At 38.3% G+C, this 255,750-nt stretch overlaps 1 protein-coding gene across 8 annotated transcripts; it reads left to right on the plus strand.

The window, feature by feature from the left end:
* The first annotated feature begins 2,990 nt into the window (after nucleotides 1–2,990).
* Nucleotides 2,991–166,700, plus strand: PTPN3 (protein tyrosine phosphatase non-receptor type 3). 8 transcript variants are annotated; one of them, XM_051812626.1, is made up of 27 exons: nucleotides 2,991–3,751; nucleotides 71,635–71,789; nucleotides 83,491–83,598; nucleotides 83,755–83,812; nucleotides 84,863–84,941; nucleotides 86,244–86,288; nucleotides 86,953–87,005; nucleotides 96,210–96,330; nucleotides 100,426–100,513; nucleotides 106,000–106,088; nucleotides 111,086–111,149; nucleotides 115,979–116,151; nucleotides 120,906–121,040; nucleotides 122,557–122,733; nucleotides 131,272–131,295; nucleotides 133,239–133,437; nucleotides 134,400–134,477; nucleotides 135,419–135,475; nucleotides 140,311–140,467; nucleotides 142,203–142,369; nucleotides 144,925–145,015; nucleotides 145,294–145,355; nucleotides 146,210–146,356; nucleotides 148,478–148,606; nucleotides 156,255–156,400; nucleotides 157,088–157,223; nucleotides 161,067–166,700. In XM_051812626.1, the coding sequence occupies exons 1-27, from the start codon at nucleotides 3,703–3,705 to the stop codon at nucleotides 161,142–161,144; spliced, it is 2,865 nt and encodes a 954-aa protein (XP_051668586.1). In that variant the 5' UTR covers nucleotides 2,991–3,702; the 3' UTR covers nucleotides 161,145–166,700. The 8 variants fall into 8 exon arrangements, with proteins under 8 accessions (XP_051668586.1, XP_051668587.1, XP_051668588.1 ...); XM_051812627.1 differs by having other exon boundaries at nucleotides 142,206–142,369; XM_051812628.1 differs by having other exon boundaries at nucleotides 2,992–3,751; nucleotides 83,770–83,812.
* Nucleotides 166,701–255,750: the final 89,050 nt, after the last annotated feature.

Below are 255,750 nucleotides of genomic sequence, written 5' to 3' on the forward strand. Positions count from 1 at the left end.
TTGGTCAGAAAAGAAAAGCAAAGATTACCCAAATGGTCTGGATGACACCATAACATGCCTCTCTTCACTAACATATTCAGGACTTGATCTTCATATTGCACTGGCTAACAGAATTATTACCTGTAGTGAGAAATCTATGGTGTTTAAAGAAACAATTGCTTAAACCTGTTCCATTTAATGCCAATTAGTGTCTGCCCTCATACTTTTGGCATATTCCCAAATCAGTCTTACATTGAACAAACTTTGATCAGTTCCGTGGAAAGCTAATGACACATAATTGTAGGTTACAGACAGATACTGAGGTGAAGACAAATGTAGCATTATAAGGAAGCAGATGAGAGGATGACTTGGTTATTTTGTCACTTCGGTGACAGAAGTGGAGACAAGCATCAATTGCACAGTTATTGTAAAGCTGCACTAGTTTTTTTTCAGACAATGATTATAATTATAGATATGAGTTTCTTGGAAGATCAAGGACCACAATTACGAGATGTTTGTTATTTGAATGGTCTTTGCAATAACTCACACACAAATGTATGCATCAGTTTGAATATTTGGAGTCTGTCCAAAGACACATGGCTGATACCACTTCATACTCTAATTTCATGATTACAACAGAATGCTGTTGTGTACAAACTTAACTCTTCATAATGTTTTTGCTGAAGTTGACAGTACTGCTTCACTTAGCTTATTAGAAGGTTTTCAGATTTTAGGATTTGATGTTTAATCAAACATGTTTACTCATCCAAATGCTATCTCTAGCACCAAACAGCCTAACTTCAATTAATACTTTTCACTTCTGTGCTATAAAAAGTTGGAATAAACTCACATTGTGCCTTCCATGTCCAAAGGCTGGCTAAGAGCTTTATTTCCTTCCTTGTTCCATCCACAGGCAGAACTACAGCCCAACACAGAGAAAGAGAGAAAAAAAATTCCAAACTATTTATTGTGCAATTTTTATATTATCTCTCTACAAGAAGCCTTTCTTTTTTCCTATGAATTCTTTCCACTGAAATTCAAATCAGACCACGCTAATCTGATGCCCAATATGAGTTTGATAATGTCACTCATTTGAGAATGTCATTATTGAGAACTCTTCTACTGCAACTGTACGTATTCAGATAATACAAATGAATACGCACCTCTCTGCAAATGCACTTCCAAGAGTTTCTGAGCTTACAGCTCTTAGTGATTCACTTCTTACTGTAAATTGTCAGTGCAGTATCCTTAGGACATCCTAGAACATGACTCTGAAGTTAATGGATTATGGAGTAAGAAGCAAGTAGGTTATACATTTATTATATACATTATTATCCTGGTCTGTAATAAAGCTGGTTGGCCATGTTAAGTCATGTAGAGAATTACGTTTTAAGACTCAGGTAAGCTTTCAGAATGTGTCAGTATTAATGCACAATCAAGGGGCATTTCGTTAAAAGCTATTTCCCCACATCCAATTATCTTCAATTCAGCATTGCCCATCTTAATTTCTGGGCTATCACCCATGTTAAGGATTATCCAGGATTTCAGTCTAAGGAGGGCATGGATAAATAAATATCAATTGAGAACTGTCTTACAGAAAGAAGATGCAGAGGGAACAAATTAGTAACTTCACTTCTTCACAGACCACACAGACAATATAGTTCCTGAAAGCTTTTGCAGCTGCTGTCTTCCCAAGTAGAGCAGGTGAAAAATTATATTCTCTACACTCCAGAGGAAAGTTAGTTCACTGTTGTGCCCTTTGCAATTCTTTTTATTGAGGAAGGCTCCTCAGTGAGCAACTCCGTAGAAGTGGGTCGAATACATGCACAGAACCACGGAATGGTTTGTGTTGGAAGAGACCTTTAAAGAGCATCTAGTCCAAGTCCTCTGCCATGGACAGGGACATCTTTTACTACAGCAGGTAGTGGTGTAGCACTGACCGTCTGACCTTGGACACTTCCAATGGTGGAGCATCCACAACTTCTATGAGTTCCTCTTTCGTTTTGTTTACTGAAGTATTAAAATAAGTACAAGGCTCCCATGTGAGTGAATTCAACCTCTGGGAAATACAACTTTGAATCAATCTACTCAAGTTTACCTGCATATGAGAAAAAAACCCCCACAATCTTTGTAAGCTTTGTTGAGTTATAGTTTTCAAAGAGAGAGAAAGAAAAAGAGGGTGAGGATTTAGACCTATTGAGTATACTGTAAGTACTCACAGGCTGTAAAACGAGATATTTAATTTACCCAGGTGAGAGAAAAGCAGGAAATTGCCATATTATGTCATTTTCCACTGAGGAACCTGTGGTGGACTTGCTGTTTCCAGGAGGGTGTAGTGTTCCTAGAAGTGAGAATTGATTTAGATTTTTCTCTCATCATTCCACTGTAAAAACAGAATCTGAACTTTTGCCAAAGGAGTCTCTCTTTTTTAAAATCATTATTACCATAAGGTCATGTTCCTCTTAAAACAAAACACTTTACATGTGTAAAATCTCACATGCTTGCTGTTTATTTTCTGCCTCATCCCAATATTTTACAAGTGTGCAATAATGATAGCTTCCTCTTTCATGCTGCATTTTGTAAAGAGATCTCAAAGCATTTTCCAAAGAAAGTGAACTATAATTATAGATGTGTTAGAGATGGGCAAACAGAAACAGTAGGAGGTAAAGCAATTTGCCCGAGGTGACAGAGCAAATTAGAGGCAGAGCCAGGCATAAATCCGGCGTCTCCTGCTTTTTGGTTCCTTGCTAACGACAGCCTTACTTACGACAGCCTTACTTGCACTCAGTGATGGTATCACCAGCTTGCAAAAGCAGCAGTAGTAGAGAACTGCTGTGGGGGTACTACAAAATGTGCCCTGATGTGAAGCTGATACAGGTCTTGATCAGGGTCCACCTGCAAACCCACTTGATCACAGCGGTAACAGATAAATGGAAAGTGAGCTGTGAGGAGCTTGCAGGGCAGTGTTGGGGGTTCCTCAGTGATAGGTGACCTATCACTGTGGATAGGTAGACATGGGCTGCTGAAAGGCAGAGCAACTTCCATGGTTCCTGCATGGAGGAATACTCCCTGTAAACACTGAGGCACTAATAACCTCACGTTCCTGGGATTCATTTCTCAGAAACGAGGTCCATTCAATTTTTTCATATCAATAGTGTTCAGAGTTGCTGTTAGTGGAGACAGAGGCCTCTGTAGCAGAGATGTGGAGCTGCTTTGTCCCAGGGGACATCATGCCTTGCAGAAATGCAGTGGCAGCCCTCGCCACCTCATTGCACAGCGGAAGGATTCCTGCTCTCCTACAGCGGAGAAGCATCCAAATTATACCGCTAGCTGTGGTTTATTTGGCAAGTTAAGATTGATTTTAAATTATTTCCTGCGTATTTGCAAACCCAGCAAGTAGTTTCCCTTTAAAGTGCACCAACTGTGACACTGGACAGGTTCTATAATTTCAAATGAGGCGCTAAGAGACTACTCCTTTCAACAGCTTTTTTTTAATGAGGGTGGGTACCTGTTGCAATGAATCAATTAAAACTCTTCTGACACACAAGATGTGTGTTGCCAGACCTGTTTTGCAGGTTTCTCAGGAGGGAGGATAGCATGTGACAGCACACAGAAGCCAAGAGTGAAGAGAAGATCAGAAGCTTGCACGAGTGAGCTTAGCTTTCCAAATATTTTCTTAAAGCGCTATTCAAAAGACCACGGACCTCTGCAACAGACAGCACCATGGTGGAGCAAGAGATGTTGCTGTCGTGTGCTTATCCTCAAGAAAAGTGTAAGTGACCAAATATGATTTTGTATAAGAAATGAAAACAGGACACTGGAGAAAGGAAATGAAAGAAATGATCTAGCTTTATAATTGAAAAGACAAAGGGAATAGAGGGGAAACGCTGAAATAAGGAAGCTATTAACTTTACATTGTACGCATGCAATTGAAATATGATTAGTGTGCTTACAAGCAAAAGAAAGGATGCTTGTAATGCAGAACTCTGATATAAAAACTTCTTGAAGAAACTTACTTTAATTTTTGACTTTCTACTTGTATTTGCAAAGTGCTGTGGTGTGGGGCTGTTTGTGTGTCAGCTTTGTGAACAATGAGCTTTGATTTAGTAACTTGAGTGGCAGACTGGAGTGTAAAGTGTTTTCTAGAAAGACATAGTGTGGTTAAAAACAGGGGTTTAAGTTTGTGGGGTTTTTTTGACAGCGCAATGCCTCTTTTTCCAAGGCAATCAGCAAGCTTGCTGACACTTTATCCAAATGACAGCTGAGATTAGGGTACTGTGGGAATATTCCCAAATCCATCCCTCCCTCTTGAAAGCACGCTGTCTCAGAACTTCTTTGCTAACCAGAAATTTTGTTTTTATTACATGAAGATGTAATACAGGCAACAAAACCAACAAAGCCAGTACATACTGGCTTTTAAAATCACTAGGAATGTTTTAAAAGACTAGTGAAAAAAACAAGTCAGATTTCCAGCATGCCAAACATGAGTATGACAGAAAGGTAGAAATGTAGCTGACTACAGTCAGGTAACTAAGTCTGGATTGGACTTGTCTGAACAAAATATTAAGTAAATGTAGAAACAGAACTGGTATGTCCTGAAGCCACTTCAGTACACTGCCAGAACAAAGTTCATTCCAAAAATCCCTCTTTCCCTCTCGACTCAAGAAATATTGCTCTTTGAATGGCCTGGTTTGCTTTAGGAACTTCAGGAGGATATTATTTAAAACTTACTCCAGATGGAAGGATCATCTTTGTTCTGTTTGTAGAAAGATCACTTTGTACAGGGCTTTGTGTTGGTTATCAGAAGCAGGACATGGATGTCAGCAAAGATGCGGTTTACCTGTGGTGAACTGTTTTCTGTTTTGTCTTTTCTTCTGCTTCCTACTTTGTATCTGCAAAAGGCAATGGACAGATAAAAATCATCCTTATGCACAGTGTCCTATTGAGCTGACTTAGGAGCCAGTCTGCTCATAAACAGCTGTCTGTAAGAGAGCTTAAAGGAAACCTGAAGTTAAAATATCTGTGTTACAAAAAAAAAAACCAACCAAAAAACCAAAAACAAAAACAAAAACTAACAAAAGCAAGCAAACAAACAAATAAAACCCAAAAACCAAAACAAAAAAACCTCCCACACTTTCCTTTTTGTTGCCTAGTGTCCTATTAAAGGTTTTTGAAAAGCAGGATGACAATAATTTGGTTTTAGCTTTGCTGTACCTGAGCATTTTCCTGTTTCATGGACTGATTTGATTTTGTCTTTTTTTTTCCTTTCTGTTGTTCACTTTTAACATAAAAAAGAAAACAAGAGTCATACTGGGTTAAAACCATCCAATTGCCTTTTATGGAAGACATAAAAGGTAATCAGAGCTCTCAAATGTCTGAGTTTTATACACAAAATTTAACTTTATACTGTGTGTCATTGTTTTTGCATGTGTGTAAGAGAGAAAAAAAGATTTCTCAATCTCAGTTTGGTCCTCAAATTCGAAGAGCCATGCTGCACTGTACGGGCTAAAAAATTTGCATGGAAAAGTCAAATCAAGCCCAAAGGGATCAAAACCGTAGAAGGAAGGAAGCCATGTAATACCTCAGAATGGATGAGCTGGATCTGTTAATTATACCTTTTTGGTGGCATGAATCAACAGTGACCCCCGCTGAGGCCAACTGGGTTACCCCATGGGCTGAAGAAAGGACTATATGGAGGACCAGCCTCACTGCATTTACAGTATTAAGCACTTGCCCAGAACAGGTAGAGCATGTATCTGACATGTTAAAAAGACAAATTAAGCACTGAATTGGCCCATTCTAGCTCTAAAGGGTTGAATTTTGCCTCAGTGGGTGATTCATTTCAGCTCAAATCTAAGTGCTTTCTTGGATTGATCCAAAACATCAATGCCCTGTAGATTTTAGCTTATAAATAGAAAACTGAGTCTTTTAAGAAATCTCTTCTGCTAAATAAAACAAACATTGTGTGTCTTTGGGAGTTTGCAGATACCTGTTGGTATCTGTTGTTGGTTTTGTATCTGTTGCTATGTGAGGTCAGCAAAAACCTCAAAACCTTGTACCTCAACCAAAGGTCTAGCTATCTGTGAGATATATTTCCATGTGCTTTCTACTTAATGTCATTTGTCTTTCAAGATAAAACTAAGACATTCATGGTTTGTGGTTTGTTTGGGGTTTGTTTTTTTTTTGTTCTCCAAGACACAGTAGGATGATCACAACATTGAAAGATTAACCCATAGCTGGCATGGGACATGGTTTTCATAGAACCATGAAGGTCCAGTGCTGTAGCGCCAGGTATTCACTCCACAACTGAATACTTTCTCCTCCCTTGTGAATATGAATTGGGATTTTCTATGGTCTGTCACCCTGTTTCACCTGGCAGTCGGGGCAAACTACTGATCAGTAATGTCTGGGGCCAAGTGTCTCCCCGGGAGGCTTGTCTCATGACAGATATGGCAATACCAGGAAGATAAAATGCCCTAAAACAGCAACACAGAGGTTAAGTTCCCATCATCCCCTGCTACTGTTGTGGGGTTTTTTTCCCTGTCTCAAAAATTCTCAATTACCAAAGCAATGTGGGAGGTGTACATATGGCATATAGGCACAGCTAACAAACTGGGCTAAGGACACTGTCTTCCCCATCAGCCTTTTTGAAGCCATTATAAATTGTCTTGACAGTGATGGTTTTCAAAGAAAAAAAAACCAAATTAGCTATTACAATGGATTTTACTCCTCTTAGAAAGCAAAATGTGTGTCAAATATGTGTTTCCTTCTAGAAATAGACAGACTTCTAAGGTATGTGACATAGTCCTAGGTATTCCTAAAGAGCTGTTTGCAAATGTAAATTTCCATGGAAAATAATAGAAGGTATCTTTTTGCACTTGTCCCTTTGTGGATTTTTAATAACAGTTTCATAATTTTTCATGTATTTTAACTATCTTCAGTTAGTCTGATTCTTTTGTAATATTTGTATGTTCCTAAAGCCCAGATATAGATTTTCTTTTTCTTAGCTCTAAAAGAGCATATGACAAATGTGTACTGGTCTAAGCCTTTACAAAAAAAAAAAAAAAAGGTACTTTTGTGCTTGTATTTTAGTAATCTCTCACACAGTTAATAACTACTGAAATTATTTTTTTCAATCACTCCAAAAGCCAATCACCTTTACATTAAAACTGAGCAAAGAAATTTCAACCAAAAATTATTTGGTTTTGGGATGAGGGTTCGTTTGTTTGTTTGTTCGTTTATTTTTATAAATATGTTTCTCACTTATAAAATGTCAAATGCATTTTCAGGATGGCTTGCTTAGATTGCAGATTTAAAAAAAAATCTCTAAAATTGTAAAATTAGTATATTCCATTTCTACTGCTTACGAATAGCACTGTGGTGTTATCTGTGTGTTGATGGGAAAATGTGGAAGATCTCTCTCTGTCTCGAGAAGGTAAAAATGTGGTGACTGCCTAGGAGGAATTTTTAAAAATTTGTTCACTCTCAGCCTCATTTTTATATTTTCATTTTTTGTTTTGAAATTTGAATTTTTTTTGTTTGATCATGTCAGAATGTATTCTTTTAGACTTTGACTTTTAAATGAATGATCACCCTCAAAGCAGGATGATTCCCTGTTAATGACTACTTTCTTTTTTTTTTTAATCACTTATCAAATTTGTCAGTAAAGACAACTTTGCTGTTGCTGTTGTTGTTGTTGTTTTGTTCTCTTTGGATTGTGGATTGACATAATAAGTCATGTCAAACTAGAAACTGGTCTCATATGGAACACAAGAAAAATAGCCCCGGTTATCTCCTGATGAACAGCTACCTTTTTAAGATCTAACAGGGAATCAATTTTTAATCCATCTAATCACACACCATGTAGTTTCCCATTAATGCACGTTTTAAATCAAAATGTCATGTACTGTTAAATTGCATGTCATGGAGAAATCAAAATATACTGTTCCCATACCGATACTGTCTGTGAACGGAACATGCTGTCATGCTGTCAAAACAAAAGATTTATTTAAGGAAATCTGTTTTCCAGGGAACTGTGTTGCCTGACTGTCAGCTTTTTTGGCTCTGATTTTTTTGATATCTTGCCAAATTAACACATCACTGTGTGTCAATCCAACCCATAGCTGTAGTCAGCTAATAGGAAATTAAGCCTGCGTTGCGTCTTACTTTTTGATGATTAGATATGTCCAAAGGAAGAAAAAATAAACTGAAAATAAACCAAAAGTAATACACATGCTTTTCACATGCTTCTCCTCTCAGAGCCACATCAAAAGATATTTCTATGCGAATAGAAATATCTTTGTTGATTTATCTCTGGAAGAAGGGCTTATGCAATGCAAGGGAGGAGCCCAGGCAGATATATAAGAAGGGCAAATGTACCTGTTAAAGGTTACAGAGAAGTATATTTGGGGAAACCGTTTAAGTTACACTCATTCTGAGTAGGTGGGCCACTAAAATTCTCTGCGTAAAGTTGGTATAACCATTGCTAACTAATCATTTTGCACACATTATCTCAGTTGTCCCAGAAATATGCCAGGCTTAGCTGGAAAAGGAGAGGGAGCAAACACCTCAGCTCTGCAGGCTCCTCCAGGAACCTGGCAGCTGCATAAAGGCTGCTCATGAACCTGGAGGATGCAGGGACTTTGCCCACGCAGCATCCTTGTGTTTAATGTTTTGCTGTTTCTGCTGCTGTGGTAACGTGAGTGGGAATGCTATTGGCAGCTGGAGGCATTCAGCTCCCTATGAAGGAAGATGGGCTCTGAGGGACAGTGGGTGGCTGGCCTAGGCTAACTTTGCAAGAAAGGGAAATGATGTTAAGGGAGAAAACAGCAGGAGTGAGTTTAAAATGGACTTGGAATATATTTGCAGTATCACTCCGTGTACATGTCACATCTCTAAGGCACCATATATACATTTATGGTCTGCTGAAGTCCTGGGTCTGGGAAGGTTTCTGACTCGATTGATTTGTTTTTTCTTCAATCACATCTCTGAGGTTTCTGCTGCAGCAGATTCCCAAGGAATAGAGGCTCTACTGCATTGACCACATAAAGCTGTTGATAGTGAGGGGTCTACTTGCATTTCATACCATACCACAACATGATTTTGCCTATGAAAAACAAAATGAAAAACTAAACAAAACAAAACCAGAGCAAACAACAAAACCCCCAAACCAATTCTGCTATCATACTTTTGGCCAATTATGCTGTCAACTGCATCACCACCATGTCAAAGTTGTATTGATGTAAATGAGAACAAAATTTTGCACCATATTTCCTTACAGAGGTATGGATTTTGGAGCACTGCAGTCTGCAGGAGACTCTATCCCTTGCTGCTCACTTAAAGGGAACTGTGTGTCAAAACCATACAAGATTTTCTGACCTGGGATTTGACCCAACTGAGACACTGAAGACTAAAATCCAGACAAAGCTGGTGGTGATTAAGTTCAAGAGCTTATCTGTTCTTCAGTTTACTGGGAGTTTGGAGCTGTACTTCTGAGCATATCCTGAGCTGTCCCAGTCTTGGTGGAGTTGAGTGAACAATTCAAGGGTTGCTTTGTACATATCCCTAACTAAGCCTATTGTAGGGACAGTTGGTCCCACAAGTGTAGTCAAAGTACAGCTTTCAGGGACCCATTTCTCACCTTATTACACGCAGTGACTATTGCTTTTTGCTGCCAAAATGCAAAGTTCCTCTCCTCTGCCTGAGCATTACATAGTAGACTGAGTATTTATGTAGAGGACTTGGAAATTTTCATTCACTATTTGAACAGGGAATAATCAAATGTATTTTCACCCAAATATATTTGGGTTCAAATCTGTTCAGTCACTTGAGAGAAAGCCAGACCAGCAGCAGAAGGGCTACTCTGGCAACAGGCAATCCTGCTTCAACCATGCCACCAGCCTGGTGCTGCTTACAGCACTCACTCCAAGCAGAACTGGACAGACCTGAGCTTTAGTTTCCCCGCTGGGATTTCTTTTTCTTGTCATTCATTCAACTTACTGGTGAAAACACAGAAAACCAAGCATAGACATGGGCCAGAAACCTGGATGTCCTCGTGCCAAGTGAGTGTCCTGAGCATGAGGAAACATGACTCGGTTGCTTCATATGCTCTTTCTCTTTATGGACTAATGAATATTGAAATGTTTTCTGCACAGTTGCAGATGGAGATGAAGAGCATATTCCTCCAGCCCACTCACACTGACCTACCTTAGAGCTGCTAACAGCATAATCTTGTGGTGGGGGCGGGCCGGAATTGAAACCCCCTTCCCACACACACTGCAGCCAAAGCAGGGAACCAAACTTAGGAAGGTTACTGCTTTAGCAGTAGGGTGTTATATGAATGTGTGCCAACTGTGGCGAAGAGGGAAAAAAAAAAGCATAAGACCTGCTCAGTTCCCTGAAGGGAAGGAGAAAAAAAAGGGGGGGGGGGGGTAAAAAAAGGGAGAAAAAAGCCCACAACGTTTTATTTTGGAAGGAATCTTGTTTGCAGGTCCCAACTGAATGCAAATATCTTCTTGTAGGTCTGCTCAGTGGGTTTTAAGGTTCTTCTCCCTGCCCAGTCAGCTTTATTGGCTAGGTCTAAGCAGGTACATGCTAAGCTGCTTGGGATTGTTACTGCAAGTACCTAACACTGTTTGTGCACTTTATAGATCTGTTGCTCAGGATTCAGACTCTGCTCAAAGGCCTGAGATCTTAAATACAAGGTATTACACCAACTTAACGCTGAGTCACCTAAGCCCTTTATTGAATCTGGCCCCAGTGCATTTTTCAGCTTCATTTGCAGAGCAGCAGGTATTATTACCAGCAGTAACTGGGTTAATAACAGGGCCTCCAAGAGAGAAAGCAATTTGTAACACCTATGATGCTTTGACTGAAACATGTTCATTATCCCTGTTCCCTGTTATGTAACATGGAGAACAATAAAAGAGGGAAAAAAACCCAAACCAAACAAAAAACCAATCAACTTTTCTTTGCAGAAATCTCTATGGAACCCACTGCCTGTATATGGCCACTGTATCCTGTTTGCTCAGTACTTGTGCAGTTACAGTTGCCTGGAACATCCCCATCAGAATGCCCCTTGAGTTTTAGTAACTAGGCATGGATTAAAAAAATAAATACAGCAAATGTCAGGAAAAAAAAAGACATTTATCTTTATTGTGGACAGAGAGTTGTACACTCAAAGCCTGACAGATGTGGTTTTCTGGCAAGTAGGTGAGAAAAAAGCAATGTCTTAAATCGTGTTTGGGGGAAGGGTGAGGCTTTTCTTCTTCAGTTTGAGAGAAAAAGGTTTGAAAACTTTCAAAGTTGTTCATAGCAGCTCTATACGCAACATATGGTCCTCCCTGAGCTTTTGACCATTCCCAATGTGGGACTCTGCCAAAAGAAAGTTAAACAAAAGCTACCCTTACAAAAATATTTAGGAAGCCCTGTTTTAGAAGTGAGTGCACATGTTGGCTGTGACTCAGAGCACACCCACACACTGGGTAGATAGATTAGCATCTAAACCACTAGGCAAGCTCCAATTCTTGCTCAGAAGGTCAAAAAAGCCTGGGAAATGTCCATTGCTCCCTTTCTCCTCAGCACAATTATTTTTTTCCAGATTACAAAGTCATTTTGGATGGCACTGCAGCAGTGAAGTCAACTGATTTATTGTCATAAACAATTGTGTTCCAAGTTGGGATCCAGTCTTGTAAATTCTGCACAGTAGAATAAAATGGAGATTAAATTAAAAAAAAAAAAAAAAAAGAGAAAAACACCCCAATCCCAACACTCTAAAACCCAAACTTTTTCCTTTAGATTTGTTTATTTCAATATTTGTTTCTGCTCCACAGAAACCAGTGGGATTTTCTAGTAAAATGTTTGCTAGGGAGGCACATATTAATGGAAGAGAGATAAAAGCCAAAACCCTCCTTGATAATACATTTTGTCCAGAAATGGAAAAGGTCAAATCTGATGTAGGGATTTTTTTTTTTAATTTCTTGTCATATCAGTTCACAACAGCTCAAAAGACCAAGACTGCCATATGCATTTCATTTGGTTTTTACATACTGTAGCTGGCCTGTTTCCAATACACCTGTGATTGAAGTCGCTGCAGCTCCCTTGGTATTGCTAGGAAGGTAATGGATGTCCACCTTCCCTGCCTCTTTCCTATGTTGAGGAGACACAGATTTCCAGCCATAATATCTAATCAAAATCTGATTGCAAATGGAAAGTGGCTAGTCAGGCAATATGTGACATCAAGCATTCTAAGTTAGATCTAGGGTTTTTGTTTGTGCTTCATTCTGTACTTTTACTGTTGTTGTTGAGATAATGAGAAGGCAAATAATATATGGTGGGCATGGAGGGTGACAGCAGAGTTTGAGTAGAAAAAGCACCTTTTCTTTTTAATGATAGTGGAGGAAAAAGGGTCAGAAAATCACAATTATGTGAGTTTCAGTAATATAAAAATGGCCCAGAGCTATATTCATTATTGCAGACTTGCTGTGGAGGAAATACAACAGATCTACAAGACCTATGGCTATTATTAATATTGTAGCTGTACAGGCAAAACAGAGCTCAGTTAAATTTTTATTAATAGCTAACCCTTGCAAAACCATGGGTGGAAATACTAATTCACCTTACTGGTTTGTGGTTTGGATTTCTTTTCCCCGAATGTGGCTTTTCACTGAGCTGCCTATTGATCTCCGTGCTTCAGAGACAAATGGCCTTTTGGTCTCCCTAGAGAATTCTCTCCCAGTATTAAAACCAGCAGGAATGAGAAACAGGAGAAATAAATGGCAAGGACGAGATGGCTTTTCTACTTTTATTCCTCCCACTGGTGCTGTGTCAGAGGTAGTCCAAGAACTCAGACAAACATCTACAGAAGTGTCTAGAACCAGTGCTCGGTAAAACCTGCTTTTCTTCTGCATTTGCAGTGCCATTTCAACAAGTTAGATCTTGTTCCCTCTTCCAGAGAAATCATCAAGTGTTCAGCAGTAAGGGTGCTCTTGCCAAAATCTTTTTCTTATCTGGATTATTCTTTTGCAGGATGAAATATCAAAGGCTAAGAATGATTAATCTTTTGAACTTTTCTTGTTAATAAATACAGAATTCTCTCTGGCCTCAGAAATGTTTTCCATTAACTCTTTTCCTTTGAATGGAAGTTTTGAAGTTTATCAGAACTATTTTAGGACACTATACTTATTTGGATTTTTCTTCTTTATTAAAAAACCCCCATCATTCATTAAGAATATTTTTCGTTTTAATTCAATTTTATTTTACTTATTAAATTATTGAGGATAGATCCTTCCCTCCCTTCCTCCTGCTGCAAGGAGCTACCCAACCAGTCTGCAAGTAGTAGTTCACACTCAGAGAAAGCAATACTGGGTGATTTTGTTAGGCTTCACTAGAGAGAAATTACCCAGAAAAAAAAAGGAAAAAAACACAAAAAAACCAAACTAAACAAATAAAAAAAAAAAAAACAAAAAAAAAACAAAACAAAAAAAAAAAAAAAAACAAAACAAAAAAAAAAACCAAAAAAAAACACCAAAAACATGTTTCTGTAGGAAGGTGCTGTGCTGTCTGTGAAGATCACCCTCAGGAGCAGCAGGTGACCACTGCTTCTCTGGAGCCGTGGTGTTCCCCAGGCATGCAGTGTGACAACTGCTATGGTCATGACACAGGACAGGCTGGCAGCGCATGTGTCCCTGTTGTTTTGTAACCATCTGAGATAACAGGAAGTTATTGGCCATTAAGTCTGTTTTAATAGTTAAGTCATGGCTCCTGTGACCAAAAAGCCTGTGGATACTGTGGTTCTCCTCTGCCATTTCAGATTTTGCCTGTGGCATTTGTTTATATGTTGTGGGAGGGCTCAGGCAAGTTGTCTTCTTTCCACGCCTCAGTATCATTATTTGCTGTTTTTCCTCACTGCTTCCTTGTTAGCTTTTTCTTCCTTTGCAGTACCAGCTTCCCCTCACTGAGGATTAAAGACAGCTCCTCTCTTGGTTGTGGTGGGAGAAGACTAGACAACTGTCTAGACATCTACCCTTCCCCCAGAGAGATCAGAAAGATGGAATACTGTGTTGGGTTTGCGTGGTGAATTTTTAGTTGCCAAGGGCAGGGGGAGGTGCACTACAGGCATGGGTTTTGTGAGAAGTTGCTAGAAACTTCCCCTGTGTTTGATGGAGCCAATGCCAGCAGGCTCCAAAATGGACCTGCTGCTGCCCAACACCAAACCAATCAGCAACGGTGGCAGCATCTTTGGAATAACGTATTTAAGAACGGGAAAAAGCTACTGCACTAAAGCAACTGCAGCTGGAGAAAGGGGTGAGAATATGTAAGAGGAACTGCCCTGCAGACACCAAGGTCAGTGAAGAAGGAGCGGGAGAAGGTGCTCCAGGTGACAGAGCACAGATTCCCCTGCAACCCATGGAGAAGAGATCCACCTGCAGCCCATGGAAGACCCCACACCAGAGCAGGTGGATGTGCCTGAAGGAAACTGTAACCTCATGGGGAGCCCACACTTGAACAGGTTCCTGGCAGGACCTGTGACTCTCCAGAGAGAGAAATCTACACTGGAGCAGGTTTGCTGCCAGGACTTGTAACCCTGTGTGGGACTCATGCTAGAGCAGCCTGTTCCTGAAGGACTGCATCCTGTGGGAGGGACCTGCACTGGCTTTGATGGGCACCTGGCTTTAAGCCAGGGTCAACCTACCACAGATACCTTTTACCTCCAAAGTCCACCTGGTGGGGGAGTGTGCCTGGCCTTCCCACTGCCTGTGGACTCAGCTGGAGGCATCTGGCCTTGCTGCAAGGGTTTGATCCAAAGCTGTATAGAAACATGGTATTCATTATCTGGTGAACCTCAGGTAACTCTTTCCATCAGTCCCACAGTTTTAGTCAGACCACCTTGCTGGTGTGATTCACTCCAACTCTCCACGAAGAACTCACTGGCATTATGGTATTGGTAGCTAAAGTTCCCCGGCCAATGCAGAAGAAAGATGAGCAGGTTTCTCTCTAAGTGTCTCCTTGAATGACCTTCTGTAGTATGAGCTCACTTGCTGCACAGGTCAGCATGTGGAAAAGCATTCCTTCGGAACAAAGTGAGGCCACCAAATCTGTTCTTTGGTCAGACCTGATGTGAGTGAAAACTTATGGAGAGCTATCAAGCTGATATGCCACAGACATGTCAGGAAAAAAGTGGGAAAATGTACAGGCTCCTGGTGGCATAGAGGACAATTCTTTCCAGGGTCCAGATGGACTATTAATTGAATACCACTGTCATTTTGTTTGCTGCTTTTGGGTTTTTTTTCTGCTGTGTAAAGGCCTAGTAGCAGTAACAACTGCCAGAGAGTAATCATCTGTCCCAGTTCTTACTGGGAATATATAACATATATCTGTAAAGGGAAATATTAGGTTTTGGCTTTACAAAAAGGAAGAATTATGGATAGTATCCAAAATAAAAAAAAAGCATTATAGCAATCTGAACTGTACTCTTATTAACATTGGAGTATGTTATTTTCTTAAGTATATTTGATTCCATTAAGCTGGAACTGGTTTCTTTAACCATTTTTGGTTGCTATTCTGGTATTATTGCTTGAATTTTTAAGGAGATCAATGAAACTATTCATCAGATTAATTTCTCTGAAGTATTTTGTCAATTCTAGAAAATTAACAAAAAATTATATAAAAGAAATACACTGAGACATGAAGCAGAGCATATTAGCAATAATCAAGTTCATCCTTATTATCTTTACAGTCCCATAGGTACCCATGGTGCTTTGTAGGCAAATACAATAACATGGTTGTGCTTTTTTTTCACTAGGCTATAATCTATCAGATGACTCATTCTGCCATCTTGATTTTATATCCTCAGATAATCTAATATTGAAAACCTGGAAAGATGCACCAGACTGGTTGCCGTGATGAGTAAGCAAACAGCATGTACCACAGGCTGTCAGTGAAAAGGCAGGGCTGTATTTTAATCTCAGACTCACAATTTGGTATTTTTATACTATGTATTTTTAAAGGTGGCCACCAAGCATTTTAAGAAATTAATTCATGCTTAACCAAGGGAGGAAAACGTATCTGCAAGGCATTGTTTGAAACAAGTACACCTCTATAGCTGCATGTCAACACTGTAACAAAACTCTTGCAAATTCTTCCTGCTGCCCCCATAGACATTGTCCTTTCCTGAACTGGGGTGCAAGGGTTTGCAAAACATGAGTGTTGATTCCTAAGAGAGTAATAAGGAAGAGAAAGAAAGATAAAAAGTGACAGCAGAGTGTATCTACTTGACAAGTTCTGTGAGCTTGAAGAAAAGACATCTAGGACATTGGATGGGATATACTAGTGTCTTCCCTTCATATACTAGCTTATTCCCTCCAGAAAGATGCTTGCATCATTTTCCACTGTTACTTCTCTGCATGGAATGTATCTGCTGTGTTTTGTGCCAGATAAAATGAGTTAAACAGAAATCTGATTCATGAAACTGGAATCTTGAGGGGAGAAGCTTCCTGGCAAAGGAGCCTCCTCTCCTCTATGGTCTGATTAGCACTGATGATTCTGCTGGAAAGGAGTACTTAATAAATAACATACTATGGGCTATAGAGATATATAGGTGTAGAGGATGTTACCATCGCCTCTGGGGCACAGTGGCAGCACAGCTTGCATATGTTAAGTGAAACAGGGCAATTCCCTGCCCTGCAGTCCATGTGACTGTGTGTACTGGAAAATTTGCCTTTATAAGGGCATGGCAAATTCCTTCCTCACTTTTTGTGCCACTGGAAGATGTGTCTACTGTGTCCAAGTGGGGTGTAGTGATTTTCCTGAATCTGAGTCACAAGACATCTGCTGGAGGACTAAAGGGAGGAGAATTTCTGTGAGTAATTGGTGGTGATGGATGATAACAGCTTCCACAGGGCTGTGGGCTCTCCACTGTAGGAGGGGACCAGGCTAGGCAGACAGCTGAGGTCCAGCCCAGCTCAGCAATACCACCTTCAAAACAGCTTGTGCTGCCTTCCTTCCTCACCTCTCTAGGGTTTCATCCCCATGCCACTGCAGACCTGCTGCCAGCCAGGGGTCTGGAGACCCCTTGCGTGGTGCTCCGCACGTAGGCTGACCGGTTCATGGCTTGTGCTCCCTCATGAGTCTCTGCAAAGACAGGGTCAGGTCATTGGCAGTGACAACTTTAGAAAAGCTTTGACAATGTCTGGTACCTCAAGAAACAGTTCTCATGAGTTTCTTTGTTGTCTTCAACAAAACACTTGTAGGCCATGTGTGGATACAGGACATTTTAAAGAATCTGAGGCTTTTGTGTATTCCACTACCAGCCAGGGACTGTAAAATGCAGAGTTGCATAGGTGTTTTGGAATCATAAGATTAGCAAAAAAAGCTCATTTTAAAAAAAAACAAACAACAGGGAACTGGCTGTACAGTGTCTACAAATTGAGAACAGACTAGAAGCTTTTAAAAAAGAGTCCATCATGTCTGCAAAGTACATAGGAAAGAATGGGAAAGAGCAGATAAAGCAAACAGGACAGGTGAAAGATACTACTTTCATTTTCTGGTAGGGTGCCAATTTGCAATTGCTAGATATTAGCAAGGTGAAAGGTGTGAATTACAATGACAAAAGAGTCATTAGACCAATTTTCAACAAATATCTTCAAACTTTGCCTTGTTTCTGATGTAATATAATCTCATTTTAGATCTACGTTTATGTTTAAAGGAGCAAATTAACCCTCTTGGTAATTGCAGACTAGTTTATCCTGCTTCTGCTTACTGTGAGGGAATACTGTCATGGGGCAGTTGCTACAGAGCACTCAGTCCACCCTAGATGTTTATATTGCCTTGCACAGGCAATCACACTGCCACCTGGCTCTGTACTGTCCCCCAAATCCCACTGATCAGTAAACCCAGGCAGCAAACCTGGAAAAGAACCACTTATGGTGGAGAGTTTTGTTTTGAAGAGAAAATGGTGAGGTGGGAAAACAGTCTGCTCAAAAAAAAAGGAATTATTTCTCTATCAATGATTCAAGAACTGTTATTTCAAATTTTTTCTCTTTTAAAATGCCTTTTGGCTTTACACCATGTTTCCCTCAGGCTTCCAGTGCAAACTGTGGTTTTTTTAATCCCTACTTTCAATAGTTCTCAAGTGCGTTCTTTACTCTTCCTCTGCCTTGGGCTCTATGAACCCCTAGTGCAACCACTGCAAGTGGGAACCTAGTATTGCCATACCCTCCCTGTCTAGTCCACAGCAAAGCCCAGCTGCATTTGGAAGTTTAAGGCCATTCCTGTAGAAGATAATACCAGTGATTTACTAATAACCTGTGAATGTTTTTTTTTATTGATTCTTCTACTCACAGTCATAATACATTATAACAACAGATGAAACAGATCCAGTTCCCTATCTCTGAATATTTCCTTGAAAACATATGTATGTTCTTTTCAAGTTAGGTCTCTGTCGTTGCCTGGGAGCAATGTGCTGTGTGATGGGGAAGCTTTTTCTTTTCCAGGGCCTGCCTTTTTGTGCTTTAAACTTCTCCATAATTCTCACAGATCATTTAGCCACAGTAGATTTCTAGATCCAAGCTGTAGCAAGAGTTTTGGGATCATTCTTTTTTCTTATTTTCTTTTTCATTTTTTTTCCCCCACTATGGTCAATTGTGGGAAGACAACATCCTTTTAGCACATTCCCAGCTGAACATAATTCCTCAATATTTGCCTTCCCTATTGTTTCTTTAGAGCCTTATCTTTGTCTCTGTTTTGCTGTTTCTTGTTTCTTTAAAACTTTTGTTTTCACCCTATGCATTCAGCTAGAAAACCATCACACAAACAACCTGAGTTCCTCAACACTGATAATGGGCTGTTCTGTAAGTGATGGGACTGTACTGAGAAACTCTGGTTCTCAGAGTTTCTCAGTATCATTTCAGAATCATGGCAGATTCTCCCATGCTTGATAAGATTCATATTTGTTTTCCTACCCTTAATGGTCTATTAATAGTCTTTCTTTTCCAACTCTACTTACCAGCCTACTTTCCTGAGATTGTGAGAATTGCAGAACATTCTGACAGACTTCATCAAAACTAGATTCAAAACCTTTTGAGCGTGTGGGAAGAGAGAAGGAAGACAGGTAAACAGAGAAGCACAATGAGAGCGTGTAATGTAATCCTTATTTCCTTAGGACACCAGAACAAAGTGTATCACATTAATTTCTCCTCCTCCACAATATTCCAAAATAAAAATTTAGTGAATCTGAATAAAATGTCAAAATTTGAGTTTGTTGAATGGAAACATTTCAATGAGTTAAAAAAGATGCGGATTTTTTTAATTCTTTTCACATCAGCTCAAACCTCTCAACTAATTTCTTACTGGTCGACATTCAAAAAAACCACTTAGATGAAAAGCAGGGAAATACAAATCTTTAGATTATGTAAGTAACAGGATCAGCTCTTTGTTTTCTGATTATAATGACAAATCGTAGCCATTCTGTTCATACATATTTCCAATCCAAAACCACTCTGAGAGTTGCTCTTTCTGACCAACAATGAAATTCTGCGGTTAGGATGGAAAGCTCCACAGCTTTCCCAAGCAGGGGATGCTACTGATGTTTGTGTTGGTTCTTCCTTCCTTTCTTCCTTCCTTTCTTTCTTTCTTTCTTTCTTTCTTTCTTTCTTTCTTTCTTTATTTCCTTCTCTCTTTCCTTCTTTCTTTCTTTCTCTCTTTCTTTCTTTCTTTCTTTCTTTCTTTCTCTTTCTTTCTTTCTTTCTTTCTTTCTTTCTTTCTTTCTTTCTTTCTTTCTTTCTTTCTTTCTTTCTTTCTTTCTTTCTTTCTTTCTTTCTCTTTTCTTATGGACTTTCACAGAATCACAGAATCAACTAGATCAGAAAAGACCTCTGAGATCCATTAGTCCAACCTTTGAACTTTTGACTTTGGTTAAAACTGATTAAAATGATAATTTTCCTTTTTATTAGGAATCCAAAGATTCTGAAAAAGGACAAATAATGTTTCAAAATATTCCACAGTGGCTGAACAAAAAAAAAAAAAAAAAAATTTGATGCAATCAAAGTCTTTTATTTAGGAATGAAATTGAGCTTTAAAGTTCACTTTCTACTCCTTCCATATGACTTTTAAGATCTAGTGAGAGGAGGGACCAGTTGCAAGATACATCTGGAAACTTCTGGTTGAATCAATTGGGATTTGAAGCTTCCCAGTTCTGTATTGCAGAGCCTAAAGCTAAGTTTCAGTGAAGCTAAAACCTCAAGATTACCAGACCCTTGTTTCTGTGGCAGGAACATTAGGGGGTTTTTTGCTCCATGTGACAAGGCTGTGCAGGAATCTGACTGGAAAACCCACAAGGAATATAAACATTGCAAGCTGTGGGAGCACCACAGCTCATTGGGTGTCTTCTCAGGATACCTTGTTTCATCAGAAGCTTTGGGTGATTTATTTCTTTAACAGTCACACTTTGGAAAAGTATTTTAGGTTTCAGAAATGGAACTTTCCAGTAAAAGCATTTAATGACTCTGAATTTTGCTGCCTTTATCAGACAGGTTCATTCTAAGAGGATTTTTAGGAACAAGCAGGGTGTAAATGTGGTGGACTTGGAGAATGTAGAGGGTTTACTACATAGATACCTTGAGGTTGCATTATAATGGGTGCTGTCCTACAGGGAGCTATGACTACAGCTTGTGTATTATACAGGTTTAGCCACATTTTTGTGAGCTATTATTAATGCTGAGTTGCAGCATACGCCTTTGGAAGTAGTGTAGTCAATGCATACCTGCTTACAGTGAGAAACAAAAAAGCCTCAAATTTCCTCTTGGCTGGCTCGTTCCTCCTCCACCCAACTCAGTCTGTGCCATTCAAAAACAGAAGTTGACATGAAGTAATTTTCTATTGTTGGAAAAACACTCATAAGAAAACCCACATCCCTTGTTGTAAAGGCATTGGAAGGTTGTGGAACAGGTAAATTTGGAGACTGATTCTTTTAAGATTGTTTGCAAATGTGTCATCTCCAGTTTTTACCCTCATCTAATATTATTTTAGCTGTGGTAGCAGGAATAGGCACCTTAGCCATTCTCTAATCAAATTAGCTAGACCTCCTCCCACTCAGATGGAAGTCTGGTTGGATTTTCCAGCTTGGATTTATACCCTATGGACATGAGTTCAGAGGCACTTTATGCAGTCTCACAGCTTTAGTTGTCTTGTCACTGAAGTGTAAGTACTGCAGTAGTTGCAAGTGTTACTTTTGTATGGTTGCACAAAGATTGATTAGCTATTGCACAAAAAAACGGACCTATTTAACTCAACCAAGATGATCAGACTTGTTATTAAAAGTATTAAATCCAAAAATCAGACTTAAAATCAGAAGCAGAGAACAGGATAGTGGAGACTGGCAGGTTAACAAGGAAAATGACTGATGAATTCGGACTTGGCTCATTTTATTATCAGGTCAAATCACATGGATTTTGAAATATCCATAGAATAGGCAGGTATCAAACTGCAGTTCTCTTCTGCACAGAAACCTGGATGACTCAGGTGCTCCGACGTGATTTATCAGTACAGCTCCAGTTATTTCAGTGGTGCTTTGATACTTCACAATAACAAAGGGTTTTTTGCCTAAGGTATGTTTTGTCTCACAGTCTTAATTTTGCAGATAAGAAAGATTATTTTTCAGGAATTTCTTATAGCCCATAATTTCAGCTTTACTGAAAAAGAAAAAAAAATACATTTTCTATTTTAGATATTTGTGTTCTAACAGCTTTGTATCTATTTTTGTATTAAAGATATGCTGATTTCCAGCTTCATTAATTAATTGGTGCCATGAGTGTTGCATCTATAAAAGATTAATTTTCTAATGATCCCTTTGGAAGTGGTTCTTCTTAAACCACCAGGTATTTAAAGCTACCTTCCTGTCTGAGATTGGATTCACTCTGGGAACAATCCCTGCGTAATTAAAAATTATTTTTGGAATTTTTATTTATTCACAATTTTCTAATATGGCTGAAACTCATTAAGATGCAAGACTTCATTTATTAGAATATCCTTGAGCAGGAGCAATAGCAGTAAGATCCACTTCATTAAAGACAAATATAATCCTTACAGTAATCGACCTACTGTTCACAGTGAAGAACTTCATTAACCAATTTTAATTTGAGGCAGAAATCTGCAAAAGTAAAAAAAAAAAAAAAAAATTAACCTCAAAGTGAAGGTTACTGACTTTCTTTTGTCCTTTCTTCCTTAGTGGCTTTGCCATTCTGGGGTTGCCTTTCCACATATCATACAAGATGAAGCCATGTAAATTAGCGCTGGCTTCAATAAAGTTTTCCTGGATTATGGTAGCTGTACATCTAATCACAGTTGTGATTTTACCTTTGGAAAGATTGGTAATATTTTGATTCTCACTGAATCAGTGTTGGATTCATTGTGTAAATAAATATATCTCTTTTAAAAGAAATAGTAGCTGTTCTCTTAAGGCTATCCTACTACTTCACATCAGTTCATCCTGTGTATCAAGGCATAAAGAAAAGGTAAAAGCTGAAAGTGTGTTCTTCACCCTTGCTTCCTTCTTTTTCTGGAGAAATGCTGGAGGCTTCAGAGCTGTAATTCCCTGGAGTGCACTCCATACACCTTGTCCCATCAGGGCCCAGACTGGTGCAGGGCAGGAGGAGGAAACTACAGGCTTCCTTGCTACTTAGCCCTGCAAAGGTTCATACCTTTAGGAATGCCCTTTCTCTTCCAGGATAGGATCTGATACAGGGCTACATACCAGTTTTCTACTGCTTGCACTCTCACTTAGTATTTTCCAGTTGTCTTAGGGACGAAGAAGCCACAGGTTACACTATCTCTATGCAGCACCTAAATCATCATTCTCCTCTGAACACACTCTTCAAATTCACATAGTTTACTGACTAACAATGGATGTAAATCTCGAGGAGACCCACCCAAGCCCAAAGAGAAAGTTTTCCTAATACAGAGGATTGAGCAAGTCTACATTAAGCCATAACTTCCAGTCACCATCAGGAGTTTCCACAAGCCTGTATATGAAGTTGCAGCATTCAGTGATGCTCTACGTTACATAGTATGAATATTTCCAGTGGTCAAGTTACAGATTAGCCAGGCAGCTAGGCGTTTCTACTGTGACCAGCCTTTGTCAGGATGATATTTTACAGAATCACAGAATGGGTCAGGTTGGAAGAGACCATAGTGAGTCACCTGGTCCAACCTCTGCTCAAGCAGGGTCATCCCAGAGCACATTGTACAGGATTGCATCCAGATGGTTGAGTATCTCTAGTGAGAGTGAGGGAGACTCCATAAGCTCTCTGGGCAATCTGTTCCAGTGCATGGTCACCAGCACAGTAAAGAAGCTCTTCCTCATATTCAGGTGGAATTTTCTGGAAATCAGTTTCTGCCCATTGCCTCTTATCCTATTGCTCAGCACCACTTAGAAGAACCTGGCTCCATTGATACTTATATTGATACTTCAGATACGTATCTGAATATCTCCAAGTTTTGTTTTTCTTAATGTGATTTAGAACTGCAGCTGAGTGACTGCACACAGCAAACATTTCTTTACCAATGCTTTTATACCAGTACAACTCTCAGCAGATTACTATAAGTTGTGCATGAAAAATAAAGTTATAAATGAAATCCTGCCTTGATTAATTCTGAAGGTCCAACTTCCACAGCAGTAAGTTTGGGATTTGTTATCACAAGACCCTGGAAATTCTGTGATTGAAAGATATTTAACACCATAATGAAATGGGAAAAGCTAAAGCCCCTGAAACAATGTTGTGTTTACTCTCATCAAGCCATATATTGGGATGAGGAGATACAAGATCATGTTTTCGCTCCACAAAACATCAGCAGGCAGCATTACAGCCTTATGAGTCTGGGGAACTGCAGTGCATGATGTTCTTGTGGATTTCCCTTTCAGCTGAGCACAAAAGCATTGAGGTCCAGGAAAATTATAAGAGAAAATAAGAGGTAAAGGACAGCATTTCTTGATCACATCTTCCTTCAAGCATGCAGTCCCTAAAAGGCCGTGACATTTGCACACTTGTTCATTTCTGAACTTAATAGCCTCTGCTATTGGAGCTCCCTGTGACTCCCAAAATTCATTTATCCGAAGAATCTTTATACGTTTGATACTTGATTCTGTTCTGGACAGTGTTACTATTAGTCTTTCAGTTTTACAAACATCTGGGTGCAGAAGATGAGATATACGGGCTTATTATTGTTCTATCCGTGTGCAGGGTGGTTCACTGCCCAGTCACCAGTCACAAGCCCAGTGGGCAGGCAGGAATCTTCATGGAGGCACAGCCATCACAGCAGCACTTAATATCAGATTTCAACATGGTTGTTGCCAACAAGGGTCTAAGTCAGTTACTGGTTGACAGGGACAACTGAGAGCAGAGGAGGGTTGCTTGGTTTTATCTTTGGAGATCACAGGTACTTAGATGCTGTCACTCTCTGATCACAGTACCAGGTTATCGGCAGCATGACTTTCTAGATAGCACCATGTATAAGAACTTCACAGCCCTGGGAAGACAGGACTAGCTGTTTCCATGCAGGAGCTCACTCAGAGCTCATCTACAGCAGCTGCAGCAGTAAGGACAGTGCAGCCAGGCCAACCAGCACATACCAGCACGTCATCTGGGTCTGCAAGCAGGGTGTGAGCAGGCAGAACTGAAGTCACTGCTGCTGTGGGCAGTGCATGGTACATCCAGAGAAAGCAAGGGTAAACCCAGACCTAGACTTTTTTCTCTGGAAACAACTACAATTCAAATTTTACTGTAAAATAACACTAGTAATGGTATGAGCTGATCAAATCAGGTTAGTTCATTTTCCCTCTCCTTCTCCAGTGTCAGAACTGGAATAGTACACTCTCTGCCTGTGATTATGTTTCCTATGGTATTTTTTTCCACATCATAATACACTAACATTCATTAATTTTCTTAAAAAATGGAATATTTACTTCCTTCCTGCATTTGGCATTAGTTAATGAAGTGCTAGCAAATGTTAACTGAATTCTCAAATTTGTGTATCTGTTCTTTCCTTTTTCTAATTAATGTTCAATGCAGCCAAATGCGTGTGGTGAGAATCTTATTTCTCTTCTGGAAACAAATGCAAGATTCAGGATCAAATAAATGTTAATTTCAAAAGTCTTCATTGCTAAAAATAGGAGAAATTACTGTTATTTCAGAATCAACAACTGGAAGAGTATAACATTGATTTTGGGTTTAAAATACAAAGGTCAGTGTTGTAGCCATCTTCAAACTGCTCATTAAGGAATGTTTAAAACCCATATTAAACTAATGCAATAGATATTGCTTTGAATTAATAGGAGGTTGAAAATTTGTGCTTGTATTTTCCAATTCATTGTCTTTGGGAAAGGTGAAAGTAAAACTAGAAAATAACAGTAAGTGTCATAAATACTTGGTCAAGCCTGTTGTTCATCTGTTTCACTAATCCTGCTGTGTTTCCTTAAATGTCACAAAAGAGCATTAATTTTACCTGGCTGTGCTGATTTTAATTCTCAGTGATAAAGGAGAACTACTTCTTTATCCAGTGTCAGGGAAGGAAAATGCTATGAAAGAACCTGTGGGGTGTAGGCTCCCTCATTTTGCTATAGGTAAATCTATGTAGCCCCTTAGTGGTCCTAGCAACATCAGGAAGAAGTTTCCTATTACCTTCAGGGGAGAGATGGATCCAACCCCAAGCCTTCAGTCCAGCAAGTCTTTATGCACATTGACAGTTGCATCAGGGAGCCAAAGGGTTATCATAGTAAAAAATGCTAAAGAGAGGTTCAGGAACTGAGTAGGCAGTTGGGAGAAAGCTAGGAATCTAGCTCTTGGCCAGAAGAATTACAGCCATGGACACTGGCTATAAATGTAGGACAGGTTAAGTCTTTACCAAAAGTAAGTCATAAGCACTTATAGCTTGCAGGTCTTAGAGTTTCTGCTCTAGGTTATACAGGAACTGGTGGGTTTTTGTTTCCAATATGCCTCATTTGGAGCTAGGATTTGAACCTCCTCCGAGTTACAGTGGAGGTAAATCCTCAGACCTACCAGCAAAATAGATGGAGTGATAGGTAACCTCTCAATCTCTATGCATGTGACAGAAGCTGAACTGTGTGGCATTGTCCAAACACAGGCAAGCTATACATGAATATAAGCAGCTCTTCTTCCTTAGACTCTGCATGTGTATAAACAGTAGGGAGATAGAGACAGGACTATCCTGCGTATAACCTCCTGTTATGACTATATGTGTCCAAAAATACTGCTGTCACTGGGGGTTCCTGAGAGTGGAGATGGTCACCATTACATGAAGTGACCCAGGACTGATATCTGGGCTGCAGTACTAAATAATTTAGACCAGATTACCACAGTAGCTTGAAAACTAAAATTAAGATTTTACAGCTTTGTGGAGAATTCTACCACCTACACAAAGGTGACAGAAACCTGTGACAGAAACTATAATAGCTTTGCTCATGTCCAAAGGGAGGTGAAATCCCCTCTGTGATAAGCTTGTGTGTGCAGTTATGGGTGTATCTGTAATTATAGGCATTGAGAAAACGTATGGCTTGCTCAATAACATACCTCCTCCCATCATGACAGACACAGATGGGATTGGTCACACTCTTATTCCTCCTCTTTTTCTCTGAGCTATTGGCTCCCCTCATCTCCTCTATTCAATATTGGTTTTGAGCTCTGCAGCCAGCTGCCTCCAGCAGCTCTGTACATGGCATGTCTCACAAGCTCTCATCTTAATTTACGTTGTTGCCTCTCTTCAGGGAATCCCATTTGTTCTACACTGTAAGGCTCAAACACTTATAAAAGTGTATCATCATTATAGAGACAAGTAGCAAAAGAGAAGCAGAGTGTTTGGAAGCTTTCTTGGGAAATGGCAAGCTGCTTTCCAGAAAAAAAAATACAAAACTTGAAGATAACCTCAAAAGAAAGAACTCTGACGTGGGAGGGTTGCATTACACATCAGAAAGGGATTTGAGGAGAGAGGAAAAATGGAGCTATGGAATGAGATTCTTAGATAGGGGATTTGTACTTTGTGTTTAACTATTTTGGCTATTACTGCATATGATTTCAGTGTCAACACACCAGAAACCACAGGAGCATCAGCAACAACAAACTCTCAGCTCAGTTTACCAGGGCTGATACAGCTGGGAATGCCAATGTTTTCCTTACAGCTAATGTCACATAGTTTAAAACAAAAACAAAAACAAAAAACCACCCAAATCAAAACCCCTTCATTTCCAGAAGTCGTAAATTGTTATTACCACGCTGCAACCTAGTGTAAACAGGTTCCTGGCCCATGACTAAGTCTGGTCGGCTGCCCTGCAACACAGACAGCAGCGTGTATGTCTTCCAAAGGCCTTGTTGGATGTAGGAAAGGCTCTGCTTGCTTGGAGTTCCAAGATTCCAGTTTAAAGCTTCTTACTTGATTGAGAGCTTCAAATCTGGGACATTTCTACAGGAAATGGAAAGCTTGAGGGCTGCAAACCTGCAGCTTTATGGAAACTTCTTTGCTCAAGAAAGAGGAAGCTGAAGGAGTACTGGGGACACCCCGGTCCGGGTCAATGGAAAGGGCACATCTTCAGCAAATGAAGGAATGAGTTTCTCAAGAGGTGCAAGCCTGTGTAAGTACCACCCAAGGCGAACTGAGCAGCACGGGCAGGATCGGCAATTTCTGCAGCAATGGTCTGTTTTTCTTCCTTTTCCCTGCGCCCCGCCCTTCCCCGCTCCCGGCGAAGGGACCGGAGACGGGCCGCGGGCACCAGATGGCGGCACAGGACTTGTGCAGAAGCACATCAGCATCTTCAATAGAACGGGGAAAAAAAACCCTTGCGAAGTTAAAATTGTAAACCAGGACTCTATCCTATCAAAGCCAGGATACAAGTGAATTAGTTTTTTTCAGGCTAAAAGCCAATTTTATGTTTATTTCATGCTCTCTTCCCTTTTTAGAGGGGAAAAAAACCCCATCAAAACCTGCAACAGTATTTCCATAGCCTTATGAACTCTCAGAAGTGCTAGGACTCTGAGAGGTTTTTAGTTTTGTTTTGGTTTTTTGTCCAGCTCTTTTTCACAATGATAATTTTGTTCGTGACTTTCTTTTAGTAATTCAAGGCCACTTTTACCACAAGGCTTGGCTCTTGTGGTCTGACTGATCTCGGCTCTCTGATTTGTGAAGACTTTTATCAGCTGTGGATACTCAGAGTATTTGGTGTTGCAGACATGCATACTTTTGAAGGCAGTTTAAGTGTGAAGGGTTTATGCAAATTACGATTCTTGCAGGCTTGTCAACAGGGTTGTTCCTGACTCACCCATTAGTTACCAACCTGCAACACAGCTCTCCTCTCTCACAACCAGCACATTCACGCACAAAAGTACTCACAAATATCTGGCTACTGTTGTTTACAGTCTCTTCAGTTCAAGTGTTGACTTTACTCAACAGATATTTCCTTTTGCATCCAACATAAGACTGTGCTCTTCTTTACTTGTAGTTCTAGAAAGAGAGCAAGGGTGAGCAGGAGCTTTGTCCTGTTCTTGTTAATCATCAAGCATTGTAAATTACCTGGTAAAATTCCTACCATGGATGCAGAAATGGAAGCAATCTGTTTTCTCTTTAGAAAGATGCTACAGACATTGCTGGTGTATACTATAGCCATGAGATTCCATGATCAAGCACAGCATGCTTGGTCTTTCAGTTTATCTAATAAAATTTTACTTCTTTCTACAAATGCTGCTTTTTTGAATTTTTGCCCTTCAGAATCCAATAGAAATCCAATAGGAATCCAATAGAAACCTGTGCAGCTTTGCACCATGTACAGTGTATCCATTTGACTGGATGTCACTGGAAGTAATGATTATGAGCTCCTCTGTCTCCTCTGCAACTCAAGTATCCAGGCCATTAGATTTCAACATATACACTTACTATAAGTCCCAGTTGTAAATTTAAATAAAAGTCCACGATTACATCATGAGAAAGGTATTTTTGGCTTCCAAGGAAGCAGTGTATTGACTCGCCAGCATGGTCTGCTGGCCAAGTATAGCTTTATTTCTTACCCTTTAGTTAAAGTACTGCGAAGGCAAGTAGCCAACAGAAAGACAGGGAAAATATGGACTGACACAAACCTAGAAAGACCAGATTGGCAGAAATCCACAGTATTTTTGGCTGTAAAAGACTAGTGGCTTTCCCAGCTCAAACTCCTTCAACAACATTCGGGATACCCTAGGATTTTTTTCATTTTAGGTTTTTTTCTTAAATCTTCATGAGCTTTTGGTGTCATCACAGGAAATGCTATACAACAGTTTCACATGTGCTTCCTAATTTATTATTTTCCCAATTGCCACACGTTTCTGGTAATTTTCACTCCTTATAGTAATTTTCATCAGTATTCCAGAGTACTGAGAACAGAGGGGGCAGTTCTTCAGAAGAAAAATATTTTCTGAAAGGTTATGACCTCCAAAAAAAGAAAGAAAAAAAAAACAGAAAAAAAAAAAGAAAGAAAAAAAAAAAAGAAAGAAATGCCAGGCTTTTTCTTTAGTCTTTTAATTGAATCTAAATTGAACTAGGAGACCACAGCTAGCCTGTCAACAAATTAATTAATGTAACAAGAAAATAAAGTGATGCTTGTAGGTGTGCCCCAATACAACTCTGCCATTATGCATATAAACTATATCTTGAATTTTATATGTTCCCAGCTCCTATTAAGATGATAGCATTTCATTTGTATTGGAACTATAAAATAAAATCATAGCCTCTCCATGGCAAAGGAGCGGAGCTGGTGGGAAGAATGTTTTATGCTTGGAAGCAGGGGACTAGTCCTTTAAAGCATCATTCCTTAGATTAAACTTCAATATGGATCACTTTAGTAGGCCCTAGAATTAGAACAAATGAGTTTCATATAGTTTTACTTCGTATTAGTGAGAGGTCTTCAAACTGGGACAGAGTCAGATAAAATATCTGTCTCCTCTGAGACGGCTAATAATAGCAGTTTAAGGGATTTTTTTTCTGAACGTCACTCCAAGTCACCAGAAAAAGTGCTCTTTAAATATAATCTATTTTCTCATCCTCAGCTAAATGTGTGACCATATTAAAAGAATTTTCATCTCTTCCACATGCTCAGAAAATACATGTTGCAGTTTCAGAATAGAAAGTTTTGTTTGGTTGATCATATCATCTTCCGTTAACTATAAGGTCAATTCCTTTCAGTAAAAACACCTAGAATTAAGTCTGGAAACCCATTCATCAATAGGCCCAATTATCTTTTTCCTTTAAAGTTATTTCCTCTGTAATGATGTACTTCTGTAAATGATAAAAAAAAAATACAGTACGTGGGCAGGTATGAACTTTTGCTTGCATTTTAAAGTGGACTATTAAATCACAAAACCTCAGTCTTCCTTATAAAAGTTTTTACATTACCAGAAAACAGCAGCATGCGCCTTTCTTATCAAATAGAACGGCCTGGTTTCCCAGGCAGTCACCATCACAGAAACTTTTGCTATGACTCAGCTTTACCAAGTAATCTGAGTTCATGCTCAGCTTATTTTGTTGCCTTAATCCTTTTCAAGTTGCCCTCAGAAGTGACTGATAGGCAATGCTTTCCAGTGCTTAGATCCCTGGTGTCACTTTCTAAGTCTAAACTCTCATATTGTTTCCTGAAATGCAATCTGGAGGAGTGGCTTTAAAATATTGAAAGAACATGTCCCACACTAAACTTCTTATATAATTGTGCTGACAGTGATTTTTATTTCCTGAATTTCATTTCTCTCCTGTGATGTGTAGAGTTACAGAGCAATTTTGTCTGATTAAAAAATATTTAAGATGCCAAATGCATGTATCTTTAATACATTTTTTAAACTAGCTCTTAAGTTTGCAAGTGCTTAGGAGTATGCTTTAGTTCATGCATATGAAGAGACCTCTTCAGTTTCCATGGGACTCTTTATAGGCAGAGAACAAAGCACACAGGCATATGCAGTTTAGAGTCCCTAAGTACATACTGTGCTTTTTTAATATACATTTGAAAACAAAGATATTAGTTTTGTCACCAGGGGTCTTCTTATTCCCACCCTCTATTAGAATAGAAATAAATAATAAGTTTTAAAAGAGACTAAAATGGTTATTGATTTTTGGTGTATACCAAGGCCTGCCTGACTGAATATTCCAATGAAAATCAATCTTCATGTTTTGTACCCTTTGCAGAGTATTATTTTCAGCAGTAAAATACTGCATTGAAACAACTTCTCTTTAGCACACAAAATACAAAAAAGATATTTCAAAAGTATCTACCTTCATACAAAAATGGCATAAGTTTTGCTCCAGTGTTATAGAGATTACCACTGTAAATTTCTTCAAATAATTTTTTAACAAACTTTACCAAGCTTCTTATAATAACCCGCTCAAAAAATCAGTTATAATATTTTATTTAAGACTTTTTTCCTGGATCTTAACTATAAAAAGTAAATAACTAGTTCTGAACATTTACATGCTTTCTATGTGAAAATCTGTGCTATCATAATTAATATTTAGGCATTTGGTACTCAGAGTATCAACCAAGATTTTGTATCAAGTTTGATATCGCAAAGTTATTGGTAATAGCATTCTACAGTTGATATCCCCCAAAACATTTCACATTCTAAATACTCCTATTCTGGCATGGACTACAAATTTTATTTAATTCTACACTAAACTATGAACATTATGAAACCAGGTTATTTGAAACTTCATGTCTTTAAAAATACTAGAAAAAAGAGAGAGAGAGAGAGAGAGAGAGACAATATATGTCTAAGTGTATAACACACACATCTTCATTGTGGCAATTGCCTCATTGTGTGGAAGCAAGAAATTTAACTGCAGGGGATTCCTGGATAGATCTGTGAAACCCCTCAAAGGTATGCACAGGTTACAAATGAAAGGTTGCATCGCCCTCCTGACTTGCAGGAAATGCCAGCTCATTGTTAGGACTCATCACATAAATAAACACAGGGAGATCACAAGCTCTTCATTATTTGCTGCAGTACTGCTGTATCTGCTCCATTTCTTTGAACTACACTTTCAGAATTTCACAATAGATGGGACAAAAGAATTTTATGGATGTGTGGTCTGTAACCCCAATGCTGGTTGTTGGCACTGTTGCCAGGGTTGAATGTATCAAATATGCCAACTCGAAGAAGCTCTGTTTTCTTGGTATTGAGAGGAAGAAACTAGTGAGACCTGCATGCTATCACATAAAATAATGTTATGTTTCTGTACTACTTTTGTCTATGAATCTTCCACCTTTACATATATGTTTTCAAGATGAGGTTATATACACATGCCAGACGATCTGAGTAGCAACAAAGGACAAGTTGAATTTGGGTACAGTTAAAATATTCTCTCTTAATTACTTCTTTGTCATTATAACCAATTTAAACAGCATTGTATTAATGAGCAATTGGAGAGCTTATAAAGAGTTTATGCTAAATCAGCTTAAACTCTGAGCTCTATTGCTCTGACAGGATGAGCTTGGGCAATGGTGTGCAGAAGTCACCCACGCCAAGAGGCAAACCCTGTGCTCTCATGCTGTGTTCACTCCTAAGAGTAAGCCAATTCATTTGAACTGTAGACATGAGAAAGGCTGGCTGGATTGGTTCTTAATAGCTTTTAAATACCAGATGCTTTTTGTGGTTTCATATCAGTAAATGATGCCAAATTTTTCCCGAGAAAGAAGGCTGCTCTTCGTTTCATGTATTTTGAGAAATAAATCATTGTTTAAGTTTTTCTCTATGGACAGCAGAGCAGCAACGAAGTTCGTTCCTCTTATCTCTTTAGAAGTATGCATATGTGGCACAGAAGAGGGGAAATAGGAAAAAGAAATAGGTTACCATTTTTTTATCATTATTTTAAAGTTGCCTTTCACTTTTTCATGTGTGCAAAGAAAATCTCTTGAAGTGAGGAGACATACTTTTGCATATAAGCTCTCAGAAGCTTCTTATAGCAATAAATGGTCCTCCAAACCCACAAACCTTTTAGCAGACTATCTGAATTACTTTTTCACTTCATGCAAATTGTGGTTGAAATTAGAAATGACCCTCAGAGACAGCACTGCGAATGATAGGAAGAACATACAGTGTCTGGGTTTATGTTTCTGAAGGACCTTGTAAAATTCTTCACTTCCTTGCCTGTAGTGTTTTGGTGGCCAGCAGAGCAGGGGTCATTTTGTTTGTTTTACCTCTCTCATGTCTTTGTTTTGCCAGACATGTGTCTGTAAGACACATCACAGTTCTTTAAAAACAAATTGTGTCATCTAGTAAAAAAATCACTGTAAAAGCATTGTGTCAAAGGCTATTTCTGTTCCCAGCTGTTAAAATCCTAACACAACTTTGCTATTTTCTTTGCCTTTAGAAAGCTGCTGATCTTATATTAGCAAGTGAGCCAAACTTTACAATTGGAGCAGCTTATGAAATACAGTGAAATCAATAGTAACAGTGTTTAAATAAATATTGTGAAAAGAAATGTTACTATTTATGCATCAGGAAAGGTCACAGGCTATAGAAAGTAATGAATGCATTTATCTGAACCACTGTATCATAGTCAAACTGAAAGGTCTCTGATCAGTGAGTCATCCCTTTGCAAATGTTTCTTTTTTATATCACCTATAATTGAAATTTCTTGTGTGGACTGTGCCTTTGTTGTCAGTGTGTGAGTCGCTGAGGCATGGCTGTATGAGCCCCATCATATAGCTCTCAATCCTCTTTAATTCAAGTGGAGCCTTGTTTGATGATAAAACTATTGCAGCAGGGAACTATATTTAAAACCCAGTGACTCATTCATCTTATGCCTTTTTTTGGAGTCATTAGTGGGTCATATAACTGTATATATTTCATTCAAATTCCCATTATAATTGTCACTATTTTGCTCCATCTAATTCTCTTACCAGAACAGAAGTCTCTAAACCCACTGTAAGCAACCACCACCCCTCCACCCCTATTTTATTTTGTGGTCTGTTCTTTGACAGTTTTTTGACAGAGTCTAATCTGAAATTTCCAGATTAGCAGCATACCACATTACAGCAGTATTTGGCGTGTGCTACTTGGAGCTATTGACTCATAAAGAAAGGTTTGAAGGAAAAACATCAGGAATCCTACTGTTCTATTGTAGTGAAACAACTGAATTTTTAATTGCATAAAGGCCATATAGCCTACTCTTATCAGCTTAGTTTGTTTCTTTCTGTACTTAAAATAGTCTTTCAGCAGTTAGAAAATTTCAAAAATTCTTTTGCTTTGCCATTTCCATCCAGCAAAGTAGTTGTTATCTTTTTTACTTTTCACTTTTGAATAGATATGAAAACTTAAAATATGTTCAATAACAAACACATCAGTTTATACAGAATCTTATCACACCAAAACATCTTTATGGACAAGCATCAGCAATGAGATCAGCTCTGCTTTGAAAATAGTTTTTGTTAGCTATCAGACTTTACAGAGTGATGTTACCAGTGGAAGGGTTTGTGATTATGTCATCTTTGTAGTTTGAGAATCAAAAAAATCCCACATGAAGTCGAAGGCAGTAAAGGAAGAACATGTGATGGTGTTATACATATGTTTATTTATACAAAAGGTAGTTAACCAAAAATACACAAACTGCTGACATAAGCAAACTATCTCCACACAGGATCCACATGCATTGTAAACTGCAGATCCAGTGGAACTAGGTGCCCAGTGGCATCCAAAATCCTTTTTTTTTCTACACTTCCTAATAAAAATGGCAAAATATCTCTACATAATCCTTTAAAAATCATCATGTCCTTACCCACCATCCTGAGGATTTCAGAGCCATTAGATGCCACTGTTACCACATGTTTAATCTAGAAATACTGGCATTCATTCTTTATTAGGAAAGTAGGAGATAATGATTAGACTTCTTATTCTAACTAAAGCAACTCCAAAGATTACATAGGCATCTGGTCACTCCCACTCTGTTTTGAATAATTAGGAATTGAGTCCACCTGATGAAGTGCTGGATCCTAGATAATAAATTTTGTTCCTGTTTATTCTGGAAAGGAATGAATAAATCCAAGTATCTAAAATCACACCTAAGTGTCTATTTTGCTATTTCTGCCTTGCACAAACACTAGGTTCACTGCAAATTCTGTTACAAGGTGTTTCAGGAAGAGGAAAACCAAATGCCATTGTCTGTGTAGCTTTGTGCTGACTCAAAGTCTGACTTTTGAGAAATCATGTTGAACCTGAGAAAAGATTTTGCAACAAAGAGGAAAACAATCGGGAGGTTATGTTTCTTCTCAAAACTGGCTAATATTTTAGAAGGGTTCAATAACCACCCAAAAGATAGCTCTGTGACAAGGAATATATAATATTCCAATGTTAAGTGGGACCCTGAAGTTGAGGACTTTGCCAAGAGGGCAGAATTATAAATCTGTGAATTAACACCTTTCAATTGATCTCTTTCAATTCTTCTCTGTCCATGTGTACAATCCACAGGATGATGACAGCCCTTTCAGAGCTTCAGATCGTTTCTCACAAGAGTTAGGATAAGTATGAACAAGGTCAGATGTAACATGGGTGTTACATGTCTCACGTTTAAATCCACTCCAAGTCCCACTGGAGTAGATTTAAAACTCTCATGTTATAATCCTTAGTGTTTATCAGACAGCAAATTAGAGACTTCAGAGGCATGTGGTTTTGACAATGCACAACGTATGTCCCTTGAGCTGCGCTCCTGCAGACACATTCGCACTAACAGGGCTGTGAAACCACAGCTAGGGTAATACCCAGTCCTGATTAGAATCCAGAAATAAGGGGCATAAATCCTACCTACATTCAAGACCACACTTGTGGAAACAGATCCCAAGTGAATAGAGGTGCCTCTGGAGCATCTGAGGCAGAGATGTAAGATTTAACAGGTACCTGTATAGGGAGTACTTCCAACCACTAACACTGGCATCTCTCTGCTGAAGATGTTGACAAGCACTCCCAATTCAGTGTGTTGGCAGTTCTCCAACACAACACGAGCTGGAAAACTTTCCTTGCATACTCCGTCGAAGTAGCCTGAGAGCTGCATGTAGGATTTTGTTCCGGAGCTGGGCATCTGTAAGTTCAATGCTACAACATTCAGCTTCTAAGTCCTCTGATATACACTGCTTTTTGTGCATGTCATAACAAAAAACACCAGACATATCTGACATGTTTGGAGGGCTCATAAGAAAAAAAACTTTTCAGCTTTACATCCTAAATACCTGGAGGACAAGACCTCATAGTTACTCAAGTTACTGAAAGTTCGCACTTAAATTTAGAACTTTTTCTCATCCCTCCAAAAAAGGGTCTCATTAGTATTTTCCCTGTATAGATTTTTAAAACATCAGTTGGAAATCAATTAGTCTAGTCAAGCTGTTGCCTTCCCCAGACTCCAGACCTAATTCTTTATGTCATCCACCCTTAGGTACATTATAACACTGTGTGCTACTGGACTGAATTGTGCTGAATACAAAAATGCTGAGGCATTTGCACATTTCATTAAGAACCTCTGAATAGAAGTATAGTTGAGGTTTTTTGGGGTTTTCTTGCATTGATGGTAACCTTTAGAAAAAAACCCCCTGTTCTATTACTGATGTCCTGAAACATAGTTTCCTTGTCAGGGGGTGGGGAGTGGGTGGGAAGAGGGACCTATTTTTTCGTGGTGGGTTTTTTTTTCAATTTTTGAAAGCGTTAATGAACACCACTGTATGATATCACAGGCAAAAGGGAAGGCTATTTGTTCTGTTCATATAGGATGCCAAATAACATGGAAGCACTATTGTTATTAATTGGTCTGTATGCCATCTGTTGGAAGGTGCTCTTGATTTTCACAATGGTCACTGCAATCAGCAGCAATGCAGCAAGAACAGTTACTCAGTTAAACACTCTGGGCAGAAATGGTTCACAAAAAACCAGTTAGTGCAGAGTTGTTCTACCTTTTTTTCTTAAAGTCTGATTTTTTTCTTAAAGTCAGCATACAATAGATGTGCATGTAGTAACAAATGAGGAGATTGATTCAGCCCCTCTTAAATGGAGTGATTTTACAGGATGTCAAGCAGTGGCAAGACACGGTGATCTGATGGCAGTCAGATATGGTATACACTGCAATGTAAATCAGAACAGTAAAATAAGCTTTAGGAGTTTTTTTTTTTCCTTTAGGGGACATATCAAGTCTCATGATTAAGGCTTGTTGTTTGTCTGCTAAATTCAGAGCAGTACTTCTCAAGGAACCAGGACGGTGACATGTTAAATTTAAAGACTTTTATTCCAGTTTGTTCATATGCATGTGAATCAAGAAAACAAAAAAGAGAAGGCACTTAATACAAAAGACTAATAATAATGTATTGCAGCATATGATATATTGAATTGACTTAAATATCGCACTTTTCAAGAGTGTAAATAGTGCTATTTTATTTATTTTGGCCTGCAGCACAGTGTCTGTTCTAAAGCTTGTATGCTCGCCCCTCACTTTAAAGTTGAGCTGGTGCTTCACTTTAAAGCTGACACAACTAGTACAAAATTAAAATGGACAGCCTGATCAACAACATTCCCCACCCACATCATGCAAATCAATCAACCAGAACGACAAGAAAAGTGCCCAACACTCCCTGAAGGCTCAATTCCATATCTTTTAAGCTTCAATTAAAGCAGCTTTCTTCAATGCTCCATTTCAAATTCAAATGACACAGAACTTAAAATGGACTCCTGTTATACTTCAGGGAGTGGTAATTTTGAAAGAAACAAAATACGTTTTACAGAAAATTAACATAGTGCCATGTTGTTTTTCCTATGCAGCTATATTAAATATATGTACTGGGTTGATTTAAATAAGATCCATTTAAATATGCTTTTCATGGTTAATTGCTAAATGTAAAATATTTGCAAATTTTAGACAAAACAAAAATTATTTGACACTTCTTTCCTATGAATCATACTTTTTAGAATAAAAAAGATATATCCTGGAGTGGGGAAATACTGTTATAGGTGAATGCAAGAAAATATTTGAGTTATAAAAAAATTTCTCCCTCTTTCATAATTTACAATAATTATATATTATTAATAAGAGGAAATCACTGAGCAGCCATAAGGAGAGGTAAAGGAAGACCAAACCAAAATGATAATTTGAGATGTGTATTTGTCAGCGACAGAAAGGCCAATATTCATGTAAATATATATTCACCCTACTGAATAGATCAGATAACCAAACAGGTATAAAAATGATTACTTGATTTTTTATACATGTACATATAGAGTAATTTCCCAGCAACATATGTTAATGTACTGATGTTTAAATGGCTAAGTTGATTGTATTTTCACTGTTTCCCTTAGAAATACATTTTTACACTCTGGTACAACTTTCACTGTTTAAGATTAAGTGCAATATTGTAGGTACATCCTCAGAGTCAATTTTTTCCTTCACCATTCCACTCTGTTTAACCAATATTTCGTGATACATATTTCACAAATCACCACATAACACGACTTGCTTCATACATGCTTGTAAGTAAATGTAGGCACTTTTGAAAATGTCAGCCAAAGTGTGGGAGGAAGATAATATCCGTGGAGACTGTGCAAGCACATAAATTACTTTGGCCAGACAAGTTACTGTCTAACTGCTGGGAACGTTCACTGTCTGTGTATTCACACTCCCAGTACGTACTCACATAAACTGGTGTTTTGTGATAATGAGAACATACTTTAAGACACTTAGAATTTTTTGGAAAGGTCATTGTTGGTTTATGTTTTTAAACATAAGGATGGTTGTCAGAACTTTAGTGTCTCTGGAAGTGGAGAGAAGCCTACTTTGTGCTCGCATATGCAGATCTATCTATAAGGCAGAGTGACCTCAATGTCTAGAGCTCAGATTGCCAAACATTTTTCTTATAGAGATGCAGCTTGAGTTACAATTGTGCCAGAATTTAATTATTTAGGATGAAATGTCCCATCCTGAGTTTCTGCTTCAAGCTGATATGATCATAATTTAGTCTTTTCAAGAAGAGAAAGAATTACTAACTAAAACCAATCACACAAACTACCTATTTGTAACTATCTATTGAGAAGCTGTAGCATGTCCGTGTTCTGACAGCAAGGAGTCTTTTGCTAACATGAAGGAATTCCTCTTAAATCTGGCTGATTAATTTCTGAAAATCTGTGTGCATGCATATATATATATATATATTTATATATATATATATATACACACATACACACACACATATTTCATAGAATCATAGAATGGTTTGGGTTGGAAGGAAACTTAAAGATCATCTACTTTAAACCTTTCTACCAGGGACAGGGACACCTTCCACTAGACCAGGTGGCTCAGAGCTCCATTGAACTTGGCCTTGAATACTCTCAGGGATGGGGTATCAACAGATTCTCTGGGCAACCTGTTCCAAAGATTCACCACCCTCACAGTAAAGAATTTTTTCCTAATGTTTAATCTTCCAGTTTGAAGCCATTCCCTTCTGTCCTGTCACTACATACTCTTGAGTAAATAGTCTCTCTCTCTATCTGTTTTGCAGGCTCCCTTTAAGTGCTGGAAGGCCACAATTTGGTCACCTCAAAGCCTTCTCTTTTTCAGGTTGAACAAACCCAATTCTCTCAGCCTTTTCTCACAGGAGAGAGGTTCCATTCCTATAATCAACTCGGTGGCCCTCCTATAGACTTGTTCTAGCAGGTGGATGTATTTCATGTGCTGGGGACTCCAGAGCTGGATGCAGTACCCCAGGTGGGGTCTCACCAGAGCACAGCAGAGAGATAGAACCATCTCCCTTGAGCTGCTGGCCACACTGCTTTTGGTATTTACTCAGTAGAGGCTTACTGGTCTTGACAACAGAAGCCTAAAGCATTTGCCTTCCACAGGTCATAGAGGCTATGGACATGGACTGATAAGAGGCCTCAAGAAGTCTTTTTCTTTATTCCTCTCTAGTCCTTTGATAGAGGATATTTACTTAAGCTGCACTTAACATGTAGTAAAAGAGGTTCTGCCATTTGCCTAGATAGCTTGGTTTACACCTGAAAGATTTGTTCTATCATATAACTGTAGTCTTTTCTTCGAAAGAAGCATTTTGCACTTGATCGCAGCCACGGGGGATAACGTACCTGACTAAAGACAGTTGACTTGTTCCCATACCCAGTCTGTTCAAATCTTTAAATTTTCCCCATTAGAGTTGTTTGCTAAAGCAGTTATTCATATTTTCTTCTTTTAGGTTGTCCAAAACTGAATACCAAGTTTAACAGAATCATTTTATACCTCTCTTAAAACATGTTCTGTGCTTTACCTCCACCTAAGTCACAGTCCAGCAGTGATCAAGATGTTTTCCTACTAATCTTTCCCTGGCTACTAACACTGAGAAAAGAAAACCAGTCTAAACTGTGAAATCAGACTGTGGTTTCATGAACTTGCTAATGGGGAGCATAAGCCAGCTATGCTACTCGGATAAGCAGCCTTCTCTTTTCCCTCAGTTTTTCGCAGTGGCACACTTTCCCTCGTACACTACAAGTTAACCTAACTGTAGAACTTATCTATGTTAAAAGTAACACTACCCATAGGTTTTTTCCTCATCTAGTTTTAATCAGTATCTGATCCCTGGCTAGGCAGCTGCACAAACTGCTCTCAAAGATGTTTGTTACTGCAACAGCACTTCTGGGTGATGCTGAGGAAGTCACTCCAGCAGGACTTCTTCCCTCTGATCAGTAACTGAGAACTCTCCTTTTCAGAGTAAACTGAGCAGAGGTTCAGGTTGTGATTTTTTTTTTTTTTTAATTCACATCAGAGATGTGAATAAACACACTCAGGAACTTAGTTGAAAAACTGTGTCCTAGATGCCTTCAGCTGGATACTCAGCAGGACAAGAGTAGCTATCCGGTCTGTAGGTGTTCACATGTGCAGTGAAAAGTAAAGGCATCTGTTCAGACAAGTAGTGAATGGCAGACAATCCTGCAAAAAAAGTGTGTGTTTATGTCATTACAGAAAATAATAATACTCAGCCACAAAAGGGGAAAATAACAGACACAACCTTTATCCTGTTATTTTTTGGGGGGTTAGTTAGGGTTTTTTTCAGAGGGGAATTGTCTTTTTTCTTTTTAACCTAAGGATGTTATTCTCATTGAATTAGTATTTTGTCCACATTTTTGATAGTGTGATAGAGAAATGACTGGCAGGAAATGAATTCATATTTATCTAATTTAGCACAACTTTAAGAAGCTGGTGATTTATAGGAACATTCGCATACAGACGTGTTTGTTATTACCTGGTATCACATTTGGAGGGACAGACCATCTATTGGTGAGAGAAATGCACCAGTGCTCCTATAGTATCCTGTGTGTGGCAATCATAGGTATTTTTCTTCCCTGCTCTTAATCACTATAGGCTTCTGCGCCTGTCCATAAAATCAAGGAATTTGGGAAAGTGCTTTCCAAGAACAGGATTTCAGAGTTGAAAGTAATTGTGTGCAACAGAAAGCTGTGGTTTGTTTCCATTAAATCTGTAACTCCCAGTCAAAAGTGGGGGATACTCTTCTTCACTGGTATGACTAATAGTACTTGATACAGTAGGGAATAGTTTTAACATATGTGAAGATTGGGATTATGCATTTCCTTCAAGATTCATCAGTTGAATTTCTGATGTTTGTAGTGAAAGGGTTGCCTGCTGCACAGATTTGGTCCTACTGGAAATATAGGAATTGTACAACTAAATCAAATGCCTAATCTCTCGTACTTCACTTGTAAAAGTCATCAGGCCCTAACTATAAGTAATAGGAAAAGATTGGCTATCACGCCTCTAAATTAATGCTCCTACAGAATTACATGTGAAGGGCAAGATGCAGTAACATTTAATATGAGGAGCAGCACCTTGGCCCTTGGCCATGGGTTAACTTTGTGTATCTGTTACAATGCATGTTTTACTGCATTCCCTCTAAAGGAAGAAGTGACGACTATTGCTTACAAAGTATTTTGTTTTGAAAATGTAGAGTATCAGTTTAAAGAAAGTTAAACTTCATTCCATGGTATACAAAGCGTTATATAACTCTAATCCTCAGTTATTAAGTAGGAGAGGTTCTGGTGGAAACACACTGACCTAATGGGCTCTTTCAGGATGGCAGTGGCAGTGCTTTTGTACAAACTCTTACCATTCCAGAGTTAAATAAGCTCACGCTCTGGAGGAATGTTACAGAATTAATGAGTGAACTTATTCTCACTTTGAGTCTCAGAAACAGTTAATTAGAATGAAGACTGTCAACTTTTAATATTTCATTAAGATTTAAGTGTGCAGAAGATGAAGTCTGTGTACCTTTAATAAATGAAGATTAGATTATTAGATGGCTCCCTCAAACTAGTCTTTGGGATAAATAGTTTTCCAGGGTAGATATTAATGAACGCGAGCATAAGATAGAACTGTCCAGATAAACCTGAAGGAAATCAGCTGTCCTGAGCAGCAGTGTGCATTGTCCCTGGTGGAAAAACATGTGACATAGCTATGCTTCTCCCAGTACTCAAATTTAGATAGGCAGTACTGTATAGACATGCACAAACTGGCTTCCGTTCTCCCGTCTTCACTAGAGCTGCTGCCTTCAAGTTACTTTCCCTAAACTAGTCAACAACATGGCATACAGAGGAATGGCTCACTACAGGAGCAGTAAAGATCAAGTAGATGGCAAGAGCTAAGATGGATTTTGGAAAGCCCCATCTTCACTGCAGGCATATTTATACTATTTAATGTAGTACTTAGGGAAAGAGGTCCCTAAATTAAGGTTGAACAGGTAATTTGGAAATTGAATCAACAGAGCCATCCCAAGGAATGGTCTGACATGCTTTTCTCTGCCTTATCTCTGTGGGTTTTGTTCTGAATCTGTGTCTCTTGCAGGGAGCTCTCCCTGCTCCCATCCCTGCGTTTGTGTTAACAGAGAAGACTGAGGGCAGGGACCAAAACAGATCAGGAAAACACCACCTAAGCCTCACACAGGTTTGGAGAGTTTTTCTGTATACTTTTACCCAGACTGTTTCATTGGTCCAATTTACAGTCGCATTAGCGCAACTGCGCCATAAGGCTAGGAACAAGCATCTGGAAATGCCTTTAACCGGCTTTGCCGCTGAAGAAAGCATTGCTTGGCCATTGAGGTATCCTGCTTCAGCTAATTAGCTCTGCTGAAAGGTTCAGCTAATTAGCATGGGTGTAGAGTTGCTCTGACACAGTTACTCCGCTTGCAAGACCTGACCTAATCCCGCCGCACGGCGCTGAAGCACTAGTGCCCTGTGAGGAGTAGGGAAGCGAGAAGGAAGCGGGAGGCACGACGAGCATCCCCATGCCTTGAGGACCTCAGCCTCGGCCTCGCCGGCGGCCAGACCTGCCCAGCTCCCTTCAAGAGGAGCGAGCGGGCGGGTTGTGCCATAAATTGCTGGCTGTGGTGACACTTGGCATCTCTCTGTGTCGGCCCCGTTATTAAGCCCGACCATAGCACGATTGGACACCGCTTCTTCGTTCCCTCTCAGGGTCCGTCAGGCGTCAGGCTGTGCCAAGCTCGTGCCAGCCTCTGGAGCCGGGCACAACAACTCCTCGTGCCCCGCTGCCAGCGGGCACAGCCCAGGAGTAGCTGCGGGCAGGGACCCGGGCGGGACCGGGTCCGCCACGGCCGTGCGGGGACAGGTGGCCGCGGGGCGGGAAAGGGGGTGAGGGAACAGCCCCCAGCCCCGCCGTCCGGGGGAACCCCGCTCCCGTTCTCCCTCACGGAAGCGGCGGAAAGAGCCGAAGGCGTCCGAGCGGAGCCGAAGCGGGGAGCAGCGCCGGGGGCACGGACGGCGGCGGGGCCCGGCCGGTCGCTCCCTCCGCGAGGGGGCGAGCGCGGGCGGGCGGGCGCGCTCCCCGCCGCCCCTCCTCGCCCCACCCCGCCCCGCCGCGCCCCGCCCGCCCAGCTCAGGCGCAGGAGCTAGAGCCAGCGGCGGGAGTGGGATCGGGTTCGGCTCTGTGGTCCCGGGCTCCACACCTGCTCTCCTCGGTCCGCACGGTGGCGGCGGCCGCGACGGCCGTGACGGCCTTCTGCGCCCCCTGGGGCAGCGGGGCGGCGGCGGCGGCGCGGGGCGGCGCGGCAGGTACCGGGCTGGGCGGCGGCAGCAGCGGCGCGGGGCACGGGGAAAAGTTGGCGCCGCCGGGGCGCCTCGGGGAGGCGGGGGCGGTGGTGCCGCCGGGGCCGCCCCCGCGCCTCTCTCCTCCTCTCGCTCCTCGGCCGGGCGGGCAGCTGGCCCCGCGGTGGTGCCTGGCTGCCCGCCGGTCCCGCGGGAGAGCGGGGGCGAGCGCAGCTCCCGGCGGCTGGCGGGGCTGGGGCGGGGGAAAGCGAGCGGGAAGGTGCGCGGCGGTGCCGGGCTGGGTGTCAGCCTGTAGCGCGCCGTGCCGTGCCGGCCCCTCGGGGCGCGGCGCTGCTCCGCTCCGCGTTGTCCCTCCGTGTTCTGTTTCCCTGGCGCGCTGCGCGTCGGGCACCGTCGGGCCTCGAGGGAGGGGAGGGGGAAGGTTCTGTCCCGTCCCCGTTGAACCCTGCGCTTGCTTTTGCTGACTGCTACTGTAGGGCGATTTCAGCTCCTTCCCTCAGACAACCTTTTTTTCCCTGCAAATCGTTGTCGGAGCACCTGGCTTGAGAGTTTTTTCGAGCCCGTCCGAGCACCGAGTGCCTCGGGCGGGTTTCGGAGAGGAGCGCTGCGGGCGCAGAGCGCCCCTGCCCGTGCCTGGACGGACAGGGTGTGCCAAGAGACCAGAAGCCAATAGCTTGGAGCTAACTAGTCTGTGGTACTGTATCAGCAGCTGCCTCACCACAAAGGCTGCCGGGGCTCCACAGCGGTTACTTTTCAGCACTTTGGGTGCTTGGTGGAGATACACTGGAGATTTTTGTATCTGTAATAGATCTAAGTTATATATAATCTATCCATATATGTGAAGTGTGACTATTAGTTGCCTCATCGATGGTGTGGAACAGATGCAGTAGCCGTAAAATATGATACTTCTTTTAATATAAAATTCCCATTCATCTTGCCGCGTTTCCCGTTTCCTTTCTTGACTGAGCCTATCTGAAGTAATTAGTCAGTCTCTCCTTCTGTTTCTCCTTGCTTTCCTTTCTTTCAAAGATACAGTTGGGAATTTTTTGTTTTCCCTCCTAGGATCGTTGCTTCCCTTGTGGCTTTACAGCCTGTCACACAAATTGCTACTGCTGTAATACCTCTGTAACAGAAATCAGAACAATTTAGTGCCTTGATACTATTAAATATTTGTACTGCTACTTTGATAATCCAAAGCTGAGTTTTTAGTAGAAATATAGAGTAATGTTTGCTGAAGCACTAATTTTGCATAACATTGCATTGAAAGATTATTTATATAAAGGGCATTTAGATGTCTGGAATACCTACCTAGCTTTGGAGAGGAGCTGCACTTTCACTTCTTTTTTTGTCTCAATTTATCTGAAACTAATCTGTACAAGAAACAAATTGTCCCTATTACCTGGACAAGTTTGATCATGAGGGAAACCGTTAGCAAACAGGACTGTGGGGAAGAAAGGTCTGCTTAATTACCATAGCTGGATAAACTTGCTAATGAAATACAAATGCTAAATTTTTATGATGCTGACATTCTTTGGTAATGTCTTGTGGCAAAAATGTCTTGTTAGGTTGGTGACGAATACAGAGTACCTTTTTGTTTTCTAGTTCATAAGAAAAAATATCATATTCCACATAGTTCTAAGGACACTTAACAGAACAGCTCATTTGAAGAACCAACTTGTGATAAGACTGATTTTGTTTCATTAAACACTCTAATATTGCTGGCACTAGAGTCCTGGAAGAACTCTTAACACTTGTCATCTCTCTTGTGATTTAATAAGCATTTCTAATGTGTCCATGATCTTTTTTTTTTTTGTGCATTCTTAGACTGGGATGGTTAGTTCATGATTTCAGAACATAGGTTTGGGTAATATTGCAGTGACATGTTTTACTGTACAATACTTAGCTCTGTACCTCCATGCTTCCAAAATACTAGTAGTACAAAGTAAGGTACTAATAAAACTATAGTTACCTTTCTGGATATGCTATTAAATTATAAAACTCCATGATTGTTTCTTAATTATCAATTTGTATTATTGATGTAGTCTTAATACGGTAGGTAATAACAATGAAGCTAGTGGTAGTAACATCACCTTCTTGCATATGTTTATGACTTATCACATGATAAATCCTGTTTTTACCCAATCTTTAAATTGAATTTCATTCAATCTGAGTCTAAAATATAAACTAATTTCTAAAGATCTTGGGTGGACTTTTTTAATAGTAGTATTGTAGCAGAGATGGTTTTCCATACTTTTCTAAGCTTTGACCTACTTTTTGTACTGGTGGATAAAGGATAGCTTTACATAGACACTGAGAGAGTAACCTTACATAGGCACAACACCAAAAGTGTTGTGCACAGAAGTCATTAATGTTAAATTCTCCAAGGTGGACTAAATGCAGGTACAGTGAGCAGTTCTTCTATTTTGTCACTTTGTGTGTTCACCAGTAATATTTGTCATGCTGGCATGACAAATAGGGATAATTGTTCATTGAAAATCAATCAGTTAAAAGTAAACTGTAGTTAATTGGTGATGAGGACCATAGTTACCAATTGCATTGTCTTAGATATGGCAAATGTTCATTGTAAGTTCTATAGAAACTTTGTGGTGTGGGTTTGATTTTGGTTGGGGTTTTTTTGTTCATTTTTTGAATGAAAATCACGTTCCATAAGCTTCACAACTGAACCTGAGAACTGGTTTCTGTCAGAGCCAACACTGTACGGTCATCTACTGAAAAGTTTTCACTAAAGTGGAGAAGTGCGAGAGCAACATTTTTCAGTTGTTTCCCCAAAACCATAGTATGAGTATACTAAGCAAAATTATTTATTTCACTTTCTCCTTGTATTAGTTTGTGTTAGTCTGTAGTATTTGTTTCTCTTATCTTCTGGCTACCTATGTGTAGCAGTGCAATGTATATTTTTTTCCTATGGTATTGAGTGCATGACGTTAGTCAGGAAGAGGGATTTGGCACAGCATTGATGAGCACCCATAGCTCTGATGCTTGAGCTCCCAGAGAGTTGGGTACCTTGGGCTAGAGCATGAGATGACTCACTTGAATAGAAATCAGTCAACAAGTAATTCCAGGCTAGGGAAGTGTCAGTATCAGCTAAAAACTCTGCCTGCATTTTTGTTTTGGTGTTGCATTCTTTTCACGAGCTATAGTGTTTTCTTGTTATCAAGGCCTAAAAATCAGAAGTGTATGGTCTTATCTCACAACAACTGTGAATTAATGGGATGTAAACTATTCTTCTGTCAAGGTGTTTACTAAGGGGAAAGAGCAGGCACACAGGCAGTTGGAGTAGAGTAACAAATGTGCTGCAAGTTTCATCCTGACTTACCTTCGGATAATTTATTCTAATCTCCCCATGCCCTAAGATAATATTGCCTTCAATCAGCATCTGCTGAACCTCACCGAGTTCTTATTTCTATTATTAGCATTGTAATATGAAACTTAGTCACGTGTCCAGTGTGGGACTTTGTGTTCCTTGTCCTTCTTCTTTTCATATCCCTGCAAAGAAAATGCTTCATGAAATGCTGTGAAATCAGATAATATAGAAAACGCTCTCTAGTAGATTGCTTTATAAGGCTTTTCTTGGTCCTAATTTTTCTTCCTATTGAGAAACTACATTCACAATCTTGAAAAGCCTTCTCCCTAAGGAAAACACTGATACTTCTGTATATAATTTATTTTCTTGAGCTGTGCTGAAATCACTGTGATGCTGAAGTCTGGTCATGCTTGTCTGCTAGATTTTGGTTTACATTTCTAAACTTGAGTAACAGCAACAAAAGTTTCCCATCTTCTGGGCCAGGAAGAATCAAGAGACTTCAAAACCTTGTAGGTTCTTGGTGCATTGCTGTACTGTTGTTCATCTGGTGAGTCCCACACGCTCTTGGCTTGTACGTTAGAGCTGTGCAAACAAAATATGGACTCTGGGCATACATTTGGAATACAGATAATCCATCTGATACTCCTCAGCAAGATGTGAAGTATTTTTTAATCAGTTTTCAGGAAAAAATTGTAGAAGATACAAGCAGAAATGTATCTGCCTTTTCACTGATCTTAGAGTTCCTCTGGTTTTGACTGGCACACTTCCATGGTTCTAGGGCCTTCTTGTCTCACATCGTCTTACTATCTCATCTCAGCATGTGTCTTCATCCAATAACAACACCTCTCCTTTTAATAAATGTAGTTCTTCTTTCCAAGAATCTTCACCATTGGTTTAACAGGAGAGTATATCACTGCATAAGGGATGTGATGGATCTCTGCAGGCTGGAGGCCCCTTTGTCTGAACCAGCACATTATCCTAATTGCCTTTTTAAAAATGAAAATCATTAGGAATGGGCTAATCTGATGGGTTTCTCTGACTAGATTCCCTCTGTTCAACTTTTGCAAATGTCTGTGCAATATGAAGATTACAGAACATTACACAAGTAAAGCAGTTCTACAAACAAAACAGAAATCACAGAAACAGTGAAGCTTGCACATGCTACAGGCCTATGTTAATCTGCCATATTGGCTGTAATTTTATCACTTCCCTCTCTTGGCAAGTTTAGGTTTGATACAAGCACAGCAACACATGTTAAGGAGAGAGAGAGGGAGTGTCCCAAGCTTTGAATTATAACTAAAAACCCTGCTGAGGAAACTGTGTTTGTCAGAATTCGGAATTGAGAGTAGCTTTTCAAGATAAGTGATCTTACTCTGTTTTCTAGCAGAAGGCATGTGGGGCTTTCTGAAAGGTGGTATTTTGCCAAAAGTGTAACAGGTACTTTTACTTGCATCACAGAGTAGAAATATAGCCAAGGTAATATGTCGCACGCTTGCTTGTATTGACCGATTCAATTAGTATGTTTCAAGAGATAATGTAGTAACCCTTGTAACAGCCACCTACTCTTTGTCAACAACTAGCTTTTATCTTACTGATTTGAACTAGTGGCCTGTGCACTCTGAAATTGGTTAGATAATTATTCTTAGTCAATACTGTATAGTATTAAGGTAGTAACTTTAAAGTCATAGGGTTCTCTTGTATTTGTTTTTAGAATTTTCCCACTAACCTTTACTGATGTTGCTCATAGAAATTCATGAAAAATGAAGCAAAAGCCAATCCTGAATTGAAACCTGTACATGTGTGTTATCACAGTGGGTGGTAAAATTTTACAGGGGATTCAAGAGGTTTTTCATTATTCAAGGTGAACATAAAATCAGTATGTTTTTAAATTATCTCCAAGAAGATGAAAACTGAATGTACAGAAAGTGATTTCAACTCTACTTTATCTTATATTGTAATGTAATATAAAACTAATTGTATACTCTTTCAGTTCACATAAGTTTTCAAACAGGCTAAAAGGCTTCATTTCTGAAATATTCAGGTGGACAAGACAAAATATGCCTCACTTATGTTTTCTGAAAGAGAAATAGTGGTAAAATTGATGTGAAATCATAAAATGCTTTGGCCTCTGTAGTTGGCAAATGCAGTTCCAATGGTTTTGTGGCAGCTGATTTTAGTGATTCTGAAAAATACCAGTAGTACTAACCAGAGGTGTGTGCCTCAACAGTATGGTTTAAAGATCAAATAAAACATACCATGTGCACAAATAAGATTTTGTATTTCAAGAAGCAAAACGCTCATTTTCTTTCCAAGTAATTTATCATTTACGTTATTAATGACATCTTTTTCTCTTTTTTTAACCTAAACAAGACTTTAAAAGATAGCTTAAGAGAAAGAGCAGCTGTAAGCAGCTGAAATCAACAGTGAAGTATTTCACTACCAAGTCAAATGCTGTTTTGTTTGTAATTTAAAGTATGAAAGTAGTTAAGATTTGACATCTTGTTCATTGATTTCCTGCTATCCTCTCCCTCCACCCCCAGACAGATTTTAATCTGGCGTGTGGAGTGTTATGGAAAGCAAGCGGTTCATAACACCAAACTGTGATGAGTAACCATGGCTATTTCCCTAGCAAGTTACGTGATACGGTTATGCTCTGTGCAATGACGCATTTTATGAATCAAAGCTGGGAGCCTGAGCTGTGACTTGCATACATGTGGGATTTTGTACTGTAGTGTTGTTCTTGTGTTGTTTTGCCTACAATGCTGTGAATATAGATCCTATTGTTCAACATGGGATGTACCCCTGGGATCGGTCTGAGTATGCAGAGGTCTGATCTCTGCTCTTTCACTCAGTTTTGGTGCGTTCTTTTTTAAAGCTTTTTATCCAAGGTATTGGATGTATGTGCAGTTGGCTTCTATTTCCATGTCTTTGTCAGTATAAATGCTTTTGCTAATTTTTGTGATTTTTCTGGTTTTTGTTTTCATGTTCTTGCATAGATGGGGAGGGACTGCACCTCTGGAACTATAATGGTGTAGGCAGAGGCACAAGTTTTGGTTATAGGCAAATGTGGACATGTACCTGAAGTTAAGCACATGCAAGATTTTTGTTTTTGATTGCTGTGGTTGCTTCAATGCTAGTTGTTTGTCTGTAAGAAGGCAACTTCTTGAATGTGTTGCTGATATTCTAAATAACACATTAAAAATCTCTAGTCTGTAGATAAAGCAGATTGTACTTTGGTCAAGTTGAAGATCAGCTAGCGCATGTTAAAGTACAGCTTCCCTTATCTTCACATTGTTGTTTCAGAATATGTCAGTCCATGTTCACTATAGGAAGGAAAGGCATTTTTGAGCAACCTAGTGAGCAGAAGTTATCCTGATTGGCTTTCAGAGGTTGTTATAAAATGGGATTATTTCTAGTTTTTGCATATCATTCTAGCCATATATATATATATCAGGATATCAGTAAAGATTTATTAATGCACTCTGGAAACTCGTTTAAACAAAATTCATCTGACACCCTGGCCTAACTCTGTGCGTTAACCTCATAGTTATGGTATAGTTCAAACTTTTATCATGTCCCTGGTATCTTATTTTTAGGTTCAGTGTGTCAATGGATTGTGTTAATTGTCAGAGGACTTTAAGGAGATAAAGTTATTAAACTCTGATAGTTTCCTCTTTCATGTAGCACCATCTAGACTACTGTTGTTCGATTAAGGTTTCCCATCCCTGCCTATGCCTGACTCAATGTTAAGTCTTGATTCTCTCAATTCGTGAATTAGTGCAGTTATTTATTAGAACCATCCATCTATTAGTGATAGGTGCAATTTTTGTCTCTGTTCTGCCCCTTGCCCCTTTCAACTACGACTTTCTCAGAGGCCTAAAAAAGATGTCACAATTTTCACTTGATAGAAACTCATTGGTGAACTTTGTTTTGGGTAGAGAGTAAGCTACTCTCAAAATCATCTTGTTCATTATTCTATTAATAGTTACTTTGAAAAGAGATTGTGTCTTTTGGGAAGACTTTACAGAAAGATCCTATTTTTTTCATGAACATAAACCTTTCTATCTTCACAGTATGATTCTGTAATTATAGTTTATTTAGTCTGAAAAAGTCACTAAGAATTTAATTGTGTGTGAGTTTGACTACCTAGTTAAAAAACTTAAATTGTCCATGTATTTAATAAAACTACTTTAAAAACACAATAGTAGAACAAGACAACATAAGCTGCTCATCAAAATATGCAGCATTTGGTGTCTGTTTCTTAGAATATTGAAAGCCAGTGATACAATTACAAATGTTTGTTTGCAATTTATAATTGTGGAGAATGGTTGGGGGGGGGGAAATCAATATTTTCTGGTTTACTCCAAATGTACAGGCAATTTGAGGTATCATTGAGAAAAATCAGATTTTTAAATATTGGGCAACTCTTAATCTGTGAAAATACTTGTGATACTGTACTTTGAGTATATCAAATTAACAGTAGCTTTTAATAAGATTGCACCGAAGTGTAGGGTTTTATATATGCAGCCATGATGGAGGTTTTTTATTCTTCTTACTTTCAGATTTGTTTGACTTTAGCAAGCCAGTAGTTCTTTGAAGTAGTTGCCAGAAAGTTTCACAAGCTGTGGGAATTTCTATGGGACCACACCAGTCAGGGAACACTGCTGATGTGGCAAGAAACCAAAATTCCCTGACATATTTCAGTAAATACTCTTGTAGTAAAGCTGAACTCCCCAGCAATAGTCTTGTAGTAAAGCAGCTGTCTTAATTATAGCTTTCCGTTCATTAAATTAAATGGTTTTAAAGTTTATTCTTCAGCTTTGGTTATGTATGCTTCCTATTCATATTGAAAATGCACACCTGGAGAAAAAGATAGCTATCTGAAGGAAGCTGGTGATTTGGCACTTGGGATCTGAAAGGTTTCGGAGATTAAGGGTAACACAGTGTTTTTTTGTTAACTAGGAAGTGATACAGTGTTTAATAATGGGAAAGGTTGTGGGTTGGTTTTTTTTTTTTCTTTTTGTCTTATGACTTTTCTGAGCATATATGACTTTATTATTTTTTAGATAAATATTTAATCTTTCAATTAATTTATGTCCTGATATGTGTTACCTTTGGTCAAATAACTGATGGAACATGTGAGTGTCCTGTTACTATTCCATTACAGAGCACTGAACTGGCCGACAGCATTCTGCTTCTAGCCAGTGCACTGTGTATATCAAGTAGTAGCTCCCTGAAATGAATTGGGGACATCATACTTTTGTTGTAGCTGATTACATAGGCTTGCAACATCACAGTAAGTTGTTTCTCCTTGTCAGTATGAGCAGAACACAATTACAGAGTTGTTTAAAATCTGTGGTAAACTGATAAACACTGTTTATTACACGCTAACATGTATCGCCTTTGGGTCCTGAGATAGCAGTACATTTGATTTTACAGTAAGTGTCACTTACTTAACTATACTTAATTTCTAAATAGGTTTATCTGACTTCTGAGCCATCAAAGGTTTTTGGTAATCAGACAATGATGCAGTGAAATACGGAGCTGGGCGTATTCAGAATAGACCTAGTAATTCCTAGATATTAGAAAAATTTTTTTCACAGAGAGTGTTGTCAAGCTTTGGAACAGGCTGTCCAGGGAAGCAGTGGAGTCACCATCCCGGGAGGTATTTAAAAGATGTGTAGATGTGGCATTTAGGGACATGGTGTGGTGGTGGACTTGTCAGTGATGGATTAATGGTTGAACTCAATGATCTTAGTGATCTTTTCCAGTCTAAATGACTCTATGATTCTAACAGAGGTTATTCATCACTAGAATAACTTGCTGTTATTTGTGTTGACTTTTTGATTCTGAAAACATGATATAAATAATGTTTCTTAAAAAAAACTGTCCATCTTTTTGTAGCAAAAGGATTGTAGAGGAGTTGTGATTGTTTTATATAGGAAACCAACCTTACTCATAATGTGTTACCCATTTTCCTCAGCTTATGAAGGAGGACTCTGACCCTTCATTAAAAGGAGTTTTGAAGGATAATATACTTTTCGAACAGAATCTGCAGAGAGTAGTTAATGAATTGAACTGTGGTCTTAAAAGTGAGCTTCTAGAATCTGATGTGTTGAGGTCTAAAGTTAGCTCTGCCATCAAGTACTCTCAAGAGAGGGAGATTCTGTTACTATTATCAGTTACAACCTCTGTTACTTGTTAACCAGTGCGGACTATGTTAGAGTGACTTGGGAGTAGTGTCATGTTGTGTGCTACAGTCATCCTTGTTTGTTTGTTGCGTTTTTGTTTTTTGTTTTTTTGAGGTTTGTTCTCTGATTATCCAGGAAGCAAATCTTTCCCAGTATAAAACAACTGGCTTAAAATTTCTCTCTGGAGTGTCAAAGCAAGCAGACAAAGACAATTATAAGCTGTGGAAAGTGGATATGAAGAAAATAAATCTGACTGTTACTTAGTCTACCAAGAGTCCAACACTGTAGCTTTATTATCAACTCATTTACCAAAAGCAAAAGTAGCCTTTTTTTTTTTTGGTCCTGTGTTTGTCCCTCTGCTTTCTGTGTGTCCCCCCCCCCCCCCCCCCCCCAAGCAGTTATAAACAGAACACATTAACAGAAACACAAAACTTGATTTCATCTCCTCCACTGCTTACCATAGAATCATTGAATGGTTTGGATTGGAAGAGATGTTAAAAATCATCAAGTTCCAACCCCTATGGTGTGGGCAGGGACACCTTCCTTTAGACCAGGTTGCTCCAAGCCCCATCCAGCCTGGCCTTGAACACTTTCAGGAATGGAGCATCCACACCATCTTAGGACAACCTATGCCACCAGTGCCTCATCACCCCCACAGTAAATAATTTTACCCTAATATCTAATCTGAATCTACCCTCTTCGAGCTTAAAGCCATTTCTCCTTGTCCTGTCACTGTGTGCCCTTATGAAAAGTCTCGCTCCATCTTTCTTGTAGACTCCCTTTAGGGACTAAAGAGCTTAGTTTACTTAATTAAGTAAAATTACTTTTAAGCCCAAGATAACATGCTTATCCTTATAACTTTCTCTACAAAAGTGAATTGTAGGCCTAATGTTGCAGAAGATCTGATGAAAGTGTTCACATAGGTGTCACCTCAGTTGTGTGGATGGTCACAACACTGGATCAGTCCTGTGTGGGTCAATAGTCCTCAGCTGTCACATGCACTCACCTAGAATTGTGTAATGACCTCTCTTGCTTGGAGGTGGCTCTCAGCCCACTACTTGAAGCACATTTGCTTTCCTTTTCTGGCACTGAGGAGAAAAACTGGCTTTACAACCATTTATATGCTATAAGGCAAAGTTGAACTCTTAACGTGGGTAATAAAAAAAGCCTGTTTTACTGGATTGATTAGCTGGCAACTTCAAGGCAATTTGCAAATGTGCCTCTTGCCAGCAGATATGGTCAGACTGTGAGAAGCCTGGCTTTATTAGTGTCCTTCATTTCCATCCATTGAGATCCCTTTTGGCAGTTGATGTGTGACAAGTAAACGAGGTGCAAGTTTCTGTTTCTTCCATACTTTGATGTGCTGTCAGGTGATCTGAAACAACATTGGATCAAATGAACACTCAACTCCTGAGTTTTGTTGTCCAAAGAGTGTGCTGGTTGTCCATCTCTGCACCAGTAATGTCTGATTCTGTCGTTTAGTTTCAACACATTTTATATGTATAATGTCTTAAAGACCTTAAGCTGTGAACTATGTGAAAATGTTAGTGCCTGCCCTAAGGATAGGGCTTCTGTGAGAAGATCAGCAGATGTATATATTGCTTTGACCACAGCATAGTGAGTGAGCAGGTGCTTGACTTATGTTCAGTCACTGACTACGTTGCCTCAGTCTGCAGAGGAATGTGTGGGACTTACAGAGGCTTGGGATCTGGGAGAAGAAGGGAAGGGCTCAGGCTTGGAGAGGTGGCAGCCTAGGATCCTAAGAGATAAGAGTAGTAGTATGTGCATGATCAGAGGCATGCTGGGATGCCTGTGTGACTCAGTAGGACAGTGGATGATACCAGAGATACCCACCAAAAGGGATTACTGAAAGATTACCAAGTTATTCAGTAATAAATATTGAATTTAGGCAGTTACATCTACTATAAGCTGCAGTTACTTGAAATATATAATCTGCAGACATTACTTTCTATTATTCTGCTTTTATTTAGAGGAGGCTTATGTTGTTTATTTTTTTTCATTTTGTTTGTGGTTTGGGGTTTGTTGTTGTTGGTTGGGTTTTTTGTTTTGTTTGGTTTTGTTTTTTTTTTTTTTGTTCGTTTGTTTTTAATTAGATGCCTGCATATCGGGAAGAATAATCTTTGCCTTGAGAACTATTAAGCTCTGGAATAGATTGACTAGAGAAGTGGTGAAGTCTTTCTTGCTGGAAGTATTCAAGGTTTGACCCAATGGGACCTTGTAAAATCTATTTTAAAGCCCTACTTTCAAGAAGAGTTATACTAGATGATCTCCAGAGGTCCCTTTCAACCTAGATTTTTCTATGATTCTGTGATCTAGGTCATATATAGCCATGTTTTTCTAAAATATTGGTCATATTATAATGAAAATTATATTAATCTTGTTAAAATAAAATATATTTTTTATTTTGAAAATAAATGTGAAAAATAAGTTAGTCCACCAATGCAATAATATTACCAACACACAATGATAGCCTTATTAAAGGAGTTTACATTATTGTTCTATATTAGATAAAGAGGTATAATACTGATACTCAGTTACTTTTATTTATATGAGAGCAGAAAGAGCTCTCAGCGAGGTTGCATCCTATAAGGATTTTGCTTGATGTACACCATGCTGCCTGAGTAGTGTTTTAAACTAGTGTTTAAAACCCTAGTTCCAAACATAATCAGAAAGCATTTGATTACTAGTACCAAATACATTTTCCCCCTTTATTATGGGTTGTATGTAAATGATGATTGCCTGAATAAAGAAGATTTTATGGCTGAGTGCATGTTGTGTGTGTATACAGAGCAAATAATATATATATCTTATATGTTTCTTACAGAACAAAATGAGCATGTTAAGAGAAACTTATAAATGATGGAGATACATGTTTCAAGACACTTTGAAGTAGACATATCCTGGTTTTGGTTGTTTAGGTTTATTTTGGGAGTTTTTTAAGTTTGTTTATCTGTTTATTTTCCAAAATGACCAGCTGTAGTGGTTGGCCTTCCTGGTGTAAGTCTTTTGGGCTTTGTCCCAGCAGTTCATTGTAGAAATCATTAAAAAGTCAATTTAATCTTTTGACATTTGCTGTATGACATTCCAAACCAGCTTTTCAAATTTTGCCAGAGAAGTTCTGCTGTCTACTGGCTCAGGAAATAATCCTAAGATCTGTGTTAGCATGGTGATGTCTGCATGTATATTATGTGAAGTCAATACAGTACTGCAGAAAACCTAAAAATTTAGATCTGGCTTTCAGAATGGAATGTGAGTATCTCCTACTGGAGGTAACAGAATCCTGTAAGCTACTTCATGGGAAAGTATACTTAAATATTCAAACCCTTATGTGTTAACCTGTGACCAACTTGCATATAAAATTAGGTGTAGGGGCTACTTGCTTTATTTATGATTTAGGTAGAATTTATGTAGCAGCTTTTGGGCACTGTTTTAAATGCTTAACTGTGCAATTGAAATGGAGCATATATATATGGATATACTTTATAATCCTGTTTTATAATGACTCCTTCTCCCTTACGTCTGGATTTGGCTGTTGCTCTCAGGCTCTTTTTTTTTTTTTGTCCTCTTTCATTAAGGGGAAACCATGACAGTTGTCTTAGCTAATGTAATAAAAGCATTTCATCAGGGAAAAACCCAGTTACAAGGTCAGCATTTCTCCACGTGAAAACTTTCTATTTTTTTACCTGGTGTTGCTATTGATTTTTGTTTGCTTGTTTAAATTATTTAATATCTTTATTTTTCTTTGTATTTAGATTAACACTACCTTTTTTTTCCCCTGGCACTTAACTATTTTAGGACCTGTTCTTGCAGTGGAGAGCAAGGTGCTTCCATTGTGCTTGCCTGCAAGAAGAGATGTTTGATGTAGATGTTTCTTTTCTTCTGTGACTCCTTAGCATAACTGCAACTGTCACAGACCATGTTCAAACAGGTAGCACTACTTCAGGCACTGGTGTGCTGCAACCTTTCTGTATGGATAGCTAGATTTATAATTAACTACTATTTGCACAGTTACAAATATAATTATTTAGCCAACAGCTTTCCTGGACAGCCCAGGGAAAGAAGGGGGGAAAGATCCTCAAATAGACTAGCCCTAAAATAAAGGAGTTGGTGTTTTGAAATGCCTGCTAGCAGCAATGAGTCCATTTCCTCAAGGCAGGCAGCCCACAGGCTTCGCCTGGAGTTTGTTCTGGGTGATGAGGCAGTGAACCTGCTGTGTTAGCACACCTTGCAGGTGCTCGGGAAACACCATCTCTTGGCGTTGTTCGTGAGCCTGCTGCTCGGGCCCTGATGCGGAGTTATGGCCACTTGGTTAATGAGTTGCTTGAACATCCGTGTTCACATTTAGTGGCAGCAGCATGGAGTAGTCTGACAGTGTTGCACTGTGGCAGCAGTGTAGGCAAAGGTGTTCTAGGGTTTGGGGCCACTGGAGCCACTCTTTTGGGGAGTGGGGGCAAGGGAGTGTCCAGCACTGCCAGAGTTCTCTTCCTAACTCTGCTTTCAAGCCTAGTTTGTGGTCCACTTTTTGAGGTTTGCGTGGGTGAAAACCAGATGAAAGTAGCCACTCTGCATTTTGAATAATAACATGGACCTGAGGAGTTGGCCTGCAAGCATTGAAAGTGAATGATGGCAAAATATTTTATACTGTGGCAGGTCAAACCTTTATCTGTTTATAAAACAAGAAGTTAAGACCTGTATTTAGGGGTAGTAGTGTGTGTCCAGCAGAGAAATTAATGTGTGTAGTGGTCTCTGTTAGCTGTCTCTACATTAAGTGTTTGAGTTGTGCTGGAGAAAAAGGTGACAAATTCAGCAGTAAGAGAATGCCAGACAGTTGAGAGATGCATCCAACTCCTCACCCAGCTGTGTAGATAACATTGTTCGAGACTGGCTGGGACTAAAAAGCAGTGCTGTCAAGGAAACACTTGAGACTCAGCATGAAATCATACTGTCTAACATTTATGAAGGGAAACCCACAAGAGATACTGAAACTTCAAAGGGCATTTAAAAAAATCAACCCCCCCTCCACTCACTTGACCCAAAAAACTCCAAAACTACCAAAACAAACAAACAAACAAACAAAAAAACCCAAAGCCATGGTAATTGACAGTCTAACCCCTCCACTTTTTTTTTTTGGTGCTAATAGGAATTTGTAGAGGTCCTAAATACTTTTTACTTTTTTGCCTGGCACTGATCTAGTTCCTTAGGAATGAAATTCATTAATTGTTTTAAAGATACCAGATAACTCTCCTCCATTGCCTTATCTAATTTTTTCATCCTCTAGTCTCTGCATTGTTGTCATACTCTTGTTACAGTTTGCTTTATTCCATCCCATTATGCTTTTATTCATCCAGTACTTGTTTTCATGTTTGATCTCCTACTTATTCTCCTTGAAACCCCCTATATTCTTCAGAGCCTGCATTAATTGCTAATTCAATTAGCCTTATCAGTTCTGATTTATTTTTACATTTGAATACTATCTGATACAATGCTTTTGAAATTTATGGAAAGGGGAGTCCTTTCTTCATGAATGCAATAAGAAATGAACTAGGAGGCATTCTCTTTGTGATTTTTTCCTCAAGGTTTTGAACTGCTTCCCAGCCAGAGCTCTGCTATGAAGTTCTCTCAGACTTCCCTTCCAAACATGCTGCTGTGATTTACTTTGGCTGCTTTGTGTTTGCTGGCTCAGGGTAGGCAGCCAGGCTATCATTGCATTCAGTACCCAACAAAACTCTTCTACCACTTATTCTGTCTAGTCTTGAAAACTGAATTCTTTGAAAGAATTCTGTTCATGTCATATTGCTTCAAAAGGGGTACTGTATGCTGCTGCATGAATTTAACCTGGTTGAAGGTTATTTCAATTGTTTATCAATTTTGGTGAAGTTTTGGCTAGCTTTGGCAGTTAATTCCCAGTATGTGCTGAAACTGAACCCCTGTCCTATTTTTGCAAGGAACAAACTTGCTTAGGTGAAATTCTAAGTTTTAGTAGTAGTAGGACAGTGTATATGGTGTAGGCCAGAATTTGTACTTTGATTCCAAAGATCAGGTGGGAGTTGAGAGCATTCAGCATGTGTAAATATTGATGTCACATTCAGAAAGCTCTTGTGGGCAAGCAGAACACATACCTAGTCATGACAAGGTACATTTTGCACTAGGAAAGCAATTAAGATTAAATAAACTAAGCTGAGTATTTTTATTTAGGTGTAATTTAGGGTAGGCAATCTGGAACAGAGGTCATTACCTTTGTTACTGATTACATAAGCTTAAATATTAGAGATCTATGTAAAGGTTTAGCTAATAACATTCAAAATCAAGTTGTTAATCTGCTTTATTCAGTTACTAAGGTAAAATAAGCTTGATGACATCGAAGAATCAATTTCAAATTAATTTCTCCTTTAAAGCTCTCACAAAAGTCAGTTCTTTCCAGGAAAAAAAGGACTGTTTTGTCATTGGTTTGCTGTGTTGCTTAAATTTGGTCAATTGACTAGTCTTATGGAAAACCAGAAATACAGTATTGTGTTTTCAAGTAGTCCTTGTTTTGATACTTTTCCTTTAAAATACACTTCCGGTGTATTGCGGGGTTGAGAAAGAAACATGAAGGAAAGAAAGCATTAGTGGTTGTGGACTGCTGTCCTCTGTCCTATTTTTCATTCCAGCTGTTCTGTGATCATAGCTCCAGCTTGATAAGGTGCTGCAGTCAACTCCCTCTTTATGACTCCCAGCTCTTCCATGTTAACTTTTGAGGAATTTTCCTACTGGGAGACATTGCCCATTATCACTGCCCTGCAAAAATGCTGAACAGTGGGGAAACTGGGGGAGAGATACCAGATCTCAGCACTATAAGCAGAGCTCTCCCTTTTTTGCTCCTGCTTCAGTATAAACCAGCAATGCTGGCCTAGTGCCTGCATTCTTCTGTAATCGGTTGCCACAGCATGCTAAGATTGCTTTGTGGGAAGTACATAAATATTGTACCTGCCAGCCAGGAATACAAAAGCTGAAAAAGGAAGGATTGGGGAATGTCAGATCTACTTGGCGAAATTTGGTGTTTAAAAATGCTTGGCATTATCTTGTGCATTAAGTGATTTGAAACTTAAAAACTAAACTAGCTTCTGAGTTGCAAACTCTGAAAAATAGCAGCAGGTGATACATAAGTTGATAATAAGGATGCATTCTCAAACAATGAGGTGATTTAATTCTGTAAATTATGTGAGCCTGGCTGTGCATGAGAGCTTCAACAACCTTGTAAATAAAGGGTTGAAGAGACTTGCATTACTTCAGATAGCAGCAGGAGGCTTTGTTACAAGTGCTCATTCGTTGGATAGCTGTGTTTAAAATGAACAAATATGATCTAAGTGGGCTTAAATTATTTGTGAAGGCACTGTATGTCAGTAGGAGAGTTGGAGAAGAAACAACAAAACCAACAGAACACCAAAAAACGTAAAACAAAACAACACCCCCTTCCCCACCTTTTCCCACCCATCCCCCCCAACCCAAATGAGTTCAAGAGCAGTTCTTTACCAGGCTCCTGTACAGAATCACACTCTACCCCACTCCATTTTACTCCCCCAAACTCCAGCTGCGGCTTGCACGGCTTCTGCTCACTCCTCTCCTTCCCTTGACCTCCTGATGGGTATATCATCTTCACTGGCATCAGGTTTCTAGCTTCCCAGTGTGTTCCCTTTTGTGTTGTACACCAGCTGCCAGAACAGCACCAGTGCTTGTTCACCTCATTTGTAACAGCTGGAATAGGCAGCCTCACCTCTGTGAATTAAAAGCTCACACGACTGAGAAGAGGAAGCGTATCTCTTTGGTGGCTTCGTGGCAGAAGGTTTGGCAGGTGTTTGTCTAAAAGTTGGCCCAATATTCTCACTCACCCTGTGATGGTGGAAGAATGCTCTGCTTGCTCTGGTCCAGGGAGGTGTCTGTGCTGCCAGGGACATGGCTGTCCAGCCAGGCTGCAGCTTGTGGCTGAGCTTGGCACCACAGCTGCATTGAATGCCAACTGAGCAGCTGCTTTTAGGCGGTTTGGGGGCTTAAGTGAAATATTCTACTGAAAAGAAAGAGCTGACCAAAAGATAGCTGCCACTGCATTTATGGTGGAGGGAAGATGTGGGAGTGTCTATCTTATAGATGAAACCTTTTTGAAGTGGTTTTCTTCTGGTGTGGTACACCATGGTCACAGGGAGCATGTTAGTCTTTTAGGATGATGAAAAAATTGCGTAACAGGTATGTAAAGATGTAAATGTTTACATTTTGCTGGTCTGAAACATACACTGTTTAAATACTGATGGAAACACAGAAAGCACAAATTGTTTGCAAGCTAGGACAGTCTTGTAGCATGTTTATTCTATTTTTTCTTCACTGTGTGCAAGAATTGCTTTCTTCTTTTAAAGTGAGGATACCCAAGCATGTGCAGGAATTGAAAAATGTCTAACCAGTTTGGGTGGCAGTGTTGCTATTTTTTTGTTTGCCTGTTGTCTTTGTGCAGGAGGAGGAGGACTTCTGCTACCTGTATGCAGTCAGTGCTACTGCAGGTCCTGGAGAACAGTTTGGTCTCATTGATAAAAAAAAATCTTGTGATACTAGATGTTTTGAAGTCTGTGCAACAAACTGAAAAGGGAAGAAAGAGGTGTGCTTTGGTAAGGTTAAAATACAAATTTGTCAGCTGTTCATAGATGGGGAAGAAGATGAAATGAAGACGGATAGGGAAGAAAAACAGAAAACTGTTCATCCCTGGCAATTGTTTTCAAAGTGCAGGCATTCCCAAGCTGGCTTTTCACAGTGTCTGTTTGCTTTTTCTTCTCGAAGACTTAGAAATTATCATAGAATGGTTTGGGTTGGAAGGGACCTTAAAGATCATCTAGTTCCAACCCTTCTGTCATGGGCAGGGATATGTTTCACTACACCAGGTTGCTCAAAACCCCATCCAACCTGGCCCTGAACACTTCCAGAGATGGGACATCCACAACTTCCCTGTGTTCCAGATCCCTTTGTGGACCTTTTGAAGCCGTAAGTTTTATAGCAGAACTCCTCTGTCATGCTTGAAGGAATATATTTTAAAAGCTCATGTCAACACGTGGATTATAAAATAGATGATGCATGAATTTATAGACAATGCTTACATGAAGTTTGAAGCTTTAAGGTCTAAAAGAAAGTCTGGGTGCAGAAAGATAATTCATAATAATTCTAAAGAGTGTTTTTTGTTCATTAACACAACTTACAAAATAGGCTTTATTTTGAGATCTGGAATGGTTTCTTCCAAAAATTGTGGACTGGGTTTTTTTGCTGCCAGTGATGAAACTTTCTTCCCAAGTTTGATTGGTACAGTCCTCTATTCAGAAGCAGATTGAGTAATGCCCACCAATGGAAAACACCAGGTAACAGTGGCAAGTCTTGATCCACTACTCAACCGTCTTCACACAGGAAGGAAACCTCAGTCAGATACCTCTAATTTCAGGCTATTTTTCAAGTTTAGTAACAATCCAGCACCAAAATTTGTGTGGAATTTGTTCTATTTAAAAGTGGAGTTAGCTTTCTGTGGCATTAATACTCTCAGAGCCATGATAAGGTGTTTGCTCTTCTTTTCCTGCCTCAGCAACAGACGGCAGTCACCACTGCCAGCAGCATCTATCTGCTGACAGATTTAAGCTCCATTTAGTTCTGAAGTTTATTCATAAACCAGTTACCTACCACACACTACCTGCTTTTTCAAGCTTTTAAAAAGTATGCTTTGGCAATTATTTTGGTAATGATCTGTGTTTAATTTGGGGAGGAGGAAAGCGTCTGGTTCACAAATGCCATTAGGGGCAACATCAGAAATAGAATATGAACATTAGGATTCACAGTCTTGTATTGAGTCTATAATCTCTTCTGTCTACAATTTGCTGCTTTCCTGCTCTTTAAAAAACAGCTTGAACTTCATTTGCTCTGAAGAAAGAGAATGAAATGTGAGGTATGATGACATCAGTCCTGTTGAAAAGACTGAAATCTTAGGTAACTGTAGCTTTTACATGCAAAATGTACTGTGTTAATAGGAGGCAAAAATTATAGAAACAGGTCTTTTGTTTGACTGGTTAATATGTAGATGAAAAAATTACTTTGGACATGCATTTGAGATATGAGGAGAAGCTTGTTTGGGAAAGCTAGTGGATTTTTTAACATGCCTGTACTTATAAGAGGCATTATTTTCTGCAAGTCATGATTATTTTTTATAGGCCATCATACTACATTGTTAAATGAAATGTTTCGACATAGATCAGTAGTCTTTAAACTCATAGGTAGGGGACAACAGTTCAAAATTACTATCAGAAAACAACATGTCTCACATAGGGAACATTATAGGGGGACTTGATGCTTTTCTGACATTCTCAGCAACATTCTCAAAAGTGAAATTTATAGTTATTTATTTTACCCTGTAGGAGGTAGAGATTAATATTGACCTGCAAGCATAGTGAATAGTGTGACATTTGTGTGAGTAATCCCTGTTTTACTTTAAGGTGTTTTTTTTCTGTTTTAAAAACCAGTAGAAGTATCACAGGTAGTTTCTAGACTGTTTGATTAGTACCATACTATGGATATAATAGAAAAGTAGAATTTCCCTCTAAAAGCATGTTTCGGATATGCGTTTTACTTTGTAGAGCTTTGATTATTTTTCTAAATCCCTTCCTGAATCTATTATGCAGATGATTAAAATTCTGTTTAATTAGCACAGCTTTACTTGGCAATAAAATTGACATGATGGTTCTTATCTGTCATACATAAGTTTCATGACATACAGTTTATTGCCTGCAAATAGAATATGAGAACTTTTTGTATTTCAATTTTGTTATGGTGCTTAATTTGATAACGGAGGTTTCTGAATATTTTAGTAGCTTGTCTTCATAAATTTCAGTGGTGAAAGATTACTTACTTGGTTTTGAAAATTTGAAGGCATAAATTATTCTATATAAACTAATATATTAATGGGAAATGTTGGTAGCTGGGCTCTGCAGTGCTCAGCTTCCATTTTGGCTCAGTGTTCATGTTCTTCCGCTCTTCAATGTTGTTAGTGTGAGACACTACCAAGTCGAGGAAGGTGAACTTCAGTTTTCCCTCTGCAGTTTTAATGTTGAGTTCATGCAACACTGTTTGCAACCTCCAAAAGGCATTATTTACAAAAATAAAGTAGTGACAGCCCTTATATTTTCAGTGAGGTGGTTGTCTTTTGTGCTATCGTACTGTTTAAAGCTGAGGCAGGTGATAGAGGAACCACAAAGTTCCTGAATTATTCAATTGGCATGGTGCAGGAAATGGAGCAATGAGCCATTTACTGCTCTCAATACTCTGGCTGAAGGTGATATTTTATAAATATTAGTGGGTTTTTTTTAAATAAACGTCATAAAGGTCTCTGACATGAGCAATAAAGACTGCAGAAAATTTGAAAGCATTACAAGTGTGTCTCATTCTCATCTGTATTTTATAGCACTTGAACAGTGTGGGGAGCAGGGATCTTGAGATGCCTTTTCCTCCCACTGTTTTTCTTCTGATCTTACTTATTCCTCATGCAGTAGATATCTCTGTACTTTGGTTTAGTTCTATGTATATAAAGCAACATCTGTGAAGTTAGCATGACCAGATTCACACCCTTGAAGTTAAAAAGAGTCATTCATACAATCTGGTTTGATCCTTTGCAAATGTGACCAAAATATTTGCCTCAGAAGTTAGAATAAAGGATGTTAAGAACCCAAGTATTGAAATTGATGGTCAGTATTGTTTTTCTACCAATAAGCTCTTCTAGAATTGAATTACCTTTAGGTTGTCTGATTTCAAGATTAAGTTTTCAGACAACCAGTCTATATGCTACTGAACATGTTGCTGAAAGGCTGGGATGATTCTTCCCCCTCAACCCCTCTCCCCCACATGTAAAGGCTATTACTCTGTAAATAATATAATTATTTTGGTCAAATAATCTTCATTAACCTGTGATGGTAGCTTGCCCTGCTTTATTGCCATGAAGTCTATGTCTTCAGTTTTAACAGCAAGAACTGTTGGGATGCCTGAAGCTGTGCACATTTTAAGACTTAACAGGTAAAAATCTGTAGGATGCAGGTAATGCAAATCTTTTTCAAAAGGGAAGGGGGAAGAGGAAAAAGAATCTCAGAAAAGTTCAAGTGTAGTCTTTGTCTCTAAAGCTTCTCTTGGAATGAATATATATGTAATATATATACGAACATTTGACATAAATACTCCTTTTTTTAAGGATAATTCATACCTTTAGAGTTTTTATTCTGTCACTGTTAGTGCAGCTCTGCTTTCTGTAACTTAACAGTATTAATGTATAATTAATGGTCTGAAGAGGGTAAAGCCTTTTCTGTTACACCTATACTGTACTTCAAGAACACTGAGTCTGTCATCAAGTCCCTCTTTGCCATCCATTGAGACCCTGGGTGATCCCTAACAGAAATATTGTCCCCAGTCCAGCTGCATGAGTATATGTAGGTACCACACAGCAGAGCTGAAATAAGAATACTGTGTTATGTCTTCTCTGCAACAGATATTGCTGCTTCTCACACTGCTTGCTTTACCTTCAGTATGTTACTGATTTAGTGGGATCTCAGGGACATGTCAGTCAGGATACGGTATAATTCTAAAACTAAAACTCAGGCTTATTTCCTCTCCCACCCATCTCTTGCTCTCCAGCTTTGACATTCGTGTGTGGTCTTGCTGAATCCAGAGTTCAAAATAGTTGGATTTCTCATGAAAGCACTGTGCAGTATGAGTTTACCAGAGATGTGTTATAAGGAAAAGCTAAATTAAATGCAGGGAAGGCTTGCAAACCACTTAATGACTCCATTTTCTGCACTAATTAAGCACCTAACCTCTTGTAGTGGTGTGAGGATTTTTTTTTAATTTATTCAACTGCATATATTGGATTCACTTCTAAGAGGCAATGACTATTGTTGGTAGGTACCTTATTTCTAGACAGGAGAACAAATCCAGTTTCTCTACTTACTTATTGGCTTTTAAAAGTGAAATAAAAAGTTAAGTTCCATTTTTATGGAGGTTAGAAGAGGAAAGATTATTCAAAATTACTGGTGGTTTGGTTTTTGTGTTTAAAACCAGTCTCTTTTCCTTGTAACTACCTTCATTGAAACTAAAATGCTTTCAAGTACATTCTAAATAAACAAATAGAGGTATGATCATGTATGCAGTCTGCCCTGAAGGATTATTTGTGGGTGAACTCCAGCATTAAGGGCTGTTAGATGAAGAAGAGGTATAATTATATTGGACTATGGAAGAATGTTTTTTCTTTGCTCAGTTCTGTACTAGTTCTGGTAAATATTGGGCTGGCAATATGTGTTATACCTGTTTAGGATAGAACTTTTAAATGCCTATGTTTTTGCATATATGGACTTATTTTCTGTAACGAATCTCTGCCCATAGGTTCTATTTTTCTGGGAAACTTAATAACTAAAATGATTTAAGCCTTGTTAGTGCAATTTTTGATAGCATTGTCAGAATGCTTTGCAAGACCTATTGGTTACTTATATGACATAATTCTGGTGTGCTTGAAAATATCACAAGTGTCAGCCACTGGAAGCAAGTATAAGAAAGCCAAATCTTTAATTTTTTTCATCTTCATTTTTAACTTTAGGGTGGTGAGCTTTTATTGTAATAATATTGCTTTCTGTCCTAAAAGTGATAGTTTGAAAACTTGCAGCTACTGCTTTGGCGTTTGCATGTGTGTCTACACAGATGCACAGACTTTCAATGTAGATATTAACCTTTATTCTTATTCTGAGTAAGACTGCTACAACAAGTCTTTTATTCTTTGTAGCTCAGTTTGAAGGTATTTTTACACCATAAACTGTAATGCTTAATCATCTAAAGCTTTCATGATTATTCTCTATTTATATTTAATTGATTTTGTTTTTTCAAGTGATGCAAAATTCATCATGGTGTGATGCTTCTGGCTTCCACATTTACTTTCTATGTAACTTACAGGAGAACTTTGTGGGGAAGTAACTATAGATAAGGAGCAAGTGGTGACTTGCACACGCTGCTTAAAATGAACTTTATCTTTTACTTCGGTTGTTGCTTTAGTAATGCCCAATAATTTGTATGGAAACTTGCAAATAATGTTTTGTGGTAAATATGCCATAGGATTTTCCTGTGAAATAGAAGAGTTGAATTTTATATTAGTGGCAAAACATGTAGTTTCTCATTGGGAATGTAAAAAAGATGAAGCATTTCCTCTGCAGAAGGGGAAAGCAGAAGCTGGTTTCCATAGGTATTGAGTTAAACTTAATTCTTCTTTTTGGAAAATCTGGTTGAATAATTTAATCTCCATTAAAGTGCACTGTTGATAGATATGACCTTGAGGTGAGTAATTTTTAGCTACCTGGGCTGATGCATGCTAGAGAGCACTTTTATTGGTTGTTTTAGGATTATATATTGTTAGAAAGACATGTTTGTTATACTTCTTTCTACTCCTGTTTAATTTATTTGTTATATTTAAGTGAAGGAACCATGAAATGTAACTCTTGTTGAAAGGACATACAAGACCTGGCCATGTCTTTACTACTGCAGTTTTGCCTTTCATTGTCAGGGATGGTCACTCATAAAATGGAAGAAGCACTACCCTTTCATAAATGATGTTCCCACGGATTCTGTAATATTTATGATTTTTGAGAAGCCAACATGCAACTATACTATATTCTCAGTCAAGACTACAAAGAAACTCTTGAGAATACTTAGATTAAAGTAGTACCCTTCTAGGAAAAAGCATGAGTGTACACACTTGCAGGAGTAAATTATCCTCATTTACCCAGTGAAATGAAGGTAATAAATGATTTATTAAAAAAACCAAAACAAAACGACAAAAAAACCCACAACAAAACAAAAAATAAACAAAGCACAAAGCAAAAAAGACCATTTACAGTTATGCATAATGTGATTATAAGTAGAAGGTCCTTGAGTATATACTCAGCAAATCCTCCCTTGATTTAATTCCATGGTGAGAAAGAAGTTAACGGTAGTTATACTGAGAATCAGGTCTTATGTTTTTTTTAAGAACAATTTCCAAGCAAGTTGAAAAGAAATTAAATGCTGATATGGAAAAAGTATTTTTAAAAGTCAGTCTTCAAAGATGAGGAAAACATGTTATTTTTGTTCTGCTTGACTGCAGTGTTACAGTAGGAGAAGGCATGCATAACCAACCGTGTCCAGAAATGTGTTTAATGTACTTGGAAAACATTAACTTCTGTCTGTAGCTGTATTTGTTTCTCCTGTAAGCCTATTGCATGATTTCATTATGGGATAGAATTCCACATTTGTTTTATACCTTAGGGTGAAAATAACTGTGTTTTGGGGTCGTTTTTTTGTTTGCTTAATTAAAATATATCTCTCAGCTTTGTATATTTGACATGTTTATTTTAGGGAAAGTACTGACTTGTTGATAATGTTCAAATTTGTCTTACAGTTTTTTTTGTTGGTTTCATATGTGCATCAGCTTCTTGCCTGAGGCTACAAAGCAGGAACTGAGATTTGCATGTAATGGCTGGTCCTGGTTGCTCAGGGCTGGAGGCTGATTGCTGGTGCTTAAGAGGTGGCTTCCGGTCCTGCCAGAGATCTCAGTGACCCCACTGCCTATCCCAAAAGCAGTTGCCATTGCAGATTGCTTCATGTGCTTCCATGTGCCCCTTTATACTGCATTGGGGTCGATAAGCCATTTCAGTCATCTGGCCCTATTTAAAATACAGCTTTAAACACAGGTTATGTATAGATGAAAAGCTGTAGAGCAGGTGCTAACAACTCATCTGCTTACCTCCATCCTGTTCTCCTTCCCTTGCCCTTTAGGCTATGAATTTTCCGAGTTGTTTCCTTATAGACTTACTGAGCTTACGGCACATTAAGGTGGGATGTGGAAAATGGTGTAGGCAGGTGCCTGTGGTGTGACACCTGTAACATAGCTCCCTCCCTTAGGAGCTTACTTGCTGCAGAGTGAGGCTAAAGACCATGTAGGTGACAAGTACAAGGTATGGCTTTCTCTGCTCAGGATTCCCAGTGGATGGTGGTTTCCTGGGGTTTGATTAGGCCCCTTGAGCTCTGGTTGACTGATGGTGGTGACATCCAAACGCTCAGCCATTTATCCCTGTCTCAGCAGTTTCCATGGTCAGCTAGCTCTCAAGGACAGCCTCAGCTGAGACTCTTTGCTTGCCTTAAAGACAAACCATGAACTCTGTGTTGCAGGTGTGATTTTATATAAAATTGTAAAAATCAAGGAATTACAAGTTTTCATTTGTGAACCCAATGCAAATTGGCCACTCTAGCAGCAACCACTCCTGAATTAGAAAGCCCATTTCCTGGATACTAAAATTAGAAATTAACATACTATGACTAACTGCAGACTGTATATCAAGAAAAATTGCAAAGCAATGGGAGTGTATGGTGGTTAATATGGAAATACTGTTCATAATTCTCCTAAATATTACCCCTTCCTTTTTATCCCCTCCTTTAAAAAAAAAAAAAAAAGAAAAAAAGGAAGCAAACAAACACCTAAAACCCCAAACCACACCTTCTCCAAAGAAAAAATGCAAAATGCTGACTAAATAAATGTCTTGACAGCTTACAGCTCTGATTTTAGAAAATATACAATAGCTAGCTATCAATTGGCTGACAAAAAAACATCCTATGAGAGTATTGTTGAAAGTGTTGAATGCTTATGTGTGTCTGAATTCTGAGCTGTCTGTGAGAAGGCAATTGTCTTAGCTGCTTCTGAGTATACATTACACATAGTTGTGTGAATATGGATGACTGTGCTGCTTTGTTGCCTTTGCAACCCCCCAAACCCTACTTTATACAATTTTGCATCTCGTGACTTTTCATGCTTTTCATGTTTGCCTTTTGTAGTGATGTGTCGTAGATGCAATGCTTCAGTATTTGAAGTGATTTTTTTCCCCCTCTAAATCATTCCATCTCTTTAGGTGCTTAAAAGAAAAGCCAACCTGTGTTTTAAGGCAGATACACAAATATAGGGAGATTGCAAAATAGTCCTGATATTGGACGTATCTAGCTTGGCCAGCAGTCTAGGAAACACTCATATTATGCAAGACTCTTTGTAGTTGGCCCCTAATAAGTGAGGTATGATTTGGTAATTGGTATGGTAATTAACCTGGAAAACTATCCTCTTCTTTGCTTGCCAACTGGCTTTAAACACTGTGATGTTAATTGGTAAACCGATCCAGTGGAGAGAGGCTTGAAATGTTTACAGGCTGGTCTGTATTTAATTCAACTCTTTTTTCAATGAATGGCTTTTTTCTCATTAGTGGGATTTTTTGCTTGTTTGTTTGTTTTAATTTTTAGATACTGGTTTTCAGAGTTTTGGTGAAACCCAAACAACATTTTTTTTTCTTTGTGGCATATTCTTCTCTGATATGAATGTCTGGCTTCATGAATTTATGTATGTTAGACTGTAAAATATTGACATGTTTTAAGGTTGCTTCTGCTTGCCTTACATATGGTGTTTGTATATATATTCCCAAAACAAAGTGTTACTTGATAGAACTTGATCTGCATTAACTCAAAACTGTTTTGTCAATTGAGAGTAAACAGAATTATTTTATTGTGGTTAAACTTGCACTATAAATGCAGAAATATGTAGGAAATTTATAAGGGGGTGAGTGATTTACTAGTTTCAGATGATAAAAACTTGTCTTGACATTATCTTCCTGCTTTATAATAGGTGATTGGAATTTTTTACCAATTTGCACTAAGGCAGTGGCCCATGCCTAATCTAAGTATACACTGTGGGATTATCTGTAATTCTCTTGAGACTGTTAACAGTTAGAACATGGAAGCTCCCCTATATATATGCATTTATATTCTGGTTTACAACAAGCTAATTTTACAACTTATTCTTCTCTACAACAAGCGTTTGTTCATTTGGGGTGTAGTGAGGTCTTCATGATGTTGTAGGTTACTCTGAAAAGCATAGATCAAACATAGAGAATTATAAGAACTGTTATTAAACCTAATTTTTGTTTTATAGGTTATTCAGCAATAGTTATGAACTCCCGTTTACGAGCCTTAGGTGGGAGGATAAATAACATACGAGCATCAGAGCTACCAAAAGAGAAAACCCGATCAGAGATAATCTGTCACGTCCACTTTTTGGATGGCTCAGTACAAAGCTTCAAAGTCAACGTAAGTTTGGAAAACTACTTTATTTTTAAATACATAGGAATTTGTTTGAAAGCTGGAGATCAAATGTGGGACCCTGAGGCTTGGTGTATCCCAAAGATGTAGAAGACGTAACTTTGCCATTACCAATTGCAGAATTACTGCTTATGTAATGGGTTTATGAAGCGCTATTTTAATTTACTTTCAAGTCAACCAACTGAAATATCATAAAATCATGGCATGCGGATTGTATCTGGCAAAAAGTCTTCTGTATGATATGGGAACCGCAAAGAAAGAGATCTGGTGATCATTGTCAACTATGAATAAGTAATTAATATTTAAAAGGAACCCCCAAATTTGGATGTGCTCCTCCTTTTCTCCCATTAAAGGACTGGTAAAAAGGAGGAGGCCTTGTAAATTCCTGTAGTGATGTCAGTTACATATTTTCTGAAATGCAGAGATGATGTGAATAGTGAAGACATTGTGGCTTAGCAGGACAGTTTAGTTCAGTCTTTTGTACTTCGATATAGCCTCTTTATTTGGGTGTGGGGAGGGAAAGAGGATTAATGGAGGTTTGCACTTTGTATTATTACTGTATTTTATTCTAGCAATAGTTTGGTTTATAACTTTTAGTATTGATTAAAAATATTAGCTCATTTTTAAATGAAAACAAAGGAAATAGCTTCAGTTGTCAATCAACTTTCATTAAAATTATCTGACCCTGAAAAAAACCTGTAGATGAATTTAAATAGAGTTGTGTGTATTTGTGTATATGATACTTATTTTATCCAGTATACCCTATTTGAGAAGAAACATTTTGCTGAGGAAGATATGTTGCTACATCTTTTAGATTACACAATGTTTTCTTACAAGAGATTCAAAACTGCACCCAAAAGTTGTATTTTCCCAAGTCTTATTACAGTTCACTTTACAGACTGATAGCTTTGTCTATTGGATATTAGTTGAAATAGGAATTATTTGATAGGTTAAATATATTATTTTCATTCTAATATATACAGAATTAGTCTTGTATTAGTATATATTTTATATGCTGTGTATGTATATACATATATGTGTGTGTCTATGAAGTAGCTAACATTGGGAGGCACAGTACAAGGTGAGTAGGTATGTAAGAGAAGGAGCAACACATTAGTACACAGTTGTTTGTCTCTAGTATGCCCTAAGAATTGCCTTGTCTGTCAGTGAGCTGGCATAATTACCATATACCACCCCCCCGCACAAGGATCTGTGAAAAATGAGGAATTCAAAATGTTTTTAAATCCATGCATAGTAGTATATTCATTCTTTGTAAACAAGTGTTTACACAGCTTTACATTTAGTGCTAGGCTGTAAGTCCAGCACTGTACAAGTGAAAATTGTTTCTCATTTCATCCTTTAAGCAGTGACCACAATATGGGAACCATTGAGAAGGAATTGGCTAGACCTTGTTAGGCCTTCCAGTACCTAAAGAAAGCTGGAGAGGGACTTTGTACAAGGACATGTAGTGATAGAACAAGAGGGAAATGGCTTTAAACTGAGGGAGGGTAGATTTAGACTAGATATTAGGAAGAAACTCTTTGCTGTGAGGGTGGTGAGACACTGGAATGGGCTGCCCAGAGTAACCGTGGGTGCTCCATCCCTGAAAGTGTTCAAGGCCAGGCTGGGTGGGGCTTTGAACAACCTGGGTTACTTGAAGGTGTCCCTGCCCACAGCAGAGGAGTTGGAATAAGGTGATCTTTAAGGTCTTTTTCAACCCAAACCATTCTAAGATTCTGATTTTTCTGAAACTGCAAACCCAGCTGACTGCTCTCCCTACCTTCAGCGTACCCCTAGGGTATCCCTGCTGGTTACCTCCTGCATCCAAGAATTAGAAGAGCCTCCTTTGCTACAGCTGTAATGCTGAACTGTGTAGGAGTGATGTAGGACTCATTACTGCTTTACTGAAAACAAGCAGGGAGCATGGCTGCCCCACTGTGTTATGGGCTAAAAAAAGGAAGTTTCACAGCAGATTTATTTCTTTGAGTACTGAGCTGTCATACTGGTACTGAGGGAGGCCGCACTTATTTGCCAGGATGGCCCTTCCTGGTTATCTAACCTTGAAGTCTGCCTAAGAATAGTTTTTGCCATGCTCTGGTAGTATCACAAGGTCCATTTCTCAAGAGGGTTTGAAGCCAGCTGCAGAAAATTCGCATCCAAGTTCTGCCTACAATAGCAGAAAAATTTGGCTTTGTGAAGTTTGTGCCTGACTCTGTGTGTTTATTTTAGTTGCTAAAATCGTTCAGTTTTATGTCTGTGAGCAAAGAGTGACTCTGGTCTGTGGTCAGTCTGGGAATCAGCTAGGCACATACTGAAGGAAAGTAAGTTTTGCTCTGAATAGATTTTCCCCACTAATTAAGTCTTTGTCTGTTGCTTTAGAGAAACTGTTTCTCATATCAAGAAGTTTTGCTCCACATTTAATTAATTTCTCGATGACAAGTTAGCTGATAATTCTATATTTTTAAGAAAATACTTATGCATATCACATGGCACAATTATCCAGAAGACAAACTGACAGCAATGTATTTAATGATTTAGTAGTATATTATTAAAATGAAGGTGCTTTCCAAAGTGACTATACATACATACAAGATACTTGGATAAAAAGACTTACTATGTCTTGTGAATTTTGTAAATATGCCTTCTAGTTTTTTACTTTATCAGTTTTTACCAGTATCACTGAAATCTGTTGAGTTTTTCTCTCTTGGAGCTGAACAGGGTCATCTCTTCTAAAGCATAGGGTGTAGTGTTTTCTCTTTAAAAGAATTTCAGTGTATCAGTGGAAAACTAAGGTTGGGTGGTGTGTTTGGGGTCTAGTGGTACTGAGTTCTGATCTGTGAAGGCTCAAGTTTCGATATATGTTACACTTTGAACTAGTATTAGTCTAATATTCATGTATACATAAGTATGATTTATGTTCATAGACTTTTCTATGACAAATAGTGGAAAGTGAACAGGGAAAATCAGTGTACTTGAATCTTGGTCTTTATCCATTCAATGATATAAATGGAACTGGAGACTTCTCCCTTTCTAATGACAATGTACTGAAAAATACTGAGCATTGCTTTGTCATGTAGCAGCCACCTGAACATGGAATTCTTATAAAAACAAGGTTTCTTTCCAAGTCGCAAGGAGATTATATAGGAAAACAACATCAAAGAAAAGAAACATTAAGGGTAAGAGAAACTTGAGATGAGTTTGCTTTAATTTTAAACAAATAGATATTCTTCTATGTTACCATTTCAAGTATCTTGTTGACAATGCACAGATGCTCAAGGCTACAAAATATGGACTGGATTTAAATTTAATACAAAGATGATAGATTAAATAGCCTAAATTTACAACCTGACACTGAAAACAACTTATGTATTTTGAAATTTTGAACTGGTGCTAAGAGAGATCTTTAAAATGATGGTAGAACATTCATGGTATCTTCAAATAGCAAACCTTTCAGAGAACAGGGAGAATAGAGATATACCTTTCTTTTCATTCTGTAACAACAGGGTCTTGATAGAGCCCACAAAGCTGATTTTCATCAAATTTAGTTAGCAAATTGCATGGGCTCATGGCACTTTTGTAGTTATACCTATAGGACTGCTAAATAGTATTTTGATTTTCCAGTGGTTTAATCAGTAGCAGGGTGAATGAAAATCAAATATCTTAAATCTGGACAAAGGAAGAAGGAAGGTGTATTTTGCATATGGAAATGACCAGAGGGACTTTCTATCTATTGAGAAACCTGAAGATAGCTGCATAATTTGATTCCTGAAAATTCTTATTAAGCACTTAGCCCAAAGAATAGCAGTATCCTGACCAACTGTAAATAAAGACTTAGTTGCAAGAGAAGAGTGCCAGTTTTCTCCTGGATTTTTTGCTTTGGCAGAGTAGTGAAGTGATTTGGCTTTTTTGTTCATTGTTTTTATTTAAAGGTTTTTATACTGCACTTTTGGTGAATCTGAAATTTGTATTGATGGTATCGCAAAGAGTTAATGAGTGTAACTTGCAGCATGTGCTGTTCTTAGGTCACCATTATCAGGAAAGTTCACATGGGAGTACAGACAGACACATTCCACTACATTGCTTACAGTCCAAAGAGAAATGTATGTTAACTATGCAAGGCTGAAATGGCCTTCCTTGTCTATCCACCATTAAGTGCTTCAGTACTTAGATGGAACATGTCCAAAGTCCAGGCAAAGAATAAAACGTGCTTGTAAGCTAACAGTTGGAAATGTCCTTTCAAAACCCCATTTGAGACAAAGATTTGACTGCATTTAGTACTGAATGTTGCACTTGACTTTAATTTTATCCAAGTTTTCTTGATGCCTCCCAGTAAATTTGAGGTGTTTGAATTTTGTGATAAGGTTAACTCACCTCTGTCTCTGATGTTACCTCTGTCTTGTTCTAAGGCTATAATGCATAGGCTTTCCACATGGAGAAAATGCTAGTTGTCATTCTAATATATACAGAATGTGCTCACATGCCATGTTCGAGCGTGTTTAATAGGTGTATATTGAGCAATAATGCAAATTTATTTGCATTTTTTCATATAAACATGCAAGAATTTTCTGGTTTTGCTCTACTTTGACTCATTTACCAGGAATGACCACTTGGGAAGCTCACCTCTCAATTTCAAGTAAACTGACTTTTGTGAAAGGATAAAATTTATAGCATCAGATGACTTCTGTATTACATTGTCTTTCTGAATTGACACTTTTAACTAAGTACCTGTGATTTTTGCTTTTAGAGTAGTTGGCTTTTAATAATAGGGTTGCCTTCTAGAAATAAGATGATGAGGCTATAATAATTCAATAAGTTGGAGGACATAGCGTTCAAATTGTAAGGAATGTTTTTCCTTCTCTGCCAACTCAGTTAAGCTCCTTCCAGGATCTGAGAAGGAACATGATTGTTAAAGTTAACACAATCAATTACTATTGGTATATTTATAATAATGAACCGAGATAATTAAAGGTTCTTTTTAATTGTGGGTCAGAGTTTTATAATTTTAAACAGCTCATAGAAAAATCCAATAATGCAGAATTGTTGTATCTTTCTCACCAAGTTTTCCTACTGGATATTGTTTGATAATATAAGACAGTTTAGTGCTACTCTGTGTCCCTGCATGTTGAAAGAGAAAAAACTGCTGTAAAAAGTCCCAGGCTAGCAACAAATATTTAGGTTTATATTGAACCAGATCAGTATATTCTATGACTGGAAAACAATAAGACACTATGAAATTTGATGATGCCTTTGAGGACAGTGAGAAAGTGAACCACCCTACAGCAGGCTTGTTAGTCTTAGCCCTTTGTGGGGCCTGACTTGATAATAAATGCTGAAGGAAAGAATTAAAGGAAGGGGATATTTTTCCAAAGTTAGAACTGAAATGACTAATCTCATATATATGTTTATTTTAAATCATTTTTGAGGCAGAAGAAATGCATTGTGTCAAAACTCTGTCCTTGGATAAATATTTTGTATGACCTTTATATAGGAAAATACTGCGCTACTGAGTATGGAATCTAGAAAGTTATGGGATGGGCAGGGAGTTGACTTGAGAGGTGGCAGTAGATCTTGCTGAAAAGGAGATGTTAAACAGTGCAAGGGCATTAATGTGTTGCTATTGAATCTTTTTCAGTAAATCAAAAATTTGTGGTTTGAGACCTTATTAACAATAAAAAGATACAGGTAGCAAGTAGGCTATCTTGAACAAGGAGTAATTGCAGTGAGGGAAATCAGTAGTGTAAACTAATAGCTTTTATAAGATGAGGTAGTATTTTTTTAAGCTCAATTTTCAGTTGCTAACAATAGAAGAGGAGAACACTGGTAGTTTACAGGCTGGTCTGATCATGTGTTATCATTCTGAAAAAGGTGAGTGCTACTATGCACCAGGCGGGATTCTTCAGCCAGTGTCAAGGAAGTATTAACAGTGTTAATCTTGGCATTGAGGCCACCCCCTAGGGAAGGTCATAAGTGGATCCTGGCTACTTGCAGGCAAAAGAGGGAAATTCCAGTCAGGCAGGCATAGAAAACAAAACTAGGATGCTCTGCAGAAGACTGGGCCTTAGGAGAGAAGAGGCTGTTCTGTTTATTTGGCTGAACAAAATCTTCCATACTCTGAATAAGAGTGGGTATCATATGGGTAAATAAATTCCAGTAAGAGAAAAGGATAGAGTTAACAGAAGACCAAATAAATTGATTGTGTGTAAAATTAGTGTGGAAATGGAAAGAAAGTTGTAGCACTTTGTTCAGGTTCATAGGTGTTTTGGGACCAAAGAACACAGTCTGTTTGCTTGTGGGTGAGTGTTACAGACTGAATTAGGAAAGGATGACCTCAAACAGCACATGAGGGGCGGTGAGTATTGTGTCTGAAGTGAGACTGAATTTGCAAAAGCTTAGGTGGTGTTTAAGTGGGAGGTTATCATTGCCAGAAAGTGGGGGCAAAACTTCTGTAGAGGAGAGGGACAGGCAGAGATGCAATATGTTTCACTGTCCTCTTAAAGTGTCTCTTTGTACTAATTAACTTGTAGAAGCTAACAAACTGAAAAACTTTACATGCATATTTACACCTTCACTCTAAAGAACTAAGAGTCTTACCTTATGTTTATGCAGTTCTTAGGACAGTGAGTCTTGATCATCCCAACTTCTAGGCACTATTTGACATTAAAAAAAAAATAAAGGGATTTTTTTTTTCCTCTTCACAATTGTTTGACTTACTAAACATTGAACTTGACTAATCTAAATTCCCTAAATATAGTAGAAAATCTTTTTGACACGGTTAGAATGTAATAGGTGCTAATTATGACTGCTTTAAATATTAATATTTGGCCTATCCAACATAAATTGTAATTGATTTGAAGACAGATTTAAATGGAGGTGAATAATGTGTGGTTATGAGGTGGCTGATACAAAGCTTTTAACAGTTCAGAATAAGGATTAGTAGATGTTGTGAAGGTGAAAGAGATGGAAAATTCTTTTCAGAGTAGAAACATGCGAACTTCTTGAAAATGTTTCTTTTCACTAAAAAACTTCAAAATTCTTAAAATTATCTTAAGAACTTGTGTCATTGTAACAGTGTAGGCTAGTGACGAGAGTGCATAATTTTTTTAATCTCACTGTAGAAAGGCAAGAACTTTGTTAGGAGTGTCTTAGCTACTTGCTCTAATGGTTGATAGGGTTAAGGAGAACTTAGTTCTAATGCCCAGTATAGCTGAGCACTGTTTATGTTGTTTTGCCCTCTTCCTATGGCACAGGGGAGTGAAAATATGTGTTGTAATATTGACACATAGTAATATTAGAATATGCTGTGGCCATGATCTGTATTGGAAAGCATGTCAAAATTCAAAAGCGGTGATGTGACATCCTTAGCCTGCCTCACTTTACACTTAGGTCTCAAAACTGTTTATGGGCAAACTAGATTGAAGATTGTGCAGCATGAGCTGTGGGGTCATTTTCAGGTATATAGGCTGAAAAGTAATTCAGGTGTTTCTTAAAATAATGCCAAAGCAAAGGAAATAAACATGTCCTTAAAAAACAACAAAAACCTTTATCTTTGGAAATTTTAACAGAAGACTTGAACAATTTAAATGGACATCTTAGCTTAGATTTCTGGAGTGGGTGCTTGATCTAGGCACTGTGAAAGCAACTTTGTGCATTTAACATCAGAGGGCAAGAACTGTAACCACATAAAAGTAGTGATAGAAATTATTTTTTTTCTAGGAAACATCTCCATGTTTCCTAGGAAGAGAAGTAAATAGTAGGTATGTAGGTGAATGAGTCTAGTACTGGCTGAGCAGCTGGTTTTAGGATTAGGAGACCCATGGGAATATTGCAGAGAGAACTGTGACTGCTGAGCAGGAATATCATAGCAGGGAGCTTGCTTATAGGTAAGCAATGAGAAGGCTTAGCAATTCATGTATGCTGGGGAAGAGGAGTAATGCAATTGTGAGGGGGTGAGGAGAGAGAAGGTGAAGGCATGTGAATTGGGATGAAGGACTGGAAGCATGAAAAAATAGAAGGATATTAGGAGAAAATGCTGTTGCAGAGAAAGGAGACCAAAAGGAATAAGAACTGTTGAAATTCAAACCAAAAATTAGCAGAAGAATCTGCCCTCTGTGGTCTTGTCCTGCCCAATTTGAAATGAAACCTGAGATTCCTGGGCACCTTCTTTCAACAAAGTATCTGTCCCAACCCCTGTAATTACTGTTCTTAGTCACAATATAACTTCAGTTGCTCATTTAGGTCCTGTCAAAAGTATGCAGCATAGGTGGTGCAATTGTTGTTTTGCAGGTGTCATGTGGTGTCACTTGGAAGTGTCTTTACATTTTGCTTTTAAAAACCCAACCCTGGGGAAATGAATGTGGTATATATGCTAAGGCAGTGCTAAAGATGAACTTATGTATGTCAGGAAATGCCCATTATTTCAGAGGGTTAGGGTGGCATCTGCTGTTTCCGTAGGGCCCTCTTGTGTACATATAGGGATAATTTCTGATGGGCAAATCTCAGTCTTTATTGTGAAGGCAATTTCATTGATTGTGCTGGACAGAACTGCCTGACAGGTGCATGGTGCCATGGCTTTGTGTGACAAGGAATGCATGGTCATGTGATCCTCACCTGTTGCCAAGAGTTCAGTTTCTAAGCTGAAATCTAGGCCTATGCTATTTCATTTAAAAATGGCGTTTGATCTATCATGGTTTTACTATCCTATGGAATGGTAGCCTGTTTGAAAGGAGAGGAGTGGGAATGTGCAGCTGGGGAAGAAGGAGGGGACAGATCTGCTGCTTTTAGTGCCCACACAGCCCTGCAGGCCTGAGTGGATTCACATTTATTGTGAGACCTCAGTTGTTTGTTGTAAAAGTTAAACAAGATGGGAGACTGCTGGAGGGGAATGGGTACTCTCAACAGTTGAGTGTTGCCTACATTGTTTTCTGCACATGTGACTTTACTCGAAAAATGGGCACAGCTTTGCACAGGAGGCCAACAGCCTGAGGTAGTAACACTGAGCGTTCAAGTCACAAATAAGATGCTAGGAGTTCTACTCTAGCAGTAGAAAATGTTGGATAATATTCCATGCTCCAAGATAAGGTGGGCCAAGTGGGTGTCCTTAGCTTGAATTTTTGTTTTTCTTTTCCCGTCTTTTTAAGTAGGAAGAGTGCTTCTATGAGATAAGGGAAGACTATGGAATATATTAGTTTAAAGCCCTCAATCACAACAGTGTGGTACCCTATAAAAATAATAGAAATCTGTCTTCTGAATTGGACTTACTAAACTGTTGTATAATAAAAAAGGTCTAAGCAAAGAATTGGGTTGGCTTATTAAGTAGACACTCTTGTGAACTGAGCAAGACAAGGACCACCCACAAAAATGTTGTCACTATCACACTTGTACATGAAGTCCTTTGTTTCAAGAGATTATTTTTAAAAATTAAGAAATTTGTTCAAAAAATCAGAACTTGATGAAGCCAGAGCTCAGGTTTTAAGAAAGTTGTTCCAGAACAAAGTGCTTGTCTTTTACAGTCTAAATAATTTTTCCTCTGGTTGTGTTTTTTGTTTTGGTCTGTTTTTTTTTTTTTTTTTTAAATGTGTGCCATTTGTTTCTGCTTTTAAGGGTGAGATTTGGAAAAATCTCACTCAAACTAATTTGAAAAATTTAGTTTTCTGTGATTTTTCTTGAATAGAAAAAATATGAAGCAAACTAGTCCGATTTTTATTCTATCTAGCAATTCTGTACCTAAAAATCTAGAGCTAAGATGCCATACAGTTTTGCAAGTGTGGTGGGTGACTGTGACTGGATGCCAGTTGCCCACCAAAGCTGCTCTATCACTCCCTTCTGCAACTGGACAGGGGAGAGAAATTATAGCAAAAGGTTTATGAGTTGAGATAAGGACAGGGAGAGATCGCTCACCAAATACTGTCATGGGCAAAACAGACTGAATTTGGGGATATTCACTAAATTTGTTACTAACAAAATCAATGGGATAATGAGAAGTAAAATTAATCTTAAAAACATCTTCCCCCCACTCATCCCTCCTTTCCAGGATCTACCTCCTCCCCGCCAGCAGTGCAGGGAGACGGGGAATGGGGGTTATGGTCAGTTCATCACATATTGTTCCTGCCACTGCTCAGGGAGAAGAGTTCTTCCCCTGCTCCAGTGTAGGATCCCTCTCATGGGAGACAGTCCTCCATGAACTTCTCCAGTGTAAGTCCATCCCACAGGCAACAGTTCTTCACGAACTGCTCCAGTACGGGTCACTCTACCATGAGGTGCGATCCTTCAGGCACAGGCTGCTCCAGTGTGGGACCTCACAGGGCCACAGGTTCTACCAGAAATCTATTCCAACTTGGGCTCCTCTGCCCATGGGTCAGCAGGTCCCTGCCAGGACCCTGCTCCAGCACAGGTTTCCCATGGGCTCACAGCCCTATTTCAGGCATCCACTTGCTCTGGCATGGGTCTTCTCCACAGGCTGTAGGTGGATCTTTTCAGCCCTGTGGACCTCCATGAGTTGTGGGAGCACAGCTGCCCCACTATGGTCTGCACCATGGGCTGCAAGGGAACCTCAGTTTTGGTGCCTGGAGCACCTTCTTCCCATCCTTCTCCACTGACCTTGGTGTCTGCAGGGCTATTCCTCTCACATATTCTCACTCCACTCTGGCCACAATTACATCTGCACAATAAGTTGTTTTTTTTTTCCTTCTTTAATATGTTAGCACAGAGGCATCACTATCATCCCTGATTGACTCGGCCTTGGCCAGTGGCGAGTCCGTCGTGAAGGCAGCTGGCATTGGCTTTACCAGACATTAAGGAAACTTCCAGCAGCTTCTCACAGAAGCCACCCATGTAGTCCCCCTGCTACCAGAACCTGGCCACACAGACCCAATACAGCAAGCTGCTTATTAGCATATTTAGAATTGCAGTCTTGTTGAGGGGATTTTGTTTGTTTCTTTTTGTGGTGGTTGGTTTGTTTTTTTTAATAGGACTGGTTCACAGAGTTCTGTGGTAAAAGTTGGTTAATCTGTTCTCCACAATGCCATGGCATGGAGATCCTTTTTGGTTTGGGAAAAATTATACCTTACACTTCTGATTTCTGCTGCCTGTAATTTCCTGTTGCACCAATTCTTCTCTGATACCTGTCACAAGAGACATCTATGCAGAAAATGGGGTCACTGAATGACAGCTGAGCATGTGAAGGCGGAGAGGCAGGGGAGAGTACAGGCTGAAGTACAGGATCTTATGGTTGGAGCACAGCATCCTCCTTCTTTTTTCCCCCATCCTAGTGTATACTCACTTGCCTTTTGGCAGATGATGTGGAAACAGAATGTGCTGGTGGTGACAGCAGGGGCCAGAGCAACCTCATGTGTCTGTAAACCATCCCTGCAGGCTACCACTCCAGAGAAGGGCATTGCTCCCACTGTGGGCAAGAGAGGGGTGGTCTGCTTACAATTAAATTGCTGCCCCCCCCCTCAAGGGCTGCAATACGTGTCAGTTCACATTCGGAAATTTCATGTGCTTAATGTATTTTGGAAAGAAAACCAAACTTTTAACAGAAAAAAGTTTTTATTGCTGAGAAACTTTGAATTGATGAATTAGCAGCTATTTTTATTCATGAGTTACATTCAAAAAAAGATATTTTGGTTAATTGTATCTTAAAATGTATAAGAGTTGCAGAGTTTCACTTCTAAGGTTTTCTCATTTTCAGAAACAAGACACTGGACAGATTTTGTTGGATATGACCTATAACCAGTTGGGTGTGACGGAGAAGGAATACTTTGGTTTACAGCAAAATGAAACTTCAGTAGATTCACCTGTAAGTACAGTTAATAATAAATGTGTGTGCATGTATATGTATGTATAAATATATATACATATGTGCATACACATATATGTATACACACATATTCATGCACACACATGCACATAAAGAAACAGTATTTATTTGTAAATATTTTAATCCATCTAATAGTTTTTCATTTCACAGCGATGGCTTGAACCAAGCAAACCTATTAGAAAACAGTTAAAAGGTAAGACTTGTTTTTAATATCTTGATTGTAACTTTGTAGTCCTGGTTTTCTGTGTTCTTATGATTAGAAAAAATGCAGTTTGTCCAGATGGCAAATTTTCATCAGGAACAAGTCTTATCTCTGCCAGTCTCTTCAAGAGAGCTTTCTACTACTCCTTACTCCTATCTGACCTGCTAGGTCACTAACTTTGATGTTGTAATAGCATCTAAACCTGGCTTTTGAGCAGTGTTAGACTTCATGACCATGAAAGCAGCAGTCATGTTGTTGTGCCAGTAAATTCCTTCTGATAGGGAAGATAAGGAAGAAGGGGTTTGATTGAGGGAAACATAACCAATTTCATGTATGGCAATTTCTTGTCTCAAGTACAGCAAGAAAAAACAAATTTTTGCTTTTTTATTAAAAACTAATGAAACAAAAAACACCACACACTTCCAAGTGTATGTGTTTTTCTAGCGTGTCTTGTTTATAAACAGCTTTGGGTAACACAGAATGCTTACCAAGAAGTACAGGTGGGCCAGCATGATGGTGCCATATAGCAACTTAGGAGGACTGAGTGACACTATTGCAGTTTATGCTGTGGCACTTGAGCTATGCTTTTCAGCTCTCTTATTTTTACCCTGTGTTACAGATTATGTTTGTTTGTTTTTTTTTTTTCAATTCATACACAAGGTTAGCATGGTGAACTTCTGTAATGTCAGGTATTTATATGTAAGATAGAATTAAGCGTTATGCCAGTTGAGACACCTTAAGCGTATTTGGTTCTTTTCTCTCTTCTAATACTTATGAGGCAAAGGTACCTTAATAACACTTTTTATGCAAAGTAGCATATACAAAGTACTTTAAATGAAAGCATTACAGCATTTGAGTGTTTTCTTCTCAAAGTTGGTGTTAGGGGATCAGGAGAGACTTCTCATAGTTTCTTTTAGTTTCATGAGAAAAATACATGAGATTTCCCTGTGGTTGTTCAGGTAATTTTTCTGTAAATATAGAAATTAAAACTGTTTTCTGTTTTAAACTAAAAATTTTATTTGCTCTTCTAAAATATTGCAGGAGGTTTTCCCTGCACCCTTCGTTTTCGTGTAAGGTTTTTTATACCTGATCCTAACACACTTCAGCAAGAACAAACCAGGTAACTTCTCTTTGTTTGCTTCCATGAACTAGGAATGTGTAAAGCCCTCCTTTCACATGTCCAAAGCTTTGCAAACTATGCTCTATTACATAAATAACTTTGTATAACTCTTAATATTAAATGTGTTTGGATTGGACAGCTTGATGCAATGCTCATGATGAGTGGTTTCTGCTACACACAGCCTACAACTCCAAAATACAGTAGGAATATAAGCAAGTACAAAGATGTCAGTTGGTTTATTTGCACCTTGAATTCTTTGGGTTTTTTTGAGCCTGCATGCCCTAGATCTATCTTAGAAGTTTTGTATCAACATTGAGTCAGTTTTGAACATGTGCAGTAGATTTAATGCCAAGGGTGTGGAAGGGTGGGGTTTATTTTGTTTCAGGAAGAACAGATAACAGTTCTTGTTTCCTAGTTTGCCCATTACACTTGTAACATGCAAAGATCTATAGTCCTTTGGTTTACAGTAGACCTTTTTTTTTTTACCTGTCTCTGATGGGGTACATGAATTATAAGCAATTTTCAATTAATTTGTCACAAGATTTTAATTGAATACTTGTTTTGTTCAGTGCCTTTGATATGGAATTTAGAATTTGAGGGCACCCATTAATCTGGTATTTTTGTAACATTTTCACTGCTTGTTGGTTTCAGTGTCTTGAGAATATAAATAACTATTGACCTGTTTTGATATTTGTTAATCATGCAGTTTTAAGCTGCTCTGCAGTTTAAACCTGAAATTATTTGGTGATCCGTTCTTTATGCTTCTTCATATCTCATTTCTTCAGTAGCACTAAAAAGTAACATTGTCAAATACACTAATAAGAGTAAGACTGAACTGCTCTTGGAGAATTGTTTAAGAGCTTTTTGTCATCATATACTGCTAGAGAAATGTCTCATTCTCAATTGAGTTGTTGCAAGATAGGCTTTCACAGTCTATCTTGATTGGGTTTTTTTGGGTTTTTGTTTGTTTGTTTTTGTTGGTTTTTTTTAATGTTGCATTCAAAGTCAATATTCCAGGAAGAAAGAGAGCCCAGTTCTGTAGTGGTTTGGTTTTTGTAGTGTTAGTTGTGACATTAATACTATGATCCTGGAGTTGCAGTACAGACTGCCAAAGATCTTTAAAACTTTTATCGGACTAAGTGGGTGTATGATTGCATATTTGTCAATGCCACTAATCTTTATTCATCTGTTTGTATAGTTTGCTGAGATATCTAATAAAATAAAACTAATATATGTAGCCATTTAAACCATACCTTTTAAAATAAATGTACATTTTTTCTTTTCCTAAAATACCTTTTCTAGGCACTTATTCTTTCTACAATTGAAGATTGATATTGCAGAAGGAAGGTAAGAAGAAGAATCTTCAATTTCTCTATAATTATTTTAAAAATAAAATAAAAATGCCTTTTTCTGAGAGTATTGTTGCTATAAAAATGTGCCTTGTGAAACATTGCTTTAAGGGAAAATTAAATTGCTAGGAAATGTTACAAATTGTCACATAGCTCACTCATTAAGAACATTTGAGAAGTCTGTTGTAAATGAACTGTAGGAGATGCCATGTGTCTGCAGGCACAATGTTAGCTGAATAGATACTTATGCAAGATTTGGTGTGACAGGCATGGAATTCCATGTGGGACCAACTATCCACTGTGGTAAGCAGGAGGGAGTAGCAAAGAGCAGTTCATACTATCGTTTCTTCTGATTTCAGGGTTATATTACCTATATGGTGGGTATATACCCAGTAGTTCCTTTGGCTGCAATTCCTGTGTGTTTGTACATTTAAAAAAAAAAAGGGGGGGGGAGAAAGATAGTCCAAGTACTTCTGCCAAACGTAAATTGCATTTAGGATTTGGTTTTTTTCTTCTATAGAGCCAGTTTTGGTCATAAGATAAGAGCTGTCTTTGTGCTCGGCATTGGCTAATTTTAGTGTTTATGTCTAGTTTTAAATAAACCAGAATGCAACTATTAAAGTAATGTCCAGAGCCTCATAAAAATCTCATCTCCTTTCCAGGTTGTCATGCCCCATTAGTTCTGCTGTTGTCCTGGCATCGTATGCAGTACAATGTAAGTAATAAACAATCATTATTTTGTTAGTAAAGATATTTGACCAATGACCTTCTCTGCTTGGCACTGGAAAATCAGGAGAGATTTCTTTCTTTACCTATTTGTGTGGAGTATTCAACATGCTATGGCTGAAGTTTTGTAAAGCAGGTTCAGGTTGTTAAAGCAGCCTTCAGACAGCCTAAATAGCAAAAGTGTACTTGCTAGGCCTGTCAAAAAGTAAAAAAGTTGATACAAGGGTAATATTGTTCTTATTTGTGTGTGCTTGTACTGCTGACAAAAAAGTCAGGTTTTCATTGTCATCGGAAACAAAATAGTGAAACTTACTGTGTATTGCAATAGCTATGGGAAAACATTCCAGGGGAATAAGTGACCATGTAGAGAACAGTTAAGAGGAAGGTAAACTCATGATTAAGAAATTACAGAGTTCTTATGTAATTTTTTTAATGGCATTTAGTTTGTTAGTTGTCTAAAACTGGCACTTTGCAATACATTTAAGATGACTCTACATACAAGAACTTACATTCTTCTCATCTGCCTGCAACTGGGTAAAAAATTACTGAAAGGATGATACTAAAAAAACATCTTCTGTAGGAAAACCAAAATGGAATCTGATCCAATGCCTCACAAGCATACTGGACGGATAGTGAAAAACAGCTGGAGGAAAACCTTTCTCATTAAGCAAACAAAGAAAAAAAACAATGTTGAGGGTTTGATGGAGTTTGCACATTTGTTAAAATAGTTGTCAGGGGAAAGTATGCTTAGAATAGTTACGTAATTATTTGGATGAATCTCATTTCTTTATGGAAGGCTAGCAAAACCCACAGAAATGATTGAGGTAATTTTTGTTTGAAATAAGGGTCAAACTAAATAATTTAAATGTGAGTTTCAAAGAAGAATGTGATAAACTCTTGGTATCTATTAAAATCCTAAGGGGCTATAAAACATTAACTTTTATGTTTAAGCATGTCAAATATTGCAACCTTTCATAAAATGGAACTGTAATCACATTCAAGCTTAGTAAGAAGAATTGAAACCAGAACAAGTTTTCCATAGTAGGGTGCAGTCTCAGTTTTGTTGCCAAATGAAACGCATTCTGCTCTGGTGTTCCTGAAGAACAGTAAGGGTACTTGAAGGCTGAAACACTCTGTTAGGACTGTTAAATATACTTTTGCTGACCAATTGTGCTAAAGCTCAAAAATGCAAAGGGGCACTGAAGAATGTAAATATCTTATCACAAAGTAAAATTAATCATGCCACATCTAGCGTGCCACAAATCCCAAAGTAGTTTCTGTTTCCCCTTCAGTTCCATGACTGTTACCTTTTTAGTGCTTAGGATACCTACTAATGCATTTGTCTGTACTGAAGGGAAATGATACAAGGACAGTGAAGATTGTCAAAGGGTGCTAGTGTGTTTTAATCTTTTATGGTGGATTCTGGAATTTCCTATCCAGCTATTTGCCTGGTTTTTCAGCTCATAGATAATGCTGATGTTACCAGGTGGTGGGGGTTTTTTTGTGGCTTTTTTTTGTTGTTTTGTTTTTTAATTAAAAGAAAAAACCCACAGAAAAAACACAAAACCAAAAAACCCCCTAACCTTTCTTTTTTAGCTCACTGATGTCCTTTTTGTTGCTGTTTGTATGATACCAATATTTATTCTCTTCATTCATAAAGAATGAAACATTTAAGAAAAAGATGTATTCCCTTAAAAAAAAAATTAAGTTTTTGTTTTCCCACCAGGTTGTTGCTGTTTACCTAAAGGTGATGGCATAGGAAAGACTTTCTGAAATCTGAGGGAAATCTGTGTCTCCTTATCGAGTTATGTTTGGTGGGATTCTTGTCAACTGAAATTGTTTTAAACCCTATTCTATTACTGTTTTAATTTCTAATCATACTTAGAAAGGAGAGAAGTTGTTCTTGGATATGAGGTATCTGCTTATGAAAAATCCATTGTCTGAAGCTACCATGAATTGGTTCTACCTGAGCTGTTTACTGCCACTTCATGGTGACTTTCAATTTGCTCTCTCCTTCAGGAACTTCCCTTGTATGCAGAAGGGGAAATCGTTGTTTGACGATCTCGTGGGTTATTTATTTAAAAGGTGTAGCAGTTGAAGCTGATGGGAGGGCTGAAGCAAGTGTCTTTCATTGTGTATGAAGGCTTGTGTTTGATATTTCCACTCTTGCTTCTTAACTATAGTTTTTACATGTGCCAGTTTTATGGTTGACCTTCACAGGCTTTGTCTGAGTTTTGTGAAGGGACGGTTTTTGGTAAAATCTTTTGTGCCACTGGAATGCTGCTTCTCTGTACTGCCCTTTTGCAGGCATTAGGGTTCAGCACTGTGGTTCTGAAGCAAAGTTCTGACATGTTATTCTGCACTGCTATAGCACACCCTGTGTTGCCTGGTGGTACTGACTTACAGGGGAATGCAAGTGGGTGTGACTACTGTGTCTAAATAACGTGACTAAACCTGATTATGAATGCAGCTCAGACAACTCAAAAATAAGTTGTTAGTGTTTTATCAGTAGTGTGCTTTGTGACAAAATGATCAGTGGATTTTGAAATCTTTTTTTTAAAAAGAAATTGTTAAGCTACGTTACAAATAATTTCAAAATTAAGTCAGAAGGATACTCTCATACTGAAAAAAATCTAATGATGAAGTGTACATCTTGGTTTTTACTAGTGTAAAATAGGAATGTTGTGCAGTCTATAAAATTAAATAAGGAAACCTTTACACTATGTCTATTACTTTTTTTTATTTAAAATGTCACAAAGCTGATTTAGCAGCACTTGTTTTCTATCACTTCATGTAGTAAATTACCTTTTTCAGGCCATTATTTAAATGACTACCTACTGGTATGTAAGAAGTCCCACGAGTTTCATAAGAATATGCTCTTATGTGCATAAATCCATTGCTGAATTGGTGCTTGAATCTAAAGCACAGCAACAAAGCCAACAAAGATGTTATGAATGCTTCTAAGCTTGCATTTTCCTGAGCATCAGTTGCTTTTGTCTCCTGTGATAATGTTGCCCTCTCAGCTTTGCTTTAAGAACCAGAAAGTTTCTCTAGCAGACTGCTATCTATCTTTGAGAGTTTGTCCAGAAAGAGGTTAACTGGTTGCTTGAGATTCAAATGGACTTTAACCTCTTCTAAGAAAAGGAAGGCTAGCAAGGGTAAGGGTTCAAGGAAAGCTGAGCTTAATATGCAAGTCCCTCAGGAACTAGGCATAAGAGAGTTAGAATTCTGAGAATACCAGAAAACTGAGATCCCAGAAGAAGAGTTGGGCTGTAAGATTTAGAGAAACATCAACAGTAGCTCCACAGTGAGGGTCACACTACACAATTCCCCCATCAACTTTCTTTTTGCCTGACTCTTTTTTTCTAATTTACCATCATTTTGCCCCTCTTTCTTTTTACAGAAATCTGATTGAAACCTCAGGCTTCCTGATTAGCCTCTTTTCATTTGGGGTTTTTTCTCTGTATGTGCTCCCCACCCATACTTTCTTGAAGTGAAATAGTGCTCAGAAGGACATAATCTAAGCTGAGACATTTGCTTAGAGGTCAGTCAGGTTTCTGCTACTTTCTGGGGCATCTGTAACCCTTATGCCTCAGAATAAAAATCAGATTGGATGAATAAAGAGAACTTTGAGCCTCAAGTTGTGCCAAGGAAGTTTTAGATTGGATATTTCTTCACCAAAAGGGTTGTCAGGCTTTGGAACAGGCTGTCCAGGGAGGTAACCGAGTCACCATTCCAGGAGGTAGTTAAAAAACATGTAGAAGTGGCACTGAAGAATATGGTTTAGCGATGGACTTGGCAGTGCTGGATTAATGGCTGGACTTGATGATCTTAGAGATCTTGTCCAGCCTAAATGATTCTGTGATTCTAAAATGAGTAGTGGTGAGTGCTGAGAGACAACATAAATGACAGAAGATAAATGCATTGGTTCTTCAAAACCTTGTAACATTTGGGGAGTACTGATAACTACTCCCTGAAGTCTTTTATCACCATACTTTTTCAAAATGTACTTTGGATTACACTTTGCTTTTCTCATTAGTTTTTTTTTTATTGTGTCAGTATAGTTTCTGAAGTACATGTTGTATTTGAGATGCAGAAAAAGCAACTCAGTATAGCTTATATTTTCTAATTTGTTTCTTCCTTTTTCTTGTGATTATTTTTTATGTGTTGTTGTTTAACTGTGTCCAGGGTTTGAGCTGCTGATTTTTATTTTTTTAATTCTTTTAATAAAGGACATTACAATGACTGGCGCATTTTTCATTCTGGAGTGGTAAATAATTTGGAGGCCATCATTGTGTATGCATAGTTTTCTTTTTTTTCCCCTACAAGTGTTCCTTTGTTTTTATTAATGCCTAATTTCTCATTCTGTCTTACCACAAAATGACCAGCTGTCGTAAGTGGTCATAAGCAGCTATTTACAGTCATGTCTAGGCTGAACATTTTTTTAAGGGCTCTTGAGTGTGAGGCATTATTTCCTTTTACAAAACAAGTTAGTTTTACCCACATGATAGCTAGTTCTGCTTGTCCAGTAGTGACATCAAAATTACTTACTGGCTGAGTGGGTTAGTATTCATGTTCTTATTCATGTTAGTATTCTTGTTCTTATTTGGATGCGGGTTCCACTTGTTGAAATACCTTTCCTTCTCTCAACATTCCCTTTTGAGGGTTTTGGTCCTTTTAGGAACTTCTCTCTGAAAACAATTTTCAACATGGTGTCTTTAATTGTTCCATCTACATCTCAATGAACCTTTTTAGTCCCTCTTTAATAATAATCTATGTTTTTATGTTCATTTTTAGAAACTGAATTCTACTGTAGCAGATTATTTTCTGATTCCAGAAGCATTTTACTACGTGAATACTTTGTAGTTACTGTTGAGAATCAGTAACTGCTTTGGTTTTCTCTACTAAACTATTTGATTAGATTCTTTTCTGGTGCACTTCTTAGGTCTTCAGAAAGTTGATATTAAACTAGATTTCAAAGACTAGCTTTTGTAGGCATTCCTTTGGACCAAAGTGTCCATATTATTTATAACTGATTTCCCATCATGGTTGCCCCGTCAGCCATTCATACATTTCCCTTCTCACATCTGTAGTTACTTGAAATGCCCATGTGCAGAAATAGGTGCTATTTCTTTGTATGCAAATTTTGTTTTAGTTATTATTTACAAGCAAAGTCTGTAGAATTGGAGACCCACTTTTCTTCTGTAGAATTGGAGACCAACATGTCATCTGTACCTTGAAGAACATCACATATATGGGAAGTAGAAATCTGTCAACCTTTAAGTTATACAAAGCTAAAGACTTATCTTTTTTAAATTATGTTTTCTGGGGCTGTAGAAATTGAGCCAGATTGAAAGGTGGTATTTTGATACTGTTAGCATTCAAAATAACAACCGAATTAATTTCTAAGCTGGAACCAAACAAATAATTATTTTGATATTGTAGTAGAAAGCTTGGATGTCAACAATAACTTCATGTAAGTAAGAACCACAGACAAATTTGACTTGGAAGGGGCCTCTTCAGTGTCAGATCAAGTTGCTCAGATTCTTTCCAGTTCATTTTGCATTTCCAATGCTGCAATTTCTGTTGTCTGTCACTGTTTTGGTTTGCAACTCCAAGAAGAGTCAAACTGTCTTTCTTGCACCCTCTCCCTGGGGTAGTGGAGTACAGAAATGAGATCAGTGCTACCTTAGTCTAATATATAAACTGACTTATCAATGATTTCTTGGAAAAAACCCACTGTATAAACAAAACCTCAGCAAGTACTGTAAAAGCTGTTGCATCAATGGCCTTTTTTTTGCTTCCATATGTGTAAGATCTTCCCTCTATAACGCTCTCTTTTTTACCTTTTTTTTTTGTCATCTTCTTAAGTTTAGTAGTATATCTACTACTCGAGCTTCTCTGTCTAGGGAAGATATATCTGTGCCCATAGAATTCTTATTGAAATCTATCAATGCTACATAAATACACTTCTTCCTGGTCTTCTCCTCCTCTGTATCACGATCTTATTAAAATGTGTACGTTTAAAAAAAAATTTAAATAACACTTTTCTTTGATGCTTTCCTTCACAGGAGTCTTTCTACTGCTAGGAGACAGAGACAAAAATGTACACATTTGTTCTAACTGAACAAATTCTTTTTTAAAGGTCTGAAGAATAGATGGCTTGTTTAGGCTTCAATAAGGCATAGGCAGATCGTATGCTGTGTAAACGTATATGATCTCAAGGCTTTATTTGTGTTTCAAGAATTTATAAACTCTTATTGTATTGAAAGCTTGTAGAACTAGTGTTTTGGTATGTCAACATGGCTACTTGGCTATTGCACTCTTCTTTTACTAGGAGTTATAAAACAAATGTCTTCTTTTTATTAAATATGGTCTTCTAAATGAATGGTTTATCAAATTCTTTTCTTTGAAGCCTTTCATATTAGATCTGACATTCAAATAGCAGGATTTTATTTGTTTTTTTGGCTCATCCTTGGTTCAATTTTCTTTCATTTTACTCTATATTGTTTCCCAGTTATAGCGCATTAAAGAGCAGCAGTGGTCTAGAATGGAGAAATGTAAAAGTATGCTTTTTTTTATACTGTAACTTTATCTTCACTGAGTATCTGCTGGCTCATGTCATCAGAACAGAAGCTATGTCAGGAGAGGCTCAGATTAGAAATAAGTCTTTAAAATTTCCTTCTTCTCTTTTCTCTTCTAGAGAAATCCAGTAAAGAACTAGAAACATCATAGGTTGTCGTTCTTACTGATGTCTTGATATGCCCTAACTTTTTTTTCCTACTTGGATAATTAAATCCTGTACATGATCATTAGTCTTCCAGGATGTTTACAAATCAGCATTTATAGTTTCTCTTCAGTTGTGACAGTTGTCTAGGGAGTTGGAGAAGCAAGTAGTACTCTAAATTGCTCCCCTTGTTGGCATGACCTCAGGTAGCTAGGAGGAAGAGGAAAAAAGACCAGAACGACCTTCATATTTGGAATATGAGAAAGAAGACTCTACCTCATAATGTATGAAGGAACAGCAGTTACTCTCTTTAGAGAAGGTAAAATTACAGTAAAAATATCTTTTCCTATTGCAAATAAAATTGAAGTGGACAACTACATTATCTTATTCTTGACAATCTGGCCTTTTCCCACTGGCAAGATTGTAGTTCAAACTAGCTGCAACAAATCTTAAAAACATAGATTATTTCATAGAAAAACTGGGTTGTGTTCATGACTAGTAAAGGAAAAGGTCTTCAATCAACTACTGTCATCTATGAAATTGTGTGTTTTATTTGACAGTGTTATTAGAATGCCTACTTTGTTCTAAAGACTTTTAATTTTTGTTTTTATTGTTGTTGCCTTAGTCTTAGTCTTGGCAGACTTAGACTTTTGTTAATATATAGATATTCCTAAAAATTATTTCAGCTTCTTGTAATAATTCTGAATCTTCTGTCTAGTTTTTTTGTGGTAGGTTTTTTTGGTTGGTTGGTTTGGTGGTTTTGTTTGGTTTATTGTCATTGTTGTTATAATGTTCTTCTTCAGATAAATGTTATTTGACAGAAATGTTCAAACATGTTTTGGTTCTAATGGTAAATATTTAGTTTTGCTAAGTGATTTAATTCAGGTTCCCTTTCAAAAAAAGGACTAGAGCAAATCAGGAACATCTGCATTCAAAGTAAATTACTTACTGTTTATAATTCACTTTTTTATTGAAATATTTGCCATGATGCTGACAATTAGATGTGCCACAATATTAGCTTTAGACCACAGTTGCCTGGGAATTGTTTTGTGTCACAGTAGTTCCGTTTTCTGGGCTGTAGAAATCATACTTTTTTAATATATAAGGGGTAAATATTAGTTATCCCCTGCATTATAGATCCTCTGTAGTTGTTGTAGCTGTAAGTTATTTCTGATGCACACCCCCATCCCTCAACATGAATCATTTAAATATTGCTTTTATACTTTTTTTTTCCTAGAAAATAATGTTAATAGTATTATTCCTAAAAGTATGCTCTTGAACCTTGATATAGTTGAGGGGCTTTCTATGCTGAATTGTTTGCAGTCAATCAATTATTTTCTTTTGTGTTAATTTTCAAGTTATACAAATAACTTCTGGGAAACTTAAGTCTTTCTATTCATTATTTCACACTCTTCAGAAAAAAGCAGATTAGTACAGGTTAGAGTGATTTGCTTATACATACATACCATCATTTTTGGTGTTTAATCTCCAACTGTTTAATCAAAACCAGATTTCAAGAAATAGGAGGTTTGAATTAGTTGCTTCATTGAAACTAGGTAAATTTGTGGCAATTAGACAAGTAATTTGTTTGAAGCAGTCTCCTTGCTGCCCCAAACCTTGCTACTTCATAACAGCTAAAAGGTTTGTTTACATTTTCCAGGGTGTAAACTTATGCTGACCTAGATTTTAAACAAAACTTCCACAGACTGAGGCTATGAACTTACGGTTTACATTCATTGCTTTTCAGATGTGCCACTGACGGTGGATAGAAATTAGCTTTTTACCTAGTAACTGCTTGAAAATATCTACTAATCAGTATCATTCTTGAAGGAATAAGGTTTTAGAGAATTTCTTTTTGGCTATAAACATATATATACTTTTTGTAGAAGCTAGGTAATATTATATGTAAATCAGCAGTTATTTCACATGCTTTGTTAAGTAACTTATGTTCAGCTGAGGAAGGTTTTAACAATTGAATTTCTAGGACAGCACCATAGTTGGGAGTTGAACAATTTCTATCTGACTGTGTGAAGAGTAGATGCTTTCTAATTGACAGATCTTGTTGAAGACTTCTAATATACTATGGTCAAGTAAACGTGTATCAAATTGATTTCATTTACCATCTCTTACTGAAGCAATTTGGTGTTCTCTAATGTTACAGTACTGCACATCTGTGCCATCACGGCATATAATGCCTGTCTGGTGGTGTTACAACTTGTGGTGCAAAAGTTGGGCTATATAAGTAACTAAATAAATTACTGAGTCATTCAGTGCCTGAGATTACGGTAAGTGTATTTTGAAAAAAATCTTTTTTCACCGTGTTCAACACTGCTTGTCTGTTGGAAAATAGTTTGTAATTCCTGCACTTCCCCATATGTGTATGTGTTTCGATGAGAAGGATTTTTTTCTAAATAATGATCAATTAACTATGAAAACTTTGTGTATGTGTTTCTTGTTTCCTAACAGCACAACTTGGAGACTATAATGCTTCTGTGCATCATTCGGGATATCTCTCAAATTATAACTTTATACCAGAGCAGAATAAAGATTTTCTTACCAAAGTAGAATCTCTACATGAGCAACACAGGTAACATGAACTTTTACTTCTCTCTCACCTCTTGAGTTTTTAAAGAAAAAACAAGATGTTAAAAGGAAGACTCAGGTTCTTAGTAGGTTCGGTACAATAGCTGTTTATATTTCATTACCTTCTGTTAAGTGAAATAGGTGCTAGCCTAATTATATTCAGAGTATAATGTTAATGTGTTTAAACATTTAAATAAATATCCAGTTATAATCTCCAGTAAATCAGTTAACCTTATACATTATTAATGGCAACCATCTAGAACACTGTATTAGATGTTTGAGGAACAAGGACATTTGGCCATTTTTCAAATTCTATAGATTTTTTTGTCTATCTGTGTGGAAAAAAACCAAACCACCAAACAAAACCACCATAACCATAAAACACCTCAATTAATATTGTGCTTTCTCTCCACTCTCATGAGTGTAGTATAAATACATAAATATAAATACAACATATTATTCCAGTCAGTGTGCTGCTAATTACTCTTTCTGACCCTGATGATTTGTCTCTTGTAAGACTGCAATTTTAGAATTAGAGGTGTTGATCAGATATTTGCAAGCCGAATGCAAATATGCCAATCTAAGAAATTGTCTGTGAACATTGGGAAAATGAAATCCAAATCTCTATGGACTTGTTTTCTTTGTCTGTATTTTAACTGCAGTAGAGCTAATTCCTCACTCTTTTAGTTTCTTTGATTCATAGCCTGAAATATTTCCATTTTCATCTCCTCCTAATGTTCCTCAGCTCTTTTTTTTATCTTTCAATACTCTTACCTCTCCCTCTTGTTTTTTTACTGATAGTGGGTGTAGTGAATAGTTCTGAACTTCACGTGTTCCCTAGCAGTCCAGAACATGCACTGGCATTTATGAAGTAGAGGAGAGATAACCACTGAACTCTTAACTGCAACTTCCCTTCTGTTGTAGATACTAATCTTGATTGCTTTCATAGCAGTTCATATTCAGAAGCACAGCAGCTGAGGCCTCTACTCCTTCCATATTAATATGCAGTTTCCAGTAGGCTCAGTAGTTTTTAAAGGGGGACTTGTGGACAGGAAAAAAATAAATCTACTTGTCTTTAGGAAGCAGTCATCTTGGAGGGAAGATTCTGAAGAGACTCGAAGTGGTTGGGTTGAACTCATATCTTTAGTGCTATGGTAGCAAGAGTATAAAACTGGTTATGTCCTACAGAGACCAGAAGGTACCTTTGGTCCTAAGATGTGGTGGAGTCTGTTGGAAAGACCCCTTTCTTTTCTGGTCTTTTCAATGAAATCAATGCTTTTATTGAGTGACTGTGGCAGAGTGAACCCTTGATGACTGAGAAGTTTAACTGCTGTATTTGAATTAGCGTAGATTGTGGTATTTGAAGTTCTGAATAAAAATACTGAGTAGACTGGACTAGAAGAAATATTTATTGTTTTAACATCTTTTTTTAAACTTGGCTCTTCAGACCTATTTAATTCAGAGTGCAGGGAGAGGCGGACAAGTTATTATTTATCCTGGCAGTATTTCTTGCATACTCCTTTGGCGTGTATAGAGAATACTTAGGTCTGAGACATGATTTTGACTGATTCAATGCCATAATATGCTTGAAGAGAATGGTTCTGGTGCTCACCAGGCCTTTGGGAAGGAAAGACAGAAGGGGAGAATTTACTTTCTTACCCTTTGAGAACATTCTTGCTTTGGAGTGAGATTTCTGCTGATCTGTGGCAAATAATATTTGCTATAGACCATATAAGTTATCTGTAAATTGTTGAACCTTTGAATTAGTATTCTTAGATTACAGGATTTTCATTCTTTAGTGTCTGTCCTTTAGGAAACTTTCACAAAGGAAGATTAAAAGGCTTGAATTGGTGAAACACGCAGACTTGAGAAGTTATGTCTTGTGTGTTGTAACTTGATGCAAGATTTTTATTACCCAGGATTTATGTTACTTTGCAAAACCTGAGGAAGTAGTTCTCTGAACATGTTCATGGCAGACACTATTCAATGGACAGTACAGAACTGCTGAGAAAGTCACTGTTGTCATATTGAACTGGTATAGCTTCAGAAATTTTTCTTCTGTATTCATCCCTAAACACATGGGGGGGGTTATGTATGTAAGTTCTTCTAACATGGTTTCCTTTTTGTTTCTTGTTTAGTGCATAAGCAGCCTGAGATCTTAGGATGAAAATATTGTCCAAATTTATAAAGCTTTTTATTACTTGCAAGATCCAGCCATCAGTTTGAGGAGAAGGATGCATTTGAAGCTTCATAGGATACTTATATATATGCCAGATAAGATTTGGTAGGCCTTGGGTATCAACAGCTATAAAAATTGGGAAGAGACACCAAGACCAGTTTCCTCTTGCCTGTTTATCTCACCGAATAACTACCATCTGCTTAGGGACCTCAAAATTTCGTTTCATCTGTAATTGAGTAGGAGGGTGTAACAAAAAAACCCATAAGTCTGTGCTGAGATACTTTTTCTTGTTGACCTTTTAAGATACAAGGTCAGGTGTGGATGGCATATGCAAATTGAGAATTAACATTTACAGACATTTCTTATTGGTATGCAACAGACTTTCTGAACAAAATTCTTGATCAATTTTTTTTAAATGAAGGTGATGTACTCTTGCAAATATATTCAGCATTCTATAGTATAATAATTTTTTTGTTTTTTGTCCTTACTCTTTTTTTCCAATATTTTGATATCCTCAAGCCACACTACTGGCTATTGCTTTCAAATTCAAGGTAACTTTAAGTTTCCTGGAGCATGATCTAATATTTCCTCAAGTGTCTGTTTCAAGGCATAGTGTTTTGATGGCTTGGCATTTAAAAGGATAGATATTAATTGAAAGTAATAGATGCCTACCTTTTGAGTTAAAACCCCTTTGAAAAATGAGAATTACTGAGTTATGTGGAATGCTTTATAGCTGCAGTTCTTAACACAATGTTATGTCAGCTTTTTGCAGGTTCTATTTAAATTGGGTTTGATTAACATAATTTGATGCATGTCATTTTGGAAGCTTACCTAGCAAAGTGTTGTTTTTACCTGCACTTAGTTGTAGATATGACAGGATGATATCAGATGTCTTTTCTACTTAAGTGTGTGTAGCTATTACTCAGCTTCTGTTCTCACAGCTACTGCAATGGGGTGTAGTAGTGCCTGAATCGCTGCTCTGTGCTGTGAGTCCAGGATCACTGTGGGCACAGCACAATGTGAATAGGCTATGGCAGATTCCAGGATAGAGCTGCCTCTTGTCTGATAGTTTCTTTACAGGTCTTGGCCCTGCAGTTTATTGGAGAGGACTACTTTCATTATCACACCTAAGTGAATCTTGTTTAGGCCTCGTTGCATTCCTCTCATAAGAATGATTAGTAGGCTGCGTGGGAGAACCAGCTAAATGGGGACCACTGATGAACTCTTTGGGTTTTAAAACTCTTAGTAGATTCTATCCTTCCATAAGGATACATAACCTGATTATTGAATGTGTGGGGATTTTTGATTTTTTTGTCTGTTAAAAAAAAAAATTAAAAAAATGTATAAGTCTCAGAATTGTAGAAGCTTTCTAGAAGATCAGAAGATCAAATCCTTGTATGTCTTGCTGCACATAGCAGCCGGAGAAAAAAGTATTTTAGGACTTATAGATTGTAGGTAAACTCAGATGGCTTTTCCTTGATGAGTTTCATAACTTTAACTTGATTAATCTGCTGCTCCCCTTTATTTTATTAATACATTCCTGCTACTAATCTTTCTCCTAAATGACTTCCTTCTGAGGGACCATGTAATATAGAATATTTACAGAAAAAGCTTCTTGCTGTAAAGTAAGGTTTTAGGGGAATGGTTTCCTCATACCTTTGAACATAAGAGATAAAAATTATTTTTCTAAAAAGAGCTGGTCCAGAATGGTTAAAGTAATAACATTGTGTATAATTTGCTCAATTTTTTGATAGAACTTTAGGAGGATTTTCTCCAGTGAAGAACTTGTGGTACTAGTTAATGAGATTTATTTCTCAGACAGTGGACTTTGGGATTCTTCTCCTTTTCTGCCTTTAAACAAATACAATATAATTTTTTATTTGCCTCTGGTTCATGTTTATTATTTTTCCCCTCTTTTAGTGGCCTCAAGCAATCTGAAGCAGAGTCCTGCTATATAAATATAGCACGAACACTTGAATTCTATGGAGTGGAATTGCACAGTGGTAGAGTATGTTTATATTGTAATTTTTCACTTGGAAAATAAATTTATATTCTTTTTTTTTCACATGAATGTAATAGCAGTAAAAAAAAAAAAAGTACTGGCTTTACCAGGTGTTCCTTCTAATTATAAGAGTTGGGTAATTTTTCAATAATTTCTGTGTAACATAGGTGTTGGAATTTCAACCAAATAAGTTAGCTCTCCTTGAAAGAGTAACAATGTATTTTTAAGATAAATTGTTTCATTACTACAGTATATTTTACTTAATAGTTTTAGTAAAGTTTCTGAATGTCTTAGCACAAAAGAAAATGAATGCTCTGTTCTGTACTGTTAGTTGGCAGGTGTTTTAAGAGTTTTAATTAATCTGAATTTCTAACACTAATTTCTGAAGTGTTAAGAATATAGAGATTTCTTTTAAAATTTCTTTATTCCCTGACACCAGGCTAAATCTAAGCAGTATTTAGCAGCTTGAGCGATGACTACTAAAAATGTATTTGAAATCTTTCGGATACAGGTGTGCATTGATGAGAAACATGCCCTAGTATTTTACTAGTACTGGCATTTAATTATCTGATCACACTATTCATTTGAGGCGAATCCCCAAAATTCTTTTTTATTGGCATTCCGGTGTACAATTTACCGTTTGTGCTTATATCTAATAGTAAATTGTTTTGGCATAAAGCTTGTAGTATGAAAACTAAATTAAGTGACTGCAGATGAATGATATCCTCAATGAAGATGACTATTGTTTTTTCTAACATTTTTCTGAGTTTTGCTAATAATTCTGACACTGAGAATTTTAATGAAAAACTCATAAATTTCTGTAATGATGAGGAAGAAATACAATAACTAAGTTGCTTTCTTCAGCTTGGTGCTTTCTTCTGGTTTTTCTTTATACTACCACAAATAAGTGAGTGTTGCATTAGATGTCTAGGAATTCCTAAAGTACTCCTGTGTGAAACCACTGTAACTACATTCAAATTATGAAATACAATGCTTAAACAGTAGAGGCTTTTCTTAAAAATACGGAAAAGTACAAAGGAAAGGAAATAATTAAAGTGCTCCATCTCATATGAGTATCAGGAGAGGCATCTGTTAAATGTGATCAGATATCTTCCTTCACATGCATTGGTTGTGTGTAAGTAATCTAGCATATATGAACAAATTTCTTGTGTTCTTGTGTCTTCTGACAATGTAAAAGCTTTCATGACTTCTAGTAAAAGCCTTCATGATTTCTAGTGAGTAATTAACTTTAAATGGCAAATGGGCATCTTATTAAATTTGACTTTGCCTAGGTTCATTGTCTGTTGGGTCATCTGCCGCCTTTCTGCTTTAATGACGAACTCTTTACTGTTACACTTGAGATTTCCCTATATACACTTAACTTGATCAGTCTATGCCTTTTAGCTTCTACTGTAGCCTAGTATTTTGATAAGCCAACTTAAGTTCCAAGACTATCACTATGTGGCTATTCTCTTAATATTCATGAGATGCTATCTCTGAAAATTCTTCTGGTTTTCATTATTCTTCCTGAGTTATAGGCCACTGAACTACATGCAGGATGTCAGTAGTCATCATACCAGTGCCAAGTAGTGAAGATAAAGTTGACTCAGACATTTTCAACTAAAGGAAATTTCATTGCAGTGTACTGGGCTGCTCTGTCTTAGCAGAAATACCTTCTGAAGATATCTACCTAAACAGTGTTTTGTTGTTTTTTTTTTTCCCTAATGCATTGTTTCATATTTAATGACCTCAGTCTCACAGGTTGTCAGAATATTAGTCATGAACTCCTACCCTGCCTGACACTGAACTGTATGATCTGAATCAACAGATTTGAATCAAAGCCTAGTCTATTCCAGACTGCTAAAATGCAGACTGTCTTGCTACTGTTTCAATCCAAAATAATATTTTCATCACGATTCAGTTTTTTTTGAAGCATGAAATGTTTGAAGTGATCTGTTTTTTCTGGCACTTGAACTGAAGATCTAGACATTTAGAAGCTGTTAGGAAGGTAATAGAAAGCAAAACAGAAAATATCATGCTACCTTTTAAATCTGAGTTTTGATATAATTTGAATGTTGAGCTTCATTCTTCCACTCCCTTCCTTATCTCAAAGTGGGTAATGGAAAAAGAAAAATACAGAGAAGTATAATAATCTTGAATGTCTTAAGGAAAAACCTTCTGTAGCAGGTGAATAGCATGCAAAATGTGAATAACCAACAATTTTTAATTTTTTTACTTCTATTTTTTTGCTTTGGTACTAAAAGATTTACAAAACTTCAGTCTACCTGCAGAGTGACAGGTTTAAGTAAAAGGAACTTTTTTCATATGGCTGCAGTTGAACTGTAAGCATTACTGCTATTTTAATGGACGACCAAGGTGAATTAGGTATCAGGAGCAGTTAGACAGTCAGTGGAAGAATGATTCACTGGGGTCCATTAAACATGCAAAAAGCTTCTGATCCAAGAAATCCTCTAGCTATAAGGCACCACAGGCTGAGAAGAGGCGTTATTTATTAGTAGGAGTGTAATTGGTTGTCTCTGGAATTTGCTACTTACAAAACATCAGTTACAAGTCATTATTTGGACTGAATGCCATGAGGTAAACCTCTCAGCCAACATGTTATTGTTGATTATGTTCCTCAAGGCCTATAAGAAGTTTGCATTGAAGGTTAGATGTCTCCCCCAATATGCTGCTTCTTCACAGAGGCTACCATGTTATACCCCTGCTTTGGCACAGATGTTTGCAGTGCCTCCTGATATCCTCCCCCTACTTAGTACTGCTCCTTAAATCAGCCTTCCAGTTTTCTCACATCCTAGTGCTTTGAACAGATTTGGCAGGGCTAATTAAACTATGGCTTTGTGAAAGGCTTTATATCTGTGGATTCCGATGATTGAGGTCTTTACTACTAAGCTAGTCTTAGTCCTCTTAGACTGTGTGTGGCAGAAGAACCTGGTAACACCCAGCTCTTATACAATGGCCAGAAGAAGCTGGTGCTCCTGTACTGCTGCTTGAGAGTGGAATACTTTTGGATAATGTTTCTTGAAGACCAGATGAATATATAATTTTCTCGTTTCTTTTCATGATACAAAGTTAAATATTTTCCAGAAGCTGAGTGTGAGCTTTCTTTTTAGCAACTTGCTAAACATGGAACTTTAATCTGAGCTCAGTTTTTGTCAGCAAACACTTCTGCTTTTTTCTGATGATAAATCTGAACTGCTAAAATTGTAGTATTTAAAAATGAAATAGTTTTATGAAACTCAGGAGAGTGAATTCAATATCTTAAAACTGTATTGACATTTCTTGAATTCCTAATCTCCTTTTGACTCTGGACCACTATCTCATTGGCTCAATAATTAGTCTGCTGTTGTCATCTTTCATTTTTACTTAGAGACTCAAAGATAGGAAATTTGTTGAATCAGTATTATTTCCATATCTACCAAAATCAAGATGGTAATGGTAAATTAAATCAAATCTGAATCAGTACTTAATGAGCTACATGCTCATGATAATTTTGGCATGATAATTTTTTATCTTTACAACTTTTTTTTATTATTATTTCTCTCATGTTACCTGTTTCTTTTTACAAACAGATGCATGTTATTTCTTTGCTGTGAAATTTAACAGCATAGATATTTTGAAGGGAAATAACTGCACATCAACATCATATTTCTTTTGGAGACCCTCTCTTTATGCTAGTCCAAGATCTAGGTTACAATAACAAATAACAAATAGCATGGGAGATTAGTGGTTTGTACTGGTGCAGAGAGGGGTAGGGAATGAACTTTGTTCTGACAAAGCTCTTGGAGAAAATAGAGTAGTTTAGCCTAATTAATCCCTATCAAATGTTTAGCTAATCCTTTATTTATGCTAAATCATTTCAATTTTCAGCTTTCTTCTAAAGCTGTTTTTCATGGTAGAGACAGCTTAATTACATGCAGTTCATCTCCTGAAATACCTCAGTTTTCTCCCCAAACATTAAAATAAAGGGGTGTCAGTTCTGAATTCCTGTATTATGCTGGCATAAACTGGCACTGTGGGAGCTTCTTCCAATGAAGATTCAACCAACTCTTCTAGCAGAAGTTCTTGGCAAAGTGAGGCAGTAGTGTGCTGAGGGTTCTGGGTTACTTTGCGTGTATTTGACCTGCTACCTATTTACTGATTTTCTTTTTCTATTCTCTCAGAGACAGGTCTGGTATTCCTCTCATCTTGCTAGAATTCAGTGTGCCAGTATTCAGTGTTAATGCACTGTGTATTAAACAGGTTGTGCTCATTCTCTATGAACTACTGTGGTATTTCACTAAAGGTTTATAAATCACTTTGCAAATTAGGTTAAGCTTCACTCATTCATATGCCTGAATCACTTCTATTCAACTGTTTTTGAGGGATTTTTTGTAGACTTTCTACTGTATTGTCAGAACACATGCTACCTGTTCTATTCTTCTGTACCTTACTAATATAGAGAAATTGGGATTGGACATGGAGGAAAACTATATATTAATTGAGGACAGAGTACCATCTAGAGGAGCAGCTATGCTACTGAAGGCTTTCAGAGAATCCATTACCATTGGCAATCCTTTACAAAACAGTCTGAAACTGCTTTTGAGTCAAACCTGATATTTTAAACAGTGGGTTCTACTCTTACATGTGGATTTATAAAGGTGTTGAGCTCTGTTTAGAAATTTGTGTAATAACATATTAGTATGTATCGATCATAAGAAATAGGAAGCCAATATTTCCAACTTCTGTAACATCAATGAGGGTTTATACTGAAACTGACCATCCAGAATCCTCTTCCCTCTCTTTTTTCTTATTGTTTTTAAACTCAAATGTCTGCTTATATGGAAGAATGTGTTCTCTCTTGAGTATCTCAATACCTGGAAAACATTATAAATTTATGATTTTTTTTTTCCCAGTTGAGCATTTTTGTTTAGTTAATAATGGATTTAGTTGAGTGTATCAAAGATTCATGTATACATGTATATCTCTCCAACATACTCTCCATATGCAACATACTCCAACATATGCAAAATTGTGGTCATCTCTCCTGTCAGTCTTTATTGCTAAGACTTTTTTTTGGAAAAAGTAAGGAATTATTTCCCCTCTCTTTTTAAACTGCTTATAATCAGAAAATTTGTATTCAGTTCCCAAAATTCTGTGACATTTATCTAACTGATCTTGGGAAGTACTTCAACTTTTTTCTTATGCTGAAATTAATAAGGCTAGACTTGCGAATTTAGTTTGATACTGACCTAAAGAATATCCAGTGTAGTAGGATGAACTATACAACTTGTTTTAATGAATGAAATTTAGAATACCTATTAGATAACATCAAAGGAAAGAGAGGCATGAAAATCAAAGCTCAAATATGTTGTTGAATTTTTTCCTCAAGAATGGCAATTTAAATCTAGAAAGCTTGAAAATTAAATTTATAAGTAGATAAATGGGAATGACACAAACTGCATCTGTATTCTTGCAATGTCTTTCTCTTGCAGGATCTCCATAATCTAGATCTTATGATTGGGATTGCATCTGGTGGAATTGCTGTATACAGAAAACTCATCTGTACAAGCTTCTATGCCTGGTAAATTCCTTTACTAGTAAAGAAATATGTCTAGTTTATTCCAACTTTTTTTCCATTTGTTTTTACATTTATTCCAAAGAAGCCTACAGTAGGTAAATTTGTTCTTTATGGAGTATCATTGTATTTCGTTGTGTTGAGATAAAAATGAAACCTGTTGCCTAGGCTTTTAATTCCATAAGGCTTCTGAACTTCTTGCACTGTGTGAAGTCTTGATAAAGTTAATTCACGTACAAGTATGTGTACACGATTAGGAGGACCCTGTGATCTTAGAGACTTTTTGCTGTTATGCCCAATAATGTGTCTTTAAAACAAAACCAATAAGCACTACTATTAAAGCTCAGCAGCTAACTGTCTGAACATTTTATCCTGACATTCAGAAAGAAGATATTTTCTTTTTTGAAAAGAAACATAAAATGAGTTATTTGGTGTTTGAGATATACTGGAACTAGGATAATATGATTTAGGCAAATTTTTAAATGTCAGCAAACAAGGCTATATAACATTAACAAGGTTTGGAATCAGCAGGGGAGAGACCTTTACATTATTCTTTAATACTGAAAACATTAGAATGCATGATACTGTCATAGAAAATAATCTCTACAAAAAACAATGTGCACTAGAAATCTAAAGTGAATGACATGAGAAATTATTTAAGCTATAGTTTTTGATAGTACTTTTGGGCTTTATTAGTTTTACTATGCTAAAAATGATAACATAAATTAGAAAATTATATGGAGGCTGGTTTTTGGATTGGATCAGAATGAATTTTTCTCAGTCTTTCTTTTTTAAAGTAAGGATGAATTTGTTTTTTATACTTGATAAACTATAGCTTTGTCTTGTTATGCATAATTTCTTCATATATTTTGTAACCATTTTTCTGGAAAACTGTTTCAGTAAGATGATATACTGTTCTTAATTATGACAGAAAAATGCACCCTAATGCATTCTACTTGCTTTTTGCCCCTTAGAGACAGTCCTTAGAAGCATTCTTTAAATACTTGAGTCATTCCATCCTTTCATTTAGGAACCCAACTAAACAGCGATTTCCTATAGAAAAGCAATAAAATCAGCTTCAATTTAAATTTTAGTGGAAAATATACTGCAGAGTCTCTGGATTTTTCTTTTTTAATTTGCTGTCAGTTGCATTTCAACTCCCTTGGTTGTACTGCAGTCATCCTAGATAAATGTATGTCAGTAATAATGCTCTCACACAGCAGCACAGTGAAAACTTATGGTTTTCCATTGCTAATGCATATTAAAGCACAAAAGACTTTTATTTTTCATCTTTGTACCCTGAGCATTGCTCTTTCATACCTCAATCTCTCAGCTTCTTTAAACAGCTGCAGGTTTTAAAAACTGTCAGCTGGAGGCACATTTTCTGTCTTCTGCAAGTCTTGTTCTGCTAACTTAGTGACCTAAGTAAGGTATGAATGGATAATAGTTATTTCTGAAAACCATGACATTTTAAAATCTTTGACTATATGATTATTTTAGGGAAGGGAAAGAGAGTTTATAGCACACAAGACAGGAGGAATCCACAACTTCCTATGCTACTTTTACTCCTGGAAAGTACAGAGGAATAAAATACAGATGCTAAAACATCTTTCACGAAGGCCTATTCTCATTTACAGGAAGAAGTTGAGGGGAAAAAAAAAAACCCATCGGTTTTTCAGTTCAGATAACTTCCACTCTAAAATAAAAGGTTTAAGGCAGTAATATTTTCAGCTGACAGCTATCAATTGTTCCCAAGCTGTCCTACACACTCTCCCTCTCCCTCTCTCTCTCAGAATATCTTCTCAACTTGAAAACAAGAACTCCCTATATAGGGGCTAACTTTTTGATATTTTATTTCTGGCATCTTGCACGGGTTAGTCATAATTCTCCATGAAAGAATGGTGTCCATTCCCTGCTCCCCTCCAAAACAAGCAAACACCGAAAGTCACCGCCACAGAGTAGCTTGGGGTGCATTTGTAGTATGCACTCTCACTTTCATTTTAGACTTCAAAGCAGAATATATTTCTATAATGCCCTTTCACCTGATTGAAGTGGTACTTATTTAGGCTTTTTATGTAACACTATTTGTACTAAATAGTTTTTCCTACGTCACTATTAGTATGATAGAACTCAAGGTGGCAGCAAACACCATCAAGACGCTCTTTCCAAAATTTTAAGTAAAGTACTCTACAGCATTAATGGGTGACAACAATACAACTATGCCATATGGTAGTAGTCAAAGGGGACCAAAAGTTTTCAGGAACAGAAGCAGTGAGAATTTTTCTTTGGCAAAAGGAGGATTTTCAATCAAAGCAACCTACGTGAGAAGCTGACTGATCACGCAGAGGCAATGCAAGCTAAGATAGGTTTAAAAAATAACTCCAGATATAACACAGTATTTTATGTGCTCTGGAAAGTTATTCCTGAGGGTGCTTAACTGTTCTGTGGTAATTTCCAGATTGATTTTGCAGGTAAAGTATTATCTTAATGGCAAAGACATACAAACACTCTCTATATCAGCAGCAATTAAGGTTATTTATTAAATACTATTCTGTGTATGCAGTTTCATTGCTTTGAAAGCTTCAGAGAAACTGCTAGAGCAATGCATACTACAGTGCTAGTCAAAATTTGAAAAACATCTCAACTACCTTGAATAACAAATTTGACAGAACTTTTCCTACTGAATCTGTCAATGGCAAAGTGTGAACTTACAGGTAAAGAAACATTTTTTTCTTCAGGTCACAAGTACCAACTGCTAGTACTAAGTACTAGGACAGGACTGGCAGCTTAATCAGAAATTAGCAATTATGTGGCCCACTGAGTGACAAATCTATTTTGATCCTACGAATGACAGGAAGATGGGACCCAAAAGATGTATCATTTTTAATATGTTACAACTATGAAGTGCTTTATAAGTAGACCATGAAATTTAATGATTTGTGAATGTTGCTTAGTCACTGAACAGACTATTGGTGAGAGAGAAGGACAGCTGAGCCACCAGTTAGAATAACAGTAACTGCCTTCTATTCAGATAATTTTTGATTATGGCATCTTCAAGCACTTGTTAAATCTAAATCCTTTGATCCCTTAATCTCTTGGATCTTTTTATCGTCTTTCTTGGATCCTTTGGATTTTGCTGGATATGAACATTCACTTAACTTGTAGGCATAACATTGCAAATGATTTTTAGTTAATGCTAAATAAAACTGTCAGATTAACAAGTGTTCTTTGTCCCTGAACTAAATAGGTTTAGTTGTACTTTAAGAAGAATTAAGGGAATTGAGAGGGGTGCTCTACTTAGAGGAGTGTAAAAATAAAGAGAATTAAAGCCCTGATTTGGTTTGAAGTGATTATGTGATCATGCAGTGAATCAAGATTTAAAAAAAAAAAACAAACAGGGAATAGAGCAGAGAGATTAAGAGAGTTTTAGTACTTTGGGATGCTGGCTCCCTTTTTGTTCTTGGGTGAAGGAGTTTTTGCTTAGTCTGCAAGGTTACTTTTTTGTGTCCTGCATTTCTGCTGGCTCGATGTTAGGATAAGAGCAGATCATGGAAGCAACTGTGCAAGCTGAGAATGACTGCAAAAATTTGTTTGTTGAAGTTTAATCTAAGTCAAGAAATGTGGTAAGAACAAACCAGAAGCACAAAACTTGAGTGCTACTAGTTCAAGCAGAGTATACTAGAATCAAGGAAGGATTTATATATAATGGGTTGCAACTTTTCATTAATTTGCACACTGGTTTACCTGGTTGTGAAAGCATAGTGTTAATAAAATTCTTGTTTGTTTGTGGTTCTGTAATTGATGGAGAAAAGCATTTTCTGAAATTGGTACATATTCAGTTTTCCACCTCTTGTGCAGGAGTGGGGATTGTTCATTGCATTACCTTTCTTGTTAGTAACTGGCAAATATATTATCCTGTATTCAGGAACGATGTTGCTCTATAACTCAAGTGCATCTCCCATGGGCAGTGGGGAATGAATTTTATGCCATTTATCCCGCTTGCTGAGAGTCATGCAAGAACTGAGATGACTTTCAAAATAGTTCATACCTGATGATATCTAATGTCCTGTGAAACAGTCTCATCAACAGGACTTTCAGCAGCAAACTTCCAAAACCCTTTTATGATTTTTTTCCTTACAAGTATGACTTGATCAAAACTTAAAAAGGTTTCCTTTAGGCATCCATATGATTCCAGCTGACCACAAGAGAATTCTTTTTTCTGAAAAATGTAACTTTTCAGTTACTGAAGTAGAACTACAGCAGAGAAAAATTAGGTATTTTAGACAAATCTTGTTTTGCTGTAGGAAGGTGCGTAGGTAGGTAGAATTTTGTTTAATTTAGCAAAACTGATAAGCTTATAATTAAAATGAAAATTACTTGACACCAATTCCAATTGTAATCTTTACCTTATAAATATGTGTTCATACTGTGTATATGTAGACAAGAGGTGTTCAGTTCTAAAATTACCACATAATTTACATAGCAATGTTAATGAAGTGAAAAATATATTAACACTCTTTCTTACAGTTTTCATTCTTCTACAATTATGATTTTATCTACAAGATGTGTTTCGTTATTAACACAAATGCATGATATTTTTCACATTATGAAGTCAGTTCTGTGAAGCCTCTGGGAAGTTTCCATGGTTGTATGACCAACCTTGTCATGTCTTTAGGGTCTTAAGTTTTGTTCCTTTAGTCACAGTTGTCATATGACTCTAAAGTTATACAAAACTTGACACATTTAACATTTGTGCAGCTTAGTAAAAGGATGTCATCAAGCTTTTGCTGCAAGAATAGATTTGGTGGGAGAGAACTGCTGTGAACTATTTAAAGAGTAAATGAGGATATCTATTTGCCACTCAACACAGGAGATGGCTGCATAATATTCATTGAATATTTAACAGCTATAATCTTTCGGGCTCACTGTATGCAGTATTATTTTTCATTGTTTTATCCTTCTAAATATTATTCAATATTTTATGGTCTGTTTCTTTCTTTTAGGGTGAACATATTAAAAATTTCCTTTAAAAGGAAAAAGTTTTTTATACAACAACGGCAGAAACATGTAAGTAATCATCTAATTTTGTTTTGATCAGGTGATCATACTCAATATTTTTGCCTTAAATATAAGCAATAAACTGCTGATCAAAAGCTTCTTTTGTGGTAACTTGCCTTTGAAATTCTGGTTTGTTAACTTGGTCTTGCTATTCTGGTCCTCTTATCCTCTCTGTTTCCCATTTTTTGTTTCCTTTTCAACACTGAATCCTTCCACTTTTGGTCTATTACACTGTATCTTTCCTGTGAAGGTTTCTTCTCCCTTGGAGACTTGGGATAAATGCAGGTCTCCATCTTTTCTCCAATATTTATTAAACTAGCATATTTCCCTTTTCTTGCCAGCATCTGCTGCTTTTTCTTTTGTCGCTCTCCCTGCCCTGTAGAGTTACTCAATGCAGTGAATCTACTAAACAACTGCTGTGTGTAACATGGAGGGCTTCAGAAGTTGGCAAAGTATGTGAAGATATTTGATAAAACTAATGTAATTTTTTTGCTGTTAAGGGTTGGCTTCATAATGCTGTGTGCTCTTTGCAGAGCAGCTGAAATATTAGTCTATTTAATGGGGGAGGGGGAATCTTGATTACTGATTATTATTGTGCTGACACAATGCAAAAATAAATTAAGATATCTTTTTACAAAGACCATAGAATATTTAATATGACAGTAAAAACCAAAAACAAAAAACCTGCAGAAACTAGGGACCAGCAGATGTATAAGTATTTTAGTTCGGTTCAAGACAGAACTCAGACATAGTAAAACTATTAACTTATAGCTAAACTTCATGAAGGCTCTTTCTGGCTCTTTCTTAAACTGATAGGAGCTGTGTTACAAGACCTCATGACCCACATGTACTAGAGAGTCTGCTAAACACAGGTTTCTATGGAGGCTTTTTTTACCCAAAAGAAAAATATTTTCATATTATTTCTTTTCTGTATGTCCTTCTTTTTTCCCAGTTTGGTGGGTTCTTTGAAATTTGAGTGGTGTGCAAGCATGTACATGTTGTTACTGCTCAGGATTCACGTGTAAACGAAGTTAGTATCTAGAGAGGGTGTTACTGCACTAATGCTTGCACAGATGCATAGCATGCATAGAGTGCATCCCAACCAACTCTAAGGGGATCTTCAGTTTTTTTGTTATCTGTAAGTTTCTAAATATATGGTTTATATGCAAACATGTCACAGTCTGTTCATATGTATTTCACTGCAGGAAGAAAGGAGGGGTTGACAAATTAGTGGTTTGTGAGTGTAATAATATTACACTTGCAAGTATTACCTTCTTCTGGGTTTGAGGGTTAAAAATTCACTGATAAATCGCAATATCTTCATATACACAAATATGGAAGGCTTATGAGCAGCAATTTCCAAATGTGCCTGTGAGAATAAATGTAGTAACAGAACTCTTTGAGAGTGATTAGTAAAATGGAGGTTGGAACTACATGATCTTTAAGGTCCCTTCCAACCCAAACCATTCTTTGATTCTTGCAGTGTTTTCAAAATATGGAAAAATGAAGTGTCCATAGACAACAGTCTCTGTACTTTGTGTAATGAATACAGATATTTTATATTAAGACTTGACTGCTGTCAAAAAATGAATTTTTCTTTCTGGAGACTTGTGTCACCTTTGAAGAGAGCAGCAATTTTAATTTGTTCAATTAAACATTTGATAAGTGATGACAGTTCAAGGCTCTTCTTTTAACTTATCTCCCCTTAAGTGATCATAATTCTTTGGTTTTTGTCTATGTAGATTACAGTAATGCACACAGTATTATGCTTAAAAAGCTACAGAAAAAGAAGGCTAGCTGCATGACCTTTTTATTCTTTCTCAGTACATACTAGAAAGCAGACCAGGTGTGCTACTAAATCTATGGATATATCCATCCTTGTCAGCCCCCTTTGCTTGGAATTTAGGCAGTAAGTCTGCAGTACTCCAGTGGTATTGCTTGAAAAAACTTACTGATGCAGTGCATTGGGAGTGAAGTCCTGGGGGTTTTTGCCAGGACAGTGGGTCACTTGAGGGGCTTGTGAGGGCAGATGACTGAGCTGGTGTGGGTCTTTGGATTGATTAGCTCCTCGCTTGGAAATACAGGAGGAAATAATAAATGAGGTCGAAAGTAAGGAAGATGAAAGAATGTGGGGAAAACAGAGCAGATACTCTATTTTCATAGACAAGGTTTGACTAAAGATGATCATAGTGCTATAGCACTTCTTTTATGTTTTATATGTCATATGTAGATTCTTTACAAAAATCTACAGGAAACTCTCAAAGGCAATGAGTTTGCAGTCCTCTGGGATCTGCTATGTTCCATTGATTTATTCTCCTTATTTCTTTTACTTCATTTTTCTTTTCTTATGTGCCTTTTCTGAAAACCCAACTTACCTTATCTCACTCTTTTCCTGCTACTCACATTCTCTTTTACCCTCCTACTGCTTCAGCCCATTGATAGCTACTTGATTAGGAGTATGCAGTATTCAGTTTCTACTGAAGAGGTAGGTAAGGACTGGGGAGCAAGACTACTGAATCAGTGAGTGTCAGTTGCTATGAAGTCTTGCACCCTTCATTAAATCTACATCAGATTTAAGGTAGGAATAGGAACTGTGCTGTTTACAAACAACATTTTGAACCTTTCAGAAACAAAATTTTCTTTTCAGTGTGCTTATCTAATGCTCGAAGACAACTTCATTTTCTGCATATTAAAATATATCTTTACTTTCTGTGTTGTAGATATTTTCAGGTATGTAATAAGCATACAACTGATGCAAAGTTCTTCCATATGCTGAACTAGCAAGACACTCACTTTAGCTATGGAGGATTGTTTTCTTTACCTTAATGGCCACAAATTTCTCTAATCCTCATTTCTTGGTAATTATTAAAATGCCATTTTTGGAACTTGAGAGGTATTAGATCCTTGGATTCCCCTAGAACTCTCTTCACCTTTAAAACAGATTCAATAGCATGACTTGCAATGGTAGCCGTTAGTGAGGCAGATTATGTTAATATAAAAATTGAATAAGTTTTTCTGCAACTTCTGAAAATATTTTTCCTACTTTAAGTTCGTATTAAAACTCTTAGCTTGCTTAGAGCCTGCTAAGAAGTTTCAGTGGTAACAGTTGGGAAAAACACACTTGTTTTAAATTTACATAAATTTAAAAACAATATTAGGTGTACTTAATTCTTTATCTTTACATTATGGCTTTTCAGGATGATTGAGATGTTTGGGTAAAATAATTTTTGTGGCAATTGAAAAGCTAGTGCTTCAGGCCAACAAAAATATCTATACACTTCAATTTTTTTGTCTACTGGAGTAGTAAATCCTTCAAGTGGTATTCAACCAACAGGAAGTATGTCAGAAATGGCATTTGTCACTAAGTCTTTCACTGATGTATGCTTTTTATATTTCAAGAAATTCTGGGTTAAAGTGGGCAAGCATAATTATATCTTATTTTATATAAGCTACTCAGAAGCAACTGTGGAGAACTGAAAAAGATGAATTGGTTGCAGTATACAAGAGACAAATAAAAAACTCTTTTCTTTCTGAAAAAGAAAATATTTTATAAATGTTTTAATAGTTATAGGGAAAGCAATCCTAAAAGACTGCAATCAGTTAAATGTTTTTCAATGCTTCTGTAAAATCAAGAGGCAAATCTTTTTTTCTTTCTCTTGAGATTCTCATTTTTTTTGTAAAATTGCAACTGAAGTGTAGTAGGTTCTCTGAACTAGACATGAAGTGATTTGCAGAATGCGAGATTGATCTCTGATACATGGCATTTGTAAACTGTTGCCTAGAAATAAAAAGAACACAAGAAAAATAGATTGAGTATTCCAGCCAAAATGGTCTGTAGTTACTTCCCAACAGGACTGTTACTGTGAACAAGCAAAAGGTTGCCTGCTTAATTGTGTGTTGAGATGTCAAAATCAGTTATAACTCAGAGCATCTGGAAAAGATGAGTGATGAAAACTTACTTTCTTTTTCACTGAAGTGCTGAGCTGTGTTAGCGACTGACTTGGGTCTCGTGTTATCTTTATTTCTTCTCTTTCCTTTGCTCCCATTCCACTTTCTTTATATCAATAATTAGATTAACTAACTAAACTATATCTTGTGCAAAACTCTTGGGCATAACTGTGGCTGGCACAATTGTGTTACACTGTGTTTCACTGGCACTTTGGCACTGAAGTTACTTGTAAGAGTTTGCACCAAGACACACAAGTTTTGTATTCTACTCCCTTCTGATCCTCCTCATTGCAGCCTCATGTTATCATCCAGGAAGCAGGATTGGATTTTAATAACAGTAGCAGCAGCTCCAGTCTCATCACAGCTACTTTCTTTCCCCCAAGATGGATCACTCTTAACATCTTCAGTTTCTTCCAAAAGACTATCAAGAATATGCTTTTTGCATACTATGGCACTTGAAAGAACATTATTGAACTAAAGCCTTCTGTGAAGAATTTGAATTCAAAGAATGAAGGCTTTTCCTTTTTACATTGTACCTTTAATGGAATGTTTAAAAAAAATTTGTTAGTCTTAGGAGGTCAAGATCTGACTGGAAACCTGAAAATCTATTTAGTTGTTTAACATGACACTCATATATATAAGGTCTTTACCACTTTAGGCTTACTTATTTCATTAACTTTTAAATTGAACATTTTGCAATTTAGAATGTCACATGGTCACAGGGTTATTTTGGCCATATCCAGCTCAAAATCTACTATATGCTGATTTTTTTTTCCCCTAGATGTATTTTTCCTGTTTAAGCTTAAAATAATTTTATTGTTGTTTTATGAGTGTGTTTACTGTTTCATCTGCTTGTATATATTGAAACATGGTATTTCCTCCTGTTACAGAATGAATCCAGAGAGCATATTGTTGCCTTCAACATGTTAAATTACAGAGCATGCAAAAATCTTTGGAAATCTTGTGTAGAGCATCACACATTTTTTCAGGCAAAGAAGTCACTACCTCATGAAAAAAAGATATTATCAAATTATTGGACCCTGGGTTCTAGAAATCCAACAAAGTAAGTATTGTGTGAAAGCATGTTTTGCTCCATTAATGGGAATGGGAGGATTTGTTAGTGGTAGCTCAAGTTGGAGTGGCAGAGCTCAGTTCTGCCAATAGCTCTGTCCCAGTCTGTGTATGAACCATATGAAAAGTTATATGGCTGTGGTTTCAGTTTCTGCAACATGGTATCATTACAGTAGAACTTGTCCTATAATTTCCTAAAAAGGTGTTTGAATATATGTTTTACTGGTATTTTTTCAACTTTACTGGTTCAGCTTGTGGTATAAAAACACGAGAAAATAAAAATGTCATGTAGATAATGATCCAGTAAGAAAATTTGCTGAACACATTTGTTTTGAAATGTTTAGCCCTTAGTGTCATGTACACGTTCTATTTAATATGTTAGGGCAATTTTTGGAGTGCATCATACCAACCGCTTATTACTGACATAAAGATGAAAAGCTTTGTCCCATTCAGGTATCCAAGATACCCCTTTTGAGACACTTCTAATCCTTCATTTGTCTTGTTAGGTTCTTCTAGTCATGGAGTTGATAGTTTCATGATGTTACCTAAGGTCTAGTGATGAAGTTGGTATTATTCCTTCCCATATGCAGTAACTGGGCCCTGTCTTCATTAAAGTTAAGCTACCAGTTTATTGCCTAGTCATTTGACATTGTAATGTCTTTCTCCATTTATTTGCAACTGACCTTTATTTTTGCCATCCTGTGTGATTTTTAAAGTGGGAGGTTTTATGGAAGTAGTTCTGCTCTTTTATCTTAGAGACTTTTAGACTTTTTTTGATAAGTATCAGTTCCAGTGACTTATTTCATTATGTTGATTTGTTCTGTTGTTTCACTTATCAGCAATTCAGCTACAAATGTGTCGTGTGCTGTGTCTTCATTGTCTCATCGATACCTGGTCCCCACCCCCCAAAAACATTCTGTAATGAAAAATAAAGTCTTATGTCATTATCTTCTCTGAATGTTAGATTTTGGAGTGTTCTTTGATCCTTTGATCATCTGTATTCTCTGTAGACTCTCTAGAAACCTGCTTGTTCTGATGATTTTGGAAAAGTATTCATTTTATTGTTTTCCTTTTGGTTTTGTGTGGTACGTGTCCCTGTGGGGTTTTGTGTAGTGTGTTCCCTTAACAGTTTAACTTTACATTTAATTTGTCAGGCTGATTCTCGCTTTTCTATTTGGATAAGCTTCAATTTTTGAATGATATCATACTTCAAATAGTCTCTTAGACTTTGGTGGCTCTCTGACTTTTCATACTCTCATGACTCTTTATATACTGCAGAAATTAATACTGAGTGGACTGGTATTGCTTGTAAATGAAGTAGTTAACCCATGAGGGCTGTCCAACTGTAGGAAGTCTGATAAAATATTGTGTTTTCTGCTGGAGTGGAATTCCAGGCTTTCACCTAGTACTAGATCATAGCTAGATGGTCTGGTTTCTAGATAATAGAAAACAAGTTGTTTTATGAACAGTATTCTAATTTTCTATTGGTTTACGGATCCATACTTTTAGAATTAGCTCCTTTATGGAGTGATATGAACTTGTTCTTTCTATAGTGGATGTGTTGAGGAGGTGACTCTCAAAGTTTGTAGGGTTGTCAGGTCCTGGAGTCCTTTATTTCTCTAAAATTTGCAAAGAGATTCAAAATCCCAATCCTCCTATATACATATATACACACAGAGATTGCACTGCATTACAAAATGTTAGGAAAGAAAACAGCATGGCTTCCAACGGGTCCCAGTTTAGTATCGTTCCAATTTTTACCGAACATTTTATTTTTTAAAATCTGCTGTTACAGTTTCTTAATAGCCTGTAGCATGCAGGATAGTTCTCATTGTTGATCTGAGTTACTAAAACAGAATTCTCTTCAAGTAATTTCGTGTTCCAAGGCCCTGTCTCTGCTGAATTGCTTACTTAGTCTCTTAAGGAATCTCTAGGGTGATCTCTTCCATCAGCTTAATGATATCCTCTGTAGTAATGCATTCTTTGACCCTATTTATACCAGCAACAAACATGAAGTTTAGGATCCACATGAGGGAGAAGTGACTCAGCAACCATTGCTATGAAAGATGGCTAAAGTACAGAAGAAGCAACAGTAATTTTGAAAGGCTTTGAGTAGTTCCTATGAACTTGGCCAATGTCACTCAGCAAAATTAATTTCTCAAAAGATTTGAGAAAAGGGGTGAACAAGTAACTTTTGAAGTCATATGTCACGTATTGAAAATTTTTACTTTCCTAATTGTTTGTGATTGTGGAATGTTGTAAGAGACAACATGAGTTTCCATGTTGCTTTTCAAGGATGGCTCTGATCTCGTGGTGGAAGCTACACAATGAAAAAAGAGATTCTGCATTCTCCCTTATGAAAGGGATCAAATTTTTGCATTGCACAAATCAAACAAACACAAATAGACAAACAAAAACACAAAATAAAACGCTCACACAAAAACCTCACCAACCACATCATGCAACCCTGGAGGTTTTAAGATTGACTTGTGTTCAGTAATTCCTTCAATGCAACTTCTGTCAGCTTTAAAGGTGGCTACAATCAGGTTTTACCATCTTAAGTATCACAAGTTTTCCTATGGAATTTGTGGCTTTCTTATATTATGTTCTACCTTATGTGAGGCAAATAGCCTAGCATTTATTGCATCAGTTCAAATAGTTGAACTCTTGCAATACTTGAGTACAATCTCTTATTTGCAAATCTCTGTGCCCTTCTAGATTCTTTTAGCTTAAGGTACTAGTGGAATTCCATTTAAATTAGGCTTCTGAGTTGTATAAATCACCTGAAAGCCTTATTCTAGGAGCAGACTGAATCACATCTCTCAGGTTCTGAGAGGTTAGTTCATTCAATGCTTCTGGATTGAATGCTGAATAACCTCTCCTAGGCACATTCTCATTCCTTTCTGAAAAGCTAAAATTGTATCTATTTTTTTCACCAAGGATAGCCTCAGTAATAAATGAGAGAAAGGAACTGTCACTTCAAGATATTATAGCCCATTCCAGAAAAGCTTTGGCAGCCTCCCAGAGTGTTTGCTGAGAAATATCCTGGTATTTGGCATCTGAAGGGCAGCTACCTGGAGTTCAGGAGATTATTTATCTTATGTGTCTTAACTGAAATATCTAGAGAACATACTGTATAAGTGATTTTGTGATCAGGGCTAGGGGTTTGGGATTAGAGTTAGGGTTTAGGGCTCTGGCTCCCATCACATGAGTAATGTTGCACTTTAAAAGTCAACTGCATTGGAAAATGCATGAACAGGCACTTGTAAAAAAGAAAGGCTGATTAATGTGTAATTCTTCAAAATGCATTTTTCATAATGCATCCTCTTTTTCCAATCTCCCTCTCTGCTTCAACCATGTAAGCCTTCTTTGAAAGAACTCTTTGTTTCTCTAGATGACCAGAGTAGTTGGTGCCTTGTCACTGGTATTTAAAAGAATTAGAAAAATAAATTGGATAATACAGGCAAAAGCTTCTCCTGAGTTCATGGACTTTTTTTACTAAGCAAAAAACATTCAAGGGTAGCTGATTTTGGTATGCAGACAGTTCATATTAGTTTTCCCTCTTTGTTTTTCATACTGGGAGAAGCTTTAAAAGTACATTTGGAAGATGAAGGAATTGATTTCCTTTAAAATCATGAACAAGATATGTGAAATACTTCGGTGTATATTAAAAAAAAGTCTTGGATTGCATTTTCTTTTACTTATAAAAACAAAAAGCAGTACAGTGCAAAGTCTGCTTAAGGTTTGATATAGTGTGAGTAATATCCATGGCATAAGCAACATTTTTCTCTTAATGCCATGTAAAATTGAGAATTTTCAGCTCTATAGTAGAGTACTCACATACTCTTTGCTATCCCAGCTGCTCATTATGTACAGCTCAGGTCGTAATAAGCCAAAGGTGGTTTCTCTGTAACTCATAAATTGCTTGTTTTCCATGAGAAATCCTAGGCCTGTGAACTCAAGGATGAGCAGCTTATTTCCCTTTTCTTGTGGAATGCTCTATAAAAAAAAGCATAAAAGTTAGTTTATCTCAGTTTCAGTCTACTTAAAAATTTTCCTTATGCTGTATAATTTCACTAGTAATACATTTTTATTGCTTTCCTATCTGAGGTTCTGGTTCTGATGCAACCCTTATCTTGTCAGAATCTTGTCCCAGGAAGCAGTCCAGACCTGGAGATTCTATTTGCATGTCAGATCTTTTACTAATGTCTTATTCCTATAAGGAACACATCACTCAAATGTGACTTCTTTCCAGAAATAGTGTTGCCTGGTGTAGCTCTTACTTGATGAGGCAGCAGATAGAGGTGTAAAGTTGTCCTGTGAGCAGTGAAGCTGTTGGTGAATTGTTATCCCTTTATGCATATTAACAGGGAATCTCTAGAATATTTTACCTGTATTTGAACTGTGTTTTGTCAGGCACTTGGTTCAGTGCCAGTAGGACATACAGATTTCCTTTTCCCCACTGTCTTCTTAAACACAATTGGTTTAAAAATCATTCTTAGAAAAAGTTATTTTTACTCAGACTTGTGATTAGCAATGTAGCAGGGATTAACAATCAGTTTTATTGGCACAAGTGAGGGACAACAGATGTCTCTGGGAGAATGTAAATGCATAAGTAAGGAGGGGTAAGCACAGGGCACTCTTTAAAATATACTAATTTTAAAGTTGACTTTCTTAAGTGTATTTTATTTCATACAAATTTTCTAGGCAAAATAATTCACATATAGTTGTTTTGTTTATTTTCAGGTCTGCAAACAACCAGTACTGCAGAAAAGTGATAGGAGGGATGGTTTGGAACCCATCTATGAGACGGTCCTTATCTGTTGAGCATCTAGAGACCAAAAGCCTTCCTTCTCGATCACCTCCTGTTACCCCTAATTGGTAAATCCAGTTTTAGGTTTCCCAATACCTTCTAACCTCCTACTGTTTCTAATTGTGTGCACTCTAGCAGAATAATTATGTAGTGTGTACATATATATTTAAACATTGTCATTCTGAGAATAGATATGATGATAGAAGAGTGGGTATCACTTACCTTAACTTCAGCAAGGCTTTTGATACTGTCTGCCAAAATCTTATATCCAAGTTAAGACATTATGTTCAGGATGGGTGGACAGCAGGGTGGTTTGAAAAAACATTAAAATGGTTGGATGACTGGACTCAGAGGGGAGTTGTTAATGGATCATACTCTACCTAGAGGACAATAACAAGTAGATGACTGTAGGGATCTGTCTTTGGACCTGTCCTACTTAACATCTTTATGATCTGGAGGAGGCAGTGGAGTACTTGACCATAAAGTTTGCAGATGACACCAAACTGGAGGGATGAATCAATAAGTCATGTGATAGGGCTGCCCTCTAAAGCGACCTTGAAAATCTGGAGAAATGGCCCAGTAGGAAATGTGTGAAATTCAATAGAGACAAACTCAGAGTCCTGTGAAGGAAGAACCCAGTGCAACAGTATTGTCTGCAGTGCTATACTCTGGAAAAGGGCCTGATATTCTTCATAGGCAGAAGTGGTACACAAGCTGCCTGGTGTGCCCTGACAGCAAAGAAGTCCACTTTAACCTGGCAATATTAACAGAATTGTAGATGCTGAGTCAGTGGAAGTGATAGCCCCCTTTTGCTCAGCACTTATTAGACCTTATTAGAATGCTGCAGCCCTTTAGTGTCCACTCATACAAAAAAGACACTGACAATCTAGAGTGAGCTCAGCAAAGACCACGAGCCACCAAGGTAGTCAGGAGACTGCGCACTTACCCAATGAGGAGAGGCTGAGATAACTGCACTTGTTCAGCCTGGAGAAGCAAAGGTTTCCCAGATGCCTAATAACAGCCTGGCATTACTTAGGAGGAAGCTAGCTAGAAGATGAGACCAGGTTCTTCAGTATTGCATGGTGAGAGGATGAGGCAACAGGTAAGTGTTGAAATAAGTGAGGTTCTGTCTGGATATAATGCAAAAACTGCTTCATCACATGGACAATCATTGCTTGGAGAAGCTGTGTAGTCTCATCATTCAGATTTTTTTTGAGATATGACTAGATAAAGCCTTAAGCAGCCTCCTCTGGCCTTAGCTGACCCTGCTCTGAGCAGAAGATTGGACTAGATGACCCCTATAAGTCCATTCTGACTTGAATTATCCTATAATTAAAACTGTAACAGTATAGGTTGCATTTTACAGGGGGGAAACACCAAATCAGTTCCATGTACTGAACCTAGCAGTGTATCAATGCCTGGTATACCATACAAAATGCTTAAAAATTTATTATTTAAAATGAGGCTTATAGGCCTGCCATGAAGATTCTGGTCATAACTGCAATAGGATAGAAATTTTATTTCTGTAAAATTTTGTGAAATATTCTAATCTTCCCACTTGTGTTTGTATTCTGTATTTTAAAGGCGGAGTCCTAGACTACGTCATGAAATTCGTAAGCCACGACACTCATCTGTAGATAACCTTACAAATGAGATTAGTTATATCACTGAAACAGAGGATGTTTTTTATACATATAAGGGCTCTCCCACATCAAAGGACAGTGATTCGGAGTTCTCTCAAAACCGCAGTCCACAGAGGAGGTAAGGATTTCTGCAAACAATCCACTGCCTGTTTTGATTTTTTCTAAAAGCACCAAACAAAAAAATCAAAGAGCTTTAGTGTAAAACAATCAGCATAAATTGTAATATTAAGATGGGTTCAGTCAGTTTTCTGTTTGCATAAGCTCTATTTTGACCAGTTGCTGTACTGCAAATGCCATGACACAAAATGACAACTTAAAAACAAACCAACTCTTCATCTCTAAAGTTCTAAGTAAACTTAGAGAAGCTATTAAGGCCTGCCTGTGATATTCTGTTTCCTAGTAGCTTTTGCAATGCTTTTCTACCTGACATTAAGTCTTTTTTTGTGGGGGGAAAAACTGAAATCTTATAAGAGTTCACTCATATTCCACACCATCAGCTGAGCACTGTCAGTTGAAAAAGATATTGCATTTGAGTAAACACAAGAACATAATAATGCTAGTGGTCATCCATTTTTTTCTTCCACAGAGGAACTGTCAATGACTCATCTAAAGGCAGTCTCTGCTTTTTGCATTGAGTTATTTTGGCTGTATTCCTTGATGACCAACTTTGTTCTCCTCTACAGTGGTCTTCTAGCCACTGCTAGATTTGCTTCCAGGGTTTGAAGCACCTATATTTGTGCCCATGTATTACATTTTACGTGTGGTTTCCCCATATTTCTTAATGAATATCTTCACATTATCACAATATTAACTTCAGAAATAATGTACAAAGACATTAATTGTTCAGTCCCAAAAAGAAAACAGCTACCTTAAAACTTTGAGCTGGGGGGAATGCTATGTATTAAAATGCAGGTTCGTTTGTACTGTTACAAAACGAAAATGGTTTCTAGTGATGCCTAGTGACTTAAAGGCAAGATGTATTTTGAGAAGCAATGTCTTAATGGAAGCTGATAGGACTCACCTGCCTCTGTGACAGTATGCAGCTGGTAACTGTAGCTTTAAATTCTGGATTGAAACTGTTTTCTTTAAATTTTATACTAATATTGTTACTACATTGCAGCAGAGAGTTTTCTATGAAAAAAAGAACAGTTGACATGTGGTATGCATATTTGGAGTTTGTCACTGGGGTGTTCTAAATTGTTTTTCTATTTTTCTGATTGGAAGCCAGCTGAACCTTAGTACTACTTATTAGTACTGATGACACTAGTAGCCATGATAGTACATAAGTGATGTCTCTAGATGTTGTGAATAGTCATAGATAGGAAATCATGTATTTCCTGCATTTTAAAGTTTGCAGATGATACGCTTTAAGAAGTATTTTCTGAGTAAAAATACTGAGAGATAGGCATAAGAAGAGATGATGATGGTAGACGCTGTAGACAGAAAACTAAGTTACCATACTGTGTTCTGTGACTGGCAGATCGTGACCTACCAGTTGGATTTTTATTTTTTTTTTACTTTTCTTTACTTCCCATGTAGTTTTTCCCTTTCCTTTCTGTTTCAGTTATCCTATACCTACTGAGAATAGATTGGAAAAGCCTGCCTTTATGCTCTTTCTCAGACAGTGAAAATAGGGTGTCTTAAATTTGAAAATAACACATTCCTTTATTTTCTGAACCCTAAATGTCTGTGCAGTGTCTAAGTAATATCACTCACTTTGGAGATAATTACTGTTACTACCTCATATAAACCAAATTTTCCATGCATCTTAGCCCAAACATGTTCTTGGTTTCTTGGGTATGTTTATAATATTTGATACTCTGCAGGTAAATGAAAAAATCCTTGCATAAATCTGACGAATTTAAATTCAAGTTGTGTGTTTTGTAAGAAGAATGTAATGCAAGGAATGAATGATCCTTTGTTGTATTGACTGTTAGACTTTCATGAAGTAAAATAGTCACTAACAATTTCCTTTTTAACAACTGAAGTAAAATACAAAGTAACTGTAGAAATAAAAAAAAAAAGCTTTTTCTCTACACTGAAGTTTTCACCTGTTTGTTAGTTCACCTTCCAGTTTTTTTCCTTTTGCATTCTTACAGTAGTTTTTACTTGCTTCATTCCCCTTGTTGAAAAATGTAAAGTAAAATTAAGTATGTGTGCGTAGTAAAATTTTTCTTGCCTTGAATGCTTTATTGATAGAAGGAATCTTACCCTATCACCTAAGTTAGTTTTTTAAGAAAAAAAGTTTACCTTGTATATCTTCAGTATTGAATATGGACACTTGCTCTGGACTTTTACCACGCATCGGAAATATTTAAATATTAACTGTAAAACACCTTCCAGTGTCCTGATAAATCTTGTAAAGTCAACTTACCCATTTTTGCCATGCTGGTCTTCAGTAGATTTGAATCGACATAATGGAAATATGCTAAGGAAAAACCCTCAGATTTGCAATTTCAGTATTTCTCTTTCATTAGAGGAGAGCAAAAAGTAGCTCCTCATAGTCCTGCTAATACACATTGGCTTTCGAGGGCTTTTTTTACTGCATAGCCCACTGTCTGAGACTGTTGATAGAGGTGTTAGTTAATGCTAATTATAACTACTGGATAGCTTTGGTCTGAAAAAAAATCTGAAACATTTTTGGAGAGCTACTAGGAAACAACTGTAAATGCTGATATTTAATCACTGAATGGTTATGTCTATCTTAATAATAATAATAATAATAATAATCATGCAACAACTTGATTTCTGTAAAGTAAACATCAATTTAATTTACTGTTTCTGAAGCTGTTTCTGTGCAAGCTGCAGTTAGCATAGAATATGGCTCTTCACTTATTTTTCCAGTTGCCATCAGCATTTCGGGGTGGTCGATAGTTTTTACCCTTTTTCACTTTTTTTTCAAAACAAGTAGTCCAAGATAGACCTGCTTTCAAAGTGATGTGTTGTGATGTAGTGCTTTTTGAGGTAAATCGTAGATAAACTCGTGTAACAACACTTGCTGCCTACCTAATACTACCAAGGCACATTCAGAACCTTAATGGATATCAGAAATGTAGAAGCTACCACTGCTGGCAAAGTACATACGCCTGAATTTATTTCCCTATACACTCTTTTTTTCTCCTGACAGTACCAAGTATATTTATTTTCTTAATAATCGATTTTCTTTCTTGCTCTGTTTACTCACTCACAGGAATCAATCAAGTTCTATATTCTTTCTATAAAACAGTACACAATTTAGAAAACAAATTATCTTGAACAGCTCTTAGTTTAGAGAGCATAAAACATAGCAGTTGTCAATATTTCTTCTTCAATTTCTTTAAATATATTGTACTGTATAAACATGTCAACATCTAGAGCTATGTTTGCTGTTAAATATTTTAAAGGAACATACTGGAGATGAAGGTCAAGAATATTTGGTCATTTATTATATTTCTCTGAAGGACAAAATGATTTTTTTTTTTTTAAATGTGCTTTGTGTGAATGTTCTGCCTTCTAACTGAAAGTTGAGGAGTATACTGCAGTCTCTGACTGGAAAAAAGAAAATTGGAAAACAGAGCAAACCATGTGCACAGGTGAACTACAGAAACCCAGGGCAAGCTTGCGAGCATTGTGTTATGTGTAGGTAGGTTGCTTCTGCTACCCAAATTATCTAAGGTGCTTTCACATTCAAGAAAAATTTGAGGCTCAGACATAGTGAAAAGGAGAAATTTTTCTCTCTTATTAGTGTCTGCAGAAAAGATTGGAGCTGTCTATTACATATGTAGTGTAGACAAAAAATTGCTCCTCTCAAAATTAACATCTATAATAGAACTTTATTCACAGGGCATAAATAGGTTTGCCTATTTAATCTAACTATCTCAAATCATAGCTGCTTACAACACCTGTCAGAGAAAACAGTGCTGAAGAGGACTTCAAGAGGACTTTTGTTTAGCCCAGGGCTCCCCAGTGTTTGTGAAGAAAGTATCCCCTACCAGTAGTTCTTGCTTTTTGTTGCCCTGCTGCTGTGCACCTCATCTGACTGCTACTGCGACTGAAAAATTAACACTAACATAGACATGGAGCCTACACTTAGCCTTCTAAAGTGTCATAGCTTGCTTTCTCTGCTATGTAACACTTTGTTACGGCTGTGCCTCACCAGTTCAGAACAGGTAATCCAGTCTGTCTTCTCACTGTATGTTGTACTCACTCTGTCACTCTATTTGTACCATGCCTACATGCATATGCACATGGTACTGTTATTATTTTGGCTTTTAAAATTATTTCAAGAATAACACTGAGATAAAACATACCAAGTAATGAGTGCATTTGTTTGATATCAAGTTTTCCAGTCAAAATTTGCTTTCTCTAGTCTTGATGCAGCTTCCCTGAGGATGTTTTCTTCGAGAGGTTTGCATTTGCTTCATTGAAGCACTGTTGCTACTGACTTCTCAGGATCCCTTCTACCCTAAATTACTTTAAGTCTAAAATTCTACTTGTTATAAATGCAACGTATTCCTTCATAAACTTTTCTCTTAAATGGTTGTAAAGCTATAAACCTCTTTTAACTTATATTGTAAAACTGTCTTTTGTTAGTGATATAGATGGCATAATGTGTACAACCCCAGAGTTGGAGGGGAAGGAAATGGAATGATGAACTAGTATACAAAAAGGAAATTCACTTGCACTGTGCTATGAATTTCTGGAAGTGCACATACGTTCCTGGTGTGAGTGTGATGCATCATCTGGTGAAGGTATTGCACTGAAAATAGATTTCCTGAACGGATGCTGCATTTGTTCAATTCTTTTAGCTTACCATTTTGATAGACAATAAACTGTAGCTGCATAGTGAGCTTTGGTGCATGTACTATAGGAACACATCATTATTTTAACTAAAATACAATTTCTTTTGTAAACCAAACTTTTAAAACTTTACTGTTGATAAAAAATACTCTTCAGATTTACCCAGCCATGTCCTAGTAATTGCTTTCTTGGTATGAAATTGCAAAATATTATAAATATCCCACATTTTAAACTGTTATTTATTCTTAGTTCTTAATCATATACAGATATGATAATTTCTTTGTTCTTAGGAAATCTATTGCATTTCACAAAAGTTCGTTGTCCTCGTTTGTATACTCCAGCCTTTCTTGAGGAATATATCCTAAAACTGGATGGTGGATCTGAGAATATTTCAATTAGTTTTAAATTAGGGTTTTAAGGCTACTATTAATAGACTAAGTTTTATGTGCTTTCCCACTCAAATATACACAAAAAATTGTACATAGGTATATTTTGGTTAGATGTAAACGTCTCTTTTTAAATATATATCCTTATTCAAATACACTACACTTTCCGTGCCAGTTCAAAAAGCTACATTTTGCATCCAGATGAAAAGTTTTGAAGGTGAATTACAAATCTGTGATGAGGCAAATGTTGCAGCTATCCAAGCAGTTACTGTGTATCAGAATACATGAAACTTTCATAGCAAGTCAGTAAACTGGAATATGGTCAATAGTGGCAATGCAGAGTAACACAGTATCCGTTTAATGGTGATGGCAGCAGTTTACAAATGTGAATGTTTGGAACTTCTAGAAAATCACTGAAAAACTTGTGTATGGCCTCAAGTTTTTCTGTAATGGTACTCTTATATATGCAGCACAAAGAACTTGTGTCACCTTCTTGCAGTCTTTCACAGAAATGCTGAATATTCTGTGCATAAACTTCTCTAAAAGACAGTAGAAAAGTGTTTCTGAAAATATCTTCCACTTATTTTACTTATGAATAATAATCCCAGGTTTAATGGTAAGTACTCCAAAAAGTGGTAATTGAAGTGCTGGCACACTCAATGTCCCCAGCCCTCCAGGTGTTACAATAAAAGAAGCTTTAAGAACTTCAAGAACAGCACAAGGGCAAAACCTACAGATGTTTCCTTCAGTTGTTTGTAAAAGGAGAGTTTTGCTACAGTGCTATTGTTTCACTTGTCCCTTTTCTCTTGGGGTTTTATTCTGCTGTAGTTTATCATCCTCAGTTCTCAGAATAGCAGAATTCACTGGTAGGTCACACCAAAATGGGGGGGAGGGGTCTTTCCTTAAGACCTTTCTATCCTTCTGACAGAAGAGGAGAGTTAGACTTCTCAGGGAAACAGTTTTAGTACAAAGGTCATTATCAACAGAGCAATCCATAGGGAGTGCAAGATTGAAATGGCATAGTTTTAGATATATTGCGAAGCAAGAAAGAGAAATTACCTGCAATTTTGAAGTGTTTGCTTGTTAGCTGCACCAATGGAAAGCTTAATCTCCTTGCAAAGAAGGGCTCTCTTTCTCAATGAAAAAGTTGAGTGGCTGGTCTGGTGAGTGTTGTCTTTCATTGACTTAAAATTAAGTCCTTGTCGTATGTTGTGAAATGAGGAAGATAGGTCAGTAAAATGTGTAATACTGTGTAGCCAGAAAATATCATCTAGGTATTCATGTTCAAGGTATTTTATCATATTTGTGAGTAATTACATGCTAGAAATACTATTTAACTCTGTTGTGGTGCAAAATTCTGCAGCTCTAGCATGCTGACCTACTAAGGACTTTAGGAAGATGCAGCTGCATTGTCTGTGATAAATTCTTCTAGACTTCGAGTTTGGTCACATTCTCGGTCAAATATTTAGTTACGTTTCTTCCCATTTCAAAAGGTTGCAGAGTTTTCAGTAACTCATTTAGAGCTTGTATGTTTGAATTAAAGTGTAATAATTTAACAGATAAATCGTCATCAAATAGTACTAAGAATTTATATCTCGCATTTAAGTCTCCAAAGCTATTACTGAGATAATGGAAAATTTACTGTACACTTATACATGGTATAATAATTTTTTTCTCAAATTGCCTCTTTCTATAGGGAAGAAAGAGGGGAGATAATATATTAAAATTGGGACATTGCATCTATTTGCATCACAATTTTATGCATGTAAATTTTTCATGCAGGCCCTTTAAAGAGTTCACTTATGGCAACTTGAATTCTGCACAGAATTTGGTAATAGAGGTGTATCTCTACTGTGGCAAAATGTAGAAAAGATGTACAGTTTCATTGTTCTTTGCCTCATCAAAAAATCTGTTAGCTTAAATGAAAATAAATACAATGTTTCTTTATTTTTAGCATAACTTCCTAAGGAAAGAAGGCTTATGTCTTAGCACTGCCTGTCTGCCTCTGTTCCTGCTTCAGAACATTTGGAAAATGTGGTCAAATGTAGTGTAGGAGCCGAATTTTCAAAGGTGCAAAGTTTTCTGCAAGATTAGTGAAAGTCAGTGACTAGACAGGGTGGGGGGGAAACCAAAACCTTAAGCTGACATTCTCCTCTCAGTACAAGTTCAGTGGTTGTCCCATGTAGATATGGGCTGGTCAGGGAGCAAGTGAGTACACATTTCCATAGGATCTGCTTATATTTAGGAGGTAAAAATTCTCTGGCAATTGTGGACAAAGAGAACCAGAGGTATTTGTGGGAAAAGTAGGGGTAGATATCAGTGGAGTCAGAAGTTGGGTATGACTGCAATAAAAAAGGAAGAAGTTAATGTTTTAAAAATATTAAAAGTATATAGAACCCAAACCTCTGCAAAGTCTGTGGGGATCAAGTTTCACTATCTCTGCCTCTCAAGGAAGAATTTCTTCATGTTGTCAAATTACATATAAGGAAACCTAACTAGACTGATGCTGCTGCTATTTTACCTGCAGTTTTGATGAATCATAGTACATAATTCTTAGTATTGAGGATGTTTTAGGGAATGATATTTGAAATTTTAACTGTATACTGTGAACTGCCTCCTATTACTTGACAATTCAGCAATTCTACATTCCAACTGAACTACTTCACGTTTGTATTTTTCCAGCATGGACTTAGACCGCTCCAGGCTTTTTAGTCACTGCTTAATTGAATTTGTAAAGCTGTCCCATCCGCCTTAAACTTACTTTGCTTTGCAAGCACCTTTTTGGTAAATTTTACTTTAAAATTTGCCTTAGTATTACAGTTATTGTTTTAATTGATGTAGTAACATTTAGCTCACTGTTTCAGGTGATTTCTGATGAACATAATTGAATGCATTGGAAAAATGCTATGTACTGCAAATTTTGATTTCCATTCTAGATCGTCCTCATTTGATGTAACCACTTCTGCTTTTGTTATACTTTGTCTAAAAGTTCTCTGTCAACACTTGCTCTGCTCTCACATCATGAGACTGAGCATTAGAAATGTCATGCTTCTGAAGTCTCCTGTGCTCATTTCTGGTTACCTGAATGTAAAGAACTTTCTGTGTTTTGGCATTTTGAAAAATACTGTCAGTGATGTCTGTAGTCATTGTGATCTACATCTAAAGCTTTCTAAAATGACATGGTGTGTCTGGCTAAATAATTGCCCCTGTAAACTCCTGCATAGTTCAAGTTGTGGTAGCAAATGAATGTTGCCTGTAGTTGGGCTTGTGCCAGAAGCACGAGTGAGTGGTTAGAACTGCCCTGGGATTTTTGTTGAGTGTTTCATAAATACCGTAGTTATCTGATTCAGACTTTCAGCACAGGGTTAAGTACACTTTAATTTACTATGAGCATAACTTCTGGCTTTTTTTTTTAATTGAACTTTAGTTTCTGTTTTCTTGAAGATTTAACTTGTGATCATTTAATGTTAGTTTTGTGTTGTTTTTAACAGGTCATCTGAACAAGAATCACCAAAGTGAGTTTTCTTTAAACTTTCTACTATAGAATCTCTAACTTTAAGACTAATAGTGGAATACATAACTTCAAGTGATTTTTCAAGGTCGTGATCTTGTATGGTTAAAAGACACAAATAAACATATGTATAAACCAAGGAAGATTGTAAAGATCTGTGGGGAAAAAATATATTTTGGGGTTAGGATGTGGAAAGTCTTAAGTTCTGATAGATACCTAATCACTGTTAACAAAAAAGTTGGTTAAAAACTGTTGCAAAACTTAAATGATGCAAAAATTCACTGGTAATTTTATCTAGTGACTCTTTATATAGTGCCAGATGACATTAACTGAAATATATTGTAGTATTTTCCTGATGTTATTTTTTTTTCTACATTGAAAAATTGTTATGATCTGTAATTTCAACTTCTACGTGAAATGGTTTTTTAACAATTACTATGTTCTGGAAAACCTATTAGATTGTATTTACATATATAATGTTCCTCTGCTTAATGCAGACCTCGAAGGAATCGTGAAATGTCCTGGGAACTATCAGATAAAAACATCATTTTGACAGTTTGATTCCTTTAAGTGTCATTATAGTTCACTACTTCAAAGTATTCTGAAATTATGGACAGCAACAAATAACTAAGATTTCCCAAGCATTGAAAATAGATTTTCTGTAATAACTGAAAAATCTGCAAATGTTGCACAAAACACCTCATTCCCATTGCCAAGTACACATAATCGGAAGTACTGTGGCAAGAATATATTTGCTTGATGGCATCTTTCAGAACGTTTACATTTGTTGCAATCAGAGTTTCCTAAGCTGAAAAATAAGTGTTTGCATTATCAAAGTTCACTGTAATGCAAGTCCTGTCTGTTAAAAGCCTAAGGTACATTCTTCTCTAGTGTAGTATTACTTCTTTATTGACAGCTAGCAATGGCTGCTGGAAATGGTTCAAAAAAACTGATGTACCAAAAAAGCTCTAGTACCAAAGCAGAAGTAAATGTTTGAATTTACAAATTTTAATGCCAGGGTTTACCAACATATACTTCTACTACTTTAACACTGTCAGAATTTGATGGTGCTATACCTAAGCTTTCCCCAGGACAGATGTTTTCACATTAGATAGGATTTATCAAGAAGGAGCAGTTATTCTGTATGAGTTTGATCCAATTAAAGGAGAGGTTTGGTTTTATTAATGGTCTGCATTTCATCCTTTTCATAAGAGAGAATGTAGCTAAATGAATATTTGAAAGGTCCTGGAGCACCATCAGGCAACTTGGCCAATTCTCAGATTTGAGCATTTTAATTAGTGACTTTAGTTATCCTTGAATGTTAAGGTTCTTGAATGCCAGATCTGCACCCTAATTTAATTCTGGTTTGTTCTACGTGGTTGTAACTACTCAGTAACACAATATATTAACTGTAATTAAATCTTTCATTGTCACTTCCCTTCCTATTTCTCTGACAATTCACCACAGCTTTTCTGCAAATTGCCTTCTCCCACAGGGATAAGTTTGAGATGACACTCATAAGAAGGAGGAATTGCAAAAACAAACAAAAAAAAAGTTGCTTTTCAGGAATGAGAATAGAATCACAGCAAAAGATTTTTCATGGGTAGAGTTGGCTCTTTCATGGTAGAGTTCAGCTCTCTTTATGTGTTACCATGATTTACTATAGCACTGCAACAGTGCCTTTCAGTGCTAACATCAAAATATTTTGCTAAAAGTGGTTTTGCTACTCTAGTTTTGCTTTGTCCATTCTTCTGGATGTCCACTGATCAAATGATAGGCTTAAATCACACTTCAATCCTGTTTCCCCGAACCTCAAGAAGTGGTGTTAAATCTAAGTATAAAGTTGTCTTGCTTTTTTAACTGGGCAGTACATTTGTATGTTTTACTATTTAATTTAAAAATCTGAATAACAATATCTTTTGTAATATTTATCCTTTTTAAATAAAGGAATGTATTGGATAACAGTCCAGCGCGGAGTTCTCTGACCCATATCTCACCTAAAGCCTTGGCTCAGTCTCCCAATGGAGTTGGCAACATTTCTGGCTCTTACCCTTTGGAAGGGGTGGATAAACAGTTCTTAGAAACATATGACAATGTTACAAAAAGTAGCTCAACAGAAGATTCCAGTCAGTACTACTGCGATAAGGTATGTTCAATTGTGTGCTTTTGAAATTAAAACTAGTGGTGAATATAACTTTGAATTGTAGTTTAAGAATGAACAAAAGTTGTGGTTTATATATTAGGATGAGCATATTTTGTGCACTAATAAGAATAGATCTTATCTTACTACTCAAATTTATCCAAGGTTGTGTATACAGTATGATTGACAAGCTTGCCAACTTCATTGATTTCCAAAGTGTCCAATATTCTAGAAGCATCTACAGGGGAAGTTCCTAGTGGAATAGGAATACTCACGTGATTAAATCTTATTTCCTCCAAGGAGAAAGATCAGATAACTCAAGTTGCTATATGTCTGAATAGCAGGAACATCTCTGCTTTATCCCAGGCATGTTTTAAGGATGGCTAAAGATCATTTGAATTCTGAACTGACTGGGAAGCAGCTGTTCCCCACTAATGTTATGGTAGTGGATCACTTTTCTCCTCTCTCCAGCCTGTTCCAGAGGCGTCCTGAAGAACTTCCTAACCTACCTGTCCATTAGCTACTGACACCTTTTAATCCATCTGCTTTGTGGTTCTGTTGCAGAAAATAAAAATGCACCCATTTACAGGAGAAAAATCAGGGGAAAAGTAGTTACTTCATAGTTCTTAGAGTAGAATCAATTCTACTCATGGGTTACACTTAACATTTTGGTGACAACAGATTGAAAATGTAATAGGAGTTATCAATCGAGAAAGCTAAGGTGAGAGTAGCGGAGTTAGTACAGAGCAACCAGAGAATGTTTGCCGTGAGGTGTGTTGCTGTTTTTACAATTTAAAAGATTACTACCATAGGTATATTCTACAACCATATCCTTTTCTTATTTTAAAGGTGGATTTACATAGAGTGTTTTTGTTCAGCACATCTAAATTTGGATGTACTATTCCCTATTTTGCTGCTATTTTCTTTTAAAAATTAGAAAATCTGTGGGTTTTTTCTATGTATTACAGAATGACCTAACTGAAGGAGATTTACTTTTGGTGCGTATCATACCAGATGAAGATGGGAAGTTTGGATTTAATCTAAAGGTAAACAAGCAGTCTTTTAGATATGTTTAAATACTTTTTAAATATAATGGTTTGAGTTTACTTTTTTGTTTTCTAATGTAATGATTTGGAGAAAACAGTATATTCTGCAGGAATTTCTTGTGTCTTTAGAAGTGACAGCCTAATCCTTAAATGCTAAAACAACACTTAGAAAAATAATCCACTACTAGTTCTCTGGTTTTCAGTTGCATATACTATGGGCATGGCACATTTCCAAAGCAGACTGCCTTTTTGGCTGCTTAAATATGAACTTGAAAGCCTTATTTAAGGCATGAACATTTGAAAAATTGGACCTCTGTATTGTAAAACAATTTAAATAGTTTATGCTATTCAATTTAATATATCTATTGTAAATCCTATAGGAAAGTTGAAAATTAATTTCTGAAGAAAATGGAAATTACTATTAATAACTGACTATTGTAAATGTTTTACATTCCCTCGCTGAAATTCCATTTAAGCAGAGTAGTGTAAATTAGCAGGGCAGAGTTTGATCTTTTCATCTCAGGCATTTATTGGTGCAGCAGTAATCAAATGTCATGTGAAGAGAATAAGGGAGTACAGTTGTCTGGCACTTTGATCCTACCATGTTCCTTGCACGTTCATCACAACATCTAAGATGACTGTCCGCCTTGCCAGTTCAAGTGTTGAATTAGACTTGTTTGATGAACAGGGTTACAGTAAATGTTGCGTTTTATCTGTTTATTGCTTACTAAAATATATGGCCAAAGACGCTGGATCTAGTCTACTGGAAATTGGTAAATATAAAGACACCACAACCCACCCCTTAATCCCCCATTTAGTGATGAAAATTCAGTCCTACTAACCCTGCCTATATAGAAACAAAAATAATTGATTACTTGTTTTAAATGTTGCTTATGCTTAATAATATATTTATTGTTGTTATTTACTTCACATTCCCTTAGGGTGGAGTAGATCAAAAAATGCCACTAGTAGTATCAAGAATAACTCCAGGATCACCTGTAAGTAAATTTGTAAGGCTTTTACTCCTACCTCTATTACTCCCTCCTCTCTCAGAGGTCTATACAAATAGTAATTTGGACCCCATAACTAGTGTGAGATAGCAGCTGAGCTGTTCTCTTTAGGAGTTGGTTTGACCAGCGGTTTCTTAAACCACAGATTAAAGGATCTAGAAGTGTTACCCAAACAAGACAAGTAGAAAGCATATTTGTGTCCTCTTGTCATCTCAAAAAGTGCATCTGGAACTGGAAAATGCTTGATGAGGGGCAAGGACTTGAGATAGGGAACAGCATTCACTGAAGAAATAAATAATTTGGGCCCCTGCAACCTAGAAAAAAAAAGCTAGTTTGAGAGAGATGTAGTAGAGATCTGTAAGATTGGGAGCACTGAGAACAGGGAATTCCAGCAGAACTGTGGGCTATCAAATTAAGTTTGCAAAAGTCATGTTATTCATGTTTAGTGAAGCAGTTCTTGATGCATAAGATTGTAGACTAGTGAAACTCCTTGACAAAGGATGCCGTGATTAAAATAATTTTGTGGGTGGTCAGGAGAGGACAAGTACTTGGGGGGGAAAAACTGCTGTTATTTACTAGGGAAACCACAATAGGCTGAGGAAATCCTCAGTGCTAAAAATATTTATAGGCTGGAAGGATATCTGGCAGGGGAGAGGGAGCAGAGTATGTTTGCTCTGTTTCTATTTTGCCATAGATTTTTGCTCATGGAAATGTTTATGGACTAAGTGAAATGTTTATAAGAATCAAAATACTCATTGGATTCTTCTGTTGAATTGTGAAATAATAGTAATAACGTATCATCTTTTTACCTTTTTTTCTTAATAATTAGTACATAAATTTGTAGGGACATTTGTTATCTCAAATTTTTTCATTCTCCTTTTTCCAAACTGTATTTCCAACTCTCATAAAATAATTTTAGTGCAGACTTGATATTGCTGACTTAATCCTAAAAATATGATATACTCTTGTAGACTCTTTTTGAAATTTAATAAGGAGTCACAGGACTGATATCTAAATGTCACGATGCAAATTAAGCTAAAACAGATTGCTTGAGAGGTTGTTTTTGTCACATTTATGATTTGTGACTTGACTTATGCAGTCATTTATAAACTATAGTAATTATTTGAATAAAAGATTAGTAGGAAATTATAATTATAACTTAAATCTACAAAGTGAAAATAAAACAGTCCTTAAAACATTTCGTGGTCAACCTAGCAAACTTTTTAAGGGTGATTTGAGATACTGAAATTAAATAAGGCAAGCAGACTCATTCCACAGTCAGAGAATGAAAGATGTTTCTCCATAGGCAGTCATTTCCTTTGGCAGATTCAGATTGTCTTCTGGAAAGTATTGATCTTTTTTTTTTCTCTCTTGGATTGGAAAAGGAATGCATTTCTAACTTGCACACTTCATTTAAGTGTCTGCCACTGGTGGCAAGTGACTAATTAGACCTCTAGCCTAGTAAGCAACTAAGTGAGTAAATTGTCAGGATCACAGAAAAAATTGGAATCGGTTACCCAATGTAATATACTCAATAACAGTGCTATAGAAATCATGTCGTTATCACAAGAGGAAAAAAATATACTTATTTTCAGAACAAAGCAGTATTAACACTGATTATATTGTTTACCATAAATGAAATTTCACCTGCTCTTTATTGTTTAAAGAGATGTAGCTGATATTTGAAAGTTCAAATTAAACAGTCTATGGTATGCATTTTTACATTATTTTAGCTCAGTGATGTCTTTTCTTCATTGCTGCTATTTAAACTTGATCTAGATTCACTCATTACCCTGAAAATTGCCCTCACAGATGCCGTTTGGTAGTATTATTTGCTAAGATTATTTCTCAGGCTTTTAGATAATTTTTTTCCATTTTTCTCCAAAAATATGTGTATTTTTTGTAGAGGAGAAGAAACGAATCTACTCACCAAAAATAAGACGATATTTTTCTTTACACATCCTAAAGTTCTTCTAAAAATTTCCCACTAATAAAGCAGCATTCTAGTATGCTGGGAAAATTGTAGGACAGAGCAGTCAAAAGTGTTGTGAGAGCACATTATAGCTAAGGAACAACCACTTATTGCAGCTGTTGAGTTTTTGTTTGTTTGTTTTAATTAAAGCCTTATACTGTTTTGTGGTTTTTTATCACAAATAGTATTTATGTCCTAAGGTGCTAAAGATATCATTATGGTTTTATTTAATAAAACTTTCAATTGAAAAAGATTTCATGCTTCTTTAAGCAATACCAAGGTGATTAGCATAAAATGAAGCATTGGATGTGTCAATAGGACAGGAAGCCTTTTACATAATTAATTGTGTGGAAAAGCTTAGTATCTGAAAATCTACAAATTATGCTTGTGTAGAAGGAATTAATTCTCGTTCAAGATGTATTTTATATAGTCAGATGATTCACATAAAAGAGCTGAGGCATTAACATATCGCATGATTAACAAAGTTTGTTTCAGCAAAGATATTAATCTCTATCTGTAATAAAGAGTAATAGTCACCAGCCAGCCAAGAAATCTTAATTATAGACAAATATAGGAGACTAGAAACCATTTTCTTCATGTTCTTGTTGACTTCTTGACTCTACTAGACTGACTGGATGCAACCTTTATATTTGCTATCTTTTCAAATATTTATATTTCAGAGAGAATAACTAATATCTCAGTAATATTTGAGAGTTATTAAGTTATCCAGTCATTCATAGTTATATTCTTCAGTCTTACCTTTTCTAAATTTTACACATGGCAAGGATATTCTTGGGGAGCTATGAATACCTTGTTAAATCAGTGTTGAAGAACACCATGGCTGTTCTTAATTCCCATTCTTTTTCTGTTTGTTTGTTATGAATCATTGTCAATCTTCCCTCACCTTCATTATTTTCTTTCCTTACTTCTATGGAAAAAGTTGGGGGAAACTATTCCTTCTTTAAATTTTTAAGCAACTCTTATGCTTGGGATTTTTTCCTCTTGCATACATCTTTCTCTTCTCTTGCTTCTTTCTCTTCTTCTTTGTTTTGTGGCACTAAGACAGGTCTTAAGTTTTCTTTCCTTTTACTTTATACTCCGGCAGAAGTGGCTCCCAATTTATTTTCTTCTTCACATCCTCGCCTCTATTTTTTTTTTATTCTGCATTTTTCTTGTTGTTTTTTTTTTCATTATCACTTGTCCTTTCCACTTCTTCCTAATTTGGTTGGTAATATAGTACATCATTGACAAACTTATGTTAGGAGCCATCAGTGCAAGGCATAATTCAGATATAATGTAATTTGAATGTCTTCTTCCCACTCAGGGGGTTGTTGATGGTTGTTTGGCAGGGCTAACGATGTTGGATGAATAAAATTCAGGGAATGTGTGCTGGCATTAAGGAAAAACAAGGAAGAACTATGAATAGAGAATAGCAGTAAAGGTCTATGTCTTCATTTCATTTGTTGTATGAATGAGTGTTTATATATCACTCTTGTGTTGCTGGGCACTTCCTAGACGAAATAGAAATTTGGATAGCAATGAAAAAAAGTTGTTACAATACTTTACACTCAAAGATTGTAGAATCCTGCACATTCATATTAGAGAATCACAGAAGATTGGAAGGGATCTGGAGGTCATCTTGTCCCACCCCCTCTGCTTGAGGTTCATCTAGAGTCAATTGCCCAGGACTGCATCCCAGATGGCTTTTGAATACTCCGAAGTGAGAGACTCCACAGTGTCTCTGGGCAACCTGCTCCAGTGCTCAGTCACCCTCAGAGTAAAAAAGTGTTTCCTGATGCTCAGATGTAGCCTCCTGTGTTTCATTTCGAGCCCGTTGCCTCTGATCTTGTCACTGGGCACCACTGAGAGCCTGACTTCAATTTCTCTGTGCCTTCCACTTCAAGTATTTAAGTATATTGACAAGATCTCTCTGAGGCTTTTCTCCTCTAGGCTAAACACTCCCAGCTCTCTAGTCTTCCCTCATGCTAACGATGCTCTAGTCCTTAATCATATTAGTACCATCATCATCATATTCTGACCATAGCTTGAATGGCTTTTTGCTGAACTCAGAGCTAAATATTCTAAGAAATGTGGCAGAAAAAAAGCCAAACAAGCCCTGGAGTTCAGCAGTTAATCTAAATTGTGGTATCCAAGACCATACGTAATGTAAGTTTTCATCTGAGATGGGGAAAACCTTGTTTTAGTGTTCCCTGCAGCACAGGTAGCAAAAGAATTTTTCACAAATGCAGAACATTTGCGCATCATAGTTTGAGTACTTGCCTGCATCTTCCTGTTAAAACTTTCAGTAAATGAAGAGAGGAAGAATGTTCTCTATTTGTAGATATCCTTTAATATCCACCAAACAAGAATCTGCTAAATAACAGGAATATGAAATGTGTATGGATTTCTTTGAATTTTAAAAAGTACGTGCCTAGGCAATGTCATGTTATTTAAATTATGTTCATGAAAATCATGTTTGAACTTCTCAGTATTTACTGCATCAAAACTGAAATTGTTATCTCATGTACCCAAAACACTTTTTCCAGAAATTCAGTGGCTATTGAGGCTTGGAACCTGATCTTCGAAAGCAATCTGATGGTGGCTGTTTGATTAACATGAATTCCTTTTATAGCTATAGATATGCTGTTTGAACTGTTTCTTATCTTCATTGAGAAGCGTGAAAGACACCTTTAGATCTGAATCCTTTGACAGAATTTCTGATACAAAAGATGAAATCTTGTCAGGAGAACTGTGAAGACTTTGCTTACATGATGAACTTAATATCCTGATGTGTTCCTACTTACACAACTGGATGCAATGACATTAATGTGTTTCTTTGGTCTTGAAACAGGCTGATAAATGCATTCCAAAGCTGAATGAAGGTGATCAGATAGTATTAATTAATGGCCGAGATATCTCAGAGCACACACATGACCAGGTGGTCATGTTCATAAAAGCCAGCAGAGAATCTCACACAAGAGAGCTTGCACTTTTGGTCAGACGGAAAGGTAACTGGGCTAATTTTATTCACTTCTAATGTTTTTGAGACTGTTGCTCTTATGCTTGACATTATACCCTCTTCTGTTTACACAAATGAGTTCTCAATGCACTTGAAGTAGGTCTGTGCTAAAAAGTAGGTCTGGCCACTTTCGAATGAGTAGTACAAATACTTTAAACTATATAGGTTTTTACCACTGCAATAAAGAATCTATCAAGTTAGAAATTTTTCTTATTTTTTAAGTCTAAACATTTATGAGAACAAATAGTCCCTTGAAAAAGTTTTTTTGGTGGTTTGGGGTGCTGGGAGTTTTTTGTAGATAAAGCGTAATTTCCCAAATCCCCAATTGCAGGTTTACAAATCTCATGGGCTGTTCCCCAGCACAATTATACGATGAAACAAGTAGAATAAGCTGTTCCCCACCTCAGTCTTACAACAGACATTTTATGACAATACTGAGAAAAGGCTGTGCTGCCTGCTTGCTAAACTAATGCCAGCAAAGAGGAGACATTCTTTGAAATATGCAACCTTAAGCCTGTATATTTAAAATATGGGTAACTCCTCCACCTTGGCTTTGTTTTCTATATTTAAACACATGTAGATACCAAGAGCTTTCAGATACTGTGAAACTCCTAGTTTATTATTTACTTTCCTTAAGACCTATGGTAAGACGTTGAACACACTATTATGGAAGGGCTTTGCGTGGAGTTTCTGATTACTTTAAGACTTAAAAATCTGAAGGCATTATGCATCACTTGGAAACAGGAGGGAATGAAACTGCCTAAATGATATCTACTTCCGTAACATTGACTTTATTTAAAGCTTCTTGTGTTTCTAGGAAGATGGATGGGCTCTTGATCTTGTTTTCCCTGTTGTAGGCCTTTCCACTGGCTTTATGCAGCATTTAGTCTTCCCTTAAGTCTTCTAGTCCCCTTCCTACTTGCAGATAAGAGAAGTCTGCTTTTATCTAAAGATAACCTGTGGCCCCACGCCAGTCATTTCTATAGGCATGTGTATGAACAGCTTCCCATTTTCTCAAGTTTGGCAGGTATGAAGTGTTCTGATATTGCAGAGAATAACCACAGCTGAGCATGTTTGGTGATACGATATGATTCATAGAGACAGAACTGCTATGCAGATTACTTCATTAATGTTCGTCATGTTCTTCAATATCTTATCAAGGAACGTCATAGAAAACAGACTATTTTTTTTAAAGTTTATTTAGTTAGTTTCTTCAATGTTAGCATAAAAAATTGCAAAAGATAATTCAGTTGCTTCTCTAATGGCAAGAGAGTACTATACAAGAATTTTTGCATTCATTTTGCTATTGGAGGTCCAAACTTATACAAGTTTCTTGTAGAGATATTCCATTAATTATACTCTAAACTTTTTTAGGCAAAACTCCATTGTTTTTTTGCCATGGTGGATGCTGTGATTCATTAGCCTATTTAGCAGTTCATTCTGTAAGACAAGATGGCAAAAGCTCCTTGTGCTTGGAATTCAATTTCTTTGTCTTCATAGATAGGCATTTTGAGTTTCTCTTTCCGAAAGGTCATAAGGACATTTTGCTCCTAGCAATTTCTACAGTAATGTAGTGCCAAAAGAAATGCAATTAAATGTGTTACTATTTACTTTCCTGAGGCTTTGGAAACTTTGTTGTTTTTTCAAGCTTGTAAATTTTTATATCTGTTACAAACACATTAATGCTGCATGCAATGGATTTTAATTGTCTGCACATCTTTCAGTAGTTAAACAGTTTGTGGAATCCAAATCAGAAGACGAAGCTGATTCCCACAATCTCCCGGAATCTATTCTTCCTGTCTGTTCTGAATATGGTGGTGATACACTGGAGGAGTCTATGGAACAGCTAAGAAGAGGGCTAGAAAGTGGGACTGTCCTTATTCAGTTTGAGGTAGGTAATACTCAATTCTCAAATGTCATTAATATACACCAATAGCTGTAATCAGCAAGTAATGTAGGGGTTTAATTAATTGCAAATTTCATTGTTCCTCTTCAGTCCTGTCTCAAGGGAGCAACATTTTTACTTGCCCATCAGTTTCACCCTTCACTACTTACAACAAGGAAGAATGAGTTATCAGTTGTACACAAAATATCATCTGCTGAGAAAAATGTATTTGAATTAACATGTTTCTAGCTCAAGTACCTAAAGCTCACTAAATTAATATTTTTTCCTTAGTTATTTTATTCAGTAGAGTAGTGGGGTTTTCACAGAGGTCAGTCTTGTACTTTGTTTCTTTTTCTATGTTCTTCAATGTGTTAACAAAGAATGTCATAGAAAACTGACTAATAACATGTTTTTATAATTTATTATATTAATTCTTTAATTGTTAGTATAAGAAATTACAAAAGAAAATTCATCTGCTTCTCTAATGGCAAGGGAGTACAGTGTATGTATGTTTGTGCTTGTTTTGCTCTAGTGGATTCAAACATTTATAGTAACTCTGGAGAAACCCTAGTTATTATGATTTATAAAATTGACATTGAGTTCGGGAGTAACCATTTCTGTCACTGAAAATTTCTGGAACAGCAAAAAAATTTTTCCCCATTTTGATATTTTTTCCTTCACTCTTTTTCAAATACTGTCAAATTTAATGGTAGGGGCTGAAGAGTTCTGATATTGGTAATTTTATAACCACTTTTTTTAATGAAATTTGCTTTGTTTCTGAGATTTCTGAGAATTAAATTTCCCCTTTCCTTAAGAAATTGTAGACTATGGTTCATAACTGCTTTCCAAAATCCACAACACTGGATAAAATCCATCAATTGCAATGAGTGCTGGCTATTGAAACAGTAGCTCAAAATACGTGAACTGACCTTTCAGTACTTTCTTAATTGTCAAATTTTTTGACTAAATTTGTGCACAATTTCCTGTAATAATCTTCATAGGATATTTGCTCCTTTATGACTTTTTTTCCTGTCAGCATTTATAAAAGGATATTACAGAAAAAGTTCAAAATGTTTTTGAAATATAATAAATCTAGGGTACAGCTTAGTGGCCTTGTTTCTTTGAGTTCATTGTTTCATGATCAGAGACAATTGCAGTGGCACCTCATCAACCTTGGTGACTCTCAAACTCTCCATTCACTTCAGTAAAATAGTAAATAATTAACCAGTAGACTATGAATAATAAAGTTTTCCCAGAATATCTTCCTCCATTTAATCAGAATTTAACAAGTCTGTCAATAGCAAATGACTGTTTGCCAGGCAACAATAATGAAGCTGGAGAATGATTACTTGACTTTAAATTATTCTTCCTTGTTTTCCAAAAAAAAGCAGAAATCACAACTTGGCTCTAGTAAAGTAAAGTGGAATTTGAGTTATAACTGATAGAAGCTGTTCCATTATATATATAATATATATAATATATATATATAATATTATATATTATATATATTATCAAGGTTTTTTTTATGTTATATAAATTGAAAAATTACATAAGCTGTGATACAGACTCTTAGAATTCAGTAAATCTTCCAATAGAATAAACTTTTTTTGCGTTGTTTCTTTTCTCTCAATTAAAGTAGCTTTCTATTTATTTAATTCCATTTTATGTATGGAACCATATTCAGAATCTTCATTAAACTTGTAAAATATAATGTGCTCTGTAGTAAGTGTTCAGTGAGGTACATACAGCCAGGTTAGTAACTCAATTGTAAGTTGCTGTTACATGTATTTAATACAGAAAAGCCGTAATTGTATAATTACATTGCTTAATTCTTTTTTGTTGTTGTTTTCCCCCCTCTGTACCTTTTGTTCTCTGATATGATGCACTTAGAATGATAAATCATTAAGTCTGGGAAAGAACTCTAAGATTATAAAGCCCAACCATTAACCTTGCACCAACCTTAAAATTTGATTTACACTCCTATGCCCACATTCACTCCAGATAAAGTTTGCAACAGAGCAGATGGCCCAAAAGAAACAGTGTCACAGGTTAAGAGATTGTGGTACATTGAAGTGTTGTTTTTTTCAGGTACTTAGAGGATTGAATAGGTTAGGTTTAGTCCAGAGAATGAAAATTTGTCTGAAATTTTTATATTACAGTTATTCCATAAAATATTGTCCTGCAACTGCTTTTTTTTTCTTCTGATATCTTTCATTGCTCACTTGTTTCACCCTCAACTACTATTTTTCTTCCAGTTCATGGTTGTATAAGAAAAAAAGCAAACCTGCAGGCAAACAGTATATTTCAATGACTCTCACATTTCCTTTTTTTTTTCTGTCCTAGAAATTTTTCTGGATATCATGATGAGATATTTCAAGATTAGAAATTCTTGTCATGTTAAATGCAAAAATCTCTCAAATGAATTTTGCAGAAAGATAGGAAAAATATTAAAGAAAAACATTATTTTTTTCAGTCTATATATTTTCATGTGAGTGTATTTAATTTGTGTATAACATAATGAGATCCCTCAAAATTGTATGATTTTTCATTCTTTTTTGCAGCAACTTTATAGAAAGAAACCAGGTTTGGCTGTTACATGTGCAAAGGTACCTCAGAATATGGACAAGAATAGATACAAAGATGTTCTACCTTGTGAGTCTAAAGTACAGTTCCTGCCTATTTTGCTTTATCCTTTATATGGTAGCTATTAAAACTGTTGTATGGAACTTATTGATTGAAGATTTCATTATATAATTGAAGTCATATAGTTTTTCATTTTATGTTCTAAAATGTAATGTATTCTGGTTTGTATTCTACTGTTTGTGTCTCTGCAATTCGTCAATTGTTTTTTAACTTAATAGAAGGGAAACATGCCCATTAATTGCTAATTTTATTCCCTCTTTTTTTTGTGTGTGTGTCTGTGTGTGCAGATGATGCCACAAGGATAATATTGCGAGGAGATGAAGATTACATTAATGCAAATTATGTGAATGTAAGTCATACAGAGACCTGCTCGCTCTCTGTATTACGAACGCAGATTGAATTTGGCTTTTTTGAGGAAAAAGGATATTTTCTTTTATATTTTGGGGAATTGCAAATGTAAAAGATGTAAAGTTTCATAGTGTAAAATATGAAGTGTCTCTTGTGAAACAAGTAGCGATCCTAATACAAAGTGAATGCAACCGTGTGGTTGGTATAAACTTTGATATGTGCAGAGTCTTTAACCAGTAAAAATTTTTTTACCTTTCCATAGGCTTCAAATGCTGAGGTTGTATCCTTAAAATTAAGCACTTTTCCCTCTAGAGACACTTTTGGCATACCAACTATGCTATGAAGGAATACAGAAGACAAATCAGGACCATAATTGCCATAATCAATCAAGTGTAGACTGGGGGTTAGGGAAAAGAGGGGAAAACGTCTATATATTTGTGTCAGATCCATAAGTTAAGCACCTAAATCAGAGTTGATTCTTCACTTACTGTGTTTGGTATCAGGCAATAAACAGTTTTTGCTAGCATACCTTTGGCATATGTGCCCTGCCATACTTCCTTACTAGGTATTAAAGAAAATCTGGAAAGCTTTGCAGTTTCAAATTTTCAAATACATTATCACTAATAATCTTCTATTTATGGTTCAGCATGAAGGACTATAGAATCTTTACATCTATTTTAAATTAATGATTTAAAATTTTTTCACATAACAAAGTGTGATCTTGATTGTCTTATTACTTATTACTTGCTGCATTAGTCTTCCCTCAAAATTTTCTGTTTGAATGAAATGCTGAGTTAAAATAGTACTTGAGCAATGAGAGCAAGATTTACATAGAACTTTTCTTCCACTCTGTAGATGGAAATTCCTTCTGTGGGCATTGTGAACAGATACATTGCTACTCAGGGGCCTCTTCCACACACATGTGCACACTTTTGGCAAGTAGTCTGGGATCACAAATTGTCACTGATCATCATGTTAACAACTCTTACTGAACGAGGACGGGTAAGTGTCCAGGCTCTTTATATGCTGAAGAAATATAATGTACTTTTGAACATTTTTTCCATTGTTATGATTAAATAACCCTAAAATAGACTGACTTATTCCGTTGAATCATTTTTCTGAAGACCAGACTTTCTGAATTACTTAGGAAGAGATTGTCTGCAACTTACTTTTTGTTTTGCTACTTTGTAAACAAACCAGCTGTCTGATAAACACAAATCACTGCATTCACTCTGTTATGCTGAACAGACAGGTACTACATGTTGTTATTTTTCCCCCTGAGTACTGGGCTCCATGTGGCAGTTGCTCTCCAAGCCATTCAGCAGATGTCTGGAAGCATTGAGCAGGCTGAGCAAACCTTGTAGTCTGGTTTTAAAAAAGAGTCTGCCATCATGCTATTTACTAGTAGTGGTCAGAGTTTAACCTGCTTATTTTTATTTACATTTTAAGTTCTTTCCTAGAATCGCTCTGATAATTCTGGCATGCCATTACTTTTGGAATAGTACAGTGAAAATCTGGTATATTGTTTTGTACTTTGATCTAACATATCCTTTGTAGTTTTAAAGATTAAGTGTTTTAGATTAAACGTAAAGGTAGTTTGAAGTTTTAGAAACCAAAAGCTGAACAGTTGGGTTTTATAAGAGGTAGAGAAGGTAGTGAAGCTCTTGTATGCCTACACTGTAACCTTTATCTATCTTTCCTATGTGATCTATCCTACACTATGAAATTTATCTGGCATCTCAGTCAAAATCTAGTGTTTTTAGAAAGCAAGGCAGTGAATATTGAAGGTCCTAAAAAGCATGAAGATTGAGATGTAAGGAAGGACAGTTAATTAGCCATCAGATTTTACTCATGATCAGGTTATGTAGCTGTTCGTGGAAACAGACATTGAACATCGTCTGACACAAAAATGCTCCCTTCATCTTTTGACTGTATTGCAATCAAAATAGCTTGCTGCTTTCATTTCCTTGTGTTGAGTAGAAACACATATTAGTAATAGTCTGTAGTTTGCCCAGTCAGTTGGAAACTTCAAGGTAATTGTTGATTGCTTCTAATCATCCTGCTGGTACCTTTACACACTAGACACTTTTTCTGAGTTGTGTTTAATTTCAGAAATTATTTACATTTGCCCAGTTTGTGGGTGAACTTTCAGGAATAGAGAAAAATGTATATTCTTGTCAAGACTATCCCTACTGGCAATGCCAAACCTTTTTGCAATCCCTAGAGGTTTTACACTCCAGCCTGTTTCTTTCCAGTGATCTTAAGATTTGTATTATAGAATTTTATTTTTTGCTGCACAGTAATGGTACTTTTTTAGAAATGGATACATTATTTTGGCTTAAATTTGAAAAGGAAAGTATTTCAGCTGAACTACCACAGTAAAAATTTCAGGCATAATGGTTATAATTTGGATTTCAAACCACTGAAAATTGAGTTTATTAAAGGTAGAATTAAGAAATTTTAACATTTCAAAATTTCCAGCTCTTGCTAGTCTGTAACAGTTTAAAAGTTGCAGACAAAAACATCTTTGAACTTCACAGAGTTACAGTGTCACATCAGTTAAGTTTTGATTATTTCTATAGGCGGAGATTCCACAGCCTCATAGGGTTTCTTGTTTCTGTACTTGACCATCCTCATGGAAATTTTTTGCCAACATCTAATCAGAATTTCCCTTTTTGCATCTTTTTTTCAGTTACCTCTTGTCCTTTCATTGTTCCCTTTCAAGAAATATGTGGCTCTGCTTTTGCTATAAACTGTTATTAGATGGCTAAAGATAGTTGTAAGTTTACCCTCTATACTTCTCTTCTTACGATGAAATGAATCCATCTTTCTCCTCCTACCTTATGGCTTGAGAAGTCATTTTAGCAACTGCAGATGAGCACCAGACAAAGCATCATGCCTCTAAATACCTGAATATTTATTACAAATCACTAAAACAGATATTTATGGAGACTTTAGCCTATTTTGTTCTGTTATTTTCCAATTTGGATGCAAAAATCTTGCCAGCAAACCAGAACTGATTTTATATTGCTCCTTGAGTTCCCTGAACCACAGCATAGGATGGAATGCTGGAAACAGAAGTGCTTGTATACTGTCTTGACATGTGCTTAATTCTCCTTACAGACCAAATGTCACCAGTATTGGCCTGATCCACCAGATGTAATGGAATATGGCAGCTTTCGTGTCAGATGCCACTCTGAAGACTGTACGATTGCTTATGTTGTTAGAGAAATGGTGATTACACATGTTGAGGTAAATGTCTCTTATCTTTAATTATCCCCAAGCAAGCTGAATGAATACAGGTAGAGATAGGTAGATAAAGACTCTGATAACATATATCTCTGTGTGTGAATATGCACATGTGTGTATATAGACACACACAGTTTTTAAAAAAGAATATTTGTATATTATATAAATCAAGATAGTACGATTATTTCTTTAGAGCTTCACAAACATACTTTTTGAAGTTCTATAATACATGATGCTGTACAGATATTGTAATAACCTTCATAAAGAAATTTAGTGCTTTTCTTTAAACAGTTTTGCAATCACTGGATTCACAAGTAGTTTAATTTATAATGTGAGGTTTTTTTTCTGAGTAACCGTGCTCTTTCAGGGATGAAATATGGGTCACTTGGTTAATGGTATATGCAGCTAGAATGGCTAATTAAGAAGTGAAACATAAAAATGTTGTTTTGAGAGAAGATAATCTCACCAGTTCCTTTCCATTATCTTTAGTCAAATTTTAAAAAAGAGAAAAAAATCCATATATATTTCAATTGAAATGTGCTCAATTTATGTAAGATACATATATTCCATAGCTCCTAATACTTTATGCTAATGTCAGAGTTGGAAAGCAAAGAAAAGGTTAAACACATGCATATTCTCTCGTGTTGTCAACTGTGTGTGCAGGTCACATCTAGACTTCCCACAACCTGAGTTATAGGGGATGAAGTCTGACTTTTGTTTCTAAATTGTCCTGGATTTCTTATGTTTCCTCTCCTCATCTCTTTTCCAAAATTCTACAGCCACAGGTATTCTCTAAAAAGATGAAGGGTTTATACTTTCCTAAGATATGTAAGAAATGACTATATACTGACCAAAGAGTAATTTACAGTTCCATTATTAGTATGTCTTTTAAACTTCTGTATAGTTTAGTAGCTTTTATAGTTACCAGGATTGCTAGTAGTCAAAAAAAGAAGAAATATCTGGTTTAAAATATAACATGTAATCAATGTTCTTACAGCAAGATGACCAATCCTTTAGTCTCATACATTTGTAACTGAATCTGTCACTTGGCAGCCCATCCAAATTTGTTTTAATGTAATTAAGATTTCCTTTGTAGTCATAAAGTGAGATGTCAGATGTCAGTACTTAAAGGTCTTTCAGTTGAGATAGAGTGTTTCAGTTTCTAGCTGTGAGAAACCACGTAGTCAGGGAGCAGCATGATATTTCTTTCTGTATTTTGGCCAATTAATCTGTAAATTATAAACTTGAATGTCAGCACAGAAGAAATTAAGCTCATAAAAGTAGTACTGCAAGTAAATATGCACAAACTTTTAGTCCCTGTCACTCAAATTATTTATTTTTAACCTTTCTAAGCCTCATGAAATAAAGAAAGGATTAATTTCCTGCCTTTTCAAGACCAAGATTGAAAGCTGTACTGTAGGAAAATAAAAGGAGAGCAAAAAAAGCACTAAGTTTGGGGTTTTTTGAGGTTGATTAGGGTTGGGGGTTTTTTGTTGGTTTTTTTTTTTTAAAGCTTCAGAACACTTTGGGGATCAGAACAAACAGACAAAAGGAAAGAAATTGTGTAGTGTGAGTGCAGAGTTATCACACAGTTCACTGTTTTGTAAAACAAAATATGAATTTCTTTTTAATCATTGAAAAAAATAGCATGAGGAGCCTAAAACAAACTTTTTTTCAGTTTCCTTTAAGAGAAATGCCTTGCAACATTAAATCTCATCAGTTTCATTCAATTATGTTTTGAAGAAAACTTTTCTGCTACTTTCCCTTCTTGAAACAAGCATTTGTTCTTGATTTCACTTAAGTGTGAGTAGAACCCAGCCATAGAACTTAACGAGGCTGTGGAGATAATACTTGCTGAACCACATAACTCACATTACTTTGAAAGACTGTAATTTTTCACGGTTTTGGTTTATTTGTTTTGGTTTTTATTCTCCCGCACTTTATGTTAGTTGTTGCCACAACTTGTTTGTTGTTTTCAAACTACCCTGTCATTCTTTCACCTGATAAATTTTACTAAGTAAACAAGAGGCTGAAGAGCAGTACTGCAGAAAGGAGCCTGGGGGTCCTGGTCGATGGCAGGTTGAATCTGAGTCAGCAGTGCCCTGGCAGCCAGGAGGACCAGCCGTGTCCTGGGGGGCATCAGGCAAAACATCACCAGCCAGTCGAGAGAGGGGATTGCCCCACTCTGCTCTGCACTGGTGCGGCCTCAGCTGGAGTTCTGTGTGCAGTTTTGGGCACCAAAATAGAAAAATGACATTAAACTACTATAGAGCATCCAAGAAAGGGCCATAAGGATTGTGAAGGGTCTTGAGGGGAAGCCGTACAAAGAGTGGCTGAGGTCACTTGTTTTTTTCAACCTGGAGAAGAGGAGACTGAGGGGAGACCTCATTGCAGACTTCGGTATCCTCATGGGAGGGGAAGTGGAGGGGTAGACACCAATCTCTTCTCTGTGGTGACCAGTGACAGGAAACAGCATGAATCTGAGTCAAGGGAGGTTTAAGTGAGGTATTAGAAAATGGTTCTCCACCCAGAGGGTGGTCAGGCACAGGAACAGGCTCCCCAGGGAAGTGGTCACAACACGATGATTGTCTGAGTTCAAGAAGCATTTGGACAATTCTCTCAGGTACATGGTGTGATTCTTGGGGTGTCCTGCACTGGGCCAGGAGTTGGACTCGATGATCCTGATGGGTCCCTTCCAGCTCAGTATATTCTATGATTCTATGAAATTATTCAAAGAAAAAGAATAAATTTCAAGATGTTTAAAAATTGATTGAATTTCATCCATGAAAGACAAGTTATATGATTACTATAATGAATGAGTGTGAGAGCCATGACAGAGTACTTACATCTTATAAACAACCCAGGTCAAGTTAATTAAAGCAATTCCTTGTGTCATAATATGGATTTTTTTAGCATGACTGTGCAGGCAGTGACAGTGCAAATAGAGGGATTTGGAGTGATAAGCTTCTTTTTCATTTAAAAGCTATCACTTTCCGTGGAAATAATGGAGGGTATTATTTGAAGAGGAAGAAATGGATGCAGCAATTCAAACAAACTGAAGATTAAGCATAAATTCATTTCACTAAGGAAGAATGTTATAGTTTGCTGAAGGGAGGAGGTAAAATTGTAAGATGAAGAATGACTGATATCTTCCTGTTTATGAATGGCCAGCATGTAGGCTTTCTAATGACTGTGTTAAATTGATATTCAATGAAACAAAGGCAGCAATGTAAGTAGTATACTGCTAGCACTTTCTGCTATGAACAGCTGAAAATAGAATCTCTAATTTTTTATACATCTTAATTGTTTGGATTGAGGCTTTCCACAGCTTTGTCTTCTTTGCCAGATACATGTCATACAACAGTTCATGGGGGGAAAAGTTGAGTTTGCTTATGTTAGGGGTTCTTAGATTGGTTCATTGAAACTTTTGCTTCTGCATTTAAACAAGACCTTGTATTTTTTTTTCCCAAGTAAATCTATATAAATCTATATAAATCTATATAAATTTTACCATGTCATAAATGTCTTGAACAAACCCATTGCACTGTACAGTTTCTCTGAAAAGTGTCTGCACTGGACATGTTCTGTTCTGTCAAATACCTGTGGTAGAAGAAAGCAAGTTGATTTTGAGTTATAAAGAGCCAAAGAACAAAATTAAGTTACAAGTATTATGGCAAGTGTGTACAGAAGCATTATGATGTGTGAACGGTGGTCCAAAGAAATGCCAAATGCCACTTGCCATATGATCTACTCTTCAGAAACTGGGCTTTAACCCTGATCACTGAGACTCAGCTTTCAAGTTATATTTGTGAAGCTCACTGGCGAAGACCCTACCTTTTACTGCTTACAAGATAATAAGACCATTTCAAAGTTAATTTTGTTCTACATTGTGATTTTTTTTTCCTCATTATTGAAAATTATATTATAACCTATACCAAAAAGGTCAATAACTAAAATGGTGACATGCAAAATCAATTGTTTGGATTTTAAGAAAAGTGAAAATTAAGCTTGACATTTCAAGCCTAAATTTCCTTCTTTCTATATGAGTATTATCATTCTAAGTACTGTGTATTTTTTTTCTGAAGAACATGCAATTCTTTTATTAATGAGGGAGAGTCTGTCATTTTAGAATGAAATGAAGAAGTTTAGCTTTTGTGTAATTATAATAAGAAAGGCTGCAACCTGCAGAAGGATGGAGAATGCATATTTTTGTTGCAATCCCAATGACAGACTTGTGAGAAAAGATCATGTGTCTTTATGCTGTGTTTCTGAGCAAAATCTAAGATGTTAGCTTAACTACAATGAATCTGGTTTTGCAGTTAGATGTCTTGAATTTGCCCAGGAGGGGTTGGTACAAGTACATAATTTTCTGGTGGTTTTTTGTTAAACAATTTTTCTGTAGTGACAACAACTATTATAAGAAGGACGATAACAAACAACTTGGTATAAATATGATGTCTTAGACCTCTGTAGCTGCTTGCTAATTAAATGTGGATTATTACCGTGAAACATCTAAATGTTGGCCAAATGGCTGATGAGAAACTGGCCAAATGACATAATCCTGAAATGTCACTGGAGTCTGTTAAGTTGTTTGGACTAATTTTTTTGAATCATAATTTTTAAGCTGATTTGTGGAAATACCAAATACATAAATTCCATTGAAAGTCCATGCAAATGCAAAAAACATTAAATAATTTTGGAACAAGAAGGTGTATAAGATTAAGTTAGGCAAAAATAGCAACCAAGTCATGAGCAGCTCTTGCTGTCTCACTTTGTGTAAGTTTAGACTCATAAAACTGGACTAACAAAGCCAGATTAGATAAATTATACGTCTATCAGACATTAAGATGCTAGAATAATGACTGTCACTGAAAACGTCAGTGCAAAAAGAATTGTGGAAAAGCCTTAAAAGGAGTTTCACAGAATGATGGTTTGATGAGCAACACGAGTGTAACGAGAAGTTACCTCTTCTTTTCTATAGCTAGGTTTGTACAAAGAAGCAGGGTCTGGCAGAAATAGTGTGTTTAAAAATAAGTATTGTTAGCAAAACATGTAGAGTGGGGCTAACTATGAAACCAGTAACTACAATTTGGCATTTTTTTTCATGTATGAGTGCTAGATTTTAGTAAGTGTGATGGTCTTTTAATGTTAGTTATTTCCATGTGGGGTGTTATTTGGCTGACATTCTCTGAATTTAAAAGCTGACTTTCCTTGTGAATGTAAAGACTTGAAGATTTATTTTTTTTAAAAAAAAAAGGCAAAAAAAGCCCACTAAAAATAGCTTTAAAAAAATCTGGACTTTGTCAGAGTACTGATTTGATATTTTCTGCATGAGACAGAAAAGCTTAGACTTAGAAAAAGTTCTAACATATATGACTATAACTACTGTTTACAATAGGTTAATATGAAGTGTTTTAAAATACTTGTGCATTTTGAAAAGCGAGTGACATAACAGTCAAATGTTAACAATTTGGATCATCTCAGAAGAGCTCAACCAGAAGAATCAAAACTGATTGTATTAAAACACAAATAACTAGAAAACTACACTGAAGCTTGAGGCATACCTGGAATAATTAACAAACATCTCTGTTGGTCTCTATGGATGATTAGGGTCTGCAATAGAAAATTAAGATGATTGCACCAAAAGCACCAGCTCTAGGGACCAAGTGCATGTTCTCCGAGTATATTCTCACTCTGAATAAGTCTTATATAACATGATTGTGTTACTTAATGTCGTGAACTATTTAAATAAATGCAACTCACTATATTTGAGTGTGTAATGATAAGTAGAAATTAAGTAGAAATTTCTTTTTTTTTCTGAGCTTGTAAAATGACTTTTTGATGCTACAGATTACTATTAGTGGTTCTCAGGTGTGCCACTGGCACTTATCCATGCTGTATGGCTTTAATTTCTTGAAGCACATGGAAGGCAACTGGATACTCACTCTTGGATAGTTTTAGAATGAATCAAGGATGCTGTAATTTAAATGTCTCTGATTTAAGAGAATCAGCTCAAACAGTTACGTGTAATTGCTGCGTTATTTCCCTTTAGAAGAGGTTCTGATTAAGCATGCACAGATTTCGAAAGGAGAACTTTTTAATTACATTTTCTTGACATGTTTATGTATTTTTTTTTTAATCTTGGCATTTCAGAAAAACGTGAATTGTAATCATTGGTCAGGATCAACTGTTCCTACTCAGCAAAGCTGAGTAGCAAAAGGCCATGCTTTTTCCTGCAGAGGTCCTGGTCATTCTGGATCTTGTGATAACCTGGGTGATAGATCCCAATGCAATTCATATTACAGGGAGCTTGGTTATTAATGTTAGATTACGTTGTCCCCTTGGGCCTTATGCTGGACCTTTTAATTGTGATTGCTCAGGCTGTGCCTTCAAGGGCCAAAGTATCATTTATCTTTTGGTCCCTGGAGGCAATTATAAATTTCTGCAATTGCTTTAACTGGAATTGCATTTCCTAAGACTCTACTTAGTAGGCAATATCTTTTGTGTTCTACTAGCCTGCTCCCTGGTAGTAGAACCGCTTCCTCAAGCAGAAGAGGAAAGCAAGCAGTTGAAGGCATTCTATATTTCAGCAGCTGTGCACTAAGGAGAAAAAGAAAGAAACCTTTTGAAGTCACCAGCATCACAAAAAGCATTCTTTTATAGACTAATCTAGTGATAAAGGAGATGTCAGTAGGGTGTCAAATGTTAAGTGTGGTAATGGACATAAATAACATGCAGGTCTAACTATTGCAAAATGTGTGTAAGAAATAAAGGAACATGAAGGTTTGTCTCAGCTTGTAAAGAGCAAGATCCTCATTGCAGCAGAGCTCAGGAGCATCTTAAGTTTTTTCCTTCCTACCCTAAGTATTAATTACATCTGTAATGTATCAGTTGAGCTCAATCTGCATGCAAAGATGATTGAGTGGTTTCATAATCAAAGTTAACAAAAAGCTAAACTGAAAGAACTTCTCTAAAATTGTTTTTATTTTGAGGTATAATTGAACCAAAAAGAACTCTGTGCAACAGAATCTTTTAACTAATTATATTGCTTCCATACAGAAAAGTATCCTTCTGTGGATCATACAGAAGTCATTCCTATATGTAAAATGAGCATGTATGAATGATATATGTTTTCTGACAGAAACCAGATTTAGCAAACATTACAGACAACTTTATTATAGCTGAATCTGTAAGTATGCACAGACATATTTACAACAGATTGTGTAGCCCCAAACCTCTGTTATTTTTATACTGATCTCAATAGTTCTTCTGCTGTTCTCTGTTGTTTCTTTCAACCTATTCTGAACTATTATATAGTACTATTATGCTTATGCCTTGTTTCATTTTACCTCAGGATTTCAAAGTACAATAGGTCAATAATCAATAAATCCAAAAAATTAAAATCTGTTTAGATCACGGAAGTTAAGCTTGATATCTCATTTATTTAGAAAATGTTATGCATCATATATGCTTTCTGATAATGACGTCTTCATACTTCATGCGGAGTTTTAAAATGACAAACATTTTCTACATCTACCTCTTATTGCACCTGCAGAATACTTTGACTATGAAAAATGTGACTTTTATCTAGTAAACGTGAATACAGCAGTCCTAACACTGGACATTTTCTGAAAACTTTACTGTATTTTAGACAGAACAACAACACACCGTCACCCATCTCCAGTATGTAGCTTGGCCTGATCATGGCGTTCCTGATGACTCCATGGACTTCTTGGAGTTTGTGACCTGTATGAGGCCAAAGAGAGTAAAGAATGAGCCAGTTCTTGTTCACTGCAGGTACTTGTGTTTTAAAATTCTAATTATAGATCTGCTTCAACCTTAGAATAAGCATTTCATGTGAAACGTCTGTCTCCAAGATGGGAGATTCCTTGAATTAGATGAAAATCTTAAATTGTGCAATACAAGTGTTCACTGCTGAAGAGAGAAACTGATGTTATATGTAAACGATGAGTTTCCTTTGTCTCCCTTTCTCCTGCAACCTTTTGGTGAAATGGCTTAGTCACGTAATTATCACAGAGCTGATAAATCTGCAGTGTGATTTGTTCTCCGTTTTTTATCCTCTACCACTGTCATAACCTCATTTTGAACAGCACTGCAAAGGCTTTTTTGCTGCTGTTCAATTGCCTCTCATAAAAACAGTCAATTATAACTTACCTTTTTTTAAAGTCAAAAATACCAAACCAATACATTTAGATTTTTAAGCACTTATAATTTTTTAAAAATGCATTTACTTTAAGTAAGGTTTTAGTTTTATTTATATTAAAAGATATTTTCTTTTTAGTAATTGCCAGAAAATATTACTGAATTTGCTGTAAAAATAAACTTTGCACTCTGTTTAAATTTTACTAAGGTCTTTCTGTAATTCCTGAAGTTGTTTAGCAACCTAGTATTAAGACTATGATATGAATCTGGTGCATTGCAAAAACCCAATTTTATAGACTATTTTCCTGTTACATTTCACAGTGCAGGAATCGGTCGTACTGGTGTATTGGTCACTATGGAAACAGCCATGTGTTTAATTGAAAGGAACCAACCTGTTTATCCACTGGATATTGTAAGAAAAATGCGAGACCAACGAGCTATGATGGTGCAAACATCAGTAAGTGATGGAAAGGAAGCCTGATTTTCTGTATATACTGCACTTGTCAAGGTTTAAAACAGATACAAAAATTTTTTAGATATAGGAGTCTCGTATGAGTCTTCAGTTGCCATTATATTTCAAACTTCATAAATTCAGCACAAGGTAGCACACTGGCATAGGCTGCTTTGCTATGATGTATGTATTTAAAACACAGCTTGTAGCCTGAGGTGTCAGGTGTGCCCTGGGCAGCTGCTGCAAATGACCCATTATTAACAGTCCATCAGAAATTACATAGAGGATGTAGAATACACAGTTTTGGTTATACCCATAGTGATAAACTGATCCAGGTCCCTGTAACTAAGACACATGGTTTGAAGAGAGGAAATGGCTTCTCAACAGGTCACTTTGAGTAGAAATTCTATAAGAACAATATTTATTTACTTTTTTCATTTTGCCACTACCCAGTTTGGAAAAACAAAGGGCAAGTTGGGTAGTATCAGTAACTGAAATATGAAAGTAGACAGTGATATTAAGATGAAAGTGGTTCAAGGAAAACTTGAGATCATTAAGGCAATTTTGTGTCAGCTTTGGAAATGAATATATTTGAAGTTAGAGACTAAGACTAAAGGATGAGAGACTGTTCTTTCTTGGGGACAGATTGGATGACAAGAACACTAAGTGTGGGTTATCTTGGAGAGCTAAATGTCCTATGAGAGATGGAAGTAAGGGGGGTTAGACCCACAAAGACAACAGTTAAATTGGACATTTCTGTCTCTAATGTTCAAAAGAAAATGCCTTGGTTTCCATTTGATCAAGGAAAAAGTAAATTATGAAGAAAAATTCTGTTCATTAACAGGTTAATGACTGCAGGAGCTAGCATTGTGATTGCCTAGACAGGAAGAAAAAGGGGTGTAAAGGCATCAGGATTTATAGTTGCCTGTGTAACATTATAGTGCTCAGTGAGCAGAGTTTGTTCGTGCATGCTGCTGGGACTCTTTCCATTGCAGTATGAGTGCACTCTCTGGAAGAGTGTCAGGACTGTGTGGTTGAGAAGGGATTTGTTTGAAGGGTCCCCTGCCTGTTCCTCTCAGAAGTGGAAGCTGAGATAATGACAAAGGTTGTCATCAAATGAAGTTTAAGGAAGCTGAATGTTGACTTCTGGACTTGCACCTATCTACACCCCTCAGTTTCTAAAACTATCTGAGCAACTTCGGGCTTAGTCTAGAAGTGGTGCTCTTTTTGAAAATCAGATATGAGAACCTGAAGTAAGCTTCAGCTTGTTGGGAAGGCCGAGTCCCTTTTGTTACAACAGAAATCAACAAGAATTGTTCTTGCACTCCACACTTTGACATAACTGAAGAATACAAGGAATAGCAATAAATATACTGACAATCAGACCCCCTGTGTGGAAAATGAATACCTAAAATAGGATTCTTTACCTTGCTTGCTGTGTGTCACACAGTTCGCTGTCAGCACAATCAGGAGAGGGATGATCTGTAGCAGCAATACTGTGAAACTAAATTCACTTGTTATTTCCAAAGTAGGCAGGTACTGTTGTGAAAAGCCAATGAGCAAAATTGTCATACTGTGCTGTAAATGAGACACAGAAGCAAGCACTCAGCTGTGGGAAAACAAACTACCAAAGAGCTACATGTTAATATTTCAATCTATCCTGGGTGCTCTATGGCATTCCCATGCTTGCGTTCTAGCTAGCCCCACTCATGTTTGCTCATATTTGATATTCAGCTTAGGGCTTCTGGGAGGAGACATTAGAGATGATTCAGTTGTAATATAGAGATTGTTCAGTTTTAATAGCCTTGCCTGAAGCATGTTCAGCTGCCCTGTGGGGATTGTGTGTGTGCTCCAATTCTAAGATGATACACTTTGCCAGATGCATGTTGTGAGTTAATACCAGACAGGGCATATTTGGTAAGAATGGACCCATCAGAGCTATTAACTGGTCAGTTTAGTGTCTGTTTTTAGTCATGTAAAAACTGTAGTTTCTCAAAAACCAATACTTTGGTTACCAGGAACAGCAAAACAGAAGTTTCAACCAAAATTATAAAGCTACAACGAAATTGGTATAACACTATGGCCTTTCACTGAAAAAAAGAAAAATTAGCCATTATGCTCCATTAAAAAGAAATTAGAAAAACTAAACAATACAGAAAACAGAGCTTTAGGATGCGCATAATAAAACTAGCTACCAGCTGACTGAGCAGGAAGAATACATGCAACAGATAAGAGAAAACAAAATAAGTAGTCAGAGACTGAGTCAGAGTAAGCAATGCTGAAGTGCTCATTCTTTTATTTGTTCAGTAATTCGATCCCACAAGTTAGCAGAAGTATTGAACAGAGAACTAAATATCACACCTGACTTGTTCAAGCAGTAGAAATACGGAAATTACTATAACGATGAAGAGAAAAGTCAAGGTAATTAAGAAATAAAGACAAAAGAACAGAGTGATATTGAAGGTGGGAGTAATTGACTGAAAGGTTAAAAGAAAAGGCAGGAAAATTGAGATGCAGAAATCTCATTTCCACCTCCCAGTTTCCCTTAAGTTTTTCTGTATCTAAGGGAAAATGTTTTACAGTTTATGGACAAGAATAACATTCCTAACTGCTGGTATTTACGTGCACTCTAAGGTCCTTCACAGTCCAAATATTACCTTTGAGCCCTGCCCTTTGGGAGATAATGGGGGAATGTTTCCAGATGTTTATGAAGAGTTGATGGGAGCTGACAGTACAAGGGCAGCTGGGAGAACAGTTCAAATATGGAAAAAGGGATTTAAAAAATGTAAGCTGTGCTTCTCTGAGTATGACATGGAGTTGGAGGAAGATGTTCATTTGGAGGTTTTGTCAATGGTACTTTCAGAGAAGAGGGAAGGATGCTGTCAATCTTTGCAAGTTCTTTTAAATTTCAATCATCTTGCATTCTCAGGATTATGTTAGTCATAGAGATTTTTTCAGTCTATGTGGATTTTTAGTCCTATTGATAATGTCTCCTTGTATCACTTTTCAGAAAGAGGCTTGCAGGGTAATTGATTTTAACAGGTAGTTACATCACAAGGTGATGAAAGGAATAGTCTTTGTAATAGAATGCAGAAAAGAAACACTAATTTGTGAAGACTTTATAAGATCTAATTGAGATCAAAATGTTGGGTGATAAAAAAATTAATGTGCCTGATACTCTTCAAAGCTATTTATTTGAAAGGTTTTGATCCCCTTCAGTTACAAAAGGAGATATGTGGTCTGATCAAAAATTGAAAATGAAGTGACTCCTTTTTCTGCAGTAGTGTGGTTTGGGAAAAAAGGTAGTTTTTAGTTAGGTAGTTGCATCTATATATCCTATATGGTAACTTTAAATGTGATTTTGGTCATGTAACTTAGATGTGCCAGTAACATGGAACTGTAAGATTGGCAAGCTCAGAATACTCATAGTAATCAGATAACCGGAAAAAAAAAGATAGAAAAAAAGATGAGATGTGTAAGGAATGTAAATAACTAATTAAACTAGCTATTATTTAACTAGTTAGCAAAATCATATAAATATGTGTAGGTTTTACAAATAAATCCTATTCCCTGAAAATTAATCATGAATGCTTTTAATACTGGGGGCTGTGTTTTCCTCGGTGCATGATTTTTAATGCTTGTTCTTCAAGGAAGAGTAAATGTTACCTTTGTTTATTGTGAACACAGCCAGAGGAGTAGGATTTTCTCCTCCCATCTTTGTATTTCCTCTCCTGTCATTGTCCAGGAAAAAAGGAAGCCATGGGACTGTTAGTCCTATTCAATACTATGATCTGGTCAGGAGTTTACCTGAACATCCATAAATGTTTTTCTGTTTTCTTTGTTTTACAGAGTCAATACAAATTTGTTTGTGAAGCTATTCTTCGTGTTTACAAAGAAGGATTGGTTCGACCACTGGATTCCAGTTAGCACAGCAGTGAAGAATGAATTCTTTTTTTCACCTAAAAAAGACTGCTCCTTAAGTAAAGAAAGGGCTCATTTCTCAAAGCAACTAGAATGGACTAGAAGCCCATGAAAAGACGTATGAGCACATTTGAACTGTGGCACTTTAAATTTCTCAAGAAGATTGCTAAATCATGTACAGTGTAACAAAGTCACATAGATAAATATATGACAGTAATTGTGTGTAATATGCTTTATTCACATAGACAACCATAAACAATCATGGAAACCTTAATACATATCTTTTACTGCCTTAAAACACCCTTCACTTTGGAAGTTACAAAATTCCTTGTATTTAATTTGAAATAGCAAAAAGAAAACTCATAGTATTGAAATGATTCAGCTTAAGAAGGTATTTTAATATATTTGTATTGTATGAAAGTTCATTGAAGGTGAATATATGTAATTTCCTTGTTGGGATACTAAATATTCAAGGAAATTCAGCCTTGACTACTAAAAGGATGACGAAGAGCTTTAAAGGCTAATGCATAACTACTGTACATTAAGAGCTGGAGAAATTTAGTATTCATTTACCATAAATCTATTAGTGAGTTTGCCAGCTGTTATAATATGCTTAGAAATCACATCTACTGTATGTGATGTGAAAATAATGCTGCATTTAGGCATTTATGCAAATGGTACAGTCTACATCTTCTGTTGATCAATTTTAATTGCAACTTGCCCTTGTAACAGTGACCTACTTCTTACAGTTTTAGTTATTGTACTCCTTTTGTTCTGTTTCTGCTGTCCATCTACTTTATACTTGTTTTTCAGTCATGTGGACTGAAAACATTGTAACTTAAAATGAGTTATAAATCTCTGTCATGTTTGTTTCCATGTATATTTATGAGTTCTCAGATGTAAATGTGGATTGATGCTGCACACAAGTACTAGACTTTTGACTTACTGTATATGCAAAGTAGTCTAATCCAATACTGGAAGAAAAATTACTACTGAACCCATCAAATATGTTGCTGCTATTTCAAGGTGTGAAGCTTACAAGGGCACAGGTGTTGCTAGTGTTCAGACGGTGATAAAATGATGACTTGCTGCCCTCCAGCAAAAATGCTCTTATCCAGTGGAACACAGCTCCCTTTTGCAAGAGTTCTGCAGATTTACTGTGTTTCTTGCTTATGCAGAAATGCAGCTAAATTCACATGAAGATTTATGTGGAAAGAGAGAACATATTTGTATATCGATGAATAATTCACCCTAAGGTACACTGGTCTCTATTTCATTTCAGGTGGGAGAATTAGACTTTCTGAACAATATAACCACATTTGTATGATGTTAATTTATTTTGTGTGTGCTTTTTGATTACCCTGAGATAGTTCTTAACTTTTTAATAGTGTTTAAAAATTATTCTAAGGGACTGTTTAAAACTCTGTTATTTAAAAGATTAGTCCTAAGTAAGGAAAAATTTTTATGGGGCATATTAGCCAGATGTTTATATGTGTATAAAAGAGAAAATGAAATAATTTTTGAGAGATATATATGCACACACATATTCAGATATATTTTAGAATTATGGTTTGTATTATGGATATTATCATTTGTATCTGGAGTTTCATTATAGAAACTATCACAACTGTACAGTATGCATCTCTCATGTTACCAAAGGTTATGTTTTTTTTCCCCAGGAGATAACTAAAAACTGAATGTAGGATGTGCTAAATTACTGACTCTTGTCTTCTGTAGGCTTGGATCTTTCTCTGAGATTGCATTATTAGTTGTAGCTAAAGAAAATACCTGGTTACTATTGATCAAAAGTTTTAGTTGCAACACCCAGGGTAATTGGCAACATGGAAACCACCTTGGCTTTGTTAGGTTGAAGGCTGAATAGGTTTGTGGTCATTCTTATATACTGCATTCCAAATTTTACTTTGAATGAAGTTTTTGTAGTATTTTGGATCATTGTCCTCTTGCTTGATTAGGCATAGATTAGGAGGCAAAAGACCGTACCTCTGGTTCACTTTTATCTTGCTAAACTGCATCAGATCGCTCAATCTATCTGTGTGACCAAATGTAAAATGATACTGGACATGCACATATAGCTCGGGAAGCTTCTTTGAAAAATGCATGTGGAAAAGCTTTGCACAAGTGCAGGCCACTTGCTGCTGTTAGAATATTGAGCAGTGAGAAAACCTAGTGGATCTTTCCCAGGAAAGGAGTAGTGGGCAGTAAAGAATATATAGTCTCCTGGATGGTTAACAAAAGCCTCCTTTTTGTTATGTGTGTGCCTGTCTGTTAAAACATTTGTTTGTTTGTTTTCTTTTTTTCATGTTTTGTTGTGCCCAGGTCTCAGAGTCATCCCTTGCAGTTGGCATGACTTGCATTTAATAGTTTGTCAAGAAGTGAAAAAGGCAAAAAAATAAATTGCAAAAAATATCTAGAGCGTCTTGTGACATCCATTTCTTTCATGGAAGTATTTACGGTATATTTGTGTTCAAGGTTATTGCTATATTCCTATTGTTATTTATGTTTCTTCATGTTGAATATGTACTTACCAAAGCACTGTAAATTTATTCCTTATTTAACTCCAGTCTCAAAATATATGGTATAGGCTTGACTTACGTTAGTATGTGTGTGTTTAAATGATGATGGTCATAGTGTGACAACAAATGCTGCTTTTGTTGGGTTTGGTAATACCATTGGTGAGTTTTTACTTGGATTTTAATAATTATTTGAAATTGCTAGCCATGGAGAGACTACTCAAAGCTATAAAAATAGTAATCTCTGTAAGACTTTTTTTTTTTTTGAATGTTAGAGGAAATATTAACTACACAAATATCTTGTACATTGTGTCCATCTTTATTTCAGTCTTGCTGGGTTTTGCACATGTACCTATAGGGTCCATAGGGGAGAATGAAGGGGTTTTGTCTTCTCTCTGTAGTGTGTAATGACTTTGCACTTAATGAAGTATGCCTTAGATCTGATCTTGCAATGAAAGCATAATTATGAAAACATCTTCTTAATGCCAGCTTTTGTTTCCACAAGAATTAAGAAATTAAAAAGACATACATTTCATTGATCATTCTGGGGTTTTTTTGTAGGAGTTAAAACTCCTAACACAAAGTTTTTAACTGTCAAGCAATTGACAAATGGCAGAAAATGCTGTGAAGTCAAGATACTAGATAACCTTCATAAACAGTTTAACCTTGATTTTGCCTGTGCTGGCATGATCATGACAATAAGTATTCAAAATGTCTAGTGTGGTGGTGGATGAAGAGGGAGCAATAAACCTTTGAGGTTTTCATCACTGTGAAATACACTAACATTTATTCTACAGAATTAAACAAATTTTAACTATGTGGCTTTATATTTAATACAGAAGTAACTTATCTGCTTATTTAGAGTGTCTTCAGAACTCTCATACGGGAACACTTCTGAGACAGAGGGACAGACCTCGCCATGTATTGAAAATTAAAAAAAAAAAAAAAAAAAAATGAGTGCCCTAAACCATGAATGCCTTTTCTGTAACCAGATGGATGAAATATGAATCATTAAAATACAAACAAACCTTGAATAGTGGTGGCGTTTTGCAGAAAAAAAAATAAAATTAAAAGAGTAATTTTGTAATCCAGTGGTTTGCTTTCAGTAATCTTGTCTTCTGGGTGTTGGTACTAAATTATATGCAGTCAAAATGTACCTAAGAATTCAGCAATAACTCTTCATATACACTCAGTTTTTTTAACAGTTGGGTTTCCTTTTTCCCTTCTTTTTTCTACTATGCAGTACTTGGTTAAATATATATGTATTTTAAAAAAATTGTTGTTCTGGACTATATAACGAACTATGCATTGAATTTATTACAAGTATAAGATTATATTGTTTTACAACAAAAGCTCTTCCCTGTAGATAGTATTCTTGTGTGTCAGACTGAATGCATAAATGGCCCCTGAATGAAAATGTTGAAAATAGATGCACATGGTTAATATTCAATCAATTATAGTTTAAACATTGTCATTTCACTGATAATGGCCTTACTTTTATATCCTAAAATATAGCATCCAAGTGCAAGTTTATTTTATTCCATCACATAAGGCCTTTCCAGAGAGAACACGTGCTGAGAAATGTTTGTATTTCGATTAGTAACCTGCAATCAGTCTATTTGGTTAAAAGCATTTATTAATTGAAGCTATATAGAAGATAAAGTTGTGTCATGAAATACTTTGTTCAAAGGCAGTTGAAAGCCAAATGAATGATTAATTCATTATATAAAACATAATGTTTTGATTAAATGGATTCTCTTGCATTTAAGTTCTGACACTGGTAGTGTTAAACCATCTCAGATGGCTGTCTGTTTTAACAATAGTATTACATTAACAGTTTAAATATAGCAATCTAATGCAATATGATTTAGTTATAGTGTACTTTAACATATTTAATATTCCAGCTGTTTGGTAGCTGTACAAGCTTCAAACTGTAGTACCCACAGTCAGTGAAACTCGCCATCCTAAAAAAAAAAAGTAAGTTTCTCTGAATGAAAAGGAAGGAGTAGCCCATAATATTGATAGATTTAACCATTTTTCAGCTTCAACTAACCATGTGACGATAGTGACCTTACCACTCATATAAAAAAAATATTGAGGATCAGTAATATTATGGAAATATGGAAAAGACAAATTGTGTGGACTGTTGATGTTGTTTAGTTTTGGCTGTAGTTAAGAGACCAGTAATTATTGTCTCTTTTTTTTTTTTTTTGACATTCATATCAAGAGGTGACTGTGGGAATGGAGAGTAGAATGTGGGTTTATTGACTCTCTCCTAATTCACTTGCAGCCTACTTGGATAAGAGTCTTAGATTGTGTGTTATTGTGGGCTTAGCTGCAAGTTTTGTGTCTTTAATTAGCTTTGTATTTAAAATATTAAAGCACTGATTTTAATAGACATTAGTGAAGCACTTCAGTTTATTGTTAGCTGTTCAACTTCTATTTACTTGGCTTTCATGGTTTTGTTTACTGAAATGTCATTGTTTTACCTTATAAAAACACACTGAGGTTTCCCACGACTGTAAAACTGGCTTTGTCCTAAATGGGCAAAGTGATGTTACCATTGCTTAAGATAGGATGTTACTTACACCTGCTGAAGGTGCAATGTGGTATTCAGACCAGCCTGAACTGAGCTCCTTTCTGAGGAATTTAAACAGTGCTATCAACAGTGGTAGAAATCATAAAGATATATGAAAACGCATGTAGGAAATGCTTTGTTCAGGGCAGATAAGACCTGAGTTTTATTTAAAAATAAAAACAGACAAAAAAATTTGTGAAGATGAAAATGTTTTTAATAGCTAAGGTAGGGATGGGAAATACATTTTTTTTTCCTTTTGCAGACCTCTTCTGTGTTTTAAACACATCAATTCTTTTGGAGCAATTTCTGTAGTAAAGAGCCCTACTGTTGGTGGGATTTAATTTTTGTCAAACTGACCTAGAAAATAATTTTAAGTGGAACATTTTCCTCATTTACTGGTTTGTGCTTTCAAGTAACATTAAAAAAACAAAACAAAAAACCAAACCAAACAAACAAACACCTGAAATCTCTTCCCTTTAAAATTATTTTGGTTGTTTTCATTTGATATCTTCTTCTGAGACATAAATGAAATCCAAATGTGGCTGGGTGACTAGTTAGGTTGCCCCACATGCTGGGAGGAAGCAGATGCTTTTCTAATTCTGTTGAATCCCTTACCTAACATCAGGTACCAGCTGAAACCAATGTTGCATCGTATTTCTATCAGCCTTTTGCAGAATAAACATTCTGTAAATAGGAACTCCTTGGAGCTTGCTCTCCCAAACATCAGAAGTCATCTTGCATCAAGCTAGAATTTATGCTTAAAAAAAAAAAAAAAAGTTAAAATCTGAATCTTCAAGTAAAGAATGGCTGTTTACCAAATTCTATACAAGGCATACCTTTTACAAGGAAAAAGACTTGGTGAAAAGACTAGCTGCTAGAATTATCTTCTTTGCTGTGAGTGCATCTTAAGTAGTCATAAAACAAACCAGTTCTCAGCTAGTATGCACTATGGCCACTAAAGCACAAAAATTGCATCATCAGCCTAACTGCTTGGATAACTTCTCAACTTTCTTGCAAAGGGTTGATTGCAATCCTGGTTTGGGAGGAAGGAGAAAGGGCTGCTTTCCTTAGGGAAGAGACTGAAAGCCTGCTCAGTAAATCCAGTCTATATTGATCTTAGTGGGATTGTAGTTGTGTTATCTAACCTGTCTAGTTGAAAGTAAGATCAGGTGTATCTATATGAGTTTGCAAGAATATTGAGGCCCTCTATTCTAGAAAAAAGGTGTGGGCTTCGTTTGCTTCAGTTCAGCAGCAGGTTGGTGTGGTAGCAGTTGAGATGCTCTTTATCTTGATTGCCCTTCCAATTCAGAGCTTTGCACACATGAATGAAACTTACCTTTTAACAGGAATTAAATTGCCATCAGTAGAAATTAAGTGGGGAATTATTATATGCACTCAAATGTAAATTGATTTCTAATCTAGGTTTTGCAAAATAAATGACAGGTATCAGTGCTTATATTCCAGTGACCTGTGCAGTGAACATTTTCACACTTCATTGTGTAACCTTAATAGAGAGATACAAGATAAATAATGGGGACAGTCCTATAAAGGCTTTGAAAATCTGCCAGCTGTTCATTCTATCAAATGATGTATTGTATAAAACTGACCTTGATTATGACTGAGACATAAATGTGCTTAACAGTGTAAGAATCAATTACACAACAGTTGGGAAAGCCAAAGTTGTTTGGGTTTTTTTGCAAGTTTTGCAAAAGATTTAACATTCTAGTCACTAAGTTTGTATTTTCATATATATTCAGTGTTTTTGTGAGGGATGTAGAAAAATCTTGGAAGATATTATCCATTCAGGAACTCTGTCTGTTGTTTTTTGGGTTTTTGTTGGTTTTTTTTTTTTTAATTTTTCTTTTTCCTGTAGCACTCTGTAGTTTCTTCTGAGATCCTAGGTGCCAGTGCATTAAAGGAACAAAAGAATGTATTTGAAAGGTAAGGAAAGAGATTATTTTGTATCCTCTGCTGTACTTTTCATTTAAATCATTTGAAATGTAAATTGATGTTGATATTACAAAGTTTAATTTATTGCTTAAAAGTGTAGACACTTCTTGAAATGAATGTATACTTTTTCTTTTTTTATTTTTATAGGAATAAAGTGTTGCTTAATGTTTTCAGTATAGCTTTCTTGGGTTCTGGAACTGTTTTGAACAAAAATATAGCCACCATTTTATGCATATTGGTTATATGGCTAATGGTGAAATAAAGCATTTTTGGCTATATGGTTTTACTGTGGCTTATTCAAGAAGAAAATAAAAATTACATTAGAAAGTTACTGACCTTTTTAATTGAAAAGAAACCAAACAAGTCACAAATTCTTAGTAATATTTCACTTGCAATAAGTTTTATAAAAGAGGATGAAGATTGTCTTGATCGATTATGCAAATAAACCTTTGCACTCGTGCACATAAGGCTGATAACTAATTGTTTGAGTGTATATTTTCTTTTTTGCTACTATCTATAAAACCTGCAGGCTGTCCTTCCTTTGGGGATTTCGTGTGTCTTCACAGTACTCCCCAGGCATGTCTGAGTACTCATATCCTCTACACTGTCTGTTGACCCATGGTGGTTGTCATATTTTCACAACAAATCAGAGCCCAGTAATGCTGTTCTTGGATTATTCCTGCTCACACGCCTATTAAAATGCAAGTTTACAGGCTTCAAAGTAGAAAATACATTGAGTCCAACACTACCAGATGGATAGAGCATTGACCTTAAAATATATTTGGGATTTGGTTAAGAACTGGGATGGTTCTTAGCAAGCACTTTTTGCTGTTTACAAGGCGTGACTGCCTACTGATTAGTCTTTTCAAGCTTGAAGCCAATAACTCTTTATGATGAAGTTATTAATTCAATTAAATCTTGGTGAAAGAAAGTACAAGGCCAAACCCAACTATCTGGACAGCTTGGACATGGGATATGCGTGCAGGCTGGAATTTCTTACAGGTGCATAGAAAGCTACAATGATGAAGGTTTTGCTGGAAATCCATGCAAAACAGTTTATGGAAAGATATACTTGTATCTTCACAGCTTGAATACAGGATAGGGTGCGGAAGAGCTTCTTGGAGAATTGCACAACTGATTGATAGAAGGAGAATGAGAGCTTTAACTTGCCTACTGTTATGGATGATTTTGGACTTAATGCTGAGCACCATGGTGCTCCACTCCTATGTACAAGGCAAACCCACAGAGGAATGAGGTGCTCCGTCAGGGAGCCAGCAGTATGGAAGAAGTGCCTTTACATAATTCATAAAACTCCTAACGAGCAGTCACAGGCAAGAAAGCCTCATTTTTAACAGTCTTGCTTGAATTTGTAACAACTGGGAATATAAATGTCACACCGTCATTTCCCAGTATATGTATTATTTCCATGTGTAGCTTTTTCATGCCATAATTCAATGATATAAGCATTTACAAGCAGTGACTCAGTTTAGCTTATCTCCCTTATAGTACTCAAAATATTTTAACTAATATAATAAAAATGATCAAGTAACTGATTTTGTCTTGATTTGGGATTAAATTCTTTTTTTTCTCAGTCCTAGTATAGTGTAATTAAACTGGTTTTCATGTACTAAAAGATAAATATTCAACGGTAGCATGTGCAAAACCCAGTCTGCTAACATAACTTCTTTCTTCATTTGAATAGCAAAATGCAAAGTTCACAATTCATAAAAAGAGCCCTGAGAGACTATCTGAAAGGTGTTGGGGAGACTGGGATCACTGCTGCTGATCTCTGGGTTCAAAGCCAGTTCAGATTCCTAGGTCCATCTCCGGGGATGAGGGACATCAGTATTTCACCAGGACATGCTAAAAGGTCAGACTCCTCTCTACACTCAGATGCAGACTTGTGTTATTCTGACACTGCTACTGGGGAGCTTGAACACCTGCAACACTCTGTATTGTAAAGCAAAGATATTCTGATTTACTTTTCCTCTTGCATTGACTTTAGCACCCACCCACAAAAGATGCAAGATTATCAATAACAGGAGCCTTTTAGTTCTTCCATGCATCAACTACAATTTAAAAAATTTGTTATTTGACACTGATAGGAAAAGGCTTCCTTGGTGTTAGCTCTGTCTCTCAAGCCCAGGGGTTAATTTCTCAAGGACAGTCAGGTTGCACTGGCACAAGTGATGGTGTGAACTGGGGTGTCAGATGGTAATAACAAGATGGAAGGGTGTGTGAAAAACTTCACTGTATACTTCGATGTAGCCCACAGAGTACTGTGGGAATAACAATACAGATTGCTAATGGGTTTTATCCTGCTTAAGTGTAACTTTGTCCTTCAGAGCTTTCTGTGTCAGCAAAAATGCCCTGAGCATTTGATAAATTCTCATTTAAATACTGAATGTTACTTCTTTCAAAGTGATTTGTCCTTTTTGAGTATGTGGGTTCTAAGCTCTGACGTGGGTAACTTTGTTCATGCATGTTCATACAAATGCCATGCAAATGTTGTGTAACTCTTTGGCTTTGCATTTATTTTTATAGATTCCAAGTTAGCATAAGCTCACTGGTTTCAGATGGGACCAGCTTGCTTACATATAATACTTAGCCTAAAAGGATGTAGTGATGCCAGCCTTCTGATTACAAGCTGAAAACTGAAATGCCTTTTGTGTGTGAAGATACTTGTCAATGTATCCAAACAGGCTGCAAGTATAATTTTTTGTTCAGAAGAATCAGGGCTATATTATTTTGTGCTACTGGGGTTTGGTTTTGGTTTTTAGTTTAAGAAAGACTGTTACAAGAAAATCTACTGGCTTTGCTTTAAGTGTTCTTCAGAAATCCTACTGATGAGGACACTTGCATTTTGAATAAAGGATGCAATTTTGTCCTCTGTGAGAATGGCTTGCAGTAAACGTTCTGAGCTATTGCACTTCTGCTACTTTAGTAACTGCCCTGCTCTATCAAATGAGATGTCAGGGCATGGGCAAGTGTTTCAAGCTGTCTCAGGCACCCAGCTGGGAATATGCCACCTCTGTAGGAACTCTTCCTTATACAGCGAATAATTTCCCTACTTTTATAAGTAAAACAGGAACTGAGGAGAAGTAGAACTTCAAGCTCAAGGAAAGTTAGGACTGAACAGAGCCTAGATGCTATGCAGAAAACCTACAGAACCAAAGTGTTACTAGACCTTCTGCAGAAGTCAGGATGATAACCATTTACAAGGAACTTCTTCCTCTTCTTCCCTCTCCCCATTCCCCTTGGATTTTTACTAACAAACTGTCCTGGTGGCAGGAGTCTGAACCAATCTGAGCTCTCTTTGGAGTAGGAAGGTTTCTTCACTCTTACAAAGTTGTCTGTTCTTTCATGACCTGATGCAGGTCATACTGTTATTTTTCTGTTTGACCTGCTGCTCAGAACTGGCCTGGTTTTAAGCTTCTCAGTTGTGTAACTAAGAAAACCCATCTTGGCAAGTGCTCTTATAGGGGTCTTAAAGATTTGTTTAAATTACATTACTTTCAAATATTGTATCCTTATCAAGTGGGTAGGAAGGGAGCGTATATAGAGAGATTTAGATGTGTATGCATACATATATATAAATAGATAAAACAAAATGTATGGGTGAATAACAAAGGTAGTTCCAAAAAAGGCAAAAAATGCATAAATTCAGTTTGACATAACAACCATAAACAGTATTAAAAAGGAGTGAGTCTAAAATGAAAGTGGCAATACAACTAATGTAAATAATGTATAAATAAGGAGTGGGATTTTTTAGCATGCTAAAGTAATCTTTGTACTAAAGTAAAAACTTGATTCAAACTATTGAGAAAATCTGTATATAACATGGGTTCTATTATTTCTATGCATAGGATTTTGCTTTTGTAGATTCCTGTAATACATGCATAATTTACTTCTTCAATTAGCACTGAATATGGCTTGCTTTATTGCCATCTGTGTAAACTGTTTACTTTTTTGTCATTACGAGGTAATGTAGATTGTGTACTTTGTTGTTTTTTTTAAGGTAATGACTTAGAAAAGCGATTTCCTGGTATTTGAGGGAGTTTAGATGGCAGAGAATAGGGAAAATAAAATACTTCATGTAGCAATGATTACATTCAGCATATATTCAAACAGATTGATTTACATTTTGTGCTTTTTACCCTAATCAAATCTAGTATTATTCAAGTTTATAATTTGATACAATTGGGGTACTTGGTGCTGAGCAAATAATTATCAAATGCAACCCCACTTCTCATGGGGTTTCAGGTTAGTTCAGAGGAGAGACAAAACAGTTTATACACGCACAGTGATGGTGTGCAAGGAAAGAGGTGTGATATTCTCCTTCCAGTCAGGTTAAATATGGAAAAAAGTAACTGTGCTTTTCTTTAATAAGTGCTCAGTAACAGAAATGAGGCCACAAATAATTTCAGCAGGTATTTGAAGAGCAGAATTGAACCATGTGAACTGATGGAGTTACCGAAGCATCCAAGTGCAAAGGGAATGACATTGCATGGAGCCTGGATTATCTGAGTATAGTAAGCAAGAAAGCAGAAATTCACAGAAACTGGGAGTACAGCACTGGCAACATGGCTTGAGAGGAAGCGCACAGTGGAGAGCCCTTTCTGCAAAGAGAATTGAAACTCTGGGCAGAAACTCGTTCTCACTGTGTTCCTATTGCTTCAGAGAAGTTGGACCTGGATGGAATTGTGCTAGTTGTTTAAAAAATTCATACAAAAAAAGATCTTGGTAGCTTTCTTGTATTCCCTGTTGGGGTCAGTGGGGAAAGCAGCAATATCTGACATTCGGGAGAAGATAATGTTTTACAGTGGTGTGAGATGCAGTTATTTATATTTTTCTCCAAGTGGGTAAGGATAGGTGCAGAGACTTGCAGCCAGGGAGCAAACCTGTCAGATCAGGGAAGTGAATTTGTGGGTTAAGTTGTGGTCCTCTGCCCTTGCCAGGGCTGATTCCGGAATTCCCAGGCTGATTATCAGTATGATTTACACATGTTCCATGGGATGCCCTATCTGTGGAAAAATGTTCTGTGGAGTTCTGTACTGGAGGAGTTTCATACTAAAAATGATTGCATTGCTGGCTGTGGCTCATGGCAAAGAAGCAATAGGATTGGGTGGCTGCACCAGGACTAAGGAGTTTACAAGACGGTGAAACATTTGTTTCTCCCAGGATGAGTTTTCCCCACCCTTCTTGAGTGTGGCCAACTTGGGGTCCTCTCAAAGAGAAGGATTCATTTCAGCTGCACTCTGTTCCCCCTCTAGCAGTGATTGTCCCTTTCTTATCCTAGTTTGCTCTCCTCCATCACTCACAACACATGTGCCTCCCCTGCACACGCAGCATGCAGTGCAAAATTCTGGTCATGCTGAGTGGGTAGAAGTGGGTGAGTTGCTGTTGTGCTGGAACAGATGGTGTCTGCAATGCAGCCACCAGTTATGTGCATGTGTTGTAGGAGGTTGCTAAAGGAAAAGGGGAAAATTTATATGTTTTGTTGAAAAGGTTGATTATTTTTCTCTTATTTATTGGGATTGGAACGATTAGAAAGCTGAGGTTAGTTTGTTGCGTTTTTTCGGTTGCCAGTGGTTGTCAGTTGTTTGGTTTATTTAGATGATGTGCATTACCTTGGCACATTGCACCTAGGTAACCCAATAAGGATGGGTAAGAGGAGAAGAATTTAACGAATGATTTTTTTGTGTGTTGTTAACTTGCAAGTACCCAAATTTCTGGACCACAGTCCACAACTTCCAGGTGTTCCCATCTTCTTCTGTTATCTCCCCATCACTTATTGCAAGCAAGACCCCTCTTCAGATCACCTGCCACTCGCACCTTGCCTGCCCAGCCTGGTACCACAGCCTGAAAGCTGGCCCATTTCTACCTCTCCCCCAGAGTGAAAAGCCCATAGCCACCCACCAGGTTTCTTCTCCTGTGGGTCCCTGGAGTCTCTCAGTCTCCTGCCTCTTACCAGAAATTCCCTGGGCCTACATGTCCGTCCTCAGGCAGCTGCAGCACTGAGAAGGTCCTCACCAGCCCCTGACAGAGTAACCACTTAGTCCCCTCTCCAGATGCTGACATGCTGTGCCCCTGTCCTTGCAGACCCCCCCTCCATATGGAGGTGTTTTAAAAAAAAGGCACAAAAGAGCCATTAAGGGCAATGGCTGTCAAGTCACCCCAAAGGCATTGGTGACTGGTAGTGGGCCTCTCCTGGCCACTGGATTTGTAGCCCTGTGTTGGGTTTTGTGGCAGTTTGGATACATCTCATGAGATCCCAGTTGACTCATCTGTGCTGTTGGTTTTTGTTGACAAAGAGCATCAAAGGTTGGTTGGTTGGATGTGGGTTTAAAAAGTTTTTATGTAGTCGTAACGACTATCTTGATAAAAATGCTTTTTCTTTTAGTGTTTCATTTGTGGTGGATATGGGTTTTTAGCTAAAGAGATTTTAATCTACATAGAATCATAGAATGGTTTGTGTTGGAAGGCACCTTAAAGATTATTTGGTTCCAACCCCCATGCCTTGGGGGATGATCTGGCAAAACCTGGATGAGGAGATAGAGTATTTGTGCTCAGCAACTCGCAAAAAAAATTTATTTTTTTTTTTATGAAACAAATTGCAGATGTCCCTTGAAGACTTGTGGTACCAACAGTAGGCACTGAATTCCCTTGTTCACTTGTGCATCAAAGAAGTCTGACTTCTTGGGAATTGCAGCACAAGCTTTACTGACTTCTCAGTAATATTGTACTGCGAGTTCTTATTTAATAAAATTAGAAGATAATTCATGTATGTTGTATGGATAACAGCTTAATTTTTCACGCTGAGTGGTGTAAGGTATTTATCAACTGGTTTACTAGATTAGATCTCTGCCTGCACCTCCCCGCACTCAGCTACGTGTGGATGGAGGCTGACAACTCTGCCTTTATAAAAGCTTTCCTTGCTCAACCCCATGACTAATGCACATAATTATTTTTAAAACAGCTTTGGTTGCCACTGCAGTACACTTTCATGTGCACACAGAAATGTGTATTTATGTTCATCTGGAGTTTGTGAACCCCAGGGTTCCGTGTAAACCTTACTCTTACTCTGCCGTTTAAAGAAATACTTTGCAGCTCTAGTGTCACACTGGGGAGCCGGCTCTTGTGATCTGGACAGTGGGACATACAAAACAGTGACTGTAAAAATATATGAATAAACACTTAAAGATATCCAGTTTCATGGCACATTATTAAACTCCTGTATTACCGAAGTCCCCTGAGGTTGTTCTGTTTCCCTCCGTGACCAATTATTTCTCCTTTCAAAATGTAACTGGATGTGGAAGAAAAAAAAAACAAAACAAACATATCAAAACAAGAACAATAGGGAGGGGGATCACAAAACAAAACAAAGAAACCTCAAGCCTCTCTCAGGTTTTATATCCTTTTATGGCAATGAGTTAAAAACTAGATTGATTTGATGTGGTCTTTTTTAATGAGTTGGTGATGGTGGTTGCTTGTAACTTGCTTGCTTACTACATGGTCACATCTAATTAGATAATTTGTTCCAGTGCTTTTCTAGGAATTGCAATCATTGGACATTTCAGTAATTTTGTTAAGGTGACCCTCTTGGTCTTCTCTTTTCCCGTTATGCAGTGCTCCTCTTTCTTCAAATGTTCAAAAAAAGTTTTTGGTGGTTCTGACAAATTCGCCCTGTGTGCCTTTCCTCACATCTAGCCAGTAAAACAAGCTTTTAGGCATTTTCTACCTTACCAGACTACTCTATGACCTACTCTTTTCTGGTAACTCTTTTACCCTTTTCCTAGGTGTTATACTTCTGCCTATCCACGTCCTAGAGGTGTCCTTTTCAGTGAATTCGTGCAGAGTAACATGAATTGTTTTAATCCACAGGGCTAGCTACTCCCTTTCCCACTGAGAAGTGGTCATTATTGTCTTGCTAATTTATTAATTTACATACTTTTCTGATAATATTGCTGTTCTCTGGACCTGTTCTGCATCTTGAGCCTTTGATTTTACCCTTATAAATTCATGCTCTTCTGTCATGTTTCTGCTGAATAACTTACCTTATGTCCTATTTTTCTTATTCTTCTCAAGTTTCAGGCTGTTTCATAGCTCCTAGCAGAGCCAAGTTGCTCTCCTGCTATGCTTCCTCCGCACTGGCAGAGCATGTGTGTGTGTGTGCTTTTAATACAGTTTCTTCAGAGAGCTACCCATCCTCCAGAACTCCCTCTTCCCTTTACTTTGCAGAAAATCATTGCCATCGTATCCCAACAAGCTCTTGAATCTCTCGCCTGTTTCATAGCTTTGAGTTGGAAAGAAAAAGGCTACCAGAGTTTTCAGCTAATGCCTTAAAAAGATTTAAAAAAAAATAAAAATAAATAAATTAAAACTGTTTATCCATGCTGCTTGTTAGACGACCTGTAGCAGAACTCTCATGTGTCTCATGCTGCTTCTTTCATTTTCATTACCAAGTAGAGACTTCTAAGTTTATCCTGTGCCCTGTCAGAATAAAACCAGAATAGATATATATCTATTAAAAAATATTCATTGACACACGAAAATATTATTTTAATCTTACTGGCCCTTCCTAAACAGCTATGAACTTGTTTCATAGTAGTCTAGTCACGTGCCACCTATCAAGGTTTTGGTATTCTGGTTGCTTTGTAATCAATTACTTCAGTTCCTTTACAACTGGTCTGTTTTTTAAAGGAAAGTTTTCCTCAGAGTGTTTTTATTTTTAAAATAAATTAAAAAATAAAAGCAGTAAGTTTTGCTAAAAACCTTTTTATTTTCATTTTGATTCATTTAATGGTCAATCAATCCCAGAAAAGTTGGTGGCTTTCTTTGCATTCTTAGTGCACACAAGGTATGGAGCATAGAGGGAGCCTGATACAAAGGGATGGGAGAAGCCTCTGTGTGTGGCAGTGAGACAGGGAAAGCACAGTGGTGTCAGGGTAAGCAGATAGCTGTGGTAAATAGAGGGGACAGGTCATCCTCCCTGAATAGCCCTAAGCTCTGTTCATATTTAAAAACAAACAAACAAAAAACAAAACAAGAAAACAAAACAAAAAAAACCACACACCAAGAGCTCTAACTTGGTTCACTCATCTAGCCCTTGGAACAAACACAGAGTAAATGGCTTGACATGTCCTTCTCACCGCCTGAGACTTTCAGCAGTCCTGAGCCCTAACGCTGCTACAGCATTAGCTCAGTGGGAGATTCCTGAGGAGGCTCTCGTCCTTCCTGGAGCATGTCTGCTGCTGCTTGGTGAGGACAGAGGAAGAAACCTAACAGCTGACTGATGTAAGCACTGGCAATGCAGCTGGCAGAGAAGCATGAGGGAGCTGCTGTGTCTGGTCTTGATCATACCAGAGCATTGAGCTTGTAGCTGTGCCTGCTCTGAAGGCTGACCAGCAGAGATGAGAAGTTAAGCAAGTGGTTCCCCTTCATTTTTGTTATTTAACCTCTTCTGTTTAGCAGCAGCTAAGCATAAAACCCCAAAAAGTTTCAGAAGAATGTTATTGTGAATTCATAGGTCTGTTTTCTTTTGCTTTGCAGCCCATATCATTGATTAGCTCAAGTAAAATATGTCATTGTGACATTTTATCCCCTTCCTTGAAAATGGATCAAGGTCACTGGCAGGCTGGAGAAGCAGGTTACCTCAACTGTATCCTGCCTCACCAGGAGCTCCATTGAAATCTCTTGGCACTTTGGGCCAGCTTGGATTTCATATGGAGTTTGTTGTTGGGGGTTCTTTTTGCACATCAGTTTATTACTCATAATGAATCCAAGAACAATAAAGATGAATTTCCGCAGTCACCATCCCTTTCTTTCAAGGATGCAACATGGTAGTGCATGCAGTGATTTTTTAATGCACCAAATATCTTTTCCCTCTTCTGATGATGAAGCCATGAGCTGAGCAGCAGATCTGTGTGCTAAAAACAACTTGCTGTCCAATCCACCTGACCTGTAAAACAAGAAAACTACTTTGCTTGCTGTTTTCAAAGTACAAGGTGGGATTCTGAAAGCTGACCTAAATGATTTCCATCAACATTTCTGTTGGATAAATTGGGCTTTCACAGTTCTTGTGGAGAGTGCTAGCTATTTACAGGAGTAAAGAACTTCTCACTATGAAAAAGAATACATCCAATAGAGATAATGATTTTTAGTCAGATATCATAATGCATCCTGAATTATGTTTTAGCTTTTACCAGACAAGCTCTCTTGCCTGACGTTGCCCATGGGGACCAGTATCCCTATACCCAGTGAGGAACACTTTGTGTGAACCTGAGTGGGAGCCTCACTGTGCAAAAGAGACTGGTCTCAAAAATGCCAAGGTACAGCTCTTATTAGGCCCTCAGTGGCACTTGGAGCTAAAACCACTCCCAGTATTATTTTTTTATCCCCATTTTCATCTCATTTTCAAGGAAAACTATTAACAATGTGACTTTTTTCATCAAAAGTTTTCCCTCAGGCTAGAAATTCATTTGCTGCCCTCTTGAAATTCTTGTTTGTTAGACACCAGGGGAGGAATGCAATATCTGAGCCTGGGATACTGAAGTAGCACATGTACAATATTCCAACAAGCAATTGGAAAGTGAATCCATTGTATTTGCATCTCACAGCAGCTGATATTAATGTGCAAAGTTAAAATAAATCCAGGCAAATTCATAGATTTATGATCAATACTTATGCAAGTTGTTTTCTTAGTAATCAGAAAGGCTAATGATGATTAGTTCTGTCTGGAAATAGGCTGACCTGCAATAAGTAACCTCCTTGCATAACAGAATTATATCTTTAAGCAGTGAAGGGCTTAAAAAGTAAACAGAATTTTTCCTTCCAGCTGTGTGTATGCTTATGAAAGCCTTAGAGACAGTCTGTGGTTTTTTTAAACAGCAGTGAGGGCATTAAAAGCTAAGCCTGTTGGAACACTTCTGCAAACAGCCATTTGAAAGAGAAATGCCATGAACGGAGCCAATCCAGAGCAGCAGTTTCAGCCTGGCATGGCCATTACCTGAGTTAAGTGCCAAGCAGTGCAGGCCCATGTCTCTCCATTTGTACAAGTGTTGAGAGGTTCCCTGGAGCCTGTGAGAGGGAATGGAAGGCCTCTGTGTTCCCTCTCCTTCACTCTTTCCTTTTTCTGGTTTCTAGATGTACAGTGTCTTGAGACAGCAGGGGCGCATGTGTATTCTGAGGCAGCAAATGAGGGGTTCACAAAATCTCTTAGGGCTCTTTATTTTCCGGCCTCTGTGCACTTTGTGCCTGAAGCTAGAATAACACTGAAGGAAATATCTGCAATTTGTCAGAGCAGGGAGACAGGTAGCTCCCATGGCAGTGTGGCACCTATAAAACATAAAATGGATGCTCAGGCAGCCCAGGTTACAATATGTCTTAGACAAGCATTTTCCCATCCAATGGAGTGGGATGCCATTTTCCTGGCTACAGTGGGTGCCCAGGTTGATTCAGCAGCTCAACACAACACTCTGGGGCAGTGCAGGAGGCAGAGCTGAGCCCCACAGCGAGGACAGGGACATCTCTTCTGTGAAAGGCAGAAGAGGCTGCTGAGAGGGTGCATAAGAAATGCTGCCAGCAGGTAAAGTCACCCACGCTTTGAGGCTGGTGAGCCACGGTGTTACACTCCTGCAAAGCCAATCAGTAGCAATCAGGGTTGGCCACAGGCCGGGGAAGGCAAGGGGCTGTACTGGGCCACTGGCACCTGGTGAATGTCGGAAGCCTGCTGGGAAATGGTCACCGATTAAAATGGCTGTAAGTCTGGAGCTCACAGGTTTGCTACTCAAGAGGATTGTTTCCTAGAGCAGAGACTGCTTGAAAGGGAAGAGCTGGCATTCTGAGCAATGTTGGGGATGTTGCTATGGCCACCAGGAAAGTGGAGAGGGGGTGCATACAGGAGCGCAGAATGGTGGTGACATGGCAGCTGCAAAGAAAACCTGTATTAATCATTTGGGGGATAGTTCCTGCTAATCAGCAGCACGGAGCAGCCCAACCTCCAGCTGAGGCCATTCTGAAACCTCTGAAAGACGTTTACCTGTTGTTTTGCTGCATATGAGCACAGCACCTATGCAGAAGTGTAAAGAATGTGTGTGTGTGTCTGTGTGTGTAGCCTGTCTGTGTCTGCTATTGAATCGGTGAAGGGGTATTTAGTTAATAACAGAAGAAATGCAAAATTTTTTGCCTCCTTCAGTCCTCTGTAGCCAAGCTGGTATGATTCTCTGCTATGGTGCACTGGACTTGCATGTAACTGGAAAAATGTTTTCCATTCCCATGTATTATTCACTGTAAGATTTGAATATTTTATCTAAGGCAGGTTCTTGTTACTCACACTCACTTTTCCTTTCACTTTCCTCCCCCACAGCCCTGAGAACAACTAAGGTGAAAACACGCAGTCAGTATCCAACTCATCTCCTGCAAGCAAGAAGAGTGAGAGATGCTGATGAAAGCTGGCTGCAATTGGAAAAAAACTGCTGCATGAAGAAGGCAGAGAGAGACATGTAAAAAGCCTTTGTGTTTGCTTCAGTGCTTAGAAATACGTGGATAATTTATTCCTGGGATGAGAACTGCTACTGTTGAAGAAAGGCATGAAGGCAGAGAAAACATCTTGGAGGTTTTCTTGCATTAAGTATTCTTTAATTTCAATATCTGCTGCATGTAGCATCTTGGCACTTAACAGGGGACACATTCTCAATTTTAAGAAGAGTGGCTGAAAGATGACATATTTCTGTATAGCTCAGCTTACAGCTAGTCATACCTGCTGACTTTAAAGACCACTGCAACTCCTGTAGTGCTTGGGAGGGAACTCTGTCACTGGAATAGGAACTGGACACACCACTTGATCCTCTGTAATAATGAGAATTTCTAAGTGGTAAATGCCTCTTGTTGGGTCAAATTGCCTTGCCACTTCTAATTGCAAAATTTTCCTTGGAGCAATAGGTAAGCAAAGGGGATTCTCAGACAGCTCAGACAGCAGGTTTTACATCTGTTTTGCAGTCTCTGACACTATGTGATGACTTAATTTATGCAAGTGGAAGGCTAGAACAAGAAAATAACCCCTGGAAGACCCTGCAAATGGCCAGAAAGGTGGTGATGGGCTCATCTCAAAGCTCTGCTTGACTGGAAGTTGTGTCCTCAGGAAAGGAAGGGATCCTAGAGGCTGCCTAATCTTAGATGTAGTGTGAGCCTTCCTAACAGCCTCCCAGCTCCCAGCACTGTGGAAGTCAAATGGCTTCACAAAATTGGAGGGGTTTGTTGTGGGTCTTGAGCCAAACCATTTATGTTTTGTTAGTCAGGATATTCAGAAGTGAAATGTTCTGCTTTGAGAACTTGAGCTTTGTTCACTTACTGAGGATGAAGCTATTTCAGCATCCAAAGAGCAATCACCAGCATTTCTGCAGTATCCAGGACAGATTCCCCTCCATTAGCATTAGCAGATGTCACTGGTGGATTTGCTGACTTGACACAAATGGAGAAAACCCACTCCTTGCTTTTTTGTTCCATGTAAAAACAGTGAGCATTTTAAACTGCATAATTTTTCTGGCTATATTGTGCCAGCTGGACAAATATGCTCTCTGTCCACTCCCCTCCCCCTTGACACCTTGCTGGGGACAAAGATTTGCTCTGTTTATTTCTGTGAATAAATTGGAGACATGTGTCTTCTCTGTTCATTGGTTTTTATCATCTTCTTGACTTGTACTCTGGCAGCTGGTCTTCTGGAGTATGCACAATCTTTAATTACAGCAATTATCAAGTGTTTAGATGGTGAGGTCAGCCTACTGCTGAAGAGCCTAACTGGTCTTTGGGTTTTCCTTTATTGATGGAGCACCAGCCACTCTGGTAGCAGAGGTGGCTGCTTGCAGGAAAAAACTCATTAGTAACTTTTGGGAGTTTGCATTGCTCACTTCCATGCAGTACGTCCTCTGGTCCCACTGCTTCTCCCAGGCACTACTGGTTTCTTCTTTTCTGACCTTTTATGTCTCCCTTCTCCCAGCGGACCCAAAAGCAGTTCAGCACATATGCTGATGCTCAGTGCTCTTCTTAAAATTCACAACACTGAGTAGTCAAGTAGCTGCACATGGAATGAAACACAGAGCCCTGGTGTAGCTCCTCAGTGCTGGGAGATATGATTGTGGGACTTTTTTCTAGTTATAAACTCTTTCACTCCCAAGCTGCCTTCAAATTGCAGCTATATGGGTGGTTGCAAGCTTCACTATACAAACAGTCTTGGGCTTTTTAATGGGAAATGATTGTGATGAAAAGCTGAATGTTGCAATGGCCTTCCAGAGACGCACAAATAACCTTTTCGAGGAAGAGGAAAGGTAACACATGACAGAATTACAAAGATGGTATGTTGTCCTTCTGCGCTGCAGGCCCAGATAAATGCAGGGGTCCATGTAAATGTTCCTTTTCTTCCTGACACTGAGCCAAACTGTAGAAAACTTCTGGTTTACCTTTCTATTGAAGCAGACTGGAGTATCAGCTGCTCAAAGCCCATCTTCTTTTATTTATATGCATTTACTAGCTTTAGTGCGAAGGTCATCTCAAACAGCATACAAAGAAACCTTTTCTCAAAGAAAATTCATTCTTATGAGCCCAGAGTTGTGGTTTTGAAGGTTTTTCTCTCTAAATGCAGAAAATAAACCTCAGAGCAAGTTCCCAGCTTCAAGCCATGATTTCTCTCAAAATTAGAGTCTTTTATAAAAAAAAAAAAAGAAAAAAAGAAAAAAAAAAGATAAAAATATCCCAATCCTTAACAGTACATTATTTTTTTGAAGATTAAAAACTTGCTCAGAAGAAATAGACAACCTAACAGGGCCACCTAGTGATACCACCAGTGACAAGGCACAGCAAGGACCATGGCAGATCCCAGCCTAATTGCCAATCTGCTCCATGCAGCAGAAGAGAAACCAAGGAAGACAAACTGGTGCCTGTGTTCCCAGGCACTCTGGGATCCCCATCAGAAACTGGTGTCATAGGTCTCTTTACAGCACCTAGCTCAACTGGAGCACCTGGATGGACTAATGCTATTTCTAGGGAGAGGAAATCAATCATGAGTGTTGTGAAAGTCTGCAATAGATTCTGCCTCCTAAAGCTCAGGTTAATACCTTGTCTGCAAAGGTATTAACCACATTGTTTTGAGGCAAAATTGTGACTAAACCTAGGTGCTTTTAAGCTTTTTTCCTTTTTTTTTTTTTTAAGGCCGTCCGACAAACCATATAATCATTTTATTGCTTTTTGCTGCCTGATTTCTCCATACTTTAAGGGCAGTGTAGGTATCATACTTCAGGCTGCACCTTTGCATAAAAAGCCTGACATTTAGCTATGCTTCAAGGAAAGCCATTTATTTCTCCTATCAATTTCCCTACAGCCAGATGCACCTCACCTCCTGACTCATAAAACAGTAAGCATTATAGGGTTCATGCCTGAGGAAGCAAGTAAAAGCCTTGAGACAACAGTTAAAACACTGAGCAGATTCACTGGTTTCTTGTGGAACTCGCACAGGGGCTGTTTAGGCAGACACTGTGGTCACCTTTTGCAGGAATACCGGTGGGTAAAACCATCTTACCTGCTCACCCTATGAGCATTTGTGGGGTGGCAGTTATGTTATAACCCCTTTCAATGATTCAGATGGGGACAGACCATGAGGTCTTAACCTGTGCAGAAGTTGGCAAATTGACATAACAGAGTTTTAGTATCTATTTTCTGCTAGGAAAAAGCTGGGCCAGGTCAGCCAAGGCAATCTGTTTTGGCAGCCCACTGTTTTCTGGGACTGTGGGAATGTGTGCATGTTTTCCGAGGAGCAAATTTGGTTTCAGTGATCATCTGATGAAGCCCACGCTTCATGTGCAAGCTGCCTTCATCAAGCAAGATCAAGGAGCTTGCACTGAGACCTGGTAGGGCTGTGCCAGGGGTCCCTGTTACTCTGACAGGTCATGGGGCTTTCTCGAGCAACAGGGTGAAGCCCTGCTGGCAGTATGTCACATCATTAGTACAGGAGGTTGATGGAAATTCATTTAACTTTCCTTGAGCTCCCTGTTACATTCATTTTTCTATGACTCTCATCTCAAATAATACCATGGGTCTGTGTGTGTCACATTTGCATATAACTTGTACAGATTTTAAATACAAAGATACATGTGTCCTGGGCTTTATTTGAGCACACTTCTAATTATGAGGAAAATGAAATTAAACAGTCTTTGGAGTCTCTTGCTCCACAAGAAGGCAGAATGTCAAAAAAATTAGCAGTTTCACTTCATACTCTCTTTGCTGGGTTACACTAATATTTGCAGAGGTATATTATGTTTGATCAAACATTTTGCATTACTTAGAACAAAATCTCCACTAGTAAGTCTTTAAAGAGAATGTTCGATTTTTTTTAAGTCTAAGTTTTGCTCCTAGAAAGACCTGAAAATATCCCTTCGGTTCCGCAATGCCATGGGAAATTCACGGTCACCATCTGTTTTGTAGAACAATGGAGTGGCAGAGATGGATGCTGACTGATTTGCCCAAAACCAGTTCAACAGCAATGTCAGGCAAATGAGCAGGATCCTGACTCTGTGGCCTGCTCTAGAAGCTTGAGCAAGGCTCTGGATCATTATTAATATGCATGAGCTCCATCAAGTCCCTAAAGAACAACATTTCGTATGATCTTCTGGAAAATTATTTGTCTGGCCAGCTGTTGTCTGGCATGTGCTGTACTAAGTATGACGTACTTTTGTTTTCTCTCTCTTGTTTGTAGGAACTGCTGCACTGGACTCTGGGATCTCAAAGTTACCCAAACATGTCCAAGGTGCACTGCAGAGACGTCAGATGCCACACAGCGAAAAACAAGCAGCAGTCACAGTTTCTCCTATTGAGGGTTTTACTGCGGCACCCAATATATAATATTCACAATGTTCTAAATACCAGTATAATAACCCAGATATGTGATCTCAGATCAGCTTCCAATGTTTTATATCAGAACAACTTAAGCTAATTACTTTTTCCTCAATTCATTCTGCCTTACTTCTTTTAGGTAGGCAGAATTGGAAGAGCTGGATTTGATATTTAGTTAACTAAATTCCTCATAGCCTGATGAGCAGTAATGTAAATGAGGCGCATAGATTGTAAGCATCCCTGCTGAAAGGAAGATGGAAATGTGACGTGTCACAACTGTGAGAGGTAGGGAATCACCACAATTCTGAGGTCCTGTGCGTTGCTTGGGACCATACAGCATTCAAACAGTGGTTAAGACCTATAAATTCCAAAGCAGACAAATTAACCATGAAATACTTCTCTTTCAGGGGTTTTATTCACAAACATCCCTGCTGCTTTTTCAGTGGTTATAGGAGATATTGTTCCTGGACAGCTGTTATTTACATGGCAAGACAAAACCAAACCATTTGTGCTCAGGGATGTTCTGCAATGATGCAGCTGCCACAGTCAAACTCTGGCTGCACTGGAAGAGACTGCACTGCATCATGGGCTGTGGGCAGAGGACAGTGGAGCATGAATCCCTCTGAGACATCTTGGCATTGTATCATAAATGAGCTATACTGGACTTGGGCTTGAACACTTGGGTTTAAATTTATTCACTCAAATGCAACACCTTCTTTTCTCTTTCAATAGGCTGCCCAGTTTCTCCCACAGCAGTGCACCAGCGTGCCAATGAACACAGCCTTGCAATAAGGTGCCATGCTGTGAATACTGGTGGAAGGGGTGAGGGATGTGCCCTGCTCTGCTGCAGGTGTGCTTACTAACCCATAGTAAAGGAGTGAGGCCAGTGGGCAGCGATGCCTGAAACCTGGACAGACAGCCTTCCGGGCAGGGCACCTGGCTGGGTGTAAGGGGCAGGCAGCTGGGCAGGAATGGAAAGATGTGACTCCTGTTGGCTGAGGCGGAGTTTCCCCAGAGTTTTTGTCCATTCAGTCACCTTGTGTCTGTTCTCTCACTGGCAGCCAGAAAGATCAAGCCTTTTGTATATATACACACAAAGGCTCTCCTGCAATTATGCCTATTCCCCGAGCAAAGGTTCAGGGGTTTGCCTGCCACAGTCAGAAACTATTAGAGAGACACAGATGCTCTCCAAGTTTTTTGCTAATGGAGGGTGGTTTGTGCTTTTATGTTACCTTCTGAAAGAAGCTTGATTTAACACCTAAGGAGTTACATGCTGATGTCTTTCTATTCCTTGGAGCTGTGACACCTTGAAAATAGTCTCCTTCTCATAGTCAAATTGGCAGCTTTCATGCAAAGCTCTACATGCCATTTAATAAAAGTCTGAATGACCTTCATTAGGCCAAGAGGTTTTTCTGTGGCAATGATGCCAGGGAAATTGCAGGCTCTTCTTTGCATTTATAGTTGTGATGAAGGAAAGGATGTGCTGTAGACCACCCAGCACGCTATAGGACTCTGGGCTTACAGGCAGGCCACACCAGCAAAACCAGTATCATTTTATTCACAGTCCTTCTGATCTGCTGCCCTGGGTACAATATAGCTGGCTTTGTCACCCAGCTATTGCAGAGTTACATCTGCTCCTACATTTCCTGTGACACACAGGAGATGTGTTGCAGAGAGGGCACTTAGAGGAGCAGCCCACAAATGAGGAACAGGGGAAGCAGGAAGTCAGTAGCTTCTACTGCTACTAGAAGCTTCTGACCCAGCCCAAGCAGGACAGAGTGATTAGTTTGCCCCAAGTAAACTGGGTCATGACTTGTCACAGGGCAATGCTAACTTAGAATACATGACTGGGTTTATAAGCAAAGAGATTCAAAGAAAATAAACTTTTGGAAGCATCTTGTCCAACCCATTCTGAATTTGTGTGTGTATGTGAGGATTGTTGGTTTCCCCTGGAGAACCTTTTCTCTGCAGATTGGTGTATCTGAAAAAGGAAAAACCTCTAACCCTAAACAGAGTTAGCTTTCATATTCAAGAGCTAAAATCTGCCCCCAGTCATATCTGTGAGGCATTTTTATATTACTGAGGCCTCCCTGGTACAGTGTATCAGAGTGTAAAATGTGCAGTCAGTGACAATGCACAGCTTAGATCAATGATACTTCTCGTGCTGTTTGCAGGTGACACTGTTGCCACACCTCATCATCCTTGTGTACCTGCAGGCATACCTGGCAGTGCTAATCAAACCCGGGATTGCTGGAGAGCAGAGAGGCTGCATAGAGGCCAGGGTTGGGCATCCAGTTAAACAGCTGTGAGGGCAAGACTTGCAGGCAGTGTTTAATTAGGTGACCATGTCAGGTCTCACATGCTCAACACATGGTTTCTCCTTTGGTCTCCTACTGAGGTGCTCAAACCTTGTGGATGCTACCGCACCTCGTTCACATTAGGAGATGAGATGTCACCCTCACAGAATCACAGAATCATAGAATCACAGAATCATAGAATCATAGAATCATAGAATCATAGAATCAGTTGGGTTGGAAGGGACCTTTGAGATCATCAAGTCCAACCCTCGATCCACTTCCAATGTGGTTGCTAGGCCATGGCACTAAGTGCCGCATCCAGTCTTATCTTAAAAACCTCCAGGGACGGAGAATCCACCACCTCCCTGGGCAGCCCATTCCAATGCCTGATTACCCTCTCATGTGTGCTGTCAGGACAGCCTGGTGCTGCCAGCCCTCTCCTATGCCTGCTTGGGGGCCCCCTGGCACCAGACAGGGATGCTCTATCTGTCCAGCAGCACAGCAGAACACAGCACAACACAACACCCGTGCCATGACCAAGCGCGACCCTGTTGAAGGAGTCCTGGATGCTGACCCACGAGTTAGGGAAGGTTTTTTTCAAACAGTATGTAAAAAGGGGCAGAGCTGTATTTCCAGAGGAAGGAAACAATGGAAAGAGAGCAATAATTCAGTGGTTTGACCTTGTGCGGACTGCGAGCAGCTCCAACTCCCAGTGTTCATAATTGAAGGATGAAAAACTTTTCTTTCACAGGTCACAGAGTAATTGCAAAGAAAAGAGCTACCCAGCCAGCCTCAAGTAGGTGGGAAGGTGTTCATGCCTTGGCTGCCGTTCCCCTGCTCTCACATCCAGCGGGCAGCCCCATCTGGAATCCAGACAGAGGGAAAGGGCTTGAAAGCATTGGGTGTGTTTGTCTGGCAAAGAGAACAAGCTCCAACTGTCACTGCAAGTATTGTTCACCTGCAGTAATCACACCCTTTCACTTCCTCCTCTCACCACAAGGTCATCTCCAGGACATGTTGATATATATATAACTGAATTTTTGTTTTCTCCGGTAAAAATTAACAGGTTTTAGTATGCTCATTTGTACTTTTACCCTTTTTATTTGCAATTTACTTGAAATGTTTTCACATGCTGCTTTCACAACACAGATATACAAAAGATAAAACAGAAGATAGGAAGAAGCAAATTTGTCTGAAAGGTCTGAAATCACCTTTGTGAAAGTGAACAACTAGATCGACAGGGTTGCCCACAGCAGTAAAAGATGTTAGATGGTTGCATTTGATGGAAAAGTGTTTTCATGCAGCCGTTCAACAGAGTGAGTCCAATGTCAATAAAATCAGTCATTCAGCAAATAATTTCTATCACCATGTTTGGATGATGTGCATACATATATAAATGTGTGTGTGTTGACTGTGTGTATGCCTCACCACACCATTACTTAGTTTTCTTACTGTCTTAGGCTGCCTATTAGCTCTTTACTTCATTTTCTAATTAGTCACCATCTGTAAATGTCATGAACACGTTATTCATCTTGTCCAGGTCACTCATGCAGATGTTAAATAGGACCCATACGGAAGAGGGTTTCTCCCTGTAAGCCTTTGTCATATTTCTGATGACCCAAGAACTATGAATTTCCCAAGCAAATGGGTGAACCTGCCCTATGGCCATTACCTTTGTGGGTGAGAGATGACAAAGCAAATTTTTCTCTAAAAGTACCTTTCCCATATCTCTTCTCTCAGCATCCTGGGCCCATTGAACCTTCCAGAGCCTGACAGAGCCTAGTGTCAGAAACTTTTGAGGCAGCACTGATCCTTCACATTTCTCTGAAATAGAGAGGACTACACCTCTGTGCTTTTCTGGGTAGGGGTGTAAAGTTTGCTGCAGCTACTCATAAAATTTGATTTCTTTAAAAATCTTCTCTTGTGTGCTGACAGCTACCTCCCCAAACAAGGCCATTCTTTTATATGGTCAATGCTTAAAGCCACATCTAATAACTCCTGGGGCAGACCTGTGGTCTGAATCAGCACAACTTGTGGGACTCACACACTTATCCTGTGGTACCTTCAAATTCTACCTCAGCTATATTGTTCAAAAAAACACCCAGAATTTGTATGATAAGCTAGATACTACTTGAAAGCTTTTCTATCTTGTTCTGTAACATTTTGTTTCCTTTTAGATTTTTTGTTTGCTTTTTTTGCTACTGACAGATTGTCCAGAGATTGTCACTAAATTCTCTGTTAAAATACACTGATGTCTCTTCTGAATTGATGTACTCCAATCAGTACCTAGCACCATTTGGAAAGACTTCAAACTGCATATATTTAATCTGACAATGTTTTGTCTGTTTTTCCACCTTTTTTTTCCATTTCCCCTGGAATATACCCAAAACAGCTTAGTGTCATCAGCAAATCTTGGAAATGGAACTCAGACAATGGAGAACTGTTTATGGACATTGGTGTATTCCAGCTGCTCTTTTTTTTTTTAGAATTCATGTAATAGTTAATTGAGCACAATCTATCTTCATTTTTAAGCCAATGTTTAGGTGTTAATGACAAACTATGAAGGTCCCATACAATTCTGTAATCTTCTGTATCAACAAACCCTGATCCCACCCAGAAGACTCGAATATTTTGAGAGTGGAGGCCATCTTCTGTACTGATGAACAGGCTGCTGGGACTACCTTGTTCCTGGGGCCTGGTCTTCCTGTTGCACAAAACCCTTGAACATTTCAAAACCAGTTTAAGAAATATATCTGTTATTTTTCTAATTGTCTCAGTTTAAAGTGACTGGAATGTTTGCTAAGGAGGATGAGTCATGAGGTAGACCAAACTCCTCTCTCTCAGCAATTGTAAATCCAACATTAAGAGGCTCCAATCGAGGAAGTATGGAAAAAAAGGAAGAAATAACAACCCTTGATTAAAATATATATGTATGTTGGCAAAGACAGTAACAGAACACAAAAAACAACTAGACAGTAGTCCCATACCCAAAAGTCCCCTTCAAAAAAAAAAAAAAAAAGAAAAAGTCTGAATACTTCTCTGTCCTTAGCGCAGTTCTAATCACGGTCGGCAGGGGGCGCTGTTGGGTCGCTGGAGGTGCAGAGCCTGCACTGCTCTGCGTTGGCCTGCAGGGGGCACTGTCGGGCTCTGGCGGTCACCGCGTGGGGCCTCGGATCACGGGAGAAGCCGGAGTGGGGCCTTCTCCCAACAGGAGGGGGAAGGGAAGAAAGGGAAAGAAGAGCAGTCCGCTTTCCATGGAACTCACCGCTGTCCTCGGCTGGCGGTGCTCAAGGCTCTTCTTTATCCCCCAACGAGCACAAACTCTCCGATGAAATCGCAGCAGGCTCGGGCTGGAGGCAGGAGCAGTGTGCAGCCAAGATGAGGTGAGTGGTCAGAAATGACCAAGTTGAAAGCAAGAAAAACGGCCTCAAAGCTTTTCCAAATGCACAGAGACTCGCCGTCTCCCTTCAAGTAGAGAAACCAAACTATTCTCCCATTTGTGAGGAGGGCAGCACCAAAAACTCCTCCTCCCTCCCTCCAGTCTTAGGTGGGCCATTAGCCGGGAATGCAGTTTTTGCCAACCAGCTCTTTTATACAGTCAATTTTCCCTTCCCCCTCTCCCACAGTGGGGCAGGGGAAAGGAAAAAAAATTCCTGCTTGAGTTTTTTGAACAAGCCAACCTGTGACACTAAATTTTCTAATCTGTAAACTAGTGACCTGGGACTTTGCCTAGATTTCAAATATCAAAGAGTTGACTGAAATGCTCTGGACTGACCCCATAAGGAACACTCTTTAATCCTTTTCTTATGCAGGCATTAGTTTCCCTTGAGCTATGATGATTTATGGATTCAGGAAGATAGTGTTTTCTCTGTGAACCAAAAGCTGTATATTTTTTTTCAGGAGTCAGAAGTTCCTTTGGGCCTTATCATATGCATCAGGGATGGTGTTTGTCACTAACAGCTTTACAAAGGTGTTACTTCTCATCATCTGCAATGTGTCGCACTGCTGTCACACACCTAACCTCTTCCCGTGATTACATGGTTCATGAACACCTCTTCAGAAGGCTGGATTTCCCAAATACACACACACCAAGTGTGGGTGGTGCAGCCAGCTAAGCTGGTGTTTATGCACAGGTAAGTCTCTGATTGTTCCCAACCAGGTACAAGGCTGGATGAAATGCTACAAGAGTGGCAGCTTCCTTTCATACTCGGTTTTCAGAAATAAGCTAGACCACCGCTGCTTTTGCCACTTGGCCCTGAGCAGGTCTCCCCTGAGGCAGGAAAAGAGCAGTGGTGTCCTCGGAAGAGGCGATGGTGAGGGAGGCCCATCGTTTTTATTGCTCTGCAGTCCCAGCATCATGTGTTGCTTGTTGAACATCCCCATCCTAAAGAAGAAATATCCCCTCTCTGCACATTTTGGTGATTGGCAAAAAAAATAAAAAATAAGAAAAGCAACCCAGAGCTGTGTGAAAATGCCAAGTAAATAAACGAAGACCTCTTGCCACAAGCAAAACATTCATGACTCAGGGAGTTTAATTTAATTTAATTAATTTCCAAATAACATAACCTTTTAATAACTGGTTTGGTTATTGAGGGGAAAAATAAGGGGCTGATTGATAAAACAAACACTGAGGGAAATGCCTTTCTTCGCCTTTCCCCATGCTGAGCTTCAGTCCAACACTTCTCCACCTTTTCTGATATCCACTTCCCACTTATTTTCACTGCATGTTGCACTTGGTCCCTCCCCATCCCTTTGGGTGAGGTGACAGGCAACACAGGAGGTTGGGCTGGTGCATAGCAGGTTTTCCTCTGCTGATCCATGCCACCCACTGCTCCTCATCTTGGTGTGGGTTCTTTGTGGGCTGTAATCCTTCTAGGGTCTCCCTCAGCAAAGAGATCCACCTTCCAACTGTGTCTCTCCAGCCCTGTCCCCTGCTGCTTGCCTCCCATATGTAATTTCTCCAAATTTTGGAAGTCATAGCGGTGAAGCATTATTGTCCCTGTACTGTCCAAATTTATTCTCTTCCTGACATATCAAGATTTTTCTTCAAATGAAGTTATTTCTCTTTCCCTTGAGCCACTGCAGGCTGCCTACACCAGCCTATTTGTTTTTTCCACCTTACAGTAGTCCTCAAATTTCTTTTAGTGTTTCTTTTTCCATGTGGAAGTGCTAGTAAGACCTAAGTTCTCACTGGCAATTCCTGGCTGAACAGTTCATATCTTGACACACATCAAAACCTCTCTTTTTCAAGTATTCAAGACCATGCATTTTAGGGGTGTGACTCCTAGATATCCTCTCTGAAGTTTACGTTGGAAATTTGTGGAGTGTGTGCTCAATTGAAGGAGCACTTCTCTGTGGTTGAAATGAAAAGGTGTGAGTGCTCTCTGGTAAGTAGAAACTGCTCAGCACATAGAGCAATACACTTGAGCCACTGTGATGCAAAAATAGCTCCTTTCTTCTGTTCCTCTTGAGGGATTCAAGACACAGGAGTTTGTTTATATAGATTAATTAGTAACTGTGTAGCTTACTAGTGTTTTCAAACTGAGAATTAGCTATGAATGTCCAAACAAAAGTGACAAAGGATTGTAGCAGAAGTATCTGAAAAATAGTCATGTAATACAAAGAATGATTTTTTTGGTTATAGGTTCACTGACAGAACTGTGCTTCCTATCTACATGTAGAAATGGATGAAGAGCAATTTTCTTGGCCATTTAATAATGCAGGGAAATATGGCAACATGTCTATCTATTCAGGTCAAAGTTCCTCAACTCTGTCGTTGTGCTTGGATACAGGTACAAAAATTGTCCTCTTTGGCTGACTGAGAAGTCTTTGCAAACAAAAAGTGCCCCAGTCTAAGACCTTCAATCCAGTGATCCAGAAAAATACTTTTTTATTTCTTCAGATATTGTGGCTTTGAGAACTTCAGCTTTATCTCCATGTTCCCATATTCGTTTCAGTGCAGGTAGGTTGGTCCTGTACAAATTATTGTTACAAAGCAGTTTGTTGTAAAGCAAATACTCTTCCCAACTGAAGCAAAATGTACATGCTAAAAGGTTATACATGTTGCCCTGAACTAATTGCCATCCTTATGATGTTTCTGCTGTGACATGGAGGAGTGAGGAGGTTGACACAGGCTATCACTTTTACAGATGGGCCCTTCAGAAATTGCTCTCACATATTGGACAGCACAGCAGGCAAGGTCATCTTCGCTGCAGCATGTATGCAAAACCCTTCTCTGAATGCACATTGTTGCTCACAGTTGGCCTGGTGGAAATGATCTGTGTCCACTTCCAGTGCAGTTAGCTGTCCACAGAGGGGTAAAAAGAGACAGAAAATAGTGGGCAGTCTGCCCATTCTATGCTTTGTGTATGAAGTCCTGGGCACAGGGCCCTTACATTGCAGATGCCCTGAAAAACCCCAACAACTGCTGTCCAGACGTTACGGTGACCCTAGAATTGCTTGCCCCTCTGCCCCACCATTATTCCACCCATAGAATACCCCATTCTGCTTAGGCTCCTCAACAGGACTGCTCACAGGTAGGTAATCCAGCCAGAGCTGGCTGTCTCCTCTGCTGGACTCCATCTCTAGTGCACACAGCTGCACCACGGTTTCAGCAAGTGCTCTACCCCTGAGTCTCTGAGTTTTTCACCTTCAGCTATGGAGAACTGGGCATTCTCTTATCTAATCTCAAGCTTGAGAAAATTACCTCTGTTGAAACATGGCTTTTATGTTAGATTGTTCTTTGATACTGCTTTGGGAAAGGCTGGGCCAGTTCTGTGTTGTTCTGTGTTACTTCAGTGCAGTGCTGGTTGCTGTACCCTGATTTTTCTGGATGGGCCAGGAAAAGGTGGCAGGTCTTATAAAATCTAAATATTAAATCTTATTTGACTGCCCCTCATGAGGATAAAATCCCAGGGAAAACTTCCATTATTTGGAGCAGAAGCTGAGCCAGTGTCATTTGTCTGTGAAAACACACTCCTGAATCCTTTTTCAGCTAAAAAACAAGTATTAAATAAGTAAAAGAAAACAAGTAAACCAAACCAAACACACAAAAAAAACCCAACCAAAAAACAACCCATGAAAAAAACAACCCAACACACAATAGAAAAAAACCACACAGATTTTCTCAACTGTATATTAACATCTGAGCTGTTTACTTACATGTGTAAGAGCTAGGGACCTGACTGTGCTGCAGTCATTGAACTTCATCTTAGGGATGAAATGAAAGTTGTTTTCATGAAAAATTTCTTTGACCCATCTACAGGCAAAGTCACTCCTGGTCTTTTTATCTTGTCTTCACATCCTGCTGAGATAGCAATGCTGAAGCCAGAAGCTGTTGAAATGAAAGGTTTTGCTGCCTGTTTTGTCACAGTAAATGGGTTGTGGAGAGGAAACATTTGAGGGTGGTGACTCCAAGAAGTCATCCCAGCATTAGTTTCTGTTGCAGGAGTGCCAGACATCTCTTAAAAACAGCTCTCGTAGCCTGTGGAGACGACATTCATGGAAGACAGATCCAACTTCAACTTCTATGTGCTTTTCTAGCAGTAAAAATACTTATTTTCTGGAAACTTTAGTTTAACTCTTTGGAATAAGTTTGCAGGGAGAAAATAACTAACAAACTTTTAATATACAACAAATTGAGCTGGATATAACTATTTGTTGCTGGTTCCGCTCTTTCAGCTGCACCAGCCATGGGAATAAATCAAATCTGTTTTGAAAGAGGAACACACTCCTAATCCTTAGATGTACAGAAAAGCTTTTTAAATTCAAAGTGTAGCTTGAGAATTATTGGAGAGCTCAGCTAGCAAAAATTAGCGCAGATCTGTGCAAGACGTCTCATTCCTTATACCTGAGGAGTGCAAGTGATGCAACCTTCTTAGCATTAGAATTAACTAACACTGGCAGCTGAAGCTAAAATAGAATTGTCACCGACCACCGGAATATCTAAGATCTTTAAAAATGATGTGTGCTGACTTCTTAAAAGTCATCTCTATCTGTTGAACATTTTAAAGAATGGAATGTCTTCATAAAGAGGTGGGGGGACATATCTATTTTTCCTCCCCAGTAGCTGCACTGTGTCATCATTTGCATGTTAGACAGCTTTGCAGCTACTGCAAACTAATATTAACTCTCTTTATATTGGTGAAAATAATAAGATCATTCTGATTTATACCAGCAGGCTTTTATTTTGTCCATTTCTGACACGACTCAGTTCGTAGATGTGTGTAAGGACCTTAACTCTTAAGGATTTGCATGACACAAGCCATGAAGGCACCCCAGTTATTGCTGCCAGAAGGGAAGCTTCGCCTGGGCAGCGAGCTGTACTCTTACAAGCACCCCACCGCTGTATCCCTGCCATTGCTACACAAACTCCATTGTGCATGAAATACAATAGCAGAATATTATTCCATGCTAATAACAGCAGCCAGTTGAAGTACTGTCTGCTGTGGGATGAGAGTGAGCTAAACCAGCTGCATAGTTAAGGATATGAAACCAGGGGGAAACTGGTACAGACTGGTGAAACTCCCTCCAAAACCACTGACAATGTGAAATATGCATTTCCTAAAATATGAAAGGAATTACTTGTTCTCCCATCATTAGTGGCTGAAGGCAAATACTCATGATATTGAATTAACAAAACTACTACCTTTATAATGCCATGGCTGAAGGCTCTTCAGGGAAGACACTGACTCATATGACTGCACTTGCTCATCCTTTTCAGCCTGAGCAGGAGAAGGACGTGCACAGAGGTATGACACATGCTGCTTTGAATCTCAAGCAAGTGGGGGAGGTACCATTGTTTCAGATACTAACCTCAGTGTCAGGAACAAATTGATATGCTGGTCAATTCTAGGATTTTGAATGTGAATATTTGCATTAGTAAAATAGGCAACCTTATTTTGCATTAATTTTCAATTTCTCTTCTTATTTACCCCTTTCCTAAAAAATGAAAGGTCAAAAGTGGAGATGAACAGGTAAATTGGAGGAGGAAAGGCATTGGAATTGATAGCTGAATCAAAAATTTGGAGGGGAAAATAATTGTCTTGCATCTTCTTTTTCTTTGGTTGGACTTTTTTTACTTTAAAGTGAAGGAGGGCAAAAAGCCCATCAGTTTGAATTCAAAGAAGGCCTTTTGTATGAAACCTGCTCTGTGAAGTTTTGGGGTTATTGCACTACTTTGCGGATGCATTTTCACAATTTAAAAATGTTATGCACAGGTGAAAATACGAAAGGATCATTATTTTTTTTTAATTGAGAAAGCAAAACCAAACTGGTTTAGTTCCTTCAAATCCTTCCCCTAACCTCTTTGGTTTTGACAAAAGCTGTTATTTTGATTTGCTCTGGATTTCTGGGTTGTTTTAGTAGAGATTTGTGTTTCTGGTCAATTTTATTATATGTCCATATCAATGCAGCCGGTGTGTAGTAATAAAGAAGACAAAAATAAGGATCTATTTTCATAACTCTCAGAAGAATTTTCTAAAAACTTGTCTTCCTGCTTTCTAGTTAATTGAAATTTCCTTCCCTTGACTCGCTACTTTCAAGGGCAAAACCAAAGGACATCTTCTGGGCTCAGTTCCCGTAGAGGAATGTGCATGTAGTTGCTGCCCACTGCCTGGGGATGTATTTTCTAAAGATCTCTCCTGGCTGTTTTAAATATATTTGTTATTTTTTTTATTTTGTTTAATCAACTGTTTTCTCATTGGTTTTATTTACACAGTGTAACATGCATACAAATTGCAGTATATAAACTATAACATGAAATTACCACATAGCCAAATTTCTGCTAATACATGCTTACTTCTTCTTCTCCACCCCCAAAACATCCCAACATTAAAGCAAAATAAAAGAAAGATACAAGCCAAAACCCTCGAAAAAACCCAACAAACACTTATTAACATTTTGGAAAATAAAAATAGGCCTAGTAATGCTCATTAGAAAATTGAAGCTATTCCTATTCTTTTCTAGCTGAAGGGGCAGACCTTGTCCTTTCCATGGTGGTATCTTACAGAAAGAAAAGTGAGTCCTCAGGCAACCAGATCAAATAGAGGACGTTGGTTAAAAACTTACTATTACTGCTTGGAAATGTGCTGAAATTGCAGTAGCATGTCCTGTGATGAATTTACAAGCAGTTGTGCCATTGCTTCTCACTGTGTATCTACACAGACTCTTGAGGTGTGAAAATAGATAAATCCTGGGTAAAGAAATCAAAGGTTTTGATGCCTGGTAATACATGGCTTAGAAAAAGGTGAGGCATGCCATAGTGTCTCTGTGTGTGGGAAATACTTATCTGCAGCTATATTTTAATTATTGACAGTCATGGATTTTTTTTAAAGAGCTTTTTCCTCAGGTCTTGTATGGAAGGTCCAATAATGGAAGTACCTGCATGCTTTCCCAACTGATCTTGGACTTAGGCATGTGCTCTGGACATACATCACAGAAATGTGAAGGATTATAAGGACAAGGGAAAGATCAGAACAGGATAATACAGCCTAGGATGTGTTTCATAATGCCATGACATATTACAAACCCCTACAAGGTATAACCTTACTCACTGTGTAACACCTGCAGGACTCTGTTGTACCATACCCTTCTTAGTAATTTGCTGACGTTTGGCTACTGAAAATCAAATGCATATCTTTTTATGTTTTTGTACATCCATATTCTCTTAAATATAACCTATTAACTTGAAAATGCTGGAGTTAGATTTTTATCTCTCCTTCATGCTTGATTCTGAAAAATGTTCCCTAGTCCTCTCAGGTCTACTATACTTCAGACATCATCTTTAAATTAATATAAAATATTCAGAGAGAAGGACTTAGGTGAAAATACAATGGATGTAACATCCTCCTCTATTCACCACACATTTTCCATTGATGCCTCCCAATTATGAGAATTGCACTATTATGTACATCGCTTCCTGGGATTTTCAGTTTCTGTGTATCATTTTTGGGTTAAGTGCTCCTTTGGTAATCCACATCTAGCTGTATTTGTATCATGAACCCAATGTCAAGTAAATGCAAGTTCTGAGCTAATGAACACCTTGACCCCTGCTTTCAAGAGGAACTGAAAGAAGCACAAAACAAATAATACACTTCCTTTACTGTTTAATATATATTTAATATATAAACTGTGTCATACTCCACAAGGTTTTTCTTTGAACCTTCTCCTAAAACTAAATTTGTAATCAGAGCAGATGTCATAATTTTTACTTCTGTGTACATCTCTCCATAGTGCAATGAGATGCTGTCTATTTACATATGAAAACTCAAGTCATCAATTGGCCCAGGTGGTTGTACTTATTTGACTTAAGCCAATGTGGGTGTGAAACCTTGGAATGAAAATATACACGTTGTTTGTACTGCTGCACAAATAACATCCCTGAAGAGAACTGAAAGGAAATGGTAAAGCTGAGCTAACCTAATATGCTCTGTTTAATAAGGGGCTCTGTGGCTTTGGAGCAATGACATCTCTGTATTGCAGGATCACTTTTATTCCCCACTAGATTCTTAACAGCCAGAACAACACATGTGCCTGTGTGGCATTGCTATCAGCCTAGAAAATACTTTTGGGTCTGACCTGGTTCTGACCTGCCCTGCCAGACACCCACAGACATGTTCCCAATTTGCTTCACCTGCTTTTAGCCGGTACACCCTAGGAGCCACCACATGGTGCTGGGGGGAGCCCAAACACACCCACAGGCTGCTGGGCAGCCAGTCCTTAGCTGTGCCAAGACCATGGGTGAACACCATCCTCTTGCCCGTCCCTCAGCACCTCCAGAGGCAGAAGCTCCACACTCCTTTTGCTCCAAGCAAGCTCATACATTCACACTTTTCAGTGTTAAGGCTTTGCTTTTTGCTCCAAGCAGCGGCTTGCATTTTAAGTGGAGGGGTCGGAGATGGTGGTTTTTCGGGGGGGGGAGGGGGTTGTTTTTTGGGGGGCAGTGTGGTTGTTGTTGTTTTATTGTTGTTGTCCTATTATTTTTTAACAATTGTAGAAAAAATACTAGCAAATATTTTCACTTTTTATGACATTATTTACAATACTTTCTGTTGCAAATTTGTGTTGAGGAGGTTCTGCAAATGAATATTGCCTTAATGTAAATTTCTAACTTTTCCCTAGGAGAAAATAAAGTTTGTCAAGATATTTTGCAGTCTTTTTCTTAATGTTTTTCTCTCCTGAAATCCAATATAACCAGTCTTTATTTTTTGGATTGCCACTTTGCTGCTGTCCTCTTTGGAGAGAAAAAAAAATTGAAATAGACTGAGGTAGGACAGAGGAGAAATAAAATAGAAAAATGTCTCCCAGGCATAAGTTACACTTTTTAAAATTGGTACATTTGGGAATCTCCAAAAAGGAAATATTAAAGTATGTGATTTCCCATATCTCTGCTTCTGACAGACTCTGATGGTGTGTTTTCAATAGCATTTTAAATTTAACCTATAGAGTATCAGAAAAAGATAATTATCATTCTGAGGTTTTAAATTGCTTCCCAGAAAGATACAGAGATGAATTCCAGGCAGATCGTGTTTGTCTTTTTAGGGGTGAGTAGAGGACAGTGACTGGATTTTTCATTAGGTCTTGCCATTTTCAGCTGTTTTTGCCTTAAGATGTATTTCTAAAAAACCTGAACTACAGCAGGGATGGTGGGAAGATGTCCCTCTTCATTGTGCTCTGTGTTAAATGCAGATTTTGACCCTGGATCACTGTGATTTAGGAAATTTAGAGACTCGAGCCTGAGTACCTCCTTTAAGCTTTCCTTTAAGAGTTTTGTATCATGATGACAGGTTGGATGTCAGCTGTTTTGGACAGTACCTTATACTATGGGGATGAGTTTTAAAGTATTCCCAACTCCAAATGGATTTATTTAAGTCTGTGTATTAAATAACTGCAATAGGATTGTATTCACATAGATCTTATATGGACCTAGAGAAAGCAAGACGAGCAGCGTTCACTTCTGTATTGTATTTGTGTTTGTGTGTGTGTGCGTAAAATATGGGGTAGGAATACTGGCAATTCCCTGTGTTCACTCATAGATGGCACTAGAAATTCTTGTAATTACTTTCTTTGGAAAGTGAGTAAAATCATTTTTACTCTTCTACCAATAGGTGGAACTAGTAATGCCTTTGCTACTTACGATCTGACTCAAGGACCAGTGCTTTCCTCTTCCTTGCTCCATTTAATAAAAAAGCAAAATGCAAGAAAACAATCCTCTATCATCCCAATTTTCCCATCAATACCTCTCAAAGAGTAACCCTGTCTCCTAAAACAATGAATAGTTTTATTTCAATATACAGCCAGAGCAGGGTAGCAGAGGTAGAAGAAGAAATCAATGTCATTTAGAAGGCAGGTTGCTGGCATTCTTCCATTCCCAGACAAGCTGGAAAGCCAGATATTTTATTCTATCATTCATTTTTATAAATCTAGCTTTCCATTTGAAAGCAAACTTTGAAAGTGGTGCAGCACAGTGACCATGCTGCCTGCCAGCTGCTCTCAGGTGTTCACTAGATCCTTATCAGTATTCCTGAGATAATGCTAAATGCATGAAAATTAGGGCAAACAGTCTAATTTCATCACATCTAAATTAGGTTATACTCATCTCTAATAGCTAAACTTAGGTATTGGCCTCCTTAGTCTTCCAGCATTTTTACTTCCTATACAATGTAGATGTTGCTGATTTAATTGGAAATGATCAAGTATGCAGGGCTGATGGCCTCCTAGATTAATGTTACTGGAATGAAGCACTTCAGGAGCAGGTGAATGAGGCACTGTCCAAAATGAAAGGATGTACTGAGAGCCCCTGAAAGGGTGAATACATCTCTTATTAACGTACAGCAAGGATGCCAGGATGAATGGGGCTGTGTGTGTATCTCTTCGCCTTTTGATGGGCTGAATGAATTAGGCAAGCTCAAAGGTTTATCAGTTCCCTTTCTTGGCTGAGTGAGATTTTCCTTTGACAGAATAAGGGAAGAGACCCAAAAGTCATCAGCTGTATTTTTCTCACCTCATATTCCATGGTTGCCTTTCAATGACGATATGTTTGTCTGTGTGTTCATGAGGAAAATAACCAAAAAGACCTTGAAATCTGAACATGTGGGAAAATAATTCCTATTTTTAAGAACTAGCTGAACAACTCAGAAAGCAGCACATTCTCAGACACTCTGCAGCACTGAAAACAACCTCCTTTCCAGATATGTTCCTACCATGTAGCTTAGTGGTGGTTAAACACTGAACACAGGAGTCCCGTACACAGGACAATTTATAGATTGCCCACTGCTCTGTGCTACATAACCTCTTCTGCTTTTCAAGGGTTACAAATGGTAGCAACGACAAGGCATTATCACTGTGCAGGTAGGGCTTGTAGGGATCTCTCAAGTTACTCTCCATTTAGGAAATCATTGCAAACCCCTAACCTGCTCACTTTCATATGCCTTGGCAAGCTCTCCTGTAGGGCCATACCTTGGGGAAGTGCTTTCCAGCAATGGGAACATTTCACTCCATGCCAAAATAGTACAGACAAATCTTCTCCAGGAGTTAATTTTCAGTAGGGTCCCCAGCATACGGATTTTGGAGGAGAAGAAAGTGGGGGGAAAAAAGCAGTTTTCAATATAACTTTCTCATAAAAAAAATGTTTCAGTTTTATTTTTAAATAATCATCCTCTCTTTCCTCAGAATGAGTCTTCTTTACAGCTTTTTTAAATGCTACATTCTCTGTATTACCTTGACTTTTAACACCATCCCTGTACCCGATGCCTGAAATATTCATTTGTACAATTGTATTGCCTATAGCAAAAAGAAGAAAATGAATGAAAATAAGAGTGAATAATATTGAGAAATACCTAGGATTTTGCTTGTTTTCAAGGTCAGTAAAGCTGGTAGGTCAAAATGTCAATATAGCTAACAAAAGGATGAGCTCTATGGTACTGAGGGCTACAGTTTCTTTATATTATGAAGTTCAAAAGCCTAACATTAGTTTGTTTGGCTGAGTTGGTTTTTTGTTTGTTTGTTTGCTTTGTTTTTCTCTACTCTGGATTTCTCTGCAGAGCTGCCCCAGAACTTTATCTTTTTGATAGTTAGAAACCTTTAATTTCCATAATGTTCATTTATGGGTATTTTATTCTTAGCATAACTATTTTTAGTTGGCTCTCTCCTCTTGGAGTCTGTTTACTTTTCAGTGTGGAGAACTGAACTGCTGGTGTCCATTTGCACTCTGAGGATGAACATATACATAAAGTATTGTCTACCATATTACCTTAAAAACAGCTGTTATTTTCACAGAGAGAGAGAAAAAAAAGGAAAAGCTAGTTCAGAGGAGGAGTTACATTTAGAGAAGGCACATCCTCAGGCAGCACACCTGTGTGTCCCGGTACAAGTTTGTTTGTTTTGCTGAACACCCTGATATTTGTGCTGCTCAGAGGACCAGTACTCCTAAGGCTGGTATATCAGTCTTGTACTATTTTCATCACAGTCATACTAGCAATGCAGTATGTTTCCTTACAGAGACCATCGGAAAAGCAGTTTTCTAATGAAGAGATTGTATGAACAAAGGCTACCTCATCCCATGAAAAGAAGTTATATCAACTTCAATACATTTCCTGTTCTACCTGTCTAGAAACCTGCAAATTTAGCTCCAAAAAATGAGAATATTTCTTAGACCAGCACATCCAGCTACCTAGTGGTTAGAAAATTCATCTAAGGGGAAAATACCCAGATTCAGTTCTCTACTCTGCCCTGCTACAGTGTCCCACTTAAACACAAGTTATTAATTTATTTTCAGTCAGTGAACAGCTTCCTAGTGGTTCAAGTAGCATCCATAAGTCGTGTTGGTTGTGCTCAGAAATTTCACCCAGAGCGTAAATAACTTTGCTGTTAAATGTTTCCATTTGGAGGAATCATCATGAATAACTGTGTTGTCAAAACAACCTCTGCCGGCACCTGATGAGCGACCAAGGAGCTCTTACACAAAAGCATGCAGGAGTGTGTGCAGTTGGGACATCAAATGTCAAGTGTTCACAAACATATTCTCTTGTAAATCATGGGGAAAGCTGATTGAATCTCTGAACTTACTGTGTATGAACTTAAAGTGTATGGAGTGCCCTCAGTTTCCTCAAGGAAAAATGGGAGGAGCCTCCTGCTTCTCTGGTAGGGGGACACTAGCGTGTGACAACTTATTTATGCTCTTTGTAAATGCAGAAAAAGCTGTAGGACAGCAGCTGCAGAAAAGCTGTCTGAAGGTCGAGTGTCTGCGGCCACACAGGCCTTCAGCCAGATCTGCATTCAGTCATGAGCCACAAATCCACCTGGAACCAGTAAGAGCTCTTCCTGGGCAATACCCAAGAGCAAGATCACGTCCCAGCTACTTAATATTACTGTCTCCACACAATTATTTAGTTTTCCCATTGAAGCATCACAGTAAATAGCAACGCGAAAGAGAAAAAAATACTTCTGAATGAGGCAAGGGGAGAATGACTGGACTTGGTAGTTTTTACTTGTTGTACATTGAACCTCAATTTAAAAGCAAAATGATTCTAGGGCGAAGAGTGCTTGTATTGTTAGCTGTTGTGTGAAGTGGGTTTTGACATATATTCATTCATACTTACATGAAAATACAAGTTTCTTCATGCAATGTTTTAGAGACACACAGTTTAAAATCACAGGACTACTAGGTGTTGGGGTTTTTTTTTATATTACTGCAAATGATATATAACTAAAAGACATTTAAGGGGAAAAACCTCACACTTCCACTTGTCCAGACTAAGTATTTAATTCTATTTTGTACAAAATTTCCAGTTTGCATCTCCCATCAGTAGAGGAGAAAAAGGTATTTTAAAGAATGGCAAAGCCCAGTTGGCAGTGTGACAGACAAAGAGAAGAGACAGATGCTTCCCAAACTCACCCCTCAGGTTTTAATTCTAAGTTAACTGTACCCTTAAGAGAAACAAAAGTTCATTTGTTCCTGTTCTAAGGCTACTCAATAGCTACAATGCATCTAGAACAAATATGTAACCCGACCTGTTATCTTGTACACATAAAACAAACCCAAAAATCATTGTTCTGAATGTGGGTATTGCTGCCCTGGTAAACAGAAACAGAGATTTTTGATAACCAGGAATATTGTTAAAGTAATAAAAGTTCATGAAAGCTGCAACCAGAGAGAATTTAGATACAGAATAATTAACCATGAAATTATGATCTCAGCCAAGAAAGAAGTGCCAAGATTCATTCAACTAATTTCGGAGGCTTTTTTTTCACGGTCATTGAAAAGACAGATAGGAGAAAAAACGATCGTATCTTTCTTTTCTCCTCTCACTGTGCAAGAGAGGGATTGCCATTACTTCCTAAGCTGATTTGTCTGTAATTACATTCATTGGTAAAAAGATAAGACAGTTTAGGGTATAAAAATGAAATAACAAGCCTGGTTTGTTGGTGTCAGTTGCTCACAGCAGTATCACAGGGATTTGTGCACAAAGATCAAAGACTGGAAAGTCCTGCCAGCTAATGGCAGGGAGGCAGGATCACATCCCTGTGGCACTACTCATATCACGGTCAAGCCTGACTCGACTTGTGCAGAACCACCTGGAAATTTTCAGGACTTTGAATTGACCTTGATTTCTAAATTTTCTTCATTTTTTTTCCGTCTATGTTCATCTGAAAATCACTCTGTGAAAAGGATTCTGTGATTAGACCTGTGGAAGTTGAACATGTGTGTGGGTGCTCCAAACTATTCACAGTGGTCGTGGGCTGGAATACAAGAGTGGGTGAAGTTTCTGCCGCAGAGGAAAAAGCATTTAAAAATGGCAAATAACTTAAATAGAGACCACATCATCTTTGAATGTTTTTTTTACTTTGTTTCCTGAGAAATACATTTCATCTTTTTATTTTGTGAAATATCTGTCTTATAGACTATATTGTAAAATGCTTTTTCATGGTTGAACCTTATAAAGTTAAAATTAAATATGACAACATAGAAATTAAAAAGGTGGGCCAGATGGAAGATCTGGGGAGGTACAAAAACACTGTGCAGTTGATAAAAGTTAACAAAAAAAATAGCATGTTGACCAAGAATTGACATGTCCAGGTGCAGGAACAGAGGCAAGGCCTGGTTTGGAGAGAAAAAAAAAAAAAAACAAAAAAGAGGTGCAGTTTGAGAGTGATCTGTAGCCACTCCATGAAGAGGCTGTGGATAGTTTGAAACTGAATCAGAAAATAAAGGTGGAAGTATTTAAGACTGAGAATAACATGAAGATGCTTCTTATTGAGGGCAGAAGCTACAAGTATGGATAGACTTTAAATTTTTGGTGGAATATACTGATATAGAACTTGTTTTTTCTTACAAGAGTATGACAAATCATGCTTAATAAACGCTGTCTCATTTGCAGTTAAATTCTGCCTTCAATTTGAAGGAAAAGGGAGTGTCTTTCACAGAATCACATAACCATCAAGGCTGGAAGAAACCTTCAAGCACATCTAGTTCAACTGTTTAGCAAGCACCACCATAATCACCCCTAAATCATATCCCCAAGTGCCATATCCAGATGTCACTTCTCTTCCAGAAATGACTTCACCATTTCCCCAGGCAACTTATTCCAATACCTGACCACTCCTTCAGTGAATTTTAATTTTCTAATATCTAATCTGAACCTTCTTTGGTGTAACTTAAAGTTGTTTCCCCTCATCCTTTCACTTGAGACATGGCAGAAGAGACTGACCCCCATCTCACTACGACCTCCTTTCCAGTGGTTATAAAGAGCAATGAGATCCCCCCTGAGCCTCCTCTTCTCCAGGCTAAACAACTCCGGTTTCATTAGCCTCTCCTCATAAGACATGTTTTCTAGACCCTTCACCAGCTTCATTGCCCTTCTCTGGACACACTCCAGCACCTCAATGTTCTTTTCAGGTGAGGGGCCCAAAACTGAACACAGGATTTGAGGTACCACCTCATCAGCTGTTAGTGAATTTCTAAACAGGAAAGGGAAGAGGATTGCTTGAAGCTTCTGAGTGCTTTGTACATTCGTGAAATCCTAAGGCATTTCAATTTTAATAAGTGACAATGGAAAATGAACAACAAAACATTTGCCAAGCATGATTTTTAATGTTATCAGAGCATTTTCCAACTAATTCAGGGAAAAACCAAAATTAAACTAGTAGTGGGAAAAAAGTAGATACCCTGTGGAATTAGTACTGGTTTAGACACAAGAAACCTTGGTTCATGTAGCTCCCTGGGTGACATGCCTGGCTGGCTGGAGGCCTGATGATTGGAAGAGTTCTTCTAATACACAGCTTATGTTGGACAAACTTTGACCTTGGTGCACAGTGGGCAAAGCCCTGTGCAATGATGGGTGTGGGGCCCTTCCCACAGCAGGCTCAGCAGGCAGGAGCTCTGCCTTCAGGTCACACGGTGCTCCTGCAGCCTGGATGGGATGGTGCCTGCAGGGGACTGCTGTTGCGAGTGACACCCGAGTGCAGCTACCTCCAGAAAAGACAGGCCACAGGGAACAAAAGGGAATAAAATATTAATTTAAATTGTATTTGATCAATTTTTAACACTGTAAGACCAATGAATTGAAGGCCAAAGCTACTTTCATTAGAAAATGGAATTACAGTATTTTGTAAAATGAAACCAAAGCTGGGATTTTGTAGAGCAGGGATTTTTCTGAGCTCTACTCCAGTGGCAATACTGTGAGTCACTCCTTTCAGTGAATAATAGCCCTGTGTTCCACTCCTTGGTGCTTTCACATAATTTACATTAATTTGTGAATGCAGCTCTCTTGTACTGGATAAGCTGCTTATCAAGGTGACATACAGCCATTGTGGCTTCACACAGAATCTGTGACAATTAGGAGATTTTCTGTTTTACCTATTTTCATTCTGGGAACACTAAATATGGCAAATCAAGATAAAATATTGACCTGTCTGAGAAAATAAATGTGATTCAGTCTGAAGAATAGGGTGTTCACACATGAAGAACATTACATCCTTTCCTTTAACCAGTGTTTTGCAGGCCTAGGGTTAATGTGCAGTCTGAATTTGTTCCTGCTGGCAAAGGGCTTATCAATGTACAATATATTTTCCTTCAGATCCAGGAGCAATTAATACCTTTTCCTTCAAATTGTAAGGAATATGTTGAAACAAATAAATGGTCTCACCTCTTTTAGGAAGAGAGAAGATAGTAAGTTGGAAAGACTGACGTTCTAGTTGCAGTGTTTTACTATTATTGGGTTTTTCTACCTGACTAACTAGAATCAGGCAAGATGGACAAACAGATTAAATCAGAATCTATCATTTCTATTGCATGCCAGCTGCAAGAGAAAGATCTTACTTATTCCAGTCTTACAGGTAACATTTTTCCAAACATCTATACTAAAAAAAAGAAAAAGATAAAAAAAAAGGCACCCTGAACATTTTTTGTTTGGCTTAGACATCTGTATTCCAAAACTAGGCAAAAGCTTTGATTATGCAGCCCTTATAGAAAGCACCAAGGCACATACATTGGCTTTGATAATGAGAGGAAAAAACACAGATCACAATCTGCATTTTCTAGCATACAGTAGCGCTTTTTCCAAACCCCAAAACATAGTCTTTGGTCTTTTAACAAAATCAGTGGAAATCTTATCCTCTAAATATGCTACAGTTTTCTTTAAAACTACAGTGCATAAATGTGGCATCCAGAAATTAAGTCAGCTGGGAGCTGCACAGTAGTGATGAAGGGACGTGGGTGCAAACCTCTGCAAGTAACTCAGAGCAACAGTTCATGAAGTTTCCACAAACCTGTGGCTGTCAGGCATGATTGCTCACTCTTTGTCTTATTCTGCACTGATGAACTTCCTACTTTATTTCTTCTTTAAATTTGAACAAGAAATAATCATATGCAGAATTATGTATGCATATGCCTGGTGTCTTAGAGTCTGCCAAGCAAGCTGCTGCTGACATATTCCCTGTGAATGGCAGGGCCCTTCCAGCTGCTGCCTCCATCCCTGCCCCTGTCCTCCTCTCCCTGCCCCTAAGGTACATGCCCTCAGTCAACAGTTGCTGCTGAGGCCAGGACAGTGGCTGAAAAAGCTGGACCACTGGTTAGGAGTGTGCTTTTCATAGCTTTCAAATCTTGTATCATCTTTTGATGTCAGTGGGGGTGGAGAGGGAGAGGGAGAGACTAGCACTGAAACACACTCAAGCTTGTCCATGGTTTGTTATTTATGTGTTATGCTTCCTCAAGCTCCTGTTCAATTGTGTTTCTCTTCCTCTACTGTCTTTTGATGGGCTTCACTCAGGGTCTTGGGTTGGTTGTCTTGTTAATTCATTTATCACAAGCCCTTTGCTGCAGCAGAGACTTCTGGCTGGTGTGGCCCCACCAAGCCACTGCAGGTCTGACCAGCACTAGCTGTGGCTTTCGCTTGGCTTTCAAGATGAACATGATTTTTCTAAAGGTAATTTTTTTGTTCTACAGATTTTCCATATATCGAGTGTGCTTGGTAGTTGAAATGTATGGCACATTTAAGAGGCATAAAGATCTTTGAAAATGGGAAAAAAATACCCATCTTTCTTCTTAGACTACTGATTTATTTTTATTTCAACTAGGACTTTGGCTCTGAAGCACTGCTAACTGGCTCTTGCTACCTTTTAACTTCCTTTTCCTACTGCTTTAAAGCTCTGTTGCCAACAGCAGGGTCAGACCTAAACTACAGAGGAGCTGCTGAGGACATTTACAGACCCTGTGAGCTATCATCTGCCAAAGTCTCTGGGGTACTGATACACAGTGACTTTACAGCAGGAGTTGAAAGTCTCACGGGTGCACTCTTGTGGACCTCAGCAGACTTAGGAAATGGCTCCTCATGCATCTGCTGTGGGCATTGTTCCTGCTCCTTGCCCCCATCCCTTGCCTCCTAGGTTGGGTTTAAGAGCTGCCTGAAAACAAAACTTACTTTAATACTCCAAGTCAGTATCTGTGCATCACTGACTACCCAGAGGACCAAATAACCTCTGTTCCTCAGAGGGACTCCATGCCATCAGCAAGAACAAAGTACATGTGATGTCCTGTGCCTGTCTGAGTAGGGGGACCTGACATCAGGGCACCCAAAAAAATATGGTGGTTCAACACACCTCCCCATGCAGTTTGCTACTGGGCTACAAAAGATCTCCACTTAATTTTTTCAGAAATGTATGAATAAATTTTCCATGTTTATTCCCTACCTTGATTTCTTTTCTTATTCAGGCAGTCAGTGTGTGTTTTAGCTTTTAGATCCCAGCTGGGAGGGGGTTTGTTTGATGTTGTTGTTAATTGTACTGAATTGGAAAGTGCTTCTGTGAAGGATGTTGTCTGAATGAGCAGTGTTGTTATTTATTAGTGCACACACATTTGCACATGGATAATGAAGGATGAGATGATTTCTGTCAAAGTTGGGAAAAGACAGCATTTTTTCAGGCAGAAACTAACCTTTAAAGTGCCAAGAAAGAATGAAGTTGCCTCACTAGATGGGGAATAGTAGGGAAATTTGCTATATTGAGCAAGAGTGAGCAGGATTTAGTGAACAGAGAGAAGGATGAATTTTTATTTTAAGGACGTATTCTGGCTGTATAGTACCTCTGTTTTCAAGGGATCATTCTCTGTTACAGTTAGCATATATGTACTGCTTTTATATAAACAAGTCAGTGTAACTAATGTAAGACTTTTGCATCTAGGCTTTGTATGACTATTAGAAATATATTTGCTCAGTATTTATAGTATTCCATATGCATGCATACATATTGTTGAACTTATGTGTATACTACATTACTACAAGTTTACAAATTATAAACCCATAACAGAAAAAGTTGTAATGGTTGATATTTTATCAGGTAAATTCTCGCTATTAGGAGTAGAATAAATCTCCTGCTCATTTAGCAGTAAGGCAGTACAGTAAGGAGAGTACAGCTGCAGATGCAGGACATTTTGTTATTTTGTATCTCTTTGTAGTATCAAAACTCTTATAAAAGCGCATTTTTTTTCTCTGAAAAGGTGCTGATTCATCTAAGTTGAAAACTCTTGGTTAAATTGAAACAATTTGTTTTCACTCAGTTGTGAGGGTTTTTATTTTGATCTGGTGGAAACACAGAGGGTTTGATGAAATTGGAATGGATTATGCCAACTTTACATTTCCTATATAATGATAGTATTTAGTAAGTTTTAGGTTTCATACTATTCACTTAATCAGATTTAAGTGTAATTTTATTCCATTCTGTGGCAATACCCGTGTCTGTTTTTCTGTCCTGGTTCTAAACAAGCAAATAGAACCTGGAGAAATCAGATTTTCCTAATGGTGTCAGAAGTGATTTTCACTGACCTTAATTCTCTTATATTGAGGTTTGATTTGATGAAAACCTGATTAATATTTTTTTCATTTCTATGGGGCTTGCATTCAGTGTAGCGAGTACCACACCCCCATCAATGTCATTTGACATAAAATGAGTGCAGAATGAGACTGATCTGGTAGAGGAGTAGGTGGATGTGAGCAACTCTTCAGGGTAAAAAAGAAGCAGGCCTGAAGAGATATGCTCAGAATCACAAATGAGTTGTTCTGTACTGGATCAAAATGCCACAATTCAGGAGTTCCTGGCCCTAACTCCTTTCTCAGGCCTCAAGGCTCAGAGAGGTATTTTGGCAGCCATCCATACAGGTAGGGGAAAGAGAAGCAATTGCTAGCAGCTGGCTGCAGAGTCACTTGTAAGACAGAAATACAGAAGAGCTTGCCTGGATTTTTTTCCCCCTCCTAATTAGGTGATTTGTGACTATATTCTTATCAGTGACCTTGTTAATGCATCTGTAACCATTCTCATTAGCTTCTGAGTTATCCTTGGGATTTGCCTAATGAGAGTATGCACTGTCAGGACGTCAGATACCTTGCACACTAGCCCTCACTAGCAATACTATTTCCAGAGAGAACAGTCTATGTGGGACCATCTAGGAGAGAAGAAATGGGCTATGTGAAATAGATGCATTCACTGGCAGCCATAACACATTTTGCAATATCCTAATTCATCAATAAACCTGAATCATGACAAGACAAGGTGTTTCAGTGCCCTCTATGCTGAAAAGAAGGTTGTGGCAATGCTAAGAGTAACCATGCAGGCAAGTAGGAGGGATGGGTAACACCTGGGAGGTGTTTGCTGCACACCACAAATTCTATTATGGTAGTAAATACTTTAGGAATTATGTTTTGGTCTATCACCTATTTAGAAGTGTCAGCTTTCAACAATTACAGAAAAAAAAAAAACACCAAAAAACAAACAAACCAAAAAAAACACCGCAAAACCTCTAATTTTATTAGAGCAAATACTTGGAAAATGGGCCACAAAGTGTCACGTGCCATGAAGTATTTAGTTTGATTTCTTAAAGTGGAACAGAAATTAGAATTCTAAAGGCTATTTGATGAGAATCAGAAAGACCTGAGGGAAATTGAATCACATATGAGAGAGAAAGTGATTCTTCTTTGACTTGATCTCTGCTGTAGTCCTGAATACTCATGCAAATGGTGAGTAAAATGCAGCCAGATCAGAAAGGGTCCATTTTATACACGTGGAAGATCATAGAACATAGTGAGTTGGAAGAGACCCATCAGGATCATCGAATCCAACTCCTGGCCCTGCACAGGACACCCCAAGAATCACACCATGTGCATGAAAGCTTTGTCCAAATGCTTCTTGAACTCAAGCAGTCTTGGTGCTGTGACCACTTCCCTGGGGAGCCCGTTCCAGCGCTCAACCACCCTCTGGGTGAAAAACCTTTTCCTGAAATGTAACCTGAACATCCCCCAACTCAGCTTCATGCTGTTTCCTCATGTCTTGTCACTGGTCATGCGAGTGAACAGATCAGTACCTGCCCTTCTGCTTCCCTTTGTGAGAATGTTGAAGACCACAATCAGGTCTCCCCTCAGTCTCCTCTTCTCTAGATTGAAGAAACTAAATTACCTCAGCTGCTCTTCATAAGGCTTCCCCTCCAGACCCTTCACCATCCTCATGGCCCTCATTTGGATACTCTCTAATAGCTTAATATCCTTTTTATATTGTGGCACCCAAAACTGCACACAGAATTCAAGGTGAGGCCACACCAGTGCAGAGCAGAGTGGGACAATCACCAACCTTGACTGGCTGGCGATGCTTTGCCTGATGCCCCCCAGGACACAGTTAGCCCTTCTGGCTGTCAGGGCACTGCTGACTCATACTCAACCTGCCATCAACACATGGTATAGATAGACTTGTGGAGAATCTCTCTGTATTAACCATTTGCAGCAATTTACATGCTTGCTGTCCAAGCTGGGATTGAAATTTGCAATGAACTGATCTAACAGAGGTCTAAATCATATCCTGTAGCAGTAAGGCCCTCTTACCACATGCAAAGGCACTGCATTGAGGTGAAGTCTTGCTGATGCACTTACAGAGTACCACAGCAACATATCCTCAGCTATGCAATGTGTTGTGCTTGGCTGTCAACTCATCTTGAATGTGTCTCACTGGCAGTGTGTCACCCTGGTCATTGACCATCTTCTCCAAGCCTTTCTTGTGTCATCATCTAGGGAAAAGGGGGAGCAGTGATGCCACCTCCACAATAGGAAACACACAGGCAGTGAGTGACAAGGACACTGCTGGATGCCAGACACATAGTCTTCTCCTGGGCACCATTCTCAAAATACTAAACTGTTTGACTTGTCACATCACTCACTATGCAGGCAGGGCTACGACCTTTCCTCTAGTGACAGCTTTTGCTGTTTGCTTCAAAGTTGATAAAGCTGTTGTTCTCCATGAGTCCTATATTGGCAGTGTTACTAATATACTTAGGCCATATCCACTCCAAGATGCTTATTGAACATGGACTTTAATTTTATGTATCTTCCCTGGTGCCAAGCAGCAGATCTTTGTGCTACCAGGGCATGTGAGGAGGGTGGAACTTTTCTGTGTCAGGGGACAAATTTAGAAGTGATGGCAAGGCAGCTCAGCCCTGAATTAATAAAAGTGCACTTGATTGCTTGATCTGCTGCCAAGTTACTCCCAGCCTGGAGCAAAACTAAGGCCTGGAACAGGCACATGTCACTGAAGGAAACTCATTTGCAAACTGAGGACTTAGAGGGGGAAATTAAAATAAAAAAATCTCCCCAGATAGGTCTCTTTTTTCCCCCCTCTTTCTATCTTTCCTTCCATAAAGAACTTGAAACTGGCAACCGCCAATGGAAACAACACACTACACTTCAACCAGAGCCCTGAAAGTGTATGACACACCACCATACACTTAGCTCTTCCCATTCTTTACTATGCAAATTGGCTTCTTCCTTTTGCTTTGGGTAGTTTCGTGTTCAGTTTGTCCCAGGAGAGGGAGTTAAGTCTTGCATTATGAATACATTAGCTGTATCCTTCTTCCTCTTTGTGTCAGTTTTGTCTCTTCGTCATCAGATTCCCCAGCCCTTTCCAGAACCTAATATATTCTCATTTAGTAGTCAAAAAATTTCATTCTGCAAGTACTGAGGCTATTGTCCCTCCATCTGCAGTGCCAGAATAGATGTGCTTCAAGGGATGGACTATTTTTCAAGTGATACATCCCCATTCTGGGACCGAGGGTTGCAGGAAGAAGCACTCTTACTCTGCCTTGTGGAAATGGCTCACCTTTAGAGCTTGCAATCAGACCTTGGAAGGCAAGAAGGAAAATTCCACTGGCTGCTTTTCCCCCAAGCTGAAGCACAGGCAGCAGGTAAAAAAGCAAATTACATCATATATGAACAAACAAGGAGCAAGACCACACCATGCATCCCAGAGGTACAGTCAGTTCCTTATATACAGTTTGCTTTTTCAGGGGTAACGGCCAAGCCAGAGTGCAGTCAGCAAGTTTGGTGTCAGCAGCCTTGTATGTATCTCCAGAGGGTAACCTGGGGACCTAAATGTACTGTCAGGCTATACTAAATGCTAGTTATTAGTGTGTTAACCATGTGAACATAATTCATTCTTCTTCTCTGTTGTCTTGAGTGGTCAGTTTACAAGCCAATGTGAACTGATTTCCTGTTGAAACTTCATATGCAGAGAAGAAAGCAGACTCCAAAATGCTCCAGGATCTGTATTCTGTGTTGTGCCTAAACTGGATTTTGGTTGCTCTGTGTCTTTTACGACTCAGATTAGAGGCACTTAGCAGTTGTGCATCTCCTGTATTACAGTCTCTATGTTCCTATCTTCCACGTGCTGTAGGGAGAGGAGGAGGGGAAGGATGAGCAGCAAAACTGCAGCAGCACTAAGGAGCACAGCAATGTCAGTGCCAGCAGGCAGAGAGGGCCGACATGCAGAGAGAGCAATTTAGCCGTGCTGAGCCAAGGGCTCGTTTCAGCTGAACAGAGCTAGATATAAACTTTGCTTCCTAGTAAGTGCCTTTGTGTTATGCTTTCATAGCAGCTAGATAAGGGTACTCTGGCAGAACCTAGGGACGTTTATGACTTTCAGCAGGATCACACATAGCTTTGACTCAAAATACATCCTTTCATCCTTTGGCTGTGATCTTAAAACCAGTTGAACACGTGAGAGATATACTACTTTTTTTTTTTTTTGAGTTATTGTGGAATTGATAAATAGAGGCACTCAGCCAGCTTTGGGGCTAAATCCCATTACAAGAAGTGGAACGTGGTACTCAGATAAACGGCTTAAACAAAGAACTGCCATTATCTTGTTCGTGAGGTGCTAGTAAGGATTCTCTACATCATTTCAAACTGTAAGGCTTATGCAGGAAAGGTGTAACTCTACAGTGTCACTACAATACAGTGCAGCCAAAAGAAGACTTGGATGTGAATATTGATCTTAAGTGAGCAAATACTGTAGCAGACATGCTTTTTAAAAAAGGAGTGTATTTGCTTTCGCAGGTGCAGCAGTAATAAAGTCAAGAAGTTTCTGCTTGCTTCATTTGTTCTACATGGTTTATCTGTTGGGAAGAAACTTATAAGGGACTTGGGATCTACAGTATTGTTGTGCTAACTTTTAAAAATTATCGTTATTTGATAGATTAGCTCAGATATAGTTCTGCTCACTGAGTAGTTCCCTGTTCTTTCGGTAGAACTGTGTATGCCAATCTACTGAAATTATATGTGAGCTATGTGTGCATGTCTTTTTTTTTCCATTGCTCTCATCAAACCATCTGTGACCAATGGAAGCAATATTCCTCACACTATGGCAAAGCAAAGCTATATGACAAAGCAATATGCTCATGATATGAAATCAGGATCTTTTTATTGAATATTTAACACTGCCATGGATTAGCAAATATTATTGCATCTTTATCAAAAATACAGAATTTTCAAACCATATTTTCAAGTCTTATTAGGAATTATGAGAGCACAACATGCATGTGGGATTTTTTTCTGGTAACTGTTGTAATTTTATTTCTAGGAAAAATAGATTCTGCTTTTTCTGGACACATTATTTTTCTTATTTAAAGGACAAAAGACATATTATCAATATTTCATTTCTTCACTCTCTTATCTTCTAAAAAAACCCATTAATACTTATCTCTCAGCATTTCCTCTAAAACAACTGCGTTATAGAATGTTTAATAGCTTTATCTTCTTTAGTTAATTCCCCATGATTTAGATAATTCCCAGTCTGACAGTGCCTTGAACCTTTTACAGCACTCCTCATTGGAGGATCCCAGAGCTCTTTCCCAGCAAGTCTAAATACAACTTCACATTACTTTGAGTAAAAAAAGGGAAAGTAAGAAAAATTTGGATGTGGAAGGAAACACAGTGACTAAAGCTGAGGAAAAGCCTGAGGTGCTTTATGCCTTCTTTGCCTCAGTCTTAAATAGTAAGGCCAGTTGTTTGCTGGGTACTCAGCCCTATGAGCTGGGACATGGACAGGGAACAGTATGAAGCATAATCCAAGGGAAAATGGTCAGTTACCTGTCATGAGACTTAGATGTACACAAGTCTATGGGGCCAGATGGGATCCACCCGAGGGTACAGAGGGAGCTGGTGGATGTGCTCACTGAGCCGCTTTCTGTCAGCAGCCCTGGCTAACTGATGAAGTCCCAGTTGACAGGATGTGAGCAAATGTGATGGCTGTCTATAAGAAGGGTCAAAGCAGAATGCAGTGAATCACAAGCCTGTCAGCTGGGAAGGTCATGGAGCAGACCATCCTGAGTGCCATCACATGGCATTTGCAGGACAACCAGGGAATAAGGCCCAGCCAATGTGAGATTATGAAAAGCAGGTCCTGCTTGACCAACCTGATCTCCTTCTATGACAAGGTGACCCACTTAATTGATGAGGGAAAGTCTGTGGGTCTTCACCTGGATTTTAGTAAAGACTTAGACACCCTTTCCTACATTATTCTCCTGGAGAAACTGGCTGCTCATGGTTTGGACATATGCACTGTTCACTGGGTAAAAAAACATTTGAATGGACAAGCCCAGAGAACAATGCTGAATGGAGGTACAGCCAGCTGATGGCAGGTCACTAGTGGTGCTCCCCAGGGCTCAATATTTGGGCCAGTCCTGTTTAATATATTTATCAACAATCTGGATCAAGCACACCCTCAGTCAGTTTGCAGACAACACCAGACTGGGTGGGAGTGTTGGTTTGCTGGAGGACAGGAAGGTTCTTCAGGGGGATCTGGACAGGCTGGATCAATGGAACAAGGCCAATGGTATGCTGTTCAATAAGGTGAAGTACTGTTGCATTCTGCACATGGGTTGCAACAGCCCCATGCAGCTCTACAGGCTTGAGGCCGAGTGGCTGGAAAGCTGCCTGGCAGAAAAGGACCTGGGGGTGCTAAGGACCTGGCTAAAGATGAGCCAGCAGTGTGCCCAGGTGGCCAAGAAGGCCAATGGCATCCTGTCTTGTATCAGGAATAGTGTGGCAAACAGAACTAGGGCACTTATCATGCCCCTGTACTTGGAACTCATGAAGCTGCATCTGGAATCTTGTGTTCAGTTTTGGGCCCCTCACAACATGGAGAACACTGAGGTGCTGGAGCATGTACAAAAAAGGGCAACAAAGTTGGTGAAGAGTCTGAAGCACAAGTCTGATGAGGAGCAGCTGCGGGAGCTGGGGTTGTTTAGCCTGGAGGCTCAGGGGAGACCTTATCACTCTCTACAACCACCTGAAAAGAGGTTGTAAAGTGATGGGGTTTGGCCTCTTCTCCCAGGTAACAAGTGACAGGATGGGAGGAAATGACCTCAAATTGTGCCACGAGGAGTTTAGAGAAAAATTCTACACTGAGTTTTCAAGCATTGGCATAAGCTGCCCAGGCAAGAGGTTGAGTCACCATCCCTGGAGGTATTTAAAAGATGAGGTACTGAGGGACAAGGTTTAATGGCATGTGCTTCATTTAAAGCTGGACTCGCTGATTTTAAAGGTTGTTTCCAATCTAAATGATCTATGAAAATTGTATCTGGTCAAGATCAGGAAGCCAAAGGGCCTGTTCGGTTCTGCTCTTCAGATTTCAGCCATTCTAGTCTATATAGTGACATTCTCTTCTCTTGAATACTTTATCTTCTTTCTTTGCTTCCATTAATGGTATTTTTCAATCTAGTCAGTCCATCTTTTGCACATTGAGATAAAGCATGTTTTGGAGAGCTTCTAGCACGCACCGGCCTCTGCAGTCTGATTAATCAGGATCTGAGATTTTGAGTGAGAAGTTATGCAGTGCAAGCTGCTGCTACATGGAGCTGGTAACCGAACTTTCTATCTCCTGCAATGTACGTTACAGAAAGAAGTCACAGCAGTTTGGATTTTTCCTCACAAAGTTTATTAGTTTGGTAAATTAACTGAGTACAAGCAAATCTTAAGGAGTTGTATTTTCACGAATCTGCCATAATAATTAGCCAAAGAAGAGAATCAAATCCGAAGCAGGTGTGGATTAGTTATAAACACATGAATCAAAAGTCTCTGAACACTATGCTATATGTGTACCTTGAACTTGAGTCTCAGACCTGAGCCTGGGCCTCTCTTCTGCTGTGATTTTACCCTTCTGGCTTGTGCAGACCTTGAAACATCAGTTAGGGACATTCAACTTACAGGCTGTGAAAAGTTCCCTCTTCTGAAGTACAGAATTCTGTAGGCCACCAACAATTCTGTTTGGTCCTGCTGGACAGTGAGACAGAACCTCAAAAGGAAGGTAAAAGGAAGATTTGGCAATGCCAGCTCACTGTAGCATGGTTGTGACAGTAGTGATTCTCCTCAGAAGTTCATTGATAAAGCATTTGTAAATTAAATTGGAGACTTAAGCACTAACATACCCTTACATTAAAACTTGCTTTTGAATTGGAGACCAGTGCAGTGGGATGCAAAAGTCAAATTCAAGTCAAATTTCTGTCTGCAATTGCTAATGGCCTAATCTAGGGTCCAAACAAGATAACTGAAAGGTTTTCCCCGCTTCCTGATTCCAAATAAAGCCATTATTGGAAAGAGTGAAACTAGAGCATATAGTGATATCCAGGAGCCTGTATTTACTGGGGAAACCCAGGAACAATCCTGAGGATGCCAAGCTATGTGTGGCAAGCTATGTGTTGGTGAGTCAAGGCAGGCAGTCCTTGCAGCTCAGTATCAAAAAAGTAGTAAAAGCTGACTTATTTGTTAGGTAACAAAAGACTCTGTTGGGTACAGGACTGTAGTCTCTGCCTACTTTTGTAGCTCTGACCTCTTTAATTAGCAGTATGTGGTAAATTAACATTTAGAGATTCACAGAGGAATAATTAATATGCTAATATTGTTGGTAATAATCTACATAAAAGCCTTGGCCAGAACAATTAAAAAGCCTCAAATAAGCAATTCCTTCTCTTCAGGAAAAGATATTTCTAATATCAGTGCCATGACAAATGACTTATTATTAGCACCAGCAATGAAAGAGGAAAGGACAACAAATTAGTAAAATTTCAGTAGAAGGGCAGCTGTGTTTTGGTTTATAGCCATCTTCATTGGAAAGAATTGCAAGAGAAGAGGTAGCACAGTGTGAATAGTAGACATTGAACAAATCTAGCAGGCAGGAGACAGTCTTCTCCTACTTCTGCAAGGACCATTGCCTGAAGGCTAGAAGATGAGTATATGCAGTCAGGCCTGGAGGTGATGCTTTCTCTGCAGTTTACACAGGATGGATTTAGCCTGAACCAGGAATTATCATTTCTGGAAGTAAGATCCTCTCTCCCATGTTGCTTTGTTTGATTACAACTCAAAGCCATAGCACCAGAAGGACAGAGGAAACTCACAGTATATAGGGTTTGACTTCTAAAGTCTACATGTAAGGACTGCTTGTGAACATGAGTAGGAGAGAAGGATGTAGCTGATGGGGAAAGAAACCCCAAAACATATTTCACTAGAATTAAGTAACGTTGTCCCAGTAGCTCACCCAAGAGTAGAGATATGTACATGTTATAAAGAAACAAAATGGATTTCTCCACTCTAAGTGCTCACCTTGCAGCATCTGATGTAGTGTATTTACTCCCTATACAGAAAGGGGGATATTAAAAGCAGTGACAAGCTGCTGTTCAACAGTTGTTGTTCACTCCTCCAGAGACAGACAAATATTTCCAACCCAGTTTTGTAAATCAAAATCATCCAGGCATAATCCTAACTACATTTGCCCGTGTGTCTCAATGCTAATCCAGCCAAGTCTCCAACCTCCTTCAGGTTTACATAGAGGAGAGGTCCCTAGGGACAAGCTGTAGGGACTGCAAATGAAACAGGCTTTAAATCCTTAGAGGGAAAACTTTGCATCCATGCAAACCTATTTATAATGATAGGTGTCACTTTTCTACTCAATACATGTTTATTTTAAAAATTTACATAGCCTGTAAATATAAATCAGTATGTGAGTGCTCATTTAATAAAAAATAAACCACTGCAGATATTCCACTGGGAAAGCTAGGGTATATTTTTCATGATCCCTGAAGCCAAGAAACTCTCATCTGCTTCATTTAAGAAGTAATAGTTATTTGTTTTTGCTCTTGGAGGCAGAGGCACTAAATCAGAAGGGAGTTAGGAGGACTCCATCTTGCGGGACTCGGGGGGATTCTGCATATGTAGCACATAATAAACTCAAATTCAGCGCTTTGTAATTGTTGGTTTCTGTTGTTTTCTGGCTACACCCTGCCTTGATTGAGGCATAACTATATTTGCAAATGGCACTTTGGGTTCTGTGCCAGGGAACAGTAATGGTAATGACAGGTCTCATTGCAAAGACATATTAAGGTTAATCAAAAAGCAGATGACAAGTTGCTAAACTCTTCTTAAGCTGAGTTGTGCGTATGAGACCGCTGAATAACTGTTTTGCATTATGGATATTAATCACAGTGAAGGTCAGCAAGGAAGAATAAGCTGATATTCTCCATGCAGAAATTGCTACTGTGTTAGAGCAATGCAAAACAACGTCCTACCTGTTTCCACTCACCATTTAGTTAAACTGAGTTTCAGCTGTTGAAAACATTAATTGAAAACCAATTCCAGTGTGTATTGGGTATAGTGGCAAGATGTTACCAGTGCTGGGAAGCCTATTATCTGGTCAAAGTCTTCTTAAACATGCAATAAGAAGTGGCCAGTAACTGTCCTGTGCCAGACACAGCCATCTCTGCAATGAACCAACCACAGCACATAGCTGAGCCCATCAGCCGTCACTTATTTGTATGGTGTATTTTTAAGCAGACTTACCTCAGAAATTAATGACTGTATCAGGCAAATCCATGACACATCAAGGGAAATATCAGGATGTACTCATCCAGGAAACAAGAGAAAGTAGGACAAAACTTGGGTAAATATTTACCTCAAGGGATGATTAAATTTATTATTAGATAGAGAGAGATTAGTAATGAGTTAATATACTGAGTTTCTTTCTACTACATCCAAAACTGGGTGAGGTACATCCATCAGTGTGTGAGCACAAAGGTGATTTCCTCTCTTCCTTTGCATTCTAGCAGAAACATTTTATGATTAAGTTAGTGACATCTAAATTACAAAGCTGACCAGATGGTTAGGCTAGGCAGATAACGAAGTGATTGAGCCATATTTAATGTTGTATCTTGTCAAATTCACTTGGTAGGTACTGTAAAAATACCATCTCTTACAAATAATCTGGTACTCTGAAGTGCTTCCGCCTCTGACTGAATTGCACATGTTTACTTCTCCACCAACATCTATAGAGCTACTGAACCTTCACTGAAGTGAATGGTGTTTCACCCACCACAGTGCCTCTCAATGAATACTCTGTTTAGCATTAGACCTCCTTGTCCTGTAGCTAAATCTCTACTATGGATCCGGAGTCTACAGAAGGGTAGCTTAAGATGTGTGCTGGCTTTTTGCACAGGTGAATTTTCACACGCAGGTGAATGTCTCTTTGTTACACATGCTGCCTTCCATCCTATCACCTACCACAAATATAAGCACCTGGATCACTCAAATTTAAACTTTCAACAAATTAACCTGAGAAAAAACCAAGAGGGTTGGTGAAAAATATAAATTAAAATTTATTTAATGGAGTGACCCAAAGCCTTAGTCAAACTAATAGGACAAAGTCACTTCTGTGTAGATGTGAATTCTAGCCATTGCGTGAAATGGGATATATTTGGCAAAAGACTTTTATTCTTTCCTTTCAAAACTGGTGTATTATGAATAATCACATCATCTTAATTTCTATTCTCATTTTAGCAATGATTATTTGGAATAGTTACTTGGGACATTTTTATTTCCTGACTTTCTCTGCAAATCATCTAGCAGAATAACATCTATGAGCATTGTTCTGTGATCTTTCCTCAGACCTTAAAGACAGGCTGAAAAACTTTCTGAGGTTCCTGCGAGCATTGAAGTTCTGTGGCAGGATCATAATTTTATGGCAGAAGAGTTCCTTGTTTGTCAGATCTATTCAGAATTGTAAAACTCAAATTCCCTTTTAAGTAAAATGCCCAAACAATCAAGGGTAGTGTTAGGCATTTCACCACACCTGAACGCCAGGCCTCACTTTTAGAGCTGATAAGGAATCTGTCTAATTCCCACAGCTTTTCATGATCCAGGAAGGCTGAGATTTCAAATATGCATTCAGATGCCACCTGTGTGTCAGCTGAGCCACTGTGCCCAGCTGGACATGCCTCCCTGGCCTGGAACAAACAGCTGCAAAACTTTTTAATTCAGGATACTTTAACTGTGAATTTGAGCCCTGTATCTCTTTTCAAAGAGTATCTTATGTCATCTCCTAATAGTCTGGAAAACCTTAAAATCATAAGAAACATGCCAGAATGACTGCTGTAAATAAACAGCCATTATTGTTGCTCACTAAAAGTAATTTGCATCTCAAGAAATAGAAAGCAAATATTCGCTTCATAGATGAGTTTTTTAAATTAAGCTCTTTATATAATTCCAGGAATCCAAGATCCATTTTCTTTTCCTCATTCAAGGTCTAATCAACACCTGTAGAGACAGTACTGTGCTACTTGGGTTTGTAGAGATGAGAGTCACCTTCCTTAACTAATGGGCTGGAAGGTTTTATATTGATTTGTCTAAATTCACTATTAGTTGTTATAATGAAGCTAGCAAGGCAATGGAATAAAGAACTTTAGACTTTCCTAAAGTATAAGCAGAGGGCTTGAATGCCTTTGAAGACTGAGACTTCTGTTACAACTTGTACAAACACTACGATTCAGGATAAAAGTGGAGCACAGAAGGTTTTATTTGTAATATTTTTCTTAGTAAAATTGGGAGATACTTCTAATGTAATTTTGAACTTCTTGAAGTGAGGGTCTAGTCTAAGCAAATTCTCTCTCCCACAGAGAGAATTCAGTTACTGAAGAGTGGTTTGTAGTTTCGGATAACGATTCTTCCTTCTGATCTTAAGCAGCTGACAGTGCCTGTCTGTGGAGCATGGATGGGCTATATGGACCATAGGGATCAGGGCAAGTAACTTAGAGTTAGGTGCTGATTTTTCAGACTTTTGTAAGCTAGAGTGGGAAGCCCAAAATTAAGGGCTTCTGAAACAAAATTACTCAAGACAAACATACTGTGGGTTACAGAAAGCATTGCCTACTACTTACTTTGGAAATGAGTTTTAGAAAGAATGAAAGAAGCAACTGTGTGTAGTGCAGACTACAATGCTTAGCCTGATTCTCCACCCACAGACATGCTGCATCATTTTAGGTATTTCAAACTACCTGGTCCTCAGCTGTTTCCCCAGAAGTGTGGTGGTCTCCTGTGAGGTTTGTGATGTCCTGCTAGCCCTGTCTCTGCTAGATGGTGTAGTGGATTGACCTTAGCCAGATGCCAGGTACCCACTAAAGCCACTCTCTCACTCTCCCTCTGCAACTGGACAGAGGAGATTAAAAAAAACAGGTAAGGATTCATGAGTTGAGATAAGCGGTGGGAGAGGTCACTTACTGACTACCTTCACATGCAAAGCAGACTCACAGTGCGTATAGTACTTAAATTTATTACTAACAGGATAAAAGCAAAAGAGAAAGAAATAAAATAATCTTAAAAACACCTTCCCCCCACCCCTCCTTCCATGTTCTCTCTCCTCCCCCCCAGTGGTGCAGGGGGACGGGAATGGGGGTTATGGTCAGTTGTTTTTTCTGCCACTGCTCAGGGAGAGGAGTCCTTGCACTGCTCCCGTGGGGTCCCTCCCACAGGAGATAGTCCTTGATGAACCTCTCCAGTGTGAGTCCATCCCTCGGGCAGCAGTTCTTCCCAAACTGCTGTCCTGTGGGTCACTCCTCCACAGGGTGCAGTCCTTCATGAATGAGCTGTACCAGTGTGGATCCCCCACAGGCGTCACAAGTCCTACCCAGGAAAAACTTGCTCCAGCCTCAGCTTCCCTCTTCACAGGCTGCAGGTCTCCAGTAGGACCCTGCTTCATCTTGGTCCTTCCACAGGGTCACAGCCTCCTTCCTGCATCCACGTGCTCCAGTGTGGGCTCCTCCATGGGCTGCAGGTGGGTCTCTGCACCCTGATGGTCCTCCATGGGCTGCAGGGCACAGCTGCTCCACCATGGTCTGCACTACGGGCTGCAGAGGCCTCAGCTCCAGCACCTGGAGCACCTCCTGCCCCTCCTTCTGCACTGACCTTGGTGTCTACATTGTTGTTCCCATATTCTCACTCCACTCTTCCCTGGATGGAATTCCTCTTCGCAACAACCTTCTGTTCTTAAATATGTTATCACAGAGGCATTACTGTCACTCCTGATTGGCTTGGCCTTGGCCAGCAGCAGGAAGTCCATCCTGGAGCCTGCTGGCATTGGCTCCACCAGACAGGGGAAGCTTCTAGCAGCTTCTAAGAGAAGTCAACCGTGTAGTGCCCCCCCCCCAACAAAACCTACCCACAGAAACCCACTAGAGATGGGTAGTCTCATGCCTATCCAAGATGCTGTGTGATATCTAAAAAGGCCATAGGAGCCCATGTTGAAGTATTTGAATCCTCTCCACAGCATATTCTATTAGCAAACTACCCCTTCTTCAATAACCTCAGCTCTGGGCATCTTTGCAACATAGAATAGGAGAAGATACACCAACCGTGTTCACAGCATAGGCCTAGATGAGGCTTACAAATGACAGGCCATAGAGTATTTTGAAAGCTTCTATTGTTCTGGCCCTTCAAGTAAGCTGCAAACCAGTTGTGGGGTTTGGGGTTTTTTTGTGGGTTTGTTTTTTTTTAAAACTCTAGGAGTTTCTCTTTAGTTTCTGTGTCAATTGGAGCTTTCTCCACAATATTATTTGAAATTCCAGATATAGCTGTGGTTTGTATTCATGTTTAGTAAGGGATTTAGGCTGGAAAGGGGAACTATGCATAATAGTATCCCTCTACATCTGTCAGAAAAAGCCATATTGCAGCAGGATGCTGAAAATATGATATTGTGAACAAATGGATATGGGAAACTAACATACCTCCAGTATCCTCCTTAACAACCTGTCCTCCTCCTTGATCAGCGATAGTCAATCCCCAGATGTTTTGAAACCTGCAAAAGCATAAAAGAAACAAGTGGTATCATCCTTTGAAGAAGATGAAAACTGGCCCTATTTCCCTCTCTCTCATGGAAGAAAAGGAAGTGGTGGTTTCCTTTTTCAGGTTATGCCTTTTGTAGCTTGTCTTTACCGAGACCAAACTTCCTTAGATTATTTTGTAGGTAAGCTCAGGAAATGTGAATCAGATGAATGGACACTGAGGTGGATTAAGAACTGGCTGAATGTCAGAGCTCAGAGTCGTGATCAGTGGAGTAAAACCCAATTGGAGGCCTGTAGTCAGTGATGTTCCCCAGGGATCAATACTGAGTCCAGTCTTATTCAACTTGTTTAGCAATGACCTGGGAAAAGAGATAGAATGTACCCTCAGGAAGTTTGCTGATGATCCAAAACTGGGGGGAGTGGCTGATACACCTAAAGGTTGTGCTGCCATTCAGTGAGACATTGATGCGCTGGACAATAGGGCAGAGAAAAATCTGAGAAGGTTCAACAAAGGCAGGTGCAGGGTCCCACCCCTGGGAAGGAATAACACTAAGTAGCAGTACAGGTTGGGGGCTGACCTACCAGGGAGGTCTGCAGAGAAGGACCTGGGAGGCTTAGTGAATGACAAGCATTCCATGAGCCAGTGTGCCCTTATGACCAGGAGGAACAATGGTATCCAAAGGGTAAATTGGGAAGTGTGGGGTCGGTAGGTCAAAGAAGGTGATCCTCCCCCTCTACTCGGACCTAGTGAGGCCACATCTGGAATATGGCCTCCTGATCATTCACAGTAACTAGTGTCAGCAAGACCAATGAATGTCACAGTTGCCTGTGAGGAGAAAACTGCAGTTCTCCTGCCCTGCAACTGAGGATGTGTTCTTCAGGTATAAGCAGCAAACTGTTGCAATTGCCAATACCAGTCACTTGGGAGCATGTACACAGATAAACACAAAAACGTGCTAAATCAATTGGGTTACAGGTGATCCCAGTGTCTTCCTCAGCATGGAAAGAGAGATTAATTTTGCATTCCTGAAAGGAGCACACCAAACCACAGATCCACTTGTCCCACAGCTATGAAGGATTTGGGATCTAGACCTAGATCAGCACTCAACAACTTGCCAAATTCTAACCACTTGCCAATATCTTCTTACTGTTTCTTTTCCTTTTGTTTCATTTAACCATGTGTCAAAGCACTGAAGCAGCTTGTTGCTCTGCTACGATTGCCAGCTGCTCAAGCATAGATGGCACAATAGCAGTTTTGGTGCTTGGATAGGAAAATATTGTTGGCTGTATTGGATACCGGCAGATGGCAATTTCCCTCTTTCTGTCATCACATAACACATTTTCAGTGAGTTGTTTCAGCCAAAAAATGAAAAACAACCATGTGCTTTAAGTAATCTGAGTTCATTTTGACCAAACTTGACTCTTTCCCTTCCTCCTTATCCATCCTTACGTCATTTCAGTTCCCCAGGAACTGGACATGGCTTCAGCCTCCAGAAAGCACAGGTTATCTGGGGACAATATTGACAGCCACCTGGCAAGACCATGGTCACGTGTAGGTTCCCTATGAATTTGCACTGTTTCTCTGTGCTTGTTTCCATTTCTTTTTCACTTTGGTGAAAAATGTCTTCTTGCAGTATTTAGTCCTTCAGTGAGCTGCATTGTTCGCATGTCCTGTGCCGAGTCAGAAAATAGCAATATATAAGGCTATTGTACATAGCAGGAAGTGCTAAAGGGTCATGATGCTCACCAAGTAAAGAACTACAACAGTGGAAAAGGAGAGATTGTCATCCCCCCATGCAGATGACAAAATCTTTTGTTGTATGACCTCATAGTTTTATTCCCACGAAACTGTGCCTGTCACACAAAGCGGATGGTACCTAGTTTATGAGTAAACATAAATTTTTGTTGTTCTTTTATTGTTTAATGGGCTACTTGCCAAGTGGTGTACAATCTCAGTTCTGGCAAATAAGTTACTCTGGTTTTTGGGCCTTTATGCAATACTAGACAAACACTTTTTTTTGTCATGGTCCTTCAGATTAGAGAGGGACCATCCTGATGGATGCACTCTGACAGTAGTGACTCCACAGTTCATGGTCAGTGCAGAAGAGCTTGGTTTGCCTTCTTCAGCAGAGGTAGGGAGAGAAACCAGCCCTTGAGGACTTCATTCAGGAACTGTGGCCTTGTGATGGACTAGGACAGCGGGGACCACTCCTTGCACTTCATAGCTTGCTTTGCTAGTTTGTAACACAAATGTTTTTAGCAGAGATTAAAAGATGTATTTTAAAACCAGCAGGTCCACAGGCTGGTCTATCCTGGACCAGAGTTCTCTGAAAAATGCAGGAGACATGATAGAGACAAATCAGCAAGCTGGTACACAGCATTGAAGTAGAGAAGTGAAATAATTTTAAATTTCTTTAATGATTTCAGCGTTAACACAGCTAAGGTTTGACATTTCACTTTGAAAGCTTGTTTTTTTTAATGTATATATTAGTTTTACCCTTTTATTTATCACCTAGTTCTAGGAGGTATGCTATATCATGCCTTAGGTTTTTAAAATATGAATAGGAAAATGCAAGCCCATTTCTTTTCCCCCTCACCACTGCTCAGGGATAAAACAAGGTCCTACTCACATACATGACCCATTCAAATCTATGTGCTACACAATGTCTTTGTTCTAATTTAGTACCTAAAGTAAAGGAGAGGCCTTTCTAGGGAGGTGTAGGGCTATCACAGCTTTTCAAGTGAGCCATCTTGCACTAGGTCAGCAATAGGATAGGGCATCCAGCAGTGGGGCAGCACCATGATAGCACCTGATCTGTAACCAGATACCTGTGAAACTTGCTGCACTGAACTTGCCCATGCTCGTCACAAAGTAAGGTCCTACAGACTATGACCTATGAGATCTGAGGAGTGGCCCAGCTGTTAAATTGTTCAAAAATATTATTACATGTTATTTTTCCTCTTTTCCTTCATTCAAGGCATTTCCTTTTCTCCTCATTTAAAGCTGGAATAAAGAAAACCATTTTGTAAACATTTTGTCATGTCAGGCTTCAGCTTGGCCCTAAATTTTATGTTCTTTCATGGCCAGATAAAATCAAACATTTCACTTTATTTCAAGTAGTTCTAGTAAATTTTTTGCATGATTGCCATGACTTAAAAACAGTATTTTATTTCTGTAAAACTGATTTTCTTTCTCAAAAAAAGTTTTATCATTTTTTTTCTGTTTTATCCCTCTCTATGCTCAGTTCTTTTCCAGTCACCCTGACAACAGCAAGGCTAAGTATCATAAGTCTGTTTTTTTCATACAGCACTATGAAAAGTCTCCTCAGCTAGCTGGAGTGATTGCTGCCAGGCTGATTATTGCCTGATCACCATATTGTTCTGTGTCTAAAAGAGAGTACAAGTGTTCTTCTATGGGCATTCCCCTTAATGAGTCTACTCAGGACACAGTTGTCATTGATGATGTTGTCTTAGCCTTGAAGGGATCTGACTTGTAAAGATTTACACTTTGAAATGTTTGGATTTTTCTGAGGTTTTATCTAGACTTATGTTTTTTCACTTTCTAGTGTGTGCTTGTTAACTGTCTCCTTGTTTCCCTTTTTTCATATGCTATGGATACCTATAGCAACTTAAGGGAAGAAAACTTTTGTTGCCAATTCATGTTATACTTCCCCTAAGTAATAAATGTTAGTCCAGACCTAGAAGAAGTGGACCCATCTCCTTGAGGTATGATCAGGTCATATTTTTTTCAGTCTCTGACAGAACATCCACCAAATATGAGTACAACAGAAATTAAGCAGTTGGACTTCTGTAAATAAAACCAGATGGTAAATATTCAATATCATTATATTGCTATTTTATGTCTGTCTCTGAAGCATCAGCCTGAATCTCCTGTGTAGCAGAGGTGCCAAGCTGTGAGTCATTAGGGTGGTGGGCACATATACTCTGCCCTGCAGCAATGGAGGTGGGCCCTGGCTTGCCAGACAGCACGACACAAAGTCTTCACCAGGACCCCAGCTCCCGGGACACCAGCCTGTTCCTGGACAAAGGATGATGTCTTCGACCTCTGCCTCAGATGGCTGGTAGGGAGCTAGCTGCAAGGACACCCTGTGACACAGGCAGGAGACAGCTGACAGGGCGATGGCAATTAGGAACAAACAGGACCTGTGAAGCTGTGGACATCATGTCCTGGAGCCTCCTGAGGGCCTGGCCACCCTTCCACTGCAGCACCATTCTGTATTCAGGCCCACAGCATTTTTAATGATAGTTGTGTGGGGAGGGACAGACATCTCCCCTGGTCTCTCTCTTACAACCCCAGGCAGCTGACGTAGTTTTGGCAATTGAAGAGAGGTGGCTGACTCACTGTGGTTCTGGAGGCATTGGGGGAAACATGCCAGCGACAATTCAGGGTGATGGATTTTGGTCCCAGCAGGTTCTCCCTGTAGCTCTGACAATAAACCTCGGCAGCATGTCCTGGCCAGTCAGAATGGTTTTATTACTGATACTTATATTTTTAGAGTTTGTGCTATGATAAAGCACCAAGTCCTAACCCCCCAAACAAAGCATGATTAATATCCCAGGTAGGGCTGATGGTTCTAAAATTATAGATTGCATTTTCAGTTTGAAGATCCTAATTTAGTGACTGAAGTACCTGCCACTGACATCCCTGGTACTCCCAAATGCATTGAGGCAGAATAAGGAGAGAACAATAAACCCTTGAGGGAGAAAATAAAAGTTGAGGAACTTTGATTAGAATTAAGCAACTAAACAGAAAAAAACAGAAGGAAAGGAGTTTCTTAAGGTGTAAAGCACTTGCACAACAACTTTTTCCACTATTCTGTTAAGGGTCCTGATGTAGCTGCTTTAACAGGTTGAACAAGGCCAGAACAGAGGTCTGATCCAGCATTAGATTTCCTTTTTATTTAAGAACCAAATCATTTCTTTATCCCTTTCCTTGGTACTCAAAACAGATTTCTGTTGTTTTATTTATAAAACCCAGGCAGTTTCCGCTGTATTTCTTGCTCGCTTTGGCAGGACCGTATGTGTTACAGCACAACCTTGGTACAGGCCTTTCCTGTTGTTTTGGGGAAGGGGGTTAGGTATGTTTCCTTGGGACTATGGAATGCAAACGTCTCATAGGGGACCAATACAGATTATTTTATATCATTATAATATAAACACATTGTAATTACTTTTATAGCAAAAGAGCAAAGAAAAAGAAGCGTGGCTTCTCACAAATCTAGAACTCTCCGTGTTCCCCCAAAAAACTTAAGCCCAAACTTCACTGGGGAATATGAGAGTGAAGGTGAGATGAATAGGATGACTTTCTGATTCCACAAAGAAAGTGTTACATGTATTATGCATTCCCCAAGCACCAAATGTGAGGCTTTGACAGCTTTCTGCTGTAATTTTAATTCAGTTCTTCTACTGTATCTCATAATGGTGAATGTATCTTCATTTGTTTATTTAAATAACCGCTGAAACATATACTGAGCAAACAAATAAATGTCTTTATATGCACATGCTGTAGCAGCAATTCTCTTTTTTCCTGTGAAAACTGTAAACAAAAGCTGACACAGCATTAATAAGCTACTGTCAGTGTAATTAATATGAAGAAGAGGCACATTTCCCAAAGGAATGCCCAATCCTTTTCATTTCTGTTTATCACAGCAGCTTACTAGTAAACAAATCTGTGTTTATTTTACTCCATGTAACCTGTGCACTGTTATTTCCAAAATAGGGCTCACTCTTGCAAAGACTTGCTACCATAGCTACCAGGCTACCTATACTTACAGCAAGAGCTGTGTCCTCTTCTTGTTTGCATCTGCAGGGGGGAGTTAATCTGTGTGAGCATAAAGGAGCAAAGACAGTTTCAGTGACTGAAAGAATAAACATTGGTTTAATGCGGGAGATCATTTTAAGAAATGAGAATAATATCAAGATACTTTATGATATTATTAGTAATAGCATATAGGCTTGAAACACAGGAATATCTAATTGCAGCATTCAGTGTGATTATACCTACGCACTGGTGTAGACCATGGCTTTTTGTATAGTTAAATAACAACTCTGCAGCTGGGAAAGTGTTTTTTACAAACTTCTGAGGACTTTCATGCTGTTGCAAGGATTCTGGAGTTGGTAGCGTGTCAGTCAAACCCAGCTTTTGCCTCAGTAGAGATAAGGAAGCTTGAGCAGCAAGGCTGGGAGGAACCCTTCAGGCACCTGTGGGTGCAAGGGTGGGTAATCAGTGCTCATATGACTTGATACTCAGCTGCAGCCTCTGCTAGCAACCTCTGAATCAGATGTGCCTGCCATTTCCCTCAATTCAAGGAGTTAATGAGGAGAAAATTTGATGGAAAATGAATAGCGCTTATCTGGTCATGGAATAATGGTGTTACTTATAAACACTGAAGCAGACACAGGAAGTTTAAAAGCAATATATTAAAGGAAAATTTAAATGCAGACTGCTTAGACAGATTTTTTTTTTAATATCAAAAAGTCACTTTTATCAAAAAAATTGATCAGTCTGCCAGTCACTCTAGATACATTCAAAATGCAATTGTAAATATATTACATTGAGATAGTGTCTGGTATTTCCAAAAAGCAATACAGGGCACAGAGCCAGTGAATTGCAGGGGTTTTATGAGGATGTAGTGCCTGTAAGTAATGGATGGTCAAAGCTTTTAAGTGCTGTTCTACCCAGAAGAGAATCACTCTCAGCCTGGCTGGGGAGGTAACTGTTTCTACCCAAGTAACTTCATACCACAAAATCATCATGCTCAAACAGGTGATGGTCTTCATTCAGGTATTTCATTAAGGTTCTGCTATATTAATATTAAAATTATACACATTAATTAGTAATGCTACATTATGTCCCTTTCCAAAAGCCTGAAAGTAACAGTGATTGGATGGTTACTTATACACTTGATTCTGCATCTCCTAAAACCAGTAATCAGGAATCAGTAAGTGCCCTGGCAGTACTGGTACTAAACAAAGAAAAGCAGTGCCTGTGGCATCATGAACAAGCACTGTGTATCTTCTTACCACTGCACACTGTAACCTCAGCTTACCTCATGGTTATCAATCTACCAGAAAAAGTTAAAAGCTGGAATACTACAAAACAGCTTGCGTCCAATGACTAATTTTTTATCTTACCAGCCTGTCACACACTATTCTAATTTATTTCTGATACTTATTCCATCCACTGTCCCAAACATGATTCATTACGGTTAACGATTCTTCTGTCCATGTGCATCAGTCATTCTAAGCTGCATTAGTTCAACTCCAGTGTATTTAAGGACTCATCATTAATTAAATACAGTTAGTACTGAGATTTGTAAATGTAAAGTGCTATCTGAAGACTAACTATTAATAACTGTCAGATCCTTCTTAAAATTACAGAAGTACATCCATATTTCCCCCCATCTGCTATCCTTGGTGGAAATACATTTCCTCCATCAAATTTTATCTATAGAGAGATGGATGTGAATCCTCCGGAGTAATTTGTTTCAGACACCTGCATTCGGGGCAAGCTCCATCTTGCACATATAATCCCCATCTCTGTCTGAAGGCCCCTTTCTGTGTGTATGCTCAACAATAGTGTGCATAATCTCAGAAGCTAGGGATTTGTTCCCCACCTTCCTGGAAACATCGACTACTCTTCATCATGGACGCAGCATTTTCTGTGCCGTAATTTTGTCTAGAGATGTGATTTTGGAACATCCTGTGAATGAAGGGGCGGTGTGGGACAATTTTTCTGCTCCTCCTGCAGTCCATTTGCAAATAGCTGGTTAGTCCAGATGTGATAACATCTTGCTTGGACTGTATTTTATATACACTTGCCTGCTAGTGAACAAAAACAAAGATAACTGACACAGAGAATTCCCTCAGGGAAGAAGTAGTGGCAGAGAGACTAGACCAAAAGCTTATTCCTAGACCATTTCCATACCTCAGACACGAAGTCTGCTTTTGAGAATTTGCTGAGGTGAGATGCACAGACCATTGGTTTAATGATAATTATGGAGGAGCATAGCACTGTATTCCAAAGCCATTATGATTTCTGTGGAGCTCTTTTTTCAGGTGATATTACTGCAAGGTTGAGCGAGTCAGTGTTTGGCAAGTTGGAGCTGCAGAATTTCACAAGTGACTTTGACAGAAGGTAAGAAGATTTTGTATTTTCCTATCAAAAAATGCAATGCTTAGAAAAATTTCGGGTGATCTTGGAAGTACATCAAGAAGAATGCTTAATCTTGCTGTGGGCTGGCAGCATATACCTCATTTCCATTCCTTTTTCTGTTCATATTGTCCACTAGAGTAGGGAACACTTCCAGCAGACCTACTCCAAAGACACTTCAAGGCCACATGCAAAGCCTTGATGGGAAGATAGGTTTACAAAGGAATAACTAGCACCAAAACCTAGGAAAAAAAGATAGTCACGTTTGGTTTTTTATCTTCCAAATTATATCCCATCACATGTAGATGATTTGTTCTGACAGTTGATGACCAGATGAGAGTGTTAAAGTTTCGTCTTCACTTGAGAAGAGTTTGATGGAGCTTTGCTTCTATTTTCAAAATATTTTCTATAATCAAAATCTCTCAAGTACCACACTGCTGATCTCTATTGGACATCAAAAGTTGACCCAAATCTGCAATAGACTAGTAGACATCATCTCATCATCCAGTAGTATTGAAATAAACCCTCAACACAGGATATGAGAGAAAAGTGTAATAAGTGATAAATTAATGTCATTTACAGGACATATAAAACCAGTTTGATCGTAGGATTATTAAATATTAAACTGTGGTGTTTTTCCACTATTGTACATATTAGTTATGTGTACATGTTTCAGTCAGGAACAAGTAGATTCCCTTTTACAGCAGGAGAGAAAAAGGCTTCTTTTTCTGTGAATGCTGTAAAATGTAAAATATATTTGCTTACATTTCCTGCACTGCTAGAACTTGAACAAGAACTTTTGATTTGTTCAACTTCAGAATCAGTATCTTGTTTCTCTATAGACATATTACTCTTTAGTTAATTCAATAAAAGCCATAGACTTGACAATCTAAGCATTCTCCTACTATTAAAAAGAAGGTCAATAGTTATTTTAAGTAGCCCACTACGAATCCATTCTTAATTAGCAAAATTTTGTTAGTGGACTTTATACTGATTTTTGTTTATTTTAATTTTATTCTCACACTGCTGCAATAATTCCCACACTGCTGAAATAGTACATCTATTCGGTAGAATAATTAAACCTTTAATGAAATCTAAAGCCTCCATAGATCTTATGAAAAAGTCTTCAATCACATTTAGCTTTATATTGCCACAGCTAAAACCTATACCTGAATGGGAGCAGATGATGAGACAACACAGAAATACAATTGCTGCCGTGGAGAAAGTGTTTAAGCTACAAAGACTGTAAGTGAAATAGTCTTGACAGAAAGGAAAAATGAAATGTGGATCTAGAATCAGGAAAGATAAAATATACAGTAAACAACATTCTGAGAATACTAAAATGTAATAAGCAAGATTTAACATGGTCTATTTGCACATTTTTCATCTTTTTTTATTACAGCTTTTGTTATGATTTAGCTGCCAGGCTCTCCAAAATCCAGACAAACCACTTCATAGTGTACGCTATAATAAATATGTCTGGGAAAAGTCTTTGGTGAACAAGTTAGTTTAAAAATATTCTTCAGTAGCTAGTATTTGTTTTGGTGGTTGTTACTCACCACTTCTCAGAGCCCTGAGCAATTCATTAACACTTTTTCAGCTAGTACATTTTATCTTGCAACAGTTCATTTCTTTCTACCATAGGTACATGTGTTTGTGGGAGTGTGCAGAGAATAAATACTATGAACCAAAATACTTTAACAAGAGAAAAAAGAAGTTAATTAATCCAAATGTCCAATAGAAATGGCAAATTAATCCCACCATTCATAAAAATGTGCAATGGGTACTAAATAGATTTCCATGTAAGATTATGATTTCTCTCTTTTTTTGTTATACCACCACCACTTTATAACACATCTTCTTTCATCGGACCTATCCACAGAAACCTTTTCAAGTCTCATCATTTGCTTTTGACTCACGTACTTGATTGGTGAATCCCATCCAACCTTCATCTGACCTCCATGCTCTGCCCCACTCTTGCCTTGTGGCAGGGACATTTTTCCTCAGCTCCTGTCTACCTCCTGATGCTCCTGTCCAACAGCAAAATATCTCTCTCATATCTGTCATTGTTTCTGTCCTAGGCCTTCATCTCTCCAGATCATTTCTCCTTGCATATCTCTTTCTTGTAAAAAACTTTACCCTGTACCCGGTGGCTGCTGATGTTCCTGTCCCATCACTCTCAGCTTCTCCTCTCACCCCTGTGGCCAGACAGACCTGCAGTTGTTGTGTCTAGACTTCTTCGGCAAGTCCAATGCTTGCCCCTTCTTTAATTAAATCAGAAATTTCTTTGGCAAAGGTCAGCTAGGATGCATGGAGAGCTTGGAGCAGACATGTGGGACATGTAAGTAAGGTTTTACAATGGATCTTGCGGAACAACCTCTGTAACAGGAAATGGATTTATTTTATGAATTTATTTTTTATAACTTATGTGTGCCCACTGGTTCAAAAGCAGGTGAAAGTTTTTGAAGGAATTTGAAATGCAGGTTGAGCACACAGATATGTACACACAAATATGTGCATGTGCTTAGGTTAATCCTGATGTATTATTTTAAAGAAGAATCCTATGATTTAGATGTAAACTTTTATGATTCATTTACCAGCTCTTTTATTTATTCATGTAGTTTCACTCTACACCCTTAAGCTATCATGGATATTTTATTTGACAGTACTCAATTGTGTTCATCCACCAGAAATGCTGATTGAAAATTAAAATGTTCCTGCTCATTTCTTTCTGGGGATATGCACATTGAAGACTAATAGATTCATTTTTATTATGTGCAAGAAAAAAGAGGAGATGTTAAGATGGTGAAATGCTTAAATTAATAGTTCCATAACTAGAAATTCTGAAGCAGTTAGTTTGGGCTTTAATAGGTGTTCCACTTCAGCCATGATCAGGTTGCTAACAGTCCTAGTACTTGAACTTTATCTTCATTATTGGTTTAATGAATTGAAGAAAAAAAGATCAAGCTAAACACATGTAAACCTTCTATGAAAGTATACTAAAACTCATTATAAGCAAGGTAAATTCATTAAGCAGGGTGCAAACTGACTTTCATGGCGGGTGAAATGCATTCCTGGGAAAGGAAGAGTGGAGAAGGAATGAAGGATCCCACAATATACCACACTGGAAGAGTTGGATGAAGAGTGTTCTCCTTTTAGCACGTCCCACTGCAAATATGTTGGTGCCTGTTAAGTGAGTTGAACAGATGGCAAGGCTAGGCTGTCCTCGTCCTCTTTCTCCTGTCCTCAAGGTTGGCCTCAAGGAATAGTGGGAGCAGTGTCGTTAATGCCTATCCCCTGCACCTTATCTTTGGAGAAACAATGTTTGCATTCCAATCCCTTACAGAAGTCGACGGGTTTTGAGGGGCACAACCAGTGCTGAAGCCTCTCAATAACAAAAGACCCTTCAAGGTGTGAGTACCCTACAGTTGCCCTGGACTACCTGGCAGCAAGCATTTCCCTTGTTGCTGTCATCCTCCCTGAGGTAAAGAAGGAAAGAGAAAAATTAGGCTGGGCCTAAGGTTCACAGGCCTCCCTGCTTCTTTCCTGGCTGAGGGAAATCACATCCCAGTTTCAGTCTCAAAGAAAAATATTCATCCACTTTTCCTTCTCTCATGAGGCTCAAGGAGACAAGCTATGATTGGGAGGGAGGACTAGAGAGGCACTGCCTATAAGACAAGTATATTAGAAAAATATGATCTAAATTCATGACTTGCTGAAAATCTGAACTGCTGGATGTGGAATTGCCATTTTGGGCTTCAACCCACCCCGTTCCTCAAAGGTTAGGTTGGGGAAAAGAAGAGGAATATTTGGTATAGCTACACAATTAACCCCAGGGACAGCATGCCTTTGACCTTGAAAGACAACAGCAAATTGTTCCCTTTTGAATTAGGCCTTTCCTAGCTGGGAATTGAATGTTGAATATCTTCAGCTGCCAGTGAATTCATTTATGCCTGAAATTAAACGAAAAGGAGGTAACATGGCAGGTTCTTACAGGTAGATGTCTGTCCAAAGTCTGGGTTTGGTATGTTGGGTATGCAACAACTGACTGTGAAATGCTTGCCCTGCTCCCAGATATCTTGTGTTTCCCAGTATTTCAGTGTTTGAATACCTCACTTCCTGTGACACAGCCATGTACTGTCTTCTTGTACCAAATCAGAAATATGGGTAGATAAATAGAAAGGATTTTGTCTTTCTTTGGATTTCATTAGCTCAGTGCCATAGGTTTACTTGTTCTAAAAATCCAAGCAGAAATTTTTATTTCCCTTGTCCGCTGTAAAAGAAGGATGTTGAACAGGGAGGGGGAAGGGGTGATTGCCTATACAAAAGAACTAGCTGGCTGACCTGTATTCCAGACTAATGGCCCATCCAAACCTGCAGGGAAGGGAGAGGAGTTTTTTTTTCTCCTCCTCTCCTCACAAATGGGGGACACTTCACTTTTTGCTTTAACAGGGCAAGGTGTGTTGGAAGAGCTTGGAGGCCGTTTTGCTCTCAACCTGATCATCTGGCTGCTCTCCAGCCTCGGCTTGCCTGCACACTGCACCATCCCCAGCCCAAATCTGCTCAGAATTCATCGGAGAGTTTGTGCTCATCGACGAAAAAGGGGGAGTCCTGATCACAGCAAGCGGCAGACAGTGGGAGTTTAGTGGGAAGGAAACGGCTCTTCTTTCCCCTGTTCCCCTTCCCCTTCTCAGTGGGGGGTGGGAAAAATCTCCATTTTCCGGCTTCTCCTGCAATCCAGGGCCCCCATGTGGCGACAGCTGGAGCCCAACATCGCCCCCTGCTGACCACCACTGAGCACTGCAGGATCTGCACTCCAATGATCCAACAGCGCTCCAGCCAACCGTGATTAGAATTGCGCGAGAGGACAGAGAAGTATCAAACTGTTTCCTTTTTGAAGGGGACTTTTGTGTACAGAATTATTGTTTAGTTGTTTTTGTGTTCTATTACTGGTTTTGCCAATATACGTATATCCTTTCATCAAGGGTTGTTATTTCTTCCTTTTTCCATACTTCCTAGATTGGAGCCTCTTAATTTCGAATTTACAATTACTGAGAGAGAGGAGTTTGGTCTACTCAACCTCCTTAGCAAAACACTCCAGTCTCTTTAAACTGAGACACCCAGTTGCATAATATTAGTCAATACGGTCTTACACTAAGAGAGTTTTTACCAGAAATATAATTCTTGTGCTTGAAATTAGGCTACTATGAGTGAAACATCTTTTTTTGCTGCAATAGGTTTGCCTGCTGGCCACAGGCAAAGAAAATTGGGAACAGGAAATCCCCTTCTGAATTACAAAATCAATGGGGAAAACTGGGTGTGTTTCCAGATTTTGTGGTTTGCCCTCAGTTCTAGCTTTGGGACTAGCAGTAATGCACCATGTAGAAGCAAAGACAGGTAAAATATCCTGAGTACAAGACAAAAGTGGTTTAGGGGCTTCACTGAAATTGCACCAAACTACACAGAGGGAGCATGAAAACTATATGCAAATGTTAAATATTTTAGAATTCAGTGCATTGCTCTTCTCTGTAAACACATGCATCAGAGCTGTGAAAAAGTGACAGTAGTCATAAGTTCAAACTCCATGTCCAATAGTCCCCAACTGGCAAGTGTTTAATTACATTAACATTCACATTTCTTGCTTCCATGTTCCTAAAATGAAGATTAATTTTCATCGTATCAAAGATCTGAATGTTACAAGATTTCTGTAGTCATCATTTACAGTACTTGCTGGCAAATAATAGTGAAAGCAATTCCAGATGTTGGAGGTTCATGAGGAATAATTATACAATCTTTTGAGAAGAACTACATAGTGCTAACCCACTTCTTGGCATGTATAACTTTGAAAACCCTATGCTTAAATTTTGAAGTAACAATATGATTTCTAAAAATTGTAATGCATGTTGTGTTCCTAATTAGCAACTGCAGGCAGTAGAATCACTGGGGGTATACTAATAGGTAGAGAAGGTAAATTGCTATAAATTGAAAAAAATAATTGAAAGTTCTGAGTTGTGAATAAGAATTATTCTCTGTGATATAATTTGGGTGGAGGGACAATCATGATTTATGCTAACAATAAAGAAAAGAAGTTATAATAATGCTTTATTAATGTAGTTATTAATTTATTCTTTATTATGCATATGAAGAGAGGTGGATGGTCTCATAAACATCCTTTCCTAAAGGCTATGCAGGAAACAAACAGTAAATGAGACCATGGTTGCAGCAGCAGGTAGGAATAGGAAAAATGTTGTTGTGTAGAGCAAGATAATGAATGCCTTGGATTGAGAACCAGCATCAGAGCTCTGCATTGCTGTTATGGCTTTCAAACTTTCTAATCAACTGAAGCTGCTTTCCTGTTTCTCCTTGTTTCTCGTTGACAGCATATTACAGGCAAGCTTTGCAAGTTCCTGAAGCCCAAGTGACAGCAGAACAGGACAGGTAAAAGAAAGCCTAACAACTACTACAACAGCTCCATGTGTTGATGCACAAGAAGCATTTGAGCTGCTGATTCAGCCCCTACGAAATCTCTCCAGAATACGGGCAGTGGCTGTCTTTTTTTCTTTTCTATTTTTTTTTTTTTTTCTGTCAAGGAGGAAGTCAAAACACTGGTGGTGATGTTTTAAACACCCAATCTTTTCATAAGGAGAGGGCTAAATAGGTCATGTTCTGCTAAGGCCATTGAAATGTTCATGTGCCGCCACTGAAAAGTTCAAACCTAGTGCCAAGCTGATGGCTGAGGGCTTCAGTCGTTGCTATGGGACTTCTGAAATTGCCCTGCACTGGCATTTATTCTGAACTGACAGAAAGGCTGTTCAGCTACTAAATTACCTTGCCCAGATATGGTCCAGATGAAGAGAAAGGTGCTGGAGGCAGTTCTCACAAGTCTGCTTGCGCACATTAACTCGGTACCTTGTGAAGCAGTAGGTCACGGTTCCTGTGCTTGTTCTGAGCGAGCCTTTGCAAGAACTAAACTTCCTCCCACAAGTTCATTAACCAGGAGGTGTGGATGCTTGGCAGAGATGCAACACAAGGAAGTCAGAAAGCAGAGCACGGATAAAGCGTGGTCTGACATTGTGCAGTAGAAGGGAATTGAATGCTCTCCTGGATCAGCAGTTGGGAAGGAGACAGACTAATTTCTTTCAGATACAATAACTTAACATCACATTTCCTAAATGTAACTTGGACTTTACCTATTGTTCTTTCCCACACTGATAGTTTGAAAGGCAAAACCACACCAAGATGGTTGATTTTCAGTCATCAAGCTTAACCAGCTCTCATTTATTGAAAGTTGAGTTCACTGCTTACCTGCCGTTGTTGCACTTCTGTAGCTCTGCCAAGACAACTTCTGCCTTTCCAGCATCCTCTAGACAATGCAGAAGTGCTCACTACAGAAAGGAGATTTGTGCTGCTTCTGCAATGCATTCCCTACTTTGTGCTATTACCAGTTTGAAAGCTTTCGGTATGATTCTTCTCTGTGTATTTGACCAGACAGGAGAGGACTTCTGTCTTTCCAGGTTGTCCCCTCAGCAGGGGGACACCAGGGGCAGTCTGGCTACTGCTCTGCATCAAGCAAGACCCTGTCAGAAGAGATCCCTCCCACGACCTTGTGTTTTCCTGCCCTTCTGTTTGAGTCAGGCACAGGGACTTGAAACCGCAAGTCGGAAAAGGGAATAAGACATCATTTACAGCAACAATAGTCTTATGTCAGCTTAAACTGACATAGAAATGACACTCTCCTCAGCAATGCAAGGTTATGCACAGATATCTAGCAGAACTGGTCCATTGAGGTATGACCTTGTTTGCAGGGGAGGCCACATCCTAATGACATGAAATTCAATTTTTATCTATCCATTACTGATAACAAGCTGGTTTATGACTATTTCACCAATTATCTTACATCAAGTATTTTCTGCTCATGCCTAACCAAAGTACCAGTATTTCATTGCCACTATGGTACTGCAGTCTCTGTTACTGTCAGGGGCTGCTGAGCATGTGGATATGAACACCGTTCATCACAATCCCATCTGAAATTCAGGAATTCCCATGCTCAGAGGGATTGCTAGGCCTGCCTCGAAAAGACTATCCAAGACCACTTCTGGATCAAGATTACTCTATGCTGGAAGCCATCTCAGATGCTGACTGAAGATCATTTTGTGTTGCTTGCACAGAGGAAGGGGTTTTATAGGGAAGATGTATATTATGAGGTTTTGGACAGGGCAGAGAGGGAGATGGTAAAAGAGACATCATAATATCACATATTTATTAAGCAATTTAGGAGTAATTGATTACTTACAAGAAGAACAATCTAACCATTTTAGGAACCTTTGTTTTCAATTCGCTTGTATCTGGCAATCAAAAGGAATAATAGATATGTGGGGGGGCATGATTGATAGACTGACTTGCATTACAACTTTCTGGAATAGCATAAATGTTTGATCTAGGCTTAATTTACTTATGTTAAAAACTGTAAAATACATGCTGATTTTGTGTTAACAGTGGTAAGAACTATATGCTGGTTGGACACAAAATCTATATCTCAGAAGATGCACTGAGCCTGAAACCACAAACAGATACTTATTTACCCTTGTGAAAAGGCAACAGCCTGCTTGAAATAGATCTGCTCAGGATCTCACAGTTTCTCAGAAATGCACTTATCTCCTCCCTGAAGTGTGTTTTAGGGAAATAAATTTACTTAAAATGTAAGCAAAGGATTTCCAAAATGCAGATAAATTATGAAACGCTCAATATCACAAACTGGGAGAGTGGTTGCAGTATCTTTTGTATATTTTCCAAGACATTTGGGATTCAAATACATACCTGGTGAGGTCTGCAGAGGTATCACAGTGAGATGAAACCCACAGAAATAAATTACAAGCCATTTAGGTACTTCAGAAAATCCTCCTAAATGCATAATCATTTTCCTTAGGAACCCAGCGCTTCCAGAAATCTTGCCCACTTCTCATATCTGCAAATGCCTATACAATGCAGGAAACAGCTCCAAGGTAAAGGAAAGGAATTTACTGTAAACCAGTCCTTCTCAAAAGTGATTTGGATGAGCTGAGTGAGATTTAGTATTTGAGTATTACTGTCAAATAGTTGAGCTCCAGCCTTCAGGATAATGAAATGGTTTTGAAACATCCCTGTTTACAAGAACATTTTTTTTATTCTCATATTTAAAAAAAAAATCAGTAAGTTTTTTCCTTTGCAAAAGGATCAATACTACAATAATTGCATAAATGAGACCTTGATGGTGAATGCAAATGCTTTTTGCTTCACTTGACTGTATTGCTTTGCTAGATTTATTATTGGTTTGCAATATTTTGGCTTCATTTCTCTCTCTTCAGTTACCATGTCATCAAAAGGTTTTCCTCCCCTACCGTTACATCATTAACGTTCTCCTAAAAACTCTAATGGACAAGCTCTACTCCAAAATTATTGTCTAGTGATAGATAATAGCAGTGAGTAGTTAGTTAGTAATCCTTATAACTGTGGCTTAGAAAACAGACTGCTGAGCTAAGCCATGTGGCCTGAAGCTATAGAGACACAGATTTCTTTGCCTCTAACAGCTGGTGAGCACTGAGCAAGACAACCACTGAAAAGATCATTTTTTCTAAGAGCTTTCTTGTTGTGAGGTTATCAGAAAGATCTGCAAAATCATAGAATTATGGAACAGGTTGGAAGGACCTTGAAGATCTTCTAGTTCTAACCCCCTACCATGGGCAAGGATGTCACCTACTATACCAGGTTGCTCAAAGCTCCATCCAACCTGGCCTTGAACACTTCCAGGGATGGGACATCCACAGCTTCTCTGGGCAACCTGTTCCAGTGTCACAAGTGCCAAAGGCTTTGCACAACTCAAGTAGATGTCATTTGATTTAGTAGCTTAACTAACTGTAATAGGGAATAAAGTCCTGGATTTCTGCTGATTTTGGTCTTTGGTGATGATATGTGATCCTGGATAGATCTGAGGTAGAAGGTGGCACTGGGCTGACTCTCTTAGTGAGTGTTAGATATAGCAGGATCCTACCTGGTGCTGCAGAGAGTAGTAGAAGTTCTGAGTTAATTCAGTGAGGCCCGTTCTCCTTAGCCACCAGCCAAAGCAAAAAATCATAAAGGGAGACGAACAGCAGAGGCAGATGGTATTGCCTGAGTTATAGAGACAGCTTTAGCCACTGTACCTCTAACACTGGGATTACATTGCTTCCAACCCAAACTATAAATTGCCCTAAGCACAACAGAAACTGAGAAAAAGTGGGGTCCAAGACACTTCTACATTGAATGTTCAACCTAGTTACAGGGGACACGAGTTAATAGGCTATTCTTGATTGACTGACTTTTTATTTAGCATTTGTCATCAAAGCTCATCCTACCAGTTGTACGTAGATACCTCACTGGTGTTGATAAAAAAATTATTTTAGCCTTGTCTGACAGTATATCAGGATGAGATTTTTTTCATGCTGCAAGAATGCCTCAAACTAACTTGTTTGTATTTACTTGTTTGAAGAAAGGGATCCAATCTTAGCTGACACAGTTTAGCCACTTCCAAAAGCAAGACAGAAATTTTGGAAACCTTTCTCTAAAAAGCTCTGTTGTGTTACTGCTTGTGGACCAGCTTAGTCCTGGTCACTGTGTAGAAAACGCTTTTTAGTGCCTAATCTGTATAGGACTAGAGAAGAATCACCTCTAATAGGATGCTGAGGTAGAGAACTACACCACCCGGATGGGACATGCTATCAGTGGTGTCATATAAGGCTTTCACTTTAAAGATGACATATAAGGCTTTCATTTTAAAGATGACCTTTTGCTGTTCAGTGTGACTTCACTTCTTGGCTAAATCTCCAGTTTTACTTTGCTCTTTGATTTATGCTAAGCTATAATGACTGGTGTCTGGCTTTTTCCTCTTACAGTCTTGCTCTAACTGACTAACTGTCCAGAAGAAAAGTTTCCTTCTTACCTCACATTACTGCATTACACTTAGCCAGGTGTCCTGGTTCCAACTAGGATAGAATTAATTTTCTTCCTAGTAGCTGGTACAGCACTGCGTTTTAGGTTTACTATTAGAATAATGTTGATAGCACACTGATATTTTGTTTGTGCTCAGCATTGCTTAACCCTAAATCAAGGACTTTCAGTGTCCCGTGTGCTACCAGAGAAAAGGTGCACAAAAAACCAGTAGGGAGCACAACTGGAACAGGTGACTTGAACTGTCCAAAGGGATATTCTATATCACAGAACATCATGCCCAGTATGTAAACTGGGGGGAGTTGACTGGGAGGGGGCGATTGCTGCTCGGGGACAGGCTGAGCACTGGGCACAGGGTAGTGAGTGATTGTATTGTGCATCACTTGTCTTGTATTTTATTCCTCTCGGTTTTTATTACCTCCCTTTTCATTACATTTATTGTTATTATTGTTGTTGTTGTTATTTATTTATTAAATTTCATTTACTAAATTGTTCTTATCTCAACTCACAGGTTTTATCTTTTTTTTCCCCTCTCTCTTCCCCATTCCACTGGGAGAAAGGTGAGGGTAGAGACTGAGCAAGAAACTGTATCATACTTAGCTGCCAGCTGGGGTTAAACCATGACAAAAGGTTACTTTTTCAAGTCTGATGTCAGCTGAACACTCTTCCTAGAAACCACAGGAGTGCCACTGAAGAGTGAATTGGTGGATAAAGGTCTACTGATACCCCATGCAAAAGTGTTGTAGATAGAGCATCTCACAGTGAGATTCCTTTGTAGTCTTTGTGCAATGTGGGATAAGACATTACTCCTCTATCTCCCTAGGTGATGGCAGCTTTTAAGTAATACAGCACTCTTGTGGGAGGCAGAAGTTTGCTTCTCTTATTTTAGTATAAATTTCCAAGAAACGTGTGTTTTGTTTACTGAAAAGTTCAACATTTTTTTTAAAAAGGAAATTGATACATCTTCATACCATCAAGGTTATATCTGAATTTTGTAGTGCTGAGACTTTGTGGCACTGAAGTGTATTATCTGATTGTTGAAGATTGCAACCAGATGGAAAAGCCACCCTGTAGTGTAGGAAGGACAAGGAAATGGACAGTAAGATTTGGAAAGTTACACAATGAAGGACTTTATTTCCAAAATCTCAGCTAACCCCATAGAGTGATAAAATACCATACTGCTTAAAAACAGAACCTGCACAGAACAGAGGAGGCAAATTTGATGCAAAATCCATTGTCAGTAAAGAGTTACCTTTAAAACTGTGTTTTAAACTTGATTTCTGAGATAATTGCAAAACTTAAGAGTGTCTATTTTTAATATAGTTCCTCCTACCACAGAAATCCCTCAAGAATGAGGTGTAGCACCTGTTTATAGGCAAAACTAGTGCTTACTGTAGTAATGTTACATGCCAGACTGCTACATAAAGCTTACTCAAGTCTCACACAGCTATCTGCAGGTCAGTGGCCTCTGAAGGTCTCTGAAGTGATACACAGCATTATGACAGGTCTACCAAAGTGTCCTCAAATTTCTTGATATGAGAGAGAGAAAAAGAAATAAATTATTCTCCCCCATGTATGACTTATAACATAGCAGACAATAGTACATGATTTTTATTATGAAGTGATGACTGTGAGACAATTAAGCTGTATTGTGCTGTACTGGACACAAGCATATATGCGAAAGTCCAAAATATTCTGGATAAAGGAATTCAAACAGATATGCAAAAGCAAAAGAGGAAGAACAATGGAGCACATGGAAACAAGACAAAACATGTACAACAACAATTTCTAGGAGTCTGCTGGTCTTCCATACTTTGGAAGAGAGGACATCCTGCCACCTGTGTGGCCTGAGCCAGTGCATATTTGTGGGTCACATTGAAAATTTGAGGTCAAAAATCAGGCACTGGATACTTGTGTTCTTCCTATTACATGTTACTTTGTCTATTTTTAACAACAACAACAAAAAAATCTTACCTGATTTCCATGTGCACCTGCTGTTTTCATGGCCAACAGCATCCTGGCCTGTATCAGAAGTAGTGTGGCCAATAGGACTAGGGAAGTAATTATTCCCCTGTACTCAGCACTGGTGATGCCACACCTCAAATCCTGTGTTCAGTTTTGGGGCCCTCACTACAAGAAGGACATTGAGGTGCTGGAGTATGTCCAGGGAAAGGCAACAAAGCTGGTGAAGGATCTGGAGCACAAGTCTGATGAAGGGTGGCTAAGGAAGCTGTGGTTGTTTAGCCTGGAGAAGAGGAGACTCAGGGGGGACCTTACTGCTCTCTACATCTGTCTGAAAGGAGATTGTGGCCAAAATATGTGAACAAGCTGAAATCAGCAGTGGTTTAGGGTTTTGAGCTGTTGAGCCTCTGGGAAAGCGGTTTTGCCTCTGTCATAGGAGACACTCTAGTGGAGATACCAGCATAGATGCCAATAAAGCATTAAATCACAGTGATCACAAGGCAGAACCCTAATTCTCATGTGTTGTACAACACAGGCACTTATCTGAGACTCACAGAAATAACAACTCACTCCTAATGAGGAGTACCTGTTGTACCAAGTTGGGGGTCAAGGTATAAGAAGAACATCCCAAGCTATTGTAACTACGTTGGAAACCGACACTCCCAGGGCAGGGACACATGGACACACACACATGTATGTTCTCCTTGCAGGCTGATTGGGTGTACTGGCTTTGCCAGTGAACTCTAGACAGCAAGTCCATGCCCAGGGAAAACAAGCAGATATGGTACAGGTCATCTGGCAAAGTGACAAGTGCTATGTTGCTCATGAAAGCACCCTGTAGTCCTCCAGCAACTTATGTTCATTTTGCTCATTTATTCTGTATTATGATATAAAAGTAGCACTGCTGTTCCTGACTAGCTGTGTATTACCATACAGATAACCTCTGACTGAAGCTGGCATAGCAACAGAGCAGTAGGCTCTGCTACAGCTGCAACAGCTGCAACAGAGAAGGGAGGCAGAAGAGAGGGAATTGTGCTGAACTCTTGGTTTTTCACCATTAGGTGCTCTAGACAGTCACAACACTCTCAGCCAATCTGGCTGTGCTACTTACCCTGTATTTCTCCACATCTACAAACTGATTTTAAGGCCACCATTTGGGAAAGAGCTTGTAGTCGTGTGAGATTGAAAGAAACAGTAGGTCATGCATTCATGCACACCAGTGGCAGAGGAAAGGGTGCATGTACACTCTGAACTGACTGTTTCTTTTTCTTAACAGGCACAGTAACATGTATTAATGATTCCATACTTGGGAAAATAAAGAAAGGAGCGAGCTCTCCCAGATTGCAAAGCATGGCAGTTCTGTAAGGATACTGTCTTCATAGATGGTCCTCCATAGCAAGTCCTGGAGACATGCTCCTGTTGGAGGGAGTTCTTGCAGTATCCAAGGACAGGGTGGGCAATCTCACAAAGCATGCACTGTGCCGCCTTGACCCCAGGACATTGCACTTCACTTCTCCAAAGCCAGCTTGTAGGCTGGTATTTGGATGACTGGGTCACCCTTGCGCATCAATCCCTTGCTGATGTGCAAGGTCTTGTGGGGCTTTAGAGTCTTACACCAGTGGGGTGGTTACAAATGTTCTCAGTGTGACACTGCCCATCTGTGAAGCTATTCTTTCTATCTCAGTCAGTAGCACTGAAATGCAGCTTCTGCATTCAGTTTCAAAGTTAGATTAGCAATCTGACACGTATGGTGGCAAGATGCTTTAGCACAAATCCCTCTTTTCTGTCTTCTAAGGAGGAGAGCTGAACAGAGTTAGTTTATGGCATGTTTTTCTGAGCCAAGGACTACCTTCGGCTTTGTCACTGTGACATCAAGTCCTTTTCTTGTATGAGACATTTGCGAGCAACAAACAGCCAAGTGCTCCCTATGTATGAAGCAGGAAGGACCATGTTCTTTCCAGCTACAAGCCCAAAGGATGCTCATTTAATGATTCCAGGTAGATTTTAAAACACTGACAATTTCTGAGGTAAAAATCAGGGTGCAGTCGGTATTGTGGAGACAGGTCAATCTGTATCTGAATTATTTTCTCCTCCACAGAACACATTAATTTCTTGCAGCACAATACCTCCATATGGGATGTGGACTGAGGGCAGCTCAGCTTAACCAGGCTGTCTTTGCCCTGTAAGCAACTGAATGGTGATAGTTCATCTCCAGCTGCTGTTGTAGAAACAAAGAATCCTTTCATAACCTGCAGAGCTTTTGCACACGTCTTCTCCATGTGCCTGACTCGCCTTTAGAGTCAGGATTCTTTATGTTACCTACAGAGAACTTAAATTTCACTTGCTACTAATTTTAAGGTAGTATTCTGTTGCCAGAGAGGTTCCAGAGGTTAGTAGCAACAGGACAAAAGCTAAATGTGACCTTTGCAGCACCTAATTTACAAGAACCTCTCTGCCTTGGAGGAGAGACTTGCATGCCTATCCCCCCTATACTGTTGAGTTACTAGCATCTATACTAACCAGACTGGGGAGCAGCAAGTTACCTACAATCAGCCAAATTTACATCCTGCTGCATCAGTCAAGTCAGCTGATGCCTCAGGCACTTACCCAGGGCTACAGGGCAGAAGCTCCATCTGCCATCTAGAACATTATAATGAGGAAAGAAGGCACCTTATATCCACATCCTGTTAAAGAAAAACCAAGAGCAGAGCAGGAGTTTTTCACAGGGTTTTGTTTGGTTAGGCATGTTTGTTTATTTCTGCAGCTACTGCAAAAAATCCAGTAGCAATCCTGAGCGTCCTCAAGAATCAAAGGCACCTTCTCAGCTGAATGCCCCATTGACACTACAGATATTTAAATCCTCCCTGTTCTGATTAAACTCTTTTTCAGCAAGGTGGCACAGCTTCCACAGGGAGATGCAGCTGCTGATTAAGATGCTCTTGCTGGAAACTGAATCTCTGAGAGCAGTTGTCCCACTCCTAAGCAAACCACACTTCGGATGGCTCTAGGGGCATGGAAAGGGATAGAGCAAGAGCTGCCACCACTGCTCCCAATATCAGCTGCTGGGTTTGTGCTGTGCCCTGTCCCTTCAGTCCAGCAGGCTCAGGCAACGTTTCCTGGGGCAACTCAGCCTTTTCATGTGACTCAGGCACCTTCAAGGCACTGAAAGTCAGACTGTGAGAGATACTGCTGTACCTGTAGCTGGAATTTAAGTGCTGAAGTCTATGTCCATTTTCATTTGTTGGATAAACTGCAAACCCAATCCCTGTTCCCTTTTGGATAAGCATGCATCAAAGCATTATCTTTCAAGTAGTCAGAATTTTGTGTGAAATATCTCCACGAAATATGAGTGAGTGGCAAACTGCATCCCTGGGAACCAAAGTGGTGGAAATACCCTATAGGCATAGCTTAAAAAGAGCTACCCTCCTTCAGTATTTGCTGAATGCACACAATCAGGTATTCTTCATTTTCTGTTACAAGATTTCCAGGGTTTAATTTTCTCTTTGCTGTTGAAACCTATTAAAAGAAAATGATGGAGCAAGCAACTAGAACTTATAGGTGTAATGTTCAGTTGTTTCTATAATCACAAGAAAAAGTCTGATGGATCATGTAATAGAAAAATGAAGAAAATCTGAGCACCGCCTCAAGCATTGTTTGCTTAATGAATATAAGACAGTGTTGATGACAATATTTCTTGTTTCTGGTACTTTTTAATGTGACAGCGACTGCATTATGCACAATATAATTCTGGTGTGGTTTTCTTAATACACTTTTAATGAAGAAATGTGGGTCTCAAGGCTCTTAATGAGTGCACTTTTCACTGGTAGACAGAAAAAAGAGGAGGAAATAACTTTGGGGGGGGGGAGAAAAAAGAGAATCTTTAATCAGAAAAGGAAGAGGATAAAAGGGACCTTTTAAGGAATGGGACATTAGGAGTTTCCATGTCCTTTTCCACCAGCCACACAGATCTCTGTGTAACCAATACAGTTTCACAAAAAAAGCCCTTCCAGCCCTGAAATCTAGTTTCAAATACTTATTAGTGAGAACCCATTCAGGGGCTGTTGCTTTTCAAAAGGCAGTCTCACAGATCTTTTCAACTTTATTGTCCATTGGTAATATTCCTGAAGACCTAGGCCTTTCGTGTGAATGCATATACCTGTGGACATTTACATGCATAAGGTTGTTCCTAATTTCTTCCTTTGCGCTGATATAAGTGAGAAACTGAAACAAAAATGTTTGCTGGAATTTCTTAATAAGGTTCAAAGGGATTTTAGTTATAAATGGTATTTTGAATGTAAAACAGAAAACCAAAAGTTGCTCTTTTTGAGTAGGTTTTTTGTCATTGCTATGAACTTTACCACAGGGGGTAGATACGCAGAAGTGAAAAATTCATAGTACATTGCCCTCTCTGTTGGAACTATTGTCTTTCATTATATAAATAACTGAAATGAACTGTTGAAATCGATCGGGTGGGTAGAGGATATCTCGTTCTTTTAATGTAATCCTTTTTCCTTTAGTTCCTGTTACACATGAAAACTACGTAGGTTAAAATCCTTTCTGAATCTTTTCCCAGAAACATCAATGAGAAGTTGCTTTTCAGTGTCTTGGTCACTCCAGCTGTGGAATGAAGCAGAAGTTTGCTGCTATTCGTACTCTGTAACGTTTTATGCTAATTAATCCCAACCTCAAACAAAGCTAAAGGAAGATAGAGAGAGAAGCAATGTATTAAAATAATAAAATGAATATTTATGCAAATAGAAAAGAGTATTCCTCAGTGGCTATCAGGGATAGCGTACAGCTCATTTTTATTTCTCCGTGTGTCCCTTTTTGCTTCCCTATTTTATCCATCTTCTCATTTCTTCCAAAAATTCTGGGCTGAAGAGTAAAGCACTAACACAACTGTTCTAGCATATCGACTGTGTACATGAGGTAAACCTCATGTTCCTATGGGGATGCTTCCCTATACCATGGTACCTGATGATGCATGCCTGTCTCAGTCAGGAAACTTCTAGCCAGAAGGATGTTTTGATACAAATAAATGTGTGTTATGATCAACTCCAACCACATCTGTGAGTCTTCTCTGGGAAGTAAAAATGAAATGTCTGTATTTACTGCTTTTTCTCTTTTACAGGCCCAAGTGATTCTGCAGGTGAAATCACAAAATTTCACACCTGAGTGGACAGCACGAGCCTAGGAAATCAAGCTAGTGTTCCCAGACCTCAGGGGGAATCCTCAACACTGTCTTCAGGATAATTCATTCTGTTCTCCTTCTTTCCTCCAACCATGCAGGGATTTTAGAGTGTTTAGGTAGCTTACAAACACTCATGCAATAAAATATAATTATAAAAGCTTTCTACATTGAGACTGTTATGAGTTTTTCCTATTGCAAACCTATTCAAGGCACTGTATCGGCAACCTTGTGCAGTATATCTCTTCTGGACAAAAAAAGTGGTGACACCCTCTGTGCATGAAAGGCCACCTGTTTTAAAGATGGAGGAAGCCTAGATACCAGAATTTTAAATAATTCATAGCAGAAGTATCTAACAAATTGAATTCTGAGTACTTCCTTTTGAATAAGACAATCCAACAAAAAAATCTAGTCATTCTTGACATTGTGCAGCAAGGATACACTCCAACAAGAACAGTCCTACCCTAAGAAACTGAATGCAGAAACAATGTCCTTGGCCTGTGCGCATGTGGCACATAGAGCATGGGGGCTCATTGCAGTTGCTGACACGGCAGCATAGCACTTAAAAACTAATTGGAGTAGTTCTCTTCTGCGTAGCCCTTCTCAGTCCTGAAGTGCTACCCCCATTATAATGGATGGAAGTGCAAACTAATGCTGAATTCTGTGGACAGAAGAGACTTTTGCATTGCAATTTTTGGGAACACAGCACACCCTGCTTCTCCTATCTTGCAAATGACAGACAAGACATTTTCAAACATAATGGACTTAAAATGTCAGGTGTAATCAAGGGTGAGACTGTGAATGTAAATGAACTGTTTTGATAAGTGCAATCTAAATACCGAAACCAAACCACAGCTTCCTTGCCACTGCAGTTCTGCCATGTGAGGTGAAAGCAGCACAAAATCCTGGGACATGAGCAGAGGATGTGCACCTTTTCCCTGCAACTGGGGCACAGGAATCTCTTGAAACCTGGGAGGGCAAAGGGGTGCCATTAAGTATGGTTAACCAAGAAACACGGGAAAGTTGGGATAAAAGTGCAGGGCAGTCGAAAAGAAAAGGAAAGAAAGGAAGAAAGAAAGAAAGAAAGTGTGCTGGTTTAAAGGTAAACCAGCAGGGGAAATGAACCCAACTCAAAAGAGAGATTATAAATCAGAATAACAATTTAATAAAATAATACAATAAGTACAATTATGCAGACAAACAATTGGTTTTAACCCACAAAACCCAAATGTATAACCCAGTACCCTGGGGCATGAACAGAGTGGTGTTCGTTGGGCCCCCTGAGTCCAAAGTAAAAGGAGAGGAGAAAACCTGTTGGTGAGAGTGCTGTTGCAGTTTGGTCAAGAGAGGTGATTGCAGTCCGGTTGAGAGTGATGGTTGCAGTCTGGTTGAAAAGTGGTGGTTGCAGTCCGGTCGAGTGGTGATCTGCAGTCTTCCTCTGCATCCCACAAGTGGTTAAAAAGGTTCCAAGACCCCAAGATTATATATTCTCCAGTTCAGGCAGGAATGCCCAGTACCTCCCTCAGGGCGGGGAGTTCCACAATGAGTATGAGGACAGGAGCACCCTCCTATCTCACAGGCCTCTTAACACCCAGTTTATAGCCTGAGGAGTCAGGCTGCTCTGGGCAGAAGGTGTAAATAATCTATTGATAACAGTTTCTGGGAAATGGCATAGAAGGCTATAGAATATACAGTTTTGGGTTACACCTATACGGTGATGAACTAGTCCCAGCTGTTCTAACTAGGACAGAAAGAGAGAAAGAAAGAAAAGAAAGAAAGAAAAAGGAAGAAAGAAAGAAAGAAAAAGAAAGAAAGAAAAAGGAAGAAAGAAAGAAAGAAAAAGAAAGAAAGAAAGAAAGAAAGAAAGAAAGAAAGAAAGAAAGAAAGAAAGAAAGAAAGAAAGAAAGAAAGAAAGAAAGAAAGAAAGAAAGAAAGAAAGAAAGAAAGAAAGAAAGAAAGAAAGAAAGAAAGAAAGAAAGAAAGAAAGAAAGAAAGAAAGAAAGAAAGAAAGAAAGAAAGAAAGAAAGAAAGAAAAAAAACATCCTGAGGTTTACTTTAATTACTGCTTCTGTCTTCTATCTGAAGGACAAATAGCTGGTCCCAAATCCTGCAAGAGGAAACCTGCTACAGAAGCAAGCTCTCTGGTCCTTCTGTATGATATGTCCCAGCTATTCCTTAACACCTGTATGTTTCTTTTGGGTGTCACTGAATTACTCAAGCTGTGATTTGGAGAACTGCCTTCTCCTCTACTACCAATTTCAAATTGCTAATATTTTATTTCACTTTAGAAAGACAGTCTTTCACAAAAGCAGAATGAAGATTTTTAAATTATTCAACCACTTTATGCAAATAATAACTAATCTTTGCAATGCCCTGGTGAGGTAGGTAATTATATGGTTTCCTTTCTGATAGGCAGAGGCATTCAGTTTAAATCATTGGCTGCAGACCAGAGCAGATCTTTGAACTGAATTTTCCTGGGCTGAGGTGAAATTTTGAAAAAAGCTCTAGTTTGATCAGAATGTGGGCTTTCATTTTCCATTTTTGTCTCATCAAGAAACCAGGCTTGGAAGAATATCCCCTGGCTGAGTTGCCAGAATATGTTCATAAATGATTCACTTGAACCTTTCACAGTCAAAAATGACACTGAGACTACCATGGAAATAAATTTTTGAGGGTAGATGAGTCACCTGGGCTTCATTGCAAGTAATGACAAAAGCTGATTCTGTTACTCACACAAGTTTAATCCTCACTGCCTAAAATGCTTTTGCTATGTAGTGATCTGACTGGATTGCTACAGCTACCTTTCCAGTTTAGGGTCTTGTCATAGATGAGGGAGTGTGGTTTTGGTGAGTAAGAACTATATAAACCTGAAGCACACAGTAACCATGTTAGGTGCAGGCCAGGCCCTCAGTAATCCAAAATTGGCTTGTGGTCTGAAACAGGTTTTGTATCTTTTCCAAAATCTGCCACCTACAACAGCTCAATTATCTTGCAAATGACTCACTGAGTTCTTGTGGCAGAGAGCTCCTGTCCTAATTAAGGGAACAACAACCTGAGCTCTTTCTTTGCATAGCTTTCCTGTTCTCCTTTTACCTTCTCTCTACCATTCTTTAACTTATTTCCCTTTGACCTGCCCCCAGCTCTTTGTGCCCATGCATACCTTCCCCAGTCATCACGTTTGCATGCTCAGCATCACTCTGAACCCCTTCTGCATGATTTTAGGTGACCAGAAGGGTGCGCAGAGCCCCAGGAACAGCAACATGGGGGTTGCACAGCAGAAGTGCTATGAAAAAAACATCGTTTCTTCTCCATCACGACAACTTGCTAAACTGCTGATCTTTAGTCCATAGGTGGGCTCTCACAGGTGGAGATGGCCATCAGCCATGTTATTTGATCTCTGAGTACTCTGGGATAGCCACCTCCATCCCTGTGCACATCTTACTCTGACACTTAATTTCCACTACAGGCATCCTCTTTAGTTTCAAAACAAAATAATAGTCACGAAGAAATGTGGGAACTTCTGTAACTTGTCCTTCACTGAACAAAATTTGGGTGCTGAAAAGTACTCCTGCCCCATCCTCACAAGAACTCCAGCGCTACAGAAGTCTTGAATATTTCTTAAACAACTTTTTATGTTTCTTGACAGAAATTACAGGTTTTACATGTTTTGAATGCTCATTTTTGAAAAAGTATTTCCTAATGAAGCAATGTGCAGACTGACAGTAAATCTTTGTCTCAAGCATCCTATAAAAGATCTATTTATCCTGATTTTTTAGGGATGGAGAATATGAGGCACAGCCAGATGAAGCTATTTGATGAAAGTCACTCAAAATCTGCTATGAAAATGAGAACTTAAATGTGAACTGTGATATCCTTCTGTTATTCTGATATGCTGTTAAGTCACTCAGTAGTTAGGCTATTAGGCTAACAGAACAGTTAGTTCTGTTTGCTTATTTTAAATACTGTGTTTATAAAGCAGAAATTAACTTTTCTAGTAATGCATGCATGCATGTACAAGCAGGCATGACATATATCTCCTTAGACTTTACTTCCATGTTAATACACATAGAAAACTGCCATCTGCTATCAGGCATGAAACCGTGACTTTTGCTACAATGGGAGTAGGGGGTTATGTTCACAACAGGGTATAGTGAGATGTTCTCTTGCTTTAGCATCCTTCATCCTAA

Source organism: Manacus candei, unplaced genomic scaffold (assembly GCF_025592945.1).
Source record: "Manacus candei isolate 608988 ecotype Guabito, Panama unplaced genomic scaffold, ASM2559294v1 h1tg000088l, whole genome shotgun sequence".
NCBI classification, from domain to species: Eukaryota; Metazoa; Chordata; class Aves; order Passeriformes; family Pipridae; genus Manacus; species Manacus candei.

What these genes read in the sequence shown, in the direction of transcription:
- PTPN3 (XM_051812626.1), top strand. Translation starts at nt 3,703, where the DNA reads ATGGTGGAGCAAGAGATGTTGCTGTCGTGTGCTTATCCTCAAGAAAAG. An exon ending in ACTTTTGGTCAGACGGAAAG is followed by an intron (nt 140,468 to 142,202) that starts GTAACTGGGCTA and finishes CACATCTTTCAG; the next exon opens with TAGTTAAACAGTTTGTGGAA. An exon ending in ATACAAAGATGTTCTACCTT is followed by an intron (nt 145,016 to 145,293) that starts GTGAGTCTAAAG and finishes CTGTGTGTGCAG; the next exon opens with ATGATGCCACAAGGATAATA.